Raw genomic sequence first — 204,586 nt, forward strand, 5'->3', positions numbered from 1 at the left:
CTAAAAACAAGCCAAATCACATCACTCCCTATTGGAAATGACTCTTCACCTATGAGGCAATGTCCCAGTTCCTTTGCATGGCAAGCATATGCCATGGCTCAAACCCAGGGAGTCAGTTTCTTCCTTATACTGAATCCAAAAAGGGTGTTCCTTATCTGCAGGCACCTATGTTCCAAAAGGTGATTCAAGAACCTAGGCATTGTCCGTCTTATGGCTTTACCATCTTCTATAAGTGACTTCTAAAGTTGCCACAAATGTTTACAGTGAGATGGAGACTAGCTTGTGGGAGACTTTTAAGGGTGCAAAGAAGTCTAGAACGACGCAAATCACTTCCACACACATTGCAACCGTGAGGACTCTATCACATGGCCTCAGCTAACTGCAAGAAAGACTGGGAAATATGCGTGTTCAGGAAGAGGAGGAAATAGCCTTGGGATCAGCAAGCCACTCTGGTGAGACCTTAACTTCTCTTTTCTGCTTCATATCCCACCTCTCCCTCAAGCAACTACATTCAAATCCAACCCAACCTCTTATTATTTCAAAGCATATCAGATCCTCATTTTGCCTTATGCATCTTCGCTACATGTAAGTTCGTTTGTTTTATGAACTCCTATTCATACTTCAAGTCCCCAGTTCAAATATCACTCCCACTCTTCTCCACCTCATTTCTCTGAATATTAGTGTTATTTTCTGCCTCCTGTGTTCCCATAAAACTTTACACATGTATGCACTGTAAATTTCAATATGTCTATATGTGTATACATAAAAACCTCATTGTATCAATCTCTTCTATTTGTGTGATCTTCATTATTGTTACAACTCTTGTATTCTCCTTTTTACATCTCCACAGGCCTTCCATTTCTCTTACCTGGACCATCGCAAAAGCTTGCATACTGATCTCCCTTTCTCACCATCTTACCACCCTCTGCACAGCTCCCCAAGTAATTTATCAAAAATGTAAATCAGGCTGAGAACCTACTGAGAAACTTCTAACTCCCTTAGAGCAGCTAACCTTAAAACTCAACTTGAGTTCCTCCTCCAGAGGGTCCAGAATACGTCTTCAGTAAGTCTAGAGTGGGGTTCAGGAAAGTCCCCAAATGATTTGGATGTGAGACATTGGTAGACCACATTCTGAGAAATACTGAGTTACAGAATAAAATCCAAATGTCTTGGCAAGCCATATGTTCTCTCAATAGCAAGCTATACATAGTCCCTGTATACGTGTTACAGTTTCAGTCCAGTGGTACTTCTGTACATGTTCTTCCCTATATTTAGATTGTTCTTGTCTGTGTGGTCTTCCTAATGGATTTCTACTCAGTCTTGAAAATGCTGCTGTCTGTCTTAGAGCCTTCCCAGTCCCTCCCTGCCCACAGCAGAATTAATCTCTTCTTCCATATAATTTCTGTGTCTTGTAAATACTTATACTTTTTACATATAACATATTGATATAGATATCAACAGCTCGGACTGAAAAGGACAGAGATAATACAAAGTGAAAAGAGGACTTTATACCAAACTTCTACAAGCAGGAAGTAAGCTACACATTGACTACTGAGCTGCAAACACATACCTCTCATGGAAAAAAAAAAAAAAAAAAAAAAAAAAAAAATGGCTGAGAGCTTGAAAATAAGAGCAAAGAGCCAAGGAGCATTATTTCCAAGACTTGATTCCTAATTAAGAACTGTTAACCTGTGCCCAGCGAGAAATCAGAACTGCATGGACCAAGCACTACTGTGCACATTTGGTTCACCCTCTTTCTGACAGAACTGTTTACAGTGGTTCTGCTAGGCCCATCCCACCATTGTAGGCTGGCTGGGGTGGAGTAGATAACTTGTCTCTTCAGTTCACTGGTCTTAAGATCAAGAGGAATGGTATTAAAGGAGCTATATGTAAGGGACTACGCCCATGAACTTGTCTCTCCATACTTGGACCTGATTTTGAAGCTAACATTCCACATTCCAAGCTCATAATTTAAATGAATACAATTTGGGGGGGGGGATGGTAGGAGGGGTTTGGATATTTTTCATGTGGAGGCAATATAAGTAATTTATGGCTAGAGGAAGAACTGTGGTGGTTTCCAAATATGCCCACAAATTCTCTGATACCCCTCCCTTCAAATGATGGAGTGGGACACCTGGGTGGCTCAGTCCATTGAGCGCCTGACTCTTGATTTTGCCTTAGATGATTATCTCACAGTTCCTGGGTTCAAGCCGTACATCAGGCTCTGCACTGGCAGCTTGGAGCCTGCTTGGGATTCTCTCTCCCTCCCTCTCTCTCGGCTCCTCCCCTGTTTGCACTCTCTCCCTCTGTCTCTTTCTCTATCACTCAAAATAAATAAACATTAAAAAAAAAAAATGGGGGGCGCCTGGGTGGCGCAGTCGGTTAAGCGTCCGACTTCAGCCAGGTCACGATCTCGCGGTCCGTGAGTTCGAGCCCCGCGTCAGGCTCTGGGCTGATGGCTCAGAGCCTGGAGCCTGTTTCCGATTCTGTGTCTCCCTCTCTCTCTGCCCCTCCCCCGTTCATGCTCTGTCTCTCTCTGTCCCAAAAATAAACGTTGGAAAAAAAAAAAAAAAAAAAAAATGGAGCCAACTTCCTCTCCCTTTAAATGTGACCTGTATTTGGTGACTTCTTTTAACAAAGAGAATATAGCAAAAGTGACAATACGTGACAGCCAAAGTTCTCTTTGCCTTTTGGATCATCCCTTTAGGAGAAGCCAACTGTCATATGTGAGAACACTCCAACAGCCCTATGGAGTCACCATGAGGCATGTAACAGAGGCCTTCTGCCAACAGCCCTAATAACCCACAGAAAATAGAAAAATTAGTTAATTTTTTAAAAAAATTCCTGGCTTACTGAAACTATGACATGAGAACTCTTTGTTGTTTTGAGTAAATATTTTAAGTAAATGTCTAAACTTGTGCCTTCATTTGCTACACAGCAGTAGGTAACTCACATTCTGGGTAATTACAGATCTTGTATTTATTCAGGACCAGGTGGTATGCTAGGTACTGGGGATATGATGATGAACAACGTAGCCTAAAACTCGTCTCTCAAAACACACGAGTGAGGAAAACAGATACCAATAAACACATGCATTTATAAATTGTGATAAGTACCAAGAGAAAAGAAATACACAGGGAGGAGAAACACTGCAGAGACATAATGTAGACTTGGAGGGTCTCTCTAAGGATGTGGCATTTAAACACGGATGGAAAAGAGGGGCAAGAGTTAGCCAGGTAGCAAGAGACTTACATATAGAGGGAACAGCCTGCATGAAGGCTCTGAGTTAAGAAAGGGCTTGCACGGGTTAATGATCATCTTAAGTGTAATGGGCAAGAGAGAGACGGGATTGAGCTGAGGTCGGGAAAGTGAGTCCAGAGACAGACGGTGCAGGAATTTGTGGACCATGATGAGGACTTTGCATCCAAGGAAAGCCTCTGGAGGAGGTGGAAGAATGACATGATCCAATTTATTTTATTAAAAAGACCGTTCTGATAGTAATGTGGAGAACTAATTAGAAGGGGTCAAGAATACGAGGGGAAACAGGAGCCCATGGCTCTAGACCAGCAGGGAGAAGCAAGTACATCATCAGCCCAGGGTGGTGGTGTGGGTGGAGAGAACTAGGTGGGGTCAAGCAATATCGAAGGATCAGGGTCAATATGACTTTAATCCATCAAGTCCAGCAGGACAAGCAAAACCTCTAATTCAGATAATTGAAAGCAAAACCAAACTCCACAAAAATTTTTCTACGATTTATTGCCAAATATCTCACTACTTGGTAAGCAGTCTGCTTTTTCTAAATGACTCTCCAGAAACATATGAACTTTAGAGTTCTTCAATGTCTAAAGAGAAGAAACAAAGGGATAGTTTTCTAAACTTCTCTTTTGGCTAAAAATTTGAATTATCAACCATTTATAAAATGATCCACTTGCAAACCTGCAACACCAAACAGGTGAACTTAGGTTAAATAGAACACCTTCGGGAGTGAGCGAGTCAGTTGTTTGTTTCTTTCCATTTTATTGCTACTTGTACAGTCAGGTAAAACCTTAAGTTACAGTGTTTCACCTGGCTACTACATAATACAGATAATATACCCATAAGATTGCCAAGATAAATAAGCTAAGGGTGATCCTTTGAAAAGCTAGATCCATTCTACCAGGTCAGTTCCAAAGATTTTGCAATCAAGGGGTGTGTTCTGAGCTGGATGTTTCCTGTTCTGGTTACACAAACTGTACCACCCCTATGTTAAACACCATGTGTCTAGGTCTACAGTAGGAAAGTCTAGAAAGGTCTGACGGATGAAAAATATTTTCTTACATGTTTTAAAAACTGATCACAAAATGTGGAAGGGTTATCTTAGGTAACTGCTTCAATTACCAACATTTGCAGAATGTCTTTCTTCAGAAGAGACATTTATCCCCTAGAGCAACATTACTCAAGTGTGGTCCAGGGGCCCTTTGCAAGCATCAGCATCACCCACATGCTCATGAAAATGCAAATGCTGATTCAGTGAGTCTTAGCTGGGTCCCTTGAATCTGAGTCTTAAATAAGCATGGAGATAACCCCTATTTATATACACTATAATTAAAGTACCTGCATTATAGGATACACTATCATGGCTTACATAAAAACTCTTGAGTAGTTGCAAAGTTATCTGGTTTGATAGTCAAATGACATCAAACCATTTCAAAAGAGATCAGAATTATATTATTTATAATATATTAATTATACTCAATTATAAATCCTATTTTACTATATGAGGAGAATATAATTCAAAACTTGCTGCTGGCTGTCAAAACTAAATTGGTCAAAGCAAAGTCAATTTTCTTTCTTCAAAGGTTTTAGCACACAAAATGGTCTTTACACTGGAAGGTGAACACAACTATAGCTGGGTGAGATGTGTTTCTTCATCTTGGTGTTTGTTACAAAGTTGTGTTCTCTTTGTAAAAATTCACCAAGCTAAACACTTGTAGTATATCAACATTTCTGTATACAGAGTACTGCTCAAAAAATTTTAATTGATCTTTTAAAAAATCCAACCTAATTAGGAGTTCTATAAAAACGTGATATGTCTTGCCTTTTGCATTACTAACCCTCAGTTTTGATGACTGTTGAACTGAAATTGTCATTCTTGTATGCATAATTTTGGGGGAATATAAATACATGCAAACCTTCTGAAAAGCAATTTGATAATCAATATTTGACCAAAGCTTTTAAAACAATCGTACACCCGTTGGCCTAGTAATTCTACTCCTCAGAATCTATCCCATGGAAAGCATCATCAATATGGGAAAGCTCTAGTCTCAACATCCAAAATATAAACCAGTATAAATAATCACAATAGGGGAACTACTAAGTAAATCATAATACATCTGCAATATTTATTCACTGGTAGTAAAAATAAAAAGGAAATGATGGCTAAAAATTCCTGATACAAGTGGGGAAAGGTACTAAGAGCTCCCAACTGCCTCCTCATATTCTATTGAAGTTTGGTGTATACACAGATATTCGTATTATTATCATTATTTAAACTATACCTATATTTTATATACTAATATGTGTGTCTGTTACATTTTATAATATGCAATTTTATATACTCTAGGACAAATAATGTTTGCCAAAATTTATTAACATGAAAAATGCTCATGTCATAATGATGAGTTAAAAAAAGGATATAAAATTGATTATAAATTATAGTAGATAGATTATGTGAAAGAAAGTTGGAATCGTCACTACAAGACAGAAATCATCTCAACTACTATTTGATGTTGTGCTGAAGAATCCCAGTAAAGAGTTCCTCTAGAAAAACAAATCAGGAAAAACATATTTAAGCTGATATTCTTTTCATGTGATATAATTACGTGCCCAGAACTTTCAAGAAAATCAATTGACAGTGTACCAATATGAGAGACAGTTCAGGAATCTTACCAAAAAATTGTCCTAGACACTGGCTGTAATAATAATAGCTAACAGTTTTTGAGGGCTATTTACCAGGCACTGTACTGAGTGTTTTTTAATGTATTTACTATTTAATTCTGAGGGAGATTAGTAGTATTATCCTTATTTTAAAGATTAAAAACACCCAAAGGAAGAGACAAGTAAGAAACTTGTGTAAAGTCAGTTAGTAAGTGACAGCGCCTGATAGAGTTTGTGTACATAACCATTATATTACAGTTACTTAACCGTAAGCCATTAGAAATGTAATAGATCGCAGGATCGTATTCATAAATCAAGAATCATTAAAAACACAAAAATCAAAACAAAAAACTAAAAAGCCCTAGGGATAAATCTATCTAAAGAAAGTCATTATTTTTGAAAATTTAAGACAAGACCAGACTGGAAGTCTAAATACTACATTATATGGATGACAATTCTCCAAAATAACAAAAAACTGCAGAGAGGGGAGGTGGGGTGGGTGTAAAACCAAAGAGAGTAAACCTTGCCCTCCAGATAGTCTCATCCACAGGCCAGAGAATTCCCTGGAGCTAGAACTGCAGGGTGCCCCATTCACACAAAGAGCTCAAATCCAAGAACCTGGCTCAGCTATTTTGAGAAAAGGGCGCAAAAAGATCCCAAATAATGGCATGTCGACGAACGAAGCGTTCTGCTTCACCGACACCCAGGAACCAAAGCAAACCTGACAGCCCAAATAAACCTTCAGTAAGGTGCAGTCAGTGCAACATTTGGCCACGGTTTTCCCGGTAGAGATAGCTACAGGATTACAATTCTCCAGCTATGCAACAATAAAGGAGCTTTGCCTGAGTGCCTGAGGGGAGTTAGCAGATCAGATGGTCACTGTAACCTTCCATTCACATCAATGTTGCTGAGCTTAAATCAGCCTCAGATGTTCTCCAATCCAGCAATCCCTATTTACAGATAAGGAAACTGGGGTCTAGAACAGGCTTCTCTTCCAGGTCATAAAATTATTTTAAAACCAGAACCAGAGAGCTACTGTCCCTCTTCCCTATATGTCCTGATGATGAGTTTGAATATACACATGCAAATTACTGCAACCTATTAATATTTCCCAACCCTCAATTACTCACCTTCTACCTTCACGATTTTGCCATATCTATATGTCTACTATCATTCACTTTATACTTTCTTTAAATCTACTCATTTCTCACATACATTAACTTAGATTCAGTCCAAGCAACAATAGCCGTACAATCATGAATGAGATACGCATTTTTCCTAACACATAAAAATAAATACATATCTACTGCAATTACAATGTTGGTCTCTGAACCACTCCCCCAAATAATAAATTATCCTTTCCCATATTAGGAAAGATTCCCTGCATGTGTTGCAAGGAATTCTAATCTATACCATGTTAATAGGTGTTACTGATGAAAGGATGAATGATCATATAAACCTGGGAGATGTTAACTAAAACAAAGTAAGACAGTTTTGAGTTTTTTAAATTGTCAGACATCTCAGGGCCTTTTATAGCAATATGCAATGAGACTTTCTAACAGGAATACAGTACATCTCCAAAACGTATTTGACCATGAAAGCCTTTCTTCCAGGCAGGATCAGTATTGAAAACATTTTCTAAGCTGTACTAATTTTCAAAAAGCTAATTTTTCTTTTTGAGTCTATAAATTATACAAATGGATATTATAAATAGTAATTTACACTGTATCTCTATTAGCATATTCAGAATATTTTTATAGTGGTAAAAAAGAATAGAATTTTTATCTTCTTTAGGCATTCTTATCTTTGAGTATTTGTGGTATCATGGGGAAAATATTTTTAAATATTTTAATATTAATAAGATTATTAATATTTAATATATTTAAATAGTGTTATTTGAGTATAGTGGACAATGTTACATTAGTTTCAGGTGTACAACATAGTGATTCAACTTCTCTATATGTTATGCTATGCTCACCCCAAGTTTAGTTACCATCTGTCACCATATAATGCTATCACAATATCACAATATCACTGACTATATTCCCCCTGCTGTGCCTTTTATTCCTGTGACTTACCCATTCTATAACAGGAAGCCTGTATCTCCTGCTGCCCTACGCGCATTTTGCACCATCCCCCACCGCCCTTCCCTATGGCAACCATCAATTTGTTCTCTGTACTTACAGGTCTGATTCTGCTTTTTGTTTGTTTTAAACTAATGCTTTAAAGCCGAAGTATATGAATATTTCTTTCTACTGCATTTTCAAATAAAATTAAGAACCAAACTCAAAGCAAAGAAAACGCTATAATACCCTTTTTCAGTATAATGAAAGTGAGTATTACATTAATACAGAAGAACCCTGATATGTTAAGAAAAATGAGTTCCTTCATCTAACCATGCACCAATTCACAGGCCATTTTGAATATTCTATCCTTGGGGCGCCTGGGTGGCTCAGTCGGCTAAGCGTCTGACTTTGGCTCAGGTCACGATCTCGCGGTCCGTGAGTTCGAGCCCCGCGTCGGGCTCTGTGCTGACAGCTCAGAGCCTGGAGCCTGTTTCAGATTCTGTGTCTCTCTCTCTCTGACCCTTCCCTGTTCATGCTCTGTCTCTCCCAGTCTCAAAAATAAATAAAACGTTAAAAAAATGTTTTTATTGAATATTCTATCCTTAATAAATACTTATTTTTTCCCAACAACCAAAGGTTCAATATAGTCTTCCTCCACACCTTATAGGGGTTATCAACTTACAGAGTTAATTTTTATTCTATAGAATGTGTTTTGTTCTCTTGTTCAAAAATATTTATTAACTAGAAAGCTGTATTCTTCTGAGGTTCCCCACCAAACACCGGATGTCAGGGAAACATTCAGGAAGATGATTCAGCTCTTATAAGTGACCATACTTAAGACTGATGCACTGCAACATAATCAGCTTGAATAAGCTCAATTCTCTGGAATTTAAGGTAGGTAGAAACTGAGACTAAAAATGGAGTTTTCTCCTCTCTCTGGTTCTAAAATTAATTGTGCACCGTCCTACACTTATAATGAAGAAATAAATAGCATTTCACCCATTTGGTAAAGGAGGTAAACAAGAGTTCAACTTGTATAAATACGATTAGAACTATGTACTCTACTTGATACAAGTGAGAATTGTTAAAATACACCAAGAGTAAAAGATAAAATAGATATAACTAATAAATGTTTGATCCTTTAGGGAAACATTCCCCCCAAAGGGTTCTAGTATTTTAGCAAACTTCTATGGATAGGTTTTAAATGATTTAATTTTTCAAATATTCATTTTTGTGTACTTTTAAACATCACAATACCAACTGAATAATGTAAAGTTAGGTTTTAATGATCACAATTCATCTTTTTTTCAATCATTTACTCCTTACTTGGGTCCCAAAATTCTATTTGAGTTATTGGAAGATTTAGCTAGTTGGAGCTGAAAACATTCAGATATAAATGCTGGTTTGACCCAAGAACAAGCTGTTCCTGACTCTTCAATTTGTCTCCTGCTGCTCCCTGACTTGCAAATGTGGGTATTTTGCATAAAGTCATTTATTATACTATGAGACACATTCCAGACATTCTTAAAGCATCTAATAGGTGAATATGCTGCTTTGCAAGACCCTCTATCCTGAGATTTATTTTTCTAGTTACGTATTTAATGATGATGATCTCTCTCCTGCTGTACCCACTTCACATTCTCTTCATACAAAGTTTGCCCTCCAAAGCAAAAAGTCCTGATAAAAGATTTTCATAGCCCTTCCATAACCTCCTAGGCAAAAAGGACCACAAACACATATCATCACAAATTTACAAAAGCACCATCTATTAGGGTCTCTTCAAACCAACTCTGTACACGTCATAGGTTAGATCAAGCATGACAAAGGAGTTTCATTTCTTGTGCCATTGCTAGTAAATCAGTGGTGGACCCTTGAAGGAAAGAGTGATGTTATTAGCAATGTTTGCAATGAGTATAGAAAAATAAAAAGGGGTAGATGATGTATTTCTCCTTCCACCACCATCCCTGAGTTTATGTTTACTTTCCTGATTATGCCCATTCCCAACACCATTTCCCCTAAAAGAGATATGCCAAATGAATGCAGATTTTTCTAACTGACTTGACACCCTGACAGAACTGCAGGTGCAATAATGCCAACTCCCTTGAAGAATTACCATAAACTTATCAAAGATAAATATAAAGGGTTTAGTATAAGCCAAGCTATAAACTATAGCACACAGTTTATACTCGATTGATGCTTTTTCATGTTCTTGACAGCACTCTCCACCTATAGGCTCAACCTAAGCAGGAAAGTTGATTTTCACTGTGTGTCTGTGAACAAAATAAGCCAGAGCTTCATAAGGAAGTATTCGATCATTTAAATGTCATAGAAACTGTTAACGATCCCCTTGGTAGTTGCAGAAGTTGTTACCTACTCCACATAAAATTGAAAGTTAAAATAAGTGGCTATAAACTCAAATCAGAAACACTGTGCATTTTCTACTTCTTATTTTGCACCTGCTTCCTAGGGGCACAGGGATAGGTGGTGGGTGTCTAGACTGAACATATCATTATTATTCAGAGAAGTTTTGCTTGTATTCTTTATTAAAATGTAGTGGCCTTTTGTTTCCTTTTGCTTTTTTAAGGGATAGGCTGAGGTGTTTAGGAGTGGGCCCCTGCTCAGTGCTGGGGAAGGAGACTCTGTAATTCTGTGGTCAGTAACCTGCATGCTCTGTCACAGCACTTACGAGTTCTGTGACCCTGAAAAAATTACTCAACTTCTCTCTGCCTCAATATCCTAATTTGTAACAAACGGCAAAAAAAAATTCACCCAAAGCATGATGCACATTGCCTGGTACATGGTAACTACTTAATAAATGTTAGTTATTGATATCGCTGATACAGAAATGGAAAGGGTGAGGAGAAAAAGAAAGAGGGGAGATGTGCGTGACTTTGCTTCGTAAGTAATTTTACAAGGTGTCTGGAATCCTGTTTGTCTAGACCCAAGGGTTTGTGGACTTAAAGCTCAACAGGTCTGCCATTCTAGAGAAGAGTGGTGGGGACCCATTGTTGCAGAGCAGGGACAGGGTGTAGAAAGGGAAGTTCTCAATAATGAGGCTTAATTTGAATGATAGGAAAGCTTTTATCATTATTATGGATGGAAGGGGGAAATGAGATATTAGCATTTGCCCAAAGTTTAAAATGCCACTACAATTAACACATTAGCTCAGGGATTACAGAGTTGATGCTGGCTCTGCAAGGGAAATGATCCCTCAGATTTCTAAAAATAAACAAGAGCCCCACAAAGCTCCACACGGCAATGCAGGGGTTACTTGGGCAGAACTGATAAATTCCTGAAACAAGAATTTCAGATAAACACAGCTTTTATAAAGCTACAGATCTCAGGCCCCTTTCTCCAAAAGTGGTGTTTGTGGGAAATCTCTAAAACAGTAGATGCAAGCCTCTGTCTTGTACAGAGCCCATCTTAGAAAAACACAGGGGAAAAAGTCAATGCAAAAACACATTTTTGTCAAAGTCCTAGGAGAGTACACTAATCCTTAAAAAAAATAGCAAAGGGACATTTTTGAAAAATACAGATTATGGTTTAAAATATACTTTTAAATCATTCTTATGACTTGCCTTTGGCAAAAGCAAAACCATTTGATTTGGGGTTAAAAGCTGAATCATCTGCCATCTAAGCCAAAAGGAGAGACCCCTGGACTTCCTTCGACAACCTAGGATTTATGGACACTTCATAAAATGGGCATTTCTAGCACCACGCCTATAAGAACCCAAAGCAGTCTGTAAACAGGATCTCCAAAATTATGGGAATCCAGGGAAAATCGTATGTAGCATATGTCTTCCTCCTCAAGAGGAAAATATATTTTATTTTTATTCTTTTGGGAGGATTTTTTTAAAGTGTTCAATTTGGGAAACAAAAGAGGAGCTGCATGCCAGGAAAAGGAAGACAAAACTAAATAATACTTTTTCTTTTTATGGTTTGCTTGGCTGTAAAAAAAAGCAAAAAAACAAAAAAACATTTTAATCAACAGGTAGAATACTCAGGTAATAAGTAACTGCTATCAAAGTTTAAATTAGGGGCGCCTGGCTGGCTCTGTCTGTAGAACATGCAACTCTTGATCTCATGGTTTTGAGTTCGAGTCCCACATTGGGTATAGAGATTACTTAAAAATAAAATCTTTATTTTTTTTTAAGTTTATTTATTTATTTTGAGAGAGACAGAGACAGCACAAGTAGGGGACGGACAGAGAGAGAAGGAGAGAGAATCCCAAACAGGCTCTGCACTGCCAGCACAGTGCCTGACACGGGGCTCAAACCCACGAAACCATGAGATCATGCATGCCCTGAGCCAAAATGGAGTCGGACGCTCAACTGACTCACCCACTCAGGCACCCCAAAAATAAAATCTTCAAATAAAAAAAAGGTAGGGGCACCTGAGTGGTTCAATCAGTTGAACATCTGACTCTTGATTTTGGCTCCGGTCATGATCCCAGGGTCGTGGGATCAAGCCCCTGGTTGGGCTCTTCAGTGAGCATGAAGCCTGCTTGGGATTCTCAGTCTCCCTCTCTCTCTGCCCCTCCCCCCTCAGACTTTCTTTCTCTCTCAAAAATAAATAAATAAGTAAACTTAAAAGAAAAAAATGATTCTCTCTCCCTCTGCCCCCTCCCCTGCTCTCTCTCTCTAAAATAAAAAAAAAAGTTAAAAACTAAAGTTTAACTTAAACATATATAGTTTAGAGTGAGTTGCATTTTAGACAATGCACTGCCAATATATCTTTTAAAAACACCGCAGCACTGGTGTAATATGATCAGAGATGCAGACAACTCATTAACACAGCAAGACAATTTTGAAAAGTGTATTCTGCTTTTTCAGCTACTAAAATTTCACAATTTTTTTTTTACTTCTTAACAGTTGACACCTTATACTAATTTAAGATTCAGAGAAGAAAAAAATCCATATTTGATACTCAGCCCTCATATTAGACATCCTCAAAATGTACTTGCTTTTCCTTTACTAGATTAGATGAATGAACGTTTCTACCAAAATGCTTTAGGTATATTTTATAGCTCTTTTTAACACATAATCTATTATCTTATAGGAAAATACTCTAAATAACTTGGTATCAGAAAATCATACTTAAAATTGCTGTTTACATGAAAAATCAAATCTCATTTCTTGTTAGATCCAGCAGTGTAGCTATTTAAAAAATAAAAATATTAAGTTTTCCTATAAAATTAGCTGTCCATCTGGTTCATTTACTCTGAAGGAACTGACCTACCTCAGACTTCCATTATCTTTAGACCTTCATAAACTCCAGCAGAGGTTCAACTTGTAACTTTAGTGTGCTTTGGGATCGATACCCATTACGCTGGAGGTTAAGGAGCATGTCAGGGAAGAGATGAATTTTTGGATTGGATTTCAACAAATGGCAATCTACTTCATCTCTCCCTCTGCTCCCCAACGAAGAGCTTCGAACTTCTGTTGCAGGGGTTCACTAAGCATCACACGTAGCCGAATGACCAATTCTCTCAAGTTGTAAGTTCCTCCTTTCAGTTGGCCTAGACTTTGTCTAATGCCAGAAAGATAGGTGGGTGTGAGAAGAACCTGACATATAATCCGAATGTCTGTCTTCCTAGAAAAGAGACTCCTGAACTAGTAAGGCCTCCCTCTCTACCACACCTTCAAAGTGGACAACAATAAGTAAATAATCCTCTTTCTTTGCCCTTTTTTCTATCCACAATGGAAGAGTGGTGGAAATATCGGGGGTGGGGGGAGAGGGGAAAAATTAAAAGGGCAGAAAGCTATCACTTTGAGGGGTAAAACTGCTGGACAAGGAAGTAACCTGAAGTTTCAGTTGGTGGCAACCAGCCTCCACAGCAGTCAATTTATCATCATATGAAGATGTTGGGGACTTAATCACAGTACTGACATGTGTACAAACTCTAGGCACTAGACTCAACATAAAATTCACCCTCAGAAAATGATAATAATTGGGAGACCACGCATTTGAAATGCACCACTAAAAAGGGAGGGCAATCATTTGACGGCCAAAGCCACAATTGTGGACCTCGCCTCATGCCCACGGTCAGGTTAACGCCACATTTTATGATCCACTGAACCACTGGGTGAATGTGTGGAAAGCAAATGCATCCAAGAGCACTGGGTTATTTACACCAGCTAGATGCCTTTTTCACTGTTTTTAGCATCCGCATGGCCTGTCATGAAAGACGGAGAGCAAACACAACTTACTCAGGCTTGCTACATGAATGTTAGTGCTTTAGGAATGCTCTAAGGTCTGGCCAGGTTAGGCTCTGCAAAGGGTCCAGACCAGATCTGTTTCATCTTGCTGTCTTCGTCCCAAGAATTATCCTCTTTCTTACCCATCCCTTCGATCCAAGGAAGATTCAACTTAGTCAAGGGGAATGTGGTTGATAACCTCCAAGCAGCCTTTGCTTTTGAACAGGTTCCCACCTTCAGGTGTTTACTCAAAAAAAGTTGTCAAATAACTAGCTAAAGCAGAGCAATCAAACTGATCAGTCAGGCAGTTCTTGGACTAGGTCAAACCTTCAAAGAGGATTTAACAACAGTTCTAAAGAACTGAACCCAGGTCTTCCAGTGCAGAGAAGTAGGGATTGAGGTGAAAACTGCAAGGGAGGATACAAAACAACGTTTAGAATAAAAATCTTTTCATTGAAATATACAAATGACAAGAACTGTCCATATGCTCATGGCAATTCTTCATTTCTTTTTGCAATGTAGATTCCTAGCAGAGTGTGAGGGAAATTGAACTACACCATCCCAGTTTTTCAAACTGAGAAAGTAAAATAATTGTTTCCCTAACCTTCAGATTCTACTTCTAAAAGCTAAACTTAAATTTTTTTGTTTTAATGTTTATTTTTATTTTTGAGAGAGAAAGAAAGCGTGAGTGGGGAGGGGCAGATAGAAAGGTAAACAGAGTGTCTGAAGCAGGCTCTGTGCTGACAGCAGACAGCCTGATGTGGGACTTGAACCCATGAACCATGAGATCATGACCTGAGCTGACTGAGCCACCCAGGCACCCCTAAACTTAAGCTTTTAGAAACATACACCAAAAGAGGGTACAGGTAAACCTTATTAAAATTTTTTAATCGTATGTCCTGGTTTCTCACTTATGTCAATCTTCCTAAAGCTACTGTGATGATAAATATTTAAAGGACCAGTAAGAAAAGATAGCTCTAGGGGTGCCTGGGTGGCTCAGTTGGTTAAGCATCCAACTTCGACTTGGGTCATGATCCCATGGTTCATGGGTTCGAGGCCTGCATCGGGCTTTGTGCTGACAGCTCAGAGCCTGGAACCTGCTTCAGATTCTGTCTCCCTCTCTCTCTCTCTCTGTCCCCCCCGAATCTCAAAAATAAGTAAACATTAAAAAAAAAACTGGGGAGGCAGCTGGGTGGCTCAGTCAGTTAAGTATCTGACTTCAACTCAGGTCATGACCTCATGGTCTGTGAGTTGGAGCCCTGTGAGCCCCGTGTCAGGCTCTGTGCTGCCAGCTCACAGCCTGGAGCCTGCTTCAGATTCGGTGTCTCCCTCTCTCTGCCCCTCCCCAGCTCGCGTTCTGTCTCTCTCTCTCTCTCTCAAAAATAAAAATAAACATTAAAAAAAATTTTTTTAAAAAGCTCCATTGAGAACAAGCCCAGTTCATCAATGACGTGCGAAATCCTGTAACACTCACTAATTACTTCGGCAGTGTGCCTCAACTGTTACATTTAATATACTCTTCATCCTTAAAAATTTAACAGGTACCCAGCCTAACTGTTTTCCATGTGAGGAACTTCAAAATGGAAAGAAAACTGGAAAAACTATTTTTACTAACATAAAATGAGTCTAAGTGGAACTTCCCACCTCCCCTTGGTGTGTTTACTGATAACCACCTGACAGGGTGACAGTGATGCAATTCAGTTAGGGAAGGATGGTGGTAGAATGTGCTGTTTCCTTTTTCTAGTACCAACTTGTTTTCAATGCTAACACAACCCTAGAGGTTACTACTCAAAGAAAGCATAGACAACAGACGTGGTTATTATGGTGATAAAGGGAAAACTGAGAACCTGACCAATTGCCATCAGTTATTTTTACAGATTCCTTCTGAATCCTTGATATTCATGAGGAAATAGCATAAACAAGAGAATGTTATACTAATATATCCATATGGAATCTTTAATTATCTTTAATTTATCAGTAATTAGTTAAGTCTGGGATGCTTTGTTTCTCCTATTACTCATTTGTTGCTGTGCCATTTCACAATAACAGGAGAACCGGATCAATTCTTAGGAGGTTTATTCATGAAATCGCATTTTAAGGAATGAATGAATACCTGCTCCTCATATAAAAGAATCGAGTTATTTGCTTAATCTACGATGAGATGCAATATGTTAAAATGCATGTATCCCGCACTTGGAAACAGATTTTTCTACGAATTTAAAAGGCCCATACAATCCTACTTCATGGTTAAAAAAAAAAAAGGTGAAGCAGTTAAAACACCATGGAGTTTTGCAATCGTTTCTTTTTAGTTTTCAGTCCCGATTTTAGGAACCAGAGCACAAAGAAGTTAAACAATGCGTTTACAAAAAAACTACTTCCACCACAAAGTAAGTCCAACTGTAATTTAAAGAAAAAAGGTAGAACGACTAGGCCGATCCAAGAGTAAATCACGGAGGTAATGACTGGAGAACTCCTTGACTCCAATAACTTTCAAATCCCTGTCGCACCCTCCATCAGCCCGCCGACCAAAGGATTCGTGGTCAAAGTGTCCAAAGTGAATATAACAGGGCCGAGCCACGAAGCTCAGACTACCGTTCTTCCTGGGAGGAGTAGTTCCCCGGAGGAGGAGAAAGATCTCCGCGGTTACACACCCCTCCCACCCTAACACTCCCACGAGGTACCTGCGGGTCACCTCCTTCCACAGCCGCAAGGCTCCGCCACCAGCGCCGTGAGAGGCTGCGGTCTCTCTCTCTCTCTTTTTTTTTTTTTTAGCCTGGGGATGCCCAACGGGGCGCAGCCCACAGCCTGGGCACTGCCAACCAACTACCTTCATGGATGGATTGTAATTCCTTTCAAAGGGCAGATTCTTCGTCGTTCCCCCGCCCGCACCCGCCGGCCCAACCACCCGCCCCGTCCGATGCGCGCTCCTGACTTCGAGCCCGGGGCCGCGCGCGCGCGCACAACGCGAGCCTCGCCACCCTACGTCCCGCGGGGCCACGCGCGCGCGCGCACACACACACCTCGGCCGCTCCAAGGTGAAGTTCTAGAGCAGTTGACCTGCCTGCCTAACGCCCAGGTGTTGCGATACACGTATGGAAGGTGCGAGAAACAGCCCACTCGGAGCAGGAGGCAACTAGGGAGAGGGGATGCTGGTTTCAGAGTTAGCCCCCTCTGAGTGGCTAAGAGGGTTCCCGGGAGAACACCAGGGCTTCCGAGGCTCCGCGCCGACGGCGGCACTCGGCACACAAGCCTGAGGCGCGCGGCCACGTCCTTGCGACCCCAGCCCGGCCGGGGCCGGGAACGCAGGGAGGAGAGGGTCCAGGCCCGGCGCGAGGGCCCGCGCAGCTCGGAACCCCGCCCCCCCAGGCCGGTGCACCGCCTCTCGGCGCAGAGCACTGAGGGCACGCCCCGCCCCCTTCCCGTCCGGCCAATGGGCGCCCGGGCCGCGCACTGTGTGTCCCCGCCTCCGCCGGGGAAACTTGGAGCTGGAGAAAAGTTTGTACAGAGGCTGGAAGGGCGAGAGCGGAGCTCGGAACCCTGCAGCCAAGAGGAAGATGAAAGGTCCCAGGTCAGAGCCTCAGGCCGAGTGGACCTCAAGCCGCCCCCAGGGCGCCGGAAGCAGCCTCAGTGGCAGCCGCCAGCCCCGATAGCCGCCGGTGCTGCCCTGGGCTTCCGAGGGGGGGCGACCTGATTCCGGGAGTGAGGATCCGCGCCACCTGCGCGCGCGGCCCCCACTTCTGACTGCTGTCCGCCCGGGGACGGGACCTGCGGGCTCCGAAAAGTTTGGTCCCGTCTTTGAAGGAACGAGGGAAAAAAGAAGCAGAAGAGGAAAGGAAGAAAGAAATCCAAGATCAGACTTCATTGACCCATCCCGCTACCCTTCTGGTTCTCCCAAGTTCTTTGAAAGCTGGCCATTCCGACCCCAGTTCCGGAAAATTGGCAGCCGCGGAGACCCGGCTCTGAGAAGGCAAAGACTTGGCAAGCTCCACACTGAGCTGGGCGAGACTTAGGGCAGGTTGGAGGCTTATCCTGGACATCTGAGTGTTGACCCTGGGGGCTTACGCGGCTGCCACCGCCGCGGCAACCACAGGTGAGATGAGGCTTTGAGGGCACCGGGCGGAGAGGGCGGAGAGCGATGGGCGGGCGCTCCTCGAGCGGAGCCCGGGAGGAGCGAGCGCGCTTTCCAAATTGCCTTCCGTAACTTGTTTTCGGTGAGGATTTTATTGACTCAGAATCTGTCGGGAATAAGAGCGAACCACTCGCTTTTCCCTTGAGATAGGCCTTGTTCATCTTGGCAGTGGAGTGAGTTGGGCTGGAGGGGGCAGGGAGGAGGAGAGAATGGAAGTATCAACTAGCAAATATTAATGACAGCAGAGTGGGGGGCTGCTGGCCGGAGGTATCCTGAGCCTGGAGATTTCGGTAGCCGAAGTTGGTAAATGGCTACTCTCCACGACGCAGGCGGGATCCAGTTGTTGGTCTTGTCTCATCAGCATATTGTTTCTTGGGAGCGGGTCTGACAAGTGGTAATTTCATCTCACCGCGCCTTTGTCTCTCCTACCATCCCCAGGCCCAGCTTCGAAGGCCAAGGCTGTGTACCGCGGACCACCACCATGTCCACCCCTGGGGTCAATGCGTCCGCCTCCTCTACCCCCGACCGTCCCAACAGCCCGGTGACCATCCCGGCGGTGATGTTCATCTTCGGGGTGGTGGGCAACCTGGTGGCCATTGTGGTGCTGTGCAAGTCGCGCAAGGAGCAGAAGGAGACGACCTTTTATACGTTGGTTTGCGGACTGGCCGTCACCGACCTGCTGGGCACGTTGCTGGTAAGCCCGGTGACCATCGCCACATACATGAAGGGCCAGTGGCCCGGAGGCGAAGCGCTCTGCGAGTACAGCACCTTCATCCTGCTCTTCTTCGGCCTGTCGGGCCTCAGCATCATCTGTGCCATGAGTATCGAGCGCTACCTGGCCATCAACCACGCCTACTTCTACAGCCACTACGTGGACAAGCGGCTGGCGGGCCTCACGCTCGTCGCGGTCTATGCGTCCAACGTGCTCTTCTGCGCGCTGCCCAACATGGGCCTGGGCAGCTCGCGGCTGCAGTACCCGGACACCTGGTGTTTCATAGACTGGACCACCAACGTAACGGCGCACGCCGCCTTCTCCTACATGTACGCGGGCTTCAGCTCCTTCCTCATTCTCGCCACGGTGCTCTGCAACGTGCTCGTGTGCGGCGCGCTGCTCCGCATGCACCGCCAGTTCATGCGCCGCACCTCGCTGGGCACCGAGCAGCACCACGCGGCGGGTCCCTTGGCCGTGCCCTGGGCCCCCTGCCGGGGCAACCCGGCCGCCGCCTCCCCCGCCCTGCCGCGCCTCAGCGACTTTCGCCGCCGCCGGAGTTTCCGCCGCATCGCGGGTGCCGAGATCCAGATGGTCATCTTACTCATCGCCACCTCCCTGGTGGTGCTCATCTGCTCCATCCCTCTCGTGGTGAGTGGCCGGGAACGGGGCCCTTCTGGGCCCTTTCCTCGCATGCACCTCCCTCCTCCGTCTAACGCTTCCTCCTTGCCCTCTCCTGCCTCGGCAGTGAACTTGTCCTCCAGCTCCAGCCTGGCATCTTGACCCTCGGCTACTCAGACCAGGCCCAACCTCCTCTTCAGCCGCATCCCTCATGAGATGTAGAAGGTGATTTTCTCCTACATCCCCGAGTTGCTTTCTCCGAAAGCCTGGTTTCCTTTCTCTCCCGGGACAGCCCCTACCCCTTGCTGCCTGACATTGGCCTTGAGCCTTCCGGGAACACCTGCCACTCCTTCAGATGTGGAGGGGAAACCGCTGTAGGGTGACTTAGCCCCGTCCTCCACAGTGAACCGCAGAAGCCCGAAACTTCGGGGGTGGTGATTTCTTTGTTCTCCCCGATTCCTTAGGGGCAGCGCGGGTTTGGTGCTTTGATTTTTGTACGGATTTGTTTTTTGCTTTTGTTTTTGTTTTTGGTTTTGGTTTTCTTGCTTGCTTGTTTTGGTAGATTATGTAGAAGTTTAGAGCTAGAGAGACTGGATGTCTTTTGGTCTAATCTAATCACCCTCACTTTACATAGGGCTTGACCTGCTTAAAATAATCGAGCAGAACCACACTGTCAGGCGCGATTCCCTGCTCCTTCCCAGGCTGTGCCCTGGGAGAACATCTCGTTGCGCATGTGGGTCACCATTCCTACCCGGGCATGGCCTAGCGTCAGGTTCCTTCATTCTTTCTTGGAACCAGGAAAGCCAGGTTTCTCAGGGGGGGGGGGCCTATTAAGTTCAGACTGATGTACATGGATCACTGAATTTGAACTCTCAACAACCCTGAGAGGTACAGTGTCATTCTAAAGAAAGGAAGCTTTAGAGATGGTCATCTAATTATTGCCAAGCCCAAACCCTGCAGCTTGTGATAAACCTCAGACCCACCTGACTCCAAACCCTGTTCATATAATATTACATCACGTCTCACTCCTAGAACATTTCTAATTTTGGCCTTCGTACAGTGTGTGCATTTGAGTTTTGGCACACTTCGCTTTCAGGACACCGCCTTCTTAAAATTGCCTTTGGATTAACTTTGTTATAAGCAGAAAGGTGGAAAACGTACCTAGTTCTCTACTTTGCCTGTCATTAAAACGGAGTGCACCAGAAACTGCTGGGTTCACACGCAAATTACTTTATCTAGAGTTTCTACTGAAAGCAACAGGTTCTAAATTCTTTTGTCTCTCAAAACACTGCATTTCTGGAAATTCTAAACTACCAACTCAAAAAGAAATGACTTCTCTGTCTTATGCTGATTGGGAGCAAGAGAAAATAAATGTAATGAGCTATTATTCCTTTCTCTTATTAATACTGTCCAGGGATATTTAATATAAAAATATTATATCTCTGATAAAAGTGAGTGTAAATGGAAGGAACTTAGATGTGGCTGAGAGCCAGCTTACAGTAGCTTCTTGACAATTTGTATAAACAGAAATAAATATAATTGGCCAGAAGGGCCTTTAAACCATTCCAGGACCCAATATAACTTACCAAGTTAAGTCATACTTGAGCCACATAAATATATTTTACTGTCTGTAATGGCAACTCAATACAGTGAGATTTGGAAGAAACAAATCTGCTCCAGCTGGGACTCCCTTCTTTAGCTTCTGCCTTATGTTTTACAGAACAGTAAACGACAAAGTGAGTGGTTGTTATGTACAGAACATCCACTTTAAGGAGCTGAGGAATTAGAGCTAGAAGTTTAGCAACGTGCACATACTTTTAAAATATGAAGGTAAGGATATGGGCTGTTGATGACTGCATAGTCACAGATGAATTGTTTTCTTGGAGCATCTAGAAATGCATTAAAAACTTCATTCATTTCATGGGCAGAAGTGGTGGACCCGACTCCTATGGTACAGGGCCATTTAGCACAAAATGTTTGAAGTTATTTGAGAAGCTAGAGGCAAGAAATTATAGGAGCTATATTTGTAGTTTGCAAAAGAGCTACATTTTAACTAACAACTACTATCCACTCTATTATATAAAGTCAGGAACGTGCAGTAGATACTAAGTAATTTTACTCTGAAAATTGGAACTGGCTCAACTAAGAAGTAATCACATAGTGATGTACTCACATGCCTTTGAGTAATAAAGAATAACAGTAATAAAGAGTTAACAGTAGCTTCAGTTTTTAGCCTTTAGTTCTGGCTACTAACCTCTTAACTTCAGATTCAGTTTAATTGTAAATTAATGATAAGCAATGAGGTCATTATACTACTCACCCACCCACAGTTTGGCTGTTACTGAAAGAGTTAAAAGGGGAATTTACCCATAACTGTCATCTTCCTTGGCTTCCTTTCGCAACTTTCATGTATTTTCATGTTTCTCATATTGAGATTGTAATTTAAGTTTAAAGCTTCTGAACTGTGACGTTTGAAGCAGTCGGACCTATCTTCAGTTCCAAGGAAACTATTGAAGCACCTTTTTTTACTTACATCAAATCAAGTTGGTGGCTAATCCTACTTGAGGAATACCAAATCCTTCAAAACACTTAAAATGCTTTGGAAAGGCTAATAGAGCAAATATAGTTTACTTGGAATTTCAAAAAGCCTGACATAGTATATGAGGTTAACAGTCACTTGAAAAGCAAATTTTGTCTCTTGGACACTAGGGAAGAAAAAAAAAAAAAACTACAGTGTCTCTTAGAGGGCAGTTGATATTGAGTTTCATAGAAAAAGTAAATTTTAATTTGTTTTCCAAAACATATGTCTCACAAATAGAGCTTGGAATGGAAATTGAGAAAGCTTAGGGAATTAATCGTGGATATAAGAAACTGGGCTAGACTTGAGAAACTTTCTCAAATGAGTCATAATCAACAAATAGAGAAGGTGTAAGTACATTTGACAAGGAACATTACATGACAAGATTTGGTGGTTCCTGTCATTTTGTCTATTCTATTTAAAACCAGTCTCTGTTTTTTTTTTTTAAACCCAGAAAAAGCTGAAGAAATGAAAGAGTCTATGCTTAAAATAAATAAAAGGGACTGAATTCTTCAGAAACATGCAAGCAAGACAGGTTTCTAAGGTCCCATGTTACATGCTATAGCTGTATCAACATCTGGTGCCCAATTTTTGCAGTTACTAACATTAAGATAACAATTAAAATCAAATCTTTTGCCGCAGGACTAAACAGCTAGACTGTAAGATTTTTGGAAAGGCATTTTCCCCCATGCATAGGCAAGCCGAGGCACATTAATAGCTTACTTGTTTCTTTCATTTTCTTTCTTCTTACTCTGAAGTAACAAGTATTCATCTCTGTTAGGGGTAGAATGGCCAATTTGATTCGTCTTTTGCCTTGGACAGGTAAAACAGATGGTTAGGAAAATAGCTTCCTGTGAGTGTTTATTTGACTGTTTACTAATAAACCAGTTGTCTTGATAAAGCCTTCACCAGCATTTGATCAAGGAAGATTTATTATAGCAGAGGAAGCTGTAAATAGTTATACTTTTGTTTACTGTAACCAAACTGAAGTAGAGTCACAGAACAACTGATGGGATTTCAGATGAGTACAAATCACATTTAAAGGTGTAAGAGTAATGCCATAAATTTGAGTGCCATTACAGCAGAACCTGAAGGATTTGATTAGTTTTTCAAATAAATTTGGCTAAGTTAAAAATGGCAGTTCCTGGGGTGCCTGGGTGACTCAGTCTGTTAAGCCTTGGACTCTTGATTTCTGCCCAGATCATGAACCCAGGGACGTGGGATCAATCCCTGCGTGGGGGCTCCATGCTGAGCATGGACTCTCTCTCTGCCCCTCCTCTGCTTGAGTGTTCTCTCCTCTCTCTCTCTCTCTTTCTCTCTCTAAAAAAATTAGCAGTTCCTGAAAGCAGTGTTTTAGTCATAACCATGAAATTGGTAGAAACTTGAAGACTGTAGAGTAGCACATAAAAGGGATTCCCACGTACAGCATCTCATCTGAGTCTTGAAAGCTCTAGGAAGAACCCAGGGCTGGCCAGTATTTTCATTCTGCTCCTCAGTTTTCTCAACTGCAGTTGAGGAATTTATATCCTTCTGCAACTTGCTGGGGGGAGTCCCAGTCTAACAGACTGTCACCATGCTTGGCTGACCTGTCAAGCCTTGGTTTTATGGAACATCTACTAACAAGATTTTTTTCTCCCCAGAGATGAAGTGATTCCTGTAATCTCCTATTAGAATATTGAAAGTTAGAGTTAAAAAAAACAAAAACAAAAACCTTCAGAAATAAATGTTCAATGTAGAGACTGACCTGTAGTGATTAAATAATTTGCCTGTAGTAAATGGTGACCCAGAAGGAGGGAGAACTCTCTTACATCACCACACTCAAGAACTCTTTCCACTATCCTTTACTTAAAGATTTTTTTTTTTTTTTGGTCACTAAAAAGAAGTGGTAAAAATTTCTAGTAACAGCTGTGTCAATTTTGGATTCTTCACAGGGCAGTTAGATAACCGAGCACACACAGATAATTCCTTTTATGTTCTTGGAACAGAACACATAGCACACACAAATTCAGCTGTAGGACCATGTCGTTTATTGGAAAACATTTGTACTTTGACAGTCAATTACTAAATCGGTCTTATCAAAATTTCAACATTCTTTTTCAATTAGACATTCCCTGCCAACAGGTTTTTCTCACATAGGAAGTAAATGTCTTTTGACACCAAAGCTACCTCTGAGCTGTGGTTTTGGAATTATTCACACATTCCACAGTAGCCGAAATACCATGTATGGGTTACCAAAAAAGCAAGGGCAGCAGATATTTATGTTACGTGCTAGGCATTGAATGAAGCACTATCATAATTTGTACATTAATTAGAAGGAGCAGAGCCAGGATTTGAAGAGAGGTTTGTTTCATTCCAAAGCTTGTGCATGGACCTCTACAACATACAGCCTCCCTTACAGCTCTCCTGTCATCATACCTTCTTTTGAATTTATCATCTCCAAGTTCTGTTCCAATGCTCCCGAATCCTAATTTGTAGTCATCCTCTCAAGAAGCTTAGAATATTGTAACATATGCCAATATTCTAAGCTCCTTGATTCACTTTTAAAATTGCAAGAGAGTATATATGTTGTTTGCGTTGAATGAACTTTTTAAGCTTTTTCCCCTGACACAAAGATTCTGTTTTATCAGCAGCACACTCTTCCAACACTGAAAACTGCCTGAACATGTGTATTTCTGAAGCATATAAGGACAGGAATTCCAGAAAAGTGCTTTCACCACCCACCCCACATGACATTGGAGTACTGCTGTGGATATTCCCATATTCATTTGGACTTTCCCCTGCTATGGGGAGAGCAAACCAAGTAGCCTTTAAAGTGAGGCAGAGACAGGAGCGCCTGGGTGGCTCAGTCGGTTAAGCGTCCCACTTTGGCTCAGGTCATGATTTCATGGTTTGCGAGCTCGAGCCCCATGTGGGGTTTTGTGCAGACAGCTCAGAGATTGGAGCCTGCTACAGATTCTGTGTCTCCCCCTCTCTCTGTCCCTCCCATGCTCATGCTCTGTCTCTTAAGAATAAATAAATGTTTAAAAAAATTTTTTTAAGTGAGGCAGAGATCGCTAAACTTTTTCAAACATTACAGAGTACATGGAGATTTTGTTCATTTTGTCTTTTTCTCTGCCCCAGGGCAGTCTCCAATGCAAACATGCTATGAAGGAAAACTAATGTGTCTTCATTTTTTTTTAATAATTTGAGAATGTTTTTAGCTGAAGTTTTAAATGTTGCTTTTCATTCTCCTCTTTGTTGCTATCTTGTGAGCTCCCCTTTGCTGAAATGACATTAAATAACCAGGCTCAGTGGCTTGTATTAATTGTAAGCCTGTCCCCCCTCCATGGAACTCTAAAATAGGGCTTCCTTCATTCCCTTGGATGCTAATCAAAATCACTTAAAACTGTGGAGGAAGTGAGACACAGAGTGATGTGATCTTTCCTTGCTTCTCATCACCTTTGATTATGAAATCTCATTAATTTTTTTTACAACAGTCTAGCTTTTCTGAAAGGTCACAAAAATTTTAAAATAAAATGCTAAGTCCTAACACATTCCAGTAAATAGATACAAATTTCATTCCTTTTATATCCATTTCAACTGTTCAAAAATGTTCCTCCTTTCAGTACTAACCGTGTTTCCTTTGAGGTGGGAGAGGCAACCAGCAACAAGAGATTTCAATGTTAAAAATCTCAAAAATGCAAAGTCCAGACTTTACCAAGATTCTGTTCTGAAAGAGGGTCTTAGAGATAGCTAAGCAAACCGCTTCTTAGGGAGAACCTGTGGACCAAAAACTTCCAGGTGGAGCAACACCGCCACCTAGAGGCTATAAGTCTCCAGTCCTCACAGACCCTGTCTCAGTTTTGTTTTTTTTTTCTAAAGACTATGCACAGGGAAGGCCTGATACTAACACATTTTAGTCCAATGTTTCTTTTACTCTCAGGAACATAGTATGTTATGTGAGTAAAATACAGACCTCATACGTTTTACCAATGATTCTATTGTCAGGAAATAATTCTTAAGCAGAAAGCCAGCCAACCTGGTAGAACAGAAATAGGGACATGGAAGTCACCAGAAACCAGAATGAGCCACCAACAAGGTGGCTTGATAAGTTCCTCAAAACCTTCAGGTCTCAGTAACATTTCATCTGAGAAAAGGCCCGTAGACCTGAGGGCATCTCTCAGTGCTCAAATACAGCTATGGCAAGAAGAAACCAAAGTACTTTGTGTCACTAGTTTTTAGAAAATGGAAAATCAATCATGCTTTGTCTTGATAATATCATTTATCCAAGCACAGTTTCTAAAGGTATTTTAAGTCATCATATACTTCTGTTTATTCTAGTTCAGTTTTTATTTAGCTGTCTGCCAGAGATCAAGGTATTAATTTCATGCTAGTTAGAGCCATTTGACCATTTTATTTTATTCTGTGAGATTTACAGGACAATAACCTGATTCAAAACATTTAGGGCCAGATGTGTTTTAGAATTCAGAATTTCTTGGCTTTTAGAATTTTAGTAATAGGTAATATTACATATTAATCATATGTAATATTCCCATCAAAATTGGGACAATACCTCCAAAGCAAAACCCAGGAATACTTATACTAAGTAGAATAAACAAACTATAAATAGCCTCACAGTCTAGTTCGGTTCCAGTTTTACTGCCGAAATAAGTTTAGGTCAGGTTTTGTAATCAAAAAGAAAACAAAACAAATGAATAACAACAAAGGAACAGCAACTGAAAACCAATAATTTCTTAACAAGGGACTATAGACCTGTATAGATCACAGTCTGATTTCCAGCTAAGGAAGAAATAGAAATACAGCTACATCTCACTAATCTAGGCTCATCTAGAGATAAGTTTCTCATGAATTGAGTTTTACAGATTAATGCACTTATTTCCTTAAACATTTTAAACTTATTTTATCCAAATTGTTATAAATCTTTCTAAACTATCCCTTCTTTCATGGTGATTCATAGACCATGAATATTAATTATTATACTGCATAATAAAGTAGCAGTATCCTCGAGTCTTGTTAAAGTTAGAGATATTTGCCCCTAAATGGCTCCAGCTCTGCTTTTGTGGGTTCTTTCTCCTTTTTATGGTTTGTGTGCATCCTCCTTGGCTGAGACTTTCCTCTTACTTCTCCCTTATGAAAATAATTACTAAAGGCAAGTAATAATTATTAAGTAATTACTAAAGATAGAGATCATGTACCTTTTTTTAAGTTTATTTATTTATTTTGAGAGAACAGGAGCACAAGCAGGGGAGGGGCAGAGAGAGAGAATCCCAAGCAGGCTCCGTGCTGTCATTGCAGAGCCTGATGCAGAGTTCCAACTCATGAACCCTAAGATCTTGACCTGAGCTGAAACCAAGAGTTGATGATTAACCGACTGAACCACCCAGGCACCCCAAGACAGAGATCACTTTTAAAGCCCCTTTTTATATGAGGTGAGTTTTTTACATACAAGATCCTATTGGAGGGGTGTCTGAGTGGCTCAGTCCGTTGAGCGTCCAACTCTTGATTTCGGCTCAGGTCATGGTCTCACTGTCCTGAGACTCAGCCCCAAGTTGGGCTCTGCGGGTATGGAGCCTGCTTAAGATTCTCTCTCTTCATCTCCCTCTGCCCCTGCCCTATTCTGTCTCTCAAAAAGAAAAAACAAAAACACATCTCCTAGTGGAATTAGAAGATTTAGACAATAATAACAGTAATACTCCAAGAATAAATATAAGAGTGTACATTTAGCAAGTGCTTTCTCCTCTAAGGAATAAAATATAGTCTTCCTTAAGTTTGCATAAATTCATACTCTCTTCATTGAATCATTTGAAATTCCCAGAAATCACTTACAATGACTTTACACAGGGAATGACCTCTATTTGAAATGTTATGTCCTTCCTTCTAAATTTAGCAAATTCCCACTCACCCATCAAAAACTCCCTGCAAGATTCCTCCTCTGCAGGAGGCATCCACTGACGCCCTCCCCTCCAGATCTGGATTAGTTGTGCCCCCATATATACCTCTCCCATTTCATTTAATCACCCTGCAGTCAGAGTTGATCTTCCTTCCTATGTTCTGTGCTGTAGATTACTCTCTGCCTTCAAGAAGTTTGTGGTATTCAGTGGTGCCTGCGTGGCTCAGTCAGTTAAGCCTCCGACTTCAGCTCAGGTCATGATCTTGTGGTTTGTGGGTTCGAGCCCCACATCGTGATCTGTGCTGACAGCTCAGAGCTTGGAGCCTGCTTCCGATTCTGTCTCTGTCTCTGTCTCTCTCTCAAAAATAAAATAAAAACATTAAAAAAATTTGTGGTATTCTAAATGCAGCTTTTTGTGGCCAGACTTATCACAATGCCTAATACACAGTAAGTACTTACTATTAAATGATTAAATGCATGAAAGAATGAAAGTAATTATAGGAAGAGCAAAATTTTTGAACCGCCAAAAATAAGACCCCCAAAATAGCAAACAGGTTGTTAGGGTCTCCTCCTGTTTACTTCATTTATGCCTGCCCATCCCATGGTGGGCTGGCAGATGTGCCCTTTGCCTCAAAGAGCTCAAAGAGCAGTAGAATGAATTGTCTTCCCCACTGGTCTGTGCAGAGTGCGCTTTCAGCACTTGGCTCTTTACTGGCTCTAATGCTCTATAGACACAAAGGAGGGATTGATTCTGACTGGAGTTTCAGGATGGATTCACCAAGTGGCAGTCATTGAGCCAAACTACAGTTTGCAAGCAGTAAGGGGCCACTGAATGTTTAGGGATTGAGCAGCACAATCAGATCTACTTTCTAGAAGCAATCCTCTCGTGGCACTTTGGAGGCTGGATTGGAGAGGACAGAAACTACAGGTGGGAAAGCTACTGTGGCAGCTGATGCAATAATCCAGGTGAGGAATGCAGTGAAAGGGCAAAGATTGGAAGAGGTTTTTGAAGGAAGAGTCATTAACACTAGATGATTCTTATAACTGGGGAACCGACTCTATAGAAAAAATAGAAACTATTCACACTGGTCATTCTGGATGACAGGAGATTCAGACATTGGTTTAAAAGTTCCCAGTATATTCTTACTGGACTCTATAATTAAAGGGATCTCTGGGCTTTTCTGTGATGATCGGTTAGTTGACTTAAAAAATGAATTTCATTTAAATATATTAAAAAAAAGCAACTGGAATAAGGGAAATCAGTGGCTATCTGGAGGGAAAAAGATACCTCATTAGAATCACAAAAACTCAAAAGCACTCACAAAAATGAAGTTAATAAAATGTTTCCCAAAGAAACTTTATGCTTCTGTCGCCTGTACATACATTGCATTTTTGTATACCATCTTTTATCTAAGGAAGATATTCATAGGATAGTTACAAAAATTTTGAAGTTACACTAACTCAAAACAAACGTAATTGCACAATCGCTGGTTTTCCTGAGGCTTATCATGTAAGTTGCTCTTTCTTGGCAGTTATTAACAGAAAATAAGGCAGCTAGCTAATGTTACTAGGTTAGACATTGCGGGTAAATATTTCCCTAGTTGATTAATGGTGAAATCTAAACGTGGGCGTCTCTTTTATGCAGGTACGGGTGTTCATCAACCAGTTATATCAGCCACGTTTGGTGCCAGAAATCAGCAAAAACCCAGATTTGCAGGCCATCCGAATTGCTGCTGTGAACCCCATCCTGGACCCCTGGATATATATCCTTCTGCGGAAGACCGTGCTCAGCAAAGCAATCGAGAAGATTAAATGCCTCTTCTGCCGCATCGGCGGGTCCCGCAGAGACCGTTCCGGACAGCACTGCTCAGACAGCAGAAGGACATCTTCCGCCATGTCTGCTCACTCTCGCTCCTTCCTCTCGCGAGAGCTGAAGGAGATCAGCAGCACATCTCAGACCCTCCTTTACATGCCCGACCTCAGTGAAAACGGTCTCGGAGGCAGGAATCTGCTTCCGGGTGTACCCGGAATGGGCCTGGCCCAAACAGACACCACCTCACTGAGGACTTTGCGAATATCGGAGACTTCGGACTCCTCCCAGGGGCAGGATTCAGAGAGTGTTTTACTGGTGGACGAGGTCAGTGGGAGTAGCAGGTCTGGCCCTGCCCCAAAGGGGAACTCTCTGCAAGTCACATTTCCCAATGAAACGCTGAACTTATCAGAAAAATGTATATAGTAGCTACAGAAACACAGCACTAGTTCTGGAAGAACATAAAAATCCTGTGCAATAGACACATAAATGAAGTGTTTAGCTGTGCTCAGAAGGGCTGTTCGGGCCCTTCAACTCACATTAAAGAACATTTGGGCTTTTTAGCACTTTTCAAGCAATCAAGGTGATTCCTACAGGACCCGATGTCTGAAGCACATTGGTTGTCACTTCACTAGGACACAGGATTTCTATCACCACTTGATGGCTGGCAAGATCTACCCTCAGTTTTTCTACTTGATAGGAGGATGGCATAAGTTTTGCTATTTTCATAACACCCAGAGCTTTATACCCGGCGTACAGCAGAAGGCCAGGTACAGAAGGGCTCTATTCCAATAAACTATGAGGACTATCTTATGACTTAAGTGTTTCACTAAAGCATGAAATGTGAATTTTATTGTTGTAAATATGATTTAAGGTATTTAAAGTATTTTCTTCTCTGTGAGAAGGTTTATTGTTAATACAAGGTATAATGAAATTATGGTAATTCCTCTCTCCCCAGTATAACCAGCTCAAGTTGCAGAAGTTATGTATTTTTTTTCATAAACAAGTTCAGGCCAAGGTGTTGAAAATCACAGTGAGACTCAGAGCTATTTAAAAAAGATACAAATTTTTAAAAGAAAGAGTTTAGGATTATAAAAGGAATCAAGCAAAATGCTATTTTAAGACATGAATATTAGCCCAAAATGTTAGTTCTTTCCAAGCTATGTATAATAATACATGGTGAAAATTTTTAGTGATGCTACATGTATTTATCCAGAAAATGGTGATTTCAGGAGAGGCTAACCTGCTGGTAAATATTTTCTATTTTTGTCCCCTCTGATACTTTTTAAAATATAAAAATTGTAAAGTCTCACTAAATAACCCATAATTGAAGTGTATAATATAAAAGAAGTCCAAGCAACTTGTTTCCCTCTTAAAGTGTTCATAGTTTTACTTTCCTAAGGAATGATCTAGAATATCCTTTAAAATTTAAGAGGAAGGCAGATTGTACCATGAAGGCCTTTATTTTGAGATGTGGAAGGATCACAAATTTTGTGAGTTCAACAACATAAGGGGTACAGAAGTTGGACACATGAGGGTGCCCTTCTAGTGGTTTTGTGAATTACCCAGTGATGCTGTACACATTTGAAGGACCTTTCTCAAGGAAATGCTAAGCATGTTTTGTTGCTTAAAAGTGTTTTTGTGAATCGCTTGGTTATAACTAAATTCTGAGCCTGATAGTGATGTGGTTTTGAGAAGCGGTTGTACCAACTGAAATTATTTTGGAGATTATAATAAATAAATACACTCAGTCTGAGTTCCATATCATCAGTTTTGGAAATTGTTTGTTTTGGGTCATCGTCTATATCCTTTTAAATTGGAATAAATTGTTTTATTTGAAGTAATGTCAAATTTAGAAAAAAAGTTGCAACAGTGCAAAGCCTTGGATCCACTTACTGGAGAATGATCCTTAGAAACTAAGATCTGGGTGTACGGTGTACTCAAAGTCACATTTGTCTATGGAGAGTTTGTGGTGGAGAGTGTGGCAGAGACAGTCTTATGCCTAACTTGCTGCGTGTGAAGAACCCACATATTTATTACAAAAAAATTAAGCTTATGGCCCTTCCTACTTGTAAATTCTCTGAATCAGGGCTTCTCAAACTTTATCATGCATCAGAACATCTGGAGAGTTCATGAGAATGGTTTCTGATTTAGTAGGTCTGGGGTGTGTGTACATTTCTGAAAGAAAACTCCCCGGTGATTCTCGTGGTGCCCTTGGAGTGGAAGTAATACCCAGGAGTGTGGTTGTGATTTGCTATTTGCAAGTTAAAAAAATATTTTTGGATGATGTCAGAAAAATAGGACTGTCATCTTCACAGACCTGAAGGCACAGTGATTCTCAGCTGAGGTCAGAATAGCTTAGAAAAGGAGGATCTGGCTCAAGCCTGAGATGTTCTATTTCACCATGCTAACCACAACTAAGAAAACAATGATTTCAGAAATATTTTACCTGTGAAAGAGGCTTTCATTTTTCTCCCATGTATGTGGACAATGAGACAACCCCCAGATTTGTATACAAATGAAATATATTTATTACTATATATATATATGTTTATATATCACCTGTGTTTAGGGAGGAAAAACAAAAGCCTCATTCACAAGTTAGCATTACTAATAATATTTAGAGCATAATCTCACTCATTCTTCGCTTCAGGTTCACAACCCAGAATACTGATTCTAGCTTATTCTTTTTTAATTCAAATACGATTCACAGATTATGAAGCTTGCCCCATATTTTATTATGTTCACAGAATGCAACCATCACTGCTGATTCCAGAACATATATATCATCCCAAAAAGAAACCCATCTACAGTTACTCCCCATTCGCCTCTTTCCTTAGCACCTGGCTGTATTTCCACGGATTCTCCGATTCTGGACATAAATGGAATCATACAATATACGGCCTTTACTATCAGGCTTTTTTCACTTAGCGTAATATTTTCAAGGTCCATCCATGTTGTAGCATGAATCAGTACTTCATTTCCTTTTTCTGGCTGAATAATATTTCTGTATTACTGATAGCAGCATCTGTATACAAGGTTTTATGTGAACATATGTTTTCAATTCTCTATATACCTGGGAATAACATTGCTGGGTCATATGTTAACTGTATGTTTAATTTTTTGAGGAACTGCCAAACTGTTTCCCAAGTAGCTGTACCATTTTACATTCCCACCACCAATGTACAAGGGTTTGGATTGAAGCGGTACCTCCCAGTTTTGATTTGCATATTCCTAATGATTAATGATGTTGAGAATCTTTGCATATACTTATGGGCCATTTGTAGATCTTCTCCAGAGAAATGTCTATTCAAATCCTTTGTGCATTTTTAAATTGGGTTATATGTCCGCATTAGTTTGTTAGGGTTGCCATAACAAAATACCACACAGACTGCATGGCTTTAAACAGACATTTTTCTCACAGTTCTGGGGGCTAGGGGTCCAAGATCAAGGTGCTGGCAGGCTTGGCTTATCCTTGCCTTGCAGAGGGCCATCTTATTGCTATGCTGTCACATGGCCTCTCTGTACACATGCTTCCCTGATATCTCTTCTTATAAGGACACTACTCATATTGGATTAGGGTCCACCCTTATGACCTTGTTTAACCTGAATTATCTCTTTAAAGGCCCTACCTCCAAATACAGTTACATAGTCAGGTTGGGGGGAGGGTGGCAAGGAGGGTAGGACTTCATCAATGAATTCAAGGAGATACAATTCAGTCCATGACAGTGTCTTTTGTTTGTTGAGCCTGGCTTATTAAAAGAACAACCAAAGGGGTGCCAGGTGGCTCAGTTGGATAAGCGTCCGACTTCGGCTCAGGTCATGATCTTGCAGTTTGTGTGTTCGAGCCCCGCGTCAGACTCTTGTGCTGACAGCTCACAGTCTGCATCCTGCTTGGGATTCTCTCTCTCTCTCTCTCTCTCTCTCTCTCTCTCTGCCCTTCTCCTGCTTGTACTCTCTCTCTTTCTCTCTCTCAAAAATAAATAAACATTAAAAAAAAAATTAAAGAAAAAAAAAGAGAACCAAGGAAGAAAAACCAGCATTATTCATCATTTGTTCTACATCTATTTATAAAACTTACCAGCTATGTTATATGAAGACGGTTTCTTGTGGGAAACCTGTTCCTGATCATTAAGAGCTTCAAACTTTCTATGCAAGAAAGTTCTGATAGTCTAACTGGCTGGTATTATTAAATTCTACCTGGCCCCAATGGGTCATAGCTGACAGATAATTTTAACTCCACCTCATAATCTTTAAGACAATCTAGCCAACCAGGTCATGTGTATTAGGAAAGACTGTGAGATTCACACAGCTATTAAAATGGCACTTTGATGAGAAGACATGGAATACATAAGGACAAAAGTCCTTTCCCGAAGTACGCTCACCCTCTCCGTGAGTTTCTTATTGGTGTCATACACACAAAGGTCCATGGGAAAACCAAGACATAGTACTATTTACTGTTAGCTATGCCTTTGGCCTTAAACCTTAAGACAGAAATAGCTGCATTATTTCTGTAATAATACAGAATTTCTGTAATAATGTAATAGTAAACTCCAACCATCCCCTACTTTCCCAAAGTTTGCATTACATCACTCCCCTTTTACAAAAGGTCTACGTTTCACCAACCAAAAAACTCTGAAGAAGATTTTTGCTTTTACCAAAAAAGGTGAAAAGCAAAAATAGCATTCAATGTTGGCTTTGGATCGAGCCATTCCAGAAGCAGCACAGCCCTGAGCAGCAACAGAGGCCCCACCACGCTCCTGCCCCAGAACTACACTCAGCATCTCAGCATCAAGCTGCCAGAGCTTGAACTGTGTCTGTGAGTATCTGTGCTTTATCTGGATTTATTTTGTGCATTTTTTTTTTTTTTTTTTTGGCAAAATGTGTCCTAAGGTATCAAAAAAGTCTAAGAGAGGTTTTTGGGGTTTGAGAAAGCTCAAATTTGTTTCCTTATAAATTAATGGTAATTGCTACTTCACTTTACACCGTTTCAACCAATGAAAGGTCCAACAGGAAAGCTCTACTTTTGGCTAGCAGTGAACCTGTACCGGTAATAGTTTCAGAAGAAAACAAACCATGAAATGTGCTTTCTTCCACTGCTCTCCCCACCACATGCCTTTCCTACCACCACCAAATCCGAGTCTGAGATGCTGCAAGTATGATCCCAAGATTGCTCTCCAGATACACAAGAACTGGAACCAGAGAAAAAGAGACTCCTAGCAAAGAATATGTCACCCTATTGTTTAGCATGGAGCTGTCCTGGGCCACACCTGGGGCTTTAGCTGCGGGCTGGAAGCACTTTGGGAAAAAAGAAAAGAGAAAGATAGTTGGGCCTCTTATCCTCACATCAATATCAATGTCTCTACCGTTCATTCATTACCCTATCTTCACCTGTCCAGATCATCCACCGCGTTCCATACCATAGAACAGAAGAGTACACCAAACATTCAAGTCCTAAAAACTTTTAACCATGGCAAGCCCACCCACTAAAATCTGAACAATTAGGTCAATATTTCTTTTTGGAAAGGGATGAAACAAGATTCAGTGCAAAGGAGAAGCAAAGAGGACTCCAAGAACAATAAATAATGGAAGAGCTCAAGACAACAGCTCTGTAGCAGGCTAACAGGATGTGCAACCAGACTGAGGCAGGAAAGGGGCTGTAGAATGTCTCTAAGGTTTAAAAAAATTTTTTGACAGATTATTTCACATTTGGCAATATTGGCAATATTGAGAGTAGTATTGGCACATTGGCAATATTGAGAGTAGTATTATATTTCTATTAGATGGTCAAGGGAAAAATTAGTAATACATACATGGAAAACTAAAGAATAGCAATAAAAAAGCAGTTACTGACTTCATGAGAAACAAAGAGAAGTACAAAAAAGGTAAAATAATAATATACTAGGTGAGATTAATTATGTGTAATTATTACACAGTCCTATTAAATAATAAATATAGACTGAAGCCAAAATTATAGTCAATTTTATTGGGAATGGAGTCAGAAGTAGTAAATAAATATACTGGGGAAATGCAGGAGAGCTAAACCATATTCATCTATAGTAAGAAATCAAGTTCATGTCACAGATGTCTAAAAATGAGCAAGCGGTGATATCACAACTGAAGAGGCTGCTTTCAGGCAACATGCTTGAGCAATGGAAATCTGAGCAAGGCAAAAGGGCCCACAGGGACCACCGACCTGACAGAGGCTCATTAAGCCCCTAACTGATAAAAGGGCTACTTACAACCAGGCATAGTTCTTAAGATTACCAAAAAAGGGAAAATTCCATATGTCCCCCATACTTCCTCATTCCACCATGTAACTATGGCCCCTCATCACTACCACGTGGCAGTCTCTCTTTGCTGTGCCGCCCACTACTCCCTTGTAGTGTATTCAACAAACTTCTCTTTTGTTCTGCCACAGGTGAATTATTTCCCACCCCCCCACCCCCCCATGCCAAAAACCTCCACCCAATCAGGATGCTCCACAACAATGATATACAGCAATCATATTTGTAAAAACTTTATAGTCTGAAAATACCAAGTATGCTTTTGAAATTCTCATACTGTTGGTGGGATATAAAATTGATATAACCATCTTGAAAAAATAAATTTGGCATTATCTTCTGAAGTTCAGATGTACACACTACCAACATAAATAATACTGTAGGAATTGAAATATATCAAATATGTCTCAATGCATGACTTCATAATGATACCAAAACAAGATGAAATACCTTACTAGTCACCTTTGAAGGATGCTAAGGGAACCAACCTCTTATTTGAGAAGTGCTAAATAAATGGAAAGAACAAAACCTCCACTAAAAAAACTGCCTTTATTACATAAATTGTTTTCCTGGCCACAAAATAAGGGTAAGTGTTTTTTTTTTAAGAGGTTTTTTTTTTGTTGTTTTTTTTTTTTTTTTTTTAGCACAAAAAGACTAACGATATTTTGTAGATGCTAATAAAATAATAGATCTAGGCAATGATAGTCAATGGCTACTGATACTACAAAAAGAGACAGCCAGAAATATTTTATTTCTGGTCTAAGCACTGAAAGCCACCTAAGCTGTTTTCTTGCTAAAGAGTTCAATGAACCTGATCAATTTATAAGAAAAGTAAATATAAAAGAACATTAATGACATTAGGTGGGATGCAATAAATAAAACATAAAATCTGAGAAATTCTAAAGGACATTCAGTTCCTTGAAAAGTAAATTGCAAGGAAAAATAGGAAGGGAACCTATATTATAAAAGATTAAGAGGAGCATCTGGGTGGCTCAGTCGGTTAAGTGTCCAAGTCTTGATTTCGGCTCAGGTCATGATCTCACAGTTCATGGGATTGAGCCCCTCATTGAGCTCTGCACTACTTGGGACAGGCTACTTGGGATTCTCTCTCTCCTCACTCGTTGTCTCTGCCCCTCCCCTGCAAGTACTTTCTCTGTCTCAAAATAAATAAACATTAAAAAGAAAAAAAGATTAAGAGACATATCAACAGATGCAATGAATGGACTTTTCTTGGATCCTAATTTAATCAGACCATGCTATCACTCAATGTGACATAACTGACAAGACTACAGTGTGCTATTTTAAAACCGCACTTATAATTTAAAACCCTCCCTCACAGAAAACACTAAGCCTAGGTGACTTCACTTGTTAGTTCTATTAAACACTATTGAAAGAAATTCCAAATCTACAGAAACATTTTAAGACAAGAGTAGGTGGAAATACTAAACTTTTTAAAAATTGAGGTCAGCATTATCCTGATTAAAGAACTACAAAAAACTACAGACCAATATTCTTCATGAAGATAGATATAAAAATCCTTAATATTACCAAATTGAATGAAGAAAGATCTAAAATGGATAATTCAGCATGAATAAGTAAGGTTTATCCCAGAAATGCTGTTGATTTGCCATCATATTAACAGGCTAAAAGAAAAATTATAAGATCTTCTGATACATACAGAAAACACATTTAACAAAATTTATTTACCCAGGAACTTCATCAATTGAATAAAGCGCACGCACACACACACACACACACACACACACACACACACACACACACAAAACAAAACTACAGGTGCCATTATACTTGATGGTGAAAGACCAAAAGATTATAACAAGGCAAGAATGTCCTTTCTCACAGCTTCTATTTAATACTATACTGGAGGTTCTAGCCATTGCAATAAGACAGATGGAAATAAAAGGCATATAGTTTGAAAAGGAAGAAGAAAAACTGTCCTTATTCACAAAAACATGATAATATAGGTACAATATTGTAAAAAATGTACAAAAAAGCTAATTCAACTAATAAATGAACTATCAAGGTGATAGGCCACAAGGTCAACATACAAAAAATCGATTATATGTCTATATAATAGCATCAAATTAGAATATAAAAATTTAAAAACACTCCTTGTAATAGCATCAAAAATATGACATACTTAGGGATAAACGAGGTCAAGACCTATTCACAGAAAACCATAAAACACCATTAAGAGAAATTAAAGATCTAAAAGACAGTAATGCCACAATCATGAATTCAAAGATAGGATATTGTTAAGATGGTAATTCTTCCCAAATTGACTTGTAGATCCAATGCGATTCCAAACAAAATCCTAGCAGACTTATAGATAGACAAGTTGATTTTAAAATGTATTATGAAGACAAAAAGAAAATAAAACTTTAAAAAATTGAAAAAAATATATATGCAAATGGAAAGAAACTAGAACAGCTAAACAATTATGGGGGGTGAGGAAGGACAAAATTGGAAAAATCACAATGGTTTTTATGACTACAATTTTTAAGCCATAGTAATCAAGACAGTGTGGAATTGGTATAAGAATAAACATATGAATCAGTGTAACAGAATACGGAACTCAGACCCACAAAGACATGATGAATGGATTTTCAAGATGCCAAGGTATTTCAAAGGGAAAGAACAGTTTTTCAACAGTGTTTGAGTAAGGGGACATCAAAAAATGAACCTCAACCTTAATTATAAAAGCTAAAACTATAAAACTTCTAGCAGAAACACAGAACATCCTCCTGATCTTGGAGTAAGTACAGATTTCTCAGCACACAAAAAGCAAAACCATAAATATAAATATAAATATAAATATATAGTGTGCGTATATATAAATTGGACTTCATCAAAAATTTAAAATTCTGCTCTTTGAAAAATATCATTAAGAAAACAAAAGGGCAGAGCACCTCGTGCCTCAGACGGGTTAAGTGTCCAACTGTTGATCTCAGCTCAGGTCATGATCTCACAGTTCATGAGATTGAGCCTTGCATGGAGCCCAGCTAACAGCTGAACCATCAGTGCAGAGCCTGCTTGGGATTCTCTCTCTCCCTCTCTCTCTGCCCCTCTCCCACTCACGTTCTCTCTCAAAATAAACAAACTTAAAAAAAAAAACAAAAACGAAAAAAGAAAACCAAAGGCAAACCACAGATAGGGACAAATTATTCACAATACAAATATCTCATAAAGAGTTTTTATCCAGAATATAGAAGAAATCCTTACAAGTCAATAATTAGATAACCCAAATGAAAAACTGGCAAAATACTTGAACAGGCCCTTCCCAGAAGAAGATACACAAATGTCAAATAAGCATATGAAGAAACATTTAACATTACCAAAGACATGCATATTAAAACTACAATGAGGGGAGCCTGGGTGGCTCAGTTGGTTGAGCATCCGACTGTTCATTTCAGCTCAGGTCATGACGCCAGGGTTGTGGGATTGAACCCTGTGTTGGGCTCTGCGCTGAGTGTGGAGCTTGTTTAAGATTCTCTTTCCTTCTGCCCATCTCTGCCACTCATGCTGTCTCTCTAAAACAAAACAAAAAAATGTTTAAAAATGAGAAATACTATATATACATCCACTAGTTAAAAAAACAATGACAATATCAAGCTTTGACAAGGATATAGAGCAACTGAAACCTTTAAATACACTGCTTGTCAGAATGCAAAATGGCACAGATACCATGGGAAAGTATCTGTTTTAGTTTTCTGTAAATTTACACATAACTTACCATAAGATGCAACAATCCTACCTCCAGGTATTTAACCAAGAGAAATGAAAACACATATCTACACACAGACCTGCAACATATGTACACAGCAGCTTTATTCATAAGAGACCACAACTTAGATGTTTATCAACAACCTAGATGTCCATCAACATATATGAATAGCTACAAATTGTGGTGTATCCATACAACAGAATAATACTCAGCAACAAAAATAAAACATATTGCCAATATACAAAATAGCATAGATGAATCCCAACATGGGTGGATTTCAAAAGTATGCTGAACAAAAAGTGTCAAACACAGAGTAAATATTGTATGGTTTATTTGAAATTCTACAAAAATCAAATCTAATTTACAGTCACAGGAAGTATAGTAGTTGAACAGTACTGGTTGTTGCAGTGGAGAACAACTGACTGCAAATGAGCATTAGAGAACTTTTTGGGTGATGTAAATATTCTATCTCTTGATGGTATTGGGGATTCTGTGGTTGTTCACATTTGTTAAAACTCTACAAACTGTAGGGGCACCTGAGTGGCTCAGGTGGTTCAGTGACTAAGTCTTGATTTCAGTTCAGGTCATGAACTCATGGTTTGTGGGATCGAGCCCCACATCAGGTTCCACACCAGCAATGTGGAGCCTGCTTGGGATTTTCTCTCTCTCAAAAAATAAATATTAAAAAAAAAAACCAAAAAACTCTAACTGTAGACTTATAACATAGGGTGCATTTTATTATATGTATATTACACTTTTAAGAAAGTTGGGGCGCCTGGGTGGCGCAGTCGGTTAAGCGTCCGACTTCAGCCAGGTCACGATCTCGCGGTCCGGGAGTTCGAGCCCCGCGTCAGGCTCTGGGCTGATGGCTCAGAGCCTGGAGCCTGTTTCCGATTCTGTGTCTCCCTCTCTCTCTGCCCCTCCCCCGTTCATGCTCTGTCTCTCTCTGTCCCAAAAATAAATAAACGTTGAAAAAAAAAAATTAAAAAAAAAAAAAGTTGACAGGGTAGGCAGAGAATTTGATTTTACATTCTTTCATTCTAATTAAAGTGAGTCAATGGGGCACCTGGATGGCTCAGTCAGTTAAGTGTCCGACTTCAGCTCAGGTCACGATCTCACGGTTCGCGAGTTCAAGCCTCGTGCCAGGCTCTGTGCTGACAGCTCAGAATGCTTCAAATTCTGTGTGTGTGTGTGTCTCTCTCTCTGCCCTTCCCTGCTCGCACTCTCTCTGAAAAATAAACATTAAATTTTTTTTTTAATTTTTAAAAAATATTTTATTTTTGAGAGAGAGAGAGTGTGAGTGGGGGAGGGGCAGAGAGAGAGGGAGACTCAGAATCTGAAGCAGGCTCCAGGCTCCGAGCTGTTGGCACAGAGCCTGACATGGGGCTCGAACTCATGAACTGTAAGATCATGACCTGAGCTAAAGTCAGACACTTAGACCCACTGAGTCACCCAGGTGCCACCCCCCCACACTTTTTTTTTTAAATCAAGTCAATATTGTGGTCTATGACAATTCCAAGTGAGTAGATCTTTTAAATATTCTGAAAATGTTTACATATTACCTTGCAATTAACATTACCTTAAAATTAACATTCCAATAACATAGAATTACCATGATCAAAAAAAAAAAAAATTAGAAAAAAATTCCCAATTTGGTTTTTAATTTATCTCATACTTTGAAATGTAATTTTCATAGGGTGCCTGAGTGGCTCAGTTGGTTAAGTGTCCAACTCTTGGTTTTGGCTCAGATCATGATCTCACAGTTCCATGAGATTAAGCCCCGTGTCAGGCTCCTCGAAGATAGCACAGAACCTGCTTTGGATTCTCTCTCCCTCTCTCTGCCCCTCCTCTGATTGCTTTCCCTCTCTAAAAATAAATAAATAAACTTAAAAAAAAGACTAAGCAAATTTATTCTAAAAAAAATGAAATATAATTTTCACTAATTTTTGTTGGAGTTTGAGGAAATCATAAAATAATACCCTTTGTCCCCTCCTGTCTTCTGAGCCACTTGAGAGACCAAGTCAGGCAAATGGAGATTCAGTATGTCAGATTAATTCCTGAAAGATCTAGGTTAAAGGATGTAATTTAGGTTTGTGCTGAAAATGGCCACCTAATAGCTAACCCAGAATTAGACAGACCTGCTCACCAAGACATGGGCAATCCTACACAACCACAGAGCAGAGAGCCTTCACTGCAAAGTTTACATGTCTGGCAAGAGAACACAACATAGGCTCCACAAACATGATAAATCCCAAAAAAGGGGTTTGCGTGTCCAGTTTTTTATCCCAAACGCTCTTTCCCAGGGAGGCGGGAGGGATAAGGGAAGGGAGCAATTGCTTGCTTAATGGATGTCCAAAGAAGCACCGTGAAAGGAGGCTACCTCTGCCCTCTGACTTCCCCACAAAGGGTAGATCAACATTTCTCCACCTTGGCACACACAGCAAGTTCACATACAACACTCACAAAGGCACAATTCATGGTACACCAGCCACAAGGCTATCCAGGGCTACCCCTTCCCTTCCATTCAAGGGGGCATATTTAATTGCAAGTGACTAAAGTGACATATTTCAGGGGTGCCTGGGTGGCTCAGTCGGTTAAGCGTCCGACTTCGGCTCAGGTCATGATCTCGTGGTTCATGAGTTCGAGCCCCATGTCGGGCTCTGTGCCGACAGCTCAGAGCCTGGAGCCTGCTTCAAATTCTATGTCTCCCTCTCTCTCTGCCCCTTCCCTGTTCACACTGTCTCTCTTTCTCAAAAATAAATAAACATTAAAAAAATTTTTTTAAGTGACATATTTCATTTTAATTTACTTTGATAATGAGTAAATCACAAATTTCTGTATTTTATTACTGGTATTAGGAAAAAAAAACAAAAAACCCCTTACTTTCTCCATCCTAAAATGTCATCAGTTACAAAGTACACACCACAGGCTTGATAAAAATCTCTCAGAAAAAAACACATCTAATATACCCATTGATTTAAAGATAATTATGGAACTATGGTTCTTGTGTCAACTCATAACTCACTTAGATACACATATGTCATGAAATCAGAGCTCAGAATGGCTGGTCCAGAGTCAAATTAGAAAGGTGTGTGTGTATATATATATATATATATATATATATATATATATATATATGTATGTATATATGTATATGTGTGTGTGTGTGTGTGTTTTCAGGCTTTGTGAAAAAGCCTCTATACACACACATACAAACTTTTCTTACTGCTGGGAACGGTAGTGACAAGCTTTTGATGTCATTACATAAAACATAATTTTCAAACTGAAGAGGCTATCCTGGTCAGTTATAAGCATGAAAACTCTTAGCTTTCTCAGACAAAGGTTCTTTAGTTAAGTCTTCATTATAGTTTTACCAAATAACATCAATTTAAAAGTCTTTATGCTAAGACTACTACCATAAAATTTTGCACCTAGGTCCCAATTACAGATCTGGGTTCTGTGATTTATACCTTGCATGATTTTTCAACGTGTATGTAGTATTTATTAGCACATTTAGGATAAATACTCTATAATCTAAAATCTTGTCATCTACAGAATAATATATGGATTCTCAAATTATCAGGCATGACCTGGATGTGTGGTGTTCTGACTAATGAGTATCTACGCCATACAATTTTCAAACAAGAATAATATAAATTATGTTCAATACAGTGTTTAGTGTTATTTCAGAAGGTATATTAAACATCTTAAATTACATCACTGTAGCATCAACTATTTTTCTTTCAGACTCAAAAGTATTTGTTAGTGAAGTTAACAGGTTTAGCAAATGTCTGTAGATCACTATTCACATCTTTACAAAATGATATATGCATTTTTCTCCTCATGCATAGAAGATACTAGCTGAGAATCTTTTGGAGCATGGATAAATGAGCTGCCTTCCCTCTCCATAATACAGAAAAAACACTAGGTTCTGTTAACAGAATTTAGTGGCTACATGCCTTCCATCCTGGGTCTTGCCTCTTTTGGGGCTGAGGCATAGATTTTATGCCAAGAACAATCCCACCTGTTATGCCAAGAACTGATAACCATCTGTCCTATAATACCAAAAGTAGTGACTTCTCACTTTCTGATAAAGATTACAAAGTTCTCCTACCTTCCTAAAATCAGAAGAAACTGAGGTTAAATATCTCCATACTAATTCAAGTTCTTCATAGAAATAGCTAACATTTACTGAGTACTTCCTATGCAAGATACAAGGTGCCTTACATATTTTATTTTCACATAAGAAAGAAATTAAATAAATCAAATTTTTCAAAAGCTAACAACACAGAGGCAAATCTTTAAAGTGCAGAAAAAACTATTTATTCACAAATTACACGATAAACAAAAACCCACTACTCAAAACCACATACCAAATGGTGAATGCTCACTTCTGTATATACTCAAGTATCTACCCTGTGAGAATATCCTTTATTAAACAAAATAAAATGTAACTAATATTTGTGTTTTTCAATTACTCTAAAACTAACCTAACCACAGCTAACCTTCTGATGTAACTTTGAGGGAAAATATAACACTCTGAAAAAAAAAAAAAAAAAAGAGGTAAGCATTCCACTAAAGGAAACATTTTTTAAATCATCTCAGAAAAATGTAGACCATTACTTACATGCTCCAACAGGTTAAGGTAAGATTCTTTAAAACAGCTTACTTTCATCTCTGACAGGGAAAAAATTAATTTTACAGCAAAAATAGCTTCCTGAGTGTCAGAAGTAACAGGACCCAGTAGTTCTATATAATTGTACTATAATATGTGTAGTATAAAAATAACTCATATTAGCAATGACAGTATTGATTTGTGAATGCGATCGTGGCCTTTCAACGAAATATTTCTTTAAATATATTCTTCTCTACTCATGGGATTGTACTGTTAAGTCATGTTTCAGTTCCTATGTATGTCATGTCCAAGATATATACATTCACTGACACTCATAAACATCCCTACTTTTTTAGAAAGACATAATTTAGCTATTTAAAATTGTAATTTAATTGAGTAGTTCCAAAAAAGTTATCTAGAAAAAGAATTCCAAACCGTCAGCTGGAACGTTAAAAGCAAAAGGTAAGTTTTTTTCAGAGTTTTTAAGCTTTTAAAAATAAGGAGAAGAAAATACTACTTTTGACTGCGCCAGTGCAGCAGTACAATTTGATAGGACACATCGATAAAAGCATTTTTCAAAAATGCACATCTTAAACATGACTCACTTGTGGTAAGGAATACTCTACTTTTACAACTAAAACAATAAAACCATCATTGTGACATTGATCAGTATTTCACATATCTAATACTGAAGAAGGCAACTACCATTGTTGTAATAATTTTGAAGTCAAAATATAAGCACAAATCAGAATGAAGAGAAAGTCCAGAAAATGTTTAGAATGTACACAGTTGCATGCATTTTCAGCCAAACTTTCAAAGATTCCAAAAATAACCAAATGACAACTTTGAATCAAAATAAATGTCAAAAAATATTTGAGCTTTGGGAGACTTCCTCTAATGCAACCAGAAAAACAGAAGAGTGAATAGTAACAGGAGTATTAGGAGGGAAAGAAATCACCAACTTCCTTTATCGTGAAACAAAAGCCAACGAGTCAACATTTTAATAACACTGGCCATCAAGTTATTCATTATTAGAGAATTCACTTTTCAAGTTGTGTCTTTAAAATGCATTCACTTACATTTTTGGATTATTTTTTTAAGTTTATTAATCAAACCCCACTGTACTCACAATTCTAATCTTAAGAAGTTTAAATCGTAACTTATCAAAGCACAGCCCAAACACTACACGATAATTCTATCATTTAGTTTTTATATGCCTCATCTGCAAAACTCATTTTACAAACAGGAGTTTTATTCTGTCTCTCCACAGTAGATGTCCCTAGGCCTCAAACTTTAAGAGCAATCAAAAAGCCAGATTCAAAGGGTTCCTGCTACTTTATCGGGCTTTGATAAAAACAGAGCCATCTGGTGGTGTAGCACCATCTTCCTTCTCAGTGACCGTCTCTACAGTCCCAGAGGCCGAAACAATAACCATTGTCTTATTTGCTGAAACTGTCTTCTGTTTCTCCGCAATTGCTGCACAAACAGCAACAATCTCATCACTTTCAAAGTCATAGTCGGGGATTGACTTTGGTGAGAAATGTGTCATTTCCGCTGACGCGTCACACTTCTTAATCTTCTGTGCTACCTTCTGCTGCTCCTGGAGTGTTCTTGCCCAAGAAAGGTCTTCTTTCCATATTTCAGGGTTCATTGGATAGATGTGAAGGGCTACCTGAAAACTTCGAATTGCCTAAGGGAGATAAAAAAAAAAATCAGAGTTTTTCCTTTGCTTTATTTTAAAAAATGAGTGGACTTAATAGAATCCACAATATCTCCATCTATATCTTTTTTTTACTATATATGTATATATATGATATAATATATAATATATATTAATATGTATATATATGTATGCATGTATATAAGATATATACATATATATATCTGTTTAAAAAACATATTAGAACGCAAGGATAGACATTTAGGCTGTACCCTTAACACTGCATGATGATTATGATGAAAAAAAAAAAGTTAAAGAAGTGTGAAAGAAAGTGACTGACACATCACTGCTGAGGAGTAAAAGTCCACTGAAGTACAATTAAGGATATGGTTTAAGACAGAGCAAATGCATTGTTCAGCTTCTGCAGACCAGCAAATATAAGAATCTAGGGATTTCTTGACTAAACCACGATCAGGAAGGTACCAAGAATGCCTACCTCTGAAGGTAGAGCTTAGCTCTGCATAATGCTAACATGTATTGACTGTCACAAGAGAAAAAGGATATTAAAGAATGATAAAAGGGTCAATTGGCCCAGAATATATAACAATTATAAATATGTATGCATCCCAACATCAGAACACCTAAATATATAAAGTAAACACTGAGAGAAGTGAAGGAGAAATAGCAAATAAAGTAATAGCAGGAGACTGCAATACCCAAATCCCAGTAATGAATACAGACAGCATCCAGAAGGAAGATAAATACGGGAACAGAGAGCCTGAACAACACTATAGATCAAAGGGACTGAACAGACATATACAAAACATTCCACCCAACAGCACCAGAATACTCACTGTTCTCAAGGACAAACAACATTTTCTAGGAAAGATCACACGATAAGTGGATAGCATCACATGTTAGGCCACAAAACAAGTCTTCTTAACAAATTTAAGGTGACTAAGATCATACCAAGTATGTCATCTTTTCTTCTTTTTGAGACAGTGAGTGAGTACAGGAGAGTGAGTGGGGGAGGGGCAGAGAGACAGAGGGAGAGAATCTTAAGCAGGCCTCACGCTCAGCTTGGAGCCTGACCCGGGGCTTGATCTTACGACCCAGAGATCATGACCTGAGCTGAAATCAAGAGTCAGACGCTTAACCAACTGAGCCACCCAGGAGCCCCGTTTTCTGACAACAGAGTAAAACTAGAAATCAACAGAAGAAAAACTGGGAAATTCACAAACAAGTAGAAACTACACAACACAATCTTGAACGACCAATGGGTCAAAGAAATCAAAAGGGAATAACATCTTGAGACCAATGAGAATGAAAATATAACACATTAACATTTATGGGATAGAGCAAAAGTAGAACTAAAAGGGAATTTTATAGAGATAATTGCCTGCATTAAAAAAGAAGAAAGATGGGACGCTTTGGTGGTTCAATTGGTTAAGCGTCTGACTTCGGCTCAGGTCATGGTCTCAAGGTTCGTGGGTTTAGGCCCTATATCAGGCTCTGTGCTGAGAGTTCAGAGCCTGGAGCTTGCTTCAGATTCTGTGTCTCCCTCTCTCTCTGCCCCTCCCCTGCTTTCTCTTTCTCTCTCTCTCTCTCTCTCAAAAACAAATAAATAAAAACATTAAAAAATTTTTAAAAAAAGATCTTGATTGGTAAGTTAAATTTACACTTCAATTAGAAAATGAAGAACAAACTAAGTCATAATCATTTTCCAACAGCCAACTTTTGTTTTGTTTTGTTTTTAATTTTTTTAACATTTATTATTGAGGGACAGAGAGTGACAGAGCATGAGCAGGGGAGGGGCAGAGAGAGAGGGAGACACAGAATCTGAAGCAGGTTCCAGGCTCTGAGCTGTCAGCACAGAGACCGATGTCGGGCTCGAACTCACAGACCGGGAGACCTGAGCCAAAGTTGGACGCTTAATCGACTGAGCCACCCAGGCGTGTTTTGTTTTTTAGTTTCAAGTTATTTAAATTCCAGTTAGTTAACATATAGTGTAATATTAGTTTCAGGTGACGAACTTAGTGACTGATAACTTCCAATACTCAACTCTATGTAAAAACCTAAATAATTACTATTGGGGCTATCCCCAACTGTTGACTTTTAACTTACTACCTGATCTATTTATGTAAGTATTTTCTTGTGTTTTTGTCCAAATATATACATATATAGGAAGAATGGTTAGATGTTACAGTTTTTAGCATGTTTTCAATATATTTCTCATAGTGACCCTTCCTCTATAACATTTTAAGTATAGTCATTTTTTTCTTACCATTCCAGTCTTTCAAAAGAATCTCTTAAGTTGACATAAAAATTACACTCCGATTTTTCCAAGTAGAGCTCTAAAAAATTACATTAACTAAGGGAAAAAAAAAAATAACACTTTTAATCCCTCTAAGAATTTCAGTTTTAATCGGCAGAACCATATCAACAGAAAAAAAAATAAGAGTTGAACAACTGGTTCCCTTATTCAAAACAACTTAAAATATTAAGCAATTTTACTTTTACCGACTGGTTGAAAGTATCTCTACTGTGTCACCTGCAAGAGTTTCTTTCTCTATTGGGCAGTCTTTGCTAAACATTACATCCTAGAGATTTTTTTCCACATTACCATAGACACTTAACAAGCAAAAGTGATAATGCTTTGTAAGTTTTTAAATCAAGGAGAAATGGGGGAAAAGTATTGTGTAATAAGCTCCATTTGTTTTCCTGTTAACCTATAGAAAACAAAATACCATGAATTTATTTTCTCCAACTCTGGTATAAGTCTTCAGGTTAAAAAAAAAAAAAAAAAAAAAAGGAAAATGGACTTCGGTTAAACTGGTTTCCATCAGTGTGAACCTCATTTTGGATTGTCATATTTAAGTTACTTGAAACCAATTATTCTCTCATCAAAATTCCATATTTATGATTTCTGAGAGTTTGACACTTTTTGGTACATAGAAATAATATTTACAAGAGTACCAGAAAAATCTAAGTTATCTATAACTTACTAAAGCCATTGTTAGTAAAGTTAAATTCAGGTTTTACCAGTAATTTCCTTAGCCTTTAAAGAAACCATTTTTAATTTTTTATTTGTTGTTTTACTTCTACCTGTAAAAGGCAAATAAAGCCTTGAAACAATCTTAGTTAATGAGAAACAAAATCTGCCAGTACTAGATTAGATTTGCAAACACTCTTTAGGAAGTCAGCTGCCAGGTATACGTAGCCCTGCCAAAACAAAAACAAAAACAGGATAATTGTCTTAACCACCTCTCATCTATTTAGCCTGTGCTTCCTACCAGTTATGGTCCAGACAAGTTGAGAAATGCATTACGTACCAATTAATAACAAAACAACACAATAAGTATTCCACTTTCATAAGCTTCTATCCTGCCCCGTTTTCCCCTCACTAAGCTTGACAACTTTTCCGTCTAAATATTTATCATCATTACTCTCCCATACTCTACTTTCTTCCTTCCCTTACATAATCTATTAGGGGTTTTGTCTCCATGTGCTACATAATTGATGTTTAAAATGGAAAAGATGGGGGCGCCTGGGTGGCTCAGTTGGTTAGGGGTCGACTTCAGCTCAGGTCAGGATCTCGCGGTCCGTGAGTTCGAGCCCCGCGTCGGGCTCTGGGCTGATGGCTCAGAGCCTGGAGCCTGCTTTGGATTCTGTGTCTCCCTCTCTCTCTGCCCCTCCCCCGTTCATGCTCTGTCTCTCTCTGTCTCAAAAATAAATAAACGTTAAAAAATAAAAAATAAATAAAAAAATAAAATAAAATGGAAAAGATGTTCAGTAATAACTTTTATCTGTGTTTATGGATTAATACCTTTAAGAGGTAATTTGCTATTTACTCTCTGCATAGACATGATAAATAGCTATTTACTTTTTGGTTCAGCTAATCAAAAACACAACAAAACAAAATTTCATCATTATAATAATCTGACTTCATTACCAGGACTATCTCTCCTAATCCAAGCTGAGCACGTCCCAAAGTTTGCCAAGACTCCCATGAATGTGGGTTTCTCTGCACGGCCATTTCAGCTGCATGTACTGCAGGGAACATTTCATGAAGAGACATTAGGACCTATAACCAAAAAGAAGAAATAAAACCTGTCAGCAATTTTCATAAACTAGCAAACTACTAATGAATAACCATATGCAAACAAATCTTTTCATTTAAAAAAAAAATATTTTTAGTCTGGTAAATATAGTACTTCAGTGGCTTTGACCCACTCCTCTGCCCATCAGGGTCAGGAACAAATATTCTTCTTCCTATTCCTAAAATAACTATGAAAATGTAAAACATCTCCTTTTCAGTCACTGAACCCTATTGTCCATCTGGTCAAAATAAGGTGGTCATAGCTCAGAGCTATTTGAACTCTTAATTCCACTTCTGATTGTTCTATTTACGATGTGGTTTTCAGGAGATCCCAGGTCTCACTGTTAAATGAGACAAATTTAAATTTGTTCAACCACCACCCTATAAACATCTTCCTGCTACAAAAATCATTTAAACATTCCACAGGCCTCCCCACAACTGGGTTCTCCAAACCATACAAAGCAGAAAAATAGGGAGTTCTAGAACCTTCCACTTCAATCTATGGGAAAAGGCTAGATTTTATCTATCATTTTGGGGACCATTCACATTTCATAAGATTTGTAACACAACTATCATTATCAGGTTCCAAGTTAAACAATCTATTTCATACAGTTCACCACAAATACTGCCTTTAATATATATCTAGTCAAGACTGAAAATTAAAGACTTAACCAAATGAAGGTCCTCGCAGCACTTCATCCAGTGGACATAATTTATTTGGGGTTTTCTTGGCTGATCTAAAATCAAAGTTGATAAAGAATGTGCCCTATGTTTGAAATCATTACCTGAAAGATACCTGTAAGGTGTGTAGATCAAGGCTGAAGCACGACTACTCCCTGCCAAAAATATGTTTGATGCTCTATTAGAGACTTTTTACGTCTTTTGGATAACCTAATCCAGTTGCTCAGAGATTTTCTTTACAGACTTTCCCACAAAATATTAGAAATGTATTTTTAAAATTCAAATGTTATTTTTAAAAATAAATTGAGTCTATTCTGACCTTTTGCTAAGGACTAGGCCATTTTTAGAGACATATCATCCGGAGTCCAATCCACCCTCATTCTGAAGAAATGAAGTTATTGGTCAATCCACTATAATTAATTTCCAAGGAAAGCAAACACATTTCATTTATTTAAGAAATCACCAGTGACTTCCTAAAAGATAGCCATCTGTTCATATCTTACCATAGGCTGAAATAAGTTAACTTCATTGTGAAAAGAAATGAATTTCTAATGTTGTGCAAGAGGCAGAGCAATAAATATGGTGACATGTTTTCTATAAAGGAAATATTGAAAAAAATTTAAAAAGACATATTTGAGAAAGAAAATGGAAAGAAATGCTATTTTGGTTCATTTCTATTCACCAAACAAATATAAACATAGTACAATTTCATAATGGAAGTGAAATTCTTCATAACCATTACCTGTGATTTCATCTCGTACAGGGTAGCATCATCTGGGGTTAACTGCAGTGCTTCGTCCCATTTTTGAATCGCTTCTCGATACCTGTAGTTGTGAAGTTACATTAGTATCTTATCTTCACTAAATCCTTGAGAGTACATGACCAGATGTTAAAATCAGGTACTAAGGAATAACTGTATATCAAGAAATAGCTCTATTCAAGAACTGATGACAATAATAACAATGGTACAAAAGCAAGAAAATTAAGAGATAAAGGAAAGGGTGGCAAAAGAAAAAAAGACAAACATAAATAAAAGGTATCTTAGAAATCTTTTTCCAATTTTATTTTCTGGGCTGAGAAATCACCACCAAAATTTCCCTCTTTTTCATCAACCTCAACGTGCAAATGTTGTCATGCATGTTAGATGTATTGCAAAGGACTTTAATGAGGAATTTATAATCCAGTTGTAATCCCGGGCTCGGCTGAGCAATCTAGGCACAGAACAATTTAAGAAGTTGTCTGGTAATTGCGTAAGGATTCTTCAGATTTAAGCTTCCTTGTCCGTAAATTCCAGGAACTCGGGGACTAGTAACGCACGGTAAGCTTATAACAAAAGGGGTCAAATGAATGATAAACAGTACAGAGATGGTGGTTTCCACCACCACCTTTTCACCAACGTTCTCCTAGTCAGGTTTCTCTTGTGAGCTCCAGAGCTGTGTGGTCAACTCACATCTCCACAAAGACGTGCCACAGACACCTCAGGCTCCCTCTGCCCAAAGCTGGTCTTTAGCACGCCACCTGCCAAATCTGTGGAAGCACCACAGCACTTCCTTTTGTAAATAAAATGAAGGCACTACTGAGTCCTTCGTGTTATCCAAAGCAGTCATTCTCACGGCATCCTTCACAAGTGATTAACTCTTGTATCCTTGAATACTGTAGGAGGAGAAAGTTCTATTTACCAGAGTATTTTCCATTATGAGCTGAAACTTTCTATCTTGTACCTTTCCCCCAGTGCTACTAATTCTGCTTTCTAGCACTAAACAGAAAATATATAATCCACTAGTTTTAATTCTTGGCTACATACAGAATGATCTAGGGAGATTCTGGAGGGGAAGAAATACACAACACACACACACACACACACACACACACACACACACACACACACACACACACCACACAGTTGGCCCCTGCCTCAATCAACTAAAACAGATATTCTCAGAATAGGACCCAGGCATCTATATTTTTTAAACCAGGTAATGCTAATAAACACCAAGGTTGTGAACCATGGAAAATATCTTTCATAGTGTAGTAAGCCCTATCCATGTGCTGCCTTCTCTTGAATCACTCATTATTACCTGTTTTCCAGACCCTTATTTCCTCTGTATGTGTTCTTCTCCACAATTTCCTACTGGATGTGTGAAGGTCCAAACCAAACATAACGACCAAAATATGGGCTAATATGCACTGATTATTATTTAAACAGAGGGTGGTGAAATAAAGAAATAAAGGCAAAATTTGGTAGAAAATACAAAGGTGAAGAACATAAAAAAGTACGTTCTGTTTTCACCTTGCTATAGAGTTCCTTTACTAGTAGTACAAATGGACAACATCACATCCAGGGGTCTTACGCCAGCCTGACAAATGACAAATGGGCTACCGACACCTTAAAATAAGTTTGCCACAGAGCCAACTCCATGGCCAGCAGCAGGGGTGAGGGCGGACATGATGGGAGTGTGCTTTACAAAGCCTGCCTTAGCTGCCATGAGAGGTTGTAGCAGTGGCTACTGCTATTTTGTAGTAGCCGGCTATATATAACTATAAGCTGAAGATTCATCCCACAGGGCACCTGGGTCGCTCAGTCAGTTAAGCGTTCAACTCCTGGTACTGGCTCAGGTCACGACCTTGTGGTGGTGAGATTGAGCCCCATGTTGGGCTCTGTGCTGAACATGGAGCCTGCTTGGGATTCTCTTTCTTCCTCTCTGCCCCTCCCCCACTCAGCTTTCTTTCTCTCACTCAAAATAAATAAATAAACTTTAAAAAATTAAAACAGAAAAAGATTCACCCCGCAAAAGCTGGTAGTCTTTGTTTCCAAGCAAACAAAATGTGAACGTGCAGAGAGGCTATCACAACTACTGCCTGGACCATGGTTAGTATCTTCTTCAGGGGCTCTTGCTGAGCACTGAAGAAATACCTGTTTGAAAACTGTTGAACTCTGGGTGAAAGACTACTGGAAGTTTAGGAACAGTGTGGCCATTATTCACCTCATTTTTATGACCTGCTGCCCCAATGGTCTGTGCTTCTCTCTGCCTCTGCCTGCATCGCAATATTGTGTCACAAATCAAACCTCTGAGAGCTCCATTAATTGAGAATTATTTCTTTATTAAGGATTTTCCCAAATTCAAGCATGTATCTAGACCCAGGGTCCCCAAAGTTGAAACAGGCAGTGTCACTGGCTGCTGTTTGTCAATGCTCTTCCTTCATCTCACTCTGAGATCTCTCTGGAGTGCCCATACGTCTCTGCTTTCCACATATTCGGACACTTCTGCACGGTGTCAGGCTATGCCCGTAAGCGTGGCCGGCACAGGTGTTAAATGGCTGCCACATGACTTTCCTATAAACTCTGTGCTCAGGAGGTGATGGACACGGGTTGGTTAAACAGCAGTGTCCCACTGCTGCCTCCTAGTTATCCTGAATGGGAATCTGAGACTCACAGATATTTTTAGATAATTCATACGTTAATGTTAGCTTAGAAACTGCCCACTGAACTTCAAAGTAAGGCATTTAATGTATCTTTTCAGGTACCATTAAAATTTCTTATTTATGAATTCTCCTCTTACTAAAACACCACCAAATTATCAGAATTAATTAACTAGCTGCTTCTGTAGGGTCACCACCTATCAGATCACACTGCTTGGATTCATGTTCTAACCTCTCAAGGATGCCGTTCTTATAGTCCTTCCTTTCCCAGCCCCCCAGATAAAGTAGCCTCCTTTAAGCAAAACATACTTTTAAAAAAGAATGATGGCAGAGAAGAGATGCATGGGCCTCACCTGGTACTCAAGCTAGGAAAGGAGAAGATGAAAAGGATCTACAAAGAAGAAATGAGAAAGTCTGAACTTCACTGGTGGACTCTTAAGGGGATAAAAACAACAGCTTGTGGATAAGAGAGAAAGGGAAGGAGGAGGAAGGCATGATCCCAGCGGACCTCTTCCTTCTTTGATCCGCACACGCACATCTAGTATGGTGGCCCGGGACTCCAAACCTATGCTGGCAACTAAAACATGTGGTTGGTTCACACAAAGCATTTGATTTTTTTTTTTTTAACACAAAATGTTCTTAAATCTGGCCTTCCTTATATTCTATACCTGAGTAAATGACGACAGTTTTGACATAATTGTTTTGATAGAAAAAATTGCTTCCCAAACACACGAATAGAGAAGAACCAGAAAGGAAACTGCACACGCGCGTGCGCACACACACACGCGCACACACACACAGAAATTAAAGACACTCATAATTTCACCAAAAGATGACAACCATAGTTAACATTTTTATTGTATATTCTTCCAAGTGTTTTAATGTATATCATACATATGAAACATTATTTTGTCTTTAAATTATCAAATGCTTCTCTCTATAGCATAATGCTTAGTAACTGACTACTACTATTTCAATGCAAAATTCATTCAAATAAATCCTCTACTGTTAGACATTACACTTAAAAAGCTGCTAAGAGTAAATCTTAAATGTTCTTACCACAAAAAAAAAAAAAAAAAGGAATTATATGAGATAACAGATGTGTCAACTAATCTTTTACCGTGGTAATTATTTTGCAATATATATGTTCATGAAATAATCACATTCTCCACTTGAAACTTACACAATGTTATACATCAATTATATCTCAATAAAACTGGAAAAAATTACCCTTTGGCCATTACAATGATCTTTTGGAAGGAAGTGGGCCAGGAATAATTATTGAAGAAAACTGTATTTTGGAGATCAAATATAATACACACGTTATTGTTTGACGTAAAACTGACTGGAAATGAGATCACCTTAGAAGGAAGGTTAGTCTAACTTAAGATAGCATTCTCATTGATTTCCTTTAATTAACAAAAAGGCCAATGAGGGAAGAAATAAACACTGTATTTCCTTGTCTGTACTACTCCCCTTCCAATTTTCTATTGATATGACCCGCCAGCTTTACAGGAAACATAACTTCAGTTCCCAGTTGGTTTGGTTCTTAAAACTAGCCATCTTTATGCTAATCAAAAATTCAAATGGCACTAATACTCTTTGATAAGATTATGTACACCTAAAATACAAATCATATTTAAGCTGTTCAATCCTCAAAAACTAGCTTACCTGTTTAACAACTAGAATGATACTTTTAAAATATTTACTTTAGGTCTTACAGAAAAGGGGGAAAATCCTCACAATGAAACACAAATAAGCAGCCCTCTCGTGTTCTCTTCTCAATCTAGCCTTCAAAACGCATGCACATAAACGAATACACTTAAAAGCTCCACTTCAAATGAACAATGACTTTCAATTTGCACTGTGTAAACAATAAAAGAACATGTACATGAACACTATTCTCAAAACCTCTGTGAGGGACAAAGACAACTTTTTTCTCTCAAAAACTTACAAATAAAAATAACAAACCTCTAAACAAAGGCCAGTAAGGAAATGTTCTTTACAGTGGGAAAAATAGCTCATGTGCACATGCTCCCTAAAACCCATCTGTTACTTACTTGGTTAACAATATACTCCAAGAAAAAAGGGGAGGGCTTGGGAGAGGGGAAAAATGCCTTTTTAAATGCACATCCTGTTTGACCCAGCAATTCCATTTCTATAAATCTTTCTTTCGAGCTGACCTGGATGTATGCACACTTCTATCTCTGAAAGGCCAGTCACTATATCATTCATAAAAATTAAAGATGAAAACATCCTTTCTCAAAAAAAGAGATGGCAAGATACATTTTAATACATCATGCAATGAAATACAAATACCCCATCATATCCAAATCTTTCTGGTTTGGTTTCTGGTTTTAGATAGAGTCTAGTTTTAGAGTCTGGTTTTAGAGTCTGGATGGTTAAGGGATAGTATATGGCCTTTTTTTTTTAAAAGGCAGTTCTATACAAAATAATCTCTAAGATATATTAAGTAAAAAAGGCAAGGGAGAGAATGGTGTATATATTTAGAATATCAACATTTATGATGTTTTAAAAGATATATACATACACATGCTTATAAATCTAAAGATTATCTTTGGCAAGGTATCAAAGAACTGGTAACTGGTTTCCTGTGGGAAAGTGAACTAAGAGACCAGAGGACAGGAGTAAGGGCAAGATTTAGTCTTCATTGTATAGCCTTTGTTGGTATTGCATTTGCTTTTTTTTTAAATCATGTACATATGTTACTGTCTTTTTCTTTTCATTAAAAATTATACAAATACATTAAACAAACCATGGATTGGTTAAGTTCATACAGAGAGAGAGTAAATGAGAAAGAGAAAAGATACCAGGGCTCAAGTTTTCAAAATTCAGAGGTCAAGCAGAGAAGGAAGGGCTAGCAAATATGACTGAGAAGTTGAGAAAGAAAGGAAGAAATTCAGGAGTGTGTGTGATTTCAAAGAAACCAAAGAGAAGCCTGTCACAGAGAAAGTGCCGGGTTGTACCTAAGAGAGATGCAGCAACATGTCAATCATTGGTGACACTGACCAAACAGCATTCCTGGAAGGGCAGGAGTGGACACCAGACCGCTGAGCAAAGTGGGAGTAAGAAGTAGGAACAACGAATGCTGGCAACTCATTGGGAAGTCTGTGAATACCAAAAAGGGAAATGAAAAAGATAACTAACTAGGAGTATAAAATCCAGAGAAGGTTGACATAGATCTCTAACACATGTCCAGACTGGACTTATCATCATCTCCCACTCCAGACTTACTCTATGCTTGCAACTATGGCTTAGAGAATAGCACCACCGAGTCACTGAGACAGAATCCCGGAGTCAGCCTTGACTACACTTGCCCTGCCCTAGGTTACATGAGTCGTCAATTCTCTAATTCATCCTTTAACTCACTGTCACTGCTCCTATTTAGTGTAAGTCCTCAGCCTTCCTTGCTGGGATTATCAAAAATTCAAGTAATGATTTTTAAAAATTTTTTCAATGTTTATTTATTTGTGAGACAGAGCAAGAGCAAGGGAAGGACAGAAAGAGGGAGACACAGAATCCAAAGCAGGCCCAAACTCACAAGCTGTGAGATCATGACCTGAGCCCAAGGCAGTCGGACGCTTAACTTACTGAGCCACCCAGGCGCCCCAAGTAATGACTTTCGTTGGCCTCCTTTGGCTGGAACACTTCGTTGGCTGGAACACTGTTCGGCCTGTTTTTCAGCTAATTCCAATGTGTCTTTCCTGACTCTGCCCTGATGCCCTCTCCTCCCAAAAATCATCTCAAATACTCTTTAATGCTTCTATTTCCCCATTTAGTTAAATGCCCTTCTTTTAGATCATCCAAAGAACTCTCTAAATAGTCCTCTTTACTACATATCGAAACAGTTTCTGTGTATCACCCACAAAAGGTGTTTATTTAATATTTTCTTTGTGGCATCCATGCTTAACAAAAATCACCAAATACATTTTCAGTGAGTAAAAAAAAAATATATATATATATATATATATAAGAAATTAATATGCTAGACTAATTTGGGTGAGGAGAGTAGAATATAAAACAACAAATGTCAAATGATGTTGAATATAATTTTATCTTTGCCAAATCAGAAAGACTTTTTAAAAAAATTTTTAGAAAGACTTCCAGACTTTACACAGCTTTAAATTTTAATTTAAAATTTAATTCGATTAGATTTTTGATAAAAAGAAAAGCTGCATACATTAAAATGTAATGTAACTCATTAGCTGTCTTCCAGATATAGTTGATTCTCATTCTTGTAGTTATGTTCTATAAAGCTGCTGTAAAGACTGAATTAGTGAATACTGAATCACGGCTCATAGGGGAATACAGGGTTAAGTTTCTGCAAGCCTCTGGTCATATTTGTATCAACTGATTAATATATAGCCTTGTTTTCTGTGCTCCTGTTTAAAGACATCTTATTTAATAAATATTGTTGATTCATTAACATTGATCTCACAGCCCACAGCACTGTAACTCATGCCTGGACGAAGCTTACTGGACAAAGCTTACTGAATGAACACATGTAGTTTCTCTGTAAGGCACATCACAGCCTTCTTGTCTTTAGGAACACTAGACAGAACTTCTGAACTATACTTCGGAGGCGTTTTAAACAGCAAAATCACCAACAAAGGGCACAAAAATGTGGAAAATATAACACTAGACAGACCCTAAAAAGGGACACTTGTTTACACAGTGCGAGAGCTGAAACAAGAAGGCAGAGCACCTGCCGTGTTGGACTCAGCTGGGAATACACACAGGAGGCACTCAGATTCTTCTCAGCTCTGCCGATGTCCACTAACAACTGTGAAAGCACCGTGAGCACTGATTTGGGGGTTACCAATATATTTGTGAGTGGGTAAACTCATAAATGAGGAAGCCATGAATGAGGTTTCACTGTATTTAAGAAGAAATGTTATAGCATTTTTTCTATGTCAAATAAAATATAGCTACAAAGGAGTACCACTTTCACTAATATCATGACAGATTTCTAACTGATTTCTATCAATTTTACATCCTTATGTGGAAACATCAAAATAAATTTAAAAGCTATTTCCATACAGCTACATTTTTATCAAATCCCTAGTGAATATTAAGATTCCTCATTATTATATATTATCATTAAATAATTTTATTTCCTCCTTAAAACCTATGTCATCGGGGCGCCTGGGTGGCGCAGTCGGTTAAGCGTCCGACTTCAGCCAGGTCACGATCTCGCGGTCCGTGAGTTCGAGCCCCGCGTCGGGCTCTGGGCTGATGGCTCAGAGCGTGGAGCCTGTTTCCGATTCTGAGTCTCCCTCTCTCTCTGCCCCTCTCCCGTTCATGCTCTGTCTCTCTCTGTCCCAAAAATAAAAATAAACGTTGAAAAAAAAAAACTTAAAAAAAAAACAACAAAAAAAACCTATGTCATCAAGAACTTTAAAGTTTTCACCTTATTTTATATTGTGTTTCTAATAATATTTACAGTAATTGTGCCCCATGGGCACCTGGGTGAGTCAGTCCAGTTAAGCATGACTTTGGCTTAGGTCATGATCTCATGGTTTGTGAGTTCAAGGCTCCCATGGAGGCGGGGGGGGGGGGGGGGGGGGGGAGGCAGAACAGACCCACTTTGGATACTCTGTCTCCCATTCTCTCTGGCCCTCCCCCACTCATCTCCCCCTCAAAAATAAATAAACATTTAAAATAATAATAATAATTGTACCCCAAAATGATAGAAATGACTTCTCTGGCTGAATTTATATTTTCATATCGGAAGTGGTTTTCTTTTGTTCAGGATATATTTGAAATTAAAAGTTTAGTTTGCTTCCTTGATTTTATAAACACTTTCATATAGACGTTATAATGATATAGAAAGTAGTTTTAGACAGGTTTAATTTGAGTGAAAGTTGTGTGATTTCCAATGTAGGTAAATCAGGTTCCAACTTTTAGACAATGATAAATTTTCTGAATTAAACAAAAAAAATTCCTCAAGTTATTTTGAGGTTTTTCTGTCTAGAATTTGGAGTGGCATTCTGAAGAAAGCAAGGACAAAATAATGTGTAGCTAATACAACGAACATTCTAATAAGGAACCTAATTTCCATAGCTCAGAAAGAAAGAAAAAAGAATCTGCAAGAGGCAATAAAAGAGAAAAAACATAATTATGTTTTTCTTCTTCTTGAGAAGACATACATATTTAGTGAAAGGAGGGCTGGATTGGAAAGAAGTGCTGAGATAATGCTCAGAGTAGAGTTCCTGGGTGGTTTTATTAGGCAAGGGAAAGATATAAATATACTTTAAATTCCAAACTGCTCCGAGTTTTAGTCACTATCACTTATTAAAATTACGTGGACTCAGGATTAGGCTGAATCATAAAGCCCACTTTCAGTAATAATTTAAACTATTTACTTACATAAAAGAACAAACACATCTTAAAAGTTTTTAATTTTTTATTATAGACAAGAACAAACAATTCAGAGCAGATCAACTGCCTCTGGAAACAGTAGGAAGGAGCTCTGAAATTACATAAAGATGTATGCACACTGAATAAAGGTCATTTTCCAAAGCAAATTAAAACAATGATGCCAACTTCTACGTGGTACAGGATGTTCCCTAGTTGTTCCTGTATTGAAAGCAATTGCCCTGGTCTACTCGTTGCCATACTAGACAATGAGTTTTCTGAAACAAGTAAAAAGTCGCAATTTTAACCTCCCAATTTCTACTTCAGATATAGAGATCATTTAAAATTATTTTATCACCTAGGGGTGCCTGGGTGGCTCAGTCCATTAAACATCTGGCTCTCAAATTTGGCTCAAGTCAGGATCTTGCAGTTCGTGAGATGGGAGCCCCACATCAGGCTCTGCACTGTTGGCGTGGAGCCTGCTTGCAATTCTCTCTCTCTTCCTCTCACTCTGCCCCTCCCTCTCCCTCTCCCTCTCTCTCTCTCTCAAAACAATTAAATAAATTTTAAAAATAAAATAAAATTATTTACCCCCAGATTATTCACTCATTGAGCATACACACAAATGTCATAAAGTAATATTCACTAGAGGGTCACTTGGGTGGCTCAGTCAGTTAAACATGTGACTTCAGCTCAGGTCATGATCTCACAGTTTGAGAGCTCGAGCCCCACATCAGGCTCTGCGCTGACAGCTCAGAACCTGGAGCCTGCTTCGGATTCTGTGTGTTTGTGTGTGTGTGTGTGTGTGTGTGTGTGTATGTGTCTCTGTCCCTCCCCCTCTTGTGCTCTCTCTCTCTCTAAAAAAAGTAAATAAATAAACAAATAAATTTCACTAGAAATTAATTCCAGTATCATGGAATAATTTGGATCAAATTAAAACATGTAAGTAAATGGGCAGGACTATAGTAAGTGCCTTATTTTAATGATAAATATATGATAAAATCACGAAGTTTGCAAAAGGCAAAACAATACATAGGACTCCCTTCCCCTAGCTAAACCAAATCACCCTGCCTTCCTGCTTCCTCAGACAGGCTCACTGTGACCCCCTGTTTACATTTACTTCTGTGTTTGTTTAAAAGCTCTATGCAGGGGCGCTTGGGTGGCTCAGTTGGTTAAGCATCCGACTTCGGCTCAGATCACGATCTCACGGTTCGTGGGTTCGAGCCCTGCATCAGGCTCCGTGCTGACAGCTCAGAGCCTGGAGGCTGTTTCAGATTCTGTGTCTCCTTCTCTCTCTGCCCCTCCCCCACTCATGCTCTGTCTTCCTCTGTCTCAAAAATAAATAAACATTAAAAAAAAATTAAAAAAAAAATAAAAGCTCTATGCAGACCAAGGTAAATGCAGCTAACACAATAGGACCTAACATATATCAATAATTTCTAAAGGAATAAGGCAGACACAAGTGGTCTACAGTCTTTGTGGGGTAAAGGAGGACAATATGGCCTGAACCAGAAAATAGTTGCCACTGCCTAAGCCAAAGTTTTAAATACCACAGCTAAAGACATAGTCTTAAGACTCCTAATGTATTTCAGTATATTTGGATAACCTAGCAATAAAAATAAAGAATGCTTTTGTCCTCAAAAAGATACACTATCTGAAAAAAGAGAATCCTAATCATCACTCCAGACTTTCTAGTCTATAAGATAAAAATCCTAAATAAAGAATTAATAAATTAAATCCAGCAACCTATTAAAAAGTATGAAGTCCACATGACCATGTAGAAAATACCTCAGAGAAGCATTAGAGAAACTTCATATGTAACTGATAATGGAGGGAAAAAGGTACATGACACTCAACAATACTTAATACCCATTTTGACTGTTTATAACTATGTCACCTAAAGAGAAAGTGTACTTTTTTATGGGTGATTTCAAGCCTAATCTCTAAATATTTCCAAATGTTATTACAGACACAACATGAAAAATTTTGGAAATTTGCTATGTTCTTCTGTCTCTGAAAAATTGACTTACTCCTTCATAATAATCCTCCTACTCATAATATTCTAAGAAATGTAGTAGTAGCAAATTCTGCAGGACTTGATACTAGTGAGTATATTTTTTCCAGTATTAGCTTATCAGTCCAATCTGTTTTCTATGACGCCCCATCCCCACCTTTGCTCCCTGCTGGCTGCACATTTGCCCATTCCCTACCCACGTATCATGTTCCTGTTCATGTGGGCTGAGCAGTACACAAACATAAGCACATCTAGGATTTCATTCCTCCTCCTCTTCACTTATTCAAAGGCTCTCTCTCTCCAAGACCAAATTAAAATTCTGTTTATCATGAAGACCATGAGTACCACTTACATGATCACAGAGTAACACTTTTATTCCCATAGTATTTGTTTTACAAAGTACTTTCTGTACACTTAACAAACAACTATTCTCACGAAAAGTTCATTCACTTCGTGCTCATACGATTGGCATTGCTTGTTCTCGTTTTACTGATGAGGAAACAAAGGTAGAGAGCAGCTACAGGACAAATGGTATTAACCCTGTAAAAGCCATGATCTGAAGCTAGTTCAATTACAAGACTAATACTTTTCCAACTACCCCATTGTTGTCTTCCATTGAATTTTTCTCTAATTCTTCCATGCATTTTTATCTTCTCTTCACGAATGAGTTCAGGGACCAAAAGGTAGATTCACTTGTATCTACAACACCCAGAACACGGCCAGGCACACAGAAGGTGCTAATATTCCAGATTCTATCTACCTCATTTGTCTTACCTTCTCCAAAAGAAGTCTTGAAAGACAGCAAAGAAAAGCATGAAAGACATGAAAAGAGGAGACAAGAGCTAGTATGATGAAAATACCTCAGAAAAAAAATGGAAAGAAATACAAACAAATTTTACCTTACAACAAAAGCAGGAAATAGTTTAATTCTTACTTTGTTCCATCTTACCACTCTAGATACAGAAATCACAAGAAATCCCAAGACAAGGGAAATAGGAATATGGGTGGAAAGAACCAAGAGATTAAAATTCTAGGTAGAGGGGCACCTGGGTAGCTCAGTTGATTAAGTGTCCAACTTTGGCTCAAGTCATGATCTTGCAGTTCATGAGCTCAAGCCCCACATCAGGCTCTGTGTTGACAGATCAGAGCCCAGAGCCTGCTTCATATTCTGTTACCCTCTCTCTCTGCCCCTCCTCTGCTCACGCTGTCTGTCTGTCTGTCTCTCTCTCTCTCTCTCTCTCTCTCTCTCTCAAAAATAAATAAATATTAAGTTTTTGTTTTTAATTCTAGGTAGAGGACTTTAAAGCCCCGGGATGTGTGAGGTTTCAGGAGTCTTTGTGGCTTTTGACGAAGCAGCTGGTCCAGAGACCAAGGTCAGCACAGCAAAGGTCCATGAGTATTTTAGGTTTTGTGGACCATACAGTCTCCTTCACAGCTGCTCAATTCTGCTGTAGCACAAAAATCAGCCACAGAACGTCATCATACACATCATCATCTTACACAAATGTGCATGTCTGCATCCAATAAAACTTTATAAAAACAGGCTGTGGTTTGCCAACCCCTGCACTACTTGGTCCAACCACTGTTTCTGTCACATTTATCAAATATCCTTTTTACTTTCAGTCCTATTTTCTGCCTAACTCAACCAAGAACATTTATCACCCCAAGGTAGGCATTTATATCAATTTATGGAGGCATTTTTGGTTGTCACTGGAGGCCTAGTGACAAGGGTTCAGGGATGTTAACATCTGGCAAGGCAGAGGGCCACCCTGACCGACAAACACCAAACGCCTGTCGTGCCCAAATTGCCAACAGCACTACTGCTGAGAAACAGGGTGGCTTACCCCACCCCCGCCCTCCAACCCCAAAGCTGCTTACATTATCACAAAGTACAAAGTAAACTAAGAAGTTCGAAGTGACATTGACCATCACTAGTTCTGTTTCCTCTTTTCATTAGGCAGCATGTTGACACAGACACACATATAAACATATACATGTGCAAAAACAGGCACACAGATTTGAGGGGGGAAAATGTCCACTGCACCCCCCCAAACCGTGCTGCTTTTATTTTGAAGCCATTGGCATTGGCGGCAGCAGAGGCACAGCTAAGTGAAAAGTGCTTTCTGCCCACAAAACATGCAAAAGTTTAAAGGAACACATGAGCTGTTTTCCACTGGCTAGAGAGAAGCAGCAACCGGTGGGCACTTACTTCACTATCATAAGCTTACTGAATTCCCTCTCCGCCCTCATTTTTCATTTCTCTCTTTGACAGACTTCCCCTGGCCTACAAATAAAGGGTGGCACCGCCCAGGTCCTCCATTTGGGGATCGCAGAAGCCTGGCACGTAATAACATCGATGGTCTCTCATGGCTCCTACAGCAGATCTCTTAATTCAACTTCAGTTTGGAACGCACCGAACAGACACAGCCCAGCTGCGGCTGTCGGATAGGAAGCATTAAAAGATAAAAACTTGGTTTAAAGTCACTATGGTTAATAAATGACCAGAGTTTGACTTGGCCAGTTTAAAGACAACCTTGACAGTGTGCTGGGGAACCAGCCAAGGCAGGAAGCAACTAGAATGGCTGCAGGGCCTGCGTAGGGGCAGGGTGAGACAATACCCTATGCTGAGGTAAGGAACAGCTGGTGAGCAAGCCAAATAAGTTAGCACACTCATTTATCAGACAGAAATGTCAAAGTGTTTAACTACTTTGCTCCCAATTAGATTTCCAATTTATGACAGCTTCAGGTTTAATGAGCTCTATACTCATCAGCTTATTCATTTAATAAACATTTATTAAACATCTACTCTGGCCCAGGTAGTATTCTGGGTACTGGGTACTCAACAAGATATAAAATGACCCTACCATTTTTCTAGATCTTACATTCCAGAATGTTCACAGGCAGGAAGAAGGCAGGGAAAAACAACAAGCCTAACTTAAACTATGGTAAGTGTGATTAAAAAAAACAAACAAACAAACAAGCGGGGGGGATGTGAAAGGGAGGTCACTGGATAGCTACTCTGAACATGTGGTCAGAAAAAGTCTCTCTAGGAAGGCATCTGAGCTGCGATCTGACTAACCAAAAGTGGTCAGCTAATTGAAGATCTGGAAAAAGGTCACTCCAGACAAAGGAAGAGCCCAAGCCAAGAGAGGGCCAAACACCCCAAGTTTTGAGGAAATGAAAGGAAACCGGCATGGCTATGGAGGAGGAGGAAGGGGAATGGGAGGTGTAGACCCAAAGCCCCGGCTCTAACTGTACGTGTGATGAGGAATCTGCAGAGTTTTTGTGCAACAAACATACAGACTTGCTTTACATCTTGAAAAAATCAGTGAGGCCCAGAGAGAGTGGTCTGTAGGGGTGTAGGAAGGAGCACAGGGAGAGCAGTTAGGAGACTACTTGAATGATGCAGGTAAGAGATGACAGGGGATCAGATTAGGAGGACAGCCACGAAAACAGAGGAGAGGATAAAAAAGATTGAAAATATGTTTAAAAAATAAAGTCACTCTAACTTGGACTGGATATGAAGAGTAAAAAAAAAAGAAAGGAAATCCAGGATGATGTCTTAGCTTGAGTTCCCAGGGAAATAGAGCCCAGGGGCCTAAGCTTCTACTTTGTGGGGGTAGGATCCCAGGGAAGCAAGAGTGAGGGGAAAAAGAAGTGAGGCCGGAAGGAGGGAGAATAAATACAAGGCATCTGCTAGGCTGGCAACAGCTTAAAAAACAAACAGATGACTGCTAATCTTGTAGAACTTCTTCAGAAGCCTGTATAAAACCTGTGTGCCTTGGAAACTGTCCAGTGAGGGGAAGAAGGGAAAAGAATTTATCTGCAGGCTCCCTCCCATACCCTGTTTCCCATCCGTCAAATTCTACCCCACAGAGTCGTAACCCGGTCCCGTCTGAGCACCTACAGGTCCAAGCTGGCCAGTGTCAAGGTGTGATGGATGGTCTTTGATTGTCAGTTAGCACCACGAACCGGGGCTGTTGGTCTGTAACAACAGCAGCTGCCGCCCAGGCTTTATGGCCGTAAGAACAGCATGAAGGGCAGGGAGCTGGAGGTGACTGGGGTTGATTAGCTCTGTAATGGCACATGCACAGCAGAGTTGACCCCTGGCTTTTGGGCATAAGTAACTGGGTAAACAGTGATGCCTTTTACTGACATGGGGAAGACTAAAAAAGACCAGATATTTGTGTGTGTGTGTAGCGGGGGAGGGGAGGGGGGGGTCAGGGAATCAAGACCTCTGCTTAGGACTTGTTAAGTTTCAGATACTAATTAGATATCCAAGGTATAAAGTAAGCACTGGAGATTTAAGAGTCTGGAATTCAGGTGGGAAGATAGCACTGCAGACATATTTGGCAGTCATCAGTATAGAGACGGCACACTGAAAGCAGGAGACTATATAAGTTTAAGAAGGGAAAAAATGGACATAGAAAAGAGAAGTACTTTCTAAATACTGTGGCCCACCAATATTTAGAAAATGAAGACAAGAAAACAGGAAGCAAAGAAGATTAAGAAGTGGGCGGTGAAACAAAAGAAAAACCATCAGTGTGGTGTTCTGTAGATGAGAGAGCAGTGTATTTAGGAAGACAGTGGTCAACTATGCTGAACGACGAGAGGCACAGTAATAAATGAGAACAGAGACATGATGACTGGATTTGACAACATGAAGGTCATATAACAAGAGTGGCTTCAGGGGACCAGTGGGAACAGAAACCTGACTGGAATGGACCCAGAGGATGATTCATCAGGAAACGGAGTTTGTGGCTCAGTGGGTTGAGCGACCGACTTCAGCTCAGGTCATGATCTCACAGCTCGTGAGTTCGAGCCCCGCATCGGGCTCCGTGCTGACAGCTCGGAGACTGGAGCCTGCTTTGGATTCTGTGTCTCCCTCTCTCTCTGCCCCTAACCCACTCTCATTCTGTCTCTGTCTCTCTCAAAAATAAACATAAAAAAAAAGAATGGAGTTTATGGTGAAAGGGGAGCAAAGAAATGGTAGGAGTCAAGAAAAGCTTTTTAAATGGTTGTTATCAGGGTATGTTTGTATACCGGTGAGAAGAAACCAAAGAGAGGAACAGATAACATTAAAATGAAGATCAGTCATTAGATTCATGCGGATGCCAGTAAAATGCTTATCATAAGGCCAGATCGCCCTCATGTTCGTTTTGGTAGGTATACTTTTCTAGACAAGAGACAAAATTCATGGTAAATTCTAATGATATATCTGCTTCACACACATACACACTAATTCCCACAGAGAAAAATCGAACTTAGCTACATAATCAAATATCACCATCTAGTGGCTGAAACCTTAAAAGCCAACATTTCAAAGTTGGGACTCAACCTGCGACTCTTGAAAAGGTGCATATCCCAGTTAGTAACAATTCTAGAAAATGACATCTGAACAAAATAACTCATAAAAAGTCTTAATATTACATGAAATGTGCCAATCACATATAAAATCCTAAAATATAATATCTGAAATACATTTATTGAATGTTTCCCAAATGCTAGGTGCCATGTTAATCTCCTTTACATTAACTTGCCTTTTAATCCCCCAAATAGTCTATGAGAGAAGGCTCACCATTTTACATATGAGGAAATTAATACTAAAAGTTAATAATCTGCCAAAGGTTATATAGATAGAAATGATAAAGCTAGGATCTGAAGGGAGGTAAAATGACTTCAAACTCCACACTCTTAAACCACTATACTCACAATACTGTCTCTGTTAAGCGTCAAAATTACTTACTGGTTAGATAGAAGAATACACCAGATTTTGGTTACAAAGAATCATAAACACTGTAAGGTAGAACTTCAGATCTTAAAACCCATTCTATTGCAAACTGAAGTCTTCCAAGAGTAGTTACAGTTAGTTACTAATGAAGTAAACTGACAGCAGGAGGTTCTGTAATGCTAAAGAACTGTGCTGCCTTTGAAGGAAGGGTGACATTAACATACTTGGATTGTGCTACATTTCACTGTTCAACAACCCTTTAAGTGCTAAATAAATGAGAAAATATCAAGCGTAAAAAAGACGAAGGAAGGACGGACCAGAGAAAGGGAATCACAAGGAAGCAAAAGTTTGTATCCTAGGAAGTAGAAATAGCTTCCTCTTGTCATTCAACCTCTAGGGGTTCCTCTAGAGGCACCCCTACTTCTCCACCACTCTAATGATTAGTACTCATGCCAAGTTCAAGCTCTTCCACATTTTGATGTACTTAATCCATGTCATCATTTTACAAAAAATCCAACCTAAAAACGGCGACTTGATTTTTTACAACCTTTAAGATGGTAACTTGAGGAGGAGAGATTCCAACCCAAGAACTGGGAATACACACAACTGTGAAATTCCCCTCCCCGCTTCCAGATTAAGACTGGGGACTTCTGCCACTGCTTCCAGAGCACAGGAGGTAACTAAGAAGGCCAACAGGGTGATAAAATGGTGATAAAATGATCGAGACCCCCAAATACACAATATCCAGAGTCAGAGTCTTCTTGAAATTGAAATCATTGTATCAATTAACTTGCAAAATAACAGCAAATACAGAACAAAAATATATCCTGAACATAGAGATAAATGAAACAAATAAAGAATTATTTTACATTTATCAAGCACTCAAGGCTGATTTTTTTAATCAAATTTACTGGAGTATAATTTAGATGACAAAACATGTACCCATTCTAAGCATACTCTTCGAGTTTTTACTAATGTGTATACTTATGTAAATACCCCAACCATCATAACAAAGAACGCAAAAGTTCCCTATGCCCTTTCACAGTCAACCCACCCCAATTTCTGGTTCCAGACAACCACTGATATTCTGTCACTATAGATTATATTTGTCTTTAGAAATGTACATAGATGGAATCAGAGAGTATGCCCTCTTCCTGACTTCTTTCTCTGAACATACTGATTTTTGGATGCATTAATCGTTCCTTTTCATCACTCAATAGGATTGTCACTATAGATTAGATGTGTCTTTAAAGAGATGTACACAGATGAAATTAGATAGTGTGCACTCTTTCCGATTTCGTTCTCTGAGCATAGTAATTCTGGATGCATCAATCATTCCTTTTCATTATTCCATAGGATACTACTGGATGGATACACAAAAAGTTGTTTATCCATTTACCTGTTGATGGACATTTTGACTGTTTCCATTTCATGGGCACTAGGAATAAAACTACTAGGAACATTGTTAGATAAGCCTTTGAGTGAATATATGTTTTCCTTTCTCCTGAATAAATATCTAGGAAGGAGCAGACTGCTGGATTGTATGGTAAGGTGTATGTTTAACTTCACAAAACAGCCAGACTGTTTTCCAAAGTAGTGAAACTATTTCACATTTTCATACGCAATATATGAAACTTTGAGTTGCTCCACATCCTTGCTTGATATTGCCAGTCTTTTCAATTTTACCATTCCAGTGGTTATGTACTAGTATGCTGTGATTTGAATGTGAAGTTTTCTGGTGACTAATCATGCTGAGCAGCTCTTCATGTGCTTACTGGCTATTCATCTATCTTCTTTTGTAGAGCTTCAGGTCAAATTTTGTATCCACTCTTTAATTGGATAGTGTCTTACCAGTGAGTTGTGAGAGTGCCTTACATAGCCTAGGAAAACGTCTTATGTCAGATATATGTATTATAAATATTTTCTTGCAGTCTGTGGCCTGACTTTCCATTTCCTTAATTATGCCTTTTGATAACCAGAAGCTTTAACTTTGATCAATTCACTGCATAAATGCGAGTCATTTCTGTATTTTATATTCTTTACGATCTGCAGATGTCCATTCTTACACTAAAACTATACAGGTACAGCATTCAAGAATGTGGTGATGACAGTTCGTGAGAGTGAGACCTGTGCTATTAGCACAGAGCCGGCTTGGGATTCTCTCTCTCTGCCCCTCCCCCACTCTCTCTCTCTCAAAATAAATAAATAAGCTTTAAAAAAAGCGAATCTTCTAAAAACAAAAATAAAATAAAAAACATGGTGACAAAATAAAGTAGCGTAAGTTCTCTAAGTCTTTTTTATTATGTAAAATTGTTTTGGCCAGTCTAGATTCTTCACATTTCCACATAAATTTTAGCATAAGCTTGTCAATTACTACAAAATCAAGATTGCTAGGGTTTTGATGGGAACTGCATCGAGTTTACAGCTCAATTTGGGGAGAAATAACATCTTTTTTTTTTTTTTTAATGCTTATTTCTTTTTGAGAGAGACAGAGACAGAATGAGAGTGGGTTAGGGGCAGAGAGAGAGGGAGACACAGAATCCAAAGCAGGCTCCAGGCTCTGAGCTGTCAGCACAGAGCCCAACACGGGGCTCGAACTCACAAGCCGTGAGATCATGACCTGAGCCGAAGTCGGATGTTCAACCGACAGAGCCACCCAGGCGCCCTGGGGAGAACTAACATCTTAACAGAACGTCAACTTCTGATTCATGAACTGAGTATATATATATGTGTGTGTGTGTATATGTGTATGTATAAATATATACATATATGTGTATATATGTGTATAAATATGTACATCTATTATGTATGTGTGTGTAAATAGATGCATGTATGTGTGTATAAATATATACATGTGTGTATATGTGTATGGAATAAATATACATATACAATACAAATATGTATAGATATACATGTATATATTTATCTCAGTTCCTTGAATTTTTCTTACCAATGTTCCATAGTTTACCATGTACAGTTCTTACACATATTTTGTTGAATTTTTTTCTAATAATTTTGTTTGGGGATGGTACTGTAAATGGTACTTTTTAAAAATTTCACTTTCCAATGTTTCATTTTATCTCCACCCTTGGCTTATGACCTTCTTCCTATTATTTTTCGTGGTTGCTCTAGAGTTTAGGTTCAAATAACACTATACTACTTCACATATACTAGAAGAGCCTAGTAGCAATATAATTCCTTTTACCTCTGCCTGCTCAATTACTACTGTTGTCATGTATTTACTTCTGCACGTAATAAATCTCTAATATGTTGCCAGTTTATTTAATTTTTTAAATTTTATTTATTTTTGTAAATTTACATCCAAATTAGTTAGCATATAGGGCAACACTGATTTCAGGAGTAGATTCCTTAGCGCCCCTTACCCATTTAGCCCATCCCCCCTCCCACTACCCCTCCCGTGACCCTCAGTTTGTTCTCCATATTTATGAGACTCTTCTGTTTTGTCCCCCTCCCTGTTTTTATATTCTTTTTGTTTCCCTTCCCTTATGTTCATCTGTTTTGTCTCTTAAAGTCCTCATATGGGTGGAGTCATATGATATTTGTCTTTCTCTGACTAATTTTGCTTAGCATAATACCCTCCGGTTCCATCCACGTAGTTGCAAATGGCAAGATTTCATTCTTTTTTTGATTGCTGAGTAATACTCCATTGTATATATATACCACATCTTCTTTATCCATTCATCCAGCGATGGACATTTGGGATCTTTCCATACTTTGGCTATTGTTGATAGTGCTGCTATAAACATGGGGGTGCATGTGTCCCTTCAAAAGAGCACAGCTGTATCCCTTAAATAAACGCCTAGTAATGCAATCACTGGGTCGTAGGGTAGTTCTAGTTTTAGTTTTTTGAGGAACATGTTGCTAGTTTTTTAAAATCAATTATCCTTTAAAAGAATTCTAAAACTTAAAAAGCCTTCATACTTACCCATGTTTATTTATCATTTCTAGCACCCATTATTCTTCTGTTTAAAAAATTTTTTTTAATGTTTATTTATTTTTGAGAGAGACAGAGACAGAATGTGAGCGGGAGAGGGGCAGAGAGAAAGGGAGACAGAATCTGGAGCAGGCTCCAGCTCTGAGCAAGCTGTCAACACAGAGTCTGACACAGGGCTTGAACTCACAAACCTCAAGATCATGACCTGAGCCGAAGTTGGACGCTTAACCAACTGAGCCACCCAGGTGCCCCCTTATTGTTCTGTTTAGATACAAATTTCATTTCATACCATTTTCTTCCCCCTGAAGAGTTTCTTTTAATATTTTTTGAAGCGTAGGCTTACTGGCAATGAGTTACTTCAGCTTTTGTTTGATAAAGTTATTTTGCCTTATTTTAATTTTTTTAAGTTTATTTATTTTGAGAGAGAGGGAGAGAGTGCAAGGGAGGGGCCAAGAGAGAGGGAGAGAGAATCCCTGTTGTCAGGCTCCATGCTGTCAGTGCAGAGCCCTGCGTGGAGCTCAATCTCACAAACCGTGAGATCATGACCTGAGCTGAAATCACGAGCTGGACGCTTAACTGACTGAGCTGCCCAGGCGCATTTGCCTTTATTTTTGAAAGATATTTTTTGTGGCATATATCATTCTAAGCCGATAATTTTATTTTCTTTCAGAACCTTAAAAATGTCATCCTATTACTTTAACTAGACCTTCACCTCCGCTGCTACACTTTGAAATCCACAGCCACATCTGCAGCAAGGATGTTTCCCATGGGCTGTTCCCCGCACTGACTGAGAATAGCAGGTGACAGTAAGATGGGCCCATTCGCTGGAGGCCATGGGACTTCCCTTATAGATGACCTGGACTTGGAAGAACACCCAAGGTCTTGCCTAAGATGCTTCCACTCAAATATCCTTCTTTTTCTCTTTCACTCCGGGTCAGACACCGTGCTCTGATGGCTCTCCCAAATAACCCAGCTCCCTTCCCATTTTCTTTCATTCAGATGTTTCCGCTAATAAAATCTTTGCATACTTAATCTGCTCTTGGCATCTGCTTGTCAAAGGACTCAACTAGCATAGCTGTTAATACCATTAAGTGTATTTTTATTTTGGATACTGTATCTTTCACCTCTAGATGTGCCATTTGTTTATCTTTCATTTCACTCCTGATGAGGTTCATGTTTCCTTTTAAGTATTTGAACAGTTATATTACCACTGTAAAGTCTTCATCTGCTATTTCCATCATCTATCTTATTTCTGAATCTGTTTCTGTCAGTTGGTTTTTCTCCTGTTTACAAGTCAATTTTCTCCTCCTCAGCACATCTAGTAATTTTTCACCAAATGCTAGCTATTTGTAAATGTTATGCAGCTGACTGGAAATTTTTGACTACTCTGGCAGGCATTTAAATAACTTCTATATGAGTTGAAACCTTTCAAAACCTGTTTTTGAGCTCTGCTAGGGAAGGTCTATCATACCCCTCCCTCCAGGGATAGTATAGTTGTTCTAGTATGGCGTATCTCCTTTGGGGACTTTAGTGAATGTCACCGGTGACCACCAAAGACTCTCCACTCTGTGGATGAAGCTTGAATGTCTCTCTGCTCTGTATGAACTCTGGAATGATTCAGCTTACAACTCCCCAGTCAGTTTGCTGGACTTGTGGAATTTCCCCCATAGCTGAATGGCTTAATGTTCAACAAATACAGGGGACGTCGTACAGATTTCTAGAGCACTTCCTCTGAGGAGCCCCCTCTTCTCTGGTACTCTGCTCCACAACTTCTAGCTGCCTCAGCCTCTCTAAAACCCCGTCTCCAGCTCCTGAATTCAGCAAGACACTAGGATCCATCTGGTTTCCCAGAGGATGATATAATAGGGAGAAGTGTGGGTTATGAGGAAAGAAATGAGACTCAGAAAAGAGCAATGATCCCCAACTGCCATATTCTCATGCAAGAGGAGGTTAGGAAACTTCTAATCCCAAAGGCCCTTTGGGGCTGGGATATGAAATAAAAAATAAAATACTGTGTTCTAATTTGGAATTTAAAAATGTACATTCCTATAGCTTGGGTGGCTTAGTCCTTAAGCATCTAACTTGATTTCAGTTCAGATCATGATCTCAAAGTTCGTGAAATTGAGTCCCACATCAGGCTCTACGCTGACAGGGATTGGATTCTCTCTCCCTCCTCTCTCTGCCCCTCTCCCTGCTCATGCACATGCTCCCTCTCTCAAAATAAATAAATATTTTTTACAAATGTATATTCCTGTAGATACAATTAAACAAATGGTAGTTAACCCACAAAACACCTATTTGGCCACAATATAGGAAATAAAATGTAGTTTTATAAATATTTAACATATATTGACTGGGGGTCTGGTAGGTGCCACAAATTGTTCTAAGTGCTGAAGATATTATAGAAAAGTCACACAAAGTCCCTACTGTCCTGGAACTCACATTCCTACAGAAGAGAAACAGATAACATATGAGCAAATAGCTAAATAAGTGTATAAGGTAACTTCAAAAAGGGAGAAATGCTAACAAAAAAGGTTCACGTGATTAAAGACCAAGGGGACCTGGGGGTACTACTTCCAACTGGATGCCCAGAGAGGGGCTCACAGAGATGAAAACATGTGCGCAGAGATCAGAAGGACAAGAAGACAGACATCAGAAAACAAGACAAGAACTTTTCAGACAGAGGTGTCAGGAGACAAAGCTGTATCAGAACTGTGTTCAAAAACCCAAGGAAGGCTGGTGTGACTAAAATGTAGTAAAAATGAGAATGCTGAAAGATTAAGTTGATTCAAAGACAGGGACTGGGGGGGTTGTGGTTATTGTTGTTTAATTTAGCTTCACTGTCCCTCCTTATTTTTTTTATTCCTCATATTACTTAAATGAAGTTTAACATTATCTTATATATGCTTTTTATCTCAGATATTTTTAAAGTATTATTTTTATTTAGTTTTGGCATAGAGTAGCCAAACCATTCAATTCCACTAGATTCTTTTTATTCTGTTTAGTTCTCTCCTAAGCTGTGTATGTATACTCCAAAACAAATGCTAACCAGCAAAAAACTTAATCATCTCACCGTGTTCTCCATTCAAAATAAAGCATCCAACCCAGCTGATTTTGGTGAAATGACTCAATGTTTTGACATGCAGGCAGAAAACAAGAGTTATTTTGTTTATCTACACAGTGGATAGCTCTCCTCTACCACAGGAAATTCACAGGGACTCCCATGGCAATAACTGAATAGCTTTTCCCTTCTGCACTAGTGTGGTCTAGAGAAAAAGGCAAAAACAAAGTTAATGAACTTTTAACAGGCATTTACAGGAATTTCTAAAGATGTTTTATGGATGTTCTGCAAATGATTTCATAAATGTGGAAAATTTATAGTTGGTTTCTTCTGACTAAGACAAAATGGTCAATCTTGCAAAGTTCTACAAAAGAAAAAGTGTTTATGGCTAAAATACCACAAATGAGAATTCACAAAGTAACACTAGACTGTTAAGCTGTTAATTGTCCTTGACTGTTATTTATTTTCTATCTCATTTCCAATTTGAGGTGCTAACATACTATAGTTTAGGCACCTTTTGATATCTTATATTAAAATATAGTAATAAAAGACTACTGCAAGAATCTAAAATAAAAACAGACCTAGACACTAAAATGCTTCTTCCTCAACTCTGACTCATTCATGACAAAAATGATTAACAAGGGGGCGCCTGGGTGGCTCAGTTGGTTAAGCATCCGACTTCGGCTCAGGTCACGATCTCGCAGTATGTGAGTTCGAGCCCCACAGCGGACTCTGTGCTGGCAGCTAGGAGCCTGGAGCCTGTTTCAGATTCTCTGTCTCCCTCTCTCTCTCTGCCCCTCCCCTGCTCATGCTCTGTCTTTCTCACTCTCAAAAATGAATAGATGTTAAAAAATATTTTTTAAAAAATGATTAACAAGGAATCTTATAACCACCCTGACAAAATTTAATTAAGAAAGAAGAAAAAAAGAGCAAAGAAAAGAAATTTGCTTTTTGCTCAGTACTACTTCTTTTAATTTCTCAACTTCTTCTTTATCACATGGAAGATACCAAAGGCACACAGACCTGACTTTAGATCTCTGGATGATCTGAAGAATTTTCTGTCCTAAACAAAGACCTATTCAGATACTACTGCTGACCATACATCTTCTCAAAATCATATTCATAGTGCAAATAAAACAACAGTCCTCATGCTGATTAATTCTCTTAATACAATGTATTTCCTTCACTAAGGATAAATGTTTCAAAATTTTATAAAAGTACGACTTTCAGCAGATATTAAACACAGCAAACTGACTGACACAGGCATGATGTCTTTCAAACAGCCGCATTGCTAACAACCTGCTGTTATTTATCTCCCAATATGATGCAATAGAAAGCACAAACATAACTCTTAAGTATTCTTGCCAAAAAGGTTACTCAGAATCTAAATCAAACCTCCACACCTCAGTTTACAAGAAACATGTGAGAAAGAGAAACAAGTTAAGTGACATCCATAAGGGAACAATCAAATAGAAAATTGGTCTAGACTCTTCAAAAAGTCATTATCATGGGGGATACAGTAGAGGACCTACATAAACACTAAAGAGATAATCGCCAAATGAAACGTATGAACTCTGATTGGATCCTGGTTTTTAAAAAATATTGTAAAAGACGTTTCAGTGAAAATTAGAAAAAACTAAATATGGGCTGCATATCAGTTTATAGGAATGTTAACATTCATAGAGTTAACAGTTATTGTGTTTAATAAAAGAATTTCCTTATTCTTTCTTGAAGTAGTCTCCATGCCCAATGTGGGGCTTGAACTCATGACCAAGATCAAGATAAAGAGCAACATGCTCCACCAAGGGAGCCAGCCAGGAGTCCCAAGCATATCCTTATTCTTGTAAGAAGCATGCTAAATTAGGAGAGAGGTGTCATTATGTTTACAACTTATTTTCAAATAGATCACCAAAAAAACTGGAAATATACAACTATGTATGTCAGTGTGTGCATATTTACGTACAGAAAGATAACTAAATAAAGCAATTATTGGAAATTTTGAGTCTAGATTGAAAGGGCGGGACTACGCCAGCCGACTCCATCTTGTTCTGTGTCCTTCACCTTGACCACACCTCCTCCCCTTGAGTAACCCCCCCCTCACCTGCCTAACAGGACTCGGACCCTTCCCCAGGACCCTTCCCCAGCCAATCGGCTGAGGCCATAGCCATTACCTCACCAACTGCCCCAGGCCCCAATAAAACCTTTGTCCTTTTGAAACTCGCTCTCTTTCCCTGGTATCTCACCGCTGCGTCGGTGCAGGTAGGGGATTGAGCTCGAGCTAGCTCGAATAAAGGCTCTTTGCTTTTGCATCGGACTCGGCTCCCTAGTGGTCTTTGGGGATCACGAATTCTGGGCATAACATTTGGGGGCTCGGCCCGGGATCCCCAAGAACCCCGAGGGACCCCCGACCCGGAGAGCCTGACTGGCCACGGTTAGTGTCTGTTCTGTCTTTTCTGTGTGAGCTCATTTCTGGAATTCTGGTAGTGCCCGACGCGGTCTAAGTGGACGCACTGGAGGACCACGGGCCGGGAGTTTCGGAAGACGTTCTGATTCTCCCTTCTGGAGGGACGTGGAATCCCCTCAAAGGTCTGAGACGAGGCGGGTCGCTCCCGCTGGTCGGCGTGAGGCCGTCGTCTTTGGAGGGACGTGGAATCCCCTCATCGGTTTTGGAGGGACGTGGAATCCCCTCATCGGTTTTGGAGGGACATGGAATCCCCTCAAAGGTCTAAGCTAGCTTGCAGTTTTGCTTCCATGGAGTTGGAAGACTTTCCAGGGGCCCTCTGTTTGTCTGTTTTTGTGTTTCTCTGTTTTGTTCTGTGGACTTACTGGACGGACGTTATGGGACAGACTCAGACTACTCCTCTAAGTATTATGATTGATCACTTTAAGGATGTGAGGGGAAGAGCTAACAACCTCAGTGTGGAAGTCCGAAAGGGTCGGATGCAGTTTTTTTGTTCTAGCGAGTGGCCAACTTTCAATGTCGGATGGCCACCAGAGGGGACCTTCGACCTCCCTACCATCCACCGAGTCAGGAGTATCATCTCTCAGCCTAAGGCGGGCCATCTTGATCAGCTCCCTTACATTATCACTTGGCAGGACCTTGTAGAAGACCCACCCTCTTGGCTTAAGCCCTTCCTAACCCTGCTCCCTCCGGAGCCAAAACCCATTCTTGCTTTGCAGGAGACAGAGAAGAGGAAAAGTCTTACCCAGCCTTCAGCACCCCTCTACCCTGTCCTACAGGGGGGTGCTGAAGAAGAATTAATTTTTCCTCCCCCGTATAACCCCTCTAGGATGCCGGAAGAACACCATCCTCCCTCTCCGGGGGAGGCAGACGCTGTTCCGAGAGCGGGAGGCGGAAACGCTCCAGGGGGAAGCCCGCCCTTTACCAGACAAAGGGCTCAGAGGGGGCAATCCGCCTCCGCCGCAGACTCCACTATTCTGCCCCTGCGAGCCACCGGACCCCCAGACGCGGAGGGGAATCAGCCCCATCACTATTGGCCTTTCGCCACTAGTGACCTCTACAATTGGAAAGCTCAGAATCCTAAGTTTTCCGAGAAACCGGCAGGGCTTATTGATTTATTAGACTCTGTTCTTTTTACCCATCAGCCCACGTGGGATGATTGCCAGCAGCTTTTGCAGGTCCTGTTCACGACTGAAGAAAGAGAAAGAATCCTCAGTGGGGCCCGAAAACTAGTTCCAGGCGCAGACGGAAATCCCACCACCAACCAGGCTCAGATAGATGCCTCCTTCCCCTTAACTCGGCCCCAGTGGGATTTCAACACGGCAGAAGGTAAGGAGAGGCTCCGGGTCTACCGCCAGACTCTAATGGGGGGTCTCCGAATGGCTGCTAGAAAGCCAACCAATTTGGCCAAGGTAGGAAATGTACAACAGGGAAAAGATGAATCTCCGGCTGCCTTTTTAGAACGGATCATGGAGGCATTCCGTACCTACACCCCCATGGATCCAGAGGCTCCGGAAAGCAAGGCAGCTGTTCTCATGGCCTTTGTAAACCAATCGGCCATAGACATTAGGAGAAAATTACAGAAAATAGATAGACTAGGAGAAAAAAGTCTGCAGGACTTACTGGTGGTAGCCGAAAAGGTATATAATAACCGGGAGCCTCCTGAGGACAAGCAGGCTCGCGCCATGGCGGCTGCCAGCAGTAAGCAGACTCGAGACCTGGCCAGAATACTACTAGCTACCACTGCTGACTTCCCCGAGGAACGAGACCGCCGTCTCCGGCAGCTGGCAGACGACACAAGAAAAGGTAAAAGTACCAAGGTGGGGAAGCAGAGGCTGCAGAAGGATCAGTGCGCATACTGCAAGGAGATAGGGCATTGGGCCCGAGATTGTCCAAAAAGAGCTGGCGGGAAGGGAAGCAAGAGTGATCGAGTAAAAGTCCTAGAGCTGGATGAACTAAGTGATTAGGGGAGTCAGGGTTCGGACCCTCTCCCCGAACCCAGGGTAACTCTTAAAGTGGAGGGGACCCCTATTGACTTCCTTGTCGACACCGGAGCACAACATTCGGTCCTCCACACCCCACAAGGAAAACTAGCCAACAAAAAGTCCTGGGTACAAGGGGCAACTGGTATGAGCCAGTATTCATGGACTACCCGAAGAACAGTAGATTTGGGAACGGGCCGGGTATCCCACTCCTTTATGGTAATACCAGAATGCCCCTACCCGCTGTTAGGACGGGACTTACTGACCAAGATTGGAGCTCAGATAACTTTCAGACAAGGGGGGCCTCAGGTCACCGATGGCAAGGGCCACCCCATCCAGGTCCTGACCATGAAACTGGAGGATGAATACCTCCTCCACCAGGAGGCGCTCCCGAGAGAGGATAATATAGACAGATGGCTACGAGAATTCCCCTCGGTTTGGGCAGAGACAGGGGGGATGGGACTAGCCGCTCACAGGACCCCAGTCCTGGTAGAGCTCAAGCCAGGAGAGAGTCCGGTAAGGATCAAACAATACCCCATGTCTCAGGAGGCCTGGAAGGGGATCCAGCCACACATCCGGAGACTACGAAGCCTAGGGGTACTAGTTCCTTGCCAGTCTGCCTGGAACACCCCCTTACTGCCGGTCAAAAAGCCTCACACAAATGACTACCGACCGGTACAAGACCTCCGGGAAGTAAATAAGAGGGTCGCGGACATACACCCAACTGTTCCCAACCCATATACTCTCTTGAGCTCCTTAGCGCCCTCTAGGGTCTGGTATACTGTACTAGATTTAAAGGACGCCTTCTTCAGTCTGCCGCTGGCACCCCAGAGCCAACCCTTCTTCGCCTTCGAGTGGCATGATCCGGAGGAGGGCTCCAGTGGGCAACTCACCTGGACACGGCTACCTCAGGGATTCAAAAATTCACCCACCATCTTCGACGAGGCGCTACACGAAGACCTGGGTGAGTACAGAAGGGAGCACCCTGGCCTCACCCTTCTACAGTATGTAGATGACATCCTGATTGCTGCGGACACAGCCAAAGACTGTGAGCGAGGGACCCAGGACCTGCTGGCTACCCTGGGGGCCTTAGGATACCGGGCATCCGCGAAGAAGTCTCAGATATGCAGGAAGAGGGTAAGTTACCTGGGATATATCCTGGAGGGCGGACAGCGGCGGTTATCAGAAGCCAGAAAAGAAACTGTCCTAAGGATCCCTACTCCCACCTCCCGAAGAGAAGTGAGGGAATTCCTAGGATCAGCCGGCTACTGCCGCCTCTGGGTTCCAGGTTTTGCTGAGATCGCCAGGCCCCTATATGAAGCTACCAAAGAGGGGAAAACATTTAAATGGGCTGAAAAAGAAGAAACTGCCTTTAATCAGTTAAAAAAGGCCCTCCTAAGTGCCCCAGCCCTGGGCCTACCAGACATTACAAAGCCCTTCCACCTCTTTGTAGACGAACATAAGGGAATAGCAAAAGGGGTTCTAACTCAAGCCTTAGGCCCCTGGAACCGTCCAGTGGCTTACCTGTCTAAGAAACTAGACCCAGTGGCTGCCGGCTGGCCGCCATGCCTAAGAATTATTGCGGCGACAGCACTCCTAGTCAAGGATGCAGACAAGCTGACCCTAGGACAGGAGATCTGGATCACGACCCCACACGCCATTGAAGGGGTCCTGAAACAGCCTCCGGATAGATGGATGAGCAATACACGTATGACTCATTACCAGAGCCTCCTACTCAACCCTCCACGAGTGCGGTTCCACCCCAGTGCAGCCCTCAATCCTGCAACCCTGCTGCCCGACCCTGACCTAGGTGCTCCATTACATGACTGTGCGGGAATCCTGGAACAAGTACATGGATTCCGGACGGACCTGACCGACCGGCCCCTCCCCGATGCTGAGGCTACTTGGTTCACTGATGGCAGCAGCTTTGTGCGAGACGGACACAGGTATGCGGGTGCAGCGGTGGTCACCGAAACGGACACCGTATGGGCGGAGGCTCTACCCTCTGGAACGTCAGCCCAGCGAGCAGAGCTCATAGCCCTCACCAAGGCGCTGATGCTGGGAGCTGGAAAACGGCTTAACATCTACACAGACAGCCGTTATGCATTTGCCACAGCTCATATTCATGGGGCAATTTATCAGGAGAGGGGGTTACTGACGGCAGAAGGATGGACTATAAAAAATAAGCAGGAGATACTTAACCTGCTTACAGCCTTATGGCTTCCTGCCAAGCTAGCCATTATCCACTGCCAAGGGCACCAAAAAGCTGATAACCCAGTAGCTAGAGGTAATCGAAAGGCTGACCAGGCAGCCAAGGCAGTAGCCCTTACTCCAGTCCCCACCATGACCATACAACTACCAGACCCGGGAGACCCAGTTTTACCAGACCAGCCCAAATACTCCCAGGAGGAGTTACAGCGGATCAAGAAACTCCCTATGGCCCAGGAGATAAAGGGATGGTGGTATACACATAACAAGGAGCTCGTGTTGCCAGACCAGCTCGGAGTCTCAATATTAGAGCACATGCATCGGTCTACTCACATGGGGGCCCGAAAATTAAAAGACTTAATCCGACATGCCGGAATTAAGATTCACCAACAGGACACCAAAATAGAGCAAGTTGTATCTGCCTGCAAGACCTGCCAACTCACCAACGCGAGGGCCACATCAAATAAAAAAGGAACCAGGCTCAGAGGCACCAGACCGGGAGCCCAATGGGAAGTCGACTTCACTGAAGTCAAACCAGGAAAGTATGGTTTTAAATATCTTTTAGTATTTACAGACACCTTCTCTGGCTGGGTGGAGGCATACCCAACCAAGCATGAAACGGCTCAGACGGTGGCTAAGAAGCTACTAGAAGACATCTTACCCAGGTATGGTTTTCCTGCCATGGTAGGATCAGACAATGGACCAGCTTTTATCTCGCAGGTAACACAGGCAGTAGCCAAGGCGGTGGGGGCAAACTGGAAATTACATTGTGCTTATAGGCCCCAGAGCTCAGGACAGGTAGAAAGAATGAATAGAACCCTAAAAGAGACCCTTACCAAATTAACCATGGAGACTGGCGGGGACTGGGTGACTCTCCTACCGTACACCCTTTACCGGGTTAGAAACACTCCTTACACTCTGGGTTTTACTCCCTACGAGATTATGTTTGGCAGGCCACCCCCTGTTATTCCCAGCCTTCGAGCTGAACTTATTGCTGAATTTAAAGATCAAGAACTTTTTCTTTCCTTGAGCGGGCTCCAGAGGGCGCACGAGGACATTTGGCCGCGTCTCCGTGCCATCTACGAGGCTGGCCCGATCCCGACACCTCATCAATACAGGCCAGGAGACTGGGTCTACGTCAAGAGGCACCACCGAGAGACTCTCGAGCTGCGCTGGAAGGGACCCTACATCGTGGTGTTGACAACCCCCACTGCTCTCAAGGTAGACGGCATCGCGACCTGGGTCCATCACACCCACGCTCAGCCAGCGGACCCCTCCTCGATCCGGAAGGACGTTGTCACGCGATGGGCCATCAGTCGGGACCAACACAACCCGCTCAAGCTCAAGCTACAGCGCATTTGACCTACCTAATATTGGTAACTCTGTTAAACTGCTTGTCATTGCTCATGCTGCCGGGAGTCCCCACGCCCCCCAAAACATCACCTGGCAGATCATAGACACCAGCTTGGGGACAATACTTAATCAGACATCCCAGAGCCACCCCAGGGACACTTGGTTCCCAGAACTTTGCATAAACCTCCAAACTCTGTTCCCCTTGTCACCATAAATGCAGCCGGTCCCATGATTGGGTCCCTAAGCTACATGACAAGGGGGGAATGAAAGGGCGGGACTACGCCAGCCGACTCCATCTTGTTCTGTGTCCTTCACCTTGACCACACCTCCTCCCCTTGAGTAACCCCCCCCCTCACCTGCCTAACAGGACTCGGACCCTTCCCCAGGACCCTTCCCCAGCCAATCGGCTGAGGCCATAGCCATTACCTCACCAACTGCCCCAGGCCCCAATAAAACCTTTGTCCTTTTGAAACTCGCTCTCTTTCCCTGGTATCTCACCGCTGCGTCGGTGCAGGTAGGGGATTGAGCTCGAGCTAGCTCGAATAAAGGCTCTTTGCTTTTGCATCGGACTCGGCTCCCTAGTGGTCTTTGGGGATCACGAATTCTGGGCATAACATAGATAAGAGGAAATACGGGGGGGGGGGGTGTGGGTTGAGCTTCTTTCGACTCTAATATAGAACTGAAGTTTTAAAAAATAAAAATGTTGTGGGGCACCTGGGTGGCACAGTTGGTTAAGCGTCCAACTCTTGATCTCAGTTCAAGTCATGATCTCACAGTTCGTGAGTTCAAGTCCTGCATCAGGTTCTGTGCTGATGGCGAGGAACCTGCTTGGGATTCTGTCTCTCCTCTCTGTCCCTCCCCTGCCTGTGCATGCACACATGCTCTCTCTCATTCTAACTAACTAACTAACTAAATAAATAAACTTCAAAAAAAAAAAAAAAAGTCCTTTCCTGCCTCTAGGTTATAAAGCTACCCTTCTATATTTTCTTTCATTAACTGTGTAAGTTTTACATTTCACATTGAGATTTTCTATCCCTCTAGAGTCCATCTTTGTATGTGGTATTAGATACATTTTTTATATATATTTTGTTTTCCTATGTATTTTACTTTCCTACATATAGAATTGTGTTTTCCCATATATAAACTTCTAGCTTTTTCTACACAATCTACTAAACAATGGGTCCTCTCCCCACTGATTTGTGAAAGAATGATTTTTGGTCCCAATGAAAGACCTAAGCAGAGGCAGGGGAAAAGGAATAAGAGAATAGGAAAAAGAGGAAAGGGAAAAAAGGAAAAAAGAAAAGGGTGAAGGGTAAACAGAAAAGCATAAGAGCTTAGCTGAGGATAGGGCTGAGGATAAATGAAACTACTGTCAAATTCCTGTGCACCAACCATATTTACTGAAGTATATAAAAGCCAATGGCAAAGAATAACTGAACATCCATTTAAAAAAACAAAAAAGTACATGTCCTCAAAACCCTTCAAGAAACATCTAATATATCTGGTATATAATAACACAAAGAGAAAGATTCCAGAAATTAAACTATCTCCTATCAAGCAATAATTTGCATTACATTTCATTTAGCATATACCCTTATTTAGACAGAACAAAAATGATGGCAAAAGCAGACATTACAAGTATCTTGAAGACTCTTCTACAAACTTTCAGATTCCATGGGAATGCTGAAATGTCTTTAAAACTTATTTATTTGATGAATTTAGCACCTAGATCAGATTTTTAAAACATAAATTTATAGAATTCATAACTCTTCATCTCATTACTGGCAGTCAGAAATGTAAACTGTTCTCTGTAAGAAAACTCCAAAAACACACCTTTTATTTTCAACCAAACTGGCTCCTTCATCCTTCAGCTGCTTACTTTTCTCAACACAGCCCTCGAGGAGACTTTCTTTCCTGCGTTTAACCGCATGAAGCCAGCTCCCTTCTTCATTCTCAACTACATCCTTCTCATCAGCAGCTTCGGCTTCAAACTGCTGTGAAGTGACCTTTGAGACCTTCTCCCCAATTCTTCTCTTCCATCCAAAGGAAGCCATTCTGAAAATTACAAACAAACAACTTTAAAATTCAAATGTGGCCTTTAGAGAAGTATTACAAATGATAGGTGAAGACAGATAAGAGAATCAGACTGTCACCAGTTTTTTTGTTGTTGTTTTGGTTTGTTTTGTTTTGAGAGAGCACACATGCAGGGGACAGGGAAAGGGAGAAAGAGAATTCCAAGCAGGCAGGATTCGATCTCACACCTTGATCTCACAACTGACTGTGAGATCCTGACCTGAGCTGAAATCAAGAGTCAAACACATGGGGAGCCTGGGTGGCTCAGTCAGCTAAGCGTCCAACTTGGGCTCAGGTCAGGATTTCACCATTCATGAGTTCGAACCTGTCATTGGACTCTCTGCTATTAGTTCAGAGCCCACTCTGGATCCTCTATCGCCCTCTCTCTCTGCCCCTCTCCTGCTCACACTCGCTCTCTCTCAAAAAGTAAAACATTAAAAGAAAAAAAAGAGTCAGATGCTTAACTGTCACCACTTTCTAAACTCTTAAATAATGGATCAAGGCAATAATCAACAAAGGGTGCTAACATCACAAAGGAACACAACTGGTCAGTAAGTATCTCCTGTTGGAAGTGGCATACTACCCATGAAGTATCCTTGCCAGAAATTAATCCTGAATCAGATCAAGTCTAACAAACTCTACCAGTTTATAGAAAATACGGAATGCAGATGAGCGTGCTAAATAACATGCCAGAGATGCAGATAGCAAATAACAAAAACTAAAAAATAAAACTGGTTTCTTCAGGAAATAAACTTCCAGGAAAGCAGAGAGAGAGAGAGACAGAGAGACAGAGAGAGAGAGACAGAGAAAGATGGAGGTAAAAAGAGACTTCAAAGATTTAATAACCAAATATAATGCATGGGTTTTGTTGAGCTCTGGATTCAAGCAAGCCAATTGGGAGGAAACATTTAGGAAATAATAGGGAAAACTGGAACACTGATTTAATACTTGATGGTATTAAAAAATTACTGCTATTTTTTAAGGTCTGATAATAGTACTGTAATTATGTTTATAACAAAAAGATAAGCATTCTTGCTATAAACATAATTACAGTACTATTATCTTTTAGGAATGTATACTAAAATATTTCACATGGAATCCTATGATATCTAGAAATTGTTTCAAAGTGATCACCAGAGGGGGCAGGGTACAACACAGGAGAAATACAGATGAAAACATTGCTCTGAGTTGATAATAGATACAGTTAGGTGATATGCACATAGGATTCCTTGTACCTTCCTCTCTCATACACGTTTGAAATTTTTCACAATAAAAAGTTTTAAGAGTCAAACTTGGTATATAACTTCATTCACAGAACTATTGGGTAAATCTAAAAAATAACAAATGTTAGGGGCACCTGGATGGCTCAGTCAGTTGAGCACCTGACTTTAGCTCAGGTCATGATCTCACAGTTCATGGGTTCGAGCCCCACTCTGGGCCCTGGGCTGATAGCTCAGAACCTAGAGCCTGCTTCAGACTGTGTCTCCCTCTCTCTCTGCCTCTTCCCCTCTGCCCCTCTGGCCCTCTCTCTCTCTCTCTCTCAAAAATAAATAAAACATTAAAAAAAATTTTAAATAACAAATGTTAAACTGTTTTGTATATCAGCAATGATACACAAATGTAAAGGATAAGAAAGGACAATTGATGGAACAAAATTAAAGAAAACCATAAAAGCATTCATCAAGTATTTATTTAGAGAAGGAATTTATGATGAGATCCAAGAACTCTTACTAATTATATGGATGAGCTTAAAGATACTGAGAAACTCCTGGAAAGGCATATAAATTTCTGTTATGTCTGTGTGTTTTCTGGAGAAGAGTGTCTAAACGTTCCTTCCATTCTCAAGGGACTCCATAACTCCAAAGAGATTATGATCAACTGAGTAATCAACCAGGGGGATAAAGAAAAGCAATGAAGCAGATGTTTTTATAAAATTATCAAATAATGGGCATTCGAGGAGTAAAGGAAGAAGAGAAACGAAATAGTGAATAAGTTCTACCAGGTGTCAAGGTCTTCATCACTGAGGCACATGGCTGAAATGAAATATAAGTAATCAATAGAAGGGAGGGGACAAAAAAGTAAAGGTGACTATGAGGTTATTCACATGGAAAGGCCTAAGATAATGGCAGAACTTGTAGGGATGAGAAGATTATAGGTCTTGTGCCTAAGTTTCTAATGAATACAAGGAAGTCTCAATAAATTATTGCGATCAAGAAATGCACAAACAGATATGGGCGAACCACATATTCTCCCCTGGAGCAGGGATTATTTAAAAAAAAAAAAAAAAAACAACAACAACAAAAAAAAACAACCCAGAGTAGTAATGTATTATAAGCTATACTAGGAAATCAGGATAATGGCAGACTCTCTACCCAGACCCATTATAATAGAGAAGAATGAGTTTCCTATGTTTGAAGATGACTATAAGTAACTTAGGGGAAGAACCAAGAAATGGCTGAAAATGAAGTGTGGTTACTATGGAAAAGAAGGCCAGAGGCACAAAATGAAAACAATGTCAGAAAATAAATCATTAGGAAGGTCTCATAAGACATCAGGATATCAAGAAGACCTCTTGTATTTATGACTGTCCCTAAAAGTGACAAGAATGAGGATGACTACATTAGCTGCCTTCAAGTTTCCAAATGAACTCTGTTCCTAAAGCAGCAATGTGAGGAACCAGGTACTGTGGGAACGCTGTTAACAGAGGAAAGTCTGGTGTATTCACTAATGTCAAATTACATTAGAAATCATCAGTCAGGTCTACATATTATTGGAAGCAGGGTTTAAGGTGGCGAGGAAAGGAAAAAGGAACAGAGAGACCCAAATATATTTTTTAAACATTAATGGGTAATCAGACTCCCATTACCGTCCCCTATCTCCAACCTGAACCATTGTTCTAAATGTCAAAGACAGGTATAGGCTGAGTCCCCAGATGGTGGTTCTCAAGCATGTGTGAAAAGCCATGCACAGCACCGCCTCAGGTGTTTCTGCCATTTTCCTCCACAAATGCTTTAAGCTCTTCTAGAGACCAGAGGCTGTGGAGATCAGGACAGAATGAGGTTACAGGGTATAAAAGGCCTGATGACTGCTAGTAACTGACAAGTTTAGCCTTGAAGAGAGTGAAAAGAATACATTCCTCTCAGCCAAGAGTTCATACTGAGTGAAAAGTACAGACAAGTTCAGGGGTAGAGGGAAAAGACAATGAAGGATTTCATACCCCAAGCTTCAAATTTCCCAGAGAAATAGGTGGCTAGTCATTGGCTCCAAGTAAAGGGAAAAGAAACAGATCTGAGTACTTGAGAAGAAAAGTTCTGAGTCACTAGAGAGAATGGGAAGATAGGAAAATCAACAATAAGGGATGAATAAAGATACCAAACAGTATCAAGGGCCACTGAGGTTAAAATCCACTGAATCTGTTACCAAGGGCCATTAGCACAGTTTTGTATTTTCTTCAACTGTCTGGAGACAAGGGTACAGTCAATCCACTCCAGGATAAGTGCTATTGGAGAGTAAACAAAATAGGATACTATGACTTCAGTGGAGACTCTTGAGGCTTCCTGGAGGGGAGGCTGACAGGTTTTCAAAAATAAAAGTCGGGTTAGTCCTAGGACACATGCAAAACAGTTTCTATCCTGAAAAACTTAATACTCAGGTATTAAGGTATCTTAATTAGTACTAGTTTGCTGTTCCTCTAAGGATATCTGAACATGAAATTAAAGCTTCTTATAAATAAGGTTTTCCTGAATCTATAGTTAGATGCACAAGGCGCCAACATCTTAGCCTTCACGTTTTTTCACCCGGATAAGAAACCATATGGGTAAACCATAATCACAGAGGTTTCACGTTAAACTCATGAAACATAAATTTATTTTACATAGGATCATAGTTAATGAATGCCATGAAACTCTAAACAACAATGTTGTGTTCTAAATTCTTTTGCTGGTTCAATGATCTCTACAGTAGGCATTCAGTTACTTTTGTCGGCCGGACAGTTTATCCAACCACAAACCGAGAATGCCTGTCTTCACTGCATAGGAGGAGGCAGCACCTAAGGCGAGAAACCACTAGATGAACACCATTAGGAAATCAAAACAGGATCCTTCGGGTATCGGGATGTATTCAGAGGTGAGAGATTCAAGAAGCAATTTACCCGAAAATGTCACCGCGCGAGAGAAACGTGTATTACTAAGTTCCTCTCGTTTCCAAAACAATAAAGATATGCGAAGCTCATAAAGGCTGCCCTGGACGTCCCCCGCGAGTCCACCAGGCCGCCAGTAGCTGCAGACACGCTCAACCAGAGGTGGGAAGCAAGCTCGGTTCCGCTCCTCCCACCGTTAAGGGAAGGTCAAAGCCGCACCCGCCGCCGTGGAAACGCGGAAGCCGCTCCTGCCTTGGTGTAAGGGAGGGCCCGACCCCTAGAAATGCTCGTCCCTAAAGACCAACCTTAGCGTCCCGGCTCTGCCGCACCTCCGTCGCGTCTCAACTCCGACTTCTGAAGGTCCTTTCTCCCCTAACCACAAGACCCACCAGCCTCGTTTTCCTCCTCTTCCTGGGCTTCCACCACGGTCAGCGTACCCTCAGTTACCTAATGACCACTCCCCTGGTCCCGTGTTTACATTGTGCTTGCCCTTTACCGACCGGAAGCGGAAACTAACATGCCCGACCTCCTACCTGCCTGCCTTTGATGCCAGGTCTCTCAAGAAACTGGCCTGGCCGACCCGAGGCGTCGGAACCGCTCAGAGAAGCGGGCAGGGAAGAGGCGACTCTCAAAGCCCTTAAGGTCGGCCAGTCCCTTTCCCGGGACCACAAATCCCAGAAGTCGCTGCGGTAGCCTCCACCCCCATTACCCTCTGGGATCTGTAGTCCGGGCCACCCGGACCCGGAGCGCCCTCTAGCAGCAGTCGGGGGCGTCAGGCGCGCGGACGACGGCAGTGCCGGAGCGCGGGAAACTGCGGCTGCGCAGGTTGAGGTGCGCGCAGTCAAAATCAGGCCCCGTGAGACTGCGGGAGTCGTTCAGTCGCGAGGTAAAACAAACGGGGGTCGGGGAGAAGGACTTGGGCGGGAATTCATAGCATTAAAATGGGATCCTGCCTTAAAGGAGTTTACAGTCCAGCTGAGAGGCCAGCCTAGACGCAAAGGACTAAGGGAAAACTCCATTGAAAAAGGGTTCAGGGGGCGCCTGGGTGGCGCAGTCGGTTAAGCGTCCGACTTCAGCCAGGTCACGATCTCGAGGTCCGGGAGTTCGAGCCCCGCGTCAGGCTCTGGGTTGATGGCTCAGAGCCTGGAGCCTGTTTCCGATTCTGTGTCTCCCTCTCTCTCTGCCCCTCCCCCGTTCATGCTCTGTCTCTCTCTGTCCCAAAAATAAATAAACGTTGAAAAAAAAAAATTTTAAAAAAAAGAAAAAGGGTTCAGGGGAACAGATAAAGCAGATCAAGGAGGCCCTTGGTTCAACTGTAGGCTTCACGTCGGAAAACATAAGTAAATTGGGCCCAGAAGAATTAAAACCTAAACGTAGGTGTAGTTTATGTCTTGAAAATAATTAAGTGGGGAAACGTAACCCAGGGGACTGTTTAGGAAATTGAAAAGATTGTTAATTTATCGACGTGGCTATCTTGTGCAAGGGAAGACCAATTTTGTAGACGATGCTTTTTCAATCTCAGCGTTGTTTGTCAAACTGCATAATCTTTGTTGGAGAAATGGAGTCTCCTGTGCCCCGAAGGGTGTTTAGCTGCATCTCTGGAATCTACCCACTAGATGCCGTTAGCATCCACTACCACCACCATTTTACCTCCAGTTGTGACAATCAAAAACGTCTCCAGTCATTGCCAAATGTTCCTGGAAGAAAAATTGTTCACCCACCCCTGCCGCATTGAGAGCTGCTCTTGTACAACAATGATTCTCCAAGGTGATCCTCAGACCCCTGAGGGTTGCCAAGGCTTCTTCAAACTATTTTTATGCTCATAGGAAGACCTCGTTGGCCTTTTTCACCATGTTAACTTTGCACTGATAATGGAAAAGCAGTGATGGGTAAAACTGCTGACAGCTCAGCTGGTATTAAGGCAATGATACCAAACTGTGCTAGTTGTCATTGCAGTTTCACCACCACACTCATACTACCAAAAACACTCAAGAATGTCCTTTAGGAAGCGGTAAAAATTATTAAAATGACCCTGGAGTAGTTTTTAATCTGTATCACAAAATGGGAAGTACTCATTAAGTACTTTTGCCGTGTATTGAAGTATGATGTCACCAGTAAAAGCAATTGTGAGATCGCATTATAAACTGAGGTATACACTTTTGTTGTGTGGAATGCAACTCTTATTTAGAAAACAGCCAGCAGTCCAGCTGGTTATTCAGGATTGGGTATGTGACAGGCCTTATGAAAATGAACAAAAGGAGCCTGTTACTTCAGGAAAACAATGGACAGTGTTGCCAATTATACTGTCATATCATAGAAGTATTATCATTTGGAGTATACAACTACTGACATTAATTATAAAAGATACAAAGGTAGTAGAATGTTTCTTAAGAAGGGTAGAGGTTTACATGACTGTGTTCACTGCAAACCTAAATCAGTGACAATTCATCAAGTCAAATATTTATGATTTGCACTTTTCTGTAATACTTCTTTAAGCCTTTATAACACGTGTCTCTCGGACAAGACATTCAGCAGGATTTATGCCTTTATAGTCACATTCTTAGTGCTTGGTTCATAGTAGCTATATGAGGGGATATAATTTGTAGAGTGAATAATTTAAGCGGTGCTTAAAGCTGTACTCCTTTCTAGGGGTCTTTCCTAAATCTCCCAAATAACTTTACTCTGATAAAGGCTACCTCCAACACTGAGTTTTCACACTTCACCCACCACTTCCCTACTTACTTTGTCCTATGAACTTGATGTACTTATTAATATATTTAATACATTTCTTGGGCTATTTATTGATAATATGATCTTCCAAGTTGCTAGAAATCCTCTAAATTTATCATACTTAGCATTTATTGGCATTCACAATAAGTAGAACAGTCTATTTGCCTACAATAGAACAGTTCAATAAATATTGATTTTTCAAACAAGAGCATTTATTGTACAGTTTTATACAGTCAGGGTAAATAAATATCTAGAGCAATTTATAAGTTCCCTAAAGAACAATCTTATGTGCTATTCATAACATTCTTTAGTACTGTTTTCTTTTGTTACAATTATCAAACTATTTTAACGATTTGGAATGCCAACAATCTGGCACAAGGCCTAACAGTGCCATACGGGATATAAGATTTCATTACAGTTGAATTCTAACAGTAGTGGAATTGTAACCAAATCTAATGTTAGCAACCAAGGAAAACTGGTAACCACTTTGGCTTTTATTGTATATATCTTAATATTTTGTTCAGGTGGTTAACTTTTAGATGAAATCAAAACTCAGTAGTTTAGTTGACACAAAAATCACACGTCTGAGTGTTAAAATTTGTTTAAGCACTATGTTTTATATTTAGGCACACTGTCAAAAAGGTGCACACATGGTCAGCTAGGAATAAGTGCTTTTTATTTAATTTTTCCGGAAGTTAAAAATTTAAGCACACTGTAACAGGAAAAATTATGTTTTTATCATCCACTTTCTAAATCAAGGTATTTTAAATTATATACCTAAATATACCCCGGTTGAAACATATGCGAACACATCTCAGAAATACTGTACCACAAAGATTGATTTCTACCCCATTACCAATTTATAGTTATGTTGTATGTGGAATTTCATTCATCTTGTCAGGAGAATTCACAATGAAAATAAGACTTCTGCTGTGTATGGAGGAGATGGACAAGAATTAAGGGGAAAAGATTTAAACAGCACACCGTTTGTTTTTCATTCCAAGGATGCCAGTCCAAGCATAGATGCATGGAGTCCTACATCTAGCCACAGTCCACCAAGCATTCATTCAGTGTGAATGGTAAAACTACAAGGTCAAAAAGCAGGGATTGGAGGGGGGATGGGGAAGGTGAAAGCACAGGACTTTTTATATAAAATCATTTAAAACTCTGAAAAACTACAAAAGCATCTCAAGAGAAAATATAATCAAAGTAAAAGCAATGGAATTTATTTCAGTGAAATTATTTTAAATTAGATATATTAAGCTCCCATATCCCCCAACCTGGTAGAAAATTTCCTCTTGGTGAGAAATCATTTATTTTAATGGCAAAATTTTTACATATCAGTAAAATCTGTTATATTTAAAACTATGTATACAGTACATTTCTGGCAAAAACCTTATACATCTTTCAGTTGTCAAGACAAAGTAAAAATATGGTTGCATAAATCACAAAAAATATAAATTGCTGAAAAGATAATAAAAAAAGATTAAAAATCATTTGCATTGACTCCCTTACATCTTCAGTTAGTAAGAATTTGCAAACTACAATAAATTTTTGAAAATTCTGATGCAACCTCGACACATTCAACCAAAAGTTGTCATTTCAAATATCCCAGCTTAAAAAAGAATCTGCTGCAATAATCTGTGCATTTATCATACTATTTGTACAAGTGCAATATTTAAATATCTTCAAAATAAAACTCAGTAACTAAAAGGAATCACAATAACTTAACAAGCAGCAAAGTTTACAAAATTAACAATTTTTAGAAGGTCCTATTTAATTGGTTCCTCCTTTCAATCCCCCCCCCCCCCACCGCCCCACCACCTCCCCACAACAGCTTATAGAGACATTCTGACAATGTCTTAGTTCTATGTACAAATCTGTAACTTTTCAAAAATACAGTCTTCTGTTCTTAACATCAGGAACATAATGCTGCATTTAGAGACCCTACATTAAATCAATATCCCAAAAATGCAGGGCCACATACAAGTTATACAGTTTTGAACTTAGTATTTAAGTTGCACTCCTATTATTTTATACAGCTTTCAGATTCTAAGTTGAATAGATAAGTCCTGGACATAAGCAAGATTTTTCTTTTGAATTCACTGCATGTTTCTAGGGGTACTGGAACCAAATCTACAACTATAGTTAACTGTGCAAGCTATCAAGACACTTGAGTATATTACTGTCTGGTTACAAAGGTGTTCACTGTATTTGCCAAAAATAGTCCTATAATACAAAAGTATTAAGTGAGAAATAAGATAGCTCTTCTGCAATGGAAAAATGATTGATACCAAAGAAAATCAATACCTTGAAGTTAAAATAGTATAAGGCAATTATGGGTGATATAGTACTTTTTATTTTTTATTAGCATACACAGGACACCAATTTTAACTGAAGTGACTTTAAATCTTCATTTACAACTATTATGGAATGCTACTAGGAAAAAGGAAGGATCAAGGAAAAGAAAGTATAGAGATCTTACAAAGATTAATTAAGCATCTTTAGGCAGTTCCCATAATGCTACTTTTTAAAAAATGATTAAAATCTAAAACAAATGTGACCATTTAGAAGCACTAACTGATTCGTTCCATTATTTTATTGAAGTAATAATGTCATACCTGGCAATGTCTAAATTTTCACTGAATCCTGGTTTGAAATAGCCAGCTATAAAAGAAATTTGGAAGACAACTGGGGAAACCTAAATATGCATGATTAGATGACTTTAGGGAATTACTAATCTGATAATAGTATTATGTTTTTAGGAAAATGTTATTTTTTTTTAGGAGATGCTTGAAATGTTGAGGGTGATAAGTATGTCAGCAACATCCAAACGGTTCAAGGAGAAAAAAACATATATATCTATATACACGTACATATGTACACTATGTCTATATACATACATAGATATAAAGCAAATGTGGCAAAATGTTAACCAGTGTTGAATCTAAGTGGTAGATACACATGTGATCACCCTATAGCCTTTCTATTTTTGTTTTTAAAAATGGTCACAATAAAATTTGGGAGAAAAAGTCTTATCTGAGCATTTAAATGGTAGGAAATATTCTGTGTGCTAAATCAATTTAAAAGATACATAATTGAATGACCAGAAATTTTTGTATACATTCAATACTGACGGACATGAGCAGCGGAATTTGTGAGATTGACAAAAACATGATTTATTTATAGCATATGCAACTCAGCTCTTGTGACAAAAAGAGAAATTTATGTACAGAATATAGTGAGACAAATTTTAAGATTTAACTTAGTGCCTAGAGTATCTGAATATGTAAGTTCTGTGTGTTTTTGGATTTATCAAGCTAAAGAAAAAATTTTAGTTATGTCTAATTTAATCTTTGATATGCTTACCATATACTAAAGAATATTAAGGGAAGAGATATGGAAGAGTTGTCCAGCCTGTCACTACTGGAAAATACCTGCTATGTAAGAAGTTCAGGATCCCCCCAAAACAAATCACCTATAAAGGTCGCTAGGGATTCTAGGCAAATATTTATTGAATAAATTTATGAAGCAATTATAGAACATATCAACTTGTAATAATACATGAAGGCCTTTATGGTAAATTAATATTCTACAAAGCCCTGTATACATTAAATATAAAACAGCCAAAAATCAAGTGAGCCTGAGAGACCTATAATTCATTGTGAAAATTACATTATGCTATATGCCTACTGAACAATGAACAAAATTATCTTAATTCATTTTTGCACATTAGGCTTTTAACTATTAATCATGTTCCAATTCCTGTGCAAATTGCATTCCAAAAGGCCAATCCTCAGTTATAACTTGATTATAAATGGAAGCATTTGGCTATGATTTTTTATGCATGCTTATTGCTATCAAAGAAATAAGCAAAGTTTTAGGTTTACTGTGCAAGAATTTTAATTAGATTCGCACACATTTCAAAAAATTCTATCGTGTGACTTCCAGGTCTTGGAGTTAAGTCAACAGGAGAAGAGTCAAGTGAGGTCACAGATGAGGTAAGTGAAGCTTCTGAGGATTTTCCTTGAGCATCAGCATCTGAATCATTCCTTTGGCAAGATCGATAGTTGCTAACTGATCCTGATCTCTGTGGAGTAGCAGTCCCTGATTTGGCTTCAGTAATTTCATCTGGGTAAAAAAAAATTTCAATTTATTATAATCCATTACACCCCATAATTTTTATTCTTTTAAGTTTTGTTTATTTTCAGAGAGAGAGAGAGAGAGAGAGAGAGAGAGAGAGTGCACGCATGAGGGAGGGGAGGAGGGGCAGAGAGAGAGGGAGAGAGAATCCCAAGCAGGCCCCATGCTGCCAGTGCAGACACAGCCCAACACAGGGCTCAATCTCACAAACCGTGAGATCATGACCTGAGCAGAAATCAAGAGTTGGATGCTTAACCGACTGATCCACCCAGGTGCGCTCCCACCCCCCAACAAAAGTTGAATAGTATTTAATTTGCTTCTTTGAGTGAGACCACTGACCACCTATCAAGAGCACATTTATTTTGAAAACTTTCTAAAATAGAAGTGATGAATCTGTGTTAAACCATTTGTCTTCTTTACATACAGTACATATTCTCCTCATGCCTAATCAACATTGGGTATAGCACATAGCTACTCATCAGTATGTAGCTACTCATCAGACTTACACTCCAAAATTAATAGCCCAATAAACTAATAACATGGGGCTCAATAAACATCCTTCCCTAGCAATAAAAATTCATTTCTCTATATTAAAATCATAGAATGCATGCACTTAAAATTTGGGAGAAATCTTGGAAATCACCTCATCCAATGCTTCATTCTATTGATAAGAAAATATAACCTTCAAAAAGTGTAGTGACTTGCCATAGGTAATAAAGAGGTAAATCTAGAACCTCCTTTGCCTGTCATCTCACTGCTTTTCACTCTCCCACTTTCTCTTTGTATATAAGATCTCATGAAATGATTCCAATAAACAAATTAAGGAAAAACTAGAGTTGAAAATACAGTACACAAAAACAGTAAATGTTCATTCAACTGGCAAACCCAGGGGCTAATAAACCTAAGGTTATAAATTTGAGGCCAGTACATTACCGCTCAAACCTGTGCCTTTCTGACACTAAGTAGGTATTATTCTTTTGTTTATGAAAAAGACAAAAAATTTATAGGTAAATCTAATAATTCCATAGGATCTTAGATAAACAAAAGTGGTAACAGATCTTAATGGATATGGCCAATGAAGAACTGCTAAAAACTTGTACTTAATTAAAGGCTCTGTTTATGAGAAAACATTTATATATACAGTTATACTCTTGAAATGCTAGGATAGAGTATTTACTTGATATTATGAGTCAAGTGTGCTCTGTCAGGCTTTTTAATAGATAGTGTTAAATTCGTTTTGAGAGTGTATGCATATGGGAAATCTGAATTAATATAAATTTCAAACCATGTTATAGTATCATATCATTTACTAAAAGTCTATTATAGTTTACTCATACAAACATTGGCATAAAGATATTTTTCCCATTTAAAAATAAAAATAGGGGCGCCTGGGTGGCGCAGTCGGTTAAGCGTCCGACTTCAGCCAGGTCACGATCTCACGGTCCGTGAGTTCGAGCCCCGTGTCAGGCTCTGGGCTGATGGCTCAGAGCCTGGAGCCTGTTTCCGATTCTGTGTCTCCCTCTCTCTCTGCCCCTCCCCCGTTCATGCTCTGTCTCTCTCTGTCCCAAAAATAAATAAACGTTGAAAAAAAAAAAATTAAAAAAAAAAAAAAAAAAAAAAAAGAAAAATAAAGTAATCCCTATCAAAATAGCACACTACTGTTCACTGAACTAGAACAAACAATCCTAAAATTTGTATGGAACCACAAAAGACCCCAAGTAGCCAATTAGTCCTGAAAAAGAAAACCAAAGCTGGAAACATCACAATTCTGGACTTCAAGCTATATTACAAAGCTATAATCTTCAAGACAGTGTGGTATTGGCACAAGATCACTGGAACAGAATACAGAACCCAGAAATGGACCCACAAACATATGGCCAACTAATCTTTGACAAAGGAGGAAAGAATATCCAATGGAAAAAAGACAGTCTCTTCAGCAAATGGTGTTGGGAAAACTGGACAGCAACATGCAGAAGAATGAGCCTGAACCACTTTCTTATACCATACACAAAAATAAACTCAAAATGGATGAAAGACCTAAACATAAGACAGGAAGCTATCAAAATACTGGAGAAAAGAGGCAACAACCTCTTTGACCTGAGCCACAACAACTTCTTACTTAACCTGTCTCCCAAAGCAAGGGAAACAAAAGCAAAAATGAACTACTGAGACCTCATTGAGATAAAAAGCTTCTGCATTGCAAAGGAAATAATCAACAAAACTAAAAGGCAGCTGATGGAATGGGAGAAGACATTTGCAAATGACATATCAGATAAAGGGTTAGTATCCAAAATCTATAAGGAACTTATCAAACTCAACACCCAAAAAACAAATAATCCAGTGAAGAAATGGGCAAAAGACATGAATAGACACTTTTCCAAAGAAGACATCCAGATGGCTAGCAGACACATAAAAAGATGCTCAACATCACTCATCATCAGAAAAATACAAATCAAAAACAAGATACCATCTCACACCTGTCAGAATGGTTAAAATTAACAACTCAGGAAGCAACAGATGTTGACGAGGATGCAGAGAAAAGGGAACCCTTTTGCACTGCTGGTGGGAATGCAAACTGATGCAGCCACTCAGGAAAACAGTATGCAAGTGCCTCAAAAAACAGAACTACCCTATGACCCAGCAATTGCACTACTAGGTACTTATGCAAGGGATACAAGAGTGCTGATTCGAAGGGGCACATGCACCCCAAAGTTTATAGCACCACTCTGGGCTATAGCCAAAGTATGGAAAGTGCTCAATGTCCACTGACTGATGAATAGATAAAGAAGATGTGGGGTGTGAGTGTATATGTACGTACACACACACACACACACACACACACACACACACACACACAGTGGAATATTACTCGGCATTCAAAAAGGATGAAATCTTGCCATTTGCAACAATGTGGATGGAACTAGAATGTATTATGCTAAGCGAAGTAAGTCAGAGAAAGACAAATATATGATTTTGTTCATATGTGGAATTTAAGACAAAACAGAAGAACATAAGGGAAGGGAAGCAAAAATAATATAAAAACAGAAAAAGAGACAAACCATAAGAGACTCTTAAATGCAGAAAACAAACAGAGGGTTGGTGGTGGGGTGTTAGGTGGGGGGGAGGGCTAAAAACGGGTGAGAGGCATTAAGGAAGACATTTCAAATGAGCACTGGGTGCTCATGTTATATGTAAGTGATAAATCACTAAATCCTATTCCTGGAATAATTATTACACTGTATGTTAACTTGGATTTAAATTTAATAAACAAACAAACAACAATAACAAAAATGTCTGCTTTCTGCAATTAATAATTTACCTCAACTTAATCAATATAAATAGTTAAGATATTCTGGCAAACTATACATAATGGTAATCAGAGATATATTTTCTAAGTATAGGTTTTCACTTTCAAACTATTAAAACAGTAAACCAATACTTATCATAATTTAATGTTTCTTTAAAAATATTCAAGGAGGTACTTTTAAGATTTTATACTGAAGTAAATCATTATTTTGATGACCAATTAAAATACACCTAACTTAAAAAGTCTGAATATTTCAATTTGATCATCAGGCTGTCTCTGATTGTTTATGACTGTAGGTACATAGAAATGCATAGCAATCTAAAATTAAGGTTAACAATGTCACTTTTAACGAATTATGATCATTATCTTGAACGTTATCTTTAGTCCCAGGAATCCCCATATCATGCTTTCATACAAAAGTGGTCTATTATTTAAGAACACTTTATTAAGAGATAAAATTGGAATCATGTAACTCACAAAACTAATACAGGATGCATACCTCTGATATGTCTCTAGTGTCAGGCTGGGAGCAAAAGGCTGGATGAGAGGAGAAAACTAACCATTAAGTCCCTTACCTATCCAAAACATTTCTCTCTCAGTACCCTGTAAGAAACCTTACTTGGCAAATGATTTCTTGTCCTATGAGCTACTAATCAAATCTATTGACACTGCCTTATCAATCAACTCTAAAAGGTAATAACTGTACTCTAATTCTTAAATGAAAAAAAAATTTATTAAATATCAGATATAAAAAAATTTAATAAAAAGTTAACATTTATTTCTAAATAAAACATTTTATCTTACCAAAATGAACCACACCAAAAAACAGAAATGTGGCAGAAACTATCATTTTAGGATCAGACTGCATCTGGCTTTAAGGTAATCATAAAAGGACAATACACTGTAAGATTACAGCAAACCTAAGATTCACAAATGCTGACATCACAGAGGCACCAAATCTCACATTTAATGTTCTTTTGCTATTGAATTACTAGGAACAGTTCAAGAAGCTTCGAAAGAATCAAAGACTAAAAAGCCAAGTTAGGTAACAAGGTCTAGTTTGTCAACTAAGTTGTTTCGTGGAAGGTACATACCATCAATACTACGGAAATCCAGTAAGTACGTTCTACTATCCACTTGGTATAACTGTAGACTCATTTTGGAGTATGTACTTGTTACAGGATTCTTCCTTCGAACACGCAAATAATATGGGTTTACAACCTAGTGTGTGGTATGGACAAAAAGAAAGTCAAAAGCAGTTCTTCTATAAAACATTTTATAGACTACAGGTTTAGCAAATGTGCTTAAAGTCAGAATGCCCTTTCTTTTTTACCTTCCATTCGTAATCCAGTTGTTTAATTGCTCTACAAACTTCTGCCATGATATCATTCGGTCGACTTTGACTTCTAATTCCCAAATGCCATTTTGCTTTCCTTACACCTTGGTGTTTTGATTTCTGTGGGTTTAATTCATCGAGGGTGTGGCGTGCCCTTGGCGTTTCAGCAACCAAGAATGGTACTCTTTCAGGATGGGGCCGAGTCAAATGATGATCATCGAGAAAAGAATCAGGTGGGCTTGTTGCCAAGTAAAAATCTTTGGCCTCATTCATTATCCTCCTGTTATCTATTATGAGATGATAGGCAACTGCCAACGGGTCCTGGTGATTTCTATTATAAAGGCAGCTGAGAACCTCCTCTTCTGAGCATTCAAATTTTTCACACACTTCTTTTAAGGCTTCATCATCAATCATGGTTGAACTATATGATGGATCCTCAGGAAAGAGATATTTTGGAAGATCTTGTTTAAACCATTCATGCTCCCTGAGACAAAGTTAGGAGGTGAGACTGTAAGTAACAGTTTGGGGGATTTAGGATATGAATTCATTTCTATTTATACACATAGGGTATTTTCATTTTTTTTAAACTGAGACTTTCTTCTGGCTCACATTTCACTGTATATATTGGGGGAAATGCTCCAACCTCCCTCAGATTTTAAGAGGGAAAAAGCAGTGCTGCACTAACTGGAAAAGAAATGTCTTCACTTTTATTTAAAGTTTTGGCACAAATGACAATGACAAACAAATGACCAAGACCAGCTTATTTCCAGTTCAGAGAAAAGAATATATTCTGTGGCTTCATTATTATAATATTCTTGATACAATGTTAGGTGAAAAAAACAACAAAAACAGACAACTATCATTCACTGAATGCTTACTCTGTGGTAGATTTTAGGCTAAATACTTCATATACATTATCTCACCTTATAAAACAACTCTATGAAGATAACAACTCTTCAAATATAAAAGAATATGTTTGACCTAAACTATGTCAAAAACTGCTAAAACTAAAAACATCATGAAAGGAAAACACTCAAAAGAACAACGATTATCTTCTGGGTGATGGAATTAAAGATCATTTTCTGGTGGGGTTTTTTTTGTTTTGGTTTTGGTTTTTTGTTGTTTTGTTTTTGGTGTTTTCTAAGTCTTCTAATTGTCACATATTGCATTTAAATTGGAAAAAAAAACCATGTAAAACACAAATGGAAGCACCTTTCACTTAGATATTTTAAATTTTAAAGAATGATTTATCCTTTTCCATTGGTGGTAAAAGCATGCCCTTCCATATGAAACTTACAAATCAGTAATTCCACATGTGATTCAATCTATAGTACCCAAAAAACAAAAGCATGTCATTGATTAAATTAAAAATTCCTCATTACTTGAGATGAACAAAAGGAAAAAAGGGAGTAATTTATGAGATAGAATTCAAATGGCAACACACAAATTTACTCCTACTGAAAAGCATTAATCCTAATGAGAATGCATAAAAGTCAAATATGAAGCATACCACAGAAAATCTTAAAGAGCCACTACAAAATTTAACATCCCACCAGGGTCTATTTTTATTTTCTTTCAAAAGAAAGACGTGTAAGTGAAAAGTAAAAGCCCTCCCTCCTACTAATCTTCCTTCCCTAAGGTAACCAGTTTACTGTGTATTTTTAAATACGAAAACAAATGTGCCTATATACTGTATTTTTTAACATACAAATGACATGACATTATACATACTGTCCTGCAACTCTTTCTTTCACTTAATTTAAATCATTGAAGCTATTAGATCTGATAATCTCCAAGTTGCATTATTACCTGATATCTTTGATTGTGGCCCTCTTCATGGGATCCACCTGTAGCATATGTTTCAAAAGGCTAATCACAGATGGATTTAAATACTGAGGGGTATAAAAGATCCCATCACATATCTTCTTAAAAAGAGTTGGCACATGATCATCATCAAACGGAAGGGTTCCACATAATAAAGCATAGAGAATAACCCCACTGCTCCATATGTCTACCTCTGGACCTGCATACAATCTGTAACAGGAAATACCAATTGGATTAAATAATCATTAGTAACTTGAGAGTTAATTAATCAAAAGTTTTAAATATGGATACTTTATAAAGAATTATTAGAGTATGTTTTCTATAGTCATTGCTTTACACTATACAGAAAGATTCTATATAATTCTATCATCATTATCTTTGAAAACAAAAGTTAAGAATTTTTAGGTTAGACTATAGCTAAAATTCTGTTCTTACTCCTTTACTTTGTTCCTCATGATATCAATTAAGAATGTTCTTTAGTGATGAACCCTAAACCCACTCTCCCCCCAAAACCCAAGACTTCCTACCAAGGTAAAAGGGGCCTGAGGCTGTGAAAGAAAGCCAAACTGACTGGTTCACAAAGAAGATCCTAAACTGGTATTTACAATACACTGTAGCCAACTGACTTAACTACTGCAGACTGTTAGCACAAAGTCTGGCTTTGGGGAAAGGATGTCTGTAAACTGATCAAATAAACTGTTGAACTAATCCATAAATAGTGCTTTGAATACAAGTTCCCACTCATCCAGGGCTCACAGAAAGACCTTCCCAAACTGGAAAATTAGACTTCAGAAATGGCCCATGCATATATGCATATTTACATTTCTTTCTTTTATTTTTTTTTAATTAACATTGCCCCCAGAATTGTTTTTTCCCAAAATAATTTAGATGGCACAAATGAAATAATTTAAAAACATTCTTTGAACATTAAGCTGATCAAAAAAAATAATGATGAAGCTTGATAAATCTAAAATTAGATACTTCTGCCTTAATCATAGCCATGACTTTACCCAAATATAATTTCTCTGAGCAGGCCAGGCAAGCAAGGTTATGAAAACAGAGAGAAAATACTATACTATTTCTGCATTCTGAATTAGGATATGACACATTCAAACAAAGAAACATGGTTTGAGTGAAACGTTATTAAAAGGTAATTATAAAGACTAGTAACAAACCTAGCCATCTGCTTTCAATTTCAGTAGTACAGTGAAAAACAATTACTCTTTAAAAATTAAATTTTCCTGTCATCTAATCTATTCAAAAAGCTGCACTGTATAAAGATCCTCATGTTCTCAATGCCGGTGGTCAGTAAATTGAGAGATTAGAATTCTTATAATACTGCAGTCTCCAGAAAATAAATGAAGTCTAAAGATTTTATCATACTTCAGTCCAATCCCCCAATCACCTTATCATAAAACAAAAAGCTACTACAAAATGTCTTCTATCTGAAAAATTAAAGGTACACATTATACTTTTAACCCTTCATCTAAGTAAACCATTTCTAAATAGTAGGTATTCCTGTATTATGCAAGTTTTTAATGTCTGACCTACCTTTAAAACTTGCTAGTTTTAAACCTTCAATTTCTTCTACCAGGGGGAAAAAAGAATTCTCTTCTATAAATGGAATCCTTAATTCTTATGTTTTATCCCTAAAATATAACACTTTCTGGATAAGAAAAGAATAAGCCCTAAATGTCTTTCCTTTCACTACAATTTAATATGACACCACAGACAGACAAAATCTAGGAAAAAAAAGATAATTACAAATGTATTAGTGTGGGAGGGTGTCAAATACTACCTTCCTGAAATTACTTCTGGTGCAGCGTAGTTGGGTGAGCCACAGCTTGTTCTTAAAAATTCACCATCTGACATCATGTTTGAAAGACCTGAAAATGTACAAAAAAATCAACTATTGAAGATTTCCCAAGGAAATAAAAACAAAACTCCATTAAACAATAAAATTGGGTTTGCATTAAAGTGATAAATCATCACTATATTCTTTGCTTAAACAAATTCCTAGTCTTTACTGTTCCCAAACATTTTGTCATTATGCCGTAAAATTTGTAATCTATTTCAGCATTTAAGGTTAGTGCATTATTTGGGGGCAGCTGAGTGGCTCAGTCACTTAAGTATCCAACTCTTGATTTTGGCTCAGGTCATAATCTCACAGTGAGATCCAGCCCCGAGTTGGGCTCTGTGCTGGCAGCTAGGAGCCTGCTTGGGATTCTCTGTCTCCCTCTCTCTGCCCCTCCTCTGGCTTGTTCTTTCTCGCTCTCTCCCTCCCTCTCCCTCTTCCTCTCCCTCTCTCTTTCCCCCCAACCTGTCCTCAAAAATAAACAAACATTAAGAAAATTAAGTTAGTGCACTACTGGAAGTTAATGAGTATATATTAAGCTATCTGTTGTTCTGTTTATTAGAATAAACTCAGCATGTTTAAATTTATTAATAAAGAAATTACTAGAAAAAATGTAGATGAGTAGAAAAATTAAAATTCAAAGATTCTATGACCCTGTTCTGATTCTTTAAAAAACAAAACAGTAACTCTGAATATCAAAGCTCCCTCCCGCATAGTTTTACTCCAGAAAGAAACCTCTGCCTTCTCAAAAATGTACTAGATAAAAATAATCATGAAAGGAGTGCCTGGCTGGCTCAGTTGCCAGCATGCAGCTCTTGATCTCAGGGTTGTGAGTTTGAGCCCCATGTTGGGTATAGAGATTACTTAAAAATAAAATCTTAAAAAAATAATCATGACAATTAAGGAATAAGGAAGTCAAATAATTTAGTCAGTTACAACAACAACAATAGCAAATCAGTAGCTCAGAGTTGACTGGCACTGCTTAGTGAATCTCTATAGATTAAAATACATATATTCAGGGGCGCCTGGGTGGCGCAGTCGGTTAAGCGTCCGACTTCAGCCAGGTCACGATCTCGCGGTCCGGGAGTTCGAGCCCCGCGTCAGGCTCTGGGCTGATGGCTCAGAACCTGGAGCCTGTTTCCGATTCTGTGTCTCCCTCTCTCTCTGCCCCTCCCCCGTTCCATGCTTTGTCTCTCTCTGTCCCAAAAATAAATAAACGTTGAAAAAAAAATTAAAAAAAAAAAAAAAATAAATAAATAAAATACATATATTCAAATCTGAGAAAAATACTTATGAAATCACCTCTGATTAGAACTTAAGCTAAGCAGGGGCGCCTGGGTGGCGCAGTCGGTTAAGCGTCCGACTTCAGCCAGGTCACGATCTCGCGGTCCGTGAGTTCGAGCCCCGCGTCGGGCTCTGGGCTGATGGCTCGGAGCCTGGAGCCTGTTTCCGATTCTGTGTCTCCCTCTCTCTCTGCCCCTCCCCCGTTCATGCTCTGTCTCTCTCTGTCCCAAAAATAAATAAACGTTGAAAAAAAAAAAATAAATAAAAAAAAAAATAAAAAAGAACTTAAGCTAAGCAAAATTGAGTTGCAGAGATTAATTTTTCTTAAATTTAATAAAATAGTATCAATGGCAATTTATATAGGACATAAAAGGAAAATAAATTCATTTTTGACAATGTTCTTCCCAAGGTGAAATTATGCTTTTCTATCATGTAAAATATTTTACTAGTTTTTTTTTAAATAATTCTGTTCACGGGGCACCTGGGTGGCTCAGTCGGTTAGACATCTGACTCTTGATTTCAGTCCAGGTCATGATCTTACAGTGGCATGATCAAGAGCGCCGGGCTCCAAGCTGAGCATGCAGCCTGCTTAAGATTCTCGTTCTCTCTCTGCCTCTCCCCAACTTGAGTGCGTGCACTCTCTCTCTCCAAATAAAGAAATAAACTTCTTAAAAATAAATGAATGAATGATTTTGTTCATACAGTTTACCTTCTGGCTTTCAGAGTTTGTATAACTCCATTCAGTCTCTTTCCTCTTGCTCCATACTTGATCAAAAGAACATACTGGAGGGGAACCTAGGTGGTTTAATCGGTTAAGCATGACTCTGGATTTGGGTTCAGGTCATGAGTTCAAGCCTCAGGGCGGGCTCTGCACTGGCATCTCAGAGCCTGCTTATAATTCATTTTCATTCTCTCCCTCTCTCTCTCTGCCCCCCACCCCCCACTTATGCTCTCTCTCAAACTTTAAGAAAAAAAAAGAACTGGAAATAAAGTTGTTAACTTCTCCTTCACAAATAATAGTCTCTATTCAAATGATGTCTCTAATGCTGCCAATTTATTTACCTATTGTCCTAAAACTAAATTTTAAAGACATAAAGTTAAGAAGAGAATTTGTCACTTCTTCTCCTTTCTGTATGCTCATAGGCAAAATGGTGAGGATACACTATTTTGGGATACTTAGTCCATTGCATAGAAGTAAAACTTATCTGAAGAATGCTTTGATGTTCATTAAACATAATGAATATTCGAAACTATAAAAATCTCCTTACCAAAATCAGCTATCTTTGCATTCATGTGTGCATCAAGCAGGACATTTTCAGGCTTCAAATCTCTATGGACCACCATATGCCTGTGACAGTAATCCACACCAGAAAGGATCTGTTGAAACAGACGCCGACTTTCTTTTTCATCCAGCTACGAAAAGTAGAGAGGCATTTTAAAGGTGTGCTTTTCAGAAGAAATTTTTCTACCTACAACTCTCCAACCTATAAAACCATCAAAACGCATGAAACCTTCCAAATGAAACTCATCCTGAGATACTTTTGCAATGGGGAGATGGGTACAATCAGCACAAAGCCAAAATGCTAAGAGGATCTTGGAACTCAACTTTCTGTTACCACTCTTGTGACTACATTGCTTTCCCCTGTATTTCATGAGCTATTTCAAATAGTTTCAACTTCTCCTTGAAACTAGATATGTTTTCTCCTATACACTGGAAACATTTAATCCTTCATTCCTTTAACAAATATTTATTGAACATCTTTAGTGTGCCAAGCAGTTCTAGGCACTCAAGATACAGCAATGAATAAAACAAAGGCTCTTAATCTAGTTGATGAAAATAGACAATAAAGAAATAAAGAGACCATCAAGGAGTATTTTAAGAAAAATAAAGCAGAATAAGGGCACAGAATTATATTGGGGTGGGTGATACTATTTTAGACTATATGAGGAAGTAACATTCAAGACTGTTAATGAATTAGCAAGCAATCAAGTTATATGTCCTGAAATAAAGACTTTTTAGTTGTAACAAAAGAAAAACCTTAATTCATTTGTTTTATAAAATATAAAAACATGTATCTTTAGTCTGTTTTCTGAAAAAATTATCTTATGCAGGAACTAACATTTTAAAAAATATTCTTTAAGAACTTCCATTTATCCATTTATCCATATTGTCTTGTTTTACGATTTTTTTCCCCAAAGCTATAACCATTATTTGGATGAGCCTGTACCCATGAAGTCATATTTAATAAATAGCCTATTAATTCTCTATAATATGCAATTTTCTAACAGAGGTCACAAATTAGCATTCTAAAGCCAGACTTCTACACTTTAAATGGCATGGACAATCTGGGAGAAAAGGTGAACTAGTAATTTCTTTTGAAAGCAAAATTAAAACTAATGAAGTACAATGAGACACCCTTCCTCTAGAGAAAATAACCTGCTAATAATCTAACACATTTATTTCTAGAAGAAATGTAGGTTCACTTTTTTTAACACAACTTTATTTATATTAAATATACTAAATGAAAAAAAGAATGTGTTCTAAATGTGAAATAAAACTTAATTGATTAAACAAAATATAATAGGTAAATTAACTAAACAGACTACAAAAATGAAAATTATACCATATTAACAATAAATACAGTACAAAAGATGAAAAAGGAGAAGTCTCCAAAGGAAAGTTAGAAAAGTTAAAGCATATTTGCAGTTAAACATGGTAGACTGAATCTTTTGTCTCCACACCTTGAAACATCACTAAAAGGACATTAGCATAGAAAGACCAAAAGAGCAAGAAAAGTGACAACAGTAAAATCAGAAGGAGTCACCAAGCTATAGAGTGGATGAACGATGAAGACTTGACCAAACAGAAAGCAGAAATCTTAAGCCTGCAGGGTGGAAACCAATAATAAACTAGCCTGCACACAGAACTCTGGAAAAGCTTAGAAATTAGAAAATTCGTGAAGGGAGAAATGAGAGGTGGACCGAAAGCAGGACAATTGGTTGAAGTTTTAAATTCACCCCTATGGGGGAATAAGACCCATGATTTGCTCTTGAGTAAGACCAAACCAGCTCTGTTCTCAAGGACACCAAGGCAGGGATGAGGCGCCCGAAGGAAAACACAGGGATTAAGTGAAAGTCAACATACTAACTACTGAGTCTTGCAGGCCTCTTCCCAATTCAGCTCTCAGAGAACTGCAAGCTAAGCTAATACCCTCAAGGAAATTGAAACATTGCTTCCAGAGCAACCCTCTGATCTAAGGAAAACTATTTGAAATTACGGGTATTTGGTGCACCCTAACAAAATGGACAGATCCCTACCTATTCCACCTATGGGAAGGCTCACCAATCATTAAGTTCCACCTACATGAGCTTGGCATTTAGTACCTCACTCAAATATAAGTGGACAACCAAGAATCACCAGATATCTGAGGAAGGACCTTTACAAAAGACAGAGACCAATAAAATGAACAGGGGGAAAAAAAAAAAAAAAGGAACAGGGAGCACAAAAGGTACAGTAACAATGCAGGGAACAGAGGAAAACTTAAATAATAAATAAATAAATAAGTAAGTAAGTAAGTAACAACTGTTGACTCTTAGCTACAGAGAACAAACTGATGGTTACCAGAGATGGGAGGAATGGGTGAAAGTGTGATGGGGATTAAGAGTACACTTATGTTGAGCACTGATTAAGTAAGGTACAGAATTGTTGAATCACTGTATTTTACACCTGAAACAAATAAAACACTGCATGTTAACTACATTGGAATTAAAATTAAAACCTTAAAAAAAACCAACTAATTATTATCCTTAGACAGATAAGGTTATTATAACTGTGGAGCAGAACTGGCTATTTAAAAAAGAAAATTTCAGAGGCGCCTAGATGGCTCAGTCAGTTAAGCGTCCAAGTCTTGATTTCAGCTCAGGTCAAGATCTCACTCATCAGGCTTCATGAAACCTGCTTAGGATTCTCTCTTTCCCTCTCTCTCTCTCTGCCCCTCCCACATGTGCATACCTGCACACTTGCTCTCTCTCTCAAAATAAATAAATAAACTTTAAAAAGAAAATTTCAGAAAACAAGATCTTTGAAATAGAAAATATGACAGCTGAAATTTAAAATTTTTTAAATGTTTATTTATTTTTGAGAGAGAGGCAGAGACACAGCGTGAGTGGGGGAGGGGCAGAGAGAGACACAATCAGAAGCAGGCTCCAGGCTCTGAGCTATCAGCACAGAGTCCAATGTGGGGCTCAAACTAACCAGCTACAAGACCACGACCTGAGCCAAAGTCGGACACAACTGACTGAGCCACTCAGGCACCCCAACAGCTGAAATTTTAATATACCACAGAAGAAAAATGACCAAGAAATGACAAATGGAAAAGATAAGAAAACAAGATACCAATCCAACTTGTGCCTGTTTCCATTTTTCCAGGCATAGCATAGCATGGGGGGAGGGGGTACAGTGAATAGAGAAGTGGAATACCTGAAAATTGAAATGAACCATGTTAAAAAATGGTAAAATCAAAGTTAACTTGGTTAATGAGTTTGATTTTGATGAAAGTAAATAGATATGCTACATAGAACAAATGAGTGAATGATATAAAGAACTTTAGATTGAGAGGGAAAAAAAATGGCTTCTCACTGCTAGACACAGCTCTTCTAGAAAGAGGTTTTAGCCATACCACATAACCTGGGTATGAGAAAAACATGGGCAGGAGGGGCGGTGTTTACTTTTTATGTCTGTAACTTAAGAAACTGTTCAAAATATCTTCTAAAGTTCCTTCCAACTCTAAATTCTTTAAGTCTAATTCCTACCTCCTTCATGGAGCCTGTTCTTACTACTCCAGGTACATCAGATTTCTGAAACCAAAAAATGAATGCAATTTAAATGTGGCCAGGGTTGACTAGCAAGGCCTAGATCTTTAATATGTTTTGTAAGGATTAAATATATACTTCAAGATATACATTACAAGTATTTGTATACCCCAAAAGCATGAGTTGGAGGATCATGAGTTCTGGGGTCTCAATCCAATTCTGTCATTAATAAATCATGTGACCTTGAGTAAACTATAAATCGTGAGTCTCAGCTTCCACTTCCATGTAAGTAGACTAAGGAAATAGTCTTTAAGGTCTTTTCTAACTCTAAATCGTCTATGATTCTAGACAAATATATGACTAAGGAAACTGGTTATTAAGTAGACCTCTTAACAAAATTGCTCTCTGACATTTTGAAGCTACTAAGGAATAAGGGGAGTTACAAAATATATACAGGATTAAATCAGAACTGCTTACCCTTCCATTTTTACAGATATAATCAAATAGCTCTCCTCCTGAGACATATTCCATCACCATGAAAATATCAGATGGTGTACTGATGACCTGGTACCTGGTGAGAGAAAACATTTATCTACCAATATTAAAACATGTATATTCATCATTCAGTAAATATTTACTAAGTGCCTATAATATAGCAGGCACTGTGCTAGAATCCGGGAAAGCTGCAGGGAACAAAACAAATTCTCTGCCTTCATGGAGTTCACATTCCAGGAGCCAGGAAACAGACACTAAATAAATAAGCAATATCTCAGGTGGTAGAACTTGCTATGAAGAGAAATAAAACAAACTACGAGGAACCTCTCACACAGGGCATTTAAGGAAGGACTACTGTCCAATAAAGTAACATTTGAGCAGAACCTGATGGAAGGGAGCAAACCATACCATGATCTAGGAAGAAGGTGAGCCAGCAAGTGCAAAGGCCCCGAGGTACAAGTCTGTCTGGCATGTTTGAGGAATGGTAAGACGGCTAGAGCAGAGAGAGCTGGCAGAAAGAAATAGGATGTGGACTCAAAAAGCTAACTGGAGACCAGAGGACAGAACCTTACAAACCACGATGAGGCCTGACTTCTACTCTAAGGGAGATGCAAAGCTATTAAAGGTTTTAAGCAAAGTAGTCACGTGATCTAATCTCTTAAAAAGGAAACTTTAATTTATGGCAACAACATGAAGAACTGATGGGATGGTAAACGTGGAAGCAATAGTCTACTGCAGGAGTCTGTGACAGAGATGACAGTGGCTCAAACTAGGCTGATGGTAATGAAGGAATTGAGGAACACTCGGATTCTAGATAGATTTTGAAGAAAGAAATGGAATGGATGACAGGAAGTTCAGGATGGTTCCTAAGTCTCTGCCCTAAGGAACTGGATATTCACAGAGGGTGACAGCTGTGGGAAGAGCAGGCTTGGGGGAGGGTAACAGAAAGTTCAGCTCTAGCATCCCCATGGGGATGTGACATACGCAGTGAGTGAGGGATCTGGAGTTAGGGGAAGAGGTAACAAAGCAGGAGATGTGTATGGAGAAGTCATCAGCATATGGACAGCACTTAAAACTACAGCACCTCAGCAAATGAGAAGAGAGGAGAGTGAAACAAATTGAGTCAGCTCATTCAGTACAAAAGCTAAGCAGTTGTCACTGACAGCCCGCATGAGAAAACTGAGCAATAAGTAAGTTATATGGAGACCCTACAATTGGCCACTGTAAAACAACCATAATATCACTGCCCTTCTGAAATACTGGAGTCCTAAAATTTTATCGGTCATTATTTGTTTTCTCAGATATAAGCAGTACAGGGGAACACCCTTTCTACTGGCTAAGTGACATCATGTGGAAATTTGGATGTCAAGAGTTTTTACTAGCAAATCATTGTTGGTTCTACAGCAACAGGGACACAGAAAGTTATCTATCAGAAAGCCATGTCCAGAAGACAAGAAAGAATGAGAAAGGTAACAGCTGATAAGCACAAGGGCAAAACATGAACACAGGCTTAGGTGACCAAGAACAGGGTTAGATATAGATAAATACATGAACAGGCAAAAATCTTTAAATCTTGAGGAAGATTCAAGAAATGTCAGTCATCCTTCTCACTTGTCAGAGTAAGTTGGTTAACAAAAATTATTTTAAAATGATATGACTACATTTAATACAATCAGTTCTTACAGTTTAATTATATGAGGATGCCTGAAAAGCTTGAGGTTCTGAATTTCTCTGCGGATTTTTCCTACCACATCAAGGCTTCGAATCTTCTGTCGATTGAGTATCTTCACAGCAACTTTGTGCCCAGTCAATTCATGTTTGCCAACTGTAGGAGAAATAATTTTAACCAGTTAGTGCCAGGCTTGATTAATAACATATTTACATGTATTCTAAGAGTTTGCACTCTCAGAAAATACTGAGCAAATTTAAGTTTCTTTCAATTCTACCTGATTTGCCTCTAAATGTTGTTTACATGTTCAAGAGTGATTAAGTGGGAGAATACATAAGAAACTGGTAACAGTGGTTTCTTCCAGAAAGGAAAACTGGAAAGCTAACACAGAGAGAAAGAAGAGACTTCCTTTTTGCTATATACTTTTTTGCACTTTTAAATTCCGATTTTTTAATTCTTAAGCTATCATACATACAACCTGAACTTTAAAAAAAAAACTGAACTTTTTGCTTTTGGTGAACAGTTCTATGAAGTTGAACATATAGTAACTGGTAAAGCCACCATTAGAATCAAATACAGAATAGTTCCACCATCCCCCAAAATGCCCTCATGCCACAGACACACTCCCCCTCTCCATAACCCCTTGAACCATTCAAATTTCAGTTCATGAGCATGCCATTTCTATTTTTAAGAATAAAATTAAAAAAAAATTTTAATGTTTTTATTTTTGAGAGAGAGAGAAAGTGTGCACAGGGGCGGGGCAGAGAGAGAGAGGGAGACACAGAATTTGAAGCAGGCTCCAGGCTCAGAGCTGTCCGCACAGAGCCCAACACAGGGCTCAAACTCATGAACCATGAGATCATGACCTGAGCCAAAGTCAGACGCTTAACCAACTGAGCTACCCAAGTGCCCCAAGAATAAAAAATTTCAGTGATTTGCTTTCAATTCTGAATGCTATGCCCAGATAATCAATGGTAATAATAGGATTTAGTCTCCAAAATTTTAGCTTTTATTTACCCTTTCCCTAGAACCTACTGGAGAATATATATTCTATCAAAATTAGGAAGAAAATGAAGAAAGATAATATCCACTAAAGAAGGGATCAAATATAGGAGAAAAACTAAGAGATCTCCAATATGGTAATGAAGCAAAGTCCTAGGTAACAGATGTGTAGAAGGCCTAGAGGCAACAAATCCAGACAGAAATGTGACAGAGGAGCCAAGATTGGGGGGGGGGGGGGGCAGATAAATTATTTTATAGGTTTGAAAGTTTGGAATGCTGTATTGAGAGAGATTTTACAAAAGCATTTGAAGATACAAGAAATTTAGCCTCAGGTTTAAAGAAAACTAAGAAAATGGACAAACCAAGGTTAACTTAATAACTCCAGGAAAAATTAAAAGTAATGTAAGAAAATACAGTCACAGGGCACCTGGGTGGCTCAGTTGAGCATCCGACTCCTGATATCAGCTCAGGTCATGATCTTGGGGTCATAAGATCAAGCCCCACAATGGACTCCACACCGAGCATGAAAACTGCTTGGGATTCTCTGTCTCCCTCTCTCTCTCTACCAGCCCCCTCTCAAAATAAATGAACATTTAAAAAATATATATAGTCACAGTATTGCCTTGGCATATAGTTTTTACACAGTCACAATTATGAAATGCTAAATGTAGGGTTTTTTAACTATGATGTAATTATTAGGAGAATGAGGGTGTAGAGGAAAAGGTGTAAGAGAACTGAAATCCATATCTACTCTAACAGAAACTCAACAACAACAATAAAAATCTGACAACAAGAATTAAGAAATAGTTTGTACACATGCATGGATCAATTTGAAATATGGAGGTTTAAAAAAAAAACAACAACCTAGAGATAAATACAAGAAAAAACAGCTAAGAGTTGAGAGTGTGGGTAAGGAATTGTTTTATAAATACACCTCTTAGCACTATTTGACTTTTTGAAATACACATGTATCAATTTTTTTTAAATAAGTGGTTTAGGGTTTTAGCTTTTTAGGAAGAAAATGCTGTCTTCTAAAGTAGAACATAGTTTGTAAGACCAAGACCAATAGCTGAGAGCTTTCCCTGGTGATCTTGGTAATTACCAACTGAAAGGCAAAGGTAATGATAAATAAGAAATTCCTTCTTAGTTATTTATGTATGTTATGTGCTGAATTGTGTCTCCCCCCAAAATTCATGTTGGAACCCTTCCTCTCAGAATGTGGCAGTACATGGAAATAGGGCCTGTAAAAAAGTGACTGTTGAAATAGATCAGGTAGGTCTGAATACCCCCTGACTGGTGTATCTTTATAAGAGTACATCTGTACACACACACAGAGAGAGAGAGAGAGAGAGAGAGAGAGCGAGAGAGCAGGGGTTCACACAGGAAACCCTGGGAGGACAGAGGGAAGAGGCAGCCATCTGCAAGCTAAGGAGAAAGCCTCAGAAGGCATCAACCCTTCTGAAACCTTGATCTCTGATATTTAGCCTCCAGACTGTAAGAAAATAAACTGCTGTTCAAGCCATTCTGGCTGAGGTATTTTGTTATGGCAGCCCTCAGCAGATAATTATGATACTTTTTATCATTTCCAAATTGAAAACTCAATATTGATAATTTAAACTTCTTGTGTTTAGGGGTGCCTGGGTGGCAGTTGGTCAAACATCTGACTGTCGATTTCAGCTCAGGTTGTGATCTCAAGATTGTGGGATCGAGCCCCACCTTGGGTTCTGCATTGACAGCATGGAGCCTGCTTGGGATTCTCTCTCTCTCCCTCTCTCTCTCTCTGCCTCTCCCCTGCTCATGCATGCACACATGAGCATGTGTTCTCTCTCTCAAAATAAATAAGTTTTTAAAAAAAAGATTTAAACTTCTTGTGTTTAAAACATTATTTTAAACAAGAACTTTTTCTCATTATTCCAATCTAAATAGGCTTTCCTGCTTGATCTGGGATTTGGGATGGAGTTGAGCCTGCCCACCTTTTAGAAACCCTCAAGGATTATGAACCACTGCATGTTTTTAAGCAGGGGAGCAACAAGATAATTAAATTAGCTTTCTAAAGACAAAATTCACTGCTTGCTCCTCACTTAATAGGTGCTCTTGGTGACTTAACAATAAAATTTTAGAACTAAAGAGAACCTTACAGATCATCTAGTCCAATGGTTTTCAATAATTCAACATTTTCCCTCCACCAGGCCAACCAAGACAATGAGTGATGGGCTTCTCTGCCCCCCACGCTCCCTTCAGTTGAGAAGGTCAGGGGATGGGGTAGTTTCTAATTACTTCGAATTTTTTTAAGCATTTGCTATTTTCCTTAAATGTTTTACTTAATAATATTAAATCCAAGGTAAGTTATACAGGTATTTCACACTTGCAGAAAAAAGCATTAAGACTCCAAGAAAACTGTTTAAGTCACAGTAAGTCTCAATCCTTCTCAAAAATACAATTTATCACCTAAATTCACCTCCTACTTTGTCCAGATTCTTTAACCCACACAACACCTCTGGAATGTACATCTTCCCAGCAAGTGAACAAATATACAACTGCAACATAGTCTACCCTAACCCAAAGCATTATCACAGAATCAAAAATGCCAGTTTCAAACTACTACAATGTAAATGGAATCTCTAAATTTTCTTATAACCACCATTTGTATAGCTTGACTAATCTCAAAACCACCCACGGCTAAGAAAATATAGAAATTTCCTGAAAGATGGTAGAATAGGAATACACTGGACATACTTCCATCAAAAACTAAATACACATGAAATCAGTAACAAAGAAAAACCTATAATCACAGCTGAAATGGGACTGAAAATTGGAAGCACATTCTAATTTCGGATAAGGCTTTCTCCAATCTCCTATACCAATCAGATGTGATTAAGTGCAGTCAAATAAACTGTTAAACCCTAATTCAGGAAGTATCTTAGTTTGTTGAGACCTAGTTTATTGATACCTGAAGTAGTAATCTCATCTGTCTGAACTACCCCCAAAATCTCCAAGCAATGGCTTAGTAGAAACTCTCTCCCATTAACTGCATAGCTGAAACAGGACTGGGAAATAGCCACAATACTGGATACTACTGGCAGACTCTGAATCAGAAGGAATGTTAAAGCAGAATCCATTTGGGACTGAACTCCCAATTCATCACAGATCAACCAGTCTCCTCTCATAGGATACCCTGCTCAACTTAATCTCAACCCAGATTAACTATGCAACAACAGAGTCTTTTTTTTTTTTTTTTTTTTTTTTTTTTTTTTTTAAAGAGAGCATGCACAAAGTAGAGGGGCTGAGGAAGACAGGGAGAGAACCTTAAGCAGACTTCACACTCGGTATGGAACCTGACGCAAGGCTTGATCCCATGTCAGGGATCCCATGACCCTGGGATCATGACCTGAGCCAAAATCAAGAGTAGGTCACTCAACCAAGTGAGCCACCCAGGCACCCAAGAAACAATGGGTCTTATCAAAACTCCAGATGTGCATTCTATCATTAAAGAAGGAACTGCAAAAGAGACTCAAAGTGTTCTTTCAAATTCATTTCATGTACTGAACATCTGCTACATACCAGTTAACACTGCCACAGAAAACAGAACTGACCAAAAGCAACCTGGGTCCCTGGGACCTTCCTGGCCTCTGAAGATGACCAAAATAACTGTAAGGTAGGAAAAACCAAAAAGTTTTTTAAAGTACAAAAGAATAAAGCAAGAAGAACAGACATTAATTAAAACATGAACATTTAAAACATGAACCCAACTGGGGCGCCTGGGTGGCGCAGTCGGTTAAGCGTCCGACTTCAGCCAGGTCACGATCTCACGGTCCGTGAGTTCGAGCCCCGCGTCGGGCTCTGGGCTGATGGCTCAGAGCCTGGAGCCTGTTTCCGATTCTGTGTCTCCCTCTCTCTCTGCCCCTCCCCCGTTCATGCTCTGTCTCTCTCTGTCCCAAAAATAAATAAACGTTGAAAAAAAAAAAAAATTTTAAAACATGAACCCAAGAATACATGAATGTTGTAGAAAAAATTAACTATCACAAGGTGATAAGAAATACAGAAGTTAGAGCATCTGGCTGGCTCAGTCAGTAGAGCATGTGCCTCTTGATCTCAGGGTTGTAAGTTCGAACCCACATTGGGTGTAGAAATTACTCAAACATTTATGTTTAAATTATTTTAAATAATTTTAATCTTTTAAGGAGTGCCTGGGTGGCTCAGTCAGTTAAGCATCCTACTCTCCATCTCAGATCAGGTCTTGATCTCAGGGTTTTGAGTTCAAGCCCTGAACTGGGCTCTGCACTGGGCATTAGGCCCATTTAAAAAAAATAAAAATAAAGGGGCACCTGGGTGGCTCAGTCAATTAAGCATCTTACTTCAGCTCAGGTCATGATCTCACAGTTTGTAGGTTGGAACTCCACCTTGGGCTCTGTGCTGACAGCTCAGAGCCTGGAGCCCGCTTCAGACTGTGTCTCCCTCTCTCTCTGTTCCTCCACCGAGATATTCTGTCTCTCTAGCTCTCAAAAATAAATATTTTTAAAAATTTTTAATAATAAAATCTTTTAAACAAAAAAGGAAATATAAAAGGAAGAGCAGAGCAAGATGAATTTTACAACAATTAGAAAGCAGTAAGTTGTAAAAATATGAGAAAATTTTATTGTAAACATACCAAAAATTAGGAAGAAATCAAAATTAGCACTCAAAGGATGGATGCTGATAGACAAAGAACAGGAAATCAAGTGAAATTCAACTCATGAGTAATAGCGAGTAGAGAATAAATACTATTCCACCTATGAATAATAGAAGTCCCTCCCCAGTAAAAGAAGAGTAAGTAAACAGAACGAAATCAATAACCAAACAAAGTACCAAACAAAGACTAAAGACGTTGTTCTAATACCTGAGCATTTCATCAAATTAGAGATTACTTAGAAGAAATAGAGGCATATCTTCATTTCTGAAACAACAGAAATCACAGAAGTATGACTGTACAAATAGTATTCAAACAAAAATTGAACAGTAACAGGGAGGAGAAAGGTGTCGTAACAGCCACTGTAGAGATCAAATTCAACCTCTCTGACTCTCTCTCACACACACACACAACTAAGTAAATAAGCAGGGTACATGATCAGTTTGTTTTTTTAAGGGAAAATTAGTGCACTAATTCCTTATTCATGGCTGGCAAACCAATTGAAACATTTTAGGGGAAGAAAAGCTGATATACTAGACCGCATTAAGAGTGATTTTGGGGCACCTGGGTGGCTCAGTTGGTTAAGTGTCCGAGTTTGGCTCAGGTCATGATCTCATGGTTTGTGGGTTTGAGCCCTGCGTCAGGCTCTGTGCTGATAACTCAGAACCTGGAGCCTGCTTGGGATTCTGGGTCTCCCTCTCTCTCTGCCCCTCCCCCACTCATGCTCTGTCTATCTCAAGAATGAATAAACATTTTAAAAAATGTTTTTAAGAGAAAGAGTGATATATATTTTTTATATAGTTCCTCAGAATTTACCTTAGAATTAAGTACATTTTAACATGTACATAATTATTTTTGTTATAGTGTTTTATTTAAGAAAAGACTAAACGACCAATTTTAGAGAACAGTTTATTACATTGTTATTCTAACTCTCTCTCAGAGGAAGACTATAGAAAATGTTCTTATAATCATGAAAAGAGCAAACAAAAACATAACGTATTCTACACTGTCTACCTATACCAAAAATATTTCTATGAAAATGATAATGTGCCTGGAAATGCAAGCTGGTGCAGCCACTCTGGAAAACAGTATGGAGGTTCCTCAAAAATTAAAAATAGAACTACCCTACCACCCAGCAATTGCACTACTAGGCATTTATCCAAGGGATACAGGTATGCTGTTTTGAAGGGGCACGTGCACCCCAATGTTTATAGCAGCACTGCCAACAATAGCCAAAGTATGGAAAGAGCCCAAATGGCCATCGATGGATGAATGGATAAAGAAGATGTGGTATATATACACAATGGAGGATTACTCGGCAGTCAAAAAGAGTGAAATCTTGCCATTTGCAACTACGTGGATGGAACTGGAGGGTATGATGCTAAGTGAAATTAGTCAGTCAGAGAAAGACAAACATCATATGACTTCACTCATATGAGGACTTTAAGAGACAAAACAGATGGACACAAGGGAAGGGAAACAAAAATAATATAATAACAGGGAGGGGGACAAAACATAAGAGACTCTTAAATATGGAGAACAAACTGAGGGTTACTGGAGGGGTTGTGGGAGGCGGGGGTGGGCTAAATGGGTAAGGGGCATTAAGGAATCTACTCCTGAAATCACTGTTTGACTATATGCTAACTAATTTGGATGTACATTTTAAAAAATAAAAAAGAAAATTAAAAAAAAAGAAAATGATAATGTACCAAAATTAAAAGTTATTCTATAGTGGTTTTTTTTTCATATTTTACTTACTGTTTTATATTCTTTACAATTCAAAAATCCCAAAGGGAAGAAAAAAAAGAAAAAACGATGGGTGTTAGATTCACATTTTTCAGTAACAGGTTGAATGCCCCATTCTCCTTTCACATAAGAAGGCAGTCTGTGGGGGCGCCTGGGTGGCGCAGTCGGTTAAGCGTCCGACTTCAGCCAGGTCACGATCTCGCGGTCCGTGAGTTCGAGCCCCGCGTCGGGCTCTGGGCTGATGGCTCAGAGCCTGGAGCCTGTTTCCGATTCTGTGTCTCCCTCTCTCTCTGCCCCTCCCCCGTTCATGCTCTGTCTCTCTCTGTCCCAAAAATAAATAAACGTTGAAAAAAAATTTTTTTTTAAAAAAAAGAAGGCAGTCTGTGTACAAAGCATAGACTTTGTAGTCACACAGACCTGGGTTCTGTGTATGAAGGTATTTACTAAATGTTTGACCTGGGAAAGTTAAGTAACTTCAACCTTCTATTCAGTTGTCTGTAAAAATAAGAATACCACATACACAAGGGTGACTATAAGGAATACATAAGGTAGGGTTTATAAAGCACTTTCCACAGTGTCCAGCACAGTAAATGTTTGATGAATAAATGGTGGCTATTACCATTTAGGGCTATTTATTTTCAATCGCTCCCAGACTTGCCCCCTCTCCCTATCTAATCAGCTCTAAATTTTCTGGTTTAATCCACACACGGCCAATTATCTCAGCTCTTTGATTTGTGCCCCTTATCCACTTAGAGTCAGTAGCATCCCTTTAAGCACATAATAAGTGCTAAATAATTAATAGCTATGATTTCTATCCATCTAGCTCCCATCCTCATAAGCTTCAATTCCACCAACCTGCTCCATCCTTCCCCCTTCCATCAACCATCAATCCTGAGATTTCTAGCTTCCAAAGTTCGACCCTTTCCTGACTTTGGTTAATTTTCAACATATTAGTGCTAGACATATACACTTGGCACCAAGTCCTTGACGGTGATTTCACCTAATACCTAAAAACTATAGGAACGCTTATTCAGTCATAGAAGAGCGCAGAGTAATTTGACTCAGCTTAAATCACATTTTTGTAAACAAATACTATTTTTAAATATAAATCTAATTGATTTGCAACACATAACAATTTAATTAAGATACACAACTTAGTAATTAATAGGCATGATGACACAGCCACTTTGTGTCCAAACCTACTGACCCTTTAACTCTAACCAACTCTGGAAGACTGATATTATTAGCAACACTTGACAGGTAACTGAGGCACAGGAAGATGAAATAACTTGCCCAAAGGCCTATAGCTGGTGGTTAGTAAAATCAAAACATGAACCCAGATCTAGCTCAAAAACTTGTGCTTTCCCCAAAACAGTAAGTGAAATGTGATAACTTTTTAATTTTTTTATAAAGCTATTTTTAATTTTTTTTTAAATGTTTATGTATTGTTGAGAGACAGACAGACAGAAAGACAGACTCTGAGCTGGGGAGGAACAGAGAGGGAGGGAGACACAGAATATGAAGCAGGCTCCAAGCTCTGAGCTGTAAGCACAGAGCCCGACGTGGGGCTCGAATCCAGGAACCGTCAGATCATGACCTGAGCCCAAGTCAGACACTTAACCAACTGAGCCATCCAGGTACCCCATGATAACTTTTTTAAAAAGATAATCCTTTTTTTAAATTTATTGTTTTATTTATTTTTGAGAGAGAGCGAACGAGCATGAGCAGGGGAGGGGCAGAGAGACAGAGGGAGGAAGACACAGAATCCTAAGCAGGCTCCAGGCTCTGAGCTGTCAGCACAGAACCCGACGCAGGCTGGAATTCACAGACTGCAAGATCATGACCTGAGCTGAAATCGGACGCTTAACCAACTGACCCACCCAAGCACCCCTAAAAAGATAATCCTAAAAGGGCATTACATAGTATAATAATACAGATACAGATATCCTTTTAATAAAGGATAAGTCTAAGAAGTTGAACATATCAGAGGAATCCTTAATTTATAGGCTCACAGTTTTGAAAAGAATAATAGACTGAATTCTCACATGCCAATAAGAGTTATTCTAAAACTTTGTTCATTAAGAAATAGTTGAGTACCACTCAACATGTCTCTGGAGGCAAGGAAAACAAAAGCAAAAATGAACTATTGGGACCTCATTAAAATAAAAAGCTTCTGCACAGAGAAGGAAACAATCAGCAAAACTAAAAGGCAACCAACGGAATGGGAGAAGATATTTGCAAACGACATATCAGATGAAGGGTTAGTATCCAAAATCTATAAAGAACTTCTCAAACTCAACACCCAAAAAACAAATAATCCAGTGAAGAAATGGGCAAAAGACATGAATAGACACTTCTATACAGAAGACATCCAGATGGCCAACCAACACAAGAAAAAATGCTCAACATCACTCATCATCAGGGAAACACAAATCAAAACCACAATGAGATACCACCTCACACCAGTCAGAATGGCTAACATTAGCAATTCAGGCAACAACAGATGTTGGCAAGGATGCAGAGAAAGAGGATCTCTTTTGCACTGCTGGTGGGAATGAAAACTGGTGCAACTACTCTGGAAAACAGTATGGAGGTTCCTCAAAAAATTAAAAATAGAACTACCCTACAACCCAGCAATTGCACTACTAGGTATTTATCCAAGGGATACAGATATGCTGTTTCGAAGGGACACATGCACCCCCATGTTTATAGCAGCACTATCAACAAGAGCCAAAGTATGGAAAGAGCCCAAATGTCCATCGATGGATGAATGGATAAAGAAGATGTGGTATATTTGTACAATGGAGTATTACTCAGCAATCAGAAAGAATGAAATCTTGCCATTTGCAACTACGTAGATGGAACTGGAGGGTATTATGCTAAGGGAAATTCGTCAGTCAGAGAAAGACAAAAATCGTATGACTTCACTCATCTGAGAACTTTAAGAGACAAAACAGATGAACGTAAGGGAAGGGAAGCAAAAATAATATAAAAACAGGGAAGGGGACAAAAACATAAGAGACTCATAAATACGGAGAACAAACTAAGGGTTGTGGGAGGGGGGATGGGCTAAATGGGTAAGGGGCATTAAGGAATCTACTCCTGAAATCATTGTTGCACTATATGATAACTAACTTGGAGGTAAATTTAAAAAATAAATTAAAAATTAAAAAAAGAAGAAATAGTTGAGTACCTGCACCTACTATGTGTCTGGCACCGCTCCTGTGATCTTTTTCCTGTACTAGAAAATTAATTCAGTCTACCAAAAACCTGCCTCATCAATTTCAGCATTTTAAGACAAGATACCAAGAACACACTTTATTCATTCTAGCAAACCAATTGAAAGTTTCTCAAAAACTGAGGCACCTGGGTGGCTCAGTCAGTTAAGTGTCCGACTCTTGATTTTGGCTCAGGTCATGATCTCAGTTTGTAACATCAAGCCCCACGTTGGGCTCTGTGCTGACAGCATGGAGCCTGCTTGGGATTCTTTCTGCCCCTCCCCTGCTCACAAGAGCACACAAATACGTGTGTGCTCGCTCACGCGCTCACTCTCTCTCTCTCTCTCAAAATAAATAAATATTGTTTTCAAAAAGTTTTAAAAAGTCTCTCAAACATTAAAGTATTATAAGGGAGAAACCAAGATCATAAAACCAAAAGCATATAAAATGGCAAGTGTAGTGGGTTGAATAATGCCCCTACAGCCCAGAATGTGATCTTATGTGGAAATAGGGTATTTGCAAAGGTAATCAGGTGTGGATCTCAAAATGAATCATTCTAGCTTTAGAGTGGGTTCTGTATTTAATGAACGTTGTCCTAAATAAGAAGAGAGAACACAGACACACCTACAGGAGGCCACTGGAAGACAAAGGCAGAGACTACAGTTTTGCTACCACAAGCCAAGAAACACCAGGAGCCACCAAAAGCTGGAAAAGGCAAGGAAAAGATTCTCACCAAGAGCCTTCAGAAGGAGTATAACCCTACAAACCCCTTAATTTCGGACTTTAGGCCTCCAGAACTATGAAAGAATAAATTTCTGTTGTTCTAAACCACTCAGTTTGTGGTACTTTGTTACTGCAGCCCTAGGAAACGAATAGTTTTTTCTCATATTTAAAATTCACCATTAAAATTAACAAGTAAACAAAAGTAATCTTTTCTGAAAACAGGTTTTCTAATCTGTACTACACATGCCCAGAATTCTTAAATGGGATACACTGTACAAAATGAATGGGAACCAAGCAAATGTTCACCTTGTATGAGCGTCATTTACTCCCCTGTGCCTTCACACAGTGACATCTGTGGGAGTTAGCAGGATAGGACCTCTTACTCCTAGGCTATTTGTTCCAGCTCCATGGTTTTCTGCATTTTGAAGTTGTGTCCTCCCCTTCACAGCCTATCAGGAGTCAACTCTTAACAGCCTCCTCTCCAATGTTCTAATTTGGGAATTTGAATTTTCTATAGGCTAGAAAAATCATAAAACTAAAATTATCACAATGAATTTTATGAAGTATGCCCTACAATATACTAGGACAGAAGACACATTTGGGAGAGGATGTATGTTCTCCCTTTTGGGAAAGCACTATGAATATTAACACAATAATGGCTCTGAAGCACCTGGTAGAGAAACCAGTTAAACATTTTTAATCTATCTTCTTTGGATACAGGCTTTTCCCTCTGAGGTTTTCAAATAATGTCCCAACACTGATGACTCAAATATTTTCTCTTTTAGAGTAGGCAATAGCCCTTCTGAATATTGTCTTTCTTCCTCTTTCTTCCCAGCAAAAGCTTGGTAATTTAAAGCTATGATACGGTAATCTGTTCTTTTCCTTAATTATGGGAACAAATATTTGCCTTGAACCCAATTACCAACAAACTTCAATATTAGAACTTCAGTAGCATAAAACTTTTGAAAATATAGTATATAACAGCTTAGGAAAAAAACACATTATCACATTTGAGCCTCACAACAAACCTATGATACAGGTAATTAGGAGGCTCTGAGCGATTATGTAATTCAATGAAGTAAAGCTATTATATGATCAAGTTGGGATAGGTCTTCTGACTCCAAGTCTTAAGACCTATGTATTCTACCATCTATCTCTGCAGAACTGGGGAAAAGGTTTGGCACGGTATCAAACTCTGAACTGCTTTCTCAAAACTAAGCAAAAGATTCTGCATTGACTAAACTCAGTTGCAGCCAAATTAACTGCTGCTCCACAGTCAGTCAACAGTAACAAGCGGACCCTATTGTTGGCACAATAGGCATCAAGTCAACCACACCCCCCTCCCAAAGCTCAAAATTTGCTCTTGAGACTGTCACTGCTTTCCAGTAGTGCTAAGATACCGTTTTTGAACAAAATGGAAATGGGTATTTCTGCCATGGAAGGCTTGTAGGCCACTCACAGCACAGGCTCCCAGAATTCACATCTCCCTCACACGAACAGCAGATTCGTCAACGATTAGCTACCAACTCTAAAATTCTAAGAGTCAGAAAATCTCGTATCTTAAACCAGAAGGGAAATAACTTAATCCTAGAGAGGAGTGAGTTTTAAAAGGTGGAAATGTGAGAAAGGTAGGTTTTCTTAACAAAACACTTCAAGCATCCCAAACGGCAAACCAGATGTCCGCCATGTGCCACCCACCACCAGTCGGCCAACACAACACTGCAGAAATGCAAATGCAGGGGAAGCTCTGAACGCCTCCTCCTAGATCCCTTGCTCCTCTCCCCCTTCCCAGAGGTAACCACTACCTTGAATGTTTGTCTGCTCCACATACAGGAACACACAAACAGTATTTTAACAATGTTTTCCCTATGTTTATTTCTACAAATTTTATACATTCTTTTCAAAACATAATACCTGCACCAGACAATTAAACAGTACAAAAGGATATACAGTGAAATGTCCCCCTGCTACCTAATGTAGCTGTTTTATGTGTATCTAATATAATGTAACTGACCAACTAATGTAACTGTTTTACATGTATCTTTAAAGGAACACTCCACACATATGCAAGTAGTTACACTTAAATACCTTTTGGCTCCTGTTTTTTTATACACAAATGGTAGGTATACTATACACATTTGTTTGACTAGCAGTATTTCTTCCCCTAAAAATACACCTTAGAAATTGTTCCCAAATTATATAAAGCCTCCTGCTTTTGTTTTTAACGTTTGCAGGATGTATCACTGCACAGCTGACCATAATTCAACTACTATCCTATTAAAAAACTTACTTTCAACCTCTTGTATCTATAAACAATGTATCAATGAATAACTCATTATTTCACACAGGAGTGTATCTATAAGATAAATTCCTAGAAGTTGAATTGGTGGGTTAACTTTAATAAATACTGTACCAATTTACTCGCATCTGAGTGTTTTTGCATGACTTTAAAATTTATATGGGGAGCCTGAGTGGCTCAGTCGGTAGAGCGTCCAACTTAGGCTCAGGTCATGATCTCACAGTTCGTGGGTTCAAGCCCCAAGTCAGGCTCTGTGCTGACAGCTAGGAGCCTGGAGCCTGCTTCGGATTCTGTGTCTCCCTCTCTCTCTGCCCCTCCTCTGCTCGTGCTCTCTCTCTAAAATAAACAAATACCCCCCAAAAAAGAATTTAAAAAAATTATATAAACAGCATGACTGTAGGGGCGCCTGGGTGGCGCAGTCGGCTAAGCGTCCGACTTCAGCCAGGTCATGATCTCGCGGTCCATGAGTTCGAGCCCCGCGTCGGGCTCTGGGCCGATGGCTCGGAGCCTGGAGCCTGTTTCCGATTCTGTGTCTCCCTCTCTCTCTGCCCCTCCCCCGTTCATGCTCTGTCTCTCTCTGTCCCAAAAATAAATAAAAAACGTTGAAAAAAAAAAATTTAAAAAAAAAAAACAAAACAGCATGACTGTACATGTTCTTCTACTTCTTTGTTTTTTGTGGCCTACCCTTATAAACTTGAGATCTACCGATGCTGATACACACACACACACACACACACACACACACACACACACACACATGTTTTTTGTCCTTAAAGATTTTTTTTTAGTAAGCTCCATACCAATGTAGGGCCTTAAGCTCATGACCCCAAGATTAAGAGTTACAGCAGACGCACCCTCCTTAAATTTTTAAATAACTTCTACTGTGATTCATTCACAAAGGGAACAGTGGCCTATTTACCTGAAATTGCAGTTTTATGTAGAAAAATACCAACTTAATTAATAGATTATATGTATAAACAACTCATTTGCTAGAGACCACCTACACCACTAAAAAGACCATCTTCTCTTCTCTTGGAAAACTTAACAGAAAGTGCCATTTTAATTTACCGCAACAATAACATGACTGTGCTCATCTGTGCTTTCTTTTATAATGGTTGTACCTGGGGAAAAGTGAGTGGACTCTGTGCGGGAATGGAGACTAACACCTTGACAACCAGGAAAAAGAAAGAAAAAAAAAAGAGAACTTGGAAATAAAAAAGATAATTCAAGCGTAATCCCAAACCAACCCGAGTTGTCTGTTTAAACCTTCCCCTCAAAACGTTGGCATTGTTACCAAAGGACTTTTTTAGACTGTAATAAGAAACAAAATAATCACTGCAAATTCACAGTCCCTCTAAGCATGAAATATCATATCAGGAATTTTTCTGCATATCAGTATCACATCTTCTATTAGATTCCTTTTCTATGTTAAATTTACCAAAGTGTATAACTAATTTTAAAAGCTGCATATACTCTGAATTATCTCCATTGAAATATATGGCTAATTGTAGCATTCATAAAAATTCTTGTCAAATTAAGGCTAGTGAAAGTTGCCAACATCGCCACTGTCATAGGTTATTTCTGCCGGCTCCCTGAGAATCTAGGCCCCCTTTTCTTTCTCCTAACAATTAATGCCCATTTCTGTGTACAGTATTTATTCTGTCTCCCAATAAGTACTTCAGAAGAAGATAAGAAGATGCCCCCACCACACACACACACACACACACACACACACACACACACACACACACACGCATCTAACAGTGGGCCACGGTCCTCCCAAGAGTAATGCTATCTCCCTTGCTGGTACCTACTTAGGAACACAAGCACCTGGCATCCCCGACCCCAGGGACTGTATGAGCCAATGAGACTCATGAGAGGTAGGCTGAGGTTTCCTTGCTTTGGAGAGAGAACCACAGAAAGAGAGTGGCTCAGTCAGTCAAGCATCTGACTTCAGCTCAGATCATCGTGATCTTATGGTTCGTGAGTTCGAGTCCTGCAACGGGTGAGCTTGAGCCCTGCTTCAGGTGCCCCGCTTTGGGTAAAAAAAAAAAAAATCACAAGGCCCACTTCGGATGAGTCCTGCTTCTCTCTCTCTCTCTCTCTCTCTCTCTCTCCTCCTTTCTCTGCCCATCACTCATTTATGCCCGCTCTCTCTCTTAAAAAAAAAAAAAAAAAAAGCACTGGTTGAAGATTTTGACTAATATCAACTAATATATTTATGAACAAATTTAACCCTATCTATGAGATGCGATTCTTTGACTAATACTGGCCTTTCTACATTTGGCCAATATTAGTCAATTTGGAGAGGCTGACTTTGACAGTATTTGGTACTTCAAGACAGGCACATGTGAAAGAGTCAAGGATAAAGAACAGCACTCACTGGAGGGATTCATGTTACAGCCACATCACAGATCAAATCCAGAACATGAACATTTTCCTCTTGCTTTCCTATCTGCCATGCCAAAAGCCATCTAGCAAATAAGAAAATGAGACCTGACGTTGCACAGTTCTACATTAGAATGATGAGCATCCTAATCCAAGCAGAGTCCTGGGAGGAGTGAGGTTATCAAGACTATTTTGGGGCATTAATGACCATGTCTTACAAATACTTGAAAGGAAAAGCAGTTTGCGATTGCTAACAAGTAAAGAAACAGCATAGCCCAAAATAAATAACTTCAAGGGCACAGAGACATCTTACTGGCCTAATACAGACCCACCCTGATGGCTGTTGTTACCCTATTCTGGCATTTGCTTCTTACTTTCTTACATTGTTGGCCTTGCTGATTCTCATAAGAAGACTTAGGCAGTTGCTTCCCTGTGGGCTATACAGCAATTTTCCAGTTCTATGACTCAGAAAGAGCAAGAGAAGGAAGGGTTCTCCTCTTCCATCCCTAGATAAAATCAGAAAATGTTTATTTTAGCTCCGGTAAAGCAAGGCTCAGTTAGTTAATTCACTGCACAGACTTTCACAACTTTTTTGTTCTTTCAAGTCAAATATTTACCAAGAGCTCAGTATATGCAAGTCACAGGTTATTATCTATCCAAAGCCAATGCATGAATTATATTTATCAGTTCCATGCTTTCTTCCTCTACCTCCCTAATAACAAAGTCAAATATTTTAAAGAAAAAAAAAACATGTCTCACAAGGTTTGCAATTAAACTTTTTGTGCCATGGGCACCTGGGTGGCTCCATCAGTTAAGGGACTCACTCTTGATTCCACCTCAGGTCAGGATGTCAGGTTTGCATGGAGCACGTGGCTCTGTACTGACAGCGTGGAGCGGGCTTGGGATTCTTTCTCTCCCCGTCTCTCTCTCTCTCTCTCTGCCCCTCAAAATAAATAAATACACTTAAAAAGAAAAAAAAAAAAACAAAACAAAACACTTTTTGTGCCAGAATTGGTGGGCTGGAGATCAAGTTTGTTATTTCCAGAATATTGTGTTGAAACACAAGATTAAGAGATTCCACTTTCCTTAAAAAAGTTCAAATGATGTGCACTAAGTTGTTAAAAATATCCTGTGCAAATAAATGGAAACGAACTACATTAATGAGCTAATAAATACTATCTGCAGGCAACGTCTGCACTACCTACCAGGTTTGGCACACGGAGACTGCAAAACTGATAAATCCGAAACACTAAAGGCACGGAGTCTGCATTCAAAACATAAACCATGCATCGCAAATACAGGACCAGTTTACATTCATTAACTGCTTCGAAAAAAATTAGTCATCCTTCCGGACGAGATGGCCCTCTTTTTTGAATTCCGTAAGCTAAGCCCAAAGCAAGCTTAGTTGGGAGGGGGCGGGGGCGGAGGAAGGAGGGGACCGACACATTTCACACTTGAGAATCAGCCGGGGCAGGTAAGTCGAGAACCTCCTAAAGAGGACGGAAATACGGACAATACTGAGGACTCCCGGGGAAGCGATGGGCCGGCCCTGAGCCCGGGGAGCACAGCCCCAGCGAGCGGGAGGCCCTCTCGCCCGGGCTCGGCGCCGAGACCCCGGCGCCTGCACCCAGCGCCAGACTGCCCCACCTGGGAAAGTTCGCACCTCCGCATCCCCGCCCCTCGCACGGGCGAGCCCCTCCGGCCGCGGCGCCGTCGCCATGGCGACCGGTCCCCTCCCCACCCCCACCCCGCCGGGGAGGGTCGCGCCGCGGTCCCGCGGCGGGGCCGCGGGCTCCGCTCCCGCTGGAGCCCGGACGGGGGCTGCCGAGCCCGGCAGAGGAGGAACGCCGGGGCGGGCGGAGGATGAAGAGGAGAGGAAGGCGGAAGTCGCCCGGATCGCGGGCCGGGGCCCGCCCTTGCCGCGGGGGTCCTCACCCTTCACTTTGCCGAAGGTGCCGACCCCCAGCGTGTCCCCCAGGATGTAGTGGCCGATCTTCACCCGCCCGTCGTGTTTCTGCTTCTCGGCTGTCGCCATCTTTCTCCAGGAACTGAGTCTGCGCATGGCGCCGCGGGAGGGGGCGGAGGGGGCGGGCAGGGCCGCGCCGGGGGCGGGCGGGGCGGGGGGTGGGGACGCGGGAGGGCAGCCGCGCCGCGGGGCCGCCGCCCAGCGCCGCCCGCCGGGTCCCCGCTGCCGGCCGTCGGGCGCAGACGCTCCCCCTGGCGGGGCGGGCGGGGGTCGCTGCGAGGGCCGCCGGGACCCCCTGCCTCGCGCGGCTTCGTTTGGGCCTGGGGCGCCCGCCCACCTGCGCGCGGGCGAGGGCTTCCTGGGCTGCGGGGGCGGGCGGCAGCCCCTCGGCTCCGCGGCGGAGTTTGTGCCGGCAGCGGTCTCCCCCGGTCGTTCCTCCTGGGCAGGGGGACCGATCTCCTCGTGATTCCGAGGGGAGAGTTGGGCACTGAGGAAGCCCGCCCTGGTGAAGCAGTTGCGTGGCTCGTTACTAGCGCAGCGTGAATTGAAACATGGCAGGGGACACCGCCCTGCCACTGCTTTCTAACCTTTTCGTTTTTCCTTTCGGATGGAATCTAAAAGCCGCTGGGAGTTGTCAGTTGCATCTTTGATGGAGTTTCCCCTTTCTCCACCCACCTCCCCTTGCTCTTTGTTGTTGTTGTTGTTACTTTAAGCCAGTAAGTTGTTACTGGGCACCTCGACAGCTCAAGTAGCGTTGTTGGTCTTTCCTCCTTCTGGATGCTTTTTCTGAAATTTCCTTCCCAAAAGCAAGCTCTGTTGGAAGGGGTTAGGTTGCGAATATTGTGAACGTGTGTTTGCTCAGGAATGGGACGTTACAGACATAGGAATTAGTATTTTTCGGGTGTCGGTAAAATGTAGACTCTGAACTGAAAAAAGGCTTACAGTTGCATCAACCAGATCAGTCGACAAATATGTATTGTACCTGCAATGTGTAAAATTTACTCTATTATCTATACAGACGTGATCGTGCCATATCACAGAGGAAGTAGAGAAAGTATGCTTATTCATATTAAAATTGTTAAGCCAGTTCACTACTCAGTTGTATTCTGCTGACACGGGCAAAATCAAATGTCTAAAAAAACAAGATATCTCAATTTTGCAGAGTCATAGCATTTGGGCCAGTGTCAGTGGGCAAAGAGTTGAGCTCTTCAAGAAAATAATATAAAAAAAGTGAGACTAAAAATGTTATCCTTTTTTTTCCTAACCAAAGCTACCCGGTTCCTCTGATTTTTATATGCTATTTATGAAATCAAAGTAACATGCATTAAGCACGGCTTTGTTCCAACCGAGGCACCGCAGAAGAAGCAAAAGCTTGAGCTTTTGATCAAATAAACACAGAATAGTTAACAACTAGCCTTGGATGAATTTTTATGGACAGTACATATTCTGAAGGACCAGAAACTTAAGAAGTCTTTGACTATGACATATTTGTGGGGTGGGCAGTGGTCACAGTTGTAATTTTTGCTGTCTGGTTTCTTCACCTTTACTTGTTTGCCTTGTGAGTTTCTGCAGCTCAGACATTTTGGATCTTTACAAAGCAGAAATAGCTTGCTGGATTCTCTCAGGGAAAACACACACACACACACACACACACACACACACACACACACACACACCAAAAAACTTTAATCCCCTACCCTGAAATATCATCTTAAATTACTTTAAATTTGCATCATGTCTAGAATTCAGCCTAGCAAAATTCTGTTATTTCTTTTAACCTAAAAGAAAAAAAATCACAAAGTACCTCAGCCCTTTGTGGTTAAGCCACAGAGGATCTTACAAGGGAGCAAACTGAAGCTGAATTTTGCAAACCAATTGTCAATCTCCACAAAACTATGAAAACCCAATTTAAAAAGTAATACAAACTTTTTTTTAACAGAAAAATCAGTTTGTTTCTGCTATAATGTTTTAGATTATAATTTTATTTAAGAAATATTCATTAAATGCCACTGTTTACTCAAAAGCATTGTTGGGGAAATAAAACCTAGCATCTTAGATCAAAGAATCGAATAGGAACTTAGAGGTCGCCTTATTTGGTCTCCCATAGCCTCTGTTTAAGCAGCTTTTATTGCTGGGTTGTTTTTTTGTTTTTTTTTTTTTTCCTTATGTTGTGTTAAACACTGAATTCAGTTAAGTTTCTAAGAAAGTAAATAATAAGTCTCCTTTAATCCTTTGCTTTTTCTCTTTCCTTCATTCCTTTTAAAAAGTTTTTTGTCACCTTTTCTTCCACCCTCTCTTCCTTTGATTCTCCCATTGATCCATCCACAAACCCTCCTCCTTTCTTTCTTCAAGCACTGCCACACGGTGGATAAATACAAAATGAAAATTCGTGGCCCCTACCCTTGAGCTCATAGTCTAGGGTGATAGTTCTCTACATTTCTCCCACCCAAGACAGATAATATTCACATGCTCAATCAACATTGTCACAGGGTAGAAGTGAAGATAAGGCAAACTGTGGCTCACCCCCAGTTTCCAAACCCATCAGTTGTAATTCTGCCCCTATACTCAGCAGAGTATATTGGAATATAAGTGGACAGGAGTGACTTTACAGGAGCAACCTTGATTCCGCATTGTTTAAGAGGGAGGGAAAAGTAAATTGTTTTCCGATTTCAGTACTTCAGCTTTTATTAGTACAAACAAGTTGCATACATCTCGGCACTGATGAAACACACCACAATGACCCAACACCACGGTGGAAAACCGCTGGTATAAGGAAGCTAAGTGTCGACTGTTTCCTTTTTGGTGCTTTGGAGAGTCTAAGGGAGCTGTGCATTCTCTTGGTCTTTTCTTAAGGCCATCACAGTGTTAGTAAACCATACACTGTCAGGTGGATATTACACTTCTTCAATCTTTTTCTCTAAATATGGTGGCCAGGGGGGGCCTGGGTGGCTCAGTCAGTTAAGCGTCTGACTTCGGCTTAGGTCATGATCTCACGGTTCGTGGGTTCAAGCCCCACGTCGGGCTCTGTGCTGCCGGCCCAGAACCTGGATCCTGCTTCAGAGTCTATATCTCCTTCTCTTTTGCCCCTCCCCTGTGCACGCTCTCTCTTTCTCTCAAAATAAACAAACAAACAAACATTAAAATTAATTAAAATTAAAAATTAAAAAGTGAATATGATAGCCAGAAATAAAAATTCTAAGACCGCACTTCTATTAATGCAGCTTCATATGTCCTTAGTTTACTTGTAGTTACACTGTAACTAATATTCAATAACAACTAGGTATTAGTTTGCTAAACTCTGAGGACTCAAAAAACAAAGGAACACTGTACTGCCTTCAACAAGGCAATGTGATAGGTGCTATAATAAAAACACATATATATTTCTTTTTTAAAAAGGTTTTTTTTGGGGGGGGTTATTTTGAGAGAGAGCGTGCATGTGCACACGCAAACGGGGGAGGAGCAGAGGGAGAGAGGGAGAAAGAGAATCTTAAGCAGGCCCCACCCTCAACGCAGAGCCTGACGCGGGGCTCTGTCTCTTGGCTGTGAGATCGTGACCTGAGCTGAAATCAAGAGTCAGTCGTTTAACCAACTGAGCCACCCAGGCACCCCAAAGATTTTATTTTTAAGTAATCTCTACACCCAACATAGAGCTTAAACTCACAACCCCAAGATCAAGAGTCCCATGCTCCACCAACTGAGCCAGCCAGGTGCCCCTGTATATGGTCCTTTCAAAAGAGTTTCATGAAGGGAAGGCATACATAACCTTTATCTTTGGAGGTTCACAAAGGCTTCAGCCTGAATATAGTTAGGGGAATAGTAAGGGATATTGCACTACACTCAAAGAAGGGTGGCATCGTGTGGGGGAACATGGGGATCCCAGGTAAGGGGAAGAGCATAAGTAAAATCACAGATGGAAAGAAGCCTTAGGCTTTTGGAGAAGAACAAAGTAGTTACAGGGGATGAAATCGACATGTACAGAGGGACTTACTAGAAGAAACAAAAGAGAAACAGGAGTAAATCCTGAAAGACCTCATTTGCACTTCTCAATTTGGACATTATAATGAGGCACAGAAGATATGAAGTAGATGCATTTTAGAATTATTTTCTTTACCAAAGAAATTGATGGCTATCTGTACCTTTGGTAGGAGGGTGACCAAGAAGTCAGGTGTAAGGGGCACCCTTTTCCCTCTGTACCCTTCTTAACTTTTTGTTTTTGAACCTTATGCATACATTACAGAGTTGAAAACTTTAACTGTTAGAAAAAAATTGTAAAGTCTGAATTCAGTGTGGAGGATGGATTGGAAAAGAGCAAGACCAAAGTGGTGATAAAACAGGAGAATTGGTGATTATCTGGTGAGGGAGTGATGAGATAGGCACTATTATGAAAAGGGGAAAACTCCAGACACATGTAGACATGAAATGAGCAATGTACAGAGATTGGTGTGGACAGAGAGGATAAGGAAGGAATCTTAGTTACCTCCTAGGCTTCTGGAGGGATTATTAGGGGACTGGGATGTTACAATTCTATTTGTAACATTAGGGCATCCAAAGACATTCAGGTAAAGATATCCAGGATGATACTGGTAATGTAGGCCTATTACTCCAAAGAAAGGTCAGTCTAGAGATATAGATGGGGCGTCATCACTAAACAAATGGCAGATGAAGTAGGGCAATGAGTATGACAGAGATCTCCCCAGTTTGTAGAATTAAGAGATCTAAGGACAGAAGACTTACTAAGATAGAATATGGATAATTACAAGGCTCCAGAAGCAATATAAGCCTATGGGAGAGACAGAAAGAAGAGCAGTCAATTTATATTAGAAGCTCCCAAGAAGTTACAGTGATTAAAATTAGTTTGTGGATAATTATCCCGTTTATGTAGGGTAGACGATTCCTAACTCCTAATTAGAAACTTTTTAGGCAAAAATGTCTCTCTGATGAGAAATTTTAAGCTTCAGTTACCCTGGTAGATACAGGCCCAGAACAGTTTTCTAGGGAAAATCTTGGCACTGTTTGCAAGGACTCACTTGGCCCATCTCTATGTACAGGTGGTTGGTTGATCCTGGTTGGATTACTTACTATTAATGAGAAAACATCAGCCCTGCCCACCTCCAAGTTGATTCTCTTGAGTACCAGGCGTGTGAATCTATTCATGATCAGCAGCATAAAGTGCATTCATTCACCAAAAAATGTAACTCCAAACTTTGTTGCCCTATTCTTATCAGTTAAGGGAAATAATATCCTTGGGAATATTAGGGAGAGAGAAAGAGATAATTGGACTTTCCTGTTTTTGGTCACTATTAGACTTGTTTTTACTCAATTTGCTAATACAAGGAGCTGATAAACACTTGGATATCTTGAATGGGCTAATAATTTGGCTCTCCATTCAGACTACTCGTTTGGTTCCCCTCAAAACGATATTCTTTAAAAATATATTTGAGGGGCGCCTGGGTGGCGCAGTCGGTTAAGCGTCCGACTTCAGCCAGGTCACGATCTCGCGGTCCGTGAGTTCGAGCCCTGCGTCAGGCTCTGGGCTGATGGCTCAGAGCCTGGAGCCTGTTTCCGATTCTGTGTCTCCCTCTCTCTCTGCCCCTCCCCCGTTCATGCTCTGTCTCTCTCTGTCCCAAAAATAAATAAATGTTGAAAAAAAAAATTAAAAAAAAAAAAATATATATATTTGACATTGGGGCACCTAGCTGGCTCAGTCAGAAAAGCGTGCCACTCTTGATCTTGGAATTGTGAGCTCCAGCCCCATGATGGATGTAGAGATTACTTAAAAAAATAATAAAATCTTAAAAAAAATTTTTTTTGTTGAACATTCACCTAAGTGGAAGAGTACAAAATAGAAGATTGCTGGAACAATGTCCCAGGGAGCAAAGACACTGCCGTTCCCAGACCCTCACTTCTTAGCAGTCAACAGACCGACCAAGCACACATTCTGTAGGGTGGGGGTCTTCTCCCACCCCAAGTAATTTATCAAAGTAGTTCTTTTTCACCATCCCTTTCCAAGAAGCGCTCAGATAGACAAAAGTTTGAGTGATGTCGTGGCACCCCAGAGATGTGCAGTATCCCTTACAGACTGAGTCCTGTGCAGCTGCCCAGCTTAGATCCCTCTAATCTTGTGCTACCATCCCGTCCTCAGTGCAGATGTAGTGTAAGAATGTAAGGGATGCGATAAGAAGCAGACATACAAAGCCTCTTCACTCCTGCTTGTCCAGATTTACAGCCTGCCTCTAACAAAGGTAGTTACTAAAGGTGTGCACTTTAGCGTTCTAACCTCATACCTGGGCTTGTCATATTTGTCATATGTCATAACACATATTTCCCCTGTGTGCCTTATTCTTCGGTTATTTATTCTTTACTTTCAGGGAAATATTACTCTTTAGGCTCCCCAGATGCTTTTTTTAGATTTTTTTTTTTAAGCTATAAAATGTGGTTGATAGAATCTTATTTTTTTTAATTTATTTATTTAAATTCAGGTTAGTTGACATACAGTGTAGTCTTGGCTTCAGGAGTAGAATCCAGTGATTCACCACTTACATATAAGACCCAGGGCTCATCCCAACAAGTGCCCTCCTTAATGCCCATCATCCATTTAGCCCCTCCCCCCCACCCATCTCCCCTCCAGCAGCCCTCAGTTTGTCCTCTGTATTTAAGAGTCTCTTATGGTTTGCCTCCCTCTGCTTTTATCTTATTTTTCCTTCCCTTCCCGTATGTTCATCTGGTATGTTTCTTGAATTCCACATGAGTGAAATCATGTGATACTTGTCTTTCTCTGATTTATTTTGCATAGCATAATACACTCTAGTTCCATCCACATTGTGGCAAATAGCAAGATTTCATTCTTTTTGATTGCCAAGTAATATTCCATTGCATATATATATACCACATCTTCTTTATCCATTCATCCATCGATAGACATTTGAGTTCTTTCCATAGTTTGGCTATTGTTGATAGCACTGCTATAAACATTGGGGTACATGCGCCCCTTTGAATCAGCACTCCTGTATCCTTTGGATAAATTCCAAATAGTACAATTGCTGGGTCATAGGGTAGTTCTATTTTTAATTTTTTGAAGAACCTCCATACTATTTTCCAGAGTAGCTGCACCAGTTTGCATTCCCACAAACAGTGCAAGAGTGTTCCCTTTTCTCTGCATCCTTACCAACATCTGTTGTTTCCTGAGTTGTTAATTTTAACCATTCTGACAGGTGTGAGATGGTATCTCATTGTCGTTTTTGATTTGTATTTCCCTGATGATGAGTGATGTGGAACATCTTTTCATGTGTCTGTTAGCCATCTGGATGTCTTCTTTGGAAAAGTATTCATGTCTTCTGCCCATTTCTTCACTAAATAATTTTTTTGGGGGGCGTTGACTTTGACAAGTTCTTTATAGATTTTGGATACTAACCCTTTATCCAATATGTCATTTGCAAATATCTTCTCCCATTCTGTTGGTTGCCTTTTAGTTTTGTTGATTGTTTCCTTTGGTGTGCAGAAGTTTTTACCTTGATGAGGTCCCAGTAGTTCATTTTTGCTTTTATTTTCCTTGCCTCCAGAGACATGAGTAGTTTTTAAACAAAAATTTTTTTAAGTTTATTTAAGTAATCTCTACACCCAATGTGGGGCTCAAACTCACTACCCTGAAATGAAGAGCTCTACACTCCTCTGACTGAGCCAGTCACGCGCCTCTAGTAGATTTTATTTATTTATTTACTTATATATTTATTTGCGAGAGAGAGTGCACAAGCACAGGGACAGGGAGAGGGGCAGAGGGAGAGAAATCTTAAGTAGGCCTATGGCCAGCGTAGAGCCCAATATGGGGTTTGATCCTATGGTTCTGGAATCATGACCTGAGCCCAAATCAAGAGTCAGATGCTGAACTGACTGAGCCACCCAGGTGCCCTAGTAGACTTTATTTTTTAGAACAGCTTTAACATTACAGAAAATATGTAAAGATAGTACAGAGTTTTCATAAACTCCACAGTGAGTTTCTACTATTACCAACACCTTACATTTGTAACAATTAATGAACCAATGCTGATATGTTATCATTAACTTAAGTCCACAATTTCCTTAATTTTTACCTAATGCTCTTTTTCTGTTCCAAAATCCAGAATACCACATTACATTTAATTATCATGTCCGCTTCGGCTCCTCTTGGCCGTGACAAGTATTTCTGGTTTTCTCAGGTATTCCGGGTTTTGATGACCTTGACATTATTGAGGTGTATTAGTCAGACATTTTGTAGAATGCCTTTTGTGGAATTTGGTGTTTTCCTTATGGCTAGACTGGTGTTATGGGTTTGGGAGGAAGAACAAAGACAATGGTCCATTTTAATCACAGTATATCAAGTGTTCATACTATCCACATGATTTGTTCATCATTATTGATGTTGACTTTAATTACCTGCCAAAGGTTGTGTTTGTCAGGTTTCTCTACTGTAGAGTTACTCTCTTTTCCCTCCTTTCCATACTGTACTCCTTTCTGTATTCTTTGGAAGGAAATCACTAACCACATCCCACATTTAAGGGTTGGAGAGTTATGCTTCCACTCCTTCATGGTATGCTATCTACATAAATTATTTCGAATTCTCCGCAGGAGATTTCCCTCTTGTCTCCCATTCATTCATTCATTCATTCATTCATTCATTCACTCATTTATTCAATAATTTATTTATAGCAGTGTAGACTCATGAATATTTATTTTATAACTGGGTTATAATCCAATACTCCTTCATTTTATTGCTCAAATTGTTCCAGCTTTGGTCAATGGGTGCTTTTTCAGTTGGCTCCTGTGTCCTTTTGACATACCTCCATCAATGTAGCCTTTATTGCTTTTTTTGTTTACTACTTTCTTACTTTCTGGCACTACAAGATGCTGCAGGCTCATCTTGTATATTTCCTGCCCCAGCGCTAGGATCAGCCATTTCTCCAAGGTGTCCTGATTACCTTTTTTGGAAAGTGGTATTAGAACACAAGATTTGGTGTGTGGTGTGTCATTGCTTCTAGAACCTCTCAGCTGACAGAGCAAGGAAATATATGTGTATATACTAACCAATAAATATACCCATATCTCTAAATAATTCTATATGTAGAACTGCCCCTCTCCATAATAAGCTAACCATGATTTCATACAACCAACTCTAATTCGTTACTGCATAGGTTATCCTATCTTCTTCCCTTTGCTTATCTATAAATTCCCACTCCAACAGTGAGAACCTAGCTTCCATTACTTAACATCCATTTACTTAATTGCTCAGCTGGAGTAGCATATATATATTTATGGAAGTATCAGAATTGTTAACCTCACCCCTGTGGATAACAACTGTATCAACTTGAGTCCAGTGCTTGTGTGCAGTTCCTTTTGTGTTTAGTCATATAGACTCCCTTCATTTCCAAGTCCTAGTCTGGACTCCACCATTTCCTTAGGTAAGCACCTTTTCCCTCCACCCCCTTCAGTGAGGTCATTTCATACACGCATAATACCAGGAGATTATGTTGTCACAATTTGCATTCCTTCCTGGGACGCTCTGGCCTTTGTTTTAATCTCCTATGCACCATGTTGGGGAGGGAGAAATTCCCTCCTTTGGGTTATGGAGATGGCCAAACACACAACACCCAACACAAGACAGATGTGTCAACAGCAGTCTATTGGTCACATGTATGCACAGCCTAGCAGAGGGGGGCACCACATACCATTCGGGCCACACAGAGGTTGCACTCAGGAACAGAATGAACAACTAGTGGCTTCAGAAGGCAGTCCTTATAGTATCACGAGGGTGGGGTGCCTCCTGGTTCCTATGAAGAATGTGATTAGTTGTTTGAATAATTCTACAAGCTTTCAGGGAACTGAACCCACTAGTCAGGGATTAGCACTAACTATGCCTGGCCTCTTGGTAACGAGGGTTGTTTGGCTACAGAAACTTCTCTGTGGGAGCAGAATGGAGAGGGGAACTTAGAGCTGGGCCATTTGAGGCCCTCTCAATATTACCGGATGTCAAGGCAACATATAATATTGAGACTTAATATTTGGCCTTACACCACAACCTTGCAAGTGACTTTTTAAAATTTGCATACATTAAGGTTCACTTCCAGCTATAGAGTTCTGTGAGTTTGGGTTCAATGCCATGTATCCCAATATTAAGGTATCGGAATATTTTCACCATACTTGAGGTGCGTGGATAGTTCAATCTGTTAAGTGTCTGACTTTGGCTCAGGTCATGATCCTGCAGTTCATGGAGTTGAACCCTGTGTCGGGCTCTGTGCTGACAGTTCAGAGCCTGGAGCCTGCTTCAGATTCTGTGTCTCCCTCTTTCTCTGCCCCTCCCCTACTCATGCTCTGTCTCTCTCTCTCTCTATCAAAAATAAACAAAACAAAACAAGAAAAAGGATATTTTCACCACCCTAAAAATCCCTTGTGCTTCCTGTGTTCAACTCTGTCCACTTTTTCCTGTTTCTATCATTTTGCCCTTTTCAGAATGTCATCTAATTGGAATCATATAACATGGAGTCTTTCCAGACTTGGCTTCTTTCACTTAGCAATAACCATATGAGTTTTATTTCTATCTTTTCTGTCACCCTTAAATGCTTTTGAAGTAAGGAAAATATAAAATGGTTAAAAATCTAAGATAGGTCTCCATTCTAAAATATTTTCTTCAGATATTTAAAATATTTTATACTTTTTAAGAGAATCTTACAATGGTACAGCTTTGCTAAAAGTTATGATGAATGTATCAAGAGGAGATTAGATAGGTAGATAGATGCACGCTGTTATTTAGCTTTGGTGGTTTCCTCAGTAACTAGTAAATTATGGAGGAAAGAAAGGAGTTCAAGACCTGATTTTTTTCCTGTTTTAGTAAGGAATATTATTCCTTATGTATGTAATCAGTACATGGTATTACTAATTTAATTCTCATATTCTTTATATATATTATTTTTCTTATATAAAGTAAAGCACAGATTCAAGTACATTACAAAATGTGTGGAGGGGCGCCTGGGTGGCTTAGTAGACTTAGCATCCAACTCTTGATTTCGGCTTGAGTCATGATCTCACAGTCCTGAGATCGAGCCCAACATTGGGCTCTGTGCTGGGTGTGGAGCCTGCTTAAGATTCTCTCTCCCTTGGGACACCTGGGGGGCTTAGTCGGTTGGGCATCCTACATCGGCTCAGGTCATGATCTCACAGTTTGTGAGTTTGAGCCCCCACATTGGGCTTTGTGCTGACAACCCAGAACCCACTTTGAGTTCTGTGTCTCCCTCTCTCTCTGCCCCTCCTCCTGCTTACACTCTGTCTCTCTCAAAAATAAACATTAAAAAAAAAAAAAGATTCTCCCTCTCCCTCTGCCCCTGCACGCACTCATGCTTTCTCTCTCTCTCAAAAAGGAAAAATGTGTAGAACTTTTAATTTCAGAAATTAAGATGGTTTTATGTGGGAATTTTATTCTGTTTGTGTTAGGCATTTGGTCTAAGGCCAGCATGTTTTATTTTTACTGAAATGGTTCTAGATTACTTGACTCTATGAAATTCTTCCTTGGAGAATCTTCTAGGTGTCTTATTTGATTACAGACCTTTAGTAGAAGACTGTTTTGTCTGGAACTAATATTTTGTCATGTTTTTTTCTTGGTTAGATTTCTATATATTATCATAAATTCAACCCAAACTCTACCAATTGTCTAAAATATTTTCTCAGGACATTAAAATGCATGGAGTAGGGGCACTGTGTGGCTCGGTTGGTTAAGCATCCGACTTTGGCTCAGGTCATGATCTCACAGTTCGTGATTTCGAGCCCCGCATCGGGCTCTGTGCTGACAGCTCAGAGCCTGGAGCCTGCTTCGGATTCTGTGGGTGTTTGTCTCTCTCTCTCTGTCCCTCTCCCACTCACCCTTTGTCTGTCTCTCAAAAATAAATATTAAACATTTTTTTTAAATAATATGCATGAGGGGGCGCCTGGGTGGCGCAGTCGGTTAAGCGTCCGACTTCAGCCAGGTCACGATCTCGCGGTCCGTGAGTTCGAGCCCCGCGTCAGGCTCTGGGCTGATGGCTCAGAGCCTGGAGCCTGTTTCCGATTCTGTGTCTCCCTCTCTCTCTGCCCCTCCCCCGTTCATGCTCTGTCTCTCTCTGTCCCCAAAAAAATAAATAAACGTTGAAAAAAAAATTAAAAAAAAATAAATAATATGCATGAAATGTATGACATGCAGAAAGTATTAATTAATGCTTTGTCATGTTTTTTACTTGCTTAGTTTTCTATGTACTTATCAATTCAGCCCCATTCCAATTGCCTAAAATCTCTTAAGACATTAAAACATGTGTGATATATATTATTAGTTTGATCTTCTTGAACACAACTCTCCTAGACAGAGCTTTCTTACCTTATTTGCCTTCTACACATGTGTCAGAGTTATCACCCAAGAATCCCCCTTCACCATCTTCCTAGAGAGTCCCTTTACCTTTGTCCTGTGTTGGACTTAAATTGTTTCATGTATACAAAACAATGGTTTCCTTTTTTTTTTTCCCGCCTGTTTTTGTTTCTGTTTTCCCTGGTTTGTGTGAAATCTATTCCACCAGTATCTTTAAGAAAAAGGCACAGGGAAGTAAATTTTTCTGAGAGCTTATGTATTTGAAAATGCCTTTATTCTACCCTCACACTTGGTAGTTTGATTGGATATAGGGTTTTAACTTCGAGAGTTTCCTTGAGAATCTTGAAGATATTGCTCCATTGTCTTCTGACCTTCCTTCTTTTTATTTTTAAACACATTTATTCAAGTATGATTGGCATTTAATAAAATTCACCTTTTTGTAGGTGTAGAATTCATTGAGTTTCGAAAAAAATATATACAGTAACCACCACCACTGTTAAAATATGGAATACCTCCACCACCCCCTAAAATTCCTTCGTGCCCTTTTGATTTCTGGCCACATAATTTTGCCTTTCCCAGAATGCCATACAAAGAAAATCATACAATATATAGACTTTTGCATCCAGCTTCTTTCATTTAGCCTAACCCTTTTGAGATTTATCCAGGTTGTGTCATGTGTCAGTAGCTTATTGCTACTTATTACTTAATAGTATCCCATTATGTGCATATACCAAAATGTATTTACCTATTCTCCATTCGTGCTGTGCTGTTTGCGTTGTTTCAGTTCGGAGAGCAGGAATAGCCTGCTATACACATTAGCATACAATACTCAAGAGTCAGATTGCTGGGGTTGCACGGTAGGTATATGTGTAACTTTATAAGAAGCAGCCAGATTGTTTTCCAAAATGGCTATACCATTTTTCAATTCCACCAGCAATGTACAAGCATTTATTAGCACTTGGTATTAGCATTTTTTATTTATTTGCTTTTCATTTTAGCCACTCTAGTAGATATGTGGTGCTATGTCATTGTGGTTTTAATGTGCATTTCCCTGACGACTAATGATGTTGAGCATCTTTTCGTGTGTTTATTTGTCATGCTTAATTATTCTTTGGTGAACTGTCTGTTTGATTCTTTTGCCCATTTTAAAAAATGGGAAATTAATTTTTTTAATTACTCACTTCTTCTAAATACAAGTCATTTGTCATATATGTTTTGCATATATTTCCTTCAAGCTCGTGTCTGGTATTTTTATTTATTTTTTAATTACTTCTTTTGGAGAACAGGAATGTTTAGTTTTGATGAAGTCCAATTTACCAGTTTTTTGTTTTGTAGGTTGTGCTCTTTATGTCATATCTAAGGAATTTTTGCCTAACCCAAGTTCACAAAGATCTTCTCCTGTTTTTTTTTTTTTTTTCATAGTATTGGGTAGTTTTAGGTTTTACATATGATCCATCTTGATTTCATAGTATAAGGTATAGCTTGAGATTCTTTTTATTTAAAAAATTTTTTTTGGCATATGGACGTCCAGTTGTTCCATGACCATTTGCTGAAAAGACTATTCTTTCTCCGTTGAATTACCTTGGCACCTCTTTTAAAAATCAATTTACCATATATGTGTGGGCCTATTTGTGGACTCTGATATGTTCTACTTATTTATATCTGTTCTTATACGAGTACTACACTACTTTGACTACTGTAGCTTTATAGTGAGGCCTTGTGTGTGTGTGTGTGTGTGTGTTTAACAATTGCATTACTATTCTATTGTAAGAATGTACTCTAATTTATTTAACTCAACCTCTACTTAGGGACTTAGGTTTTTAAAGTATATATTATAAATAATGCAATAATAAATGCCCGTAGGCATAGAACTTTGTGCCCTTGTGATAGTGCTTGGGTAGTATACATGTTTAGAACTGGGAATGTTGGATCAGTGTTTCCTCACAGGTTCCCTAGTAATTGCGTCTGCTTTCAGGTCCAGACCCACTTGGGTTGGCCTTAGAGTGGAATGCATTAGACTGTCTTGGCTGTGTTCCAAGGCCCTGCATCTGATCTTAAACCATGTCTTTCAGCCTACTAGCTCTTTGTTAAAACAAGGATTTCCTGCTTTCTTCTTTGGTCAGTTCATGGAAGCTATGGAAAGGTGCTTTCTCAAGAACAGAAAGATAAGAATGCTCTTTCAGAGTTAAAGAAAGTGTTTGTTGAGACTTCCAAAGCATTCTACCCTTTTGACAGTTATATTTTTGATAAGTTGGCAAACCAATTTTCAAACAATTTTTAATTATCTGGGAGTGGGTTAATCAGTTTGCTGATTAACCATGAAGGCAGGTGAAGTGCATGGTGTGGTGGAGAAATTGAGTAAATGGTGAATGTATGACCTTGAGATTGAACCTGAACTCATGTAGTAGATATCTCGGGATCATGCCTTGTCTGCTCCCTCTGCCTTTCAACTGAATCTTCGCCAAGTAGCTGATCCTTAATCAGAAATAATTCCCAAATGGTTAACCTACCCCTAACTAGATAATAAGAGTTGATGGTCATTTTGTTTTAAACATGACTGAGGCTTATCCATGACCATTTTCCTTCCTTCCCCTCTTGGTTCACTGATATATCCCCAATGCCTAGATCAGTGCCTGGCACAAAGACAGTTTTCAGTTTACTTTTGTAGACAGAAGGTTAAAAACAAGTTTGTTGGATATATGGTCATCTTGGTTACTTGGTTAATATGAGTTTCACCTGAGAGATAAGCCATGCTCATTGTTCTGATCAAATCAAATTTCTGAGCCTACAGTGCTATGGAGTCTAATATAGCATAGACCATTGATTGTAGTCGATTCACCTAGATACATGTTGTCTTAATAGGGTTCTTTCTGACTTTCTGCTGTTATCAAAGTGATATCCCTTATCCAGGAATGATACCTATATAGTAATAATAATGACCACTAACATTTATCAAACTTTTACCAGGCACTGGGCTGATAACTTATATGTACTATCTCATTTTGTTCTCATAGGAACACTTTGCAACAACAACATTATTAGATAGGCACAACATTTTATTTATTTATTTATTTATTTATTTATTTACTTACTTACTTACTTATTTATTTTTACCAATTTACAGGTAAAAAGCTGGGCTTAATTGACCTAAAGGTAGTAACTTTTGTATGTTTTGATTTTACCTATAGTTTTACATGGTGAATGCAGCACCATTTTTTTTAAATTTACTTTGAGAGAAAGAGAGAGAGTGGGGGAGGGGCAGAGAGAAAGGGGGAGAGAATCCCAAGCAGGCTCTCGCTGTCAGCATGGAGCCCAGTGTGGGGTTCAAACTCACAAACCGTGAGATCATGACCTGAGCCAAAATGAAGAGTCGGATGCTTAACTGCTAAGCCACCAGGTGCCCCCAACACTATTTCTGATTCAGACAGCTTCAATGATCACTCAACATCAAAATGCTAAACTTGATGTCAAGGTTCATGCTACCCGATAGGGTAACCCCTAGCCACACATAGCAATTGAACGTTTGAAATGTGACATCTGAACTGAGATGTGTTGGAACTATAGAATACAGACTGTATTTTGAAGACTTGGTATGAAAAAAGAATGAAAAATATCTCCAGTTTTATACTAATTACATGGTAAATGATGTTAGACATACTGTTAAAAAATATTAAAATCTCTCTCCCTCTCTCTGCCCCTTCCTTGCTTGCTCGCTCTTTCAAAATAAATGTAAAAAAATATATATAATAAAATTAGTTTCACTTTTTTTACATTAAAAAAAGTTTATTTATGTATTCTGAGAGAGAGAGAGAGAGCATGGGTGGGGGAGAGACAGAGAAAGAATTCTAAGCAAGCTCCATGCTGAGCATAGACCCAGGGCTTGAATCCACGAACTGTGAAATCATGACCTGAGCCTAAATCAAGGGTCAGATGCTTAACCAATTGAGCCACCCAGACACCTCTTTTTACCTTTTTTTTTGAAGTAATCTCACACCCAACATGAGGCTCAAACTCATGATTATGAGATCAGGAGTCACATGCTCTATCGACTGAGCCAGGCAGGCACCCTGTTTTCTTACATTTTTAAATGTGGCTGCTAGAAAATTTAAAACTACATACGTGGTTTGCATTTGTGGCTCACATTATGTTTCTAAATTAGACAATGACTGTCTAGCATATTTTACAGATATTTATATTGGCCAAGTCAGCACAAATTTTACTTAGATTAAATCTGACCAAGAACTCTAAACTGTATTAAAATGATTCTTGGGGTGGGGAGGCACCTGGGTGGCTCAGTCGGTTAAGTGCCCAACTCTTGAATTTGCCTCAGGTCATGATCCCAGGGTCATGGGATCGAGCCTGGCATCGGGGTCCACTGTGGAGCCTGTATCTTAAGATTCTCTCTCTCTCTCTCTTCCTCTGCCCCTACCCCCACTCCACCACTTGTGCGCACTAAAATAAAAAAAAAATAAAATTATTCTTGGGGTGCCTGGCTGGCTCAGTTGGCAGAGTATGTGACTCTTGATCTCGGGGTTGTGAAGTTTGAGCCTCATATTGGGTGTGGAGATTACTTAAAATCTTTAAAAATAAAATGATTCTTGGTAAACTTGGGAAAGAGGCCTACGATTTTTCCAGAGCCAGGCTCCTGCAATGGCTACAGGTGCCTAAATGACCAGAAGCTTCCCTCAGAGCCCCTTCAGGCAGTTTCACAGCAGAAGGCTATTGGGCAGCACGCCTCCCTGTAAATGGCTTCTCCATCAACATCCCACTGGGCTTCCCAGCTAAGTCCCAGCAGCAAGACACTCCAATACCCAATGAGCTATGCTCTACTTTCTCTGACCTCTGAATCTCAATTCCAGGGGTGAGGCCTTTTCCTTTGGTGCCTTATCTCTGCTTCTAGGGGTAGTGCCTGCTCCTTTATTTCTGCTCTTCCTATATTCTGTAGAGTTCTCTTTCATTTTTGTATTCAACTCATTACCTCCATCCCTTATATTATAGGATTCCTGTTCAGATTGTGTGGTTTCTGTCTCATTGAACCCTGATATACCAACTATTTTTGCTGGATGTTTGTATTTTATACTCTACATGTTATCTTTGGCATTTATGTGGTAAACTACCATGTTTTGATACAGTAAGTGGCTTCCTTATTTTGCAAATACTAAATGCCTGTCTGTGCTTGCATCTACACAGATTTTAGCATAGTCTAAACTCAAGACATTGAAAAAACCCAGAAGGGAGAATGTGCGTGATGCTGTCTTTAAATCTACCTATAATTGGTCTATTTAGACTTTAAAAGTTCTCTTTGATATGAAATTTATTCAAAAATTTTAAACTGTTCAAAATTTAACTGTTGAGGATTTTACTCTATAATATATTCTGTCACAGGACTTTTTAAGAGGGAGTAGATCAGAAAAGAGCAATTTGCTCTGATCAAGATTACTGGAAAATGGTTTCTTCTTACCTTTTAAACAAGTTAACCCAATGCTAAAATTATGTATGTGCATGGTATCTTGGATCTATACTTTATCACATATGATTAGTGTGATTAGCACAGTGGTTCCACATCCAGGCCATGGATGAGTAAGGGTTCTACTAATGAAGATAACTTTGCTAAAAGCTCACATTGTGCAATGTCTTCATTAAGGAATGCATTCCAACAACACTCCCTGCTGTCAAATTTTTATTAACAAAGAAAATATGTGCCTTTAAAAGTAATCTATGCCCTTTTCTCCTCTCCATAATAAAGGAGTCCTTTCACACCGTCTCAAGTTTCCTGAAACTGTAAAAGCACCGCGCAATGCTGTGCTACCTCACAGGGGATGTTCCCAGAGGTGTCTCTCCCAGGAGCCGTCCCTAATTGGACAGTACTTCTCTCTGAGGCTTTCCGCTTCCTGTGTCCTCGCCTGGGGAACTCTTCTCTGAGGGCTGCTCCTCTGGGACACAGGAGGCATCAACAGTTTCTTCCCTGACTATGCCTCGTCCATTCTGAGGTGGCTGGATCATATGCCACCCCTCCATTCCTCCCATTTGCCCAAGATAGTTCCTGAAGTAATACCATTTGCCGCCTGGCACAGTATCATTTGCTTCCTCTTCAGCCACCTCTACTACCTCTATCCTAACTTGGGGAAGCTGGACTTTTCTCTGATACCATTTTACCAGTTGTTTTTTTTTTTTTTTAAGACCTTTCCTCTCCAGGACTTACTTTCTCTATAGAACACGTGGGAGTTCAAATCATTTTAAACATTTTTAAGGGCAAACCAAATACTTTTTTACATTGCCAGATGTTTATGGTGCAGAGCTATATAAATGTAACACTTTACCAGAATAGGACTTTTCTTGCTTTAGGAAACTACCAAAATTAGACACACATTCTCGCCCCCCCCCCCCAAGAAAATATATCCAAAAACCTGGTCACAGCATTTAGAATCCTTGGATCGATGATATAAAAGGGGTACAAGGGAGAGACTGGCAAAGAAAAACCTTTGAAGAGTTTTAAGTATTTAATCCAACCTTGGAAACAAGGGTTGCTACCTTCTAGTCCTAAATATGGTGAAGGGAACTTCAAAGGGACCACTCAGAGCTTTGAAATGTGTTTCCTGCAACTGTTTTGGTGGTGTGCCAGGAGAGGTCTGCTGCCGTATCTCCCTGCACTTCAGAATTTGGTCAGGTCAGGGATGTGGGATTGTTTCCTGTGGACCAAATGTGGGCCACTCAGGAAAGAGACAGCATGGAATAGTTTTGGATCCTGCCAATACAGCCCTGAGAGGTAGAGAAAATCCTAGGAGAAAGAAGCTGGATACTATGGGCTAGGAAGAAGTCACAAAAGACTATTCTGAATGGAGATGAGAACTACAGGAGAGGGAAATCAGTAGGAAATCTCCAAGGTAATCCAAGAGCCCAAGAGAGTAAAAGCTTAATCCTCTGCTGGATCCAGGGAGGAATAAAGTTGCTGTTTACAAGTCCCAGAGTTATACAGAAAGCTGAAACCAGAGCAACCATTCCCCCTTTTCCACTGCTGGCATCCAGCCCAAAGGAAGTCAGGCTGGAAGAACTGAATTAAGGTTAAGTCATCTTTGAGTTTTGATTTATTACAAAGGATTGGACATTTTACTTATTGAAGTAAAACTGTTTTTACAACTAACCATGGCTGGAAAATATTTTTTATTATCTGTGAGTGCTCTAAAAATACATGGGTCAGACCAAGTCTTCATCCTGGGGCACTGGAGCGTATTCCCACTGTATAAAGAAAGGACACAAAAAGTTAGGTTTTTATCTCAATCCACTTACCATGCTTATTCTACAAACCACTTGCATACACAGGAACCATTTTTTCAATGGAATTTTCCTTGACAAACATCCCTCTCTTAGTGTACAAGGACACTTTTGCTTCAGATTCCATTCTTGATTCCTAAGTTTACTGATAGTCTCTACCCTGTGCTTTTCTTATGATTCAAACTACTTTTGTTTTGAGGAAAAATAAATATAATCCATATGTGCTGTGAAAAAGAAAGCTTTCTCTGAAATAAAACAATTCTATAATGCATTACTTTTTAACATTTTTAAAAAGAAGTTTAATTAAGTCATATCTACACCCACGATGGGGCTTGAACTCACAACCCAAAAATAGTTATGTGCCCTACCAACTGAGCCAGCCAGGCACCCTGTTACTTTGCTTTTCTTACATGAATATACAGTATTACAAAATTTCAGCTAATTATAGCCTAAGCTAAATTTTGCAACCAATCCAGAACTCAAAAAAGGCAGAGTATAATCTCTGCCTGAATGACTGTTCTGGTCTTTGCGGGGGTGGCTCCTTTTCATTTAGCTTAGCCACCTTTTTAAAAAAAAAAAAAGAGAGAGAGAGAGAGAAGAGAGCACTAGTCAAGAAGGGGCAGAGAGAGAGGGAGACACAGAATCTGAAGCAGGCTCCAGGCTCTGAGCTGTCAGCACAGAGCCCAAAGCAGGTCTCAAACCCACGAGCCGTGAGATCACGACCTGAGCTGGTCCGATACTTAACCGACTGAGCCACCCAGGCACCCCTCTTAACCACCTTTCTAAGAAGGGTTCTCTACCCCCACCCCCATTCTCTTTCACATCTTTGTCTTCACAGCACTTAGCACTACCTGAAATTGCCTACTTGCTAATGGTCAACCTCCAACACACACACACACACACACACACACACACACACACACACACACAAGCCTAGTCCACACGATTGAAATCTGTCAGAGCAGGGTCCTTTGTCATTTTCTACATATCTCCTGGACCTGGAACTACTTCTGGCACACAGAGGTCACTAAACAGGTATTTGATATATGAGAAGGGGCACTATATCATCAACAGAAATGAAGAAAACCACAGAATTTCCAGTATCTTTCCAAAAGCATCTTTTTAAAACTAAACTCTCCATTCCTCATTGCCTATCTTTGCTGAATCCTTAGAAAACTGGCTTTATTCTCAATACTCTACTGAAATAAAGTTTATGGAAAGTAAACACTAACCCAAATTTTGCCAAATCTGGAAATCTTTATTTTTAAAATCTTCATTCTCAAAAACAAACACCCCCCCCCCACCACCACTTCATTCTACTTGACCTCAGCCAGGTGATTGAATGCCCTGCAAATAATCCCCTTTCTTTCTGACTTAACCCTATCCTAGTTCATGGGTTCATTATTCTGCAAACACTGGAGTTGACTGTCAACTTCAACCACATTTTTGTTCCCACTGCACCTCTAACATGGAAGGCGCATAGTAGGAACATTACTACACAGATTGTATGGTGAACAAATGAATGAACTACTCTCTCTAGTATATGGACATTTCCCCACATCTTTCTTTGAGCCTCTCTAAACCGTCTTTTTTTTTTTTTTTTTTTTTTTTTTTTTTTGAGTTTGTATCTTTTCAGTTTCAACCATTACTGTCTGAAGGATGGCTACTGAAGTTCCTTGGTCAAGAAATTGCATCCATCATTTCTAAATGGCCACTAGGTCTCACCATCACCTCCCATCTCTGTGGAAATTATCTTCACCATTCTAACCTTTAAAATAGGCCCCCCCTCCCCCTTTTTTTTAGTTTATTTTGAGACAGTGAGTGGGGAGAGGCAGAGAGGGAGAAGTCCCAAGCAGGCTCTGCACAGCCCCCATGAGGGGCTCAAACCCACAAACAGCAAGATCATGACGTGAGCTGAAATTACGAGTGGGAATCCCCACTGACTGAGCTGCCTAGGCGGCCTAAAATATGTTCCCTTTCACAACTCTAAGTTCACTACTTCCACTATAGAGCTCCAGTCTAGCCACCTTTTTAAAAATTTTTTTTATTTATTATTGAGAGACAGAGACAGAGTATGAGCATGGGAGGGGCAGAGGGAGACACAGAATCTGAAGCAGGCTCCAGGTTCTGAGCTGTCAGCACAGTGCCCGATGCGGGGCTTGAACTCACAAAACTGTGAGATCATGACCTGAGCTGAAGTCGGATGCTTACCCAACTGAGCCACCCAGGTGCCCCTCCAGCCTAGCCTTCTAACTAGAACTGCCACCAGGTTTATTCAATTCCTTCTGAACACTTCTTCATGGTGTCCCACAGGCATTGCAACAAAACCCGAGTTTAGTGTTTCCCCCTCTTGCCTCCATTCTACTCTACTTCCTCAGTGAAATGAACAAATCACCTCTTTGCCATGGCCAGAAAACTGTCATCAAAGATTCCTATCTCCCTGGTAATATTTTTGCATATATGATCTCATGGAATGTTCACACAGCCTGTTACAGAAGGAAATGGGAGGGGGGCTGGAAGCTCCCTTTGATTTAGATATTCTCATTAGAGACCTCCCTAATACAGCCAGTCCTGCCACTACCTTAGCCCACTCCTCATTTTCACACCATTTCAGAACCTGCTTCCTGATTTTCCAGCTTCAAGACTCATGACCTCCACATCACCACCTTCCACATTTATCTTGATAATGAAAATTAACCTTAGTGCCACTGGGGGGTCCAAAACCTTCAATGACTTCTCATTACATTAGCACTTTAATTACTACTTGAAACTTTTCTTCATCTGCTCACAGCTTACTTACACCTCTAGATTCTTCCCTCTCTTGACAAACCACACTATCTGTGATTAAAGGACCAAGTAAATAATACATGACACAAGGCGCTCAGTATTTCTGGTTCTCATTTCAGCCACACGTTGGTGATACTCATCTGGTCCTGAGTAGCCTCTGCCCAAGAAACAAATTCCTCAGCAGTTCAGTAAGGTGATTAGGTGGCTCAGGTGTCCCTTTTACTGTCTCAATAGAATTAAGTGGGGCATCTTTTGTCAGACTGGGACCTACTGCCCAAACCTCAACCAATCCTCAGGATATCATCCAATTCATCAGACATGAACTTCTGCAAACTGACTCAACTGACTACACCTGCTTGCACTCTTCAGAATGTGCCAACCCAGCCCCATCTCTTTCCCATTGCTTCTCCCTGGGCTTTAAAATCACTAATTCATCAGAGCGGTTTCATTTGGTCCATGTGACTTCCATGGTCTGTGGGGAGAATTACCACGGAGCCAGAGCAGTTTTCAAAACTTACTCTGTGCTAAGGGTCACACGCATTGGCAAATGAAGTAAGCTCACTTTATACTCCAACACACAGGCCTTTGTTAATGCATCCCTGCCCACCAGTCCCCACACCCCCTTCCCCTTTGCACCAATGCTTTTCCTGACCTAGTATTCAGTTAATTCCACAGGTCTTCAGGTCAGTGCTCATTTGCCTCAAAGCCTAGTTATTCTATACTGGCCATTACCTATCTTAATGGGTCCCTCCATCATTCAGGAACCAACTAGTAGTAACACTGGAAGATTTCAGAAAGACTTTGCAATCAAGTCAGATTATTTCAGTTCAGTTCTCTCAAGCCAAAGTATAGCTAAGCCTTGAACGATGGAGGGTTAGCATGCAAACGTACCATGCAGTCAAAAATCCATGTGTAAATTCAATTCCCCCCAAACTTAACAATGGACTGGAAGCTTTACTAGTTAACAGTCAACATGCATTTTATATATGTATCATACACCATATTCTTACAGTCAAGCTACATATAATGTGAAGAAATCATCAGGAAGATGTCTGTAGTGCTATACTGCATTTATTGAGACAGTTCAAACCTGGTTGTTCAAGGACCACCTGTATGTTTTAGATCAAAAGCAATTTCATAAACTTGAACCTAATTATTCAGTTGTCTACTGTAAAAGCACCTTTGCTTAACTATTTGACTGTGCTCACAAACACATGAAAGTTACCATTAGCCTTCTAGTTTACCAGTGAGCAGAGGCACTGAAGTTAGGAAAATCACACTAACAAATGGCAGCCAAGCTCCAGGAACCATACTCTTAATAGATCCCTAAAGTACAGAGCTCTGTCATTTCAGATCTTGTGTCAGGAAGCCCAATATCGGTTTCTATCAGCAGGGGCTCCTGTACAACTGACTGTAAGCTGTGATCTGAAGTATGAGTTAGGAGCTAAAGAGAAAATCAGGAGGGCAAGACTTAGCTAGTATCCTGGCAAAGCATTATTGGGTGCAGTAAAGTAAGGTTAGCGAGGCACTGAAGATCATGAACATCCTCCACAGGTCAAGTTGCAATCAATGAAAGCTGTAAGTTAGACAGTACTTGACCACTCTATTTTATGGTGACTGTTCGAACACTCGTGCTCCACTTAATCTTCTCTGCTGTCACTCCAACTAAGTTGGCCTTGTCACATTTCAAATAACGGACAATAAACCACCAGAGCTGGGAAAGCATGGTAAAAAATTTCAGAGCACTTTAACACAGAAAGATCAATGATCATTTGAGGGTTACAAAAATTCTACTGGGGACCTTATTTATCATTGCCTTTTGTCCACAAATCCACGTTTACATATTTCGCTTTCCTTTACTTTCTATTCAATCCACTGCGTTTGCATATGGCCCTACAGACTTTCTCTTAACCCACCCCACTCAAGTGTTTTTTGGACTGCCACCTAGCAAGTAGCTTCAGGTATTCACTTAGCTGGCCACCTTAAATAACACATAAGCCTGTATACTAGACACCAACCAAGTGTTTTGGAGACTCGATGAGCTAACATCACCTTTCCAAAACTCATTCAACACCAGTCCTTCATGTTCTCACTGGTACTCCAAATCCCAGGTCAAAACCCAGGTCAAAACTAGTGCCCCAGAACAGTAACTTAACAAGTAACTCTAATATTAAGTTGTCCTATCCCCAATCCTACAGTAATTCAGTGATACAAGGCAATTAAAAATACCTTAGCACACCACATATTTTTTAAAACCAGAACATTTATTGTGTGACTAATCGTTGAAATCCTTAAGATGAACTGGATGCTGCAACAGCTGCCCTCTTGGGTTTAGGCGTTGTTCCTTCACGGAATCCATGCCTGCGTAATGTTAAAAACAAAACCATTACTTCAGCAACTCCAATATTTACATTTCAACTTTTACTAATACAGATTTAAATGAGCTTATCTCAGTTGAATGCTGAAATCAGTATAAAATTCATATGTTCAGACATTTATTTTTACAACATCATGGATAAGCTGTAACATTTTATTTACTACTTCTGCATCAAATCACCCATTTTAAGCATATACTTAACTGCAATTGGAAAAAAGGTCAACAATTTATTTGGTTGTACTGATCACTGGGCCAGTACTTCTTTCCAGATTAAGAGCCCTAAGGTTATTTGTGAAAATGTGTCCCTAGGCTATTGGGCAGTATCCTTTAACCAAGGCAAAAAAAGGAGCAGGTTTAATGGCGGATATTTTCTAAACTGCTTAACTATGTTTTACATTTTTAACTTTTAATATGCATACACACTAAGGCAATTAAAAATACCTTAGCACACCACATATTTTTTAAAACCAGAACATTTATTGTGTGACTAATGGTTGAAATCCTTAAGATGAACTGGATGCTGCAACAGCTGTAGTTATCCCCCTTTTAAAGACTTCTGATCAGTTCATGCTCTTAAACTGACATTAAACTAGCAGACCACTCAATACTAAGCCCACACTACTGTATAATGCTTTTAAGGGCAAAGAAAGGTCATCTTGGGGTGCCTGGGTGGCGCAGTCGGTTAAGCGTCCGACTTCAGCCAGGTCACGATCTCGCGGTCCGTGAGTTCGAGCCCCGCGTCAGGCTCTGGGCTGATGGCTCGGAGCCTGGAGCCTGTTTCCGATTCTGTGTCTCCCTCTCTCTCTGCCCCTCCCCCGTTCATGCTCTGTCTCTCTCTGTCCCAAAAATAAATAAAAAAACGTTGAAAAAAAAAAAAAAAAAAAAAAGAAAGGTCATCTCAGCACATGAACACAAACACATGTAAGCGTGTGGTGTTTACAAAGCCTCAAAATTCCTTGTTATCTTTTAAAATTAGAAAATCTGGAATTGAGGGGGCAAAGGCCAGGGATTCCCCAACACAGAATGATCTTAGTTGAGACCTAAGACACCTTAAAAGATGCCATTAAAATGCAGTTTCTCTGAAAGTCCAGATTGGAGCTGAAATTCTGCATTCTAACTCTTAAAGCCTGGCTTTGACAAGACAGAAAGGTATCTTTCATTCTATACTAATGCAATAACTATGACAGTTTTCTATAGCAGATTTGCTCAAAGCCACAGAAGTGAAGGCCTGACCCCAGGCCTCATTCACCACTACTGTCCTGACAAATTTTGGTGAGAAAGATGTAGATTATCCCTGGTATTATTACATTTGAGGGAGTCTAGCTCAAATCACTCTACACGTGTACAGCTTATACTATTGCTCACTGAAAGATTAACAAAATGCAGATTAACTGATCTGAAGTTTACAGTGGCAGCAAAAAAACAAACAAAAAAAACCTTCCAATGAGTCATTCCCACCAACCAGGGTAGTATCCCTACCCTAGTTTACAGTAGATAAAGAGGTTCTTGTTTAAGCTCACAGAACCAATTACGATAGAAACACAAAAACTGTACCTGAATCTGCGGTATACAATTTTTAGGTGCCTCATTCGACCGGTCCCAGTGGTATTTCTTCTTTTAGCCTTGGCACTCCAGTTATCTAAAACATAAATTCGGGTCAGGTTCTAACTGGTTTTTCCTACACACGTTGTACGCACTGTCGGTCAATATACTTTAAAAAGTGCCTTGTTTTTTAAATCCACTTCGTCCACATACAGATGCGCTTTTACGTTAAGTACCAAGTACTGCCCAAAGCCATGCCCACTTAGGTACAACGCAAACAGACTATTAACATCCCTTCCAACAGCTAATACAGTTGTGTTGAAACATCAATCAACTCACATTTTCTCTTTCGCTTGGCAGGATAGCCACATTTGCCACAGGTCGACTTCTGAAGGTGGTAGGCCTTCGAGCCACAGCGGCGGCACAACGTGTGCGTCTTATTGCGACGCTTTCCAAACGATGACGTCCCCTTCGTCTGCAAAGGGGATGAACGATTCGGAGATCTAGTAATTTCTATATGAATTCCGATGTTTTCAGGATAAGAAAATTAACTCTTTAAGATTTTTAAAGACAATCTACGGCTGAAACTGCAGCGGAAGCTTCTAACTTTTTAAATGCTAAATTAACTACCAGCATTTCACGTTACCTAAAGCCTTCTACAAGGGTTGCTGTATTTTGAAATCAGCTACGTTTTTTTTTTTTTTTAAAGAAAAAACAAGTCGCAAGACGAAATAAGGTGGTGGTTTTCCTACGTATTCCGACCCCCAAAATCTAAGAGCTCCTGCCAGGTTTCCCCTTCAATGAATTCCTTTGTTTACAGAGCCAAACACTCCCAAAACATGCTGCTTTTTCCAGTTCTCATCCGAGGACAGGGCTGTGGGAGTTCCCCCAAAATCAAAGGGAGCAAGGGACCGAGAGTGGCGCCTGCTCCACGGATGCAGACTGAGTACCCCAGTTACAGTTAGGAGCCATTCTACTGGCCCCGTTGCTGCCCACCCGCTCCCCTTATCAGGAGCCTTGCCGGGCCCCTAAGGATGGCAAGGGGGACAACGCAGAGGATGAGGATGGAAGGCGATTCCATGAACCCTTGGAAGAAACTCACCATCTTGTTTCCGCAACCGAGACCAAAGAGGCCGGAAAAGAAGGCACTTCCGCTATATGGTGGCTCAGAAGCTTCCGCCCAGGAAAGTACTTCCGGCGGGACCGGTGCACCGTTCTCAAACGCCCGTAGCGCAGTGTGGGTGGGTCTAGAGGAGGATCCAGAGCCAGGCGGGGCCAATAAGGGTTTCAGGGCCGGGTGGCGGGAGGGCTCACAGCTTCCTGGTGTCCGAATGGGCGTGACTTCGTTGGACCCGCCTTGGCCGAGAGCAACGTTCACGCCAGACCTGCGTTCTTTGTGCGCCTGCTCCTGCTCTTCCACCTTCTCGGGTTCTCAGAGTTGTGGCCACACCGCAGATTTCAGTGGGGAACCTAGGGGTGCCCGTGCTGACCCTGCGCTACCGGCGTGAGGTGTTGGGTTCGGGATGGGACTGGAATCCCCAGCTGGGAGAAACTAGCGCTTCTGGCTAGACGCTCTTGGCTGAGCCGGTTCTTCCCTAGAGGTCGTCAGCGGTATGGAGAACACGGACCGGCCTCTGAAGAGCTGGGTTCCGAATCTAAAAACAAAGGCGAATCATGTTTTTTTCTAGCTGTAGTAATTTAGTGGCAAGTATTTTGATCTAAAATTATATTGTGTCAAGGGAACTTGTAGATGTAGTTTCCTGCACCCTGATGTGAGGAAATCTGATTTGGCCCCTTTAGGTAGGGCCTGGCAGTCTGTACTTAAGCACTTTTATTATTTAAAAAACATTTTTTAAGAGAGCACGTGAGGGTGGGGGAGAGGGGCAGAGGCAGGGAGAGAGAGAATCCCCAGCAGGCTCAGCTCGGGGCCCAACCTGGAGCGTGGTCCCACTACTCTGGGATCATGACCTTAACCGAAATCAGTATTTTGTTGCTCAACAGACAAAGCCATTCAGGCACCACTAATTTGTTTCGTTTTAAGCCTCTTAAGTTTGTAGGAACTTATTAGAACCGTAGTAAGAAACAGCACCTAATGCAGAAAGTTCCTGGAATTGCAGTTTAGTCTGGGCACTTAAATGTTGGCCTCCTCTTTATCCTTTGGCTGCTGACCCCTCATCCCCGATCTGCCACTATCTCGAGGAGAGACTGCCCTGTGAACATTTTTATTCCCAGCCCCTAGAAAAGAGTCTAGTACTTCTACAGCGACTGTTAACCTGTTCAAATTAAATGTCTGATTTCTAGAGTTCATTTTGTTCTGCTAGCAGTTATTCCATTACCTTTGCTAATATCTCACAAGTGACAGCCACTGAGGTGGCTCTAATGCCGTGGAGACCTACGTAAGCAAACAAATCTAAGCCCGTAAATGCCTCCACGTTGGGAAAGCAAAACATTAAGGAGAGGGTGCCTGGCAGTCAGAGCACGCGACTCTTGGTCTCAGGGTCTTGAGTGGGGCGTAGAGAGGACTTAAAAAAACAACGAACCAAACAAAAAACAAACACAAAACCACTAAGGACAACCAATTAAAACTAACTAGGCTTAAAGTTACACCCAGTCAAGTCCTTGCCTTTCTTTGCTTCTGCACTTTCTGTTTTCCCAGGCTTTTGAAGTCTGAGACTGCTAACCACTTCTGATTTGACACTGCCCTATTAGAATTCACTTTTTCTCAAACTCTTCAAAATTTAAATATGCCTCAGTTTATCTTTTAACAGCCCCTTGTGATTACATTGGCCCCACCAGATAACTTCCTTAGCTCAAGATCAGCTGATTAGCAACCTTAATTACATCTGCAACCTTAATTGTCCTTTGCCATGTAACCTAACATATTTATAGGTTGTGTTAATAAGGACATAGACACGGGGGTGGAGGGGGTGGCATTCTGCCTAGCACAGGTGTCTGAATAAGTGAGATTAGAAAAGGTAGGGCAGGTGGCAACCACTGAGGAACCAAAACAGTATGACTGGCACTGTGTGAGATTCTTTTTTTACTCTCCCAGTTGTAGACAGGGAAAGTGAAATATTTTTGCTCTTTGATGTAAAGTAGTTGTTTTTGGTGTGCTTGATTCCACGCTATTTCGGTCCTAGTCAGGTTAACCCTTAGCTCTGCAAAGCCAATTCAGAACCTCCAGGTTCCTGTCCAAATGCCATGTTTAGGTCAGGAGTAAATGAACTTCTGAAACATGATATATGCTGCTACCTAGGTATTTGCTCTATGACATGTTGCCTTTCAGCAGAGAATGATGGAGACTACGTAAACACTGCATCCATGATTCTGGTACAATCCAAGGCTCTTGACCACCAGAACTTGGCACTAGCCCTCCTTTCCCCCCCCCCACCTATAGTAAATGAAATTACTGCTGACTTTTCTTTCTATTTTTTAAAAGAAAATGTTTATTTTTGAGAGAGAGAGATTGTGACCAGGGGAGGGGCAGAGAGAAAGGGAGACACAGAATCCCAAGCCCAAGCAGGCTCTGTACTGTCAGCACAGAGCCCAACATGGGGCTCAAAGTCATGAACCGTGAGATCATGACCTGAACCGAAATCAAGAGCTGTCGACGCTCAACTGACTGAGCTACCCAGGTACACATTCAACTTTTAAAAAGAGTGTCTTGCTGCATATAATCTTTTGGGACTTAAAGTTTTCCCTTAATATATGGTTATCTTCTGGGTCACTGAAGGTCATTCTTTTTGAATGGTGTATACTGTTAATGCAACACTAGAGTTTATTTATCCAGTGTCCTGTTGATAGTTATTTAAATTGTTTTGTTTTCAGGTTCTTGTGAACTACATACCTATAAATAAAAACCACCCAGGTAGTTTTTTTAGAAAAATCAAAATGAAGTCTGCTAATAAAAACAAAAACTATGAAATATTAAAATAAACAGGAGTGTTTAAAGTAGAAAGTATGAATCCCCCTGTCATATCCTCAGAGTTAACCAGTGTTACCATTGGGCTATCTCTCTCCTGACTGTGTTCTTTTAAATCTATATCTACATATGCATATAATATATGTATGCTATGCACATTTTAATTTTTTAAACAAAAATGGGATCTTAACTTGCTATCTTTCATAATGATATATCATGGGTATTACTAGCTGTCAATATGTATAACTCACTTCATCCTTTTTACTTATTTATGTATTTATTTTTTGTTAAGTAAACTCTGTCCCCACTGTGGGGATCAGGATCATGACCCTGGGATCAAGAGTTGCATGCTCTGCTAAGCCTGACAGATGCCCTGCTTTCGTCCTTGTAAGCTGTTCTTTTCTGTTTCACTGTTGATGTATCAACATTTATTCCACAAATTCCCACTTTGTTTAAATCTTGGTTATTTAAAATTTTTCTGCTATTATAAATAATGCTGTCATGAAGATTCTTACACATGTATCTTTGGGCATTTGTCTGATTATTTCCTTAAGAAATTTTCTAGAAGTGAAATTGCTGAGTTGAAAGGTATAAATTTGTATTATTTTTTACTTTTAAAGTGTTTATATATTTTGAGAGAGTGTGTGTGTGTGTGTAAGCAGGGGAGGAGCAGAGAGAGGGAGAGAGAGAATCCCAAGCAGGCTCCATGCCCAGCACAGAACCTGATGACATGAGGCTCAGGAACTGAGATCATGATCTCGGCTGAGATCAAAAGTCAGACACTTAACCGACTGAGCCACCCAGGCACCCCTTAATTTGTATTTTTATCTATCAGCATTTATTTATTTATTGCAGCATATTGCAGGATTTCTCTCCAGAAAGAATTAATCAATTCATTCTTATCACGAATAGAGCTCCGGGCAGGGAATACCTAGTCCAAACTAAATTTCAGGAGAGACTTCTCAGAGGAATTGACACTGGGGCTGAGTCAAAATGAGACTGAGTCAAGTGAGCAAAAGAGCAGATAAATAATCTATAGGGAGGCAGGCCTGGCTGGGTTTAGGGCTGGCTCCACCCCCCACCCCCCACTTGTTTGTACTTGCCCTCTCCAATGCTAGATATCTTTGACCTGTTTAATCTTTGCTGAATAGAATTACTCTTTGCCATTTTTTTAAACCTGTATTTATTTACTATTGGAACGGTTTCAAAATCCATTTCCTGGTCTAGAGGACACAGGAACAATGGCTGCCAGGAGTGTTCCTTCAGAGATCATAGAAAAAGAACGAAAAAAGTTACTTGAAATCCTCCAACATGATCCTGATTCTGTCTTAGATTCGTTAACCTCTCGGGGGCTGATTTCTGAGGAAGAGTATGAGACTCTGGAGAATGTTACAGATCCCCTGAAGAAAAGTCGAAAGCTGTTAATTTTGGTACAGAAAAGGGGAGAGGTGAGCTGTCAGCATTTTCTCAAGTGTTTACTTAGTACTTTTCCAGAGTCAGCTACTGTTGGTGGCTTACAAAACGGTAAGTTGGATTTCTGTACTTTTTTGGGGGGCAAGAGTGACAAGGCAGATTCCCTGAAAAAAGAACATTATTGCCTTTTGTTTTCATTTGTCTTTCTCCTGGAGATAATTTTCACTAGCATATGAAAAAGGGGAAAAGTGTCTAGGATTCTAAAAGCAGGGAACAATGTATTTTATTGGTTTAGGGGATTGATAAATTTTTGTTCAAACTGTATCCAAAATTTGCGGTTTTTTAGTGCTAGTATAAACTGCTTATTATTCAATAAGTAAATTCATGGATATTTTACATCCCCAAGACCAAATGCTGCATCTTTCACTTAGTATAGCCATCTTGGAAATATCAGAAACATGATTTTGTAGCACACCTATATGGTGGATCAGTAACTTCATTTTTTTTCTGTGATAAGAATACCTGCAGAAGCCTACTCTTCTGAAACAATTCAAATGCTAATTCTTCAATGTTTAAAGATAATTAGTGGAAAATGAGGGAGTAATTCTTCCAGAATGGATTTTTTAGTGACTCTGTACATTACTACCAGAGACAGATGTAGCTCCTTTTTCTAAAAATCTAAAAAATATTGAAGATTATTTCAAGAGGTATTAGAGAGGTAGAGGTTCAGCCAAAAAGGTTCATGTTAACAGTCTGTAATGTAGGACAAGACCCATGTGCTTAGAGAAATAGATATTATTATTTCTAGAACTTACTATTCCAAATTAGAGCTATTTGCTTCCCAATTAGAAATTATTAGGATCAGATTTCATCAGCAACGGCCCTAGGAAATCTGACTTGGTTTTAGGTCACAGTAAATCCACAAGTCAGCACTATTCATAGGATTCAAATTTTCTGTTTCACTCATGTACTCTTTGAGTTTGCTATGAAGAGCCAAACTTTTGAGCAAGGTAGGAATGTGATCTGATTTTTTTCCAGTGAGAGAAAGAATGACAATTGACTTGTTGTTTGTCTGGGAGATGCTAGGTATTCTTATCCTCCAGTTTTGAAATAAAGAAAAGAGATGATGCTTCGAGGTCTTTTTGTTAATTTGAAAAAACAAAATACCCCCCCCCCCCCAACTTTCTTGTGCTTTTCAGAATTTTTAAAACATGAGAATATAGAACCTCTTCAAGCTATCGGGATAAGCAAGAATTCAGAAGATGTTTTTTCCTCTGGAGAGAAACAGCCCGAGAATCCTGAAATCACAGTGTCCTTCAAAAAGAAAGAACACCTGGATATGGGAATTTCTGAGTGCTTCAGGGACACGAAAACTACTTATAAGGAAGCTGCTTGGTCCTCAAGGGAAAATGAGGAGGAATACAACACACCAAAAGGCATATTGCCACATTTAGTTGAGAACGTTAAATATGAAATTCCAGCAACCATTGAGTATTTACAGGATGGACAGAGATACGAGGAGCCAGATGATTCTTTGTACTTAGGAAAAGAGGAATATTTTGAATCTGTTGGACACTCTGAAGATGGAGAAACCTCTGTGGAAGAAGAGGATTATAATGACTCAGAGCACGGTGTTTATGATGGCGAAGAGGGCGCTGCATATTCAGAGACCACACAGTTCTCTGATGAAGAACAGAGTTATGAGGATTCCGAAACTGGCATGTCATTCGCAGCGGAGGAGGAGAAAAGGATGGAAGGTATGGCCATACTATGTGGTAGTTGGGCCACAACTTATTTTTAGGTTTCCACGACACAATGGGGAGAAGGGGTAAGGAAAGGCACCAGAAAAGCAGCTACTCAGAAATTCCTTATGCCTCTCTAATTTGGAATTTCCTTATGGGTGGGGTTGACAGAGAGGAAGACCTAGGCCCTACAAAATGATGGACAATATAAGCAAAAATAAATACTGACTGTCAGCTTACAGGTTTCTGCAGTCACCTCCATGGTACATATAAGTTGCTAACCACTAACTTTGCTCAAATTAAGCCTCAAATTAAGCCTCTTAAGTCATTTCAGTGCCTTTGTGACCAGTCAGAGGGATATGGAGATTATGGGCCTAACTACTGAAGTGAAAATCAGAGAGGAGCTTATAATAATTGGATAAGATCCCAAAATATTGGTACTTGGCTTGATCCAGTCATAAATTATCATCTTGATAAGGGAAATTATATTGGTATCTTGAATTGGAATATTTCTGAATGAAAATTCAAAATGTTAGAAATGCTTCATTTGGAGAGATATTGTCTATGAAAATAAATATCACCAACTTCTGAGCAGAGAAGGGAAAGAAACATAGCTATTGTCTCACACTCAGTCCAAATCGTGGGGATCCATCATCCAGTTCTAGGTAGGAGAGGAGTAATGTCCTCCTCATCACACCTTGTATTAGTTTGCTACTGCTGCTGTAACAAAGTGCCACAAAGGAGGTAGCTTAAACAATAAACAACAGAAATGTGGCGTCTCAGTTTGGAGGCCAGAAGTCTGAAATCAAGGTTGGTTACTTCTGAAGGCTGTAAAGAAGAATCTGTTCCTAGTTTCTGGCAGTTTGTTGGACATCTTTGGCATTCTTTGGCTTGTAAAAATATCCCTCTCGTCTGCATTCATAGTTGTCTCCCTGGGTGCATTTCTCTAGGTCCCTAGGTCTCTAGGTTCTCTAGGGGTGCATTTCCCCTTTTTATAAAGACATTAGTCATATTGGATCAGGGCTCACCCTAATACTTCATCTTTACTAATTATATCTGTAATGACCCTATTTCCAAATAAAATCACGGAGGCATTGGGGGTTAGGAATTCAACATAGGAATTTGAGGGATACATAATTTAACCTACAACACAATTTTTTTTTCTTTTCAAATTTTTATTTGAATTGTAGTAAGTTAACATACAATGTAATATTGGTTTCAGGAGTAGAATTCAGTGATTCATCAGTTACATTCAGCACTCAGTGCTCATCACAACAAGTGCCCTACTAATAATATCCATCGCCCACCTAGCCCATCCCCTGCCCACTTCCCTCCATCAACACTCAATTTGTTCTCTATTGTTAAGAGTCTCTTGTGGTTTGTTTCCCTCTCTCTTTTTTATTTTTTATTTTCTCCCCTCCCATATGTTCATCTGTTTTGTTTCTTAAATTCCACATATGAGTGAAATTATATGGTATTTGTCTTTCTCTGAATGACTTATTTCGTTTAGCATAATACACTCTAGCTCCATCCGTGTCACTGCAAATTACAGTATTTCATTCTTTTTTTTTAATTAAAATATTTTAGTGTTTATTTCTTTTTGAGAGAGAGAGAGAGAGAGAGACAGAGCATGAGTGGGGGAGGGGCAAAGAGAGAGGGAGGGAGACACAGAATCCAAAGCAGGCTCCAGGCTTTGAGCTGTCAGCACAGAGCACCACGTGGGGCTTAAATTCATGAACCACGAGATCATGACCTGAGTTGAAGTTGGACACTTAACCTACTGAGCCACCCATATACCCCAAGAGTTCATTCTTTTTAATGGCTGAGTAATATTCCATTTACAACACAATTCTTGTTCCACCCTCATACCTTCCCAATCCATAGTCATTTTTAGGCCTCATTTTTTTTTAAGTTTATTTATTTATGCTGAGAGAGAGAGAGAGCATGAGCATGAGCATGGGATGGGCAGAGAGAGGGGGAGAGAGAGAATCCCAAGCAGGCTCTGCATTGCTGGCATGGAACCTGACACGGGGCTCTATCTCACAAACTGAGATCAAGACCTGAGCCAAAATCAAAAGTCAGATGCTTAAATGACTGAGCCACCCAGGCGCCCTAGGCCTCATTCTTAATTTTTAAAATTTATTTACATATTTCACTTATCATATAGGGTTGACTTAATTATTCACTGCATAGTATCATCATTATACTGTGAAAAGCCCCATGTCTTTTTGTTCCCTTTTTTCTTTATTCCCCATTCCCCTTATTCTATAGGTAACATTCTAATATTATGATGTGTTTCTTGCATGTTACTGTTTACTTTGTATGATCTTCTTTTCTATGTCAGTTATTTAGTGTAATAATAGAGCTTATCAAAATTCAGTTGCTTAAAACAATAAGTGTGTATTATTATTCATGTGTCTGTAGTTGGCTGGGCAGTTCCTCTGGTCTTTCCTGAGTTTTCTCATGTGTCTGTGGTCAGCTGGCTATAGACTAGTCTGTCGTCTTCTGGCAGTCTAGTCTGGACTTATCTCGGACTAGATGGGGGCATATTCTTATGGAGAGGACACAGGAGTATGAGAGAAGGCAAGAGGGAGAGAGAGAAAGAGACAGAAGAGAAGGCGTAGATTTAGTACTATCATGCCATCTGAATTAGTTTCCTAGGGCTGAAGAAAGCACTACACAAGGGTAGCTTAGGACAATGGGAGATTTATTGCCTCATAGTTATGGAGGCCAGAGGTCTGAAACCAAGGTGTTAGCAGGGTCAAGGGCTCTCTGCAGGCATTAGGGAAAGAGCTGTTCCAGTACTCTCTAGTTTCTGGTAGCCTCAGTTATTTCCTGGCTTTTTTATTTTTTATTTATTTTTTATTTTTTTATTTTTTTTTAATTTCCTGGCTTTAAATGCCCATCTTCTCTCTGTGTGTCTTCAATCACTTTCCCTCTGTTCATGTCTCTGTTTTCAAATTTCCCCTTTTTGTAAGGACACCAGCCATACTTCATGGGAGCTCACCCTAATGACCTCATTTTAATTTGACCTCTTTAAAGATTTTGTTTACAAATAAGACCACATTCTGAGGTACTGGGGACTTCAACACAATTTTTTTTGGGGGGGGGGGAGCACAATTCAACCCATAACACCATCACTTTTGCCACATTCTGTTGGCCAGAGTATGTCACACAAAGACAGTTGTGACATACTCAAGAGTTGGGGAAAACAGATTCAAGAGTTGGGGAAAAACAGATACCACTTCTTACAAAGTAATATTGCAGAAATCCAAAATATATCCAGAAAACCATGAATTGGGGCTATTTTTTGCAATTAATCTAGCACCTTTAGTAAAACATGTCAAGGAAAGTTTCAGTAATAATGTAGTTCTGACTTGCAATGTAATTCTAGTAGCTAACCAATCCAGTCTAGTTGGCTGGAGGCATGAGGCTAACTCTGTCTTTTTCCTCTGTAATATTTGTTTGTCTATGCAGCTAGGAACTCAAAAAAAAAAAATCCAAATGTATCTGATTCAAAGGAGAAACATCATTATGTTTTTTGTTATGTTAAATTTCATGACAAAAAAAAATCACAGTGTCAAATCTAAGTCTCAGGAAGGCTTATGGTGTTGCTTTGTGTGCTCTGCACTGTATAAGGTCAGCTTGTGTATAGACTATAGCAATCAGCTCCCTTCCCTTCCAACTTACAGTTGAGTTCATCCAGTGGCAGGAACCCATATATTTACCGTTTCCTGTGCCCTTTCTTCCTGAAGATCTAAGATTTAATGTGATGTTGTTTCCATTTAGCCTGAAGAATTTTTATTTATTATTATTATTTTAAAATTTCTTTTAGTGTAGGTCCATTAGTGGGAAATTCTCTTATTTTTTGCTTATTGAGAAATGTCTTTATTTTGCCTTCATTCCAGAAGGATATTTTTGCTAGATATTGAATTATAGATTGACAGGTTTTCTGCCTTCAGCACTTTATGGATGCCATTCCTGTCTTTTGGCTTCCATTGTTTCTGATGCTAAGTCTACAGTTATTTTATCATTGTTCCCTGTAAGTGTTATTTTTTTACTTAAAAAAAATTTTTTTTAGCAGTTGACTCTTATATAGTTAGATATGATTTTCTTTGTTTTTATCCCCCTTAGGATTTGCAGAATCTGTAAAAAATTTTTTAACCAAATTTGGAAAATCTTCAGCCATTATTTATCTAAATATATATTTCTGTCCCACTTGTTCCCTCCTCTCTTTCTGACACTTCAAGTACATATATGTTAAAGTTTTTATTACTCTTCCATGGGTTCTAAGGCTTTATACATTGGACTCAAATTCAAGAATTTCCTTTCAGTAGGTGGCAGCTAAAATCATTTCTTTTTGCCTTAGCTGGGGTATTTTCATAAATTTTAAGTTTACAAACATATATTGGGTTCTAGATATTATTGCTTCTTAACTTTTTTTCTTTTTATCCATTTTTGTGCTTGTTGATTGTATCATTGTTGCTCTGTATAATATTTGTTTACTCTGTTGCTTCTGGGTATGGTATCCAGATGAGCTCTGTAGTAGTCAGGAAAGACTAACAAGTCCTTACCTTGTCAGTACTTGGCCTGGGCTGTGTGGGTACCAGTTTTTGTGCTGAAGAAACAGAGGATTGTTGTCCAAAGGCAAAATAGGTGATAGGCAAGAGCAGGACCTAAAAGCTTTCCTGAAACCTAGCCTCTCACTGCCTCCCCTGGGAACCCTTTTTACTAGCCCCAACTCCTCCCTTACCTTCTTAGCCCAACACATATTCCACTTGAAGCAACTTTTAGTCTGTCCAAGGATTTCTTAGTTATCTTTGTTAATCCTTGAAATCCATACCTTTCTCTCACTTCTGTTGTTTCTTACCAGGCTAATTTTATAGGGGATCCAAGAAGCTTATGCTCGTTTGCCAGGAGTAAGTACTACCAGGAGTAAAAAAAAAGTGCTCTCTGACCTTCTTTCTCTAAGCACTATCTCTGTATTCCCAAGAAGTGGTTAGGAGGTATTTTAGGAAATGGGAGATTAAGAGAAAGTAGGTACAGCACATAAATTCTGAGGAAACTTTAATGGACATAAAATCTTTCATTTCTCCAAACTGTAACAAGAGATACATTTAAGAAAGAAATCAGGAGCACCTGGGTGGCTCAGTCAGTTAAGGGTCGAGCTTTGGCTCAGGTCATGATCTTGGGGTTTGTGAGTTTGAGCCAGTGTCAGGCTCTGTGATGACAGCTCAGAGCCTGCAGCCTGGTTCGGATTCTGTGTCTCTCTGTCTCTCTCTCTGCCCTCCCCACTCATCCTCTGTCTGTCTCTCTCTCAAAAATAAATAAACATTAAAAAAAGAAATTAAAAACCAGAAAGAGAGAAAGAGAAAGCAAGAAAGCAAGCAAGAAAGAAAGAAAGAAAAAGAAACCAGTATCGGGGTGCCTGGGTGGCTCAGTCAGTTAAGCAGCAGGCTCTTGATTTCGGCTCATGTCATAATCTCACCGTTCTTGAGTTCAAGCCCTGCATCTGGCTCTGTGCTCACAGCATGGAGCCTACTTTGAATCCTCTGTCTCCCTCTTTCTGCCCCTCCCCTGTACACACTCTCTCTGAAAAATAAACAAACATTAAAAAATATTAAAAAAACAAATCAGTATCATCCTAGAGAATTCCTCATACACGTGTGCATATCATGGAATATTAGCAAGGTTTTTCATCATTGCATACAAACATTAGCCAAAAAATTGGAAAACCTAAATGACCATCAGTAGACAATGGTTAAATAAGTAATGGTCCATCCAAATCATGAAGTACGATGGATTAGCTAAAAATGAATTAAGTCAATCTGTGTATGAACTGACTTAGAAGAATTTGCAAAGAATACCATTAAGTGAAACGAAGTCGAAGAATCATTTATTTAGGATAATATGATTTATGTAAAAATAAAATAGCATCCACTGAACCAAATGATATATTTCTCTGTGTTCATGCATTACCTATATACTTGCATAGAAAAAGGATGGGAAGCAAATATACGTAACATATTGGCATCTCTTAGAAGGAAAATGGAATTGGCAGACTGGCAAAAAGGAACTTTCACTATATTTGTATCGTTCCATGTTCTTACAACGAAAAAGTCAATTACTCACTTAATTTTAAAAGTCAGTGAAGGTAGCTTAGATTCTGAATGTGACATTCACTGAGTATCTTTTTCCCTACAGAAAGAAAAAAGGTATTTAAAGATGTCCTGTCATGTTTGAACATGGATAGGAGCAGAAAGCTTCTGCCAGATGTTGTTAAACAATTCTCCTTAGATCGAGGATGTATGTGGACACCTGAGGCTCCAGGAGACTTAGCCTGGAATTTCCTGATGAAAGTTCAAGCGCTGGATGTCACGGCCAGAGATACAATCCTCAGACACAAGGTTCTGGGTGAGGGTAACAAAGAGGAACTGCTGACTGGAGTAGAGAATTTGGAAATTAGAGACATACAAACCATTAATCCCTTTGATGTTCTTTGTGCATCTATGCTCTGTTCAGACAGCTCGTTGCAACGCGAGGTCATGTCAAACATGTATCAGTGCCGGTTTGCTCTTCCCCTGCTCCTGCCAGATGCAGAAAACAACAAAAGCATCTTAATGCTGGGGGCCATGAAGGGCATTGTGAAGAAGTGGTCAGCACAATCTTCAGGAGGGCCTACAGGGGATACAGAAAAGTGCCTGACTCTCATGAAGATGCCTGTCATCTCTTTTGTGCGCCTAGGATACTGTAGCTTCTCCAAGTCCAGAATCCTCAACACACTGCTTGTCTCTGACCAACTAAAATCACACAAAATCTTTCTCCATCAGGATTTTACTGGCCCGGTGTTTCCCCGGCAGATCTCTGACGGCCTGGTAGAGATAATGTGGTATTTTCCTGATAGCGATGGTCTAATGGAAAATCCTAGTGTTTTCCAAAAGCCTGTTGCTCTGGCCAACCTTCGTGGAGATCTAGAAAGTTTTTGGACACAGTTTGGTTTCTTGGTGGAAGTTTCCTCAGCTGTGTTTTTTTTCACTGACTACCTAGGTGAGAAGGAGTGGGACTTGCTAATGTTTTTAGGAGAAGCTGCCACCGAGAGATTCTACTTTGTCCTCAGTCCCCAGGCCCAGGAGAGTGAAGAGACACAGCTTTTCCAGACGACTCTGAAGTTGAAGCCATCACAGCTACTGTTTTGGAAGGGGGAGGCACCTGGGGAGACAGGGAAGAATATTGAGGGTCTTCAAGCTGCTCTCCAGGAAGTGATGTCCTCTTCGCTCAGATGTGTGTCTGTGGAGGACATGGGCTTCCTGGCCAGGGAGTTGGGAATCCAGGTAGACCAAGACTTTGAGAATGTTCAGGGGATTCAAACTCCCCCTAGTGAAAATTTGTCTGGAACAGCTAAAGATGAGAGACAACAAAGACCCAGTCAGTCAGAAAGCTCATGTGAAAGCCCAGCTGTGATGCCTGGAGAATCTGGGGCTAGCCAGAATCTCCAGAATTTCTACCTCCTCCCAGGATTCATGCCTCGTCTAGAAAACTGTCCTTTACCAACCAGAATTGGAGGGAACTTTAGCCACGTTTCTTTGAAAGCCCCCTGGGTTACGGGCTCCCACTTTTGGTCAGAGCAGAGGTCTAAGTGGTTCCGTCCCTGGCCCTTTCAGAAAACAAGGGCCTATGGTCGAGGTAAAAGTTTTGGGTTTCGGTACCTCCAGCCCCAGAGATTTTATTCACCTGAAAGATTCACGAAGTTTTCAAGAACTGCTTTGGGACATCCTATGACTAAAACAATTGGAGGACTACCAAGACCTGTGTCTCAGCATGTACGCGCCTGGTCCAGGAGACCACAGACAACAGGAGCTCTTGAAAGGTCTGGGGTAGTGGTCTCCCAGGTAGGTCACTCCCACTCCCTGGGTCTGCAGCCAGCAGAAGCAGCTGGGAAGCCACAGCCTAAGCAAGGTTACACCCATAGAACACAGCCACCAAGGGCACCTGGGAAACCTATGAAAACAACATCCCATATTGAAGGTTTTTACCCTCAGGCCTTTCAACCAGCAGGAGCCACAAAAAAACCTTTAAGGCCTGCCTCTCATCAAGGAGCCAAACTGAAGACACAGGATGGGCCTTTAAATCCAGCCTTCCAAAGGTCCAGTAGCAAATGTTTACCCAGCTCTCAGTTCAAACCCAGTCAGCCCAAGCCATCCCAGGTCAAACACTCTCAACCTGTGCCCTCTCAACCCAAACCCACTCAAACAAAACCCACTGAGTGCCACCCCTCCCACGCTAAACCTTGTCCACCCAAACCCACTCAGCCCAAACCATGCCCATCCCAGTCCTCCCAGTGTAAGCCTTCTCAGCCCAGGGCCACTCAACCCAAGTCATCTAAGACTAGTCCTGCACAGGCTAAGGCATACCATGCAAGAGCAGGGCCCAAGAAGGCTGGGAAACATTAAAGTGCTTACTCTAGAGACCTATGAAACATATCCTTAACCCAGACCATTGCTATCATGTGGTAACCTAAAGAAGAGTGGTAGTCATGGTAAGAGACCACTATTATTAGCATGACACAGAAAAAGAAAAGATATACACAACCTAAACGGTATCATTAAAACATTTGTAAGAATGATTTTTTCCAACAGGAAAAATATGAAACAATTAAGAGTAGAATCGAGGAGTAAATAAATGAACTAAATCCATCCCTGAGTATTAGGTGATATATAACCTGAATCCGAGGAATGGGGCTGTTGAGACCACCCCATAAAATAAGGCTCAGGCTGCCTGATTGTTGCAACAAAAATTGCTCTAAATGTTGGCTGCTCCAGAGGTGTCTTGGTCAAAAGTTTGTGGTCAATATCAGCCACTAAGCAAATAACCTTGTTTGTTTGGGGGATGTTTAAATCAACTTACTTGTGATAATAGTTCCAATTTGCTTGGATAATATAACTCTCATTTGACCCTTACATATAGAAATAATGAACTAACAACCAATGATATAAATTATTTTGCATTAACTTGGGTATGATTTGACTATGTTTTATACTTAAAATGTTTGTAATAGTTAAGATAATTTGGCTTATTAGAGGATCTTATACATTGTCCTCAAGATTCCAACTTAAAATGTATACTTGAGTTTTTAATTTTAGAGTTGTGACTTTTTAAGTTGAAAAGATTGAGATAGGTTTACAAAGCTTGTAAAAAGCATTGCAATGTTTAACAGAACTTAAGATTTACAAAATTTACAATTTTAATTCATTGGATTCATTATTATCCTAAACATACAGGTAAGTTCTGCTAATTAGAAGGATAAGTAAAAGGAATGTATTAAATTTAGAATATTTAAACAAAGTTTAATTGTAAATGACATCAAATATTATTAAAAGGTCACTTTAAAGATTCATGTTAAAATTCACTAGATGTAGAAATAAAATAATAAGATTTGTAAATTGGATTAAGACCTCTGGTTTTTGGATTTTGATTTTTAAAAAATTAATACTAATTTTTAAGTACTAAAATAACCCTGCTTGTCTTTCCTGGGTTTTTTTTTTTTTTTTTTCTTTTTTGCCTTCAAGGACACCAAGGGAAAAAAATCATATTGATGCATAGTTAAGAAATGATCTTTAAAAAGGAATAACTAATCTCTGAGAACATTCTCATACTATAATAGGTATCCTTCATTTGTGCCTGTTTTAAGCAATTAATATTGAGTATTTAGAGGGTGCTAAATCTCTAAAGGTTATTGAAAGGATGAAGAAAGAAGGGACTATGCATGTAGATTTTTCTATTTGTCTTTTCAAGAGAAAAAGCATAACTATCATGACTACAAAATCTTTGATGTTAAAGTGGAGCTTCTCAATGAAAATAATCTTTTTGTTGTTTAAACTTTTGAAATGAGCAATATTAGTGATGTTTTAAAAATGTTTTTCTGAACATTTCTTCAAGATTAGTTATTGGAGGAGAGAACTTGTTGGGCTCTTTGTCACCAACAGATTCTATGTCAGTTTGGGTCATGACAATACATATGTGGTTCATTCAAATCGGACACCTTTAGGAGAGTTTAATAATGGGACTATTTATAAAGGGCTGGACAAGAGGTATAAACAGTGTAAAAGAGAGGGCAGCACACTGGATGTGAGTGTGAGGCACATTGTCACCCCAAGATCTGAAGGGAGAGAGGGGGTCAGTGCTTTCTCCAGTCAGAAGAGCTGTGTAGGAAGGGTCTTGGGTCTGGCTGGTTGAGGGGGACAGCAGGCTACAGTGACCCACAGGGAGTGATTCCGGGGAATAAATATTTACTCCACACCCGATCTGATGGTGCATCCCCTTGGCCAAAGCCAACCAGAAACCAGGAAACAAGGAACCCACTTAGCCAGTTCATGTTGATCAGTCTTAGGGTTCAGAGCAAGGTGGAGAGTGAACCTGGAGGGGCAAACAGATGGCACTTAACAGATTTCTCCCTTTCCATTTCATTCTTCCTTCCTTTTCTCTTTTCTCCCTTCTTCCTTCTCTTGCACTTATTTATTGAGCATATATTATGTGTAAGGCATTGGAGCAGGAACTGAGGAGACATGGAAAGAGAATGAGAAATCCTACTATAGTTGTGAGACCCTATAAGGCTGTTTCCTCTTTATTATAAAACTATAAGCTCATTGGGGTGCCTGGGTGGCTCAGTCAGTTGAGCGTCCGACTGCTGATTTCAGCTCAAGTCACGATCCCAGGGTTGTGGGATCGAGCCCTTCATCGGACTCTGTGCTGAGCATGGAACCTACTTAAGATTATCTTCCTCTTGGGAAATACATATCAAAACCACAACAAGATACCACCTCTCACCTGTCAGAATGGCTAAAATTAACCACTCGAGAAACTACAGATGTTGGTGAAGACGCAGAAAAGTGGAACTCTTTTGCACTGTTGGTGGGAATGCAAACTGGTGCAGCCACTCTGGAAAACAGTATGGAGTTTCCTCACAAAATTAAAAATAGAGCTACCCTACGAGCCAGCAATTGCACTACTAGGTATTTATCCAACGGATACAGAAATGCTGATTCAAAGAGGCATATGCCCCCTCCCCAATGTTTATAGCAGCACTATCAACAATAGCCAAATTATGGAAAGAGCCCAAATGCCCATCGACTGACAAATGGATAAAGAAGATGTAGTATATATACACAATGGAATATTACTCGGAGATCAAAAAGAATGAAATCTTGCCATTTGCAACAACATGGATGGAACTGGAGGGTATTATGCTAAGTGAAATAAGTCAGAGAAAGATACCATATGATTTCACTCATGAGGAATTTAAGAAACAAAACAGATGGACATAGGGGAAGGAAAGGAAAATAAGATAAAAACAGAGCGGGAGGCAAACCATAAGAGACTCTTAAATACAGAGAACAAACGGAGAGTTGCTGGAGGGGAGGTGGGTGGGGGGATGGGCTAAAGGGTGATGGGCACTTGGGAGCACACTTGTTGTGATGAGCACTGGACATTATATGTAAGTGATGAATCACTAAATTCTACTCCTGAAACCATTATTACACTATATGTTAACTAACTTGGATTTAAATAAAAATAAAAAAAAAGATTCTCTCTCCCTCTGCCCCTCTCCCCCTCTCACTCTTGTGCTCTGTCTCTAAAATAAATAAAATGAAAAAACCCCCACAAAAAACCTATAAGCTAATTATATATAGTTTTGAAAATGCAAAAATAGACAAAGGAATATAAAAATAGTCTGCAGTCTCTTAACTCAGAGGGTAATGTAGCCCTCTGACTCACTAATAAGATTTTCATAAATTTTTTCTATTTGTGTATATTTATAGACAGCACTCAGTTACATATTCAAGTCTATGCTATGGTTGAATGTGGCAAAATCAAATAAGGGAATAGTCTAGTTTGTTTTGGGACAGGCAGTATAAGTATAGTCTGTTTTGGGACAGGCAGTATAAATAGTATAAAATATTGGTTTTCCAGACTTAAGAAAGTCTGAATTCAGGACATGAAATATAGTTAAAGGGCATCTTTGTATAATGCACAAGTTCAAGTGTTATAAGTCAAATGTGCAAAAATTCAGAACCACTTGTTTATATGTGTGTCATTTACTAAATTGAGAGCATGCAATTTGTACTTGGCTTTTTTTGTTGTTGCTATTAGCAGATTGAAGAGTCTACCTAATGACGCCTCTTTCAACACCTGAAAATCCTTTCTTAAACACCTTAAGTCAATTTATATTTTTTACAAGAAAACCAATAAAGATTACCTTTTTTAAAAAACATTGAAAGAGTGTGTTCTTTGTTGAGATGCTGGAAAGGAGTATATTCCAATGTCATACAAAGTCTGGCCATAGGGACAAAGCTGCCTCATAAATCACACTAGCCTCATAAATCTGTGTTTTACCTACATGCATGGTGACTTCTGCATTTCTTTATGTCTTAGAATTTTTTATAGTCTCCTTCTTGGTAAGGTATAGCTCCCTTTCTGATGTTTGCTATATAGGGTCCATGTAAGCAAAGTGTCTGTTGGGGAAGATAAACATGACACTGACTGCCAAGGATTTAGAAATCTGATTTAATGGGTGCTTCTAAGTGGTAATTGCTTAAGGGTAGTTCTTAGTGTTTGTTAGGGTAAAGCCTAAGTAAGTTGTGATAGCAAAGGCAAGGCAAAAAATATAGTGGCTTAAATAATATGGGAGCTAATTTTTCTTTCGTGTATATAACAATACAGTCTGTCTAAGCTGATGGAGCAGCTCTTCTCCACAGGGCTCATCAAGAACTAAGTTCCTACCACCTCGTTACTCCATTTCTTTGGACATTGTCCTTTTCTGTATGATTGAAGTCACTCTCGTTACCTTGATGCAATTCACAGAATGTGAGAAAAGCCATATTCCAGAGAGTAGCCTGACTTAAGTTAGGGATGATTTGAAATTGTGTACTGTCTTTCAATCACATTCCATTGGCCCACACTTGGTCATATGGCCACATGTAGCTGGAAAGGAGGCTGGGAAATGCAGTCACCAGGTGGGTGGCCATGCATCCAGGAAGAAGAGAAGAAGGAGCACTTTGCCTAAATATCACAGAATATCAAGAACATCAGAGGCCCAGGGGCACCTGGGTGGCTCCATCGGCAGAGCATCTGATTTCAGCCTAGGTCATGATCTCGCTGTTCCCAAGTTCGAGCCCTGTGTTGGGCTCTGTGCTGACAGCTCAGAGTCTGGGGCCTACTTCAGATTCTGTATCTCCCTCTTTCTCTCTGCCCCTCCCCCACTCATGCTCTGTTTCTCTCTCTCTCAAAAATAAATAAAAACCTTAAAAACTTTTAAATAAAATAAGGTTGCTACTGTGATCTGGGTATTGTCTGCTCCTGATCCTAAATTATACACAAGGGCCATAATGTTTTCTATTATTCTATAATAGAAATACAAACTAGACTATTCCCTTATCCCAGGTATTAGCATTCTTCACACTATTTTGGCAAGTTTCCTTAAATTCAGAAGTAGTGATTGTATAACATGAGCATGCATAACAATCACCCAATGTGGTTGTTAAAATTGTGTATTACAGGGGCGCCTGGGTGGCTCAGTCGGTTACGAGTCTGACTTCGGCTCAGGTCATGATCTCTCGATCTGTGAGTTCGAGCCCCGCGTCAGGCTCTGTGCTGACAGCTCAGAGCCTGGAGCCTGTTTCAGATTGTGTGTCTCCCTCTCTCTCTGGCCTTCCCCCACTCATGCTCTGTCTCTCTCTGTCTCAAAAAAAAAAAATAAACGTTAAAAATAAAAATAATAATAATAATAAAATTGTGTATTACAGATTGGCTCAGTAAGTCTGGGGTAAGCCTGAGGAATGGCCTTTTAACAGGGACTCCCACTGAGGCAGAAGATCCTGGGGCCACATTCTGAAAAACCCAGAGAGGGCCCAGGCTGCAAACCCATTTTCAGGTGCTCAGGGAAAGAAATTTTCATCTGGACCAGGAATCCGGTCTGGGGTAATTTCCCTTCATTTATCATTCTCATTAAATTCATTGTTCATCTCCTGCTGGAAAATTGTGCACTTAAGAGCTGTTGGAAGGAGGTGATAATGAGGTAAAAAGTTTTAGCCATTTAAGATTAGGACTGTTCTGTTCTACCTATAGGTTTCTATATCTAACACTTCACATTTTGTCTGCAAGTTTTGTACCTGATTAAATTTAAAAATGTCCTTTTACTTTTCAAAATGTGCTTCTTTCTCTTTGCTGCATGGCTAAGACATGACTTTTTTTCGCATCAAGCCTCAGTCCTTTCTTCCTCTTGCCCAATGTCACCAGTATAGATCATATTATTCTTTCACTAATGGCAAAATGACTTTGCTAGGGATTAATGCAGATGATTTTGGGCTTGGGTCTTGATTTGACACTCCCATGTCTCTAGGCCTCACAAACTAGATAAACTTCTCCGGGATGGCAAAAGCAGAGAGAAAGGAGAATAGTCAAGATACTGAGAGTTGTGTGTGTGTCCCCCAGACTGGTCCTTGCTCCCTACCCCCAGTTCTTGGCAAATTCCCCACTCCCACCTCTGGGCCCCGCGGATGAGCAATACAACCCAAAGAGAGATTTGAATACTGTGTACCTTTAATGTCTGTCCCACTTTTCACGACTGGATTGGGTTAAGGGATGAGGTAAGAGAGGAGGAAAAACTATTAATAAAAAAGCATATTAATTAGTACTTCAAATCCCATCTCAACAGGAACAGAGCGCCAGGAGGAGGACCGGATGGAGGAGAGCCAAGAGGGGTGTGGTTTAAACCCTGGCTGGGGTGTGTTTCCAGAGGACAGCGAGGTCTGTCTTGGGCATTTTATCAAATCGGGGCCAATTTCCTTGCTTTTAGACTGGACCTACTTTGGATGCTTTTAAGAAGATCAGGAATGAGATGAAAGTTTGAGAAGCTAAGAGGAAGACCTGTCAAAGATTATTCTGCTATCCCAATCATTCTGAAAACTACCCGAAGAACTGCCCATATAGTTTGGGTCCTGGGCAGCCATGGGGTGTGCTGCTCGGTTCTCCGCTCACCGCGGATCCACCTGTGCTGCCTGAGGGTCCACTGCAGGATTCCCCAAAGCACACGCGGGCCGGCTGCTCTCAGCCAGTGACTCTGCAGGGCAGGGGAGCTAGAGCCGGGCGGGTCCTCGCCACGCGGGGGCGCTCCAGCGGGCCACCTCTGTCTGCTCTGGGCTCTGAGACTTTCTCTGAGCTGCACCGTGGTCTGATGCTCTCCCCCCACCCTGCCCCAACTGCTGCCCCCGTCCAAGTCCTGCCCCCTCGTTTTGCCTTCCACATGTCAGACCTTCAGGGTGGTGGGACACCCTTCTTGCCCACTCCTGCTCTTATCTCCCTTTTGCTTCACAGGCTTTCCCTGCGCTTGAATGCTATCTTAGCCTATGCGTCGTGAAGGACTTGAACTGCCGCAAGTTCTTTGTGAAAAATGTTTCTTCTTTTTTACAAGTGTCTGTTTGGTCGTGGACTCACCTACTTCCCCTTCAACTCTTGTATGAGAAAGCAGACCTGTTGAATTTTGTCCCTAGTGTTGAGAGCTTACTTCAAAGAGGGAAAAAGTGCTTTGACCCTTTTTAATTATCTTTTTTTAGGTTGGACATATTGATTTTGAACGCAGAATTTTTTGCAAGAGCTTTGAAAAAGCTTAAAGATAACCAAAAATCATTCACAATTTGCTATTCTCTTTTGTAGCTCACAAGAAAGAAGAAAAACAGCATAGTAATATGATGAGTGCCAGCATGTTGCTTCAGGTCTGTGGGATCTCTTCCAGTGGTGGCTAATAGTGTCAAATACGTCAGCAAGACCAGTAAGGTAAGAACTGAGACATGTGCCCTTGCCTTGTGTGCTCGGTGTCAGTTCAGTTTTAGGGAGATAAAGGCACAGAAGCCAGGCTGAACAGGGTCAAGGTGTTAATGGAAAGTGAGGAAGTGGACACTTCAGGAAATTTGATTGAGAAGCAAAGTGCTTTACTTATTTGGCCAAGAAGAGCCTTTCTTCTTCTCATCCTCTCCCCTCCTTCTCCCCCTTCCTTCTTCCCATACTTTCCTTTTTTTTTTTCTTTCCCCCTTATTTTCTTCTGATCCATCTTCCTTTTTGTTTTGTTTTGTTTGCATCCAAGTTAACATAGTATTGGTAAAGATTTCAGACACTGTTGGAAATAGATGATGTTGGAAGTTCCTTGTAATGCCACCCTCTGGAAAGCAGGAGTTCTCAATTCTGGTTGCATATTAGAATCATCCAGGGAGATTTTTTTTTTAAGTTTATTTATTTATTTTGCGAGAGCAGGTGAGAGCAGGGGAGGGGCAGAGAGAGGGAGAGACAGAATCCCAAGCACGAGGCGTTCAAACTCACAAACCGTGAGATCATGACCTGACCGAGATCAAAGAGTCGGACACTTAACCAGCTGAGCCCCCCAGGGGCCTCTAGGGAGACTTATTTTTAAAGCCTGATGCCAAGCCCACAGCCCATGTCAAAGACATGGCACCCAGGTATGAACATTCTTTAAGGCTTTCTAGGTGACTCCAGTATACAGTCAAGGTTGAGAACTGCTCCAGGACTTTGCTACTCAAAGTATGATCTGTGGACCAGTGGCACAAGCATCAGCATTCAACAGAAGCACAGCTCTGCACTCCCTCTCTACCTGCTGAATCAACCTGCATTTCAACAAGATCCCCTGATTTTCATATGCATAATAAAAACAGAGAAGCACGTTCTATAGAAAAATCATTAAAAGCAATAAGGAAGACTTTTTTTTTAAAGGTGGAATACACTCATGCTTGTACACTGAGAGGAAAAGCCTATAAAGGAGAAAGAATACAAAGTATAAAACAGAATGTCATAATTGGTAGGGCAATGTCCCAGAAGTGGTGGGAGGGATAGAACTGACAGCCTGTTGGGAAAAATGGACTTTGAAGAGGAAAGGGAATTTGTTTCCTTATGACATTGGAAGGAAAGAGAATGAATGATAGACTTACAAGCAGATTTGAAGGCAGGGCAGTAGCCTCCTGATGGCCTTTGTTTTCTGCTTCTTACAGGGAAGTAGGAGAGGTCATTTGCTAACAATGAATGAGGTATTGAACACTCACTCACCGTGTTTTGCAAACAAAAATCATATGTAATCTTTCCAATAGCGCTATGATGATTCTGTTATACACATGGGAATATTGATGCTCAGTCTCTAAACATCTGTTCTGAGGTTCCTTCTATATGTCTTCACTCCTTCGGTGACATCACTCAGTGCCCCTGTAAATGTTATCCACATGACTCTGAATCCCAGATCTACATTTCCGGGCCTGATCTGTGCCATGAACACCACCAAGTTGCAGACTTGACAATTCCATAATATTGCCTGATAGGAATCTCAAACTGGGCGAAGAGAACTCTTCCCAAAGCTGTACCCCACCCTCAACCCCACTCATCATAATAAAGCTAAAATTCCAGGACTTCTCCTGGAAATGCTTCTGTCGCACCCATCCCCAAGTCACCAAGAAGTCTGGTCAATTTGATCTCCATAGTATTCTGAGTCCCCACACTTGAGTAACATCTCCACTACCATCAGGCCAGCCTAAGCCACTGTCACCTCCTACACAGACCAGCCACCCTCTCTGCCTCTGCCATTGCCTCCCTGGAACCTGTTCTGCGCATTTCAGCCACAGTGAGGTGTGTGCATGTACATGGCCATTTAAAAATCATACCCACAAGGGGTACCTGGGTGGCTCAGTCAGTTAAGCATCCGACTTTGGCTTAGGTCATGATCTCACAGTCTGTGGGTTCTAGCCCTGCATCAGGCTCTTTGCTGACAGCTCAGATCCTGGTGCCTGCTTTGGATTCTTTGTCCCTCTTTCTCTCTGCTCCTTCCTCACTCACGCTCTGTCTCTCTCTCAAAAATAAACATTAAAAATTTTTTAATAAAAATAAATAAGTAAAATCATACCCACAAACAGGGTAGTATAACCACCCCATCACAACTGCTCCAAAAGTGGTCAATAATTTGTGAATCTTGTTTTATCTATGTTCACACCTTCACATAAAAAAAAAAGTATTTAAAAGCAAACCCAAGATAGCCATATCATTTCGACCGTAAATATCTCAGTAGGTATCTCTAATGGAGAAGGATTTTTAAAAGTACTGTAGCCAGAGGCTCAGTAGTTGAGCTGGGTGACTCAGTCAGTTGAGCATCCGACTTCAGCTCAGGTCATGATCTTGAGGTCTGTGAGCTGTGCTGACAGTTCAGAGCCTGGAGCCTGCTTCTGATTCTGTGTCTCCCTCTCTCTCTGCCCTTCCCCCACTCATGCTCTGTCTCTCTCTTTCAAAAATAAATAAATATAAAAAAAATTATAAAGTACTGTAACCAGAATGCTCACTCATTTGTAGTGCTCCAGGGTGCTGCACACATTTATATATTGCAGCTAATCCTTCACAATTGTTTTGTGAGGTGGGCATTGCTAGATGACTTCACCTACAAGAAATGTTTTTTTTTTAATTTTAGAGAGACACAGAGAGAGCATGAGCAAGGGAGAGGGGCAGAGGGACAGAGAGAGAGAGAGAGAGAGAGAGAGAGAGAGAGAACAAGAATCTTAAGCAGGCTCTGTACTCAGTGTGGAGCCTGACACAAGGCTCGATCCCATGACTCTGGGATCATGACCTGAGCAGAAATCAATAGTCAGATGTTCAGCCAACTGAGCCACCCAGGTGCCCCAAAAATGTAGAGAGTAAGGCACTTGCCCAAAGGGCCGAAATTTAAAGCAGGAGTCCTCAAATTCCCTGTTGGGTGCCCTTCCCACCTGGTCACTCTTCCTCTTTCCTATGTGTGAAGGCTCTTGTGCTCATTTCTTAGTGGCTTGAAACTCGTGATCTTGCATCATTTTAAGAAAAGAGAATATAAAAATGGGAACAATCTATATATTTTCAGATTTTCCTACTAAATTTTTTCTTTAAAATTTAGGAAAAACATCATTATACTGCCATCTTCTGGACCTTTTGAAAGCTAACACATCAACAACAATACAGAGAATTTAAAACCAGGTCTGTCCAGCTCTTTCCAATCTAGGGCTGACATATTAAACTTTGTATAATTAAAATTATTTCTTTAGTTAATTGAAAAAATTCTTTAACAGTTTAATACATATCAAATGTGGAGGCTAAAGTTACATGTATTCAGAGATCAGTTATTTATTTTTTATAGAGGGGATGGAAACAAAGATACATACTTAAAATTTACAAGTAATTCAGCAGCCACCTTTTGGCCATTAATTTCACCCTCTTCCAATGATAGTTTTTAAGATTATGTTAATAGAGGTGGTAGGTAAAAAGGCTTTTCCACTGTTGGTGGGAGTATAAATTATTGCAGACCTCTGGGAAAGCCATTTGAGTACATATATTAGAAATAAAATTAAACACGTGTAACTTTTGGCCCAGTAAATTTACTTTATGAAATCGTCCGACATATATTCTTGTTGATGTGTGCAAAGATATATATGTAAAGAATGTACAATCTCACATTGTCTATAAAGGACTAGAAAAACCTAGAATACTTAAGGAAATATGATACCTATGCAATGTGATTTTATGAAGTTGGTTGACAATAATGTTGCAGTTATGCTGGTAATAATAACTGATATTAAAAGAGGTTTTATTTATTTATTTTTTAAAGTTTATTGATTTATTTTGAGAGTTAGGGGGAGGGGGAGAATTCCAAGCAAGCTCTGCCCTGTCAGTGCAGAGCCTGATGTAGGGCTTGAACTCACAAACTGTGAGATCATGATCTGAGCTGACATATTAAACTTTGTATAATTAAAATTATTTCTTGGGGTGCCTGGGTGGCTCAGTCGGTTAAGCGTCCGACTTCGGCTCAGGTCACGATCTTGCGGTCCGTGGGTTCCAGCCCCGCGTCGGGGTCTGGGCTGATGGCTCAGAGCCTGGAGCCTGCTTCCGATTCTGTGTCTCCCTCTCTCTCTGCCCCTCCCTCGTTCATGCTCTGTCTCTCTCAGTCTCAAAAACAAATAAAAAACGTTAAAAAAAATAAAAAAAATTATTTCTTTAGTTAATTTGAAAAAATTCAATTAATCTAATAATTGAATACATAATCTAATACAGATGCTTAACTGTCTGAGCCCCAGGTGCCCCAAAAGAAGTTTTTAAAAAATATCTTGGCCCAGAGCTGGAAGACACTACATAAAATAAGTACTCTTTTACAATTTTCTTTTGAGGGAGGGAGGGAGGGAGGGAGAGAGGGAGAGAGAGAGAGGCACGGAGAGAGGGAGACACAGAATCTCAAGCAGGCTCCAGGCTCTGAGCTGTCAGCACAGAGCCCGACACAGAGTTCAAACTCACAAACCGTGAGACCATGACCTGAGCTGAAGTTAGAGGCTTAACTGACTGAGCCAGCCAGGCATCCCTCTTTTCCAATTTTCTACTAGCAGATATTTATGTAGCAAAATCTACATTTGGATTTCTGCCGCTAAAAGAATGATACACTCAGAGTTTTAAGAATGGAACATGAGGCAATAAAGTATAATCTTAGCTTCATAATCTAATACAATAAATAAGATAAAAATAATTTGAGTGTAAGTTATATTGTGTGGTTTCTATTGAGGAAAAATTTAAACTAACACGAAGAAAACCGTGGTGCCCTGTGAAATCCATACCATGAGGCTAACTTTATAGTGCAATGTCTTTTTGCTTACTCTCTATTTAATAATAAAATATTAAATAGTTTAGTAATAATGACTGATATTTATCAAGTCTTTTCTATGTGCTGAGTGCTACCTAAGTGGTTAGCATGGGAGATGTCAGTTAGTCCTCTCCATGACTCTAGAAAGACAGCGTAAAGGCAATATTCCTTCCTATTTAATAAAATAGAGAGTAAGGACAGCTGAGTGACTTCCAAAGATCACACAGCCGGCAAATGGTTAAATCAGGAATTGAGTGTAAGTAATTCTGAATTCATATACAGTGCTCTTTGTATTATGCCCAAATGGGTCAAACGGGGAACAAATCGGTGCCAATGCCTGCACTGAAATTCCTGGTGACATGTATGAAGTGCTAAGCACACTGCCTCGCACAGAATAATTACTCACAAAATGTTGATGATAATTCTTGTCGTCATTATTATTTGAGAGGAAATAAGGGTAGGTGTTTCCCCGAATGACACTGACAAGCATCCTTCCCCCACCACCCTTCCACTGAAAACTCTCAATTGTATTGTAATGTTCTCACACTAATATGCGGCATAAGACCCATGAAGACAGGAGTTTTGTCTGTTCTGTTTACTGCTACACCCCGAGACATAGGTCACAGCTCAGACTAAATGCTCAGCAAACATTTAGTAACTAGATTGAGAAACCAGAAGTTTTTCTTGTTCTTCTTTTCTTCTTTTGACTGTGACATCATTGGCCTACTACTGGTCTGCCATTCTGTATAATTTGTATGCTTTAGAAAAATGTTTCTCAAGTCTTGGTGGTTATGAAAACTTCTTGTTAAACATTTAGATACCAGAAAAAAGTAGATCCCCAGAAAGCTTCATTATATATTTTTATATCTTAATGAATGCACCCCCAAAATTTGGTACACGTATGCCATGTATGTATCAAAAGGATATAAAAAATACATACTGAAGTTTTGGGGGATAGAAAGCCTCCTGGGCAGGCTTCCCAGGTGGCCCAAGAATGGCATGAGAACAGAGAGAAAGGCCAGCTTGGGGTTTTATTGTGATTTGGGGGTGGGACTGAAGTAAGGTCTCTTCCAGGAAGCTGCACACACTGCTGTTGCTGGAATCTCCTTGGCCAGAGGTTAGCATCATGTCCTTGCCTAACCGCAAGGGAGATTATAAAATGTAGTTTTTATGCCACATCATCAGGTGCCCAGTTGCCACATTAAACTTCCATTACTACATAAAAAGGGGAGAATGAACATAAGGGGACCAAAAACAGTCTCAAATCCAGTTATTCAATGACATTAGTTGGAATAACATTAATTGTTTCAAGTCTTCTGTGTATAGTTTACCTCTCTTATAATTTCTAGTTAGTGTTCCAAAGGTTGCTATTTTTGTAGCTTACTTATGGGTTTTAATATATTCCAAAGCATACCAGGTAGGCTGGGGAGGTGAAGCTTAATGGAAAAGAAAAGGAAACTAACGTTTATTTCTGGCAACATGCCAGGCACCTGATTAGAGACTTTCACATATTTTTTCTCATTTGGAAGGGGCAAGAGATAAGAAGAAAGAGTTCTTTCATCCATGGCCAATCATTGGCAAAATGGTGAGGAAGCCAGTTTCTCTGTCAAAACTCATGCTTTCCCTTTCCATAGGTCTTTTCTAAAATGTGTTCTCTGTTTATTATTTTACAACACAATATCCAGCATAGAACATAACTGAAAATATTCTGTTGTGCAACATGGTATGTAGGATATAAGTACAAATGGAACCATAATTTGTCCAAATAAATACTTAGACATAATTTGGGGTCTTACAAAATAGTACTTTGATTAGATGGTTTCTAAATCTGATTGGTCTGGATCCCAAATAACAATCATTCTTTCCCTGGCCAAACTCAAATAACCAATATGTGGGAGCATCAGGGCCAATGGTTGGGTGTGATCACATTTGGTTCCTTTTCCTAAAGCTTTCCATGCCATCATCATACAAATATGAGCTGCCTTGGGTAAAAGACACCAGAATTTTCTCAAAGGAGAGTGGTTCATGTGGTAAGTGTGGTGAGTATTCTACACGAATCCCTTGTTTGCTATTTCTAGTTAGACTGCAGCTAGATGACTTTCTTCAGTTTATTATACAGGACAAGCACAAGGGCTCTGTGATATTGTGATTTATAAGACGAAATATGTATTTAGTCTTCTTCCCTTTTCTGGCACAGAGGTCCTTAAACTTTTGGAATTTCCTGCAATGAAAGCCTTATAGGTATGTCTTGTTATGTTAATGCGGTGATTTTCCGACCCCACCTAAGGGTGGGGGCTGGTTGCTAGGGGAACCAACCCTGTGATTTGGAACTTTCAGTCCCACCCTTTGACCTCTCGGGAGGAGAGAGGGACTGGGGGTTGAATCAATGGCCAATAATTTAATCAATCATGATTATGTAATGAAGCCTTCATAAAAACCCGGAAGGACTGAGTTTGGAGACTTCCCGGGTTGGTGAACTGGTGGAGGTGCTGGGGGAGTGGTGCATCTGGAGACGTCTTTTCCTCATGCCCTGTCCTATGTATCTCTTCCATCTGGATATTCCTGAGTCATATATACTTTTATGATGAATTGGTGATCTGGTAAGATGTTTCTCTGAGTTCTGTGAGCCTCTCTCACAAATTAACTGAACCTGAGTAAGGGGTGATAGGAACCTTTAATTTATAACCAGTCAGTCATAAGTATAGGAAACAACCTGGGCTTGAGGTTGGTATCCCAAGTCAGAGGGGGTCATTGGAACCTCCATTTTATAGTGAGTTTGTTGGAACATAAGTAACAGCCGGGACTTACAACTGGAGGCTGAAGTGGGGTGGGTGTGGGGGCAGTCTTATGGGACCAAGCCCTGAACCTGTGGAATCTGGTGCTATCTCCTAGTGGATAATGTCAGAATTGAGTTGAATTCTCAGACACCCTACTTGTGTCCTAGAATTGCTCGGTGTTGTATGGGAAGATTTTCCCAGACCCATTTTCTTTCTTTCTTTCTTTTTTCTTTCTTTCTTCTTTCTTTCTCTCTCTTTCTTTCTTTCTTTCTTTCTTTCTTTCTTTCTTTCTTTCTTTCTTTCTTTCTTTCTTTCTTTCTTTCATATGAAAAATTTTCGTATGAAATTTATCGTCAAATTGGTTTCCATACAACACCCAGCGCTCATCCCAACAGGTGCCTTCCTCAATGCCCATCACCTACTTTCCCCTCCCTTCCACCCCCCCATCAACCCTCAGTTTATTCTCAGTTTTTAAGAGTCTCTTATGATATGGCTCCTTCCCTCTCTGTAACTTTTTTTCCCCCTTCCCCTCCCCCATGGTCTTCTGTTAAGTTTCTCAGGACCCACATAAGAATGAAAACATATGGTATCTATATTTTCTCTGTATGACTTATTTCACTTAACACTTTCCAGTTCCATCCACGTTGCTACAAAAGGCCATATTTCATTCTTTCTCATTGCCAAGTAGTATTCCATTGTATATATAAACCACAACTTCTTTATCCATTCATCGGTTGGTGGACATTTAGGCTCTTTCCATATTTTGGCTATTGTTGAAAGTGCTGCTATAAACATTGGGGTACAAGTGCCCTGTGCATCAGCACTCCTGTATCCCTTGGGTAAATTCCTAGCAGTGCTATTGCTGGGTCATAGGGTAGATCTATTTTTAATTTTTTGAGGAACCTCCACACTGGTTTCCAGAGTAGCTGCATCAGTTTGCATTCCCTCCAACAGTGCAAGAGGGTTTCTCCACATCCATTTCTCTACATCCTTTCCAGCATCTATAGTCTCCTGATTTGTTTGTTTTAGCCACTCTGACTGGCGTGAGGTGATATCTCAGTGTGGTTTTGATTTGTATTTCCCTGATGAGGAGTGACTTGAGTATCTTTTCATGTTGAGCATCTTTTCATGTGCCTGTTGGCCATCTGGATGTCTTCTTTGGAAAAGTGTCTATTCATGTCTTCTGCCCATTTCTTCACTGGATTCTTTGTTTTTCGGGTGTGGAGTTTGGTGAGTTCTTTATAGATTTTGGATACTAGCCCTTTGTCCGATATGTCCTTTGCAAATATCTTTTCCCATTCCGTTGGTTGCCTTTTAGTTTTGTTGATTGTTTCCTTTGTAGTGCAGAAGGTTTTTATCTTCATGAGATCCCAATAGTTCATTTTTGCTTTTAATTCCCTTGCCTTTGGAGATGTGTCCAGTGAGAAATTGCTGCAATGGAGGTCAGAGAGGTTTTTTTCCTGCTTTCTCCTCTAGGATTTTGATGGTTTCCTGTCTCATATTCAGGTCCTTCATCTATTTTGATTTTATTTTTGTGTATGGTGTAAGAAAGTGGTCTAGTTTCATTCTCCTGCATGTTGCTGTCCAGTTCTCCCAGCACCATTTGTTAAAGAGACTGTCTTTTTTTCATTGGATATTCTTTTCTGCTTTGTCAAAGATTAGTTGGCCATACTTTTGTGGGCCCAATTCTGGGTCTCTATTCTATTCCATTGGTCTATGTGTCTGTTTTTGTGCCAATACCATGCTGTCTTGATGATTTCAGCTTTGTAGTAGAGGCTAAAGTTTTCCCAGCCCCATTTTCAAATTGAGTCTCAGAACACTAAAAGGGGCTCCATCTAGCCTTTGAGAATTTTGGATCATGTACCTGGAAAAAGGATTTCCCACTGCATGTTTGGAAATCTTCCTCTAGCATTTGAGGGGCCCAGTATACATGATGTCAGCTCCTTTGTGCCCACATTGCAACATCAACCATTGGCTTGCAGTATTGCAGGAGTAGGAAACTGCCTTGTCTTTTCAATTGTGCTTACTTGGCAGATTCTCCAACATCAGCTGCCACATGGGTTCTGGGAAAATCTGCCGGGTAGGTGAAAAAGATTGAAGTAACTACAGCTGCTCTACCAGGGATCAACTTGCCAGGAAAACACTTCCGGTGTTGTGTGTGCTTGCCTATTCTTCCTAAGAACACCTGCTCATAGTTACCCTAGAAGGCCAAGAGAAGGGCTTGAGCAAGGAAAGATCTGTTGACACTTATCATCGTGCCCTTCCAGAAGGAGAACACCTCTTGCGCTTTGGGAAGGTGGACTATACAATCCACTCTGCCTTTGTACAAGGAGTCAGCAGCCACTTGGTGGCTCACATGTTGCATCCGCCACAGCAACTTCTCCTGCTTGATTGGACCCTGCAGTTGTGGAGGTGACACTGGTGATGGTGTCGTCAAGAAGTCCTTGGTGAAGTAGATGACCTGAGTAGCCATGGCAGCAGAATGGGCTGGAGGAGGAGGTGAGGCCAGAGTGGGTGCTTTGAGAGCCAGGAGTGTGGGCTTTGCTGGCTCGGCCCTGCTACCGCTGGGACTGAAAGGCTAGTATGTTGCTTAATTTCTTTCTTCTGTCTTTTCCTTGTCTTTCTTTTTTCTTTCCCCTTTCAAGTAGGACTTTCAAGTGGTCCACCCTGGAGAAGGATTATATTAAGCAAAGAATAAATTGGTAAACCTATAATTTCAGGTCTCATGACAGATAAATATTTGGGTAAAAGGTATCTGGAAAATGTGTCCTGAATAAGTGCGTGAAAATTGGCACAGGGGATTTTTTGTTGTTGTTGAAAGAGAAGTGAAAAAAAGCGAGGGCAGAAGACAAAGGTTGGGGCATAGGAAAAGTCTTTGCACTAGTGTTGCTGCTAACTCAGGAGAAACACTGCTTTACTGCACTTGATCTATCTAAAGAGTCAGGCTCAATAGCTCCTTTCATTACCTCAGAGCATAATTCATCAGTGGCATTCTTTCCAGATATTTTTGAAGGCTGCTCTCAGATGGAATATAAAATACTTTAGAAACCAATTTTAGTTATGGGAAGCATCATATTTTTTATATTCTTGCTGAAGGGACTTGGGGTGAACAGTAGGTCAGTTTTATCTCTCGCCCTCTCTCTCTTTTTAAACCAAAAGGGTACATCACTCAGCAGAGCACTCAGTGGTTATGAGAATGAAAAATATCTCCCCCAGCATAAGGTGTGGGGAACATATTGGATTAGAAAGTATAATAAGTTTTGTTTCTTGAAATAGGCCTAATCAATATACTTTTTGTACTTTATCAGAAGTACAAATCAATATCAATCAAGTACAATCAAGTATCAATAATTGATCAAACACTAACAGGCAAAACTTTTCCTGAGAGGGTTAGAAACTCTGGCTGGAGTTGCAGACCTGGGATCTGGGGTTGTATGTATGACTGTCACTCTGCAAAATACTCTGAGCACCTACTATGAACCCAAATGAAGAGTGTCACTGGGTCTTGGAAATGCACTTGTTTGGGGGAAACATTACATATCTTGCCTGGAACAAGGGTCACGCAATCACTCCATCATGCAATACTTAATTGTAAAGGGAATGGGGATACAGTCTCACTGAGTGCAGGGTTATTTCCAAGCAGAGTTTTAAGAATAATGAAGGCTGGATCCTTAGGTTCTTACTGCACGTGGACAGGATGGGATCTGGTCAATAAGTGGAAGAATTGGGCTTAGTTAGGAGCACACAGAGTTCACCTGTGGTAACAAAGGGTCAGGCAGAGTATTGGGGCACAGATCCTGGTGGGCAGATGCACAATGGGAGCATATGGAAGTCCTCTTATAATGCATTCCATTTTATTATTGAAATAAATGGCATTATTGAAATAAGAAAGTGAAATATTGATGAAATTAATGAAATAAGAAAGTTGTTGGTTGAGAGGCACCTGTATGGCTTAGTTGGTTGGGTGTCCGACTTCAGGTCGGGGCATGATCTCATGGTTCGTGGGTTTGAGCCCCACGTCAGGCTTTGTGACGTGGGAGCCTGCTTCGGATTCTCTGTCTCCCTCTCTCTCTGCCCCTCCCCTACTTGCACTCTCTCTCAAAAATAAATAAACATTAAAAAAATTTTTTAAAAGGAAGCCATTGGTTAAGAATGAGTGTGAGACAATAGATATTGGAGGTACGCTATGAGGGCAAAAGTATGAACTAGCTATCCACAAGTTTTTCCATGTAAGAAGTCTTGGATTCTTTTCAGTCTAAGTTACACTCACCAACGTTCCCCTTTACACCCGCTACCTATCCCTACTATCCCAGTTATTAATATTAAATTGAAGCCAGTGAAGAAAGATTGAATGACAAACTTAACTAGATGAATGAGAGAGGAATGTCATAGGGGACTGACATGCAAGGCAAAGAATAGTTAAGCCTGGGATCGATTCTTCCAAGCCCTTATGGGGCCGAGAAGGACCTTTGATCCTGCCACAAAATATCACCCATTTTCATGTTTACTCCAGTGTCTCAGAAGACACTAGTTTAGTTCCAGGGGTGAGAATTGGGGCAGAGGCTCCTTTCCTGGCTAGACTGCCTGACTGAGGATTGTAATTCCTGATTTTGACAGTTACTACAGCTTCTTCTTCCATCCTTAACAGAACAGAACAGAACTAACAACAGAACAGAACAGAACCAAACCAAACCAAACAACTTACTACAAAGCTACAGTACTCAAAACAGTATGGTACTGGCATAAAGATAGAAACATAGAACAATGAAATAGAACTGAGTCCAGAAATAAATTCATACATCTATAGTCAATTTATTTTATTTTATTTTATTTAAAATTTTTTTTAATGTTTATTTGTTTTTGAGACAGACAGAGAGCATGAACGGGGGAGGATCAGAGAGAGGGAGACACAGAATCTGAAACAGGCTCCAGGCTCTGAGCTGTCAGCACAGAGCCTCACACGGGGCTCGAACTCACAGACTGCGAGATTATGACCTGAGCCGAAGTTGGCTCCTTAACCAACTGAGCCACCCAGGCGCCCCGTACAGTCAATTGATTTTAAACAAAGACAGACCATTCAATGGGTAAATAAAACTTTCTCTTTCACAAATGGTACTGGGACAACTAGATATGCATGTGCAAAAGAATGAAGTTGGACCCCTACCTCACCGTATTCAAGGTTAACTCAAAATGAATGAAGTCTTAAAAAGAGCTTTGAAACTCTTTGAAAAATGTATAGGGCTAAATCTTCATGACCTTGATTTTGTCAAGGGATTCTTAGGAATGACACCAAAGCAAGGGAGACAAAGAAAAAGTTAGGTAAATTGGATTTTATCAAAATTAAAAACTTTTGTCCATGAAAGGACACTATTGAGAAAGTGAAAAGACAACCTACAGAATGGGAGAAAATAAATGTGAATTATATGACTAATAAGGCTTTAGTATCTAAGATATATGAAGAACTCTATACCTAATAACAAAAAGACAAGAAATTCAATTAAGAAAATAGGTAAAAGACATTTCTCCAAAGAAGAAATACAAATAACCAAAGGCACATGAAACGATGATCAACATTATTATATATTAGATAAGTGAAAATGAAAGCCACAATGAGAAGCCACTTTGAGCCCTCTCAGATAGCTATAATTAAAAGATAGACAGAAGTGCTGATGAGGATGTAGAGAAATCAGAACTCTCATACATGGTTGATTGGAATATAAATGGTGTAACTGATTTTGAAAACAGTTTGGTAGTTCATCAAAATGTTAAGCAAAGAGTTACCATATGATGCAGTAATTCTAGTCTTAGGTATAGGCATACCTTGTTTTATTGCATATCACATTATTGTGCTTCACAGATATTGTGTTTCTGGTTTTTTTTTTTAAGTTTATTTATTTATTTTTAGAGAGTGCAAGCAGGGGAGGGGCAGAGAGAGAGGGAAACACAGAACCTGAAGCCTAATGAAGGGCTCAAACCCACAAACTGTGAGATCATGACATGAGCTGGAAGTCAGATGCTCAACCAACTGAGCCACCCAGGCGCCCCAGCAATAAAAGTATTTTAAAATTAAGGTATGCATATTGTGTTTTTAGACTTAATGCTGTTGCACACTTAAAAGACTATAGTATAGTATAAATATAACTTTTATATGCACTGGGAAACCAAAAACTTTGATTCACTTTATTGTGACATTTACTTTATTGCCATGGCCTGGAACTGAACCCACAATATTTCTGAACTGTGCCTGTATATTTTCAAAACAACTGAAACGGTATATGCACAGAATATTTTTGATATATACCCACAGAATACTGTTATATTCGGTATATCCATAGAATGCTATTCAGCCATACAAAGCAATGAAATACTGATATATGCTACAACATGGATGAACCTTGAAAACATTATGCTAAGTGAAGAAGTCAGACAAAAAAGGGCACATATTGTGTAATTCCATTTGTATGAAATATCCAGAAGAGGCAAATTTATAGAGCCAGAGAGTAGATTAGTGGTTGCTGGGAGCTTGTGGTTGTGGGCAATGGGGAGTGGCAGCTAATGGATACAGGATTTCTTTCGGGAATGATAAAAACATTCTGGAATTAGATAGTGGCAATCCCTTCACACACACATATATTTTAAACCACTAAGTTATGTGCTTTAAATGGGTGAGTTTTATGGTGTGTGAATTATATCCCAATAAACAAATACACCAGACAAGCAATAAGGGAGCAAACGATATGGAGGGCATGACTATACACTGACAGTATGAATGAATGCAGAGGGTATAAATCAGAAGAATATTCTACAGAACTTGTTGAATGATTGGGTGTGGGAGGCAGTGAGAAGGAGGAAAAATCGAGCGATTCAGAGGTGCCTTATCACCTTGTGTTTCATTGATTTATTTATGTATTTGCCCATCCCATTAGAATACATGTTCTTCAACCTACCTTGGCTAAATACATTGGGTCCATTCTATGGGGAAGGGGAAGTAAGTGGCAGTTTCAGACACACTTCAGATAAAACAACAAAGGTTTCATTTTCATGGGTCTGCTTTATGCAATTCAAGAGTGTTGCTCATTTTCCCCTGTGAAGAGAGAAGTTTGTCCTGTGTTTGGACAATTTTGAGGTTTCCCCATTTTAGTCTTGATGAGAGAAGCACTAACCTCTGTTGACTCCACATTAAGTGTTGGATGTTCTGTCAAGTTCTTCCCAACTTTTCCCCAAAGAGGTGCTGTCTGCTGTCTTCACTTCACCTTGCTTTGGGCCACATGTTTTGGAAGACTTTTTTTTTTTTTTTTAACAATAAAAGCATTTGTTAACATAACTGATTTCACTTTTTGCTCAATTGTAATAATGCAACTGTCAACTGGACCTTCTCACTGGTATGAACTGCACTGTCACTCACAATGCTAGTTGATATCATTTGAATCTAGAGAAAAGGACCTTGATAGTTTGATAAATCTGTACATTCTCATTTTAGTTCATGTAAATTTTGGTCAGTAAAATAGCCCTTGGTCTCCTGGTGACTATCTTCACAGACCCCTAAGAATCTAATGTCACATAGTTGGTGATTTCCCTGGTAATTAATTATTAATCAGGTACCTTCTGATTAATTGCAAGTTGACTGATTGTTCTCAGGAAGTCAGTCAAATTGTGTATCATTGGAGGAATATCTTCAGATAAACTGTTTTGCTAAAATTTTTCTTTGGCTCATATTTGTTTGTGTATTTATTTTACTTTACTTTATTTTATTTTATTTTATTTTATTTTATTTTATTTTATTTATTTTTTAATGTTTATTTTTGAGACAGAGAGAGAGCATGAGGGGGGGAGGGGCAGAGAGAGAGGGGACAGAGGATCCAACTCCGGCTCTGTGCTGACAGCAGCAAGCCTGATGTGGGGCTCAGACTCACACACCACGAGGTCTTGACCTGAGCTGAAGTTGGATAGTCAACCGACTGAGCCACCCAGGTGTCCCTATTTATGCATATATTTTATTTATTTAAAAAAATTTTTTTTTAATCTTTATTTATTTTTGAGAGAGAGACAGAGTGTGAGCAGGGGAGGAACAGAGAGAGAAGGAGACACAGAATCTGAAGCAGGCTCCAGGCTCTGAGCTGTCAGTACACGGGGCTTGAACCCACGAAAGGCGAGATCATGACCTGAGCCGAAGTTGGACGCTTAACCAACTGAGCCACCCAGGCGCCCAATGCATATATTTTAAAACTTATTTATTGTTCATGGGTGAGGAGGGTGTGGAGATCTATATGTACTCAAGATGATTTCGTGTGCATTTTATGTATTTTGAATTTCATCAGCCCCACCAAGAAGGTCTCATTTATCCTTTTTTTTCTTTTCTTTTCTTTTTTTTTAAAGAAAATTGAGGGTTAAGGGATGTCTGACTGGCTCAATTAGTAGAGCATTTGACTCTTGATCTAGGGGTTGTGAGTTTGAGCCCCATAATGGGTGTAGAGATTGCTTAAAAATAAAATCTTAAAAAAAAAAAAGAAAATTGAGGGTTAAGAGGATATCACTTACAGTGAGTGGTAAAAGCCTAAATTTGACACAGACTTGTCTGATGTCCTTTCTGACAAGCCATGTTCTCCCAAGAAGCAGGCCCACACTAGCAGAAGCTGAAGAAGGAGCAAAGAGAGAGCGAAACTACCTTCTTTATGAGTATGGGTACCTTATTACATCTTCATGCGTATTTAAGTATACATGGTCAGTGTACTTTATTTATCTGCTCACTATGAAATGAAATAGGATACATTTTTAAACATGATCACATAGAAATTGTGGAAATATATCAACAGTGCACTGAAGTGGAGATCTATCAATCACCAGATCTACCTGGCATCCAGACCATTCCTTCGGCCCTGGTATTCATGAAGCATTTCATTAAAATTCTTGTTTCTGTTATTGCAATGTACATCCTTACTATATACCCCAGCTCTTTCAGACAAATGAATAAACAAACAAGCCAGCGAAGGGCAGAGAATCTTTAGGATGCTATTCTATAGTTAGAATAATAAAATAATGGAAGCTAATGAAATACAATTAAGTAATCTACAATTTGTTTTTTGAATAGGTAATGCATTCATTAATGTATTAAAAATATAAACTAGTGTAAGGTAAAAGGCCTTAGTCTCATCTCTTTTTCTATCTTATTTCCATCTTTCCACCTAGTTCCCTCTTCATACATTTGCCCCGTGAGATAATTTTATTAGTTTCTTTCTTGTTCTTCCAGAGTTTCTTCATGCAAGTATAAACCAATGTAAATATATATTCCTTTCAACCCCAAAGTAACTACTGCTCTGTACTTTTCTTTTTTCTGCCTAACAGTGTATTTTATATTTGCATGTCAGTGTGTAGAGAACCACTTCAGTTTTTTATAGCTGCATAATGTTCAATGTAATGTGTGCACTGTAATTTGGTTGACCAATCCACTATGGATGAGTGTTTGGGTTGTTTCTTTTCTTTTCTTTTTATTTATTTCTTTTTATTTTTATTTATTTATTTATTTATTTATTTATTTATTTATTTATTTATTTTTTCAACGTTTATTTATTTTTGGGATAGAGAGAGACAGAGCATGAACGGGGGAGGGGCAGAGAGAGAGGGAGACACAGAATCGGAAACAGGCTCCAGGCTCTGAGCCATCAGCCCAGAGCCTGACGTGGGGCTCGAACTCACGGACCGCGAGATCGTGACCTGGCTGAAGTCGGACGCTTAACCGACTGCGCCACCCAGGCGCCCCTATTTTTTATTTTTTAATTTACATCCAAGTTAGTTAGCATATAGTGCAATAATGATTTCAGGAGTAGAATCTAGTGATTCATCCCCTATGTATAACATCCAGTGCTCATCCCAACAAGTGTCTTCCTTAATGCTCTTTACCTATTTAGCCCATCCCCCCACCCACAACCCCTCCAGCAACCCTCAGTTTGTTCTCTGTTTTTAGGAGTCTCTTATGTTTTGTCCCCCTCCCTGGTTTTATATTATTTTTGCTTCCCTTTCCCTATGTTCAACTGTTTTGTATCTTAAATTTCACATATGAGTGAAGTCATGTGACATTCGTCTTCCTCTAATTTCGCTTAGCATAATATTTTCTAGTTCCATCCATGTTGTTGTAAACGGCAAGATTTCACTCTTTTTGATTGCCGAGTAATATTTCATTGTGTTATATACCACATGTTCTTTATCCATTAATCTGTTGATGGACATTTGGGCTCTTTCCATACTTTGGCTATTGTCGATAGTGCTGCTATAAACATTGGGGTGCATGTGTCCCTTTGAAACAGCACACCTGTATCCTTTGGATAAATACCTAGTAGGGCAATTGTTGGGTCATAGGGTAGCTCTATTTTTAATCTTTTGAGGAACCTCCATACTGTTTTCCAGAGTGACTGCACCAGTTTGCATTCCCACCAGCAGTGGAAAAGAGTTCCCCTTTCTCCACATCCTTGCCAACATCTGTTGTTGACTGAGCTGTTAATTTTTGCCATTCTGACTGGTGTGAGGTAGTATCTCATTGTGGTTTTGATTTGTATTTCCCTGATGATGAGTGATGTTGAACATTTTTTCATGTGTTTGTTAGCCATCTGGATGCCTTCTTTGGAAAACTGTCTATTCATGTCTTTTGCCCATTTCTTCACTGGATTACTTGTTTTTTGGTTTTTTTCTTTTCTTTTTTAAAGTGCGCTCTATGCCCAACATAGGGCTTGAACTCACACCCCCAAGATTAAGAGTCACATGTTCTGCTGACTGAGCCAGCCAGGCACCCCTGGGTTGTTTCTAATCTTTTGCATACTAGCTCACATTTATTGGACTAAACTTAGTATATTCCAAGCAAGTGCTAATTGCTTTACTTAGATTTATTTCATATAACAATCCTATCAGTTAGATAATATTATTTCCACTTTTTAGGTGAGGAAACAAGAGGAACAAAGAGGCTGAGTAACTTGCCCAAGATTTGAACCAGACTCTCTGCCTTTAGGGCAGATATTTGTACACAAATTAGTGCCTTTTTGCTTTCAGGGGAATTCCTACTTTTAAGAAGTTTCTAGTTATGTGTTTGTGACTGTGCTTTACTGTTTTCTAAAACTTTATCACAAACATTTGAAGAGTTGTATAATTCAGAATTTTATTTCTTTTTTAAAAAATTGTATTTTGAAAAAAAATTTTATTTATTTTGAGAGAGAGTGTGCACTCACACGTGCATGAGTGGGGGAGGGGCAGAGAGAGAGGGAGAGAGAATCACAAGCAGACTGCTCACTGTCAGCATGGATCCCAACTTGGGGCTCTATTTCACAAACCGTGAGATCACGACCTGAACCGAAACCAAGAGTGGGATGCTTAACTAACTGAGCCACCCAGGCGCCCCAGGATTTCATTTCCACACACTCATTCTTTATTTTTCCTTGGCCTTTGGAACATGCAATGATAAATCTGACATCAAAATATATCTGTGTAAAGGCAGCTTAAGGAGGTAAAGCTTAAAATTATGGCACAGACTGACATTTTGGGAAAGCAATTACTTTTTATTTTATGGTTATAATATGCTGGATTCTTGATCTGGAAAAACAACAACACAACAAACAACTCTCTGTGTAGACACTCCGAGTTTACTGTGCAGATCAGATAAATGACCTTGTCCTTTGCTAGTCACCCTTCCCCTGCGGGTCTTAATTCAGTTATGGAACCATGAGAATCTTAGCATTTTGTGTCTTCCTTCTCAGAGCTGCTTGACTTAATTCAAATTTAAACCAAATGAAATGTATCTTCGAATTGCAGGCTACTGCCACAATGTGCATTGCAGATAACTGAAAAACCCAGCTGACAGCTAGAAACCCGAACAAATCCAGGCCTTCTCCTAAATTTAGCAAGTGCCTGCCACTATTGAAAACCATAACTACAAAGTGTCTTATCGCTTCCTGATTGTACTTTGATCCTTGCTATCCTTGCCATCTGCGGCCACCAGGGCAAAGGCTTGTCCAGTGTTGTAAAGGGCAAGGACAATGGTCTAAAAGAAAGTATGATGACCTGGAAATACTTCTTAATCTATTTAAACCTTAAACATCATTCTTATGAGGGATTGGATGCCAATCTAGTGATCTCGCTTTAAATTACTGCAGGCAGACAGTCTCTCCTTTGCTGTCTTGCCCACTGCTTCCTTGCAGTGTATTCAATAAACTTCTCTTTTAAAAAATAAGAAAATAAATAAATTAATGCACAAATCACAGTATTTAATGCAGTGCTATCAGTATTGATGGGCAGCATCCTATCAGGTATAATGATAAAGCATTTAACAATCATTGTTTTGCTGAAAAATTCCTTTAGATAAGGTATTGCCTAGCAGCCATTTTTCATTCTCAAACTATTCACACAGTGACACTTTAATGGAAAAAGAGATACTACCTGGAGTACTTATTAGCTTAACAAGCACTTGACTTGGAGACTAAGATTCAATGTTTTTCACTCCTGAGTGGTTTAACTCCAGGGCCTGATGCTCTTCTCTTACTCAAGGGACTGGAGCATGCCTGCCACTAGGGGATGCTGTTGCTTTTTGCTCTAACTTCTGGCAGTTTCAATTCTGACCTTCTCAGACTCAACAGAAGAGAGAAAAGGAGGCTTCATCCTTCCTCAGCAAGTTTATTCCTCTTATGCTGCTAGAGTCAGTGGAACAATTCAGAATGAAATTGGCTTGTTAAAATGTTTTCATATATCTCCCCAAGGTGGACCATAACAGCTTCTTGGTATCATCAGTGATCTGTTTCATTAGAGTCTGGGATGTTAAAGTTTTTGAGGTGTTACCAAGAGAAGTGAAGACTAATGGGGAATAGGGAGTGTGTCATAAGGAGATAGGGAGAGGGCTGAACCCCTGTGGACCCTTCCCTAGTCAGCAGAAATCTGCTTTCCTCTTCCACTGATTCAGTATTGGCTTAGACGTTTGCTGAAGTGCATCTGCTATACCAGTTTTTGAGGTTGTCAGAAATACAAGCTCTGGGGTCACATGAATTTGGAAAATTCTGGTTTGAAAAAACTTTTAAGAAATTTTACTTCGTGTACAATTTTTAGAACATTTAATGCATTATAATGCATTGTGGCACGTGTTTTGTGAATCTAAGGCTGAGTACTGGCTAGGAGTAGACATCATAATGGTGGTTCTCAATGGAGGAGGGATGATTCTGTTTCCAGGGGGCATTTGACAATATCTGGAGACATTTTTGACTGTCTAGGGAAGAGTGTTACTGGCATCAAGTGGGTAGATACCAAAGACGCTGCTGAATATCCTCCAGTGCACAGGACAAGCCTCGCCTACCCCCTCTACCAACAAAGAATGATCATGCTCCAAAGGTCAGTAATTCAAAGGTTAAGAAACTCTTCTCTATAATACATACAGCTTCTTACAATTAATTAAACATAAAATTAATTATTTTTTCTTGAGATATCTTGTAGCACCAGAGTGGAAAATATGTGGGGAAACTCTGCCCTCAGTTTATCCACAATGTTTTAATTATGTTTCAGTTGCCAAGTGGTGAGGTTTTCCCTCAATACTATTTCTCTTTGAATTCCGTATGGCACTTGTCACTGTTGACTGACCTCTCTGTATGTTTCTCCTGAATTGGCTGGACACTGCATTGTTTTGGTTTTCCTCCCCCTTCTGTAACCTCTCTCTCTTCTTTCTGGCTCTTTCCCTTCCTTCTGCTCCCTGAGTAGTGGCATATCATATTGTTTTATATTTCATTGTGATCAGTCTCCCATGATTTCACTTATGTGTCCTCATGCCAGTAGCTCTACCTATATCCTTGTCCCAGGTATTTCCTATATTTCTTTCCAAAAAGATCTACATTTCTGGTTATGTGTTGGTTATTTTCTCCAAAGTAAAATGTCCCCTCTCCAAAATCACTTCTTCCTCTTCAACTTCCTATTTCTGTCCTTTATTAATTTGTTTACATTCTTCTAATTTTCTCAATCAGACATGAAATCACGTTTAATCACAGCCTTGTGGTTCTTTGTCTATCCCTTCTTAGAGGAGGCCTTGATTCACTCGTCTGACTACTGAAATGAATTCCAAGTTACATGTCCTTCTTCCCCTCCTTACCTATGTGGTCTGCATATTACCACTGTTTTGATCATCTGAAGACATCACTTTGATTCTTTCTTTAAAACTTCCATTGAGTGAGTTTCCATTGTCCTTTGAATAAATTACACACAACGCATGCCAGCAGTCAAATTTGCCACAGTACGGCTCCTACCTACAGTTAAAGCCTTTGTTCCAATGACTTCTCCATTGACATTCCACCTGTTGAAGAAACATTGTTTATGTGAGAGTAAAGATGTGGTGGAGATGGGAGAGTGAAAAGCACTTGGGGAAAGGAAGTTTTTGTTAACTTTTTAAATGATCTCTGGCATACAATGTCTGCGAGCTGGACAATTCAATTTCTACGTTATTGTAGACACACTGTATACGTGTGACTCATCCTCTAGACTAAGGATACTTTATAAATGGGCTCATATGATCTTTATGGCATGTAAGGAATGAAAATAATAAAGGATATTGCTCAAAGCTTCTGTCAAAATCTATAGCCTGTTATATTATGCATCCTCAGTAAATATTTGTTGAATTTAGAATAAAAAATTAATGAATGCATTCATGCATGAATGACAAGCTACTGTGGCAGGTGCTGTTGGTATCCTGCTTATATCCCCTTAGCACTCATTGCTACAGGACAAAGGCAAATGTCTGCAAATACCGCTAATACCAGCAACCATATACTTGAAGGCTTTTTCCCTCCTAGCTACAGGTGTGTGCTCAGCTACCCCCCAGAGCAAACTGAAGTGTCAGAGAGTTGATGAGTCTAGGAACTACCCTCAATCAATGATAGGATGTTGGTAGATACATTCCTTTAGTCAGAATAATTCTGAGAAGCGTTCTGCAACATCTCTCATATTTCCACATTGAGACTGAGTTCCAATTCCCACAGTGGTATCTTGCATGATAAAGTACCATTTACTGACCACCTCTCCTTCCTTGTCTCGCTTTCCCATCTCCCAGCAATGCTTTGTAGGATCACTTCTCAAAACGGAAAACAAAACAAAAATGAACAAAACCTCACAAAAAACCCAACCAAAACCCAAGCCAAAAGACCAAACCAAAGTGCGCGTGTGTGCGCGTGCACGCGCGCGCACACACACACACACACACACACACACACACACAAAACCAAAACCAAAACCCTATTTTCAATTGATTTCCTCTCTCAGAATCTGCTTTCAGGAGGAACACAAACACAAACTAAGCCCCCAAATGTGGAATTGCGCATTGAGTACGTAAGAAGAGTCCATAACATCTGGAAGTCATACAATTGGAGTTGAATAAAACAAACAAACAAACAAACAAACAAACTTTCAGGAATTAGAGGTCATTTTCTCTGTGGCAAAATTTCTTCCACACAAATTACTAATGGTTTTAACAAAAGATGTGTAAACTATCTTTGGAAACCCACTGTCAATTTATGAAGGAAAGGTGAGGGTTGTTCTCTGTTTTCAAGCTCTTTGGATAAAGAAAGAAATAAATCATTAAAACTGGGAAATATTCACTAATGGAATATTTAGTTATAAAATCACTCAACTCAGAAAATCCTTTCCCACTCAACACTTATGTCTTTCCCACTCATAATACCCTAGTAGCAAGTGTCAGAATATTTGGCCAAACTGTGTGAATAAAACCTAGCTCAGCTTTAATAGTGTGAGAAATAAGCCCACTGCTCCAATCGAAGGAGGGATGTGGGGACTCGGGGCACAGTAAAGCAAAGCTTTAATCAATGTTCTTACAAGAGCGGGTGTCTGATGGACAGACACACTCAGGGCAGTTACAGCAGACAATTTATCTCCTACTATGCAGGTCCCTCCCCTGATTCCTCATTGGCTGAGTACTACAGAGGTTACAGCCTTACCCAGACAATGCCTATGCCCATGTAAGGCAAAAAGTAGTCTGACTGGCACAGATGTACATTCCTTGAGGTGATGCAGAGACTTCAGTTCTTTAGCACATGCTCATTGCAAAGACTGCAAAAGTAACCTTGCCAAACCAAGAGGGAAAGAACCAGGAAGTGAAATGTCTAAGGATTTGGGACTCCATGGTGGGGGGGGGGGGTGTTGTACATTTTCCAATAGGTTGGAAATTAACCTATTGTTAATAGGTTAATAGGTTAATAGCTCCCAGCTGTCAGCACAGAGCCTGACGAGGGGCCATGAGATCATGACCTGAGCTCAAGTCAGATGCTTAACCAACTGAGCCACCCAGCTGGCCCTAGACAGCACAGCTTTTATTTGGTGCTTCTGAAAATGAATTGTCTCCCTGCCTTCTCACAAATAGAAAACCTGAAATCTTGCAAAAAAATAAAATACAGCATTCATGAAACCTCTGGAAGTGATGTTAGGAACTGCTAGAATAAATGCAAAGCT

The 204,586-nt window shown here is 39.8% G+C and overlaps 5 protein-coding genes, 1 long non-coding RNA gene and 1 other non-coding gene across 19 annotated transcripts; 3 read left to right on the top strand and 4 right to left on the bottom strand.

The window, feature by feature from the left end:
• The first annotated feature begins 17,655 nt into the window (after window positions 1-17,655).
• On the top strand, window positions 17,656-31,683 carry PTGER4 (prostaglandin E receptor 4). Its single transcript, XM_025925105.2, has 3 exons — window positions 17,656-18,269; window positions 18,747-19,668; window positions 29,752-31,683. Exons 2-3 carry the CDS (start codon window positions 18,790-18,792, stop codon window positions 30,340-30,342), a joined length of 1,470 nt encoding a protein of 489 aa, XP_025780890.1. The 5' UTR covers window positions 17,656-18,269; window positions 18,747-18,789; the 3' UTR covers window positions 30,343-31,683.
• Window positions 31,684-40,025: 8,342 nt separating this feature from the next.
• Window positions 40,026-90,441, bottom strand: TTC33 (tetratricopeptide repeat domain 33). Of its 6 annotated transcripts, none has more exons than XM_086677785.1 (7): window positions 90,080-90,441; window positions 88,265-88,330; window positions 85,397-85,618; window positions 51,743-51,824; window positions 50,173-50,304; window positions 40,949-46,250; window positions 40,026-40,720 (listed from the first exon to the last, which is right to left on the bottom strand). In XM_086677785.1, exons 3-6 carry the CDS (start codon window positions 85,615-85,617, stop codon window positions 45,897-45,899), a joined length of 789 nt encoding a protein of 262 aa, XP_086533911.1. In that variant the 5' UTR covers window position 85,618; window positions 88,265-88,330; window positions 90,080-90,441; the 3' UTR covers window positions 40,026-40,720; window positions 40,949-45,896. The 6 variants fall into 6 exon arrangements, with proteins under 6 accessions (XP_086533911.1, XP_086533905.1, XP_086533922.1 ...); XM_086677779.1 differs by having other exon boundaries at window positions 88,261-88,330; window positions 90,080-90,440; XM_086677796.1 differs by lacking the exon at window positions 90,080-90,441 and adding an exon at window positions 89,787-90,018 and having other exon boundaries at window positions 88,261-88,330.
• Window positions 90,442-93,708: 3,267 nt separating this feature from the next.
• On the bottom strand, window positions 93,709-140,676 carry PRKAA1 (protein kinase AMP-activated catalytic subunit alpha 1). 8 transcript variants are annotated; one of them, XM_086677733.1, is made up of 11 exons: window positions 131,207-131,316; window positions 129,654-129,777; window positions 113,244-113,385; window positions 111,543-111,636; window positions 111,066-111,110; window positions 107,522-107,666; window positions 104,913-105,000; window positions 103,100-103,324; window positions 101,288-101,774; window positions 101,049-101,175; window positions 93,709-96,635 (listed from the first exon to the last, which is right to left on the bottom strand). In XM_086677733.1, the coding sequence occupies exons 4-11, from the start codon at window positions 111,600-111,602 to the stop codon at window positions 96,391-96,393; spliced, it is 1,422 nt and encodes a 473-aa protein (XP_086533859.1). In that variant the 5' UTR covers window positions 111,603-111,636; window positions 113,244-113,385; window positions 129,654-129,777; window positions 131,207-131,316; the 3' UTR covers window positions 93,709-96,390. The 8 variants fall into 8 exon arrangements, with proteins under 8 accessions (XP_086533859.1, XP_086533866.1, XP_086533873.1 ...); XM_086677740.1 differs by having other exon boundaries at window positions 129,646-129,777; XM_086677747.1 differs by lacking the exons at window positions 129,654-129,777; window positions 131,207-131,316 and adding an exon at window positions 140,550-140,676.
• A 15,221-nt stretch (window positions 140,677-155,897) lies between these two features.
• On the bottom strand, window positions 155,898-159,005 carry RPL37 (ribosomal protein L37; the record flags this gene model as incomplete). Its single annotated transcript, XM_025923431.2, is given in 4 exon segments — window positions 155,898-156,015; window positions 157,586-157,670; window positions 157,913-158,048; window positions 158,676-159,005. Coding segments are annotated over 4 exon segments (648 nt in total), but the record flags the coding sequence as incomplete, so codon positions are not given.
• On the bottom strand, window positions 156,097-156,176 carry LOC112861896 (small nucleolar RNA SNORD72). The gene has a single exon (XR_003223770.1). It is a non-coding gene; the product is annotated as a small nucleolar RNA SNORD72 (small nucleolar RNA).
• A 2,888-nt stretch (window positions 159,006-161,893) lies between the features above and the next one.
• Window positions 161,894-176,918, top strand: CARD6 (caspase recruitment domain family member 6). The gene is made up of 3 exons (XM_025924924.2): window positions 161,894-163,019; window positions 164,108-164,665; window positions 170,855-176,918. Exons 1-3 carry the CDS (start codon window positions 162,737-162,739, stop codon window positions 173,098-173,100), a joined length of 3,087 nt encoding a protein of 1,028 aa, XP_025780709.1. The 5' UTR covers window positions 161,894-162,736; the 3' UTR covers window positions 173,101-176,918.
• Window positions 176,919-184,906: 7,988 nt separating this feature from the next.
• LOC147584087 (uncharacterized) lies at window positions 184,907-203,661 on the top strand. Its single transcript, XR_015240976.1, has 3 exons — window positions 184,907-186,924; window positions 187,288-187,378; window positions 201,355-203,661. It is a non-coding gene; the product is annotated as an uncharacterized LOC147584087 (long non-coding RNA).
• Window positions 203,662-204,586: the final 925 nt, after the last annotated feature.

The sequence above is a fragment of the Puma concolor genome, chromosome A1 (genome assembly GCF_028749965.1).
Source record: "Puma concolor isolate L17-30 chromosome A1, mPumCon1.1.hap2, whole genome shotgun sequence".
Taxonomy (NCBI): Eukaryota; Metazoa; Chordata; class Mammalia; order Carnivora; family Felidae; genus Puma; species Puma concolor.

Bases quoted from the DNA above. Each gene is read 5' to 3' on its own strand.
- PTGER4 (XM_025925105.2), top strand. From the start codon at position 18,790: ATGTCCACCCCTGGGGTCAATGCGTCCGCCTCCTCTACCCCCGACCGT. The intron at 19,669-29,751 runs GTGAGTGGCCGG...TCTTTTATGCAG, and splicing joins TCTGCTCCATCCCTCTCGTG to GTACGGGTGTTCATCAACCA.
- CARD6 (XM_025924924.2), top strand. From the start codon at position 162,737: ATGGCTGCCAGGAGTGTTCCTTCAGAGATCATAGAAAAAGAACGAAAA. The intron at 163,020-164,107 runs GTAAGTTGGATT...TGTGCTTTTCAG, and splicing joins TGTTGGTGGCTTACAAAACG to AATTTTTAAAACATGAGAAT. The intron at 164,666-170,854 runs GTATGGCCATAC...TTTTCCCTACAG, and splicing joins GGAGGAGAAAAGGATGGAAG to AAAGAAAAAAGGTATTTAAA.
- PRKAA1 (XM_086677711.1), bottom strand. From the start codon at position 131,333: ATGCGCAGACTCAGTTCCTGGAGAAAGATGGCGACAGCCGAGAAGCAG. The intron at 113,386-131,206 runs GTGAGGACCCCC...TTTCTCCTACAG, and splicing joins CACCTTCGGCAAAGTGAAGG to TTGGCAAACATGAATTGACT. The intron at 111,637-113,243 runs GTAAGAACTGAT...TTCTCTCACCAG, and splicing joins CATCCTCATATAATTAAACT to GTACCAGGTCATCAGTACAC.
- TTC33 (XM_086677785.1), bottom strand. From the start codon at position 85,617: ATGGCTTCCTTTGGATGGAAGAGAAGAATTGGGGAGAAGGTCTCAAAG. The intron at 51,825-85,396 runs GTGTGTTTTTGG...TCACAACTACAG, and splicing joins AGTTTGGTTGAAAATAAAAG to GTATCGAGAAGCGATTCAAA. The intron at 50,305-51,742 runs GTAATGGTTATG...TTTTGGTTATAG, and splicing joins TGTACGAGATGAAATCACAG to GTCCTAATGTCTCTTCATGA.